Raw genomic sequence first — 268,508 nt, 5'->3', positions numbered from 1 at the left:
CCTATGTAGCAAATGGAAGTGTGCTACAATTAGGATTTATGGAATTATTTGGTTTGCTACAAGTTTAAGGTTACAAAAATAATAATAAAGGTCCCTGGTTCAAATCCCACCTCAGCCACTGACTCATTGTGTGACCCTGAGCAAGTCACTTAACCTCCTTGTGCTCCGTCTTTTGGGTGAGATGTAGTTGTAAGTGACTCTGCAGCTGATGCATAGTTCACACACCCTAGTCTCTGTAAGTCGCCTTGGATAAAGGCGTCTGCTAAATAAACAAATAATAATAATATACATGCTTTAAATTGAACTAGAAGATTACGATCCAGACTGCCCAATTGCTTTATTCATGCAAATCTCTTTCCATGAATTAGTATTAGTCATGTTAACAAGGGAGGAATAAACCTGGGGGGAAACACCAGTGAAATATAAATAGATACTTCGACATGCCACTGTTGAGATTATTGAAATACACACAGAGGTTTAGTTTTCTGAAGAGATCTGTAGCAATATGCTGGCACTGAAGATTTTCACATCTCACTAAATACCTCTACTGATATATGCTTGTGACAGGATAGCTGTGTGGGTGATGGGAAATAAACCAGACCAGTCCCTGTTTTCTGTGTGCAATACACGCAGCTTTATTTTGGCCAATGCAAAATAATAATGGAGCCAGGATACATAACAATGTGTAACCTGGCAACCACAAAAATAAAGTAATAAAGAAAAAGGAACCAGGAAAAAAAACCGTGCACAATCCAAAAAAACCCCAACAAAACAATAATCCGTCTCTCCCAAATCCTCGACGGGAAAACGGGGCGTCAACAGTCCGGCACTTCTGGGTTTGCGCTCCTCCTTTCCACTCCGGAGCGTCCCGTTAGTGCTCTGGCAGATAGAAGTAAGACAGTAATTAGCAACACACGCGCCACACACCCCTTCTCTTTGTTTTCCTTCCCCTGTTTGTTTGTATCCTTTTGTTATCGGATGTTGGGGGGTCGCCGGAACTCCCGGAATCTGACTCTGTGAGTCTCCCCCGTGACATTGAGATGGCGGAGGATAGTCTGCTTCACCAGATCATACTAAGCAGCATCTTCATCAGTCATAGCCCGGTACGCTGCTTGTGCTTCCCCAATCAAGCAGGGGCCAAGTTGGCTTGCCCAGTACTCCCGGGGCCATGCTGCGGTGGTAGCCAATCGCTCAAAAGCTACGAGGTAGGCCTCAGGGTCATCCTCCGCCATCATTTTCTGGGCCCAGGCCTTCGGGGCAACCAGCACGGGCCCCGTTGCCGCCGACGTCATCCCCATCCCGACCCTCTCGATAAGAGCCGTGTACCGCTCCTCCCTCCTCCGTTCCTCAGCCTCCCTCCGGCTGTCCAACGCCTCCAGAATCGCCGACAAAGTGGTTGGGTCCATCCCACGATGACACCACGTGTGACAGGATAGCTGTGTGGGTGATGGGAAATAAACCAGACCAGTCCCTGTTTTCTGTGTGCAATACACGCGGCTTTATTTTGGCCAATACAAAATAACAATGGAGCCAGGATACACAACAATGTGTAACCTGGCAACCACAAAAATAAAGTAATAAAGAAAAAGGAACCAGGAAAAAAAACCGTGCACAATCCAAAAAAACCCCAACAAAACACTAATCCGTCTCTCCCAAATCCTCGACGGGAAAACGGGGCGTCACCAGTCCGGCACATCTGGGTTCGCGCTCCTCCTTTCCACTCCGGAGCGTCCCGTTAGTGCTCTGGCAGATAGAAGTAAGACAGTAATTAGCAACACACGCGCCACACACCCCTTCTCTTTGTTTTCCTTCCCCTGTTTATTTGTATCCTTTTGTTATCGTCTCTCTCTCCATCTCTCTCACACAGTACCTTGCAGGAAGGAACAGAACCCCGGGCCACGCCCCCTTTTGTACGCCCCGTCCCGTCCCCATTGGTCAGCGAGGGCAACCGCCGTCAGCCAATGCGTGATTGCCACCGCGCTTCCCGACCGGGTCTGTGACGTGGCGCACCGCGGCTCCGCCTGCTCCTCCTCCCCCTCCTCCCCAGTGCCCTCACCGGTCGGAAGGGAGATCTAAAACAAGAGTTCACTCTCTCATTGTCACAATGCTGCAGCTAGTTCTTGTATTTTTGATACAAAGACCTTTAAATAACATTAAAATATTAATATTCATGTCGGTCTTCTGTTCTTTTTGATAGATATTTTTAATCCATAAGCTTGAGATGGCTTTCACCCACTTTAGCCTTTACCAACAGTCTGGCCCTGTGCATTAAAATGGAAACTAATATCCAAACACCTTGTATCTGTGTGGAATTGAATGGTAAAATAGGACACAATCGCAATTATTTCATAACTGGAAGTTGTGTCCAGATGCCACCCGTTGATTTAGGTGGGCTTGGAAACCTGGCTGCCAGATCTGACAGGCTGCAGCAGGACAGGATTTGTGGAATTAAGCAGGTGCTGCCTGAAAGGGTGCTGAGGCCATGCAAGCAGCTTGCAGTGTGGTGAACACAAATACACACCACCTACACTGTCTGACTCAGTACCCATGGATATGTGCATCATCCACCCAGCACTGCACGGTCTGACTTCTCCATGGTACTGCTGGGATTTATAGAATTATTACACAAGGCATTGGTTAACTGGGCAGTTGGATTGGAATCTTAGACATTAAGTGATGCAACCAGGGGTGAAATTCTGCCACTCACTGGTACTCAGTACCGGGATCATTTCAATCTGGGAAAAGCTCTACAGAAAAAAAAAAAAAAATACACACACATATATATATATATATATATATATATATATATATATATATATATATATATATATATATATATATACCGGTGTGTGTGTGTATATATGTATATATATATATATATATATATATATATATATATATATATATATATATATATATATATATGTGTTTTCTCAATGTACACAATACATTTAAAAACTAAGTTACTGAGCTTTTGAATGTTGCTCCCATGAAGATACAAATTCTAGTCACACTAGCTTGTGTCCACACTAGCTAAGTAACATTTTGTTGTGTTAAATTAAACTCTTTATAAATCCATTTGGTTAGGATTGAGAAGTTGATAAACTGTTCTGCGAGAGAATATATAGTATAGTAATTAATTATACTATAAAAGTCTAGCTGGAACCTTTTCTTTAGACGTTTGACATATTTTTTTAAATTACGAGCAGCTGTTGAACAATGGAGAACTGTTGTTACTATTGTATTAGTAATCACTAATACTAAAAATATTTTTGTATTTTTTTAAAGTATTTGATTATGGTAAATCTTGATTTCACTTCACCAGCCGAATGTTGACGAAGGCTGTAGCTAAATGCATCCACTGATCTCCCTTTCTCTTCTTAATAAACTAAACCAATGTTGCATTTTTGATTTATGCTTATTCATAATTTAAAGTGCTAGAGCATAACCATTTCTGCACTTATGCACTGTGGAAGCTAGACATGTTTACTTATCTTTCAAAAGAAATTCATTCTGAAATGCTCTTAATATGTATACATTATCAATAGTTATATTAAAATAATATATTATTAGATCTGTAAATAGCATTATATAAACTAGAACTTTCATTTTTAGAAATAATATTGGCTGTGCTGACTAGCAAATCTGTTTTAAAAAATTCTCCTGAAAAGACTTCTCAAAGCTGATTGCCAGAAAATGTGTGGGTGAAGAAAATCAGGCTAAGATGAAAAATCAATAGAAGAAGGTGTACAGTATGTGTAACACTGACATCATTTCCTCTTGTTCAGCTTTGAGAAGCCTTTTCATAAGCTACTTTTTTCTGGAATAGTTCATTGTAATTAATGTAAACAGAAAGACAAAAGAGAAGCATACAGAATATATTATAGTAAGATAAAAAAAAAAAAAAATCACATTACAGGGATATACGTTCTAATCCAAGGCTATCAATGTAGCATTGCCTGAATCCTAAATGTGGAAATCCTCACTTTAACATAGTAAGTTAACGTTTGTATGTGTATTAGTGAAAAGTACATTCAATGTATTATAGAAACTGAAAATTGAGTGGTGTAATTGGATACCCTAGTGAACTGGGCACTTTTTATCCGGTGCAAAAATTCAAAGTAAACCAGTTGTACTCAGAAACTGACACTGAGGTAGTGCCATAAATCAAAGCTGGATCATCCACCCTTAGCCACCCACCCCTTGCTGCTATGAAAGTTTTTCATAATTTTACAGCCAATTAAGATGTAAATAATTGATGTCATGAGACAAAAGTGTAGCACTGCTGCTGAAAGGAAAGAGCCTATGCACTGATAAGAATCCGCAAACATCAGCTATGACATTAAATAATTCCATTACCGGAGTTTATGCCAGCTTCAGCAGCCAATATCGTTACTATTTTTAGCAGCAAATTTCATTTCTGTCTGTACGTGATGGGGATAAAATCTAATTAAGGTACAACAGAAAAGCAACAGCGCTCACATAGCCGCATGTAACCTCCTTCCAGGGGCATTGACAGGATTTTAAAAGTGGGGGGGCACATACCCACATCAATGACTTTTGCCAGAATGGGGGTCCGGTGTGCGGGTGGGGGGTTTGCCCCCTGTAGGGCATATTATAAGAATCTGATGGCAAACGATGTATATTAAAAGCATTTTCTATGTAATCCGCAGCAAGACAAGCAGACGGATTTAGCAGCTGAATCACTAAAATAGAACAGGTGGCTTGAACCAGGGGACATGCTTAATCTAATTGTTGTTTTTTTTTATTGCCTTAGTGTCATATTCAGACTGCACACAGACACACAATGCACATGTTCTCATTGCTGCTGCTCAACAAAATGACAACCACGCTCTACAGCAGGGGTTCTCAACCTTTTTTGAATCACCCCCCACCTTAGCATTTCTCACCACAATAGCGAGAATTATAAATCACACAGCAGAAACCAACCAATCACATTGAAGTATTTGCCAAAATTCCAAGTACATCTTATCCTGTGTATAGATGTTATCCCTTGCATAGGGCACCACATTAATTCCAATGTTCAAACATCAAAACAAAACAAAACAAAAAATAATGGGTGACCCTGTGTGATAGAGTCCTGGCAAACTTGCCTCAGGTAGCCGAGGAGAACACAGACGAGACTGAGATAGAGATTGACGTTGATACGCCGACACAGGCGCACAGGATTTAATCAATAAACATAAACAAAAAGTAAACAATAATGTCATGTGACGCTACCAGCGATGGTAGCGCACAGAGGACGATACACGACTGTACAAACACTCAAAAATAAAAACACAATACAACAAACTATAAATCATAGGTGCCGTGAAAACGGCAGGCCTTGCAGCAGCCCCGATCACAGCGATCTCTATGTTTTTATACTAACGCTCTGCCGAGACACGCCCACCTGCCTGCTGGAACAGCTCATTGCTTTCAGCTGCTGCTCCACACAGACAGGTAATCATCCACGGCGGAGTGCAACATCAGTTAAACAATTAATTAAATCAATTTACAACAAATAATGCAAAAAGATACAATAAAACTACATATTTCCCCATGTGTAAGGCTTCCGCCCTGCCACACCCTGTTAACCGAAAAGGCTACAAATATTTGAAAACACACGTTTCTCCGGCTGCACTAGCCAGTACATCCCCACAGACGACACACTGAGGACAAGGCTCATCTGCAGTGCCAACAGTGGTACATTCAGTTTACAAGTAAGTCCCTTAATATTTCTGAACATTTTTTTTTAGATGATGATGCACCTGAACAATTGCTTTTTTCACGCACCATAAACCGATTTGTTATGTACTGAACAAGGGTACGTGACGTGTTTTTCAGGCTAATGAATCCCCTGCCTCCTTCTCTAACAGAGAGACCCAAATACGTAATGGTGGTACAATTGTATAGTATGAATGTATCCTTTTACAGAGAGGTAAGAAATTAAACACGTTTAGTTGATCTCAATTTACAGGACCCCTCAAAACCACTACACAGTTGGTCCCCTCCTGGCACACACAAGCTATTGTAAACGGCTACAACTAATTATAACAAATAAAGTACACCAACGTGCAATAAAAAGCATGTCATTGTATCTTATGGGCTTCTGGTGACATGGATACTCCACTTTCAGTCTCGTAATTTATCTTGCCACAAGAGTTTATTCCTTATATTATTATTATTGTTATTGATGTTTTATTTTTTTTAACTGACTGTATGTCACATGTAACATAAAAAAAGGTGCTTAAGGGATGAGTAATGATTAGCTGTAGTGATTGTGAGAGTAAAATGATTAGAAATGGAACCAGATTTGTGAGCTAGTTTTCCCCTAGTTTAAGTCTGTATTTCAAATAGGTGTACTTGTAGCTTTTATTGTTCTTGTGGACTATTTGGCTGTCAATGTAGTTGCTGTTCTGTCTCAATGGCAGTGCACTGTGTTTATTCATTTTTAGAAAGGTAAACATTAATGCTATTTGATTGCAGTTTTCTAATGTGACAGTGTAGGACGTGCTGTGAAACTCAGAAAAGAACAAAAATGCAGACTGAAACTTCATAGCATGGTGATGCAGAGTCCTTATCAGCATAAGAAGGGATGTTGGTGTGGTTCAGTTGTGTGTACCATGTGAAAGTTTTTTGGGGGCAGTCCTGCTGCGGCTTACAGGGTGATTCGTACAATCAGGGAGAGTAGGTTTGTGTCCTGGCTGTATGAAGTCGCTGGTCTTCACTGAGGATTCCAGAGGGAGTATTGCATTGGCTCTGGCAAAACCAACAAGGACTGTTTCTCCTCATCACGCTACAGTGGACCCTACTGCCTCGACGCCTGCAGAGGCTGTTAGCTCACCGACTTCCAGTCTTGAGTTCCTGGGTGTAAAGGGGAATTAGCTTGATCATGGGAACAGAGGATACCCACCGACTTTCAGTTCTCCTGAGCACATTTCCAGATAGTACAAATGCACCCAATAAAGTTACCAAATCAGAAATAAAGAAACTCTGACATTTCATTTAGGGGCTTGTGAGTAGTCCATAGTTATTTCTTATTGGTTTTAGAATTGTAAATAATACTAATTATGATTTGGAGTAAATAGCCCAGAATATTTTATATTTTAAGTGTTATTAGCATTTTTTTTTCTTCTAAAAAGTAAAAAACAAAAAAACAGAGAATAAGGTGAGAGAGGGTCTTAATGGGAGCTGAGTAAAAGTTCAAACAGAAAGTAATGTTTTTTACACAGAGAGCTATGAATGAATGCAATAGATTACTAGTTAAAGTTGTCAATGCTGAAACACTGGGAACTTAAGAAAAATGATTCTGCCCCATGGCAAGGGGTAATAGGCCAAACTGCTTCATAACCATAATTCCTATTTGTTTAAATGAGTAACTGAAAAGTGTTAATTTATTACAATGACCTAAGTATATACAGAACAGTATTTTTTACTTGCCAGAAGAGCTGTTCATTTTGAATTTCATTCAAATGATGTCTGCCTTTTGTGTAAAGTACAATATAATGAAAAAAAGAAAGGAAAAGTATAAAACTTGGCCCCCTTGTGTATTAATAGTAGAGGCAGGCAGACAGGCCGCAAATAAAGCCAGATGACGTAGCTGGGCAGGAACTTGGTAATTGTCACCCTTTGTGTGATGTCATCCCAGCGCATTGACCAAAGACAGTGCAGCTCAGTGTGGGCTGTCGTGTGTTAATGTGCGTTTTGTCATCCCGCTGCAGTGTCTGCACCATACAATTACAAGAGCATTGACTCATGCTTCCTGCTACGCTGGGATTACCTCACAACTTAAAATGTCAACCCATTAACAACAAAGAAAAGAGAAGAGAAAAAGCACATATCAACATACATATAGATATGTGTGTGTGTGTTAATTCAAACCTATTTTATTATTCTTTTACTTACTGAATTTGCTTGTTAGATATCTACTTGAACAAAAGATTTTGACAATGGTAGTAATAGCTTTAAGTCTGTAATTACTGCAGTAGAATACAAGAGGGGGTGGCTAAGTGACAATGTATTTTCAGGAGTAAAATATAATCTGATACACAAAAAGGATATGGAAAACAAAAACGCAATATATAGCAGTTTGATCAAATAGACTCCTTTGTTTCTTTTACTTTTACCCTTTACATTATAGTGCAGTGTTTAAAGTTGTCTATGTCCAAAAATGAAAACAAGATTTGGCCCACAACAGCAATAAAGCATTGAAAAGGACCTTGGGGTGTTAGTGGACTCTACAATAACATAATCTAATCTGCAATTATTATACTGTATAAAGTGTAGTACATTACATTGCCAAACATGTGGAATACAAGTCTAGGGAGTTATGCTAAAATGTATAATGCTCTAGTTGTATGTACAGTAGCAGTAGCAGTAAATGGGCTGTCAGGGAATTGGCTGAATTACTGTACAGTATGTAATATGTAATGTAATATTGCCACAGTTGTATTGTCACTTCAGGTTGAATTTACACCCCCTGAAATTGTAATTTGATATAATAAGTTACAACTAGCTTATTTAGGTACACTACTCATACTGTATATGTTTTAACATTGGAGTGTTTAAAGATGTAAATGCCTCCTTCTGGCCATGGGGTGTCAATGTAAGATCTTGTGAGAGGAGACAGGAAATACTGTATTGGCTCATTCTGCTTTATGCCTATGGCATTTTTGTCTTCTCTGTACCATAAAATGCTGTCATAGTCATAAGCATGTGTGCTCTTAGTTTTAGTGCTAATGGAAATGGACCCCATGGGTAATTGGTTAATGGTAGCCGGCCGATAGCATTGCACTCAGCAGTATAATCTGCGTTACCACCCAGTCCCTGCAGAATCTTTGGGTTTTGGCCGCTTATTTCAGAGAAATGGGAGCCTGCTGACACATGAAGCAAAATAAACAAATAGGCTGCAGAAATGGGAGGAGGGGGTGTTGATAACTTAACTAAATAAACTAATAAGGAACTTAATCAATCTTTTACCATCATGATATTTTCATATACAATACAAGGTTGAAAGTCCAGACACAATACCCAACTTGAAATTGTATATATATATTAATAATTGTATATATACTGTGCATTGGTCTGTAATAAAACTGACCCATGTTTAGCAAGTGTTACGATAGATGTCTGATCCCATTGTGTCTGAACAAAGTCGTCTAAAAAGGATATTTATTTTATGCGGGTGGGAGTGTCAAAGCAAAATCATTTTTCAGAAATCGCTGGCTAGCTCTTGATAAGAAGTCACAATCAGACTTAAAACAGAATTTGTTCCAATGGGCATATTGGACCAAAACATTACAAGTTTACAGTACTACTGTAGTTTCAGCACACAATACTCTTTTTTTTTTTTTAAATATGTGTTATTTTTGAGTAAGTATTCCTAACTTTATATTGTATCCCTCTGTCTTCTGACACTTTTGTTAACTTGCCTTCAACCAGTCCACAACACAAAAACAATGATCTCCCTCATTCACAGTTAACAGTTTCCATTCACTCTGCCGCTGCTCCTGTTGCCTGGTTACCACCTTGCAGTACGCTATGAAAAAGATTCTAAATCTGTCTTACCGGACAAACAATAGTTTAAAAACAGCTATACAATAATACAATCATTTATTTTATGACATGTGTTACTACCTGGAATTGTACTGCCTGAAATGCTGTGCTGCATCTCGTAGGCTAGGTAGAACATTAGAAATCTCAGGAAAACATTTCTCCATGAAGAGCTTCAATTTTTCTTCTTTTTTGATGTTTGCAATCACTCCAATTGCAATTACTCAAATATTACCTTTTGTTTGTTTTTTTTTTATGAGAAAAATGCTCAGATTTTTTCAGTCCCTGTTGCCTGAAATGGACACATGTAACATAGACTTGATCAGCCAAATTGCCTTTTCAGAAGTAAGCTATATTGGATGCAAGTTTCCAAATGCATTGCTGTCTGTACACAGATGACCACTAGATACTGTAGTGCTGGGGCTTACTATTATAATGACACTGTGGCTGGTTTAGTCTATATTATATGTCTATGGCAGGCAGCTGAAGCTGAAGAGCAGCTTCTGAACTCTGGTTAAAGCATGTTAACACGGATTATGTTAAAAAAGTAGCAAAAACAATTGTGACAGGATTGACCGAGGTTTGAGACTCAGAGACAGTATAAAGTTCAAAAATAAAGTTTTTAATAAACAAAAATACAAAATAAACCGGCACGAGGGCCAAACAAAGGTTTCAAACATAAAACAAACACAACAAAACTTACAAATAAAGCTTCCAGGCTGGGCGTTGCCTTCACTGGTTGCAAAACAAACTGAAAACACAGCACAAACAAAACACTCCTTCTCTTCTGGAACTCTCCTCAGGCAGGGCCTCTCCCCTGGCTTTTATCCCCTGTGGCTGGAGCCCAATTAATCAATAATTGCTAATTATTCCATTAGGGCTCCAGCTACATTCTCACATGTTTTCCTGGCAGGGAGGAATTTTAACCCCCTCCCTGCCAGTCCCAACCATGTTCATAAAGACGGGGCAGTCCCCCGTCACATATCCCCCCCCTTGTGCCAAGCACAACATGGCCTAAATGGCCACCTCCCCCCTCAGTCCCGGAAGAGGGGGAAGCACAGTGTCCATGGGGGTGGCCATGGTGGGACGTCCAGCACCACCCAATTCTTCGTGGCCGGCAGCTCCCTCTTCCGGGGCTCCGGCCACACACTATCTTGCCGCGAAAGTGTTGCTGGGGGAGCTAGTCTCTTGACCTCCCTCCCCCTCTTCATGGCCGGCAACTCCCCTCCGTGGGGCTCTGGCCATAGTGTAGCGACCCCAGGCGAAGCAGGATCCCTGGCAACCCCAGGCGAAGCAGGATTCCCGAAGACCCCAAGCGACGGCAGCAGCAGCGGACCCTCGGGAGGCGACGGCAGCAGCAGCGGACCCTCGGGAGGCGACGGTAGCAGCAGCGGACCCTCGGGAGGCGACGGCAGCAGCAGCGGACCCTCGGGAGGCGGAGACGGGAACGGCGGCCCGGCTCCCTCGGGAGGCGGAGACGGGAACGGCGGCCCGGCTCCCTCGGGAGGCGGAGACGGGAACGGCGGCCCGGCTCTCTCGGGAGGCGGAGACGGGAACAGCAACTCGTCTCCCTCTGCTGGCGGAGGCGGGGACAACAGCAACTCGTCTCCCTCTGCTGGCGGAGGCGGGAACAACAGCAACTCGTTTCCCTCTGCTGGCGGAGGCGGGAACAACAGCAACTCGTCTCCCTCTGCTGGCGGAGGCGGGAACAACAGCAACTCGTCTCCCTCTGCTGGCGGAGGCGGGAACAGCAACTCGTCTCCCTCTGCTGGCGGAGGCGGAAACAACAGCTCGTCTCCCTTTGCTGGCGGAGGCGGGAACAGCAACTCATCTCCCTCTGCTGGCGGAGGCGGAAACAACAGCCCGGCTCCCTTTGCTGGCGGAGGCGGGAACAACAGCTAGTCTCCCTCTGCTGGCGGAGGCGGGAACGGCGGCCCGGCTCCCTCTGCTGGCAGAGGCGGGAACGGCAACTCGTCTCCCTCGGCTGGGCGGAGGCTACATTTCTTCGGCTGCTGTATCTCCTGCCTTTGCCGCTGTCTGCTCTTCTTCCCCATTTAAATAAAGTTTCCAAAAAAACTCCCAAAAAAGAAAGAAAAAAAAATTACTGCTCTGAGCCTCCAGGTGGCGCTGTCCCGTTTCTGACACCAACTGTGACAGGATTGACCGAGGTTTGAGACTCAGAGACAGTATAAAGTTCAAAAATAAAGTTTTTAATAAACAAAAATACAAAATAAACCGGCACGAGGGCCAAACAAAAAGGTTTCAAACACAAAATAAACACAACAAAACTTACAAATAAAGCTTCCAGGCTGGGCGTTGCCTTCACTGGTTGCAAAACAAACTGAAAACACAGCACAAACAAAACACTCCTTCTCTTCTAGAACTCTCCTCAGGCAGGGCCTCTCCCCTGGCTTTTATCCCCTGTGGCTGGAGCCCAATTAATCAATAAATGCTAATTATTCCATTAGGGCTCCAGCCACATTCTCACATGTTTTCCTGGCAGGGAGGAATTTTAACCCCCTCCCTGCCAGTCCCAACCATGTTCATAAAGACGGGGCAGTCCCCCGTCACAACAATATTTCAGTAATTGCAAAACTAACCACATAGAATGATTGCTAGCATAAGAATGGGGACACTTTCTACAGTATGGCTGGGACCAAATCAAAACTTTGACAACCCACTAACCGCACTTAACAAAACTGTATTTAAAATTGTTTTCTTTTTTTGTAAGTACCTTATTTCTTCTACTCAGAAAAAGAAAATGCTATTAAATACAGTTTTTTTAAGTGCGATTAGCGGGTTGTCAAAGTTTTGATTTGTGCAAGTCTATGTTTAGGGCACATGCATTAGGGAGCTACAGCACAGAGTGATGATGTAATGCTTTTGAACTGCTTAAGGTAAGAAAGTGAAGAAGTGCATGTTCAGGTTTAAAAATATTCATATAAAATAGGAAGTTTATCGGATTACAGTTAAATTCAACCAGAACCGTCTATAAGAGACTAGAAGTGTTTGACAAAAGTTTGATGAAGATTGGTGCAAAATTAAGGTGCAAAATTAAGGCAGTTGCCGTGTGACAGACAGACAGAGACACGCAGATGGAATTGTTTGGCTACAGTAGAAGTAGCTTGCTGATGTCAGACAGTTTTCAATTTTCCATTTACTAAACAATAAATGACTGTCCTGTGTAGAGGCTGATCATTCCAAGATGTTGTGGTTCAGCTACCATGCATCCGTGCTAGTTCACAGAAGCTATTTCACAAAGGAGAATAGAAGAAAAAACAAAAACCCCACTGTATTGTAGTTTTACTGGAATACGGAAACTCTGCAGAAACTAAACTGGATCTTTCCTGTCATTGGCGCTGTGTAGAAAATGTCTATAAAAAGTAGCAGGGACATACAGCATTCCTAACCCACTAGGCTATCCCCAGAATCAAAAAATGGTACACAGACAAAAAATGGCATACAGACAGATACATGCCACCATAAACCTCCATACTCTGGTCCTTTCAATATCTTGTAATAAATGTCCAAACCAAGTTTTACCACACGTGTATAAACGCTTACTACATATCTATGTCTGCCTCCACTATATTCCCGTCATGGGGTAATATAAGGTAATTATATTTGCATTGTGGTTAGCACTCCTTTAAGATTAAATGGAAAAAATGAAACTGATGTAATTACAGATAATAAGCGTATAGCATCATTTTTGGCCCTAAATGAAATACTTTGTGTCTTATCAGTATTGCTTTAAAGGTTTTGCTTGGATGATTCAAAGCTTTTGGGTTTCAATAGTGTTCTATCTTTTGTGTTCACTGAAACAGTATGAGGAAGTATATTTCCTGCGCCAGTCTCTGATTATTATCGAATAGTGTTGTCTTGAAGAAAGTATGTTTATTTGGATGAAAATACTTGAAGTGAAAGTGAAACTGCAGTGCTGTGGGCATTAGCCTTTAATTATATTTGTGACTGGGTGAAATAAAAATTAAAAAACTGGTCAATTGTTTGTTTTAAAAAGGCTTAAAGAAAGGTGTGGGGATGGTGACTGTACACTAATAATTTGTCAATTGCAATACTCTCCCACCCCTTTCTCTTTGATATATAAGCATTACCTGGATCGGTCTGAGTAGACACTATATTAAATGAACTGCAGACCTTTCCAGGTAAAGAGAATGAGTTTTAGATATTTTAATGGGGATATCATTTGTAGTTGAGATTTTGGAAAAGGCTTTTTATAGTTTTCTATAGTTATGTTTATATAATTTTGTATAGTTATGTTTATGTTTTGTTCAGAAGCACCCCGACAGTGAAATGTGAGTATTTATAAAGTAGTTTGGATTTTCATGAGCACTTGAATGTATGTGTTGTATTTTTGCATGGTTATTTATTGTGTGTTTTGTATTCAGGAGGCTGCTACTGCCTTTTTATCATTATTTATGCACGTCCTTGTTTGCTATTACTAGAACACTAAATCCTGTGGATTATATTATTTAATTTATAACACTGTTTGTACTACATGTTAATAAAAATATCTTTAATCTTTGACTATTGCAAATTCCCTTGTTTAAGATTGACACCAAACAGCATTCAATTAAACTTTGAGCTTTGCTTGTTTCGGTCAATTATTTTTTTTTTAACAACAATTCACTTACCCTCCCACATGTTGTTGAAATATCCAAGGAGTTCAAATTAAAACTCGAAATTCGAAATGAAGCTGACAAACGTTTCATCTATTGTAGATTAAGTATGCATTGAGTGAGTCTGATATAATACAATACCTTTTGATTTAATCAACACAGACATTTCACTGGCAGGAAATGGGCAGGAACACTGCTGCAGTTCATTACAAAACAATGACTGTAATGTGAATATATTTAAAGCTATATTTAACCATCAATGTGCTGTATTTAAAATACATTGAAGTGACTCCAATGGAACCCACTTACTCGCACTTACTCAACTCTGCCCCCTACAGGTGCATTAATTAACCCCTAAAGCCCCAGGTCGGAGGGTCTCATTGGCGCTTTGTAAAATGTAGAAATACTAAAATACTAGCAAAATTCAATGACAAAGACACCGAGAAAGACTTAGTGTAGTCTTTCAATTTATTTCTAAAGGTAGCACTTTTGAGGCTTTGTAAAAATCAATTCAAATCATACAATTCAAAATATCCAGGACAGTGCTTGCCTTTACCTATTATAGCTATCTGCATGTTCTGACAGCTGTGCTGCAGATAGGCATGTTGTGCGATTGTGCAATTTTCACAAAACGTGAGCATTTGACTATTTTGAAGCATGTGAATGCAAAGGCACATTTTCGAAAAGGAATACAACAATTAAGAATAAAGCAATTAAGAAACTAACAGGCTAGTTTTACACCTTTAAGGTTTGCCTTAAGCCTTGTTAAATTGGTTGAATACAGCCGTGTCTATGTTAGAAAATGAACACTGTTTATTTAAGAGAAATTATTTGAGAAACGCCCTGAAAAACACAAAAGCCTGTTGCTTCCAAGATTTCCTTGTTCAGAAATTGAGATTGTATCAGTTTCCCATGTGTTCCTGGAGCAGGATTCCTTTTAATCAAAAAGAAATTAAGGAAGGGACACACTTTGTTTTCAATACAGAACAGATTTCACTCCCCACCCAAATACACTGGCCTCCTAATGTCAACAGCACACTTTAATAGTGTATGATTTAGAGGACTGAAAAAGAAAGCCACACCAAGAATGAGACCCAATTGCTTAAAAATAAAGTGCATGCTTTTCTATTCAGACAACAAAATGAGTAACTAGGATTTAATCCAGAACCACCTGGAAGCTTTCGTTTAACCAATAAACAATTTTCAGAATATCATACTGTATTATGTAATGCTATGTGAAGTTGCAGGCAGGAAACTTTAAATACACCTGCAAATTTGATTGACAAGTCAAGCAGACATTAACGGTAACGGCAAGATTCAAGTTAACCTCCAATCTATGGAAGCTACTAAGAGTATTCAAGCCAGGTAAATGTAAACCTAGGTCTCTTTGCAGCCAGTGCCATGCTTTGAGTTTACTACATGCACCAAAGGGTATCCACAGTCAGGATTTGTTCACCAAAATATTATTTTTTTGTGCAACATTAAGAGTAAAAAGTGAACAAGTCAAATCAATATATTCTGGAAATTTTCAGGAATATGGCAGAGAGTATAGGATATGTAGACTAATCACTAATAATGCAGCTGTTGGGACTGAAGCACAGGAAGGAGCCCTGTAGTCAACCCCTGGATGTACCACAATGCTGACCACACGTCTCCAGGGTGGCGTCTATTTTCATTTGAAATGTTTCTGTATACTTGAAAATGTCAGCGCCCCACAATGCAAAACAGAGTATGAAGACAAGATTAGCAATGACCTTCTCACACGATTCAGGGACCACAAAGATCACAAAGAAACTTGATAAGTGCCAAAAATGTAGGGCAAACATGGTATTTCTTAGTTACACTGGGGGAGAAGTGTTCCACAGCTAGCTGTATATAGGGAAAAGACATGTTTGAGAGCTCTATAGAAAAGTTACCAGGATCCTTGTACACGTTTGCCACAGTATTTGAACATGCTTTTCCAGGAGCTGGCCGGGTTCATGAAGTGTATAAGCAATGTCAAAAAGAGATTTCTCCGTTCAATAGTCTTTATTTCCTTGGCACAGGTTTGTTGTTTTTGGTTACCGCATTAGAATACAGAGCTCAAAGACACTTGCTTAAAGTACCCTGTGGAAACGATCTCTCTCCCTTGTCCCAAGACACAACATAACTCAAAACAGTTCGGCAGCCACGTCACAGTGCGTAAGGTCTTCCAGTTAAAGCTAAAGTAGCATTAGCTGCACAGTACAAAACAGTACCAACTCATCTTTTTTTTGCATGGTTAAGCACATCAGTTTTGTTACATTTTGACTATACCTGCTTCTATCAAAGGTTAGAAATGTAAAGCCTCTAAATTAAAAGAGTTGTATTATGGAGCTCAATGAGCAACAACCCTGGACAAGGTTATGCTGTCTCTCATTAATTTAACCAGAAAAGTCCTTTACTAACACCGACATGTTAACCACATTCTCTTCCCACACTGACCACATCCCTTGGTAGATATACACTAAGAAAAATAGACTTACTATATTCAGCGCTTCCTCATTATATCACTACCCAACTTGCACATCAAAAAAATCAATAAATATTGAATACTGTGAATTATAGTACAGTTTACTATAAACTAAAATAGAGTAGAATTTACTATCAATATGGACTAACTGCGATTCACTCATTAGTGCCACTGGACAGAAGAGGCTTCAAGTCACGCTTATTAACTGGTAAAAAGCATGTGGGGAAATTTTAATTAAATATAATAAACTGTGTGAATACTGCCAGAAGAATCATCTGTGCCACTTTATACATCATCTCATGTATTCAGGGTTAAATCATTTCAGTGTCTGGCTGCAAAGCATGTCAGTCATTGGCAGAAGCAGCTGGTTGATTCATTGCTAGTCATGTGATGCGCAGCAGATGGAAGTGCACAAGAGTTTTTTGTGGAATATTTGTTTTAGCTATAACCCCTTTAATGAAGCCCTTTTCTGTTAATGAGATTTCGTTGGTTTGTGTTTGTTCTGATACAGTAGTTCAGTTCAACTAAATTTAGAAACAAAGTTAAAAAGGAGTGAGATCCAACAGCCAGATTAGAGAGAGCTGGATCAAACACTGGAAAGTATTCAAATCCTGTCCCCAGAGCTTTCACGTAATTTCCTTCACTGCAGATGCTCACATATATTGTTCCAACGTTCTGACATCAAACACAGGCCCCCAGCGAAACAATCGAATGGGAGGCCCATGACTTCAAACACATAGAAAACTATTAGTTAACAAAGCCAGGTAGACACATGTTTCAGCTAATGCCTTCATCACCATTGTGAATTTAAATTTCCAAAAAGGAAGACTAATAAATATTTGGAATATTTAACCAGCTGGATTTGGAAAGACTACGTGTTGAGAGTTTGAATAACTTTTTAGTATTCAGTGCTACATTTTGGGATCTACCAGAATTGGGTGTTTAATTTAGATTTAAGCATATTGTTTTCCCCCCTAAATTGTATTTTTTATATAACAGTACCCTAGAGAACGTGCATGTGTTTATTTCGCTCACAAGTGTGGCTGTAGACTATCCATTATTATGGCCATCCTCATTCATTAAATAACAACAGTACTCCAGGTATAAAGTTGTGCTACCAATGGATGCCTCTAGTGATTTCTAACAGAACACTGCTCCGTGCACAGGGGGGACTCTTAGCTGTGGAAGAAGAATCCAGCCTTGTGTAAACAGTGCTGCTGGCTTTACATGCACAAGAGCTCCCAAGGTTAAGCAGTGATAACCAAGACTTTACAATACATATTCTTGATTATAAATTAGTGTGAACCATTTTATCACTGGTTCCCCTTTCACTGTGATCCTAAAATGTATTTGATACTTTGACATCTGAGTGTATCTTGCACTTATGTAACGAGACTTGGTTAGGACATTCTTAGCAGCTACTAGCTTATAGGGTAGCGTTTTACACTTTCAATTTTAAGCTGTATTACAAAAATTGCCATATATATAATAAATTACATATGTTTTAGGGACACGCAATATGAAGTTAAATGTCAAAAATGAATTACAGAAAGTTAGATTAAAGCATAAGTTTTTGGCCTTACTAAATAGAATAGGTCATGATTTCCATTACACGGTCATCATTACAGCACAGTAGAAAACAGCCCATAGACCTAGCTTCAAATCGTAGTCGAGATTGCACACTAAGTTTGAGAAGGATCCTGCAATGCCAAGAAATACCCAGAAGGTGGCAGCAGTGGTAGTTCACTCTTTTACATGCTAAAAAATTCTGAAGCTTTGCTGTATTCTGTAACTACTCTGGTATATTAGAACTACTCTTCTGCCTGCCTGTGATGCTCATTTTTGACAATACTGATCCCATTGGCTTTGTTTTCTGTGCTGTGAGCCTGACAGGACTGGGAATGAGGAAGGGAAGAGTAATCTCAGGTCCACACTGTAGGTCAGGGCTTCCCAACCCTGGTCCTGGGGACCCCATGTGTCTTCTGAATAGAACAAAGGAATAGTATCCTGACATGACCCTGAGTGATACTGCAGTTGTTACATAACTTAATATGCTACTTTAAAGCTGGGGCATCTACCCTGAATCACTGAATCATTAGTTTCTGCATAACCTTTTTTCTTTTTAAATCAGAATTACAGAAGAGATTTTTTTCAAGGTCTCCTAAACCAGAAAGTTGCAATGGAAACAGACTAATTCATGTTAGAGGGGTATTGATATAAGCAAACTGAGGTGTGGTGATCAATATACAGAGACAACAAAAAAAAGAAGTATCCTTATTTTCTGCGCTCAACGCAGTACAATGCTCAGTCAAAAGAAGTTTGCAAACTCTGAGCCACAAAATACTTTGTCACCAGGATGAGACTATGGAACGTAATAGGTGCAGATATTGAAATTATGCACCAGACAATGAGACCAGTGATAGCAGTAGTTCAAAGAGCTCAGATTCTTAAAGTTATAGCAGCCTAATAAATATGGAAAAAAAGTACATGTATTGCAAATAGGGATTACTTTGAGGTTGAGTTGACTGTGTAGTATACAGAAGATCTCTTTTATGGTAAAACACTTACAACTGAAAAATTGTATCATTAGTATTTTTTTGCTGTTTTTATTATTACTTCTATAAACAATGAACGGCTGGTTTTTACAGAGTCTAAGATACCAGCCATAAGACATTTACAGTAATGTTTTGAAGACGACGATATGCAAGGCTAGAAGAGTTAAAAAGTCATGTGATTGGAATGGAATGAGGAAGCCTGTTCAGTCCTGGCACTATTCTCCAGGCAACCTCCAAGCCAGGGAAAGGTAGATTTGATAACAAATCATTATAGGAGCAACAGAACCCAGAAGCACTCTGAATGATCGCAAACACTTTCAACAGGTTGAATTAACATGAAGTTCCCAGTCATTAAAAAGCAACTTTGTACAGATCTGAAATATCACAGTTTTCTTCTTGCTTTTCTTTGTATGTCATTTTCTTTTTCAATCATCACATTCTAGTGACTGAAGTTAAAACACTATAGAGCTCTCAGACATGTCTTGTAAACCCGGTACAGCAGAGACTACAGTCTTGTTGCATTTTAATCAATATGACCACAATTTGCTTACATGCTACCATATATGCTTCCAGAAAGAAAGACAAACTGAGCAAAAAAGAACACATAGCACTAATAATAGAATAGAACACCATTATACCAGAAAATAAAAAGCATCAGCGATGCCGGGTGTTTCTAACTGATCTTCCCTGGATACATACAAACTTTCTTGAGAAATAGCCAATGGCTGTTTCCTCAACAAAGGGAGCCGGGCACTTGAGAGGCCACAATGGATGGGCTCATTTGCAATGATAAGGGATAGGTAAAGCATATTTCTGATGTTTATTGATAAAGAAAACAGGTACTAAACTGAAGCACACACATCTGAAACAGAGAAGGTCAAGGCAAAACTTTCACTACATGCTATGTCTTTTGTGGCACCAACTGAGGAACAGAGAATCAGAAATCAGAAGGCACACTGACACAACAGGGTCAAAACATGGGCTTGAATTTAATTGGATTTAACCCAAATTGCAAAATACACAGCCATTCATAACTATTACACTCATTAGTGCTAAATTAAAAACGACCTATAGCCTAAATGTATCTCATTGAATTTATTAAATGCCTTTTAGAATTTTCAAATGTAGCACTATTGTGTGTTTAATAGACAATAAGCAACACAAATACAACAGATTCTTTGCTGCCAAGTTTTTAAACCACTAAAACAATTCTTTAAAATCCATTCTTCCCATGTTATATCCATGTCTACCATCTACAAAGTTAGATGGATGTTATTCAGGTGAGAATTTTCTGGTACCATTTTGTTTGTCAACTAGCATGATGTCTATATTTAGAATCATATTGAGGTCAGAGCTGAGATCAAATGGTTTATTTTCTCTTATTAGTAAAAACAACAACAACAACATTTCAGACCACTCGATCTAAATGGAAGTTATAAACAGTGGCAGAGCTTAGATTGGGAAAACACTGACACAAGGATACAATCTAGATTTTAGACGGGAAACCAGAAACCTGTGGCTACTGAAGAGGGTTTTTTAGAGTTGTTTTCAGGTTCAGAAACAGTGCTGTCAAATCCGATTTGCTTACAAACAAGTAATAACAAATCATAATGTAAAAAAGATAATTGCGTTTTATACTTTTACAGTATAAAGGCTACACTTATATTTTAAGCATTGCTGTTCGTTCTGCATTCGTATTTTTAACCAGCCTTTTGGCCTGATGTGCTGCGACATCACATACAATGGTTCATAACAGGAACCCAAGTGAACAGAAATAGAGTGTATTATTTTTAAGAGACCACGCTATTTGTAGGTTACACGCTGTGTTGGTAACAATAGATTTTTGCTGAAACCTCATGTCATTGGTATATTAGACAGTAAAATTATACTAAAGAGCTTAATAGGGGAACCAAAGCTGCTTATGTTGATGCTTACAAAATACTTTCATAACTCTGACCTTTTGTGAACTTTCATTCACTATACAGGTCTCAAACATGCAGTTTCAAAAGAAACACGATATTGCAAAGATGTATTTTAATTTCTGACATCTGATGTTACACTAGTTAATGAAAGTTCTCAGTTTGCCTTCCGAGAAATCTGTTTCACTTATACTGTACTTCCTAGGTCATTTTATCTCAGCTGCGTTTTTGGGGTCATGCATCTTCCTGGCCTCAAAGCATGTCAGTCTCAGGGGAAATGACCACGCAAGTCCAAGACTATCTGAAAACATTGCTGGCAAACAGGGATTTCTTTAACCAAGTATAGTACCTGATATAGTTGTTTTTAAAATGCATACAAAATACATGTTTGCTAAAACACAGATGTTGACCTTTTGACCAAGTACAGCTGGTACACCAGAGTTTAACTATTAACCTGCCCCCCACCCTGCAACACCATGCAACACCCTGCAGTACACTGCACCCTGTGTATGTAGGAAATGCCATATTTGTTCTGTGTATTTCTTACTGATGTATTTCTTACAGTCACTATGGGCACAGTGTTGAAGGGATGCAGAAAATGGTTACCCTCTAGTTGTACCCAGGCCACAGTGGTGTTTTAAACTTCTGAGTTTAAAAAAGTCAACAGGATGTGAAACTAAAAAAAGAAAATGTATCTAAACAATGTAAAGAATACATTGGTAAAAAGAAATAACAGAGAGATTACAGTCATGCACTTTAAAGGAGTGAAATTAAACATGTTTTGATATTGTATTATTGCCTTTTATTGTCTGAACCAGATCGACAGGATGCTATGAGTTTTTGTTGTGGTTTTTGTTTGTGGTTTTCAACATATACTCTGTCGTTGAGGCAGTTGTTGAATTAGGTGACGCTTTCCTCTGAAAACAGCAAGACACTGGTGTGCAGATTGTTGCTTGACATTTAATAAACTGAATAAAATAATGCAGTTAACAATTCAGTCCTGAAAATATGCTCTTGTCCCATTAAAATAAATGCTAGTATTTTAACTTTGGGGAGAGTTTTTATAGAACAATCCAATATACTCTACTTACAGTATGCATGGTCTCAACTTGATTTTCAAAAACAAAAAATCTCACACTGCATTTATAAATGCTTATGCCTGAAGCAAAATATTAATAGCATGAGTTTGATATGTTGCAACACAACATGTGCTAGAGCGGGAAATAACTTATTTTATTCACTTTTTTTTTTATCTACATTTAAATGACAACTTCCTCTCTCCTCTTTATTTCTGTCTCTTCTGTGAAATGCATATGCAGCAACTAAAACGTTTAACAACCAACTTGCAATAAGCTGGTCTATGGCAGTTACTTAAAAATATGGAATACACATACTTCGCATGCATACATAACAATAGTGACATTTTTACCACTCTTGTCACAATCCAGATGAAGTTTTGTTTATTATCCAGTCATTTCCTGCGCTCTCCCACGTGCAGACATATTACTCTCTCACTCAGAGGGGGAAGACAGGCACTCAGAATACGTCCAGATCATAGCAGAAGCTGTATCTCACTCCAGTCTCTACTTGGAGTGTGAAGATTTCGGCAAGTCACCCTTGCACTGCATTCTTTAGCTCTGCATAATCTGCTGCACAGAGGGCCATGCTTTGTATCCTTTCATTTCCTGTGAGTCTATTCCGAGCAGTTTCTCTTTTCTTTCTTTCTATAGATTTATACTGTACAGTGTGTGTTCTGTTAAAAGGTGTCTATTCCTGATTTTCTCCCCCCAAATCCATACAAATAAAAACCTGAATTGATAATTTGGTAGTATAAATGATACAGCGACAAATATACTTGGCCGTTTTTGTACATTTGCTATTTATGAATACATTCATAAACCTGTCGCTTGTGTCCTTCACATTGGACAGTCATTAGGTAACTTCCATCATCAGTGTGAGAGTTGGAGAGTGTTCTGCCAGCCTGCAATCCCAACTAAATAATTTTGATCTGCTGCTGATGGAAATGAACAAATCTGATTTCAAGTAAATCACAGAGACAGATGGAAATGTGGCATAATTAAATAATGATAAGTGAACAGCAAACATGGATTCTGAAGCTTATTAAGGGTAGAGAAATGATCCCTTTTATATCTCACTTTGACCATCAGGAAGATGAGGGGTCATGGTCTAATTGCCCACTTTGCCCCGAAATCTAGTAATTTTGTAATGTTGTTCTGAAGCAACATTGTAAAGATTATCCACTGTGTGAATTGAACATCATCTTTAGAGATCTGATTAGAAAACTTTTCCTCTGGGCTCACTGTGTAGGAGTGAGATGTCCGGCTTTCTAGCAATGGCTCCTGTTTTTCTGTTTAGTAGAAAATCTCTAATTGTGAAAGCAGATTAACTTTTGTCCTGATGGCATTACTCAGAATCTATCTACACTTCAGGAAGTATGGGACTGGATTATTTAGTTGAAGATCTGCTACTCAGTTCTAGTTGCCTGTCCTGGAACATTGCTTAGATCAGACATGGGGCCTCATTTACTAAAGGTTCTTAAAAGTAGTCATAAGACACGTGTTAACACAATCCCGTAACACGCTTCTTAAAACTATAAATAAGTTGGTATTTACTAATGTGAATGCGCTTATTAAGACAGTGCTATGGAAATTATTAGGATATTAATTACAGAAGATAAGGCGCGTCTTAACGAAATGACGACATATGAAACATTGACTATAAAGGAATGTGCAGAGACTGAGACACGCAGTTGTCAGTTCTTGACTTTTACTAAATATATGTATTAAATACTCTATAACGGCGTTCGACAGGCAGGATAGCAAAAATAAATAAATAAAAAGTTATAAACAATCCTACCTAGACACCGTCGTGGCTGTACAGTATAATATAAAAAGCATTTCGCTTTTTAATCATCATTGTTTAGATCAGTCTGCAGCCCTTAGGTTACTTTAATGAAACTGTGAATACAACAAAGTATGGAGTTGGCATTTAGACCAGGTGGCATATTTCAGTGATCAACGCATTTCTGTACATTGAATTGACATGTTTTACAACGTGGATCTCGCAGACACCAATTGCAAAAATTGCACAGGTAATAATGACTACGAGTTACCATACTGTACATAGCCTGCTGTATAATCTATTGTAGCTAGACAAAGAATCATTTTGTACAGAAAAGTGCAACTAGTTTACGCTGTGAATTATTTGTACAAATAAATGTATGCAGAAGATATCGACCCGCAGTGCCAGCCGACACATGCAATGCTGTGCCCAAATCGTGTGGAGAAAAAAAAACAAGTGCACTGAGGTATGTGATTTAGAAGAACACTTCCTTCTTTGATATTATGTGCTCTTGTGATTGTAAACCCAATTTCCTTTATTTATTTATATTACCGTGTTTCAATTATGTTTGTATGAACGCTTATGTCTTTATTTTCGTTTGCATAGTAAGTTATGACCATTTTTTTGGGTTTGCATAGTAAGCTTTTGCAAGTTTTTTTCGGGTTTTTTTTTATGTCTACAGGCTACATAAACACATTTATTGTCAATGTCCTGTTACTTATTTTGTTTGTACAGTTTTATTTAATCATAATATACCTGTGTATAGACGCATTTCTGTTCAAAAGTTGTTTTTCTTTATTTATTTTACGCAGTTGGCTGGTAGGTATATGTTATTTACAGAGTTTCGGATGTGTAGTATCTTACATACATATAGCTGTACCTTGTGCTGACAGACAGCTTTAAGACGGATCTCGGCTCGTAACACCTGCTTTCCATCAGTGCTATCTGGCACGCGACATAAGGTGTGCTTCATGGTTACCACAATTTACTAAATATCGTTTGACTTTTACATTAGCCTCATTAGTGCTCTCCTGCCACTTCATTTGAACACATCACCATACATTTTGCATATTCAGCAGATGCTAATGTACCCATCATGTTATTTTTAAGGCGTGCGTGCTAACTCACCTCTTATGCTTTATGTGGCGCTTTATTGTGGTTGATAAATACAGGGTTCTCTAGCAGGCGCCTTATTCTTGGATAACACGCGTGTTATCGCATAAGAACCTTTACTAAATGAGGCCCATAGTGTCTTTTGTTTTGCTGGCAACACCCTGCTGTGCACAAGATGGTGCTGGCACTTGCTAATATAAAGACACTGATCTAGCCTACATAACATATGTCTAAGGCGGGCAATTAGAACTGATCCAAAGCACCTTCACAAAGACTTACCAAAAAATAAAAATGCACCAAGAGCCACTCCGAATGATTGCAAACATCATAAAAAGGTAAGGGGCTTAAAAAAAATCTTATGGAATTTGAAACTAGTTACTCCTTAATATATTGGTATGAATACACTGTAGGTAACTGTCTCTTCTTGAAATGACCAAGTCGTCTCCCTAAATGATACCCCTAAATGATACCCGTTTTCTAGGCATAGTTTATTAGTTATTGTTTTAGAAGACGCAATACTTCACTTTCAAATTGACCTTACATGTGGTGTGAGGGTTAAAACTAGGAGGATGTGGTTAATGATACAGTCATTGTTGTTTCCTATGAGAACAGAGTTTGGCACTAGAAATATTGACTGCAATTTAACCAACATTTAACAAACACTGCTTGCTGTAATCTTACAGGGGTCGCTGGTGCGTGATGAACCGTGGATTGCCCTGCCGACCTAAGCCCTCCCTACCCAGGTGGTGCTCGGCCAAATGTGCGCCGCCCCCTGGGAACCCACAGTCACGGTCTGCAATGACATAGCCTGGATTCGAACTTGCGATCTCCAGGTTAATGGGTGCATCCTGCACTCCACACGGAGCGCCTTTACTGGATGCACCACTCGGGAGCCCCGGACTGGATGGTTTGACAGTTCATTCCAGGGTCAGTCGGAAGTCGGCCATCCAGGAATGGGGTGCAGCCACAGTACACCAAGTCATCGCCCCAGACGGGAAGCGATGTGGCAATCTCGGACTGGAGGAAAAACGATTGCACTTGCTAACCAAGGGGGCGTGGCTGAAGGTACAAAAGGGGATTTGGCTGAGTGAACTGTTCCTTTGCTATGGTTACGGACAAACCGCTGAAGGACTGTGATATACCGTGAGTGTTTAGTGTTTATTTGTTTTGTCATACTAATTGTAAACGTTTGTTCATATTAGATGGTTAACAAGTACCAGGAGCTGTCACTAAAGGCCAGCACCAACCTTTACAACACTGCACTACTGTTCACAATAAATGTATTTCACCACTCGCACTTAAAAAGCACTCACTTTGGACTTGTGACCGTGTCTGTGTTCTGTGTGTGTATTTACTGTCATTATTATTTCGAGACTGAATCACTGGCAATACACATAGCTGTGTATTGCCAGTGATTATTATTTACAGTTGTCAAATGACTTTGGATCATAAATAAATCATCATTGCACCGTGAACGTTGTTGTTTGTCATTACTTGAGCACCGCATCACCTCTACACCTGCTCACTGCAAACCACTTTGCCACAATGTACCTGGTGAAATGGGACATTTTGAACACTACACAACCCAATAATTTACTAATGTACTTATTCAGCAATAAGCTTAAATGCAAAAAGAGTATCTCTTTCTTCTTTCTCTTTTGTACTATAGGTGCTTTACTTTTAATATGTTTGGTGGTAAATTCAAAGCCTGGTATCGACTTGGCTTGTTAGGTTCCTGTAAACCCATTTTTCTTTTGGAGATTTTTCTATGTTCCCATTGACAGTCCCATTAATGTCAAATGGGGACCCCTTTTTATACATAGAAATATTAAAATTTGGAGTACTATTACAAATGTACAATGGCCATCTGTAGGACCCCTGTTATTTTTGCTTATTTTTACGGTCATGAAAAATGAAATGATCACAAAAAAGTAAGACATTTCCAGGCATGTCATAAACAGTATTGCTCCACCTTACTGTAAGTTAGTCAAACATTCTTTTTTATTCATGCTTTCCAGTTTATTTATAGTAAAATACTTCTACAGCGTCAGAGGACATTTGTGTCATTAAGGTGTGGCAAACCATTCGGCTAGATAGTGTTTATTTTTTTTGCATTATTCAAATAAGGATAGGTCAACATTTCTCACAGTACACTATTGGTATTATCAGAGATGATCAGGCACATCCCAAGGAAATCAGGAATGTAGTTTTAGAATCTCATCCTTTTCCCTTCTGGAGGCCTCTGTCTGGAAGTAACAAGTGAAATGAGTTTGGGTATGAGAAACGAAACGGTACTGAGGTATAGCTAATGTATAGCTGAGAGTCCATGGAAACACCCTCCAGCTACACTTTACCCAGACCATACAGCTCAGCTATACCTGGGGAAAGGCAGTGGAAACAAGGCATCTGAGTGTAACCAGTGCCTTTGGCCTGTATTTACCAATTTCCCTTATTGTGTTGAAAATACCCACTAATTTAAGTTTTATATCCCAGTTTACGGGGCACGCAACATGAAATATATGTAATTCACGCACAAATGAAAATATAAAATAAGTGTAATTAGAAAAAAGTGAAATCATATAGATTTCATCATATTCGTACGGCACAATAAAGTAATAAGTTAATATGTTGTGTGTAGGTGTCTCTTGTTACCAGAACAGCTTAGCTTTGAGGTTCACTCACCCAAAATGAACAAGATGACGCCCAACGTGGCATACTTTCCATCCATGTGATCTCGAGCGAGCAATTTGAAAACATCAAGATCCTGAGAATTCATCTTGTGATCCTGACGTAACAAATTCTTTATTTTATTTTTTTAACAATATCCTCAGTGAGTCATCCGTATGCAGGTTGGTATGATACAACATATGAATAGATCATTTTGTCGCATAATAATTCTAATTAAGAAATAGAACCTGAAGAAGAAGGTGTCAGTGTATTTAACAGAACGAGAAGGGCCTTACCAGACAAGCCCTCTTCTGAGGGTTCTGCTGCCCTTAGAACATTGATACATTCTCTTTTTGCTGTATTAGTAAATAATTCTAAGTGTCACTTTGACTAGGGTGCCCAGATTTTCAAAACTCAAACCCGAGACACATTGTTAATTAATTGATAAGACTAATTAAATAATTTAAATATAGACTTTAATGGTTATTTAAATAGGCATCCTCTCTTTTTACTTTTTTTTTTTTTTTTGTTAAGCAGCTAGCTAATTTCAGTACACTCCAGGGGGTATAATGTGTGGCTAATTAGATTGAGTAGACATATTGTGTTACATACGTATTGCTACATTTATATTGAGTTATTAGTAGTAGAAGTAGTAGTAGTAGTAGTAGTAATAATAATAATAATGATAATACATTAAATCATTAAAAATACATTTATGTCTCTTCCTCTAAAGTTATAGCCTACTAATAATAATGACCACATGCCGGTTATAAAAAAAAGAATGTACATATAAACAAGGTATCTAAAAACAGAACAATACTGAAGTTGTATTGGGTCAACACAGAAGTTTATACATGTGTAAACTTTTTCAAGAACTTAACCCTTCTGTTTTTTTTTTCTAAAGATAAAATGACGAACCATTGCTAAACGTGTACAAATTGAGTATGTTGCATACTAGTTCAAAAATGTATTACAAAGAAAATAATACATTTAGGCAAAAAAAAAAAAAAAAAAAAATGGTTAAAGCAACCAGGGGGTACAAAAAGAATGTATTTGGTTCAAGTCGTATTGGTCCAGTGAAGTTATTGCAAGAATGTGGGATGGTTCACAAATTTTAAAGTGACCCAACTTCCTTCAAGATTTTGGGTGGGGGGAGTGGGGGAGAGGAATGCGGGAACGCAAATACTGTATACAAGGGGGACGAAAACAGCTCCAGTTTTTGAAATTTGAGACTAAAAACCTGGTTTTGCTGTGATATAAGGGAATACCGAAAATAACTATGAGTTAAAAAAAATGTAAGGAGGAGGGAGCTCAGGTTCATGAAAGAGTAACTACATGACGCTGAGGCACTGTCATTGCTCCACCCCGATGAAAAACTTTCTTCCTCAAACTCAAAAGTTTATACTGAAAACACACAGAGGAGATATACGGGAGAATTCGTAAACCGCACAGAGATCCTTTGCTGTTGTTTTGTTTTTTAAGTTTATAGTATTTAATTTTTTCTTAAGACAAAAAGGTAAAACATTCTTCAGCTGATATGCTTCAAGAAACATAAAGAAACCAAAAAGTAAACTTTTTGCCGTTTTGTTTAAACTAGTTCATAACCATGGGACACCTAACCTTTCGTGGAAAAACCGAACCAAATATATTGCTGGTCTGTCTCGTGTGTTGTCTCTTACAGGTAAGATATTTGCTTTCTCCACCACTGTTTCTGCTGACATTTGGCAAAATGCACCTGTTGCTGAGGAAACGTTCTGTACGTGGTTAATGGACAGTAAACCTATGTTCACCTGTGTGCTTGTTCTGTCATGAATATGTTCCATACTTCAAATTAGAAGTATTCTGTTTGTTTGCGGGGTTTTTTTGTTGTTGTTAAAATCAATATACTTTATTGAGAAGACGACTAGGAAAGCAGATACTAACTCTTTTGTTCAATGTATTATTATTATTATTATTATTATTATTATTATTATTATTATTATTATTATTATTATTATTATTATTATTATTATTTATTTATTTATTTATTTATTTATTTCTTAGCAGACGCCCTTATCCAGGGCGACTTACAGTCGTAAATAAAAATACACTTCAAGAATCACAGTACAAGTATTAATACAGTTAAGAGCAAGATAAAATACAATGACTTTGGTTCTAGCAAGTACAAGTATACGACAAAATACGATTCAATAACGGAGCAGATAACAGTGTCAGTGATACATCAGGATATAATTAAATAAAAGTGCATTTAAAGAAGAGTGATAAGTGATATGATTTACGATATGATTTACATGTTTCCAGTTAATATTTGCATAGGTAGCAAAAGCTTCTCCACCTGGTTTAGTTCATGTTGCACGCCTGCTTGTGTGGTTTGTTTGTGAAGTATACAAGTTCAGTAATAAAAAAAACATTTAAAAAAAAAGGTATTCTGTACCCAGTCTTAACGTTTGAACCTGAACCGGTGTCACACACCTGCGGATTACAACACTGTACAGTAATCCTCCAACAGACCCGGAAGAATGCTGTTTGCCGATTGTAGTGCATAAATGACAGGGCTTTGAGCTTTCAACTTGTCACTGTAGTTACACACAGGAACATCAACCTTGTTTTATGGAACGAGACACATGAGAAAATGTACGATGCTAGTCCAACAGTTTTTTTTTTTTGTTTTTTTTTTGCAAAACTTTGAATATGTTATTCAAGTTTACGTAGAAGCTACTATTTAGTTTTTTGTTTAAACATTTAACAATTTACTGTCAAACCCTTTTAATATCACTTCTAACTAAGCTTGACTTTATCAGGAGTTATCCAGTAACCTGGAACAATAGTGTTATGTATGCTATATATTGTGCTACCATATTTGTTATGTGAACATACAGTATCAGTAAAAGGACATTTTAATGCCGTAATAATAAATAGAGGGGTGTTAAGAGTGTTATTAAGCAGGTTTGACTATATATTTGGTTTTCCTTAAATGTAAATGCTACAAACTTTACTGTGAAGCAAATGCTTAGTTAATTGGCCCATGGTGTTATTTTTTTTTTAGATATGTACTTAAAATTGTCCACTAATGCAAAACGGACTACAGAATGTCTTGTTCTGGACTAAAATTCGAATTTCTGTGGTACAATGCACGCTTGAATCATATAACAAAATCATGAAATGCGAACTGAAAGTACTGTACTATTATAATATATATATATAAAAAAGATTCTGTATACTGTACTGTACAACAAAATACAAAGTCTAATCGTTTTTTGAAAGTGCTAGGCCACGCAGTTTGAAAGCTGTTGAAACAGAAAAGCTTTCATGTGCATCAGTTCTTTCCAAAAAGCAGAAGTTATTTGTCTCTTATGAAATCTTCATTTAAAAATAGAAAATAAGAAGTTACTGGAAAATATTTTTTCTTGTTTAAAGTTGCTGTAACTGTTTTTAGCTAGCACCATCTGGGGTATACAGTAGTTGAGACGTGTACAAGTTTGGGTAAAACAAACAAAAAAAAAGATACCTGCTGAATATAAAAACAACTAAGTTCTATACTGTATAATGTTAAATCGAAGTACTATATGATTACTGCAATACAATTCGAGAACTGCAGATTTTATAATTGAAAGCCTGAAGAGTAAAGCTGTCTGGCCCTGTCCATCTCTGACTAAACCAGAAGTCACAGGTTCAACTCTTGACCCTTTCCTTTTTTATCTAAGAAAGATGTAACTAATTTAGAGAACTGGAAATGAGCTCTGTCTCGCATGAGCAGGCAGTATATGCTACCACATTTCGTTCTGTTCTCCTTTAATTCTGCTGTCTGTTTTTGCCTTTAATTCTGCTGCCTCAGGTTTTGCACTGTGTGAATGCCCTGGGCTATATTTGCTTGGCTTTAATAACTCTGTGGCTGATCAGTCCTTGGTTTTAAAAGCAGACATGCCCCTTTCCATGCACCATTTAAACAACAGCAAATAATTATTATATGGACATGTCACTGTGCATGCCCAGCAAAATAGCTACATATCTTCTTAAATCCCAAATTCTCCAGATTCTTTCTTCAGTTGCATGGCATGGTCCCAGAGAGCAGGCTTTTTCTGGTTCTACCAGCTCTCCAGGGAATCTAGCTGTATATATCGCACATCCTGTCTAAATAGCAGATCTAGCTGTCTTAGGCCATATCTTTTTTATAATATGCACCACTTGTATGCAACCCTATCAAAAAACGCGTAGTGTACTATATAGACTACTATATCCTGAGTAAACTGCATTTCATGTATATAACATATGGACAATTTAAAAAAAAATACCGTAAAATACAGTAAGAGAACATTGCAGATTGTGCTTTTCTGTTTCCTGTTGAGAAAATGTTTGCGCCTGAGTTAGTCATTTCGGGTCAATTGCAATGAACTCACAGTCTTGTAGTAACTGGAGATCATCTCGTTGTTAGTATGGAGGACAGGGCTAACAATACTCTGCAAGGCAGTGCCAGTTACAATCAACTAAACCTCTGTAGACAGTCTGCAGGTAGGTGTTAAAGAGGATCTCAATTGCAATGAGCACAATGTACCAGCCGTCTGCCCCCTATAAGAGGTGTGTTGAATTGGTATAAAGTTTACTCCAGCAACTCTTTAGAGTAAGTTCAGTACTAGGTCATACAAGCAGCACTACTAAATGTATTCCTAACTACTGGTAACTCAATTAGATGCAATGATATAACTATCAATAAAAAGTCAATGAGTGAAATGTTATTATTTCGTAATTGTGTCTTAAATTCAATTAATGCATTTGTAAATATATTGCTGAAACCTTTATTGATGTATGTGAAGTATTTCATTCCACATGAACTGATGAGATTTAATTTTACTCATTGCTTCATTCCAGTAATTACTTTTAAGAATTACACAATACTATAATCGCCACACCAGAAATAGTTGTATGGAGATGGAATCCTTGTGGGTGTCATCCACAGCTGAACGTAATCCTTGATGCATTCAACAAAATACATGTTTTGCTCCGTTGTGTAATTCGGAAGACATTTAGTCGTCATTATGACTCTTTGCCTTTTGAGAACATAACACAGGAATAAACATGTATTGTTATATTTTGTGAATTCCATTAATGTAGTGAGCAACTTCAGTGTTTCAATACTGCTGGATTAACGAGCTTGCTGGAGTTAACGGCACCTTGTTATCTATCTCACTGTTGCCAAGGTGTAAAGGATCACTTTCATATAAACATGATTACATGTAATTTCTTGCAAGGTCTTTACAGTATATATTTTGTAGAACTGTAAAGAAAACTTTTTATGTATATAGTGTAATACAGGTGTTTATTTACAATTGCATTTGCTGTGTGTGTGCGTGTGTGCGTGTGTGTGTGTGTGTGCGTGCGTGCGTGCGTGTGTGCGTGTGTCAGACACCTGCGAGACAAAAATGTAACGAATAAGATCATTAATTTATTTTAATTCATTATTAGTAAGAATTCAATGTATTAATTACTACAGGTTTTATCTACATATTTTTTTTCTAATTTTCATTTTATAATGCATGTATTTAATTCTATACTATTTTACACTATGTTGTATTACTACACAATTTAGATTTACTGAGGTTTATTAAAATAAAATAAATATGGTAAGGACAACACTGATAATAGTTGCTGATGAAATACAGAATAATTAATTCTGCCCCCGTCCCTCACTCCCTCACTGACACTTTCCCAAACAGGAAGAGAATGATCGGTTTAACCCCGAGGTCTGGGCCAAAGTTCGGGATCAGCTGACCCCGCATTTTTACACTGCATTGGTATTAAGATAGTACAGAGCTTGGGATTACCTGGAGGTGATCCTCAGATGGTACCGTACTAGCTAGAATGCTGCTAAGTCCCCAGCTCCGTACTAAATTCAAAAGTACATTGCAATTGACCCTTATATTTTTGTTAACATTAGCATTGTCCTTTTATAAAAAAGATTTCAAAAGTACAGATGTGTAGTGGAACGTTACAGATGGTTTTCTTGTGGATTTAAATTTTGGCCTGTTCTGGTGTAATTTTTTTTTTGTATTTTTTATTTTCGTATTATACTTCTTATTCTAGCTTTTTTTTTTTTTTACCAGTAACAAAAAATAATAGAAACGCTTCATAAAATGACCAGTTTTGTTATTTGGTATTTTTGAAAGCGACTACATTAGGATTGCACTGACTCAAGGGTTAATATTTATTCTTACTTTTATTGCAGTTTGCTTTTGTTTTTCATGTAAATGGGACTGCCACCTCCTTGCAAATGAGATATTGCTGTTAAAAATAAAAATAAAAATAAAAATAAAACAAACCTAGTTTTGTGGTTTCACAGTGGTGTGTGTAAAATAACAAATTCTCAGAAATGTTATGAGGTCTCTGACGGTGGTGTGTGTAAAATAATGATTTATGAGAAATGTTCTGAAGGTCTCGGTTTTCTTTTTTTAAAAACTTGGCTTTAGCAGATACCAAGGTGAATTGTTGTTCAGTGATACATTTAATAATATCTTGAAACATTAAACAGTCCTTTAAACTACATAGTACAGTACTAATATATTGTGTAATAAGTCACGTCCCCACTTATATGACAAAGCATTGTAGGTGTTTAAACACCAACAGGGTCTATATAAACAGATTAAGCACATTAATATCAGGGTTCTGTCTGCTTTTTTATTCAGATTTACTGACTTATAATATGTTTATAAGTGTTTGTTGGCTTCCTCTAATCAAGTTGAGAGTGTACTTCCTCTTGCACACTTACAATATAGTAACAGTCTTTTATATAAAAAAACAAAAACAAATGTCCTATCAATAACATTTAGAAATACCAAAAAGCAAATGAATAAATTCAATAACCTTTCAGCTAAAAGTCTTGTTCTAAATGTAGCACTACGGGTGTTTAATAGTTATGGATGCTCTATCAATAACATTGAATGTTGATTTCTTTCAGGTTGATATCTTTTACCACATATTAGCATTCGATACATGTATCTACATTTTATAGTTATTAATACATGATAAAGCTTTTATGTGATGTGTATGGTAATGCATGATAATATGTTTGAATGAGGCACCCCGCTCTGAATAATGAGATGAGCTTCATTCACATTGTATTTACTAAAGGCGATAATCGTAGTGTGCACGTTAAAGTGAACGATAATTAGCTTGTTTGGAAACCATGCTTTAACCACTGATAGGCGCACTATTTAAAACTATTTTTCTGGGCTGAAATCTATCTAGCATGGAGGCATTACTTGCTTTAACGTTTTCATATAGAGCAGTGAAAATCACCTGTAAATATCAGGTTATATTAAGGGTGAATAAACGTGAATGAATGTTATAATTTCTTAGATTTTATTTTATAGTTCATTACATTGGTACAAATAATAGAGTGCTTAAATAAAACACTGGACTGGTATTATAATTTAAAACAACCTCCTCCACTAGAATTTCTAACTCCTGTGCTTGCAGTTTTTAGTTTGTGTTGCCTCTGCTTGTCCCCTGCGGAGGCGTCTGTTGTCATTCATTATCGTGCACATTAAATTATCGCTCACAATACATGTAGTGCGCATGGTATGATATGTAAATTAGCCAAATAGTGTGCACGTAAATGAATGCGTTCTCTGTTAGTAAATGGGACAGTACATTTTGATTTATGGTGCACATTAGGCTCACTACTTAATATGCCCTTTCGTAAACAAGGCCCTAAATCTGAAACCCCTTGCTGGTGATGAAACATGAAAAATGGTTATTTTAATCAAGCAAAAGAATTAAAATGAAACAGTAAAGGGACTGTTTATAACATGCAAATAGCTCCAGCAACATTGAGATAATACAAAAATGAAACAAGTAAACCATGTTGAACAAGCAAAGAAAGTGCAGTACTCTAACACCGCAAGTCTATAAATACTTCATGTGTGGTCGGGGGGTTCTAACGTAGAATACAGAATACTTTTTATGTATCACATTTCACTGTGAAATAGCACATCAGAGGCGACACTGATGTCCTATGCAACTATTTTTTTATAAACTATTTTTTGATATACTATGTACAGCCATTGACATATTTCCTCTGTAATAACATCGCTATTTCTACTGATTACAGCAATCGATTTATGTTGAGCATAATTTACGATTACATTGGAAGGTGAATGGAAATTGTTGTTCAACTTCACTTGCCATACAGAGTGCATTTAAGAAATGAAGGGAGTTTGACTTCACATGAGTGTAACCATGTCCCCATGCAACACTGCCTCTAGAGGAATTAAGAAATTCATCACATACTGCAGAACAAAGGTGCCGTTTCTTACATGCACTAGGATGTTGCAGTGGGGCAGGTAATGGTCACACTGGTGTATGAGATAAACATTGAAGTTAGATCTTTATTGAGACCAGGATTAACACAAATAGGATTGACATCTAAGTAGCTTATGAACGAGTTAAATACTGGGAAATGCAAGCAGTGTGTCTGATATTTAGTTGCAGAATATTAATGCAATTGGGTTAAAATTTAAAAATAAGTCATTGTACTTTGAAGGTGGTTGATATTGAAGCTACATGTATTTGCTATATACAGTACAAGTGTTTCAGGTTAAACATGTTAACAGTTTTCTTAGTGCTCTGTCTAGGTGGACTAACAATATTGTTTGGAAACACTGCTGAACTACATCTCTGAGACTATCAGCTGTATTGGCTTGAGCCTTGGTATAAATTTGAGCAAGAAACAACTCAAGTTGTGTACAGATTTGTTTGGTTTTAGTTTTGAAACATGTAACAGGTGTTTCTGTCTGTGAACAGGATGGCTTGTGGGTGACATCAGACCAGGAAGTAAGTAGACACGAGTGAAGCGCTGAAGCGTGTATTTTATTAAATAAACAAATAAAACTTTTACACAAAACAAAACACTTTTCAAAGCACGGTGGTCAAAACAGACAGACAGACAAAACAAACACTGAACAAACAAGTATCGTGCTGGTCTATATCCAGCACTAGTAGCCATTGTTTATACTTTTACAAATCTTACTCTCTTTCTCACATACCTGTACACCCAACCACCCAGAGTGAGAGATGTCCACCTCTTTTATGCAGCTATGCCTGGGCTCGATAGCTTGTTAATCATTCAATCAGGCCCAGGCTGCTTTGACAGGGAAAGCAATAAATCCTTCCCTGCCAACCTAAAACACCTGTGCCCCACAAACACTCACTTTAAACAATAATAACACATAACACAAAACATACCCACAGGAGTGGGGTGTACCCTGTCACACTGTCCTTTAAAAAAAAAAAAACAGAAGTAAATTACAGGCTGGACTAAATGCCTTGAGACCCCCAAGGTGTAGGGTTGAATTGAACAGGCAGGACCTACAGGTCTAGTGCCAAGCCCAAAAACTTAACAGTCAAACAAGAAACACAGTTAGCCTTACTGGAAGTTTTCAAAGGTCTAGTGTGGGGAAACTACCCAACATTTCAAAACTGTTGTGAGAAATTCCACGCAACCAGTCCGATGCACCCTTTCCTTGAAGTCTTTAGACCAAGGACAGACACAGCCAGATGCCCGAGGCCTAGGCCAAGGCAGAGAAAATGTCCTGAAGCTGGCCTTGGAGACTGCCTGGGTGTTACAGTGCTGATTTGGAGTGCATTCCCTGTGGTAAATCGCTTGTCCATAAAGAGACCTTATATATAATGTCCACTTACAGTATATGTGAATCCTTCAATGGTCATTAGATCACGTTGTATCCTTTAAAAATTAAAAGTCAGCTGACATTGTTCAAATAAAAGGTAATGCACTATTAACATCAGAACAGTCTGAAATAGGCTTGTTCAAGGTAAGATTGTACTTGTTGGCACTTGTATCAAATAGTAAGTTTACCTAGTCTATAGAAGATCTACAGCTCAGAGAATTATCTTGCCATCCAGTCCAGGGCACTCTGTTCCCTTTACTCAGCGCCCTCACAGGTCGGGAGGGAGATTTATCACCAGAAGCATTTTGTCTCTGTCACAGCATATCATTGAAAAGGTTCTGAACAAATTGGTACATTGGAAAAAGGGAGTTGACATATATTCAAACACAAAGAGTCTTGGATTATTTTAATTTGTTTTCTAAATCCCAAGGCAGTGAGACAAAAAGCTTCCTTATTCAGGGTGTATTTGTCATCAAATACCTTGCTGTAGTGTGGTCCTACGATTTTCAATGCTGTTTCTATAATTATCATCTCCAACTGTATTATAATTATGCATACAGTACATCGTTGACCTCAACAGAGCTCTTACAGTGTGTTTATTAATATTAAATTAGGTTTTGTTAAGTGTATAGTGTAGAAAAATAGCAATTTTTAATTTTGTGATATTCAATTGTATTTATCTTTAAAGATATGTCTCATGACTGTCCTTGCTCTTGGGCTGAATTTGTATTTAAAATGAATGGTAATCCTTTGTAGACTATTATTTTAAGAAGAAAAAAAAATGACCATTCTAACAAATAACATGTTTTTGCAATATGAGAAATTGTTTATCAAACTGTTTATTTTAGTATTACTACATGGCATGCTTCTTTAGTTTAAAAAACACCAGTAAATATTATCAACGTACATACTCTGTTCATTTGAATTCCTATATATTTGAAAATGTTAATAGTTTGACAGTTTGTCTAACCACATGAAACAGGCCATAAGTAACTTAAACCAAATAAATGGATGATGCTGTTTGAATTAATTCTGCATTAATTTCTTACACAAAAGAGGTACAGTTCCTAGTCTGATATAAATGAGTGTCTGTCATTTTCCAGCAGTCAATAGCTTTATTGTCTGCAGATTATTATTGGTAGCTGTTGAATGCTTAGCAGCAAGGAGGGAATGAATTCATCCTTTTGGGATTTTTTTTCCCCGGAGATTAACAGGAACGTTTTTAACAAGTCTATAAAATTAAGGGAAATGGAGATTTTTTTTTTAAATAGAGAACATTAACTGAAAAGACTAGAGCTGAATAATAATTTGATTTATAATAAACTGGTTTTATTTAACGGGATCGGAGGGTACGGTATCAAGCAATCTTGTTCTGGGTACAGAGCACTCTGATAAACGGAGCAATATCATTTGAGTGCTGTTAGTAATGTAAAGGCTGGCATTGTTGTCTCGTGGTTAGAGTAGGGGAACGGGAGTCAATAGATCCTGGCTACCAATCTGAGCTCGGCAGCAGACATGCTGTGGCTTCCTGGACTTCAGTCTCAGCCAACGCTAACACTGAGGACAAAAATAAAGTAAGATTGTATTGAGCACTGGGAAATGTCTGTATGGGTGTCTTGGTAATACAGTGTTTAGCATTTTGTGACCCCAACATGAAGAAGCAAGCCATTTTGGTGGTATTTAATTATTTATTTTGCTCTTCTTTATTCATGTTCTGCTATAAAAATAATTAAAAAGTTATGTTCCATATGTTTAAACATATGATTATTCTGATTTCTCATAAGGCGACCTACAGTAGGTGGAGTCACAATATTGGCATGGTACTAAATGCTCTGTGTAAGTTTTGATTTCCTTGTTTATATGCATCTAATTGATTTCAAGCTACCAGCACAATTAATCAATTCCCAAACCCTAAATATATTAAACCAGTTTCTAGCTGACATCTTGTTGGGGTTTTAATCATACAAGTGCAAAGGTTCAGGAGCATCGAACCCGAGCCCTATTGAGTTTGGTATGTAAAATAACTTTAGAACTGATTTGGTTCCTCCTGGATTGTCGCACATTAAGGATTTAGTTACTAGTTTTGTAACATAACCATTTTTATTCTCCCTTTTACATAAAAAAAGAAATAATTTTCCAACATGTGCCCAGATCTTTTGGCTCTGGAGGTTTCAGAAGTACCTTCGATAGCAGCAGCACCCTGACAGAATACATGTGAAAACAACAGTAGTAAGCTCAGATCATCAGTTCTGCATGTGGGGTACCCATCGTTAAACAGTATTAATAGTTTTATTTATCCATTTACAGCCAACATGTTAAAACCATGAGAAATCTGTACAACCTTACAATCCTTGTGACAGACCTTCGGATCTGTGAGTGAAGAGTACCAGGGGTGATCACGTGGTCTGTCAAATTGTAGCACTACATTTAGACTTGACTTCTATTTTGGGGGCGTTATGCAAAATCTGCATCAGCTATGCACATATAGCTTTGCATGTCTTACAGAGCTAAAAAAAAAACGGTGCAGGAAGTAATGAAATGCATGTTTTATAACTGTTGTTGAATACAGTCCGATCATGGTTTGAAGAAAAATATTTTTTAAAACTATAGACAAAGGATTACTGTATTCTCCATTACTATGATTGTTCGCCTTTTTTGTAGATGCTTACAACTTTATTTGATTGCATTTTGAGATGTCTCATTATACAGAAGATACTATATTGATAAGCATTGCTTATGTAAAAGGTATCAGGATATCTTATCTAAACCAAAGTGAACTAATAATGAGCAAATAAACCAACAGTATTGCTTAGTGTCCTGTTTGAGTTGTAGATAACAGGGTATTTGTCTTGATACAGGCCATGCACACAACAAAAGGATGGATAAAACGTGGCAACTGGCCCATATTTATTTGGATTAAAGGAGCTCCAATGAGAAGATATACTGAATTTGTTTTAATGCTGGGATTGCAACACAATACAAAAAAACCAGAAAAAAAGTCACAGACATCAATGACTAATGGCAACCAGGAAGTAAAACTTTCCCTTCTTACACATGGATGTGGATGCAAACTTTATGAAAATCATGCCCTGGTATTATTTGCTGTTGCACTATGGAATTAATGCATTCCATAGTTTACATTACATTAATTCTTATGAGGGTCAGATTGAATGATGTACCAAGATGGACCATTGATACTGACCTTGTGTGGTTGGCAAATAATACAGCTACACTCTAATGCCTTCAATCAGTTTACTGAGGCTTTCCATACTGTAGTTTAGACATTTTTCTGAAAGCAGAACTTGTTGCCCTTACCTGCTTACAGTACGCACAGTGCTGCTACTACTTGCAGCAGTAGACGGTTATAGGTTAATAGCTCCCTTATACAGTAGATCAGGAAGCTATTATTAAAATGCAGATATAAATTGACTTAGGACATAATGTAGGAGTGTCTATGTTTATCTATTTAAGGCACTATATTTATATAAGTTTGTCTTACAATTATGTATAATCTTCATGTTTTCTCAGCCAACTTTGTGAACTTTGGGTGCTGCGCTATGCAGCAGTAGACAGCATTTCCTAAAAGGCTTCCAAACAAAGTCTCAGCTTATCCAAAACTAGCCTGGGGGTGGAAGAGTGGGCTGAAATGGGAAAGGGGAATTCATTATCACTATGGCTATGTGGAGGTTACTGAGAGGGTCAGTAGTGTGTAAATATTAGTTAAACTGGGTTATCTGTTGTGTCTTTGCTAACATCATGTAGACAAAAATCAAGAACTTTTGGAACTGAGATTTATTCTGTTATGAAGAGGTGTTTTACCAGTAATCATTCTTAAAGCTGCAGACTGTGGCCCAAAATAACTGTTTACACTGAAGTGGTATCCCCTGTATATCAACAACATTTCTTCTTAGTTTAACTGTGTTTGCACTCTTCAAAAGGTTGCTTTTTGTTGCCTACGGGACTTCCTGTTCCGTAAGCCAAACAGGCATGCTCATGTTTGGCAACAGCATTACGTCTTTTTGAAACAATCACTAAACATGAAGCTATATTATCACTAGATTTTATAAAACCTTGCAGCTACATGATATAACGAAAACATAGACAAGTTATAACTTGGCAAAGTCTTTAAATTTGTGTAATATCTGCTGCTATCAACAGTAATTGGACCACATAAACACAGCATGTCGTGCTTCAGAGAAATCTTCTTTTGGCAGGTAGTGAAGGTACAGTTATACGCAACAAGAGGCCAGCTAATAGAGTGTTAGCGGAATCTGGGAAGAGGCAATGTCCTTAGCAACCATTAACAGCACTTAGTCAGGGCCAGTTAAAATGTTTGCAGAGTTGAAAAATCTGGTGGCGACTTGCCATTTAAAGTCTGGCGGTTCCAAAATGTTAGGAGTTAGCTTGGCATGTACCAAATACATCTGGCAGCGGCGCCCTACCAAATTCTGCATCCCCCAAGAAAGTATATCAACAAACATTATTAAAGCTAGATTCGCACATGACTAAAAATCACCACATAAATACAAACCATAATTTACTATTTACATTTAGGGCTTTCACTCTGCCACAGTATTCAAATTAGGTTAGTGTTTTTCAATACAATGTTACACATAATAACAGCTATGCGAAAATATGTAAAGCATAAGATAGACACACGCATGTACAGTATATCATGTGGCCAACCCTGGCCCTGGAGAACCGCAATCCAGCAGGTTTTATAGGTAACCCTTAATCATTTTCTAAAGACTTGGAACACTTTCATTTTGACTAATTAATCAGTATTTCTCTTTCAATTTATGTAATAATTTGTTCAATTAAGTAATTTAGAGATAATTTGGAACAAAAACCTGAACACCCTGCAGCTCTCATGGACCAGAGCTGACCACTCCTGACTTAATTGAACAAATGAACTTGCTAAATTGATCAACAACTTAAATATTCAGAAATTGATGATTTAAGGGTTACTTATAAAACCTGCTGGAACCAGTGACCCCTGTGGCTGGCCGGTGCCTGCAGGCCGGCCTGTACGCAATTCAGAACTGCGTGGTCCTCCGACGCTTTAAGTTCTGAGATGGCTGCACGGCAGGCTTGCAGAGCGAAAAAAAGCGGACGGCTGACGCCACTCGTTTTGGAGGACGCGAGTGCTCGTCTTCGTCTCTCCCGAGTCAGTTCCGGGGTTGCAGCAGTGAAACAGGTCGAATAATAATTGGACATTCCAATATTGAGAGAAAATTGGGAATTAATGAAAAAAAAAATTGTTAAAAAAAATATATAATAATAATAAAACCTGCTGGATTTTGGCTCACCAATAAGACACGTATTTGCAAGACTCTCTCAGCTTGATCATATGAAATGTACTTGCAAGGATGGCTAAATCAAAGAGAAAATGGGAAGTCATTAAAAACATAATATATATTATCATAAATTAACCATATTTTAAGTATTTCTTATTTACTGTAAAGGTTATTATATTTATTGTATAGGTTACTGTAGGTATTTAATCACACGCATGTGTTGACTTTCTTGGATTTTGACCTCAAAGCAGTTGCCTAAATTGCCTCACTGATATAAGATGAAGCAGTGTTTTCCCCTTTAAGGTTACTGCGCTGTGAGAATGGTCAAAGAACATTGAGATTGCCTTCGCTGTGCTGTCCCTTGAGAGGTCACAATGTATCAATATTTATACTATGCATCAGGTCACCGTGGCAACAGAGTGCTACCAGTTGTTTGTCCCCCCTGTGTGTGTAGTTTTTTTTTTTTTCTTTGGTTTCCATTTTCTCTACATGTGACTTTAATCAGATACACAACTTTCACACAGGGAAACATAAAAATTAAAAAAAAACACGCTATGAACTGTATAGTTAAACTTTTGCTTAACTGTTTGTTTCCAATATAAATGAAAAATTGTCTTTAAAAAAAGCTATCCTGCTTTCCCACAAATTTTACTTTTCTTAGACCTAAAAAAATAAATAGTTCCTTGGACTTTCTATATCTAATTTTCAAAAAGTAACAAGCGATTTAAATAACAGTACAGTCTAGGGTCCATATATATTTATTAGAAAACTAACAACAATTACAAGTCTGAAATGTTAAAAGAAATGCTAAGTACTGCAAAGGATTAGCAGTTATATAAGCTTTTTACCATAAACTGATTTCTGAAAATGAAATATTATTTAAATAGTATTCAGCCTTAACTTTTTTAAATATATAAAACAACATTAAATTTCAATAACATGCAATTGGAAACTTGGTAAAGCGTACTGTCAAACTCAACAGAGCTTTTTTAATGTATTCTTGATAAGGCTGAAATGCATTACTATGACTGTAGGTTAGCAATGACCAGGGCACGGTGCTCTCTACATATTGGGAGTGACAGGCAACATGAATAATCTCCTTCAGATTATGTTGGATTTTCATAAACAACAGTTTCTGTGATGACCTTTAAAGAGAGTGTCAGTCGTGAGAACATTCGTGTGGGGTGATGAGGTGTATTTAGAGATATACAGTTGTATATAGGTACACTCCTCCATGTATCTATTTAGAAAGCATGCATCATATCGCTGATGATAAAAATATAAATACATGTGGGTATACAGCTTTTTTGGTGTGTGTACATTTATTCAATAGAGTTTGAAATAGTACCTCAGTACTCAATAGACCTACAACTGCATTGTATTTATTGTGTTGAAACCCCAGCAGTGCTATTAACAAGGCACAGCATTGCTAGCAATTGGGACACAATGGATTTGATGCAAAGAGTCCATGTGAACAGTGCGATTCTACCTAAGGCTCCGTTCACACCATTTGTGTCTTCCCCTGTGCTACTGCTGCCTCATGGTACAGAACCATTGCAGATCATTTGGTAAGGAACACCAGTGGGATGCTGGAGGTAGGTGTGGTATAGGAAAAAACTTACAAGAAAACACTGACTTCAAATCATATTCCCAAGGGGGGGTCTATAGAAATGTTAGTACACATTTGTTGTTGGATTTCTTCCTGCCACAGAATATCACTCCGTTACAAATTGGCTGTGTTGCCTGATAAGGAGTTTCTACAGCAAACCCTGGAGCCAGCAGCTGACTGTACACTCTAGCTACTGTATTGTGTTCTTTCCCAGGGCTTATAATAGCAATACATGTGTTTCAAACTGGAATAACACGGGTCAAAACCTTTATTGGAATACAAACGTTTTTTGAAACATTCTTCATGTACATTAAATGGACAGTTTTAACTATATGCATAAGAAAAATATATGCAAGACCTACATTAATAATTTGAAGAACATTTTGTGAGTGCAAAGTCTGGATGAACAATGCCCATACAAACAATGTGTGACTTGCATGTAGTACAGGGGGAAGGGAACTAATTAAAAGCAGTTGTGTGTGTCAGTCTGTTAGCTCTTGATTTGTAGCAGTTTTAATTCTTTGTGGCACATACTGTAGGTCTGTTTTATAGTGCTGCTACAGTCATTGTGCCACTATAGATTGAAATTATTTATTAGCACAGTAGTGCTGCTGTGTTTTCCATTTAATTCCAAGGCAGAGCAAAGGGCAAAAGTTCATAGAATGTTCTAACCCACGCCAGAAGACAGAGCACTGACCAAAGATGTGTTACGTAAATCATCAGCAGCCTTTGGCCCTTCTGGGTTTCTAAAATGAGTTGAGGGAACTTTAGCCGAATGCTATTGTATTGTGTTCAGATTGGCACTAAACATATCAAAGGAAATTATTATCATTCAATGCATACTGACAACACCCATCTGTCTAATTGATTTAACTCTAAGGATTATGCAAAAAAAGTGTCATTTTCCCCTTTACTGTTTGAAGAGTATGCCTCTGAGCTGGCCTTTGCTTTCTCAGTGATAGTTTTGTAGACTCTGTGTACAGTTGGCATGTTCCTTGCAACAAATATTTTTTTTTAGTAACTGAGAATAAGTATAAATACACTGCAAAATTCTATTCTTAAATTAAGAAATTCTTGAAATTATAGCAGGTTTTTAAGTAATTATTTATTAAGTTTGGTAGATTCAGTAAAATTAAACTTCCAGTCGTATCGTTTAATTCCTAACATTAAAGTAATTTTGGAGTAATAATACTATTTGGTAAAAATACAATTTTTCTGATGTATTCTAGTCTTTAGTGTGGAAACAGGGTTTAAGAATGTGATACATTTGAAGACATCTTTTAACGATTTTTGCAACTTTTTGTGTACTTAAAAAAATCACATTTGTGTAAAAAATCACATTGTGTACTTAAAAAATCACATTCAAGCAACAAAAATGTGGCTAAACAGAATAAACAAAAATGTTCCTTGCGAAACTGACACCTTCACGCAGGTGTGGCTGTCTGTTACTGCGTTGGCTCACGAACAGCTGTCAAGCATTTTGTCTCGCTCAACCCTGGTCAACGTCTGGGAACCCACATCCTGAGGTGGGTCGCTGGGACCCAAGTTAACCCAGGTACATGGTTTTATACTACGTGGGATTGTGACCCGTGTCCAGACCCGTGTAGGAGTGCCAGTGTGAAAGGGGCTTTAGTAACACCCCAGATCAATACATGAAAACAGCAACTGAATCCCTGACACTGCTTCAGACAAACTATTTTTAGAACTAGATATGAGACTTTCTAATTGAGCTAGCAGGCCTGTAAATGACTAACTGAGGTTTGTCTTGCAAGAAATAGACAAGTAAAGAGTGCCTGCCCTGCCAGAAAGCTATACCATTTGAATTACTTTCTGTGCCACTGGATATACACAATCAGATTTCAGTAAGGAATCTGCACCATGTGACCAGAATTGTTTGTTTCCACTAACAATTAACGGGGTGAGAGCGGTAGGTTAGGAATCAAGAAGTGCATGAATATTTCTACAGATCAGTGATCAGATAGAAGAAAGTTCATTCCCTGTTTGTGTGTGCGTGCATTCAATCACATGTAAGAATGTGGGGAACTTCATTCTTCCCTTTGCACAGCAACACAGAAAGATATGGGGATATATTTAGTTGATCTAAACAATGACCCTGTTTAGATTAAAGAAGGGTGTTTGGGTACATATCAATACAAAGAGCAAACCAGTGTTATTGTAAATAAACCGCAAATCAATAGACTTGTAATACGATTCCAATACACATGCCAGCATTCCAATGTAATTGTGGATATAACAAATATACAAATATAAATATATGTTTTCCTAACCGGCGCCTCATACATGACCTATCAACACACACTGCACTATATGATGGTTGCACCTGCTTTACCTGTAACTCATGAAGCTCCATGACCTAGAACGTTTTAGGCTAGTTCTGCCCCTTTTAAAAGAATGTCTGGAAAGTTTCATTTCTTATGAAATGACGATCAGGAAGCTTTAAGGTAAATGTCTATTATAAAAGAAGCAAGACAAACGTGTAAGACTGGTTGTGCACAGGCATTGTTTTTCTGTCTAAATAGTTCTGCTATGAAGAACACCCTTTGTGTCATTGAAACATGATCACCTTCGTCACAAAGAATCCCTTATCATACAGTACTGTACATTTCTTGTCAGGCAACTACTGTAACTTGAAACTTCAAAAGAAGTTCATGGCAAGTTTATCAAAAATATTTTTGACTAGCTTTGCCGTAGCTCTGTGATTTAATTAAATCTAAGTACTGTAGTTATTTGATCTGATTCAAACATTCAGAATCCTAAAAGGTATATACAATGTCGACCCAGGGGACTTCTTTGACCTGAAAAAAGAAACAAGGACCAGGGGTCACAAATGGAGATTAGATAAAGGGGCATTCAGAACAGGAAATAGGAGGCACTTTTTTACACATAGAATTGTGAGTTTCTGGAACCAACTCCCCAGTAATGTTGTTGAAGCTGACACCCTGGGATCCTTCAAGAAGCTGCTTGATGAGATTCTGGGATCAATAAGCTACTAACAACCAAACGAGCAAGATGGGCTGAATGGCCTCCTCTCATTTGTAAACTTTCTTATGTTCTTCTTATGTTCTTATTTCTCCATCACTGTTTTATTACCAGCAACTGATGTGTGGCTGCTAACTGAAAGCAATCAGATGATAGGATGATAAAACTAGCATACAGGAATGATAATCAAAGCTTTAGAAAAAACAATATCGCTGGCCCCCTTTTTCTAAACTGATTTTTAAAGTCGATCTGGCTTCCTGGTACCCCCTCACCTCCTGTGTTGTGGGTCAAATTCACTCCATTGGCCCACTACAGTCAGATCATGTGACTTCAAGCACAGTGATTAAGTACCAGGAAGCAGCTGGAGTTCAAAGTCTCCTCAGTGTACAACAGTAACAACATGCTTTTAAAACTCTTTTAACAGGCACAGGCATGCATTACTGCCACAGTATAGATTATTAATATTGGGCGCTTTGTGTAGCTAAGTTCTGATAATCAGATATCTAACAGTGCAGATCTATTTTGCTCATTTCTATCTGCAAACATATGTGAAATGTTGGGAAGGGTTCAATTTTAATATCTAAACGACAGCTATATTTAGATCTGCCATCATTTAGATTGATTGAATTAATCCCATATGTTCCAGTCTTAATAAAAGTGTATGACAATGTAATGATTGCACCTGTTCTACAGACTTTTTTTGACTGTTGATCATCAGGTATTGCTGTATCCGGGTACTTTTGCTTCAGCTGCAAAACGATAATGCCTGCTAATAAGGGTTCTGTTGATTAAATGTTTGATTCAAAAAGGACTCTGATGATCAAATCCAAATGGGTACAGAAATGAATCATCAGATTACTGGTAGAGAAAATACAATCAGATTTGCATTTCTGTAGAGCCTACGCCCATGCAGGATCTGAGAAATCTACAACTGAAGCTACAGCAACGTCTGAAACGCAGGGAGACCTTAAAAAGTGACACCCAAACAGAGTGAGCCAAACTAAAGATTACAGTTTAAACACGCTTTTTAAGATAATCTGTATTCATATACATGAAAATGAAATAACATTACTGTTGACCAAATTTTATTGTAGGCCTAATACATGAAGTTATAGTGTGCCTAATCTATGATTGTTGTATCAAGGTTTACCTAATCAGCAATGCTGTTGTCTATTTCTTCGTGGGCAGCCCTTGTGCAGGGCTGTGTCTCAGGTTGCTTATGGCCATGTTTAGTGTCTTGGAATAGCTTCTTGAGATCTCAGGGCAGGCAAAACCAGTGCAGGTGGTCATTTTGCACATCAAGCATTTTCTCTTTTATTGGTGGCTAGTTGTTTTTGTGTCTATATTGGAATAATAATAAAATACATCTCAATTATACATGTGTTACAGAGAGAAAGTGCAGCGTTGTTGTGTGAAAACAAACAAAAAACAGAAGCAAATATCACATCTGGATCGCAGTTTTTAAATATTGAAGTAATATGACAAGCAAAACAAAACAAACACTCTGCAAAACTTGAAACAAGTGAACCTTTTATATAAAGTTTAAACTTGTGAGTTATTTAACTCAGATGTACAGCACATAATGCAGTACGTTGCCACCCATTGTTCTGTACAATCCAGCCAACTTCTTCATACAAAATAGATTATAGTAGGTGTTGACAGATTCATTTTGTGTTTGGTACAAGGTCTGTATAGTCACTTTTTTTCAATAAAAAAACCCCGGGGTATTGAATAACTAAAGTTTGAAATGCATGGAACTGCTCTGTTATTGTTGGCTCAGTTAGACGTTGCAATGCTTAAATGCAGATTTTCAGAAGACGTCTCAAATAAACCTACCATTGTTTTACATAATGAAATGTAGTATCTTTGTATTGGCAGGTTAAATAAACTCCACTTATTGTTTGATATTATGGTAACACTTGTTACCATAGTGTCTGTAATTCCAACGTAACTAACACATGATTTCCTACTGATTTGCAGGGCGCTCCTTACGATTGTCTGTTTTTCCAAGTGAGTATTTTGGCTAGGTAGTTGAGAGGTCTCTAAGAACAGCATTCACCTCTGCAACAAAAGCTATGGTTATGCCCCTTTCAAAGCTGTAAGGCAATAGTTAAAAGAACCTTGATAGATTTGTAATTACTATTAAATACAAGTATATTATATTAAACCAGCTTTTGATAACATGTTACAATATTACTTGATTGACGTGATATCTTCCAAATACGTGTATCTGTTCCACAACTGGAAGTGATAGTGCTGAGATGGAAAGAAATGTTTCTGTGTAACTTCTAAGCAGAGTGCTCCGCCTAGTGGACAAGACTTGTACAAAACCAATCATTTTAGTGTATGTACATTTCAAACTGACCTGCAACCATATGAAAGTACAATGCCATCATATTAACTAATAAAGGCATAGGCTATCAAAGTATCATATTCTTTCTTTACAAGTTTGAGCTCATATTTTTTGTTATTGTGCGTGTTTGAATGGACAAATGCTGCCTAACCAATTGCTGGAAACCAATCAAGCTCAAGTGTGCCTTTCATTTGAAAAGGATAAGTGACAATTTGTGGGGGCTTCGCCATACTCCCTACAAAATGGCCCAGAATAGCCGTCAACAATCGCAGAAGGGCTGTGCGCTCGCTCACTGCATCCTCACAAAAGAGCCGCCCCCATTACCCAGCATGCTGCAAGTCCTTCATCAGTATTCCTTCTATTCAGCTCGCACGTTGTTTGATGTCGGGCCCATCTGCAGAGGTCCTTTTCCTGTTCTGATGGATCTAATTACTGTTGAGAGTGGGAGGAGGGTACAAACACGTAATAAAGATGCAAATGAATTCAGTTGTAAAACATACAAGGAAATATAAAGGGTAATTGCATCCCAGCTGAGAGTATTTTGTTTAAAAGAATCTGCTTATACCACTAATATCGGATTTATCCTTGTTTGTGAAAGCACGGCGAGATACATGTGCTGTAGTTGGGGGTTTAAAAATGGTGTTACTGTTGCTTGTTTACAGCCCAGTGACATGGCCGTGTTACTACCATAAAGTATACTAATACAAGCAGCAGTTAACTGTTAAAACACAGAAACACTGGCATGCACTGGTAAATGTTTAGTACACAAAGGCACCTGTTATCTAAATAGTGGTCACATTTGGCAGTTGCACTGTTAAAAGTCAGTTGGCCACTTTGCAGCGCTGCTGTGAACAAACTCTCTTAATCGATTTAGAGGAAGTCATTGAAACAGGGCAGAGGCTGGGTGTGACAAAGGGTGACAGAAAATGTAATGCAAATTCACAGAAAGGGACTGACACCCCTCCTATCTTTCCATGCAAATGTATCCAATTCAAACACTTTCTATTACCCTAAGAAATGCATCAGCTGCAGAGTCACTTACAATTACGTCTCACCCGAAAGACGGAGCACAAGGAGGTTAAGTGACTTGCTCAAGGTCACACAGTGAGAGTGAGTGAGCCGGGATTTGGAGCAGGGACCTCATGGTTACAAGGAGGTCTTCTTTAACCACTGAGCCACACAGCCTTCTCATGGAAATAGTGTTGATAATATTGCCCTCTGACTAGATGTCAGTGTAACCAAAGATCCCATTATACCAAGAGCTGTGATGACATTTTTTTTTCTCTCTTGCAGGTTTCAATTGTACGTTCAGAATGTAAGTACTTCTAAATCTGTTTTGTCATTTAAATTACCAGTTATAACTTTTCATTTGAATATTATTTGATCCCAATATTATCCTAACAAAGGTTTTCTATATTTAGTTATAGTATCAATATTAATAACACATCAGACAATGTTTGTAAACTGTAGTTAAACTATACAGCAGAATCACAGTCGCCTGCCATAGATGCATGTAACTTTGGCTAGATCAACCACAGACATAAGCGCAAGAGCCAGTGTTATCTAGTGAGCTGCTACTCTGACTCCTGTTTCCTTTAGTTTATCAGGCAATACACAACAGTGGGGTAGATGGTACTAACATTAACAACACTGGCTGATCTAACCTACGTTACATGTCTATGGCAGGCAATTAAAAATTAACTCACAGTCAAAGCACTTTAACAGGCTTATCAAATAGTGAGAAAGGGAGAGTAACTAATACAATGTAATTTGAATCTACTTACTCTTTAACCCGGGTAAGTTATGCAGTTTGTTACTAGTTAGGTATCATTAACACTTTTACTTAACATTCACAAAAAAATTGTCCAGATTGCACCTAAATCCAGACCTTAAATCTTGTCCCTATGTGCCTGCACTGTCCTCTTCCCCATACTATTTCACCACCAGCATATCTTAGAACCAATCTATATGTAGTGTGAGCTTTTTTATGTTGCTTTTATTTTTTTTTAAGGTAACACTGTTTGTCCAGTAAATCCAACAATAAGTACAACTGAAATTAACATCAACACTACAAATCAGAATATATTTGAAACAAATCCTCCTGGTAATGTGAATCCAGGTGGCCTAAACGTTAGTGGACTGATCCAAGGGACCACATACAATGTTACATTCAGCATCAGTTCTGAGCTGTGCTGTAAAGAGATCACAACAAGTAAGTACAATAACAAAAAATCTTGTTTTTATGAAAGTTGTCTTGGTTTGGTCTGCTGGGATTCTTTGATGCAAGCATGTGGACTTCATCAGATACTGCAGTGTCTGTGGTGTTAGTGGCAGGTGGCAGGTCTCTTTCTAGGAAGAAAAACAAAGGTTGTATGGCTAAATTTCACAAAATGTCAATATTATTATATCATTTACAAAATGATATAATAAAGTATTATTATATAATTTGCAATAATTATGTAATATAAAAAGTCTTGGCGTCCCAGTTGTTAAAGCAAAGGGCTTGATACCAGGTCCCTGGTTCTAATCCCTGCTCAGCCACTGACTCACAGTGTGTGACCCTGAGAGAGTCACTTAACCTTCTTGTGCTCCGTCCTTTGGATGAGACGTAAAACCAAGGTCTGAAAGTCGCTTTGGATAAACGCGTCTGCTAAATGACTAGATAATAATAATAATGTATTGTGCTGAGTTAGATCTCTGGGGAACAGTAGTGTTTTTATAATTGACTTACTTCTAAGGCAGCAATACATATAGAGACTGGATGAAGGTGTCAATCAGATAAACCAACATCACAACGACATCAGTGTTGCTAAATTGGGGACATCCTGAAGTCAATAGGACTTCCTAATTTGTGAATCACTTGCTTTTCGGAGTATAGATTGCTATTGCCAGGGTTATGGTTGAACACCATGAGGAATATTTGTAATTTTGTATCATATAGCTTTAAGATTTATCATAAAAAGTGAGGAACCCTTTTAAATACAGTGGACTGATTGGTAGCGTCCAGGATATACAGTTCTTACTACCTTGACTCAGATCTCTTCCTGAGAGATTTCATGGCAGTATTACCATGGATTAAATTGGTAATTTGAAGTAGGTGGGACTTTAACATTCATATGCTGCTGGACTCTACTATTCACTCAGTAAACAACATTACAGGTGATGTCATGTACTATTGAAAAATGACATTTTACTGCCACATTGTTACAACCATACAGGTCTTTTCCACAAGCCATTATTTCCCTTTTGATTATGCCCCTGGGGATGCTTGATACTTTTCTGGGGTCCCTGAGTGGCTCAGCTGCTAAAAGCACAGCCGCATAGCATGCAGGGTGAGTCATACAGCACAGGTTTGCATCCATTAAGTGGTATTGTATAAAATAATATGCAGTTAATTCACAAAGAAAATGTTGTTTATACGTTGCCTCTTTTCTTGCACGCACAGAGCCTGACATCATCAGCAGCCTCAGTGTCACTAGTGTCAGCACAACATCCATATCTCTCAGCTGGACTAAACCACAAGGCAATAGCACCTCGTATAGAGTGCAGGTACAGGGGACTGGACTGGACAGAAATCTGACAGCAAACAGCGAATCCATTACTGTGACTGATCTGACAGCTGGGTCTTTGTACACCTTCAGTGTCACTGCACGGGCTGCAGATAACTTGACAGAAGGAGACACTGTTACCATTACCAAACATACAAGTAAGTGTTTAAAACAGGACAGGTTGTATAATTGCTAGACTGATCTGTGGGTATAGATGTGCTGTGCCAGGTGGGTAATTCAGTGACTCTGCACACATTGCCCAAGGCTTTGAGATGGTGTCAATGCAGATCATGCCAGGTGTAACTTCTTTCCTTTGTCTTTTCAATGTGAAACAGTTTCATGTACAAACACTGGGCCTATGAGTTGGTTTTTCTATGAAGGCTGTTTGTAAACCAGGGATTATAAATTGACATAAAAAATGTTATCCCAAGAGCAAAGGAGATATAGTGAAGCCGACTGTGTCACAAATTTGAGTTTTACAGATATCTAGAAAACCACTTATGCAGTTGTGAAGGAACTTGTTCTATACTCTGGTCTTTTAGTCCTCTTCTGTTTATTTTATATGTGAATGATTTCCCCCTTTCTTGCACGCACAGAGCCTGACATCATCAGCAGCCTCAGTGTCACTAGTGTCAGCACAACATCCATATCTCTCAGCTGGACTAAACCACAAGGCAATAGCACCTCCTATAGAGTGCAGGTACAGGGGACTGGACTGGACAGAAATCTGACAACAAACAGCGAATCCATTAGTGTGACTGATCTGACAGCTGGGTCTTTGTACACCTTCAGTGTCACTGCACGGGCTGCAGATAACTTGACAGAAGGAGGCACTGTTACCATTATCAAACATACAAGTAAGTGTTTAAAACAGGACAGGTTGTATAATTGCTAGACTGATCTGTGGGTATAGATGTGCTGTGCCAGGTGGGTAATTCAGTGACTCTGCACACATTACCCAAGGCTTTGAGATGGTGACAATGCAGATCATGCCAGGTCGAATTTCTTTCCTTTGTCTTTTCAATGTGAAACAGTTTCATGTACAAACACTGGGCCTATGAGTTGGTTTTTCTATGAAGGCTGTTTGTAAACCAGGGATTATAAATTGACATAAAAAATGTTATCCCAAGAGCAAAGGAGATATAGTGAAGCCGACTGTGTCACAAATTTGAGTTTTACAGATATCTAGAAAACCACTTATGCAGTTGTGAAGGAACTTGTTCTATACTCTGGTCTTTTAGTCCTCTTCTGTTTATTTTATATGTGAATGATTTCCCCCTTTCTTGCACGCACAGAGCCTGACATCATCAGCAGCCTCAGTGTCACTAGTGTCAGCACAACATCCATATCTCTCAGCTGGACTAAACCACAAGGCAATAGCACCTCCTATAGAGTGCAGGTACAGGGGACTGGACTGGACAGAAATCTGACAGCAAACAGCGAATCCATTACTGTGACTGATCTGACAGCTGGGTCTTTGTACACCTTCAGTGTCACTGCACGGGCTGCAGATAACTTGACAGAAGGAGGCACTGTTACCATTACCAAACATACAAGTAAGTGTTTAAAACAGGACAGGTTGTATTATTGCTAGACTGATCTGTTTTGATAGCTTTACTGTGCTATTGTTGTTATAAATTGTACTGCACATGTTGTTAATAAGTTTCCCCCTTTCTTGCACGCACAGAGCCTGACATCATCAGCAGCCTCAGTGTCACTAGTGTCAGCACAACATCCATATCTCTCAGCTGGACTAAACCACAAGGCAATAGCACCTCCTATAGAGTACAGGTACAAGGGACTGGACTGGACAGAAATCTGACAGCAAACAGCGAATCCATTACTGTGACTGATCTGACAGCTGGGTCTTTGTACACCTTCAGTGTCACTGCACGGGCTGCAGATAACTTGACAGAAGGAGGCACTGTTACCATTATCAAACATACAAGTAAGTGTTTAAAACAGGACAGATTGTATAATTGCTAGACTGATCTGTGGGTATAGATGTGCTGTGCCAGGTGGGTAATTCAGTGACTCTGCACACATTACCCAAGGCTTTGAGATGGTGACAATGCAGATCATGTCAGGTCGAATTTCTTTCCTTTGTCTTTTCAATGTGAAACAGTTTCCTGTATGAACTCTGGGCCTCCCTCAATCAGAGCCTATGAGTTGGTTTTTCTACGAAGGCTGTTTGTAAACCAGGGATTATAAATTTAAAATGATACTATAAATATAAAAAGGCTACATTTAAGTTACCATTGAAATTGTAACTGTAACAAAAACACAAAAATGGGTTAACATAGTGCTTGTTTTTAAACAAAATACACTCACAGAGGTTGCTCAGTCATTCAGCCTCCTTTGGCTTGAAAAACAAAAACATGTGCTTAGTTTAAAACAAAAATGTTCTTAGTAAAATTGCCTGCACTTGCTTTGAAATCTGCCTCACTGAGGCAGATTTCAAGATAGATTTGTTGGTATCGTAATTTTGCCATTATGACCAGCATGCCACTTATACCAGTGCCTATCTAGTTGTATTGCACACATAGCTTAGTGATTAGCATACTTCTGGCTAAAAGTGGGGTGTTCAGTAGAGCGATCAGTACGTAAGTTTGGTATTCGTAACTCTGAGATTCTACTAGAACAAGGAGATGAGTTACTGTTTCCAGTTCTGAAGAAACTTGTACTCTTTTAGTCCGCTTCTGTTTATTTTATAAATTAATGACTTCCCCCTTTCTTGCACGCACAGAGCCTGACATCATCAGCAGCCTCAGTGTCACTAGTGTCAGCACAACATCCATATCTCTCAGCTGGACTAAACCACAAGGCAATAGCACCTCCTATAGAGTGCAGGTACAGGGGACTGGACTGGACAGAAATCTGACAGCAAACAGCGAATCCATTAATGTGACTGATCTGACAGCTGGGTCTGTGTACACCTTCAGTGTCACTGCACGGGCTGCAGATAACTTGACAGAAGGAGGCACTGTTACCATTACCAAACATACAAGTAAGTGTTTAAAACAGGACAGATTGTATAATTGCTAGACTGATCTGTGGGTATAGATGTGCTGTGCCAGGTGGGTAATTCAGTGACTCTGCACACATTACCCAAGGCTTTGAGATGGTGACAATGCAGATCATGCCAGGTGTAACTTCTTTCCTTTGTCTTTTCAATGTGAAACAGTTTCATGTACAAACACTGGGCCTATGAGTTGGTTTTTCTATGAAGGCTGTTTGTAAACCAGGGATTATAAATTGACATAAAAAATGTTATCCCAAGAGCAAAGGAGATATAGTGAAGCCGACTGTGTCACAAATTTGAGTTTTACAGATATCTAGAAAACCACTTATGCAGTTGTGAAGGAACTTGTTCTATACTCTAGTCTTTTAGTCCGCTTTTGTTTATTTTATATGTGAATGATTTCCCCCTTTCTTGCACGCACAGAGCCTGACATCATCAGCAGCCTCAGTGTCACTAGTGTCAGCACAACATCCATATCTCTCAGCTGGACTAAACCACAAGGCAATAGCACCTCCTATAGAGTACAGGTACAAGGGACTGGACTGGACAGAAATCTGACAACAAACAGCGAATCCATTACTGTGACTGATCTGACAGCTGGGTCTGTGTACACCTTCAGTGTCACTGCACGGGCTGCAGATAACTTGACAGAAGGAGACACTGTTACCATTACCAAACATACAAGTAAGTGTTTAAAACAGGACAGATTGAACAGGGGCTGCAGCAGAGCCTGGCACTGCTAGAGCAGTACAGTCAGAAATGGGCACTGACAGTAAACCTGGACAAGACCAAAGTTATGGTATTCCAGAAGAAAGCCAGATCTCAGGGAAACAGGTACCACTTCACCCTGGGAAACAACACCTTGGAGCATAGCACCAGCTACAATTACCTGGGTCTAAAAATCAGTGCGTCTGGGAACTTCAACCTGGCTATAAATGCATTAAGAGATAAAGCGCGCAGGGCTTTTTATGCAATAAAGAATCGGCTATACAAAATTAAACCACCAATAAAAATGTGGCTAAAAATTTTCGACAGCATAATAAAGCCAATCCTTCTGTATGGTAGTGAAGTATGGGGTCCCCTTATGAACCCTGATTATAAAAAATGGGATCAAAGCCCCATAGAGAATTTCCATCTGGAATTCTGTAAACACCTCCTGCAGGTTCACAGGAGTGCAGCCAATAGCGCTTGCAGGGCTGAATTGGGCCGGTTCCCCTTACTCCACTTCATACAGAAACGAGCGCTCAACTACTGGGTCCATCTACAGCAGGCTGATCCGCAGTCCTACCACCACACTGCACTGCGGAGCTGCTCACAGCCCCCACAAGAGAATCCCCTCAGTAGAATGGTACTGAAGCTCAGCCAAATAAGTCAAATTAATACCAGCGAGCTTCAGAACACCACCAACAAAAAACTCCCAGCACAAAAAATGAAACAAATTAATCTAAATCTGGAAAACAATTATAAAGTACATTGGAATAACGAAATTGAATCACACAATAAATTACAATGCTATCTGGCCCTAAAAAAAGAATTTGCCCTGGCAGAATATCTGGTCAGGGTCAAAAACACAAAACATAGACAGATCCTGACCAAGTACAGACTCAGTGACCACAGCCTGGCCATCGAAACTGGCTGGCACAAAAAAACCTGGATTGCCAAAGAAAAAAGGCTGTGCGGTCACTGTGATCTGGGAGAGGTAGAGACAGAAATGCACTTCCTGTTATCCTGCTCAAAATACACAGAGATACGGGAGAGATATATCCCCCAATTCAAAAAACAAATGGCAGAGTTTAACCTCCTCTCCAATTCGAGTAAAATCCCCATCCTTCTAGGAGAGGAGGAGCGAACTGCAAATCTAGCAGCACAGTATGTGTCTGCCTGCCACAACCTGAGGGACAGTGTGTGACACCCTGCATACATGACCATGGGTTACTGTTGATGAGGAGGGAGGGAGGGAGGGAGTTATATCGTTCAAAGGGAAGGGAACAATGGTTTTTTGTGTTTGTTAGGTTCTGTAATTGTATTTCCGTTTTATTATTTCTGTTTTGTATTATAAAAGCTTTGGCAATACCTGAGCGCTCTCGTCATGCCAATAAAGCATTTTTGAATTTGAATTTGAATTTGAATTTGTATAATTGCTAGACTGATCTGTGGGTATAGATGTGCTGTGCCAGGTGGGTAATTCAGTGACTCTGCACACATTACCCAAGGCTTTGAGATGGTGACAATGCAGATCATGTCAGGTCGAATTTCTTTCCTTTGTCTTTTCAATGTGAAACAGTTTCATGTACAAACACTGGGCCTCCCTCAATCAGGGCCTATGAGTTGGTTTTTCTATGAAGGCTGTTTGTAAACCAGGGATTATAAATTGACATAAAAAATGTTATCCCAAGAGCAAAGGAGATATAGTGAAGCCGACTGTGTCATAAATTTGAGTTTTACAGATATCTAGAAAACCACTTATGCAGTTGTGAAGGAACTTGTTCTATACTCTAGTCTTTTAGTCCGCTTTTGTTTATTTTATATGTGAATGATTTCCCCCTTTCTTGCACGCACAGAGCCTGACATCATCAGCAGCCTCAGTGTCACTAGTGTCAGCACAACATCCATATCTCTCAGCTGGACTAAACCACAAGGCAATAGCACCTCCTATAGAGTACAGGTACAAGGGACTGGACTGGACAGAAATCTGACAGCAAACAGCGAATCCATTAGTGTGACTGATCTGACAGCTGGGTCTTTCTACACCTTCAGTGTCACTGCACGGGCTGCAGATAACTTGACAGAAGGAGACACTGTTACCATTATCAAACATACAAGTAAGTGTTTAAAACAGGACAGATTGTATAATTGCTAGACTGATCTGTGGGTATAGATGTGCTGTGCCAGGTGGGTAATTCAGTGACTCTGCACACATTACCCAAGGCTTTGAGATGATGACATTGCAGATCATGTCAGGTCGAATTTCTTTCCTTTGTCTTTTCAATGTGAAACAGTTTCCTGTATGAACACTGGGCCTCCCTCAATCAGAGCCTATGAGTTGGTTTTTCTACGAAGGCTGTTTGTAAACCAGGGATTATAAATTTAAAATGATACTATAAATATAAAAAGGCTACATTTAAGTTACCATTGAAATTGTAACTGTAACAAAAACACAAAAATGGGTTAACATAGTGCTTGTTTTTAAACAAAATACACTCACAGAGGTTGCTCAGTCATTCAGCCTCCTTTGGCTTGAAAAACAAAAACATGTGCTTAGTTTAAAACAAAAATGTTCTTAGTAAAATTGCCCGCACTTGCTTTGAAATCTGCCTCACTGAGGCAGATTTCAAGATAGATTTGTTGGTATTGTAATTTTGCCATTATGACCAGCATGCCACTTATACCAGTGCCTATCTAGTTGTATTGCACACATAGCTTAGTGATTAGCATACTTCTGGCTAAAAGTGGGGTGTTCAGTAGAGCGATCAGTACGTAAGTTTGGTATTCGTAACTCTGAGATTCTACTAGAACAAGGAGATGAGTTACTGTTTCCAGTTCTGAAGAAACCTGTACTCTTTTAGTCCGCTTCTGTTTATTTTATAAATTAATGACTTCCCCCTTTCTTGCACGCACAGAGCCTGACATCATCAGCAGCCTCAGTGTCACTAGTGTCAGCACAACATCCATATCTCTCAGCTGGACTAAACCACAAGGCAATAGCACCTCCTATAGAGTACAGGTACAGGGGACTGGACTGGACAGAAATCTGACAACAAACAGCGAATCCATTAATGTGACTGATCTGACAGCTGGGTCTGTGTACACCTTCAGTGTCACAGCACGGGCTGCAGATAACTTGACAGAAGGAGACACTGTTACCATTACCAAACATACAAGTAAGTGTTTAAAACAGGACAGGTTGTATTATTGCTAGACTGATCTGTTTTGATAGCTTTACTGTGCTATTGTTGTTATAAATTGTACTGCACATGTTGTTTATACGTTGCCTCTTTTCTTGTACGCACAGAGCCTGACATCATCAGCAGCCTCAGTGTCACTAGTGTCAGCACAACATCCATATCTCTCAGCTGGACTAAACCACAAGGCAATAGCACCTCCTATAGAGTACAGGTACAAGGGACTAGACTGGACAGAAATCTGACAACAAACAGCGAATCCATTACTGTGACTGATCTGACAGCTGGGTCTTTGTACACCTTCAGTGTCACTGCACGGGCTGCAGATAACTTGACAGAAGGAGACACTGTTACCATTACCAAACATACAAGTAAGTGTTTAAAACAGGACAAATTATATTATTGCTTGACTAATCTGTGGGTATAGATGTGCTGTGCCAGGTGGGTAATTCAGTGACTCTGCACACATTACCCAAGGCTTTGAGATGGTGACAATGCAGATCACAGGCTGCAGATAACTTGACAGAAGGGGAATATGTGGCTAAAAGTAGCTACACAAGTAATTGAATCCATTAGCATGATCAAAATCTCATTTAGTACTGCTTTTGAAGGGTCAAGATTGTTGTAATAATGGTGCCTTAAAATCTATTTAAATATCATTTAAAAAAAAAAAAAAGATAAAACTTAAAGGACACATAAGAACCATTTTATTTTATTGTGTTACATGTGTTGCTACAACTGTTTATGTAAGTTGTGTGTATTATTTTTTTATTTTTTTTTACATTTTGATCTCTTTTTTAAACTTTTAAATTGCACTCCCTGCCTCAAGATGGCTTCCCATGTACCTACATGGACCTCTCAGGACTACATTTCCCATCATCCTCCTGCTCACATATGTAACTGAGATGGATTTACCAGTGAGCAGGAGGATGATGGGAAATGTAGTTTATGTACTAAGAGAAAATATGTTAATGAAAATGATACTAATTGAAATATTTGTTGCATCTTCTTAGCGAGATCTCTATTACAAGAGTCGTGTGACATTGTATAAATAATTAGTGGGAGTTGAGTTGTGGTTTGCTGCAGCAGAGAGTGCCCGAAGGATAACGTGTATACATGCAAGGGTGCAAGAATCAAAATAACATTGTTTTTGTTAAACATAAACATCATCTGTACAATACATTGTGTTTCGTCTTCATTGTACCTATTTTAATACTGTTATATATGTATATATATATATATATATATATATATATATATATATATATATATATATATATATATATACAGCTCTGGAAAAGAATTAAGAGACCACTGCAAAATTATCAGTTTCTCTGGTTTTACTATTTATAGGTATGTGTTTGGGTAAAATGATCATTTTTGTTTTATTCTATAAACTACTGACAACATTTCTCCCAAATTCCAAATAAAAATATTGTCATTTAGAGCATTTATTTGCAGAAAATGACAACTGGTCAAAATAACAAAAAAGATGCAGTGTTGTCAGACCTCGAATAATGCAAAGAAAATAAGTTCATATTCATTTTTAAACAACACAATACTAATGTTTTAACTTAGGAAGAGTTCAGAAATCAATATTTGGTGGAATAACCCTGATTTTCAAGCACAGCTTTCATGCGTCTTGGCATGCTCTCCACCAGTCTTTCACATTGATGTTGGGTGACTTTATGCCACTCCTGGCGCAAAAATTCAAGCAGCTCGGCTTTGTTTGATGGCTTGTGACCATCCATCTTCCTCTTGATCACACTCCAGAGATTTTCAATGGGGTTCAGGTCTGGAGATTGGGCTGGCCATGACAGGGTCTTGATCTGGTGGTCCTCCATCCACACCTTGATTGACCTGGTTGTGTGGCATGGAGCATTGTCCTGCTGGAAAAACCAATCCTCAGAGTTGGGGAACATTGTCAGAGCAGAAGGAAGCAAGTTTTCTTCCAGGACAACCTTGTACTTGGCTTGATTGAAAATGGGGGTGTTCTAAAACTTTTGACCGGTAGTGTATATATATATATATATATATATATATATATATATATATATATATATATATATATATATATATAGTAACACTTTTGGGTTCGTTTCAGCACCTTTTCACAAATCAATACACTAACGCAGACGTGAAAGTTAAGTGATTGATGAGCACATTTACCTTCTCTCAGCACACTGAGAACTTCACCTCCAGAACTACACCAGTTTCATTACATTTCTCACATCACTGTTATTCATTAGAGCAGCCCTTCCTGCTAGATATAATGATACCACAATACACAGAGGCACTAGGAGAAACATTTGTTTAATTTACTTAGTTTCTAATTTTAATTTTGATTGAGCGTCTGAAGTAATGAGAGTTTCTTTTGCATCTGATTCTGCATAACTTCTTGTACTGTATGTTAGAATTGACAGCTGTTTTTATCTTCTTTAACAGAACCTGAGAAAATAACCACAATAATTCTGGTGTCGAGTGAGCCGAAAAACAGCAGCATGCTTGTGAACTGGTCTGCTCCAGCAGGAAATGTTGAAACATACAAAGTTAATATCAATAGCAGCTTTGGAGATGGTCAGACCAAAAACGTCACTACCAACACAACTTCAGTACAGTTTGATGGGCTGAGAGCTGGTAGGATATATAGTGCCACAGTGACAACAATCAGTGGACCTTTCAGCGAGCAATCAGGAGTTGTTCAAAATGCTACCTGTAAGTAAGAATATAGAAATACTGCATTGAAGACATTGAAAAAGACTTCCAGTTGAAATGTTAGTTTTTAAAAGTATCTTCTTTTAGTATCTGTTGAAGGCATTGGAAAAGACTTTTAGTCAAAATGTTTGTCATTAAATTTATTACGTTTATTTTAGTATTTCTAGAAATAATTGCCAAGTTAATTTGGGTCACTATTCAAATAAGCCTTTATTGATTCTGAATAAGAAAGAAGGAACTGTACCTTTTACAATGTTTAAAAGGAAATTACACATGTATTACACATTTAAACATGAGCTGCACAAAGGTTTGGGTTAATCAAGTAAATTATGCAATTTAAACAATCAAATCAGGCTTCATCATTAATCACTGATAAAGACATTAGCTTAAACAGTCACAGTTCTAAAAGTTCATGTTTTGTGTCACAGACTTTACATACGCATGGAATCAATCCTTTAGAAATTGATTTATTTCATTCGTTTACATGACAAACTCAGTCAGGTTCAGAGGACTCAATGCTTCTGAACCTACAGAATGCACTTGAATTAGATTAAAACCCCAACCCAATTCCATCACAAAACTGGTTTACATGCAAGATGTACTGTAGAGAAGATTTTTGAAACCATTCCTCAAATAAGTGGCTTGAATTAGACAGATAGATGGGGCAATTGTTTGCTGTAGCCAGCAGGTGGGGTATTACCTGATTCATCTTAATCAAATGCTGGAATGATCAACAGCCAAGCAATTAGGGATGTGTGAGAACATTGAGCTAAAGCTTTTACAACAACTGCAAGTGGTGATGCCTCTCTGAACTATCCATGTTCTCACTTTCAGATCCCAATGCGCCTGGGAGTATTTCCAGTGATTCAAAGACAACTAGCTCCATCTCATTAAGCTGGGGATCACCTGTCAGCATGGACCCCAACTCTTTCAACTTCAGTGTCACATATAGTTCTAATGCCTCCGACAGGAAAACATTGGTGACAACGAGTACCAGTGTTCAGTTATCTAATCTACAGTCTGGAACTCTTTATAATATGTCAGTGGTCACTAATGGGGTGATGGGATTCCAGAGTGCAGCAGTTACACAGTCAACATCCACCAGTAAGTATTACTTCATTTTTCCTGTTCCAAGTGAAGGTAAACAAGATGTCAGTTTTTATGCAAGCCAATTATTGAGATTTGCTTTCTTATCCATATGCAGGGCCCAACTTTAGCAAATGTAACGCAAACACCCCCACCATGAATATACTGTGCATTTACTATAGTTTTCCAAGTCTTGTCTTTATCATACCTTTCTTGTTTTCACAATAATTGGATGTAAATTAGTTATGTAATTGGTAACATGATCTTTTATAAAAAAAAAAAGTCAGTTTATTTTAAAATTAAACTGGTAGTAGAGATAATAAAATGTAGGTTGATGTGGTACAGTAGTTATTGTTGATGTTTTAAATTCTGTGAAGCAGCTGTGATGCTTTTACATCTAAGTTACTACAGAAGTGTGGGCTGGTTGGGAGAGAATGATAGCCAGGGGCCCAGCTTCTATAAACTAGTCCAGAACTCAGCCCCTAATGCAATTGGGCATCACTTTAATTTGCTGGGGAGTAAACGATGCATGAGTACTATAAAGTGTTTGTTTTTTTGTTTTTTTCAGGGCCCAATACAGTACAGGATCTGAACGCAAACAGTATATCAACCACGTCCATTGAACTCAAATGGGGAAAACCTCAGGATTACAAGACAGGGTATAAATACAGAGTCCAGGCACCAAACAGCTCTGGTGGTGTTGGCTTTAATACAGTAGTTAATTCTGAGACTGCTACAGTCAGTCCACTTGAAGCAGGCACACAGTATAACATCACTGTTACAACACTGACATCTGATAACACTGATGGAACATCCTCATCGATCATTCTCTATACAAGTGAGTACTCGTTGTATAATAACTAAATATATTGCATTGATTTAGGAAGATACAAATAAAGATTGTCTCACTATACCAGTTTCAGTATCCATATCTGTATACACTGTAGGTTCAATTGGGTCAAGAAAAAAAAAAAGATAACAACTTCTGACCAGTTGCAGTCTTATACCTCTCATGCCTTCTTGCTGCAGCATACTCTTGAATAATTAAGAAGTTATTTTAGTCAAGTTTTATTTTTGTGTTGTTTTGAATAGCACGTAAGTCCACTTGTGCCAGCCACATACTATAACGTCACTGTTTCAGCACTGACATCTGATCATTCCGAATGATTGTCTTTATCAACAGCACTCTGCACAAGTAAGAACTGTATTCTGATCTAGCTCACTAAGGGGTGCACTATATATATATATATTTTTTTATTCAAGTAGAGTTATATTACTGCAAAGTAGAGCATACTAACTATAGATATTACCAATCATTTCAATATAATCTGTTAAGGCATTAATAGAAGCGTTTGTCTACAGAGCCTTTTTTCTCTAAGCATTTTGCTGTGGTGCAGAAAGTGCCTTTTGCATTCAAGTTTGGAGTGGAAATCTGCAGCCAACTCTTATGTATCAGCCCATCAAAGTGTCAGATCTTCTGGTGTGACTTAAACCGAGGTGTGGATTTTAATGAAATTGTTGCATACTCTGTTTTAAGGACCCACAACAGTGACCAATTTAATGGCAGGAGCTCTCAACAGCACAGCTGTAAATCTGACATGGGCCAGACCAGCTGATTTCAAGCCTGGATATTCTTATCGGCTTCAAACCACTGGCCCTGCAGCTCCCCAGAATGTCATGGTCACTGTGGAGAATGCCATCATCACTGGACTGAATCCCGGAACCAACTTCAGCTTCAGTGCATTCACTCGGGCAGCAGATAGCACCACAGAAGGGGATCCAGCAACAACCACCAGTTACACAAGTGAGTCAACATTCTCGAAAAAATGGAAAAACTGTAATTCAAGATTCATTTTTGGATGCAACCTGGATTAGAAATGTATGTCAAATATAAATCAAGCAAAATAGCTTAAAAGGGTGTTTCTTAAATTTAGTGCAAAGGATTCATCAAGTAACTGAAGAGGCCATCCTTATGTTGCTAAATTAAAACCTCCTACATAATCCACTTTGATTTTAGCAACAAAAATCACAGTAAAATAAATTGCGTGGCGAATACATAACCAGCATATATTATATGTATTTGGTGCAGTCTTGGTTTTTAGTGAACTGTATTATCACTTATTGGGGTTGAATATTTACCTAGACTGTGCCAGATCCAAAAACAAAAATGGTGATCTTTAAGCATTCACTTCCCAAAACACAATTAAAATACACTGAAAAGTGGTATGATGTAGGCCCAGATATTCGAAGCAATGCGCAATTCCCTCGCAAAATGTGTGCCTCGCAAAAAGTTGTGCTTTTGTCTGAAAAAAAAAAATTGTTATAGAATTTTATGACTTAAGTATGTATTTAATATCTTTTAGTATTACTTAAGTTTGTAAAATTAACACCCCCCTCCCCCCATACAAAATAACCTAGAAAACTGTCCACAAGTAAAATCCAGGTGTCAAATGGTGGTATAAACGATACTATTCTTGTGGAGTGGTTCGCTGAAAATGATAGATTGGAAACATATGAAGTTAATCCAAAAAGCTTTAAGGAAAACAAAACCTATTAAAATCGTATTAAATAATAAAAGTGGTTGGAATGATCTGTTCACATTGCAAACCCAACAGGGAACAGGGCAACACAGGAAGTACCTCCTTTACTGTTTTGCTTTTAACAATGGCTAACAAACCCACCTACCATGTTTGACTTACTACAGCTGTTTAACACCACGGACTGACAAGTATCTATCTAAGGCTCTGTCCACACTACATAACCAATCTCAAGAATCGTACTCAAAAGCGTTTTAATTAATCCAGCTCAAAGCGTCCACACTAAAGTACCATTTCACGTTTAGTCGAGCTGAATGAGTACAAACTCTATTAAAATAGTCCAGTTACAGTTCCTAGCAGCGCAATGGACTGTGGGACTGAATATAACATTATCCCACCATGCACTGTATTTCATGTTTACAGCCCGGCAAATATGGAGCCCACGCCCACGGGAAGACATAGCTCTTCTTAGCATGAACATTATGGCTTTGTTTCTTAAAAGCACAAAGTACATTTTGTCATAATGTGAGAGTTTCGCTTTGAACTCTTAAGTTCTTCTTGACCGATTTCATCACTCCAGATATCAATGTGCCTTGATTTCAGCATCTGATCACGTCGCTCCATGACCCACCATTTTACAACAAGCCTCAGAAATTGTACACGGTACAGCAGTATTGATAGTCGTTCTCAACTCCTTCAGGTGCCTGTTCGAGTACTGTATTTGTAATGTCCACGCGCCAAAACATATCAGAATTTTGGGATATTGGAGGATACACAACAAAATGTAGTTTGGAAGTCCACACTTCTGACAAACCGCACTACCTGATGCAATATAATTTAGATACAGACTCTAGACTACCCCCTGAGATGGTCTCGAGTCCAGTTCTCGAATACGGTATTAAACGCTGCGTAATGTGGACGCTAACTGTATTTAGCACTATTAAGCCAGTTTAAAGGCATAGTGTGGACAGGGCCTTAGATGAATAAACGAGAGCACTGCTGGTACCAGGTAATTGGTTAGAAACTATCAAACGTACCTTCATCTCAGCACACTGAGAACTTCACCTCCAGAATTTCACCAGTTTCATTACATTTCTCACATCACTGTTATTCATTAGAGCAGCCCTTCCTAATAGATATAATGATACCACAATACACAGAGGCACTAGCTGAAACATTTGTCTACTTCACTTAGTTTCTAGTTTAAATTTTGATTGAGCATTTGAAGCAATGAGGGTTTCTTTTGCATCTGATTCTTTTGTTGCTTGGAAACCACAAGGGTGCAGATAAGAACTAGCTTCCAGGAATATAATATAATGGTTTTATCGGATAGAAATAAGACTAAATGGGGGTGCATAACTTCTTGTACTGTATGTTAAAATTGACAGCTGTCTTTTCTTCTTTAACAGAACCTGAGAAAATATCCACTATAATTCTGGTGTCGAGTGAGCCGAAAAACAGCAGCATGCTTGTGAACTGGTCTGCTCCAGCAGGAAATGTTGAAACATACGAAGTTAATATCAATAGCAGCTTTGGAGATGGTCAGACCAAAAACGTCACTACCAAACCAACTTCAGTACAGTTTGATGGGCTGAGAGCTGGTAGGATATATAGTGCCACAGTGACAACAATCAGTGGACCTTTCAGAGAGCAATCAGGAGTTGTTCAGAATGCTACCTGTAAGTAAGAATATAGAAATACTGCATTGAAGACATTGAAAACGACTTCCAGTTGAAATGTTAGTTTTTAAAAGTATCTTCTTTTAGTATCTGTTGAAGGCATTGGAAAAGACTTTTAGTCAAAATGTTTGTCATTAAATTATTACGTTTATTTTAGTATTTCTAAATTTAGCGCTACTTTCCCGCTAGAAATAAATGCCAAGTTATTTTGGGTCACTAATCAAATAAGCCTTTTTTTGGTTTAGGAATAAGAAGGAAGGAACTGTACCTTTTGCAGTGTTTCAAAGGCAAATACATGTATTAGAAATTTAAACATGAGCTGCACAAAGGCTTGGGATAGTCAAGTTAGGTTAATGATACAATTCAAACAGTCTATCAGGCTTCATCATTAATCACTGATAAAGACATTAGCTTAAACAGTCACAGTTCTTAAAGTTCATTTTTTGTGTCACAGAACCCAGCCTGACTTTACATACACATGGAATCAGTCCTTTAGAATTTGATTTATTTGAATCATTTACATGACAAACTCAATCAGGTTCAGATGACTCAGTGCTTCTGAACCTACAGTATGCACTTGAATTAGATTAAAACCCCAACCCAATTCCATCACAAAACTGGTTTACAAGCAAGAGGTACTGTAGAGAGGATTGTGGAATCCATTCCTCAGATAGGTGGCTTGAATTAGACAGATAGATGGGGCAATTGTTTGCTGTAGCCAGCAGGTGGGGTATTACCTGATTCATCTTAATCAAATGCTGGAATGATCAACAGCCAAGCAATTAGGGATGTGTGAGAACATTGAGCTAAAGCTTTTACAACAACTGCAAGTGGTGATGCCTCTCTGAACTATCCATGTTCTCACTTTCAGATCCCAATGCGCCTGGGAGTATTTCCAGTGATTCAAAGACAACTAGCTCCATCTCATTAAGCTGGGGATCGCCTGTCAGCATGGACCCCAACTCTTTCAACTTCAGTGTCACATATAGTTCTAATGCCTCCGACAGGAAAACATTGGTGACAACGAGTACCAGTGTTCAGTTATCTAATCTACAGTCTGGAACTCTTTATAATATGTCAGTGGTCACTAATGGGGTGATGGGATTCCAGAGTGCAGCAGTTACACAGTTAACATCCACCAGTAAGTATTACTTCATTTTTCCTGTTCCAAGTGAAGATAAACAAGAGTCAATTTAGATGCAAGCCAATTATTTTAAAATTAAACTGGTAGTAGAGATAATAAAATGTAGGTTGATGTGGTACAGTAGTTATTGTTGATGTTTTAAATTCTGTGAAGCAGCTGTGATGCTTTTACATCTAAGTTACTACAGAAGTGTGGGCTGGTTGGGAGAGAATGATAGCCAGGGGCCCAGCTTCTATAAACTAGTCCAGAACTCAGCCCCTAATGCAATTGGGCATCACTTTAATTTGCTGGGGAGTAAACGATGCATGAGTACTATAAAGTGTTTGTTTTTTTGTTTTTTTCAGGGCCCAATACAGTACAGGATCTGAACACAAACAGTATATCAACCACGTCCATTGAACTCAAATGGGGAAAACCTCAGGATTACAAGACAGGGTATAAATACAGAGTCCAGGCACCAAACAGCTCTGGTGGTGTTGGCTTTAATACAGTAGTTAATTCTGAGACTGCTACAGTCAGTCCACTTGAAACAGGCACACAGTATAACATCACTGTTACAACACTGACATCTGATAACACTGATGGAACATCCTCATCGATCATTCTCTATACAAGTGAGTTCTCATTGTATAATGATTAATTCTATTGCATCATGATGCATTGACCTAGGAAGATATAGAGCTTATACTATGAACATGGAGCACTGTAGTAAAGCCACAAATGAGGAATGTCAGAATAACCACAAGTTGTTCATGAGTGAATTTGACACACTTTCATGTTGTATTCTGTGTATATAACAAGTACAGTGTATGTAAAATAAAGTATGTTTGACATCAAACTATAAAAAAATCTCAATAGTGATACATTTAGTACTAAAAGAAACTTAAATTGAAGTGCATGTTTGAGCCTAAATTAAACAGCTGAATTACTTTCCTTACATGAAGCTCTACATCAACGCAGCTCAATGTAAAACAGTGCAATTTGCCCAGTCATTCTGTTGTCGTATTTAAATCAAAATAGCTTTCCAAATGAGAAACTGATGGAGATTCTTCCAAAGCTGGGCTATGTAATCTGAATTACCCCAGAGGTTTGAATTAATATTTACAGTTTGTGTCACAATATAGCTGCACTAACATGGTACAAGTGCGTACCAGTGTTACGTGATACAAGTTAGGGTTAAGAGTAGTAGTAGGAATAGTATGTGTAGCACAAAAATCATTACACTAAAGGAGGAAGTAATTAGCTAGAACATTGGTACACCTGACCTAGATTCTTGTAGTTTTGATATGATTGATGACATCCTGCTAGAATTTCTTATTCCAGAAAGGCAGAGTGTGTGGAATAATATCCATTGAAAATTATATTTATTTCCTGCAACACTTGACTTGTAAACACTGGTGAACTCCCCACTGCTTATTTCTTGTGTAGGTGTGTTTCATTGCCACAAATTGCTCACTTTCTATAAACATAATCGTACTTCATTGTTCCTAAAATGACCTCATTGCCTTTACTGGCTCCTAAGAACACTTTGATTTCTCAGACTGAAAAGCATAGAGCAGCACGCCTTGCCTCTTAAGCACTGCTATTATATTGGCTGGTGATGATCTCTGGCACCCAATTGAAGCAGATTTCTTGGTATTTGTAAAGCTGCGCTCAATTGTGTAGTACACTTTTAGTGACTTAAATATTATAAGTAGGTTCCATCTGTCAAACATTTTTACATATATATAGGGAACCATTTTTCCAGTTGTGATGATACTTGGTTATGAAACTCCTCATCACAATACAAAATTTGTGGATATACTGTATTGAGTAACATGTCTATCTGTATAAATATTACCCTTACTCCGATCTACTTCTCAATATTCTGATAGCTCTAATTGTGGATTTACAGCCATGGTGAGGATTTATATAGATAATATACTTTCATATACCATGAGGGCAGTGATGTATTATTTAGGGAAGCAGCAAGATTTTAGAATATATACAGTTAGTCAATTACAATGCAATGTAATTTCCACAATGAGTTCCAGTTAATGGTGAGTGGTGTGATTCTTGTCTGTGCCACCAGGTGTCACTGTAACCCAAAGAATAATAAAAAGTCCCCTTGAGATTGTTAATGTGGAGTAATCTGAATTGGCTTGGTACACTGTATTACAGTTCATATGTTACTTGACCAGTTGACTTGGAAAAAGTATGGACTGCAGACAAGTATGACATTTTGTGTAAATAAACTGTTGCTCCACATATGTTTGGTCACATCCTAAAAAAATGTTCTTATTTGACAAAAATCTAAGTATTTATTGTTATGTAAGACTGGATAGGGAAAGACATACTGTAGAAAAATACAAGGTTCTAAATGAATTGCCAAACTTATGAATAATAGGTAGCAGTGAGAGTACTGAAATTAATCAAATCTTTCTACAAACACGCAAAAGAATGTTAACAAAAGGTGTTTATATCCCATAATGTATTGTTTTTCTCAGGACCGAATGCTGTGAAGAATCTGAAAGCAAGTGATGTTTCAACTTCAGATGTAGTTCTGGGATGGAGTGAACCGGACGGGCAAAAAAATTACTACAGATACCTTTTAAAAACCACCGCCGAATCATCTTCCACACAGATTGCAAACACGGCCTGCAGTAAAACATCCTGTTCTGTGTCTAACCTGACACCAGGATCTTCTTATACTTTCACAGTGTTTACACTGACGCCTGATGACACAACCAGTGATCCTCGATCTCTGACTCTGTGCACTAGTGAGTGTGATTTTAGAACCAATTGACATGGGACTTTGTCCATCTGGTCATACAGTACTAATTTCATGTTCATTTTTTTTTGTCTGGTTTAAATAACCACCCATTATAAAGTGTTATACTCAAAATTGTTCGCATAATATTTTTTAAAGGAATTATGGGCTAGATTCTCAAAGCTATTTACTCTAAATTGAAAGAAATGACAAATGCAGTTTTGAAATGAATAAAAAATAACTTAGGCTGCTTAGTTAAAGTTCCTTAGTTAAAAGTCTTAGTTGTTTATTGTTTCTTAGACTCCTTGCTGAAACAAAAAGCGCTAGTGACAATGTGTAGTAAATAGCTTTGAGAAATGAGGCTGTAAATTGTGGTGATTGCAACATGGAGTAAGGATGCTTGCTCGTCACACAGCTGATAGAAGTCCCGACCGGTCCAGCTCATGTTACTGCAGAAATCTGGATCACTATGTTATTTATTATAAAATGAACTGAACTTTATTTCTCTTGTTTTGTAGCTGCTGAATCTGTACAAGTTCTTAACTGTACCGCCGAGGATAAAAAAACAATTCTAACGTTTCAGTGGGACTGCCCCAAAGGTTCAAATAAAGGCTTTGAAATCTTGAACAAGGAAACAAATACAATGGTATATGCATCATCTTGTAATGGACAAACCACTGGACAGTACACAGTGTCCAACCTGAATTATTCTACCACATATGATATTGAAATAAAGACTCTGGGATGTGGAAAAAACAGTACCGTTCTTCCAAAAAAATGCCAAACTGGAAAGACAGGTAAATGACAGCACAGAACATGGTAAAAGTCTACAGCTATGGCCAAAAGTTTTGCATCACCCTAGAATTATCTAATTTTGCTTCATAAAGTCGAATAAAACCTGCTGAATAATGTTACATTAACATATTCAATTACATAGCGCTTTGTAGTTTTCCATATACTTAATGAAAAACTGACAAAGATGTAAAAATGTGACATTTCAAAATCTAACATGAAAACATGGTTTCCAAAGTGTAACTCAATCAGAAGTAATCAAAAGGTGACAATTAGAGGTGGTAACGAGTAGATTTAAGCTATGTAAGCATTTTTACATAGATTTTTCAACTACAGAGCCATCATTGCAGTTCATAAGTAAAGTTTTAGCAGACAAGCACAGTATCTTTCATCCAGAAATACAAGAAGCCTGGAAGCTGTAAAGCTGCCCCCAGGTCTGGATGCACAGAAGCCAGCACTGCTCGCCAGGATGGGCATCAATGCCGTTCAGGTTCACGTGATGTTAAATAAAAGATCGAAATGATGTTCATATCATTTTTTTTTTAATTGTCTCAATCCTAAAATTTTAGGGTGATGCAAAGCATTTGGCCATAGCTGTACATAATTCATATAATCATTCAATTATGGATTGTACAGTAGGTCTTAAACTATAGCTCTTAAAGCAACATACATTATGCAAACATGTATTTTAATGAGTTCCAATAGTATCTGTTGTCTGTAATGTTCTCTTCTGTATTATTATTATTATTATTATTATTATTATTATTATTATTATTATTATTTTTAATTCTTTCTTTAAGACCCCCCAGAACCTCCAGCAAACAAGACTGTATTACTCAACAACATGAATACTCATGAAACCATTACATTTGAGTTCAGTTCCACTCTCTTTGATGAAACGAATGGACCCATTACTAACTATGCTGTAATAGTCACCACCAGCACAGGTAAGATTTCATGGCAGGCAGACACTGATGTATTTGTTTTGTGGTTGCTCCTTTGAGGCACACAAAGGGTTAAAGAGCTTTTAGTTATTGTGCCCCAAAAGACAAGCTAGTTGTAGGTTCAGGTTTTTTTAAATAATGCCTGGACTGGCTTTTCTTTAACAGGCTTTCATTTCAATTTATTTGATTTAAATCTTTTCTTCTTATTGATGTTCATGCAGCAATGGGCTTCCATTTGATTTGCAGGAGGTATAGCATTAAAAATGAGTTATTGCTTTTAGTATATTTTATTTAATGGCAGTAAAGGCATGAAGAGTGCTATACGAAACTAATATTGTCATTGAAACCTTTACTGAAGGCTGTTACTGATTACATCTTCGAGTAAATGGACCCATATCAAAACAAGTGTGTTTGTTGTATCAAAATGTGTGGGTTTTAATGTTGTAAGGTTGTTGGTGAGCTCCTGATAAAGTCAACTGCCACCATTATTTCCCAGTCCCTGTAATAAAAATAGTTTGACTGTACTTCTAAACATCTGCAATATAATGGCTGGGGACTTCATTGTACAATTGAATTCAGATTTCAGCAGTTTGTTTTTAGGTAGGTCTAGGTTTACTGTACTTTTTTAATTTTTAAATTTTTTATTTTTTTTGCTTTAGATCAAACTAGACCTTTAAATAGTGTTCTTGGCAAAACATATAATGACAAGGACACTCAAACTAAAAGCTATGTGGCAAAGATCATAAACAATACTGTGAGCAGAGCGGCTGAAACAAAACAAAAGGTTATCATAGGAGATGAGAGTTCTTATCAAGATTACTATAATGGAAAACTGGCTCCTAAAGAAGGCTACAGGTAAGTGCAACTACTGTTGTCATGCATATAAATATAGTATATTCTAGCAATGAGCTCTAATTTCTTATTTATCAAGAGAAATGTTCAACAGCTTTCTAGGTAAGAATATATATATATATATATATATATATATATATATATATATATATATATATATATATATATATATATATATATATATACAGTGCCTTGCATAAGTATTCACCCCCCCTTGGACTTTTCCACATTTTGTAGTGTTACAACCTGGAATTAAAATTGATTTAATTAGGATTTTTTGTCACTGATCTACACAAAATAGTCCATAATGTCGAAGTGGGGAACAAAAATCTACATATTTTTCAAAATTATTTACAAATAAAAAACTGAAAAGTCTTGATTGCATAAGTATTCACCCCCTTTGCTGTGACACCCCTAAATAAGCTCTGGTGCAACCAATTGCCTTCAGAAGTCACATAATTAGTTGAATGGAGTCCACCTGTGTGCAATTAAAGTGTCACATGATCTCAGATTAAATACACCTGTTTCTGGAAGGCCCCAGAGTTTGTTAGAGAGCATATCTAAACAAACAGCATCATGAAGACCAAAGAGCTATCAAAACAAGTCCGGGATAAAGTTCTGGAGAAGCACCAATCAGGGTTGGGTTATAAAAAAATATCCCAAACTTTGAACATCCCCCAGAGCACCATTAAATCCATTATTAAAAAATGGAAAGAATATGGCACAACTGCGACTCTGCCTAGAGAAGGCCGTCCACCAAAACTCAGTGACCAGGTAAGGAGGGCATTAGTCAGAGAAGCAACCAAGAGGCCAATGGTAACTCTGAAGGAGCTGGAGATATCCATAGCTGAGATGGGAGAAACCGTCCATGGGACAACTATAACCTGGACGCTCCACAAAGCTGGGCTTTATGGAAGAGTGGCGAGAAGAAAGCCATTGCTGAAAAAAACCCATATCAAATCCCGTTTGGATTTTGCCAAAAGGCATGTGGGAGACACAGCAAACATGTGGAAAAAGGTTCTCTGGTCGGATGAGACCAAAATTGAACTTTTTGGCCTAAGCGCAAAACGCTGTGTGTGGCGCAAAGCCAACACTGCTCATCACCTTGAGAACACCATCCCCACTGTGAAGCATGGTGGTGGCAGCATCATGTTATGGGGATGCTTTTCATTGGCAGGGACTGGGAAACTGGTCAGGATTGAGGGCAAGATGGATGGAGCCAAATACAGGGAAATTCTAGAGGAAAACCTGTTTCAGTCTGCAAGAGACCTGGGACTGGGGCGGAGGTTCACCTTCCAGCAGGACAATAACCCTAAACACACAGCCAAAGCTACACTGGAGTGGTTTAAAAACAAGAACCTGAATGTCTTAGAATGGCCCAGTCAATGCCCAGACCTCAATCCAATTGAGAATCTGTGGCAAGACTTGAAAATTGCTGTTCACCAATGGTCCCCATCCAACTTGACAGAGCTTGAGCAATTTTGCCAAGAAGAATGGGCAAAAATTGCAGGATCCAGATGTGCAAAGCTGGTAGAGATTTACCCAAAAAGACTCACAGCTGTAATTGCTGCTAAAGGTGCTTCTACCAAGTATTGACTCAGGGGGGTGAATACTTATGCAACCAACAAATGTCTTTTTTTTTGTTTAATTAACTTTTGTGTCACAATAAAAAATATTTTGCACCTTCAAAGTGTTAAGTATGTTGTGTAAATCAAATGGTAAAAATCCCAATTAAATCCATTTTAATTCCAGGTTGTAACACTACAAAATGTGGAAAAGTCCAAGGGGGGTGAATACTTATGCAAGGCACTGTATATATAGAGGGGGTCTTTAGTATGATTATTGTACTCTTTTTTCACATCCATTTGCTAACTAACTGTTCCTTCAGGGATGCTGTTCCACACTGGGATTCGTTCTTGTGTAATTGGGAATTAAACATTTAAGGAATAATTTATTTTGTCTCCTATATTTTACTGCATTTCTGTGAAATAGCTTGTCTGAGTATGTTCATGTTATCCTTTGTAATAGCTTGTTATTTGTTCTTTCTTTAGGGTCAGCATTGCAGGATTTACTAAATTAGTAATGAAGAACCAACGCATTAGTCAAGAAGAGTCCCTCATATCTTTCTCCCCCTATTCACAGATCATCTCTTTATCTGAAAACCCAGGTAAATAGAAAGTGGCAGTTTCATCATTGTAAACCCACCGAAATCTGCAAGATAATTCCTATTGGTCTTGTGTCTGGGGAGTGGAAGCATGCATCCCTGCAGTTAAACCTACCCCTTCCTCCCAATGAAGTAGACTAAGAGGAATGTACTGTAGTAAACAAACTCACAGATATTTGAGTAAATTTATCTGGTTGGTGGCTGCTTATTGAAAGAGCGTCTCTCGTTCATTTGTATTGAAAGAAATTGCATTTGTGTCAAACTAAGCAAGATTACAGGACAGTTTTTATATGGTAAAGCTTGTAAGACATACAGTATGACAAGTGGAAGAAATGAAGTCCAGTAGTCATCCAGACTTCATATTACTTCTTTATATCATTTGATAGAATGCAACTTTAAAACAAAAAAGACCACCATCTACAGTTCTGAATCAATACAACTAGATAACTAGCAAAGCAATAAGGAACTAGTGTAGTTCATTACCCCTTCAGATGGGTGTCCCCTGTCTGAGACTGACTGACTCTTATCTTGTCCCTCTGCTCTGTTAGCTGTGATTGGCGCAGCTGTAGGTGGGACCCTGGGTGTTCTTGTGGTTCTCATTCTCGTCACAGTCATTCTGTTTGTTTACTGGAAGAGGTAAGACATCATTCACATGAACTGACCATTGCTATCCCAGCCCTGTCTTGGAAGTAGCTTATATGAATACTTTGATGGTTGACAAGAATAGACTGCTCTCCTTGCCAGTAACAGTTCAACTAGAGCGAGTTTTGTTTCCTGGTAGCTTACTCCCATCCCCTGATACATACTGTTGGTCACACTTAACATACAGCAGATAAATAACTCAAAAGAACCCCTTCATACACCTTAGTTGTTTCTTGCTGGTTCTGTGACATTAGCACTTAACAATGGGGTAAATACTTTGAATATCACCCTGTGTATCTGCACCATCTGACAGTAATTGGCAATGCCAATACCACAGCAGTACCACAGAGTCATCTTTGATCTATGCTTTTCTTAAAGTATTCAATCACAAGAAACCTTTCTCCTGTTAAAGTCCTGTCAGATTGTGAGTTTCATTAGATCTGGCAACATATGGCACATCATCTGGATAACTAAGAGGTTAATATTGCTGGAAGACGGGACCAATGCATAACTTCAAACGCCTTAAATCTGTCACCAGAAATCAATACGTAGTTGTTAATTAAACAACTTCAGAAATCGCCAGTGTAATTTAAACATTTACTACAAAAATGCATAATTAAATAAATATAAAGCATATCTTTTTTGTTCTTGTTTACTTTCAGACGTAGCCCAACCAAAACCCCCGATATTCATATTCCCATCCGGTAATTACTTTTAACTGTCTGAAACTGTTTTAATGCAGAAATTTACACAAGTCAGCTTTTGTCATGAGCAAGCCTGTTGATCACTTTCACCAAATGGATTGTCTAGATTGCATAGATAAATGGAGTTGATGGATCATTATTAAAGTACATATGTGCTTGTATGTCCAGAAGGATGTGAGTTTTGTTTTGTAAGCAGGACAGGGATACTATATTTAATGCAGTCTATAGGCAGCCAGTTACATAGCTTTGGAAATGTGTAGTTTAAATTGTACTATATAGAAAAGATATATGATTGTTGTTCAATTGTATGATTAATTATTAAATAGTGCAAGATTTTGTACATTTAAAAAAACCCCTTATGGGCAGTTTGCCACATTAAAACTAACTTTTGTTCCGTTTGTTCTGTATTTTTTGCAGACCCAAGACGTAAGTACATCATGTCTTATTTGTCTGTTTATCTTATTTTTTACCTATATAGATTTCCCTTTGTGTTTTGTGTCATTCATTTTTAGAAAAGCTTAAAGTATATATTTGTATAATTATACTGTAAATTAATGTATTAATCAATATGAAATCTTCTACATGTTTGGTTAAACTTCAAGGTTTTTTACATTCAGCTTTTACAGCCTTTTTACAATACAATACAATACAGGATTACATTTCTATAGCCTCCTTCATGTAGGCTTTACAGAGTGCTTTACACAGTAATATTTTATATATAATAATATATTAGTCAGTTAATTGAATTCCTCCTCTGGTCATTTTGTGCAGCTCCCATCCGGTAAAGGTCGAGGACTACGAGACCTACTATAAGAAACAACATGCCAATTCAGACTGCGGGTTTGCAGAAGAATTTGAGGTACTGTAAAAGGATATCTTGATGCTTTAATCTTTCTTTAAACATTTCTGTGATGTTGTCCTTAGATCTTTTTAATTGATTAATTCTACTAATCTTCTAACTGAAAGTGGCTGTGTGGCTTTGAAAAGAAGGGGAGTGTGGAGCAGATATATTGTTGATTAACAAAGCCACAGTTTATGCTACAAATCCACAGAAAACTGTTGATTTATCAACAAAACGACAGTCACAACAAGAGAAAAGAGAATACCAACATGCAACAATCATTTTAACAATTAGTTAATGAGTTTTACACATTTCAAATATAAGGGCTTGCGATTTCAGTTTAGCATTTCATATGTTTAAAGTAATACAATTATATATTAACATAATAAAAACAAGTTTTCACAATTACAAATTCATTTCCACATAACACCCGCCTTTTAATTTATTTCATATTTCTTCTAGACAGTCGGGAACATCAATTTCATCATCACTTAATAAATCTCCATCAATTACTGAGATTTTTAATGTCTTTAACCATTGTTCAAACAAGCTTACAGCCCACTTAATTTTGCTTGTGTACTTCTCGATATAGCAATCGCTGGCAGTGATATTTAGGTCGTCATCTGTTTTAGGTTCAGCAAAACGATCACTAACTTTACTCTCAGTTCCTGGTTCACATTCCTTTGTTTATTGCATTTTTTTTCAGCTGTCACTTTCATGTTCTACATCTAAAACATTGTCCTCGCTACTATCTTCACTTACAAGAGACACTTTTGTCTGTGTAAGTGGGATTTCAAAGTCAAATTCCGAGGAACTCATGACAACATTCCCTATGAGAGACAAACCAAAGTGCACAAACCAAATCCAATTACCAAATTAACAATCAATTGAATCTCATTATCGAACAAGTATCAATTAGGAAGAAATGTTTTACGTGACATAAACAGCTCAGTGTTGAATCAGTAAGAAAATAATCCAATCGTTTTTACCAATTCAACACTTATGGCTGTTTGCAACTACTGGATGTTTTCAGAATGTGGACCGGGGACGTTATGATTTATTATTGTGTACTGACTACTGACTGTATTCAGAGTTACTTGTAAAACTGATCGCTGGATGTCTTTCAGTGAAGTGAAGCTGCTACTCTCTGCAACTGCTGAATAGATAAATGGCTGCTTATTTTACTTTACTGTCTAGTTTTTTGCACCAATTACAAAACAAAGTGAAACTGAACCAACACAAATGTTCACACACTGAATGTAATGAAAATACAGAGACAAAAGGTCTACGGTGAGCTTTATGTGAGCTTTATGGCTGACTCATTAAGAGTAGCTGCTGGTTTAGATTTAAAGCCACATAAATTCCTAATTCTCCTATAAAGCTGTCAACTGCTTTTCCCAGCCGGTAAACCCCAGAACACATTTTCTTTTTTCACAAGTACGAGAGAGACGCATCCTTGTTTAAGCCACCCTTTCTTAAGCCATCAACACCGTCCAGTCCCTGTGATGACTTGTCAATTCAAGTTTAAGAAGCAGTGTGAATTAATCACTCTCTATTCCCCCAGGATCTGAGGCCTATCGGAATAAACCAGACCAAGAATGCTGCTCTTGCTCCTGACAACAAAGCGAAGAACCGCTACAACAACGTGTTGCCCTGTAAGTCACGTGAAACGTAAAACTGCATTTAGTCTTTTGTTAAATGTACAGCATATGAGTACAGTCATTTAAAAGTCCAGTCAAATCTCTATAAATATTCAAGAATGGGGAAACACAAGCCAACTTGTTTAACAATACCTTATCAGTGCTATGCAAAAAGTGGACAAAATGTTGAGACACTCTTTTAGACATTCAGGACTTAAAATAAGACTTTTTTTTTTCTTTACCTAGATGATTCCTCTCGCGTCAAGCTTTCTATCCGGAATAGTGCGTCCGATGACTACATCAATGCCAATTACATGCCTGTAAGTATCAGTGGTTAAATGAAGCTTGAAAGACACAAATTACTGTATAGCAAACCATGTATTTTTCATAGATTAAAAAAAAAAATTCCCCTTTTGCATACCTTATTTTCATGTACCGTTACTGTTTCACTGGCTGCAAAGCATGTTAGTCATTAGAGAAAGCAGCTCATTGGTTAATGACAGGAAGGAAGGTGTTGAAGGGGTGGGGACAATTTCATTCTCCAGGTAAAATGGCAGAGGATGTGCAGCACTACCAGTAAAGACTACCATACCATACAAACATAGCTTTGTACTTTCCAAACTGCACATGTGATACCTAGCTAGTGGAGTGTATGACAGGTAATATTCATGGAATTATTTAATTAGCTATAACCACTTTAACTTCCGCAAGTCACCCCACAATGTACATTAAAAATAGTGGGTCCACATTATGAAGAGCTGTGAAATCACAGAATGAAAACCATAACAGCAGAGCACAGACTTCGCTCCAAGTAGGTTACAGGTTGTTATTCCCTTTTATTGTACACAGCTTGTACAGGGTTTGTATACAGATACTAACTCTGGGCTTGCACTGTATCTCTAGGGGTATGACTCGAAGAAGCAGTTCATTGCTGCGCAGGGGCCCTTGCCTGGTACTGTGAATGATTTCTGGAGGATGATCTGGGAACAGAATGTGTACACTCTTGTCATGCTGACGAGGTGCAACGAGCAAGGACGGGTGAGCTACGGGATGCGATGTCTACTGTTCAGAGTTCTGTGATGTGTTTCTCTTAGAAACGGGTACAAACTCAACTAAAAAGACTAACTATTGCAATATACTTGAATAATATTATATTGCAATATTGAGAACCAATCGACAAGTTGTAATGGAAATTGGTTTAGACAACCTGTCTCTCTCTGTATCTGTTGCTGTCTCTGTCTCTGTCTCTTACTCCCACTCTCTCTCTCCTCTCCCATTTTCTCTCTCTGTCTCTGCATAGCCAACTGGCTTTGACATCCAACCCTAATGTATTTTAGGTAAAATGTGAAGAATACTGGCCTTCCAGTAATCCCAAGACCTATGGTGATGTGACAGTGATCTTGGCTTCTGAAATCCCCCTCAATGAGTGGACTATCAGGGAATTCAAAATGAAAAACGTGAGTACTTGAGCCAATTCCTCACTCTTTCTAGCATTCATACAGTAGACACAGGTTATTGGTAGAAGCACACCATCCTCTAAGCCAGAAGGCTATATAGCCCTCCACCTTTGTCCATTACCTTCAGTGGTTCCCAGCCTCTGGTCGGTCAAAATCCCAAAGAATTACCTCCAAAATTATGGAACTGCATCCCCCCATAGTCCTGAAACATGAATCAGCTACTCAACACACCACACAACATATCAACAAACACAACATGTACCTCCCAACATCCTAGGTGCTGTTTATCTATCAATGCTGAAGAGTATGAAATATTTGATTGCTAATATGTAACCACTGTCATTTGCGATTACATATTTTGCACAAAAAAGTATATTAAAAGTAAAAAAAAATGTATAAAGATTCCTCAATATGTATTGTAGCGTTAATGGTATAATTGGTAGTATTAACAGAGAGGTCTGATAGTGGCCACGGTTGGAACAGACTGTGGTCCTAATAGGGAACTGGTCTTTATATTGAGATGGTTGGAAAGAGGGACTGTGTAAATTGTATGCAGCAGTATCATCAACAGTGAAGGCACTTGCCTGTCTTATGCCCCAAATCATAAACATCCATGCCTCAATGCATACCTCGTGTATCCATCATTCCCTTACAGACAAAGACAGCAGAGAGCCGTACTATACAACACTTCCATTTTACTGCTTGGCCTGACCATGGGGTGCCAGAGACCACAGAACTGCTGATTAATTTCAGACATTTAGTGAGAGAGCACATGGACCGGTACTCCCGAAACTCACCCACTGTGGTCCACTGCAGGTATGCTGTACAGGGCAGATGGAATGTAATAACACAATGACATGCTAGTTATGCTGAGAAGTATGAATCAATTCTATCAATTGTCAATTGTAAACAGCTTTGTAATACCAGACTTCATTTGTTTTTACAACATTGACAAATTGTTTTGGCTTATCCATATTGATGTTTGATTTGCCGATTTGATTTTGGTTAGTTTCTTTTGCCTTCTTTTTTGTGTTTAGATTAACTTTAGCAGACAAAGGGGGTGCATGTTTAACATACAATCCTATGTTGAGGCATACCGTATGAATAGTTTTTAGTATATAAGTGGAAATCTGCAGTTGTGTTGCTGGTCAGGACGAATCCATTTTAATGAACAGTATCTGTACCCGTTGTGCTTTGTGATGCAGCGCTGGAGTTGGGCGCACAGGAACCTTAATCGCCATTGACCGGCTCATCTACCAGATTGAGCGGGAGAGCGTGGTGGATATCTACGGGATAGTCCACAACCTTCGAATGCACAGGCCGCTCATGGTGCAAACAGAGGTAAGACTTTGCTTTTATTCATTTCAAGGCTGTTCTTTTATGTAGCATTTTACTCCAGTGTTCAATTTGCAGTTTTTGTGAAAGAGAAAATGAAACGGTGAAAAAGATTAATTAGAAACAACAACTCTACAGTACTGTCACAGCACTTCTATTTTTCATTTAAATGGTGAGCAACAGGCTCACACTTGCTGTATCTATGTCTTTACTCCAAAATGAAACATGTATACCATGTCCTTGGGGAAAGGACTTGCAATAAACAACACTAATCAAATAACAAAAATGTGTCATAGTTGTTGTTTACTAGTTTTGTAATGATAAGTTAGATTTTTACAACAAACCCTAACACTCAGGCTTAAGGATCTGCAGGTCGTCATCATTCATGCAATGTTTATTTAGCTTCTTTTATGAAACGCACATAGTCCTACTTTCCGGGTTTCATACAATACATATGTTTGCATTAAGCACCTAATTCTAACAAGGCAGACCGCAGGGTCTTTGATGTTCTCTAACACCACAAATGCCTTTAAAACTCTGTTATCTTGTCTTCACAGGACCAGTATATATTTTTAAACCAATGTGCAAAGGATTTCATCAGATCCAGGACTGGCAACAATGTGGACCTGATCTACCAGAACACAGCAGCCATGGGTATCTATGAGAACTTTACACCTACCAAAACCCAGAATGGACACCACTGTTAGCCAAGGACAAGACTGCACTGCATTTTTGAACGTTGTTCCTGAGAAATTTTTATAAAAGGTGTCGATGTATGCACTGGTTTGTTTTACAAGACTTTTTGTATCATTCACAAGACATTTGTATCATTCACCAAATGATACGAGACTTTTTGTATCATTTACAAGACATTTGTATCATTCACCAAATACTGTTGAAAACATACCATTTCCATATTTTATCATTGGCAAGAAAAATGCATCAGAATGGTGATGCACAATAATAAGCAAAAGAGCAAGTTACAACCGTGCCTATGAATTCAACCAGAGTGTAAATTGCAGCACATACAGAGGCTGAATCAACCCAATGTGTTGAGTAAATCAACAAGTTTCCAGTTTAGATTTATTTGTAGTATGTTCATGAAGTCACACCGAAGTATACAATGTTAGTTTTGGTAAAAGAAAGTCTTAACTATCTTAACTATCTCTGTCTTAAACTTCCCAGTGATTTATTAATCCTGACACTGCTGCTTTACTTGTCAATCCAACATCTTTTCAGACAGACCAATACAGGGCTGAGTGAAGCTCAAACAGCCCTCTGCCGACCAATTGGGATACTTCTGCTCAGCTTGAGTTTACTTTGATAAAGTCTGCTTATGTGTTTGGAAGCAAAGGGAAAGAAAAATGAACCAAATGATTTATTACAACTCTGCAAAAATATGTTCAGACACGTATGCTATAAATATTTTAGTGACCAAACCTACTTACTGGCAAACCAGTCATACCACTGAAGATGTAACTCATATTTCAAAAGACCCCCAGTTAATATTCCCTAGGTCTGCTGAAGAGCATTGACACCTGATATATGAACTGTGATTTAGGATGGATTTTAATACTGTTTTTTGGTGCAATATGAGATTTCTTGCTGTACATAAAGTAACGTGACACTTTTTTAGTTTTAGTTATTTCTGATTCTCACCTATAATTGGAGATTGACAGCGTGAATAAAAGTGTCAAGTTACTTGTCTCACTCAGGTCACCTCGCTTTTATTCTTTTACCTTTTGAAGTTGCCAGGTGTGACATTTTTTTTGAGAAATTACTTTTTTTTAAAATATATAGATTTTATATTATTATTTAAATAAAAGTAAACTATATTCAATACTGAAACTATATTTCTATAGTGATTCAAACTGTAATACAGTACATGGATTAAATATGAGAAGACCCAAAGATTGCCTGCTGTCTTAAATAAGAAGCAGCCCTTAAAAATGGAATCTCTTTTCAATGTAACTGTAGCTGCTTTATAGTTATGCACTGTACAGATTACTATCCTTGACAGCAATAGGAAAGTATGTGTGTGCAAGACTAGTGCACCTTATGATACAACTGTCAAATCATGGAAGGGTTTGTTTTCGTTCTGATGCACTGGTTGCATCAAAATGCTTTTTTTTTTCTACTGAAATCTATTTGGTCTTTTTAAAAATGCTCATTGTTTGAATATAATAGCAATGATTGTCAAAAACATATGGACTGTATTATAAAATATATTGAAGACAACGGTCGACAGAACAAACTGAGAATAAAATCCTGTGTTCAGTACCAGTTAGCTGTATGAACAGTGCAGATTTGCTCCGTTTATAAATGTTAACTGTTTTTGAAACTAAAAACCACTGCAAGTATCTTAAGTATAAAATTAAGAAAGTCACTGTTACAGCACAGTAGCTAGGAGCCTTAGTTAAGAAAGCACTATAAGAAACGGCACTAAATTGTGATCACAATCATACATTTGCCTTATAAGCACCTTCTATTACAGAGCACATTATTTTGAGTGAACTGAGTATGTGAACGCCAACAAACACATATGTGCATGCTGTGCTGACATGGTGGAGAACATTGTGGCTGCCTCTCTGCGTCACTAGGGCATTTGCTTTTAAGTTGACGGCAGTCCTTTGGGTAGCTTAAGGACATATGTGATATTGGCATTCACATACCTTTGAACACAGGCCCCTATTCTAATAACTTAAATATGAAGCACTCTCTGTGTAAAGCGCATGACTGGGTTATAGACCTTATATAGTATGCAGCTCTTGCATATTATCAATAACAGCATAGTATACTAAATAGAATGCTATTACCTGCATATATAATGCTTGTAACATGTATATAATATGCATATATTTCTACCAAAATTATTGATAGTGCAAATCACACAGTAGTTTTTTTTTTTTTTTTTAATATGTCCTTGAAGGCTCAGAAAGCTCTTTCTTAAATCATATTTCCTTGCAGTGGTTTCAGAGAAGTGTTACCTAGGTTGTTGTCAAAGGACCTCAGGAGTTTTAAAGACAGTATTCTAGAAGGAGGCGGGCTCACTCACACACTAGATGAGCTGTGTAGCCGCAAAGATATTTCCGTCATTGAAGTATAATTGTTTGTATAGGTTCTAAACGAACACCGGTACGTATAGTTTTACCAAAGTGCACTTGTGCATTGCTATACCCTTCTGGTACAGCATGTCTCACAGTTTTAAGAGCGAATGAAGTGTACAGTGCAACGTCTTACGATGTAACCATTCTAGTTTGTTAGTTTTAAGAGGGAATGAAGTGTACAGTGCAACGTCTTACAATGTAACCATTCTAGTTTGTTTGTGTTGCCACTATTTTAAAAGTTGTATTTGCTGGATGTATTTATTGTATTTTCCTTTTTATTACGATAATTTGAATATATTTTAATGCTTGAAAGCATTACTTTTGAATTGTATTTTTTTTTTTTTTGAATAAGATGTTTTTAATCTTTTCTTAAACTTTCAAGGGAATGCTGATAAAGGGATACTGTTGACGGGTACTGTATGGGTGAAAACAAACAAATGCTGAGAGTTTTAAATGGAATTTGCAACGTTGTACACAATTTTATTTACCTACTGCCAGTCCTAGTTTTGGATTAAAGTGTATTATTATTATTTGTAATTATTAAAAGGCTTTATCAATGTCAGAATTGTTTTCTTTATTCCAATTAAGAAAATGAAAGGAAACTGTAAGAACCCTTTTTGGAATATTTCTGGAGAAACACTGAAGGGAAAACAAAACACATACGGTAATCAAACCCAAATGTACATAGACTGTTGTGAGTGCTCAGCTATATCATGTAGCTTGTCACTGCACTTTGTAGTTCGGAAGTCCCAGCTTAATACTGCAGCAGCTCCCATCACCGAATAAACACAGCCTTTACAGCCCCAGTGAGGGACTGACTAATACACTGCAGTATTTCCTGCTTCAACTAATTGAATGGATGCTGACAGTGGGGAGACTCCATTTCATTGAAAGCAATTAGAGATAAAGCTCTATACATCATACTGAACATTAAAAATTGAGCTCTCGCAATTAGGTTGACCATGAAGGTAGACCGATATCTCAGTCATGCTAACAGGGATGATTTACAATTTACATTTCCGTCATGTTTAATTTCTTACCTGCTTAAAATACCTACAGTATCTGAGGGTACTGTATAGGAAATTGATCTTAAAAAAAAGCAGATTTAAATATCAATAATGTTTGGGTAAAACAGGGCTTTTAGCAAGTTTATGGAAATCAAACATCTAACCGTGCATGCAAAGTGCTGTTGAATCCTCTTTATCATAGTTTCCCAATGTTTTGTTTAAATGTGTAAAACTAAATAATGTTGTGGATCCCTCTTTATCTTTTAACTGCTCTTTTCAACTTCATATAAAAAAAAGCTTTGGTGGAGATATATATATATATACAGTGCCTATAGTAAGTATTCACCCCCCTTGGACGTTTTCACAGTTTGTTGTGTTACAACCTGAAATCTTGATGTATTTAAATGGGATTTTTTTTTTCCCTTTGATTTACACAACCTACTCAACACTTTCAATGTGTGAAAAAATGGGGGGGGGGGGGGTGAAAAAACAAATCAACTAAAAATAAAAACCTGAGAAGTCTTCATTAGATAAGTATTCAACACCTTTGCTATGACAATCTTAAATAAGATCAGGTGCAACCAATTGCCTTCGGAATTCACACAATAAGTTAAATGGAGTTCATCTGTGTGCAATAAAAGTGGTTCACATGATTACAGATTAAATACACCTGTCTCTGTAAGGTCCCACAGTTGGGTACTGCATTCAAAGTAAAGATACTACCATGAAGACCAAGGAGCTTTCAAAACAACTCCGGGATAAAGTTGTGGAAAGGCACAGATCAGGGGAGGCATTGAATATCCCTTGGAGCACGGTCAAGTCTATCATTAAGAAGTGGAAGGTATACGGCACCACCCAGAATCTGCTTAGAGCAGGCCCAACCTCCCAAACTGATCAGATGGGGTAAGAAGGGCATTGGTCAGAGAAGCCAGCAAGAGGCCAATGACAACTCTGAAAGACCTACAGCGTTCCATGGCAGAGATGGAAGAAACTGTCCATGTGTCAACAGTAGCTCAGGTACTCCACAAATCTGGCCTGTATGGAAGAGTGGCAAGAAGGAAGCAATTTCTGAAAAAAATCCCATGTAAAATCCCGCTTGGAATTTGCAAAAAGGCATGTGGGAGACTCTGAAAAGATGTGGCAAAAGATTCTGTGGTCCGATGAAACAAAAATTGAACTATTTGGCCTAAATGCAAAGCATTATGTCTGGTGCAAACCCAACAATGCCAGTAGGATTAATTAATGTCCTCAAAGGACCTAGGAAAAGCAAGTTTAATGGATTTCCTGGAAGGCAAGGTAAGCAAACGGAGGACTTTCTTTTAGCTAGTGTAGTAGCAGATGTCATGTTTTAAAAATGTAAACCTATGTTTCTGTTATGTTTCTTTTTGCACATTTGAGGCCTGTATCGTGAATGGAAGTGGGTGAAAGGTAAGATTTTTGAAAGTATTTTGTAAGCTGCAACCACTTTTATATACTGCATTATATATAACTTAACTTTACACTGTTAACTAACAGTGTCTAAATGTGAAGTGCCACTGTACTGTATAGTGAGCACAGGATTAGTAGGCAATACAGAGTATCCCACACTGCAGCTTGTCTTCACACTGATCTCTTAAACAAAGGTAACCTGCTCCTAGTCCTCTGGGTTTTCATCATTCCCTTGTATTGCCTTAGCATAAAAAAATAAAATAAAGTCAATAAAAAGCAAACAGGCTTCTAAAACCCAGAAGACGCCTGCCGTCGCTTATGCATATTGCACATGCATTTCATAAACAGCAATATGAAGTTCAATAAAATATATGTCAGCTTTTCAGAGTCTTAAAACATTCACCAGACAGTACCTTGACACAAAAATATATTGGATCTTTTGAATGGTCTTATCGATACTGTAATTATCTTCATTTTTAAAGAAACCAGAAATAAATTGCTTTCCTGCAATACATTTTGCATCCAAGATTTTGCAGTTTTTAGGGTGCTACTTCAAAATCTGTCTGTGTTTCTGTCTGTCACACATGCACTATGTTTACATGCACACAGAATAAATCCATTCATTGTTGATTGTTTAGTAACCTGTGGACTTGGATCCGATTAAAACCCCAACTCAATTCCAGCTGAAAACTGGTTTGCATGGAGAATGTTGTGGATAGAGGAATCAATCAAACTCAAACATAATTGCCTCAAACTTTCCTGAATCTCTCAACTTTTGCCAGTAGGATGATTGCAGGTAATTCAATAATCTACAAATATTTACTCTTTTCAAAGCTGTATCACTAGAACTTATAAAATACAACTAATTCTGGGTTGTGTTACTGTGTAGGACACTGAAGATGCTAAAATGCTTTATAGACTAACTGAACATCTATGTATTTCATTTTTGTTTTTTTTAACAATACTTTTAAGTGTAGTTATGGAAAGTGCTCTGATTGAAGTACTAGAGTTTCCATTACCATAAACGGTGGGTGTGATCATTTTGTATATGCTATTGTTTTGTTATATGTGGATCGGGGTTCACCTTTATTTGTTTATTACTAATGTATGAAATATGTTGTAAGACATGTCTATTCGAATATTAGCCCAGGATAGTGCTACTGCATTCAAAGTAGACCTTTATAAAAAAACAAACAAAAAAAAAAACAACACTGTTCTGTGGACATGGTTCAAGCATGGTTCTTAACTGATAGAATAGTTATCTAATTACAAATTTTAATTGAAGCTTACAATACCAAATTACATGTGTTACCCTAAGGGAAGTATATCCAAGATTAGCGTGTATTACTTTAAAAATAATTTACAATTATTGTTGAGACAAAAAGACAGCACCCAGAACCCATAAAGGAATACCTGATTCCCTCTGAATAGAGATATTTGGCATTTAATGAATAAACTTTTGGACTGTCTCTGAGAAATCCAGTGTACGGTGAAATTTGTTTAATGAAGCAAGTATATAAATGACCACTAGAGAGTGCATTAGGGGTGTGCACCGGTTATTTCTTAATTCACAAAATAGTGAGTTTGTTAAAGACTTGCTCTTAATGCACACTTTGTTGAACAGCTAATTATTATATGGTATTAAGCAGCAAGGTCACAGATCAATTTTTCAATTTGTGTCGAGATACACTATGATCGATTACCCTTGCTGCAATATTTAGTTTTTGACAATATTAGCAGGCACCTACACAGTTCCTATTAAAATGGCCTTGTCACTTGTACTTTATTATTATGTATTTCTCAGCAGATGCTCTTATCCAGGGCGAGTTGTTACAAGGTATATCATTACAAAATATCACCATACAAAATATCACATTACAGATAAAAGCAATAAGAGCACATTCAAATGACAGATGTTTCAACTAGTGTCTTTCTCAGTGTCTTCAATGTTGAAATGAATGGTGTCTAATTTGTAAATGGATAATGTGTGTGGATTGATGTTTATTTGCTTCTTGGCCAGGTCTTGATTGCAAAATTATTATTATTTTTTTTTAATCACAATTGATATCCTGGTGAAATTAATAAATACAATAAAATGTGTCATTATCCTTTTTTTAAAACAAGCACGTTTAACATGATAAACATATAGAGCAAAATTCTTTGAGAACTGAACTGCTCCCAGTCGAATATCCAGCTGCCAGCTGTGCACTGCTGTGTTAAAACTCTTTCCCCCTCTCCTCACTGCAGTAGTGCGGGACAGCAGGCTCAGTCTGCAGTCCTCTCAAACACTACAGTGGCCTGCAGTGGAATCACAGCTTCGGGCCAGCTCATTGGCTGCTGCGGCAGCCCCCTGTGCCTGCCTGGTGACACTTCTCTGGGAGGCTGGGAGAGACACAAAGAGAGGAGCTCACTCCGTTTCGCACGGTGAAGCGACAGCCTGCACCCTATCCATGCCTTGCTGGACTGTGAGTAATATATGTGTGTGTGGGAGAGGTAAAGCTGATCTGTAGACCTGTTGTTACAATATGAGAGGTTGGTAGCACTATCGGAATTGAAACTCTCATTTGAAGTGAATTGTTTTATTTGACATTATAAACAGTTGGTGTATCATGCTTTTTCCTCAAACAAATATGTTTAGTATTTGAAACTCCTTCAGAAATCACCTGTTAAAAGTTTCTCATTTCTCCTGGTCTCAGTGCAAAAGCTTGCATCCTATATTATATTGTGGCCAATGCTAAAAAGAATATTTTGTATTTTTATGCAGAGTGGATTAACAGGCACTTTGTTATTATATATAGATAATCAAATCCAGTGCAAGTTAGAATCATGGTGCCTTAAGGGTTTCTGTTGTGTTAGTGGCTTCACCTGGCTGAAAAGCATTTTGTTGTGGTGTGTTTGTTATAGTTGGTTGCTGAGGCTGCATGCAATGCTGATCATACCTAAACTGTAGCTTAATATAGTCAAAAAGGCAGGTCCACATGGCAAGTGTGTGCTGCAGTTGTTTCTGTGCTGTTTCATAGTGAGGTTTGTCCATTGAAAGAAATCTTTTAAAGGTCTCTTCTGCATTTGCTTCCTGTTTGTTAATAATACCGCCATGGTTACCGGTACATTTAATAAAGATAAGATTTACCAGTAACATTTAGGAGATACTGCCTCCATTCTCAACTGTGGACAGATGTTCTTTCATTAGGTGGAACATATTGTAGACATTAATCAGGTGAAACAGAATAATTGGTGCATGGTGTTGATGATTCATTGACATACTGTAAAATACCAATGCTAGCTGACATTTTAACGCAGGCAGGTACTCTAGCTGTGCACTGCTCAATGATGAAGGACAAAGGATCAAAGCAGAGGGCTGCTGTTAAAATTTTACACAGACCTATATACACTGAGGCTGCATACTACTGTACTGTGATCCAGAATTAAGTATTCATGGCCAGCACTGCCTGCTCTTTCATGCTGGTAATGTGTACTGCAAAACATATTAAAGTTGTTATACGCAATGTCAGAGAACATAACATCTGCTGACTGATAAACTACAGTCGGACGTCAGTACTTAACGATAATAAAAATTTTGAACCTTAATTGTCATGCACCTTATTTCAATGTATTTTTATTGTATGTAGTATTGTTAGTATTTGAAGTTAAATACTTCCATTTACTATATACTATTTACTATATGTCTCAAATGTGCAGTTGCAAAGGAAACACACAAAGGATATTGCAAACATGTATTTTAATTTAAAAACATGACATCTGGGTAAAATAAAGTTATCAGTTTGCTTGCCTTGTGTCATACTTGCACTTACTAGGTCATTTAACCTCAGCAGTGTCTTCTGGGTAAAAAAAACAGCTGTAAAATATTGAAAATAGTGAAACAGTGTGAGACAGTGAAGGCCCCTTATACAGGGAAAATAGTACTTGTACAATTTACTGTAAACATGGCCGAACCGCCATTTAACCAAACCTGTACATGATTGAATAGTGACATATCAATGGACCACTGTACTCGGTCTGGGACAAAATGTTCTTTTAATGTTATCAGTTGTGAAGCAGACTGCACCTCACTGAAGTACTATTACAAGTTACCCTTTAAATTCAGGGTTGAGTTAATAATGAAAATGCCATGAAGATGATACATTTCCCTCTGGCTCTTAGTGGGCAAGACACCGGTAATACCAGTAACACTTATAGATAACTGTGTAAGAATCTTATACTTGTTTTTTTAACCTCTTAACACTGCAGAGAAAACAATGATATTACACTCAACAGTTATAATGGGGCCTGGTCTTTGGGTAGGCCTCTGCCCAGTCATTTTTGTATGGCTAATTTCCATATAAAAGACAATGAAACATGAAACTATGTAGTTTGATATTGCAGGGTTGTCTTTTTCCAAAGTGACTTAGGGGTTGATTTGATCAACCTATTCCTGCAGGGATAAGATACAGCTGATTTTTATTTATTTCTTAGCAGACACCCTTATCCAGGGCGACGTACAATTGTTACAAGATATCACATTATGTCTACATACAATTACATTATTTTTTTTACACTATTTTTACATACAATTACCCATTTATACAGTAGGGTTTTTACTGGAGCAATTTAGGTAAAGTACCTTGCCTATGGGTACAGCAGCAGTGTCCCCCACCTGGGATTGAACCCACAATCCTCTGGTCAAGAGTCCAGAGCCCTAACCACTACTCCACACTGCTGCCCTTTTAGATGGTTTTACAACATCTTGGATTGCACAAATCCACCTACACTGTGGTTGAAATCGATGGAATTCCCAAGTGCTGTAATAGAAATAGACCCCCATGTATTGTTTTTTTGTTGTAGTATTTTACAGGAAATACCAATAGAGCTGATCTCTGTTTAACATGAGCGCATAATGTGACTAAATATTATATGTTTAAACTATTTTTTAAAACCATGTCGGTATGATGACTCCTTCCTTGAACACATTTCAAACACAAGCAGCAGCAATCCATCAATTTATTTTTTCCTAAGCATCAATGGAGCAATTCTGGAAGCACTGCACAAGGCAAATGAGGTGCTTCTTCATCACTCACTGCGATTCGGATTGTATAGTCTGCATCTGAGTTTTGCACATGCAGTAAACGTGATAGATTGAAGCATTAAATAACCTCATGGGGTTTTATGAAAAACTAATTCCTTACTCGTTCTACACAGTTCTTGCTGTGTTTTTTTTGGGATGTTCAATTCTCATGTATAAGTGTGACGTAAAAAGGTCACTAATGAATTAATGACAAAGATTTTCTCATCATCAAACTCAATGCTTTATGAGACCATCAAACTCAGGAAAAAAAGTGCAGCCAGTCTACCTGTCTCTGTTTTTTTTCCTACTGGAAATCCAGCTCTGTGAGCAAATCTGTTCTGTAATAATGTAACTGAATGGATGGGTTCAGAGTCCAGAATCTCAGATTCCATTCCAGTCAATGCGACAGTCATGCATAGGGATACTTGCAGAGTGTATAGCTTTAGATACAGCCCGCCCAGCCACAAAGCCAATGTATTATTTCGATGTCATTTGCATACTGACAGCACTGGCAGCCTTGGTTCCAGGCATTAAGCAGTGATATACGAGGCACGATGTATTGTCCAAGGTTTCCATTTTAACAATGAATAATTGCAAGTCTTCCTGTGTGACAAGCACAACATTTATCATCCTGGATCTGCATCAGTGAGGCCGGAACATTTTCAGATGTAAATAGTCTTCAAGAAGTTGGATGGCTCAGCCAAACAGTTTAAAGCCGGAAACATTATTTCCGTGATGTTGCTTAGACTTTATTTTTACCAACCACTTCATAGTGTGATGCACTGCAGGTGCAGATGAGGTTTAAGGCTCTATAACTTCACCTGCAGAGTGGAGCAACCAGGATTTTCCTTAAGGGGGAGGGAGGATTGGGGGCGGGGGCAGGTTAGCTGCAAAGTAGCAGAGGTCCAGAAAAGATTAAAGTACAAAATCAAGGCATCGAGGCGAGAGTGCAAGAGCATCAATCACATTCTCTACCGAGATGCGTCAACTGCAAAGCACTGCCAGTTGTCCTAACCCAGTCAGATGATTTTCTGCCATAGTTGAGCGTTTATAGTTCTTAATTCACCTGAGATTGCTGAAGGATCTCTGCGCCGTAGCAATTGATACTGGCAGCGTAGCCATAATTCTTAGTAGCCGGGAGATATTTTGATAGATTGTGGCATTGCAGTGCACCAGTGTTTCAATTGCATTCTGTGGTATTCCTTCTGCTGGAACATTTGCCCATTTGAAGCGCCACCTGTCTACTTCAGCAGCAACCACAGCGGGCTGTGCTACATCTGACTGATACACCTACAATGATATAAAATTATTGTTTCATGAGAAATGCAAAAAATACTGCACCTTAAACAAACACATTCAACACATGTATAGTACAGGAACGCAAGTCCCAATTAGCAGTTGAGGTGTAATCGTTCAAAAGCCAAAGATTCAAAAATATGTTTTTATTTTTAATCAACGCATTTTTAGGTTTTAGAACAAGTGCAGATACACAATGAATTCAAGCGCAACACATGCCAGTGTTACAAAGCAGTTTCCCTCGACTTCTTCATCACTAAAGTAAAATTAGGTATCCTTTCGTGTTCCTAAATATAATGAATATATTCTTTAGCAAAGCCCATTTGCAAATTAGTAACACCACCCTATAAAATAAGTAATCTCTTACCTGAGCTAGCTCCATTATTGATTCGTCAGAAGTCAACCAGATGATTAGACAACAAGCACCAAAGCTTTTTAATATTTTTCCATTTGATATGATGCTATGTTTTGTCTGCTTATTTTCTTTACACTTGTGGAAAGTTGCTGATAAGGACACATTCTTTTCTGGGGTAGGATATATGGAGGTTGGTGGTGTCTGGAATTGTTGAAGAATGATATCCCTGAAATTGGTAATTATGCATAAAATGCCTTTTTTTGTTTTGTTTTGTTTTGTATTTGCATGCTGATTTTGATATTTAATAAAGTATTAGTATTAAACTGACTAATTATTGTTCTGGATTAATCCACAAAATAAGACTCTGTAATTTCAAATTATCACCACTAAAATGTTGAACCACTTACTTGAGGTAAAACCGAGACAAGTAGACAAACATTTTGACTTATCAGTGAATGAGGCTGTCAAAATGTTTGGTTATCTGAAAAGTAATCACAAACAGGCTGTCACAAAGATGGCCGGAGTGGGTGGGGTCAGACCAGAAGCAGGAAATAAACAGACAGAGAGGTGTGGTTTGGTGAAGCTGAGCGAATGCTTTCGCTCAGCATTTAATAAACAGAACAGAAAATAAAAGGTTTTAAACACAAAAACACAGGACACGGCACTTGTAGCCAAAATAAACAGACAAACAAAACGAACTAACACTTAACAAACGGTGCACGGAGACAAACAAACACGGTGAGAACAAACACTTTACGTTTTATCTTGCTTTTCTTTCTCCTTCTCTCTCTCCCGTTCTCCACTCTCGAACACCCAACACTGAGTGAAAGAAACGTGCATCTATATATACTGTTGTGCTGGGATTCAATTACTAATTAATTATTCACTTGAATCCCAGCATGTGAATTAATTCTGTGCAACCCCGTGCTCACATATTACATTTAACCAGCACGTGAAGTGATTTGTGCCCTCCTCGTGCCTAAATACAAATCTACACTTTTTAAATCACACGTGAAACACAGACCCGTTTATATCCCGTGTACCAATCTATACACCAACATTAACACACGCACGCAACATACAACACATAATATGCACACAGGGGCGGGGCACATTGCCACACAGGCATAACAAATAAACTGGGCATCTTTACTCTCAGGCCTTAGCTGTATCTGCAAGACCCCATGCCACATTGACTTGTAAACACAAATATAAACACATGGATCATGTCTTTAAAAACACAGTGACCTTTTACCTCATCTAGATGCATTCGGCCAGTGATTTATGTGGCTGGCTCTGGACCGAGGATGTTTCCTTGCCGAATGCCACGCTGTGCTCATCCATCAATTAGAAAGCGTGTGAGACTGGTAGCTGGTAAAGGGTTGATTTGCATTGCTTCAGCGCTCCAAATGAATACCTAGCAAGATGCAGGTTCATCCATCACCAGTGGCATTTAATCAATTCTTGCATGGAAAATGAAGATCTAAACTGTAGAGGGGATCACACGATTGGAGACGAGTTTGGGGTGCTGATATCTGATGATATCTGAGGTACAGGAGGTTGCTTTCCTGCATTCTAGTGGTTTACTGTTTTATTGAATTCATTGAATTTTGCTGCTAGATTCACAAAGCTTTCCTTTCCCCTGAATTTGTGAGTTTATTATTGCTTTATTTCAGAGGGATGGAGAAATGATGGGTGCACTGCACGCTCCTAGTGGTGATCTTTATACTGGCCTCATACAAAGTCCACCTTGCCCTGGCTTGCTCAGAAACTGCCCTAAAGGTAAAATATGCTGACACTTTATAAATCATGCTAAATATCCATGGGTGCAGAAAAAAGGTACTAAAGGATAATAAACAGATACAAAACTGAATGTCGTGCAGATTCAGATGGTATGAAGTATTCTTTTAGCTTTGAAATGTATCTGAAAGTACAACTCTTTTATACAGAACAGCCCCCTCCTCCATGATGATCGGTCTCTCACTAGCACTTGAAAAGCATGTTGCTTACAGTTAGGGCCTGGAGACTAAGAGCCAATTTGGTGCTAATCTAGAGAAGGAACAAGGCAAGCAAGTCAATACAAGTGATTTGCCTAGATGTTTCTACCCCAATTCCTGCAAGAAGACAGCATATATTCATACAGTACAGCATGTCCACTCCTAATCTAAACATGACTGTTAGACAGATATTTCTAATCCTTATCTTTAAATCCTAAAAGTATAGCCATAATTCTATCCTCATTTACATCATATGCACACGCTCTTTTACATGATAGTTCCTGAAATCCTCAGTAGTGAATGCTAAATAAAAATTCTTAAAAATCCCCCTTTCCATTGGGTAGTCTGAAAATGATTTTATTTTCCAATTTTTTAATTTTTTTTTTTTTTTTTTAGAAAATATCAAACTGAATATTGTGGGTGGACAGGGTAATTATAAAGCAATGTAATATTAAGGTACAGTAGGTATTTTCTTCTGAGTACAATTATGATTGTAAATCAGTAAAAAGTATATGCAATGCAATGTGCAGGGCAGCAGTGTGGAGTAGTGGTTAGGGCTCTGGATTCTTGACCGGAGGATCGTGGGTTCAATCCCAGGTGGGGGACACTGCTGCTGTACACTTGAGCAATGTACTTTACCTAAGTAATTGCTCCTGTAAGAACCCAACTGTATAAATGGTTAATTGTATGTAAAAAGAAAAATAATAATAAAATAATGTGATATCTTGTAACAATTGTAAGTCGCCCTGGATAAGGGTGTCTGCTAAAAAATAAATAAATGTGCAATGTGGCTGCCAGAAGACAACGTCCATTATGTCACTTTGAATGACTTAGGGTTTTGTCTCTTGTCATAACTTGAGTGGGCTTTACCTACTGGGAAAGGGACGTTTGCTTAAATAATTTCCAGTAATTCCACTCCAGGCAACTATACTTCAGTATTAAATAATCCCAAGAACACATAACTTGTCCCGAGCAACACATAAAATATTCTATTCTATACTAATGAACAATCACAGCTTTACCCGACTTTCTAAAATGAGGAAATCAAAGACAATAAGCAGAGGATCTGAACTTAGCTGAAATCCCAGTGGGGACTACAAACCCCATAAAAACATGAATATAAATGCAACATTCACATGGAATAGCTGGATATACCCTTTAACATTAAAGCTATAGCACTAGGACCAGGCTGCTTTATAAAGGCACATTTCTGTGTTTTATAAGGTCAGGATATGCTTTGTTAAGTGTGCAGGCTCCCATATGAAATCGACGGCCCTTCCCATATAAAAGAACAAAAAGCCCTTGCAGCCTGAAAAATGTCCATGACCTTAAATCATTTCTATTTTACAGTGCTCTGGGGCCATGCACATATATAATACTAACCCTGTGTAATCCAATGTGCAAGATCTCTTGTCAGAGCATGATCCCAATATCTACAGTATCAGCACAAAGGGCACAAATGAAAGGAATTGCCATTGTTGAATTGTTCCTAAAACAAGATGAAAAATGGGCAACCATCTCACAGGTTAGTGTGTACCTTTAACACAAGCAAACTATGAATTTTAAAATGAAACTTTTGAATAGAGTAGGACTTCAGTAGAGCTTGGCAGCATTGCTATCACATACTGTATCTCCTGTTTCCTTAATTGCAAGTCAGCGCTTTGTATCCTTTTAATATCATTACTTTCTTGCTGAAGAAATATGTAAAGCAGTTTCACAGATATCATTTATTTGATCATTTATAAAGATAAAGAAAACTGTTTGAAATTATATTACTGTGTGCAGTTATGTTGTAGCAACTACGGAGCGACATAAGATGGTGCATCAGGCTAAATCACTAGCCTTGTATCTGTGGTGGCCTGGGTTTGGCTCAGGTCAGCAGATAAATTAGTTTAGCTCCCAGTGGATATTACAAAACCTGCTTGAAAGAGGCCCAGGACTGAATGGCAGGCAGGAGGGGTTCAGGTGTGTTAACTTTCAAAGCTGTGAATAGAAACTCTCACGACACCTCTCAATAGCCAGTCCCATTACCTTTAAAAAGCACAATATTTACAAGCACTGAAGAAAGAAGTTCTATACTGGAGGTGTGTATCCATTAAGCCAGTCGAATCCAGGCTTCAAAAAACAATAGAGAGCTAGTTACCCACCTTAACAGAATTTCACTGTGAGATCTTCAGTCTGGTAAAACCCCACTGTAAACTTAGATAAAACGGCACCCCACGAAAAACTGTTCTATGTTTATGAAACAAAAATGTTAAAATGAATAACTGAAACTACAATGCCTTAAAATACATTTAGAATAATCTATAAAGTAGCAGTGTGGTATCTGTGATTTTGCGTTCTGGATATTCTAGCTATGGCACTGGTTCAGGCAAACCCAGCAGCTGGTTTTATTTGAAAGGCTCTCTGCTGATTAGCAGAGAGCCAATACAGGTTTACAGATCCAGTCTGATTCTAACAGACACAGGGGCTAGCAGCGTGGATCCACTGATCAATAGTCACTTTCTCTCCAAAAGCATAGATTTTGTAATTGGGTCATACAGTACTTATGGTCAATTTGAATTCCCTATACAATGATTGACAGCCCAAGGGTAGTGTTATCTTTTCATTGGTTTGGCCATCTGTTGCTTATCAGTGCCAGCTCGGTTTGCTTTTTTGTATTGTTATTATAACGCACCTTGGGTTGCTTTCTCACAAAGCGCACTATATAAACTGAAGCTTCATTGTTTGGCATTGAACTTTGCATAAAAGCTGATACCTGGAGTTAAGATACAGTATAATAAATACCCCTGTGTAGTATTATATTCTGGGTCTGGAAGAAAAATGTGAAATAAAAATGTTTAATTCAATAGGGGGGCTAACTTGGGAGCCAATTATCTTCTATTTGTTCCACAACAGGTAAGCTACCCCTAATGTATAGTTTATATTGGTGGCTGACCTGCAATACATGTATACTGTTTGGAAAGTTCAGGTGTCAAATGTTGTTTTATAGGTGTAAATAAACTGTTTCATCTTTACACGATCATTTTCTAGCCAAAAACACAATGTACTATATTTCTAAAAGTATTTATTTCAGGGGTTTCTTAACTTGTCTTCTGTACCTGAACCACACAAATGCAGGAACGTTAATAATTATGTAAAAAAAAAAAGGAGCAGGTAAAGACTTGTGTGCACACTTGAGGAAGATGTATCAGAGAAAGAGCAGTATGAAGATGCTTGTTACTGTATGCACAGAACAATACTGTATATACCATATTGGTATTGGACTAGATGGCTGATAACTTTGGCACTGGGATGCTGCTGGGACACTGGTTCAGTTTCCATTACAATGCATACAATTATAAAACTTTCTGCCGAGTTTTTTGGGGGGGTCTATACAGTAGCATACACTAGACACTTACAGATAATCTGTTCAGAAGCCCAGATTGGCTGGGTACTGAGATTAAATCCGATCTTTTGACTGAGACAAACTCAAACAGGCTTTTGTTTTAAGTAAAACAACTCAGTTCAACTTAGAAGCCGTTTCTGTTTTGTATTCAGCAGAAAGTGCAGCTTGCAAACAGATTGTCACAGAGGGGAATACAAAAAAAGCAAGCTTGCAGTATATCAACTTTTCTGGCAGAACGTGCAGTGTGATATGCAAATAAATGATGGCATCCGGGAATATAAATTAAAATTAAAAGCCAATGTAACCTGAATGGACCCGTCTTCAAAGGGCGGGAATATTTTTTTAGATGTTTAAGAGGTAGCTGCTTATTTAAGGTTCTGGTTGCTATCATTTACTGTGTTTTTTATAATTTATAAAATAATAGAATCTTTGAATCATTTAGGGACAACATATGTCGAATTATGGCAAAATACCTAAAGTGGAAAAAATAAGTTTTTGTAATTGCACGAGTGTGGGAGTCATTTTTTGCTGCAGATTTAAAATGAAGGATGTTCACCTTCATTCTGATTGGTTCTTATTGTGAACAGTGAACACAGACAAGCAGATACAAAGTTTATTTGTGTGTTTTCTGGAAATACACAACTGTGGACCAAGTGCTGACGCTTACTTTTATAACAGTTGCTAAACTCCACATTTTATCATTTTGTTCCCTTGTGCTTATGCGGTGCAGTTTTCATGCTTTACCATATCTCTGTGCTTCACTATGCTTACCTGCTACACTGCTCATTGCTCTGCTATTTCTCTGCTGTGCCGCAGTAAACATTGACAAAGAAACATCAAAAGCATACATCAAAAGACTGTTACACGCATAACACATTCTATAGTTAAAAACACTGGAAATCGATACAATGAAAACTATGGTAATCAAAGCCTTTCATGAGTCCAACAATGAAAGCAAAAGTGATGGTATGCCCTAGTTTATGCTATTTCCAGATCAGGAAGGCTGAGGTAATGAAGCATGTCCCTGATTGATGTTAAGTGGTTCAGACAAGAGCTACATTTATTTACTCAAGTGTTCAGCATTGCAGCCGAGCACACTAAATGACTTGCACAAGTAACTGAGTAGATCCGCTGTGGTATATAATGGTTAAAAAGCAGTGGCAGAAGGAGGTGCGTGCTGTATACTACTTAAGGTTCCCTAGTGCCTAGGTGTTTAATACTTCAAATCCTTTTTGTTGGTTAGTTCTGCAAAACTGAATTCAGAACCCTCCGTTCTCAATTATATTTATGGGGATTAGCCTTTCATGCCCTTCTCAAGTCTTTCACCTCTGGGTATGAATCAGGCCCAGCTCACAGATGAGATTGGTGGCCCCTCTCTTAAAGGCACGGCTGTATGATGTGTTGGGCAAGTCAACATTCAGGGGAGTGCAGGTTCACATCCTGGCTGTGCCATGTTGCCAGTCTTTGCTGGGGTTTTGTATGGAGGATGTCACACTGGTTCTGGTGCTCCTGCAGGATAGGGATCTACAGCGGACCCTACTGGTCAGACCCAGTGACCTCGAGGAGGACCCCTGCAAAGCAGCCCTTGTCCTGCAGGGCCAGTAGCTTGCTCCTGGGTGTAAAGAGGCAATAGGTTTGGTCTTGGGGTCAGATGTTCAGGTCAGGATTGAGGTGCATTCACTTGCAGAGCAGTGAAGGGAAGGATGTTGCCATTCAACCATGCTCAGCTACAACAATGTGTTTAAGTTTGAAGCTGTTGTATTTTTTTCTTTCAGCTTACGGGTCTGTAGTTCCAACATCAGCAATGAACGACGGAGGTAACACACTGCAGGAAAATGCATTGCCTCAACCCACAAGCACAGTTTAATCTCTGTCTCATAGTGACATTTTAACTCCATGCAGTGATGCAGGTACATTTGCATATTGCGGAATATTCGCTGACAGTGTTTTCTGTGTACAGTATAATGGGTTAGAAGTGAAACTGCTTCTCATACATGTTTTAAAAGGGCATAGAAAATGTGATGAATTTAATGCTAAATACAGCAAGATCTAATTCTTACTGCGTTAGTTTCAGCAGGGTGGGATTGAATTGGGTAGCATTTCATTCATTTTTCATTTAGCAAGTGTTATCTACTTGTTTTTGTCCACTGCTGTGATGCATACATTTTTGCTGGGAAGTTGGGTTTTTAGTAATTTCTTTGTAAACATGTACATCGTCACAGGGTATGACATTTCGACAGCTGGTAAAATCCAAGGCATTTGTTTTCTGTTCTTAATTTGGCAACATAATTCTGCTGAAAATAACAACAGCCCAAGTGGTATAGTATATCATTGCCACTATAACTCCCAAAGTGAATTACAAATAGAATTGTGTATGGGTTAGAATATATCATCCCTTACATAATAAATGATCTCAATATTTAAATAAAGAAACCACTCAAAACAACTGCAAACAGCATAAAAAAAGGTGAAAAGCAAAAAACAAAAACAACAACCAAATATCAGGACTCACTTCCCCAAGGACAGGTATCTTCCATTGTTCTTGTTTCACTTTTACTGCCCTGTGAAGGCTTATTGTCATAATATAACGGGTAAGCACTACAATTGAGACTCGGTCCATTAAAAAAAGACATAAAAGACACCCCTCAATGTGTCGAGTATTAGTGACTTTGCAAGTGCATTTTGTTGCTGCAACTTGTTTTTTCAAGTTTTCCCAATAAGATTTTAATTTGGAGCAATTTGTATCAGGGCCACATCTCCAGCATTTGCTTGGATCACTTAAGCCACAGGTATACATTATTTTAGGGGTATAATATACTTGATGTAATAATTTAAACTGACGTTAACTTTGCATTAGGAGAAGAACATTTTATGTTACTCCAAACTCTATGCCAGTTCTCATGCAAGATTGTGTTTTTTTGGGGTTTTTTTTAAATATCTTATTACTCCTTGTGATGAATTTAGCATTATGGGAGTCTCCAATTATGTCATGAAGTTTAGTTACAAATGTATTTTGATTAAGAGGGTTAAATAAATATAATTCCATATTAGTGGGTGTAAGGTTAATATTACCAGAACCAAGTACATGTGTGTGGCAATGTGCCCCGCCCATGTGTGCATTTATATGTTGTATGTTGTGTGTGTTAATGTTGGTGTATAGAGATGGCTGCACGGGATATAAATGGGTGTGTGCAGCACGCGTTATTTAAGATGTAATTGTATTTAGGGACGGGATTGCACATCACTTCACGTGCATTTAAAGTATTTAATATGTGAGCACGAGGTTGCACGTAATTAATTCATGTGCTGGGATTCAAGTGAATAATTAATTAGTAATTGAATCCCGGCACAACAGTATATATATAGATGCACGTTTCATTCACTCGGGGTTGTGTGTTTGGTGAGAGGAGAACGGCTGTGGAGAGGATGCAAAGAGAATAAAGAGAATAATAAGTGTTTTCACTCACCGTGTTTGTCTGTTCGTTTGTCCGTTTACTGTTTAGTCCGTTTTGTTTGTATATTTATTTTGGCGTAAGTACCGTGCCCTGTGTTTTTGTTTGTACAACCTTTTTATTTTGCTGTTCTGTTTATTTATTAAATGCTGAGCGAAACCATTCGCTCAGCTCCACCAAACCACACCTCTCTGTCATTTTATTTCCTGGCTCTGGTCTGACGCCACCTACTCCGGCCGTCTTTGTGACAATGTGTTACAACCTTTTTAACTTGTAGATATGTGCTGGTTTCCGTGGCATAAATATTGTATTTATCTTAACTTGCGTAGCGAAGAAAATTTATTGTTGTTAATTATATCTCCAATTCTATTGATTCCCTCAGAACTCCAGTATTTATTTGATAGGCTTTCTGATAAGAAAGAACAGAGTTATTCCATATTCCTGAGTTAGAATATATGTTTTTTTTTTGTTTGTTTTAATTCCAAGCACTTTACAAAGTTTGTTAAAAATAATTGAAGAGTGGGTTATGTCTTATAGAGAGAGGCGTACCATGCATAAAGATTTCCTTTAAAGAAAATGGACTGCAATTTCTTCTTTTAGCTTCAGCAAACAAGTAATGTATCTAGTGGTCAGACTTGGTGTCAAGAGTATGGAATACGCAACAGATACAGGTTGCACAGTCAGGTTGTAACTGAGAAGGGAGGAAGCCACAAGATCTCAGTTTTAAATCACAGCTCATCTGTCATGTAGCCCTGTGGGAATATCATTTTGCTGCAGTCTTATACTGTCTTGAAAACCGCATACAAACCAGGATCCCCACACTGCATGTAATAAAGGCATATACTGAATTAAATCAAGTTGTATGTTGATGGAACTGTTTCACATTGTTGTTTAACAGCATTCTACTCTAGAATGCTTCAATGAATACCGATACTGTGTAAACGGGCTGTCCCTCATGTGTCTGCATTATTTTGTCCCAGGCTTCAAACGACATTGAAGAAAGGCTTCTAGTCGAAACATTTGTCATGGATTTTTTGTTTCTTTTAGTATTCCCTCATTCAGCACTATTGAGTGTTTGACAGTTATGGAAAGTATATACAAGCTGCATCTCCCTGTTTCTAGTCATTTTCAGTCATGAAGGTACAGCACGACAACAGATCTGACAGACTTGATAGAGGGCTGATCATAAGTGTTCAGTTCATAGGTATTTAAATCTGCACAGATTACTGATGTTGCACGAGAGAAATGTGAGGCCAAAACCACAAGACAGGGGAGCTGGAAAGATGCGGGGTAACTGTTGCTCATTACAGTTAATGACATGCAGTTTCAGTAGAATTGTTCATGTCTATTATAGGGGTGTTTGCTGTAGATTTAAGTGTTCCGTGGTTACCTCTCATCACATTTTCATAACTGGGCACATAAAGGGCCTTGTTTTAATGTGTAAATCTGGTATTTTGATCCACTGCTGTTTAAATTAATTAGACAGACCCCTATGGCCTTTAAGCCAGACTATCCCAAGTGAACGATTCCCTTAAAATAATTACACTTGAACCAGGCCATTGATCACTGAAGCTTTTTAGCACGATGTGTGATTGTAATTGAACCAGAGAGACAGACTCAACTAAGCTCAAGTATAATACATGACAATTAAATCAGCAGCACAGTAGATTACCTCTACCCCTGTTCATTACTTTACATGGGAAATACGTTTTCAAGGAGACAAATGCTTTGCTTTACTTATTTTCAAATAAAGGAAACAATAAAGTAGCTTCCTCAGTTTCCAACATATGTTAAAATGGAGTATATGGTGGCGGAGCCAACCTTAATTTGAGGGGAAAAAATGTGAATGCACCATCCCTTTAGTTGACAGGAATGTACTGTACATACACTGTACTGTACATTTGCAGTGCCACCAGGTTAGCACGAGGTGGCACTGCAATGCCTACAGTGTTGGAACCTGGTCGTACCGCATACATGAACCGTTTATTTTTAAACTACATTCACCAGCACCTGAGCTGTGTAGATACTGTATGTATCACACTTTCCTTGCTCTACTTAAAAACAGGTAGATTCAAAATGATATAGAGTTCATAAAGAAAGCTGCAGCTACTGTATATGTGGTACATTGGAGGCAGTGACAGTAGTAAGAATTGTGTGCTTTAATACTTGAAATAAGTGATGGTTTTAAAACTCAGTCTATTTTCCTCTTACTAGCATTAGCAGCATTATCAGTTAAATCTGCAGTTTTAAACATACAACGAATTCAACCAGAAGTCTATTTAAATGTTTTAAATATAGACATATACATTAAAAGCATATATTAAAAGTATTTAAATCACATATGCATTACGGTGTGCTGACAAAATGCTTTTAATTCAATGTATTATCTTCATAAACATTTTACTTGGTCTCCTTTTTATTGTGTTGAGAATATTTTGAAATATTCCAAAGATAATTCTATACATTCTGGTACATTTGCTATACATCACAGCTAGACAATTGAAGGACCAGTGATAATATTGGTAGTGCTAATAAGAGATAAGAAAATATATTTAAAAACCTTGGGTAGCATTCCTTTAAATTATATATGCACTTAAATAAAATGTAAAATGTGCAAAAGATAAGAAAAACAAAATGTTATTTCTAAATGAGTTTTGTAAAAGAGCCCTAACAATGATCAGAGAGTTTCTTAAAAAGCCATCAAAACCAAAAATAAATAAAATTCACAAACAAAAAAAATGTGTTTAACCAGACTCCATGTTGCTTGCATATTGTTGTCCTCATTAAACACGTTTCATGTTTATACACACACATACACAACAGCATGTGTTTTTTGCATTATGACTTGACTCTACTGTAAAATATAGGTGGTCCAGCCTTCACCTCTAAATCAAAAGAGCCTTATTGTGAAGCTGAACGAGCCACATGACTCAAAGCCACCCACTGGACAGCCCTGCTCTAAATGAACATTGCACAAGACTGGTATGGAGTTTAAATTCAATCACACAGTGATGAAACGGTTCCAGAAACCTGAGGCAAGTCAGCTTACACAGAGTTCCATTGCGTATGCCCTGTTTAGGCACTATTTAAAACTGGACTTTGATACTGGTAAATAAGATGAAACATGCAGGGAAACAGAACATGGTTTTATTGCCAAACGGGTCAGTTGGAAAAGCTTCCTGTAAATGTCAGCTGCTCAAATATCATTTTCCATTTGATATACGGTTCCAAATAAAATAGCTATTACAGCTGGTGCTTTCACTCTGTCGTACTTCAGGTGGCTTGTATTAGTTTGCATGAGATGGAAATTATGTCACATTAAAATTAGCTATACTGTTTATTTATTATTATTTAACTATATATTATAAACAACTAGTATAGGAGTGGATGTCAGCGTGCAGCTCTCTCTTTCTTCTATTGCATTGCCATTGTTGGTTGTGTGCTAATGTATGTACACACTCATACCCTAACTGGACAGACAACAACAAACATTGGCTGCTAGGAAACTCAAGAGTCTAGGGGAGCAGTCCAAAGAGCAGGAACTAAAAGTAGGATGCTGGGATGATGGGGACCAGGTAGTGCAGTGGATTCTAATAAAATTCTTATAGAAAATAGTTTGGATAAAATGTTTGTAATTGTTACAGCACTAGCGGAGAAAAGGTAACTTTTACCATCAATATTCCATAAAACCATGAAGAACAGAACACCTCCTGCCATTTAGCCCTAGGCCTCGCTCAAGCAGGAGTCAATTGAGCCAAACCATGTTTTGTGGTGTGGATGGATATGTTCATGGCAGGTAAAAGAATCTAAACAGAAATTATGCAAATACATAAGATGTAAGTGGTTCAGCCAGCAGCACATACTGGCAGTGGTATACATCTATTGCAACCTCAGTAGTTTGAATAGAAGCAGAACCCCACAGCGCCAGGCAGGATAGGGACAGTTAAATAGATTGAAGCAGTTAATGCTTCTTAGCAGAAGGCCCCAGCAGACCATGTGGTCCATTTATTTTGTTTAAGCGCTTGTCTCTAATTTGCTGCAAACCCTTGCTGGGTTAGCAGTATGGCAGTGTGCTCTGGTGACAGCTGTCCTGACAAGACATGAATCACAGCGAGGGGAGCATTGACAATGAATAGAGGAAAGAGCTTTCAATTACATTGTCCTCCTGCGCCTCCACACATTCCTCACCATCTAAAAGCTATATGACAAGGGGAAGTTATTTATATTTATTTTCTATTAAGGGAGTCTACCGTTGGCTGGAAGGTATTGAATGATGCTTCTAAAAATAAAAGTAGAACTAGTTAGCCTAGTCTAAAGAAGAATAGCATTACTATTTTTAAGTGGCTGTGTGTTTAGAAATGAGGTGAGTCACTCCTTTAGAAAATACCATTGATGCTTTTATATAAGGCAGGGAATGAATCAGATGTCTTCTTTTGTTCAGAGTACTTGTAAATGTTGTGTAACACAGAGCTCTTCTATACTTTCTTTGAAAGAAGCAAACATAGGCAGTGTCTTAATGTGCATCTAATACATTTGTTTAATGCAAATGCACTTTTCTTGCCATCTTGTAGGAGGGGGTCTCTCTCTCTCTCTCTCTCTCTCTCTCTCTCTCTCTCTCTCTCTCTCTTTCTCCAATCACTTAACAGCAACAATGTGGTTAAGTAACCCATTCCATGTACTCACAACACTTTGTGTAAAAAAGGGCCACAAAAGTAAGTCTGTCTCATCCAAAGGTTCCATATGGCCATTCCAAATGAAATCTAAAGCCAGTGACTAAGACCCATAAACTGAGCAAAAACAACACACAAACAATCTGTGTCTGCAGATGTTTGTGCATTGTTATCACTAGCTTTCACCGTCTGCAATGATTGGGGCTTATTATACAATAATATTAAAAACATACTTTTATTTTGTTAATGGACTGTCCCTTTTGTTTGCAAATAAATCATCCCTGATTGTAATATATAAAATCTGCATCTCCTCCCTTTTGCAAGCCAGGTTCAAAACAGTGGGCAGCATATCTAAAAAAAATTACTTTGATGGGAGGCTAATGCCAGGTGCTCAGCTGGCAGGTGCCTCTGTATCGAAGGCTGCATAAATGATTATGCTTTGGTCTAGAAAGGGATAACAATACGGAGTCAGTAAATCAGTGAGGAATGACATCCCACCAGAACATTTTAATCGGGCCCATAGTGGCCCGATGCCCATTTGAAAGTGTTACTATGTATACAAGCCAGATATTCCCTATAAAATAATGATGTTCTTCTCGATGATCTTACAAGGTTGGAAATAACTGGAGTTACTGACAAAGCAGGGCAGTAAGAAAGGGTGAATAGGAATCGTTTTTTAAATGTTTCCCTGGATACGTTTTGTGGAAAAAGTCAAAGCATAGCTATTGCCAACAAATAAAGCAGTTGTGTGGCAAGCTAATGGTTCTTTCAGCATTCAAATACATTCAGAGGAATAACCTAGTGATGAAGCTCAGTTCTGAACTTGTGATAGCACATCTTTTGCATGCTGGCAATCACATTGCCTTTTTTATTTACTTTGTTTTAGAATTGATTTGAGTGAATGAATGGTGCTTACAATATATAATTTTGTATATTGACTACAGTTACACAAGAGGAATGGATTGCCAAAGATGTCCCCTTGCACGGCCTGTTCTTTTCAATCGCTGCTGAATGATCTTGACGAGACATTGAGAAGGGATGCCCTTCAATCCTTCCTGAGAATAGGCTGGCCTGCATTTCAAGGCAGCTCCTGTTAATCTGTGACCCACAGAGAGTCAAGATTAATATTTTAATAAAGAGGTTGAGGATTGCTCTCCAGAATATCACATTGTAGGCATGTTAGAAAAATACCAATGGCTAAAAACAGCGTTAACACAATTGAAACAAATAATGAAGCATTTATGTCCTAGGCAGCGGTGAGAGCACAGAACGAAAGACAAGGTCAATTATCCTCAGTTATAAATGGTGGAGGTCATTTCAGCTCCCTGAAGCGCAATTGAATTAAACACAAATGTGCCACATTTCAGTTTAAACAATCTCGGTTTCATTACTAAACGCTCCTTTAACCTGATCTCACACATCTGCCCTTTCAAAAACTGCACAGACAGAAGGAACAGTAAGCTCTAGTATCTAAAACGTTACATGAATAAATAATCGGGCCCGGTCATCACTGGGTGTTTGCTAATGTGGGCCGAGTGTAAATATTCCCTCGGTAACCAGGTACTGCAGCTTAATTATTCCATATCTTGTGGAGGATGTCATTGCTATTATAAACCCAACAGATGTTTTTTATGTAGACATTATTTTTAATGTGTTTTAGGTTATTATGGAGTGGATCATTTTAGGCTCCTTGAAATTTATTTTTATAGTTAAAGTAAGATTCCAAAATCCCATTTGCTTTTAGAGGGCACTGTATCTGCAGGATAATGGCTGCTCTATTTAGAATCTGATTGGCTGAGATGATCCATGATGTTTGTAATTATTTATTCAGGGTTTTACTGTTATTTTAACCGTTTCATTCCTGGCAGGACCTCAAGGTCCCGCCTTATGTTAGCGTCGTTGAGAGTTCTTCAAGTTCTGACGGGACTTTAAAGTCCCATTTACCAAAATATATGTACAAAAAATATGTTGTCTTGTTCTCATGTATATTTAGTAAAGGAGTTCCTTTTTTAATGTTATAACTTGATTTTGTATTCTTCAGCTCGACCAGAAAGAATTCACAGATATATTTACCTTTTCAATGTTTCTTTCCTTCCATTTCACTTTTTTTAAATCTAGATGTTCTATCTGAAAGTTCTGTGGTCAACTGCCAGGGGGTAGTGCCCTTCCTAAATGGTGGATGAAAGTTCAGTGGTTTTCAAGCACTGATATGGTTCATGGTACAGCAATGGATTACCAACAGTGATGCCATGTGTATGGCAAAATCTAAAGTTGTTGCCACTGAAATACCATTCTAACAATGGCTCATTCCACTGTTGCCATTGAAGATCATTTGATAGGTAACAGTGGTAATTAATTAGTGGATGAGCTGTCATCATTTTTTTAATGGTTAGACAACACAGTTACATGAGGGCAGCATGTGTGTGCTACATAATAAAGGTGTTCTCTTTATTTTTTTGTAAACCCCCAGTATATACTGGATTTAATTGATGGTCCAAATAGCTTTGTAGTTGCTTAGTACTGAGTGGCCATGAGATCAGTTGTTGGCTGTGATTCACATGGGCCTGGCTGCCAATCTGGGAGGGAGGGAGGTCAATTCTATGGCCCCTGTGCTGCCAGTTGCCATGGGAACAGTGGTTGGGGACAAGTGAGAGTGAAATTAAACACACATAAATATAACAAACTTGATAAGATTAAAGTTAATCTACTAGATTGAGCCTAAAATACCAGGGGTCAGGATTATTACTGGAATAACATCCCTAAAGGATAGCATCTCTAAAACGGGAGATTCCGTAAATATACACCTGTTGTATGATATCCGATTGACAATTTGTTTATATTTGTTTATATATAAGTGCGTCCAAGCCATGCAAATGGTATGAATAACTTATTTGTCCAATTGTTTTAAGACAGGTAACGTACTTATGTTTTTGAACCGTAATACACAGAACTAATGTACAGTGTAGATAACTGGAAGAAAGAGAAGTCAGTGAGGTAAAAATCTATATGTGTCCAGTGTATCCACTATGAACATGGATGGAATAGAGATACTGAAAAAATCACTATCAGAAAAAAACAGAGATTAACTGAGGTTGCAGAAAACATAGACATCTGGGCACAGCTCTGACAGACAGTGGGGCATAAGGGAAGATGAAATACTGTATTAGCATTTGAGACCAGTGGAATGCTGACAGGCTATCTAAAGGGAGAGAACTGTTTGCAACAATGACAGCTAGAATAGGAATACATTGCATGATGTTCTTACTCTGTGTGATTATAGATTATAGGACAATAAAGGATATCTGCAAACAAAAAAAAAAACCTCTACGGGAGCATTTACGGATTGGTTGTAAATAAACATTTATATCTCTTATTGCCAATATCATATTAGAATATTACAGTAGCCATTACATATCCCTGCTGTATATGGATATTGTATACAGCATGGTAAAGCTAGATTCTGTTTACTATATTATAGCATTTTTTTTTTTTTATGTAAAAAACATGGATTGAAAGTCTGCTTCCTGTTTTAGGTCAGGTTCAATCCAATGGTCTATAAGCAATGAGACCATGTATATCTTTAGTCAGGGAAGTGATTAGGTAACAGGAAACAGAAATGTAATCCATAACATTGCACCCGTATTTGAAACAATGTGCATTGTACAGACATGTAAATATAAGAAATATAACTGTATTATATTTGGAAATGTAAAAATTGCAACTGGTACATTTGTGCTGACAGTAGGATGGTTAAAATAGCAGTTCAAAGTACAGGTGAGTGACAGCTAGTTTGAGAGGGTGGCAGCTCTAAATTACCTGCGGGCTGGATGATTGACAAACGTAACTAATGCTGGAATATAGTAGCCCCTTAATTCTATTTAATTAACAATTGCAAATAGATAGGATAGAACACATGGGTATTAATTAGCAGTTTGATCGACACGGATTACAGAATTACATTGGAGGATCCAATTACTGGTACGTTGGGTGGGAGTTCTATGTCTGATACATTTTTGATTCTAAGAAATTAAAGAGAAAAATACCCCTAGAGTCTGTGAGAGCGGAGGCAGAAGATGACTCAACGTTGAACTACATGGTTAACGACTTAGGAACGGAAACGGATATGAGTATGGAGAGTACTTCACAAAAGACTAGTTCAAGATCTGCAGATAGCAAAGACATGGAACTCCAGGTTTGTGTCTGTGGCTGGAACAAGGTGACAACGGTCAGGGGTTTGAAGATTCATCAAGGGAGAATGAAATGCTTGAGGGAGAAGGGACAAGGGCCTCGCATTGATCATTACTTCTTACAAAGTCAGTCAAGTCAGTCGAATGAAATCCAGCGACAGGAAGCAAACCACAGTTCGCAGGATATCAGCACCCCTGTCATAGACGTGAGGAGGACTTGCATGGATACAGCTAGTGATGAACCTAATGATCCTTGTGAACCCGGTCAGACAAACCAGCATAAGAGAGAAAAGAATCTCAACGGGCACAAGCCTGGACTTAAATGGCCAAGAGCTTGTGAGAAAGCTGCATGGGACACAGTAAACACAGATCTCTGCTTTGCGTTGGAAAGGTTAAGTGGAACAGTTGAAAAGAAGCTGGATAAATTTGGGGACATCATCTATGCATATGGAATCAGTTCATACATCAGGAAATGGTTGGGAGTTCCACTCCAGCTCTTAGCCAAGGACAGTTTACTTGGCGCCATGACCAGGTGCTGTGATGTTTGGCCTTAGCATTGGAAGACAAGCGTAACATGACCAATAAGTTGTCACCAGTTCCATCAAAACATTACACACAAAAGACAACATTCCTCCGCCTAGGAGAGCAACCACCAAGAAAAGGTGTTAAAACCAAGCCTCGCCCAGGACAACTGGAAGCTGCTAGAGACTGGAAAATGCTAGCAGATGTTGGTCAATGGCTTATTTTTCCACCAGAGATTGCCACCACTAACCTTTGACCAGATATTGTCTTGTGTTCTGGATCAGCACGCCTTGTTCACCTGGTAGAGTTAACAGTGTCATGGGAGGATGCTGTAGATGAGGCATATGAGAGGAAGAAACTGCGGTATGCTCAACTAGCTGCTGAAGTGGAACAGCGAGGATGGAGAGTCCGGGTTTACCTAGTGGAGGTGGGTTGTCGAGGATTTGTGGCACACTCTACAACCTGCTTTCTCAGAGACATCGGAATCAGTGGCCAAGAGTTGTGTCACACAGTGAAGAACTTATTTGAAGCAGCAAAGAGGAGCAGCAACTGGCTGTGGTTGAGATGGAAAGATTCTGGTTGTTGGGGATCTCAAGCACAATAGAAAGAAAGAAATGCTAATGCTGTGTGGTCCAGTGGTTAAAGAAAAGGGCTTGTAACCTGGAGGTCTCCGGTTCAAATCCCACCTCATTGTGTGACCCTGAGCAAGTCACTTAACCTCCTTGTGCTCCGTCTTTCGAGTGAGACGTAGTTGTAAGTGACTCTGCAGCTGATGCATAGTTCACACACCCGAGTCTCTGTAAGTCGCCTTGGATAAAGGCTTCTGCTAAATAAACAAATAATAATAATAATAATAATAATAATAATAATAATAATAATAATAATAATAATAATAATAATAATGCTGGAGCCAGCATTACACTTCAGCCATCAACACCAGACAGAAGGATATTTACATCATCATATGAAAGGAAACGCAAATGGATGGAGACACAGATGGATCACAATAGTTTACTGTAAAGCTACGTCTTGGTTGGTGATTATCTTGGCGAGAGCCGAGTTCAAATCAGCATGAAGTTTTAACATCTACACTCATGTAATGGAAATCATTATATCTGGCTTTGTAAAACACACAGAAGTCTAGGCCAAAATTTCACTGGCATTTGGATGAAGAAATCTGCTTTCTGTGATTGAACTTGGAAATCCTCTTCAAGAAGGAGATAAGAAAACAATATCAAGTCAAATATTTCAGCCAAAAAGAGTTTGTCACCATTGAAAGAAAAAAAAGATGCATGTTCAGTTTCACACTAAAATATAATTTAACCTTCTGTACATTCTACTGTATCAGAAAGCAAGCCTCGTTGGCAGTCTTGTTTCTTACACACCCCAACAGCGGTTTAAGCCCCCCCCCCCCCCCAAATCCTCTCTTCTAAAACCTATTGCCAAAAAGTAATGCTGAGAGTCAAACTTGCAACAGTAGGAGGTTATACATCTCATCTTCAAGCACAGGCAATATGCCTACTGATAATTTAGGTAGGAAATGGTAGCTGATAATATTTTAAACATGGACTTAGAACTTATTTTTAATATGCATACAAGACGACCAGTACATTTTTCCCTTGAGCCGTCATGCACCTGCTGTACCCGCATTGCTGTCTGAACCAGAATGGCCAGATGAAAGCCAACACGATTGGCTCTGTGGTGGAATTTTCAGCAGGGATAACCCAAAACTCAGTTCCATAAAATCCGTTCCGGGTTTTCAATGCTTTCTCGTCTTGCCTTGTGTGCTCCTATAAACGATGTGGTATTTCCTGTCTCGACCGCACCAAATAGTATAGCATGGCTTTTCAGATGTGCGTTAGTTTCACTGGTGGTCCATGTATTCTCCTCAAACCGCCGAGCTAGACAGTACGGTTTGGGCATTTTGTTTTGTTTTGTTATGCTTTGCTTTTAAGAATTGATAAGCGAGGAGTCTAAGCAGCGGTACTCTCACAGTGGTCAATTTAAAAAAAAAAAGTGCTGTGTCTTTATATTTATAAGGATGTGCAAAGATGCATCTTTTAATTCCAGGATCGTGAATCCAGAAGAAGACTGGGAAGATTTTATTTTTAATATGACGGACACGTATATCAGTAAATTCTGACTGTTATTTTGCAATACTGACACGGTGTGGTATTTAGCTCGTACGAGAAGGCGGCAATGGGATTAAGCAGTTTTTTTGCACCGTTTTATGGAACCGTAAACAATTCATGAGAAGATCTGATTTTCTTCATTAAAAAAAGGTAGGTTTTGGATTTAAAAAAAAAAAAAGATAAATGTTTTATTACCGTAAGTTACTTTTGTTTTTAAACATCCCATTTCAACGTTATACAGTGTTTTATGAATGGGTTATGTTTTGTTGCGCGTGCAGATTGTGGAATTGCAATGTGTGAACCAATGCACAATGAATTATACCATTTACTGTGATTGAGATTCGTGTACATAACAATTAACACTGTACGGCATTCATGTCATTATCAAACGATATATGCACGCCCAGATTACAGTTTACTTAAATATTCACCTGCTGTCAATATTTGCTACCCCGTCAAAATGTGCTACCGGTAGCAACATATGACATGTATAAACTAAAATTTTGCTACCTGGTCAAAATCTGTTGTTTTTTGTGTCTAGTTAAAACAATCCAACAATTAATCTTGTCGCTTTTATATATAGAGCAGCTTAAAAAAGATTCTACAAATTATATAGCAGAATTAAAATAATGTAATATAATTTAGCATTACTTTTTTCACTCACACCAGGCTAATAATAATAATAATAATAATAATAATAAAAAATAATACAAATAAATATATACATACATAGAAATGATTTCCCACGTGTACCCAAATCCTGTGTGTTGTGAAAATGTAATACAGTATTTTGATTTGTTCTAGGTCTACCAACTGATAGATGGCTGAAATATATCCTACTTTATGTGATGGGTGCAGATCAGCTCTCAAAGTTTCATACCTTTGAAGTTCAGTGTATGAAGGTTCCAAAATTTGCTGGGTGTGTGTACTGTCAAAATGTCATACACTGGCAGTTCTATGTATCGAGGTACCAGCATCTGATGGGTGCTTCTTTAAAGTCAAAATGTCGTACTTTTTTTTATCACCACCTTGGCACATTAGTGACATGTTTTAATTAAGGGTGGTGGAATCTGTGACACTATATAGCACATATAGCTCTCCTACCAGCAGCTGTCTGTATTTAATATAAAAATGAATTAGTTACATGTGGAGTAAAATGTAAGTTTTTACAAAACAGTAGTTTCATATCTAAAAACATGCAAGAAAAAAAGTCTGGGCTTACCCAGTAGGCACAGTAGGAAAATGTGATGCTTTAACAAATTGACAAAAACATATACATAACTATTTAATAAATTATACAAAAGAGGGCTAGTACTGTAATTTATTCACATAGGCTGGCTTGAAAAAAAAAGAAACGTGAATTACATTTACAGTTTCGTGTAAGCATGAAGCATTTTACCACAGATACATTTTGTCTTACAAACAGGAGAAGGTGACATGTTGTCATAAACACGTAGGAGTTAACACACGTAAACAACGGTGACGATATTACAATATTTCTGAAGTCAACCTCTCTCCTCACCTGTATGTGCCACATATTTTTGTTGATCCAGCCGACTTAAATATTGTAAACTTGGCGTGCATTGAATTGGGTTTCTCAATTCTGCACCCTAGTTTATTCACTGTAAATTAGTAGTAGTAATAATAATAATAATAATAATAATAAATGTTTGGTATGTCTGCAATATTGATTTTCTGTACTGTTGTATAGTTCTGTGAAACTCAGTAGTAAAAAAGCTGTTTGTTTCTTCAGTGGCTGTTTGTACAGTACTGTGGTATGCAGTACACACTTGAAGAGTTCTGGAATCTTCTTGGCAATCCACATCATGGAACAATTGGTAGGCTGAATGACTCTAGGTATTTTTTTCTATGATTTAATATAATGTTCAAACAAAGACACACACACACACACACACACACACACACACACACACATATATATAAATATATATAATATAGTGTAATTTGTTTTACCCCTGGAGCACCATGTTTCAACAAACATGGTGCTCCAGGGGTAAAACAGCACCATGTTTCAACAAACTACTTACAACTTAACACCTGTGGAATTTATTTGAAACCAGATTTGCCAAATTTAAGCACAGGTGATATTAAATATTCTACCAGTGGATTTTCTATTTATTTATTTATTTATTTATGTATGTATGTATGTACTATATGTAATTCTGATAAGCTGCAATTGCTTGTTTATTTACAGTCTGTATCAGATTTGCTTTATATATTATGCTGTGTTCTATACAATAACTTTTGTGCTGCTAGCAGTCTGAAGAATCTAACTTACTGTTATGTATGTATCTTTATTTGGCGTAAGGCCAGGCTTTATAAGGGGAACTGGATGAAATCAGAATCCTAGGACTTCCACAGCGATTACATTGCCGTGGCTACAGTGATTTCATGTAAGACGAGGTCAGTGACCTGGTCAGTCAGGGTATTCTGCCAGAAGGACCACCTGGCTTCATAGAGTCATGCTCCAGCTCACTTTGACTACTTTCTAGACCACATGACCTAGCTTTAGAACTATCTTCTCCCTTTGCATAAAAACTTTGTTTTGAAATGTATTCTGAGATATGGTTGGTCACTACCATAAACATTCTTCAAAATGTGTTGGAGCTCTTCATAAACTGACTAAAGTCTTGCACATCTATTTCTGATTGGTCTTTAGAAACGATTATATTTTCATTATATATGTATTTGACAGATGCTGTTATCCAAGGCGACATACAAGTATTACAGGCCAGTAAAGGGTTACAATGCACGCGTAATATTTAAATACAGTTTAGTTTACATTAAGTGCAAATAATACTACTAAAATACAATATGAACTAGGATGCAGTTAGGGTTACAGCAGGCTAGAACTGCAATGACATAGCCGTGCAAGGAGAGTACATTAACTGAGGATCCAGTACCGTGGTGCTCAGGTCAGGCAAGTCCAGTGCATAATAGGAGCAGTAGAGCAAGAGATCTACAAGTGCAGCCTAACGTCAGTCGCGTTTTACCGCCCTTGTATTAAGAATAAAATCAATCCCCATTATATGTATGTAACAAATTAATGCACTTACCCCTCACACGCGATTTCTGACTCCGTCACCAGGTTCCTGATGCAAAGCCCATCTATTCAGTATTGCAATTTATCTGAATATCCGTCACAGCCAGCGTTTATTTATTTATTTTTTTTAAATTCTCTCTAATGCCAAATCAATTTAATTCTGGAAACTTGTTTTTTTTTTAATCTTTTGGCTTTGCTACATTTTGTTGCCTTTTACGTTTTACGCAGTTGTGCGCATGGATAACATTTAGATGTTATTTTGCTGTTAGGTCATTAACAGGGAATTTTAGATACTGCTACAATACGTACCAGATTTAAAAATATGTACTGTATTTCAGTTAACCAGGTTAGGTCATGCTATAGTCCAGTTCTACCATACCATAATGTCATGTTTTTATCTACTATCAAGATTAATTGTTCCAAAAATCTGACAGAACTTCTCATATGTAAATATACACAATAACACTTTGTTTCTTTTAAATTTCCACTTACACCTGGAGAAGATGCTTTGTATGTGTTGTTTGTATATCACAGTTCAGAAAATGGTCAAGACATACTGTAAATTATGTTTTTGTTGTACATAGCATTTTACAGTCTCCTGTATAGACTCAAGTTTATCAACACAAGCTTGTAAAGTCATGTATAAAGAAAGAAACCTTATACAAGCCTATGGACGCTCGCCTCTCCTTTGTCAGCTTTTCCCCTGTCTCATTTTTCTTGCTGTCTGGTTTTCAGATTTTTATTTTCACTCTCACCCATCCAGACAATGTAATTCCTCAGAGGCTTGCTGGAAGGAATCTTTCCTAGGCTCGCTATGATTGAATCACCAGGCAGTCTCTTTGCAGTTACCGTCTATCTGAAAGCTTATTTAGGTAATCGCAGGCAGAGGTGTCTTTATGTTGTCAGTACGCCAGGTTTTTCATTATTAACTTTCCTACGGAGATTTGATGGTGTTTTTGGCTATGGGGCTGGTCAAAAAATTGAAAAATAAATGACTGATTCATTAATATTATTCTAATTGAATCTTTGGTTTGTAATGTGTAATCTAAAAGCTGAAACTTGTGTTGGCTGGCAGGTGCTTGCGTATTCAAGACTGCTCAAATCACTGATAATTCGCAAGGAAATATCTGAAAAGTGATATAGGCATTTCTGAAGGCTTTGCTGCAGATTACCTGAATGGATTTAGTGTTTCCCTGAGGAATGGTGACAAATCCCTGATTTTGAAAACAAGGCCAGCCCCTCACCTGACCCAGGGAGGAGCGTCCTAGGTGTTTGATTCTACAATTGTCAAACCTGCCAGAGCTTTAATACATTTTTTTTTTTTTTTAAAAACATAAACGCCAGCTTCATTTCAGCAATGAGTGTAGTAGGGTTTTTTTTTGTATTCATTAGTTTAGTTATTTTACAACTTTTTAAACAGAGATACTAATGAGTGGACCAAACTAATATCTGTTTGATAAACGTAATGAATTAGTTTGAAAGCGTTTCAGTGGAATATATACCTTTTCGACACTTGCTTGTACATAGAGACAGCTTATGTAGTGTTTATGACTGACGGCTGCATTACACTTGGCAATATGTGTTTGAATAGAAGAATGTTAAACCAGGGCAGACCATAGGTGTTGTAACATGTCTTTTGTGAGTCAGGTGTGGTTCTAAAACCTGCTGCACAGGAAATAAACTTAATTTATATAGTATTTCAAAGCGAAAGGCACAATTTCTGAGAGTTATATAACCATTGTAACTGTTCAAAACCGTTCAGGAAACAACTACAGAAAAGTGCTGTTAATATTGTCAGAATAATTATAACGGTAGTTAGGATTTTTTTTTTTTTTTTTCATGTTTCATTTGCACTTGTATTCATGGATAAAGCTACTTGCATGTTTTTATATGTCTGGTTTTGGGTTTTGGTGTTAAAGTATCCCCTGTGAAAGCATTATCCCTTTTTCGTTAGATGTTTATATTGAATTAAAGATATATGCATGTTCCATTTTGTTAATGAATAAATATTATTTAATTTGATAAACAAACAGAAATCAAATATTCCAACTGCCTGTCACCTTCAGTTTAACAGTGAACACTGTGGGAAATAATGCAGAATTGGTGTGTGAACAGGTGTTGAGGACTTCAATGCAAATCTGCTATAAAAGACAATCCTTATTCAAATGTTGCAGCATCCAAAGGGCACACCTTTACTCATGAAACATTATAAATTACACGTAAAGGGACATTCAGGATACATAAATATATTGATTTTATGAAGGCCCTTTTATTATGGGCAAACCTGATTAGGCCATAATCCTGATAGGTCCAGATAGCTGCCATTTATTGGCCAGATGGATAATGAATTATTACAGGGCGGATAATGAATTGTATTACAGGCGGTCTGACAGATTGCTCATCTGGGGGTTTGTTGTGCCGCACAGTATACAAGGAATACTTCTGAGGAATTGTGTGTAATGCCAAGGCTTTATACAGTAGCTTGCATGCTGTTATCACTGAGGGACCTTGCGTTGGAGAAGTGCTTTTATTGTGGTCACTAAAACACACACACAACACTGTCTCGCCTACAGTATTATCGCATTTTTTTCCCCACAGTGTTCACTGAATAATAATAAAATATATATATATATATAATTTTAAATAAACTGGTCTGTTCAGCCTCCAGCTCTTCATATTATTCCATTGCACATATTTACATTGTTGCAGTTATTGCTTCTATCGTACTGTAATCGACTGTATGGATGGAGGTTGTCTATCTAAAGAGCCGCTTATCCAGTTGTGATGGAATTGGCACATGGGGATGTTCTTTAGTACAAGCTGTTTATTGTATCGTAGCCTAGGGGTAAATGGAGGTTGTCTGTCGTGTATCTCTGTACGTCACAGATTTTGGTGTAAAATGTAACATTACAGTGGAATACTGCAGCTTTACTGTAACTTTGGAAGAAATGTTGATCCCAACATAAAGTATAACATACTGTTTCACTTATTATTGAGTTAAAAGGCCATTATGATAAGAAAATTTATTCAGTCTGTTGACTGGATGAAGTTTAGAGTCGTTCTCAATGAGTTCTATTGCTCTAATATCAAGGGCTTTTTTTCTCTATTCATATTTAAATAATAGTCAACATTAACTACAGAATCAGTATAACATTTGTAGCAGCTGTACTGTAAATTGTACACTTGCTGTAGTGCACTTTCAGACAGAAACAAGGGTTGTCTTTGCTTAGATATTTGAATAAGCTTTGTCAATTGAGGCCTTTGTTTCCTAAGCTCAAACCAAGCCTGAGTGTCACCACGTGGTCTCTCCAGAACTATATTCTGTTAAATGCAAGGCATTGACTTCTGTATGCTTGTAAAACATGGCATTTTTTATTCATCCAAAACTGAACACATTTTTTAAATGTCTTGTGTACTGTATTATGTATTGATTTGTTATGTGGGAAAATCAATTGCAGTTTTATCATGAAACAAATAAAACATTGCTGCAGGGGATGTCTAAATGTCCTTGAATGTAAAATGGGACACTGTGGTGTGTGTGATCCAGACCATGCTATTAAAGCCCCTCATTAGAAACCTGTTCTGTTTTTGCTTTCATGTGTGGCAGATGTTAGATGAGTAGCACAACATGAGTTGCTAATAATGACTTAAAAAAAAAAAAAAAAATGTTTATATAACGCCAACCAATACACAATGCAAAATGTACACACACAAATATGGTAGTGCAGGGGGGGGGGGGGGGGGGCAAATATTGAAATATTCAAAGAAACACTGCTTGAATGTATTTCGTTGCAATTATCATGTTCATGGATGAATAAAAGCCTCCATCAAAGGAAACCAATACATGAACGAGTTCTTGGAGGTCGTAAATAAATTACACATAACTACTGTGTTTCTCGCCTTCCTTTCTTTTTGATGTGGGTCTGTGGCAAAGTGGTTTGTAGTGCGCAGGTGTAGAGGTGGTGCAGTGCTCCAGCAATAACACACAGACAGAGTTCACGGTGCAAAGAGTCCATTTATTTTTCTATTTCCCGGTTTTGCACCGTTCAATAATAGCGCTGGCAACTACACAGCAATATGTAGTTTGCACAGCGAAATAATACTGGGTTTCAGTCCCGAAACAATTATAAACAAAGGCAATGTCCCGGCACGGTTCTGTGTCCTTTCGTGGTGCTCCCATGCTGGTGGTGAATATACAGTGATTTGGTGCACTAGTTGTAATCCAGGTTTTAATGCTGGCTTGACAGTGACAGCTCCCAGGTGTTTAGCCGTCTGATAATTACAAATAAACAGTTATAAACACAATCAAAATACAGCACTCATGGCTATCTTATCTCTGTACTCCTTTTACAGGTCTGTCCGTAACCATAACAAAGGAACAGATTGCTTAGCCACATCCCATGGAATACCATTAGTCACGCCTCCTTCGGTGGCAAGTCCAATCACGTGTCCTCCAATCCATGACTGACATATCGCCTACCGCTAATTAAGGCGATAACTTCTGGTATTGGGGCTCGGTCCCCTTCCAACTGACCCTGGAATGAACTGTCAAACCATCCATTTCGGGGCACACTGTTCCTGTTATACAGCACCCTCACAGGTCGGGAGGGAGATTGTTGACAAGGATTCATTCGCTCTCTGTCACAGGGTCATCAGTATGGTATCAATTATTCCTGCTAATTCAAACTTGATGTATTTGAATATTGATTTAAATGAAAGACCCATGTTTGTGCCAGCACTAAAATATGTTGAAGCCAAATCTGCCCTGGAAATGTAACCACACCTTGAGTTGTTATGGCTCCCAAACGATTGTAGATTACAAATAATCTGTAGCTAAGAGCTCTAGTGCAGCCCCCATTTATTTCCACCTTTTATCAGTAACTCATGGGATTATTTTGTATTGCAATTTGCTCAACTACACATTGGTTTTATATACAGGCACTGTAACCTGCTGCTTTACTCTTCCGTTTACTCTGTGACATTGCTGGAAGAGCTTTTCAAAAACCACTATGATGAAGTCAATGGGGTCACACTCTTTTCTAGCAATAGTATTGAAGGATAGAGTTCAGATAAATCGGCAAGCTACACACACTGTATTGTTCAGCCTTAATCTTTAAAAATAAGACCATGTTCGAAAACAAGTTTAACTCTTTCAAATTTACAGAAAGACTACCCTTGGATAGCTGTTTAAATATTGTGGTGTCAGGTTCTTATAAAAAAAATAATAATTAAAATCAACATAGGTACATATTTGTACAGTATATTTTGGGTTATCTTTCCTCAAGAGTGGTAAGCAGTCTAAGTGGGGTTTCTGTTTGCTGTTTTGATTTTCCTAGACCTGTGTAAACCTCTGAAAGTTTAAAAACAAACAAAAAGAAGTGCATATAACACAATTTTTAAACTGTGATTTAAAACAGCAGAGTTGTATTATTTATTTATTTATTTATTTATTTATTTATTGTACCTACAATTTTTTTTAGCAACCCTGGTCAGTTAGCTTCATTCCAGGGGGGAGGTTTGTGGAGTTTGCTTTTATTGCTTTTGCTGCGTGCTATTGAAGCAACAGCGAGCATTCTGTAAGGGTTATAGTAAACCCATTGCTTCCTTGTGCTGTCGGTTTGAGCTTTGTGGTTGTGTCTTGGTCTCTGTTAATTCTTTTAAACACTCAATTATAAATTATGAAGCCGCTCTCAGACAATCAAAGCACCAGATTTCAGTACACAGCAGTACATCTTATTTTGCCAAATTGTCGTAATGTGCAAGGTAGACTACAGACTGACTAGAATTCTAACAACTTCAACTATGTACCACCTCCTTTTTTTAAAAAAAATATATTAAAACATGATTTATAGTAAGTGAATATGTACAGTTGACCTTCGCACTTTGGGTGACAGAACTGCTCAGCTTTGTTTGCAGTCATTTTGCCCACCCAAAGTGCTCCCGAGAAGATAATCTGATACTATAGAGACCAGGTCAACATATTAACATGTATTGAAGTAAAAATTCACTCTCTCAAAATGTTTTTGGTTTATGCGTTCCATTTGTTTTACTGCTACTGCTGTGGCCAAAAGTTTTGCATCATCCAGTACAATCATAATCGTGCTTCATACAGTTGAATGAAACCTGCTGAATAATGTTACGTTAACATATTGAATTACATACCGCTTGGTAGTTTTCCGTATACTTCACGAAACACTTGAAATTTGATTTTTTTTTTTTTGAAATTGAAATTGAAAGAATTTGACTTTTTGAAATCCAACATGAAATACTGTACTACTATTATGGCTTCCGGTATACTTTTGCGATACCATTTTGTAGTTTCTTTGCATGATGTTAAATAAGATTATGATCATATAGTTTTTATTTTTTAAATGATGTCTCAATCCTAAAACTGTAAGTGATGCAAAATATTTTTAATGGGTTAAAAACCAAAAAAATTGGTACACAAAAGACTGCTTCTATTATACAGGTATTAGGAGAACATAAGGTACAGATACTGCCCCGAATGTAATGTCTGTATTGATTTCCATATGAAACCGATTTAGAACAAAAAAAGATAAAGGGATTTCCAAGAAGTGCCAATGGAAACTTTAAGTGAAATCAACCCTGCTTCCTCAAAAGACACCGACTGTGCTATCTAAACACTATCTTACTGTAAGTTCATAATGTGAGAAACACTAAAAAAAGCAATACAGTTTGACAGTTCAAAAGCCTTTGCTAAAATTCATGTTAAATTAAGGCTTTTTACAAACCAATGCAGATAACAAGGGCAGCAGTGTGGAGTAGTGGTTAGGGCCCTGGACTCTTGACGGGAGGGTTGTGGGTTGTGGGTTGTGGGTTCAGTCCCAGGTGGGGGAAACTGCTGCTGTATCCTTCAGCAAGGTACTTTACCTAGATTGCTCCAGTAAAAACCCAACTGTATAAATGGGTAATTATATGTAAAAAATAATTTGTAAAAAAAATTGTGATATCTTGTAACAATTGTAAACAAAGTACAGTAATCTGTCGCTTATCCGACCTGAGGTGGGACCAGAGTAAGGGCGGATATATAAAAAGTTGGATGAATGAAAATGTGACGGATCTTGTAACATTAACTTTTTGTATTTTTTTTTTTAAAAGCAAAAAAAAGACTGGCGTATTTTATAAAAGTAGTACTAAAAAAAAAATATATACATTCATTTTGGTTTTACAGTAGTGTTGCCTGAAAGATACTAGCCAAAATGTGTGAAATACGTTTTACTCTGTAGTACTGCAAGCCTTATCCCACCCAGAAGGCATTTACTGTTTGTATTTAATGTTAGAAAAGTTTAATCTACATAAACAATGACAAATTGCAAACACAGTATAAAAATAGTTATTGGTCACTGTTATGATTTTCTGATTTCCCAACAGGAAATGGGTGGAAACCATTTCCATTCTCAATGGCTGAAGCAATTGCCTTTCTAAAAAAGATATTCATTGGGTTGGGTTGGAATTCTTTCAGTTGGATAAACACCTTTTTAATTTGATGGAATATTGCTTTAACATCCCCAAACGTAAATTGGTGTACTTTTTATAATGGTTAATCTAATAATCCATATCAAACTTTTTTTTTTTATAAACACAGTACTTTATATAATCATGAGAATTGTAAATAGCTCTGCATTATTCCTAACTAAAATGTGAGTTGTATTCTTAGTCATATTTTTCTTAACTGACACAACCTAAGCAAACAAAACACATTGGAAATGAGTAACCTGAGGGTTATCGGGTAGCCTATTCACTTTCTGATTGAGATATCAGGACGCACAATTGAGACAATAGAGTGCTTTGTGCAGGAACAGAAAGTGTGCAACCAAACCGCACAGTAAGGTATTGTAACATGCTCAGGGTCACACATTGGGTGACCAGTGGCATTTGAGACCACTTTCTGTCTTTTTAGTCCTTTTTAAGAAACCAAGATCAGACCACATCATTACCAGCAATCACACTACCGTGGATTTGGAATACAGTTGAACAGTTGTCCAACTACAGCGCATACTTGCACTGTTAAACTGTAGTACCAAGGTACTGCAATACATTACCACTGGTGTATATTGGTTCATATCATTAGGAATTTGGATGGGGTGCTCAAGTGGCTACCTGCTAAAGGCTTGAGTGCATGGTGTGCAGGGGAATCAGTTAGGCCCCCTGCTGGCCAGATGTCTATGGAGCTCAAGCGGACATGTGCTGTGGAGCTTCTGAGTGTTAGAGGCAATTGGCTTGGCGGTGGGATCTGAGGCCGGCAATTGACATTCAGTTTTCCTGTTGTGAGGGTTGCTATATTGACGGAACATAATTGGACATTCTAAATTAGGGAGAGAAACAAGGGGTAAAATAAATCAACATTAAGAAAAGATTTATAAGATAAAATATGCAAATGTTAACACTGTGGTACCATTTGTAGCATAATGTAGAGTACTGGTGCCTTATTGTATATAATATATATATATACAGACGTGCTCAAATTTGTTGGTATCCCTCCACAAAAAACGAAGAATGCACAATTTTCTCTGAAATAACTTGAAACTGACAAAAGTAATTGGCATCCACCATTGTTTATTCCATATTTAATAGAAATCAGACTTTGCTTTTGATTTTTTATTCAACATAATATTGTAAATAAGAAAACAAATGAAAATGGCATGGACAAAAATGATGGGACCGCGAACCTAATATTTTGTTGCACAACCTTTAGAGGCAATCACTGCAATCAAACGTTTTCTGTAGCTCTCAATGAGACTTCTGCACCTGTTAACAGGTAGTTTGGCCCACTCTTCCTGAGCAAACTGCTCCAGCTGTCTCAGGTTTGATGGGTGCCTTCTCCAGACTGCAAGTTTCAGCTCTTTCCATAGATGTTCGATAGGATTCAGATCAGGACTCATAGAAGGCCACTTCAGAATAGTCCAATGTTTTGTTCTTATCCATTCTTGGGTGCTTTTAGCTGTGTGTTTTGGGTCATTATCCTGTTGGAGGACCCATGACCTGCGACTGAGACAGAGCTTTCTGACACTGGGCAGTACGTTTCGCTCCAGAATGCCTTGATAGTCTTGAGATTTCATTGTGCCCTGCACAGATTCAAGGCACCCTGTGCCAGGCGCAGCAAAGCAGCCCCAAAACATAACCGAGCCTCCTCCATGTTTCACTGTAGGTATGGAGTTCTTTTTTTGAAAGCTTCATTTTTTCGTCTGTGAACATAGAGCTGATGTGACTTGCCAAAAAGCTCCAGTTTTGACTCATCTGTCCAAAGGACATTCTCCCAGAAGGATTGTGGCTTGTCAATATGCATTTTAGCAAATTCCAGTCTGGCTTTTTTATGTTTTTCTTTCAAAAGTGGAGTCCTCCTGGGTCTTCTTCCATGGAGTCCACTTTCCCTCAAAAAGCGACGGATGGTGCGATCAGAAACTGACGTACCTTCACCTTGGAGTTCAGCTTGTATCTCTTTGGCAGTTATCCTTGGTTCTTTTTCTACCATTCGCACTATCCTTCTGTTCAATCTGGGGTCGATTTTCCTCTTGCGGCCGCGCCCAGGGAGGTTGGCTACAGTTCCATGGACCTTAAACTTCTTAATAATATTTGCAACTGTTGTCACAGGAACATCAAGCTGCTTGGAGATGGTCTTGTAGCCTTTACCTTTACCATGCTTGTCTATTATTTTCTTTCTGATCTCCTCAGACAACTCTCCTTTGCTTTCTCTGGTCCATGTTCAATGTGGTGCACACAATGATACCAAACCTCACAGTGACTACTTTTCTCCATTTAAATAGGCTGAATGACTGATTACAAGATTAGAGACATGTGTGATACTAATTAAAGAAACTAATTAGTTTGAAATATCACTATAATCCAATTATTTATTATCTTTTCTAAGGGGTACCAACAAATGTGTCCAGGCCATTTTAGAATATCTTTGTAGAATAAGCAATAATTCATCTCTTTTCACAGCTTCTTTGCTTTATTCTATGACATACCAAAGGCATGCAAGTATACATGATAAATAGCTTTTAATTTCATCACTTTTCAGGAGGATTGAAGCATTATTTCAATGAGCTGTAAGGGTACCAACAAATTTGAGCACGTCTGTATATATATACATATACAGTATATATGTGCTATTTTAGCTCAAAGAGCCATCTGCCCAACGTTTCGATATGTTGTACATATCTTTCTCAAGGGAGCATATATCATTTTTTTTTTTTTTAATGCACCAGTAAATGCTAAGGATTGCTATTTAAATATTATTTCCTTTTAAGGTATATGATTTTCTGTAAGCTTTGCAAAATTGATTCTCCCCCTGAAGACTTTCAAAGCTTAAAAAAATATCCACCCAGATGGCTCAGGCGGGTTTTTTAAATTAAAGGTCACAGTGGTAGCGTCCTCATAAAACTGTAATAAAAAATAAAGTTCTTCTGAAACGGGCTACACAATAAAAGTGTATATGAAAATCCCTCTTCCTGCAGAAATCAGCAGCTTCTTTTGGGACTAATTGAATTGCTTGCAGGCAGCCAGGCTCTAGATTAGTGTTGTCTAAGGCGGTTCTTCTTTTTGTCTGCCCTCACGTGTGTGAAAGAGGATGTAGTGCAGATACTGTACAAGTTTCGTTTTAATGAACTAAGTCTGGAGGCTGAGGCTGGGCTTATTTTATGCAGTATAAAAGTAAACCCCTCTCTGTCTACCTGTATTCCAAGTTATATTTTCTTGACAGCAACGTACAATAGAGCAACTTGCTATATTGTAGTGGAGTAGTGGTTAGGGCTCTGGACTCTTGACCGGAGGGTTGTGGGTTCAATCCCTGGTGGGTGACACTGCTGCTGTACCCTTGAGCAAGGTACTTTACCTAGATTGCTCCAGTAAAAACCCAACTGAATAAATGGGTAATTGTATGTAAAAATAATGTGCAAAAAAGAATGTAATTGTATGTAAAAATAATGTGATATCTTGTAACAATTGTAAGTCGCCCTGGATAAGGGCGTCTGCTAAGAAATAAATAATAATAATAAAATATCAATGTTACATTTAAAGTATTCCTCTTGTTTACAATTACTTTATATCATGTTCTATTTCAGTCATCAAATCCTGGTGGCTTTTTGTTTAAAACACCCCTGTGAGCTTTCAAAATGGACAACAAACATATCTCTAAGTACAGCTGATACACCAGAGTGTAACCATTAACCTGTCCCCTTGCAACGTGTAAGAAATACCACATAAAACATTGAATTGTTTTATATTCACTGGAGCAGTGTGTTGCAGGGGGACAGGTTAAGACTTACACTATGGTGTTCAAGCTGTAGATAGAAGGCATGTTTGAAAGCTGGAAAGAACCCACAGGGGTGTTGCCAGGATTCAGTGACTGAAACAGAAAATGATATGATGATTCTAAACAAGTGGAATATGTTAGTTAAAAACTGATATCTCAGAATGATCCATACTGTGTGTAGTAAATTACTCACAATCTGGATTTGAAGCAGCATTGATTTTAAAATGCTTACATTTTGACATGTTTCCAAAAACAGAGATCACCAAGCATGTTACCAAGAATAGTGAAAATTGAACAGATGCTCTAGTGCTTTAAAATAAAAAAGAAAGATAGAATTGGTGACTCCAAGAGAAACTCTAGAGGTGTTTTAGCATTACAAATGCAGTCGAGATTCTCACTAAAATGAGCTCGGATCAGGTGAATTTCCTGATACGACGAATGTTTTACATAGTCCCTGTCAAATTTAGCAGTTGGTTATTGTAAATAACTTCTTGTAATACGAATTCACCTAACACCCAAGTTCGAACAGCTGAGTGTAAAGGATATTGGGACATGTATTAACTTGTGCCTCTGTTCTGCATTTGAATGCTGTTTTGGGAACACTGATCCATGTATTTCAAGTTGTCATAGTGTTAACGCATCAATGCCATTTCCATGAAGCAGCGCAAAAACGTGCACTATGAAAGCGATGGATAATGCATCGCCGTAAAAGAAAAGAAAGATGTTGCTGCAGATTTCAACATTCCCACAAACACTTTGTCAACCATTCTAAAAAACTGGGGTACAATAATACAGGCCTATAAACTGGATGCAAATCGTCATCATTTCCGATTTGCTCAGTTGTTGAGGACGCTAAGGACCGGTATAGAGAAAATGATAATAACCCAGTATTGGAGCCTCAGAACCTAGAACCTCTCAATGGGGAAATTTCCATGGAAAAAGAAAAATGTCATCTTTTTCTCATTCTATTTTGGTAGTACTTTTCGGGTTGTGTGTTTCCATGTAGTGATTTTAGCTAGAGAAATTCTCATTCCAAATGCAACTACCGTAACCTAATTAATAATAAAATATGTCAGGGTATATTTAAATATTTCTGTCTGACTTCCAATTTGGCCTTGCGCAACGACTGATATTGTACAGCTTTCTTAAACTGGGTTTCCACAAACTTTTTAGGATGTGTTAAAACACTGCAAGCAACATTTGGCCTAAAAAAAAAATGTAATAAAAAAAGCCCGAAAAAAAACAAAAACAGACATTCCATTAGAAAGCACTGTGTACTCTCCTTGTATTTGCTAAACATTTGACTGCATATATATTTTATTATTATTATTATTATTATTATTATTATTATTATTATTATTATTATTATTATTATTATTATTATTATTATTATTATATTATTATTGGTAGTAGTAGTTGTAGTAGTCGTAGTGGTATGTTGTTATTAATTAGTCATTTAGCAGACTCTTTTATCCAACGCGACAGACAACCAATAAGCAATAAGATCCTGATGCCTAGGTACCCTGTATTGAACGAATAGCTCAGCATGAGTTGCATTTGTATTGAGGGCTCCCAGTGTCTAACTTCAAAAACCGCAGAATGCTTCATTTCACAGGGACACACAGAGAAAAAATTGTAATAGTTTTCCCACAGGCTGATTTATCATCAGCCTAGATGTTGAAGCGTATCCCTTTTTATAATGACATACCTGTACAGTGCAGTAAAACCACTATTATCAACACTAATTGGGACCAGGGGGTGTTGGGACAACAAGGCAGACAAGCAGAGCATACAATACAGGTCATCACGAGACTGTTCAGATAACCAGGGTTTTACTCTGTATGATATTTGCATCAGGGGGTTAATGCAGAGCTGTTCAAATGTTGCAGAATAGCAAACAGCCCTCAAGTAACTCTGTAGTGCTGTTTCTGGAGTGACTTGTCAACTGAGCTGTGATAAAAGCAAGGACTCTGCAGTGTGAATCATTAGGGTAGCTGTGGCGGTCTCCAGGTCTCCAGGTCTTTCTCTTTGTAATTGGTATCTGGGGATGAGCTTTGTTTTTGCTAACACAGAGAAGCACAGTAGCATGCACTTTTCTAATTAGTGGGCTGCGTGCAAATGTGGAGAATATATCTTGCTACTTTATTGCAGTCTAAGGCAATACAGTGATGTCCCTCAGGCTCAAGTAATTCCCTATCTCCTTTGACATATTCCAGTGGCTGTTTATGTAGAATCTGGACTATTTTTATTATACCTTGCAAAGATGACCACCCCCTGGTTAGAAGTAAGTAGCAGAGACATCCATTTATATTATTGAAACTGAATTTGGTATTGGCATTCTTTACCAGCATTTCTTGTAGGTATGGTGACCTGCATTGGCTTGAGTTCTAGCTTTGGATGAGTTTGGGGTATTGATGGCTTTAGCTGAGTCTGACATTATAATTGTCTACACTAACAGCTTTAGTAAAATTATGATGATTTAAATTATGGTTGATATTTTCTTAAAGGGGGGAAAACGCAAAGAGTTGTTTCCAATAGTGCCTAGGATAAAAAATAAAGTTAAGGTCTATGTTAGACTAGACAAGAAACCAGATCCAAAATTTTGATGTTGTTATGGGTCCTTACTATTATATTGTACTGCATTTCCTACAGTAGATATACAGTATACTGGTGTAGTGTTTCCTTATCTGTCAGTTCTCCTTGTTTTGAATGCGTTTGCCAAATCTGGCTTGCTCCCATCTGGGGCTTGATAACATACCATAACTATAAATAAATAAAACATTATCTATCCAGATAGGTGTTCTGTAGAATGAAAATGGCGCCTTTAGCAGTGAGCTTGTGACTGTCAAACTGAACCATGGCACCGAACAAACAGTGCACTAATGAACTGGATTGCACTATGGACCAGATTGTACTATTGTATGGCGTGCGCAATCAGTCTGAGTGGTTCTGAGTTATGCAGTTCCAATACTGAGTTAGCATTTTTCTAGAACTCTGCTTTTGAACTCGCTTTTAAGCTTGTCTGGAGAATCTTACGTGCCAGGAATTCACATCCCTCTTCATTCCATTCATGTGACGGTGTAACCTTTCAACTCTGCCAGCTCCACCTACTCCGTCTATATACTATACCTGTAGAGTACTATAGGGGAGACTTTTGCGTAATCATACCCATTGCTTAAATGTTTCCTGGTTTTAGCCTGTGCATTCTGCCAATTGCTTTACACATTAATAAAATCAAGAAGTACTATTTTTTTTGTAGTCCTCCATCATTTTTTTTATTTTTCTTAATTTAAATAGTCTAAATCAACCTGTGGCATGGACCACACCCCACCAGGCAGTTAGCTTTGTTTGGCTTTTGATTTTGTAAATACATTTTGAAAATGTATCTGGGTTGGGGTTAAAAACCTGTCCCTACAAAAACATGTGTGGCTCAAAGAGCCCCTTTGTTCTCCAGCCACGATAAGCAAGATGGGTAAAGATTCTATTTTTGAAAGTATATTTACAGTAGCTTCTGTTTACCGTAGGGTTCCAGGTGTGGCACAGTACCTCCTTTGTTAGAGGGAGTAGCGCACAGCCGAACTAGCTTTTAATAGTGTGTTTTACATTAGTTTGTATTTTTTGTAGAATATGTTTTGATACCATTGTTGGTAGCAGGGTGGTGGCGCCTGGTATTGCACCTCTTTTTTGGTTGTGACTGTAAAAAAAAAATAAAACATGGACCCCCCCACAGTGGAGTTCCATACCGTTTTACACAACCATTTAGAAGATCCTAGAATATCTCCTAAAGACATAACCATGACCATCTAATTCAGTGTAATTCCCAACAGGGATGAATTGACTTCTTAGCACCTGGTTTAAAATAGCAAGGCACTTCACTAATTGTTTTTATTGAACCAAAGAAGACTCCAGGGTTCAAAGCTATGCTTACATGATTAAAAAACAGATAGTCATCTTTATTATGGAATTAAATTAACTGAGGCTAAATGTTTGCTCTGGCTGCAGAAGTACATTTCCAAGTACTAGGTTTATTCATTTTTATTTAAAAAACGAATATGCATCATTATTCCACTTGACATGCATGATTTTAAATATTGCTTTAATTTCTTGCAGTGCCAGCTTAATGTCGTATTAATCATCCAACATTGAGCTTGCGCCCATTTTCATACATCTAGTGAGTTTAAATGGATGATTTGCAAGCAATTAACGACTGAATGTAACTAATGGCTATTGCTCAGTCCCACTTTCTGCATTGTTGCTTGAACGTAATTCTGTGGAGTCACCCTGGACTGCATCAACCACCTATTCGTGGTTTTCCTGGGATTATCCAGAGATTCCCTGGTGCTGTAACATGCTTTAAAAAGCTTCTGTCAAGTTAAGTCAATACTAGTGCATATACTATATTTGAAAGCTGCTTGGAGAATGGTTAATCTGTTTTAAAATCCCAGTGCTGAAGGTGTGGCAGGTGTGGGCGAAAGAAAATATGACCAAGGCGCAACTGAATGTTAGAGACCTGTTACACGTGAGATTGTTACGTGTAATACTATAGAGTTCCAGTTAACATACTGACATTATTGATCCTAGAATCCTAGTACTGGATATATCAAGATAAACCTCATTTAAACCATCAGTATTATGACCACCCTTGTATTTGTCTGGTGAATGAAATTAAAAAAAATCTGCAGTGTGGCTTTTTCTGCCTTTTTTTAAAAAACATTTTCATTGCCAACCTAAAAAATGATACATGGAATAGATGTCATAAATGTGTAGTGCTATAGTTATTACACGAATGAGGATGGCCTAATAACCCACAGTCCTCATTTAAATACGAAAAAGTTATTCAACACTAAATCTCCCAGAACTTGTATACACTGCAAATGCTTATTCTTACAGTAATTGTTTATCTGTCACTGCATGCACATCACATTCTCGAGTGAAAACACATGGTTATATCACAAAATAAATACTGAAAATATTGTAAACTGTTTGGATTTTCTGAGTGCAAATTGAAACAGGAATTGGACAAAAAACTGAAACTCCTGCGGTAACTAGTAGCAACTTTTTATAAAAGCAAGCTGTTCCTTTTGCATGCCTGATTCACTCGGTATGCAAATCAAATCCCTGACATGTGTAGGATATATTCCATCTTCTAGAGGATGGGTCGCTCTGCACTTCCACCACTAACCTCACAATCCTGAACAAAGCAAAGTGCCCCTCCAACCTACTGACACATTTCACATTTTGCAGAGACTAGCTAATGATAGCTGAGGGAGCCAATATTGAGAGAGACAACATCACTAGGAGATCAGACCACTTCAGCGCTACACCTCCCTTAGGCTGTGTCCTACGAGCACTTATGATCCTGCCATCGCACGCTACACCTCCCTTAGGCTGTGTCCTACGAGCACTTATGATCCTGCCATCGCACGCTACACCTCCCTTAGGCTGTGTCCTACGAGCACTTATGATCCTGCCATCGCACGCTACACCTCCCTTAGGCTGTGTCCTACGAGCACTTATGATCCTGCCATCGCACGCTACACCTCCCTTAGGCTGTGTCCTACGAGCACTTATGATCCTGCCATCGCACGCTACACCTCCCTTAGGCTGTGTCCTACGAGCACTTATTATCCTGCCATCGCACGCTACACCTCCCTTAGGCTGTGTCCTACGAGCACTTATGATCCTGCCATCGCACGCTACACCTCCCTTAGGCTGTGTCCTACGAGCACTTATGATCCTGCCATCGCACGCTACACCTCCCTTAGGCTGTGTCCTACGAGCACTTATGATCCTGCCATCGCACGCTACACCTCCCTTAGGCTGTGTCCTACGAGCACTTATGATCCTGCCATCGCACGCTACACCTCCCTTAGGCTGTGTCCTACGAGCACTTATGATCCTGCCATCGCACGCTACACCTCCCTTAGGCTGTGTCCTACGAGCACTTATGATCCTGCCATCGCAACCTCGACGTGTGATATTTGAACTCTCGAGCGCAATAATTAATCTCGAGAGAGACTGCTGGCTTCGTTTTTGCTTTCTGGTTGGTAAACAAGCGTCATTCATATTGTAACCTATTCTGGACGTGTTTGTTTATGTGTGTGAAGAGATTTAACCGCAAGAGAGGTTTTAGTTTGATGGATCATATGCAGTGTGGACAGCGGCTCTTGTGTTTTCTTATACCAATTCTGTATTAAACTGGAGAGGCGATGGTAAATTATGATGTCCTTGGAGAACCTTTTAAAATGTACCTTAGAAACCATGGTCCATTATAAGCAATTTACAGAAAGAGATTGTAGCTAACAAAGTAATTCCATCAATGTGACTTGTTTTGCACTACCAGTGGCTAAATAGGGCTCAAGTGTGCAGTTTTGAATGAAACACATGATGTATTTTCATTTTCAAACTATGATATGTGGTACTACATTAGGTTAAAGAAAGTTGTTTGTTTCCATGTCTTGCTCTTGCTTGCAAGACAACTGGTACATTTGCACTTCTAGATAAAAGCATGTCACTGTCTGAAATGCATGTCAGTCAGTTGGAGAAGCAGTTACAGTAGTTGGTTAATGAGAGGACAGAGGCTGTGGAAATGGAAAGGTTTGTAAACTGAGATTGCTTTAACCTATAGTACCAGCAAAATGTGTTAAAATAAAAAGGTGTTTCTTTCAAAGCTGCAAACTGGAGACCTACAGTATATACTGTACTAGAGCCAGGTGTCTTTACCACATGATCATTCACAAAGTGCAGCATCACCACTCTAAATAAGACCAGCGTCCTTTTGCCGTACATGTAGATGATATAATTTCCCTCTGGCTATGAAAATTACTTTCAGTTCCGGTTAGATGTACTAATCTGTCATCGAACTTGTATTTTTTGTTTCAGTCCCAGTTTTTTAAAGGCATTGTTGCTGTCCGCTAGCAACTTAAAAAGTAAATACATGTATGTATATGAAGGCAGCTGTCTGTCTGCATGTCATACTTACTGGTCATTTGTGCAAACAGTTGATATAGGTTCAGGTTTTTTTGTTACAATGCTAATTCTGAATTTACAGCCATGGGATGAAAGCTGCTGATGTGCTGTGTGTCTCATTTATTTATCTTTTTCTAGAATTAATTTTTATTCCAATTTATCCAGCAGCTCCCATTCCCTTCACTTCCTGTGTAACAGGATAGGAACTGACCCTGCATAGTTTACTACTGGACGGTAGACATCTTCAATTAAATGTTGTTTGTTTTTTTGTTTTTTTTTCTTTTTTTTATAAAACTCAAACCTAAATAGAAGCCTCTGTCCTGTGCCAGCCTGTTCACCTTCACATCTTCTGTGTTTGTAGTGCCACTCACACTGTGGTATTAGTACACCATGTTCCAGGATTAATTGGCCACATTCATGTGTGAACTTGTGTTTTGAAGCTGCAGTGCACATTTTGAAAAAAAGACACTGGGCTGTGTAAACCATAAAAAAAGTTATTTCCATTTTCCTAAACGGAATACCAGTAAAAGGCCTACACTTGTGTGTGTGTGTGTTTGTTTTTTGGGAACGGGATTGTATCACAGACTGTTGATGGAAAGATTTATTTTTTGTATAATTTAAGGGCATTCTTACAGCTTCTAAAATGCAAGATTTGAATGATCTATTGATGGCTACAGTATAAGGCATGGTTATTTTATTTTTACTGTGAATGAAGGTGATTGTGATTTATTTTTGCATGATACGGTACGTGATATTGACGTGTATGTTAGACACACACTATGTATTTCTGGGTTGGTTTGTTTCACCTTGAAGTGCCATGTGATTTAATATTTTAAAGCCCTCTTCAAGGTGACCATCTTTTCTAAATATTAACTTAGCGATATTGAGTCATCTCATGGATTTGTTTATCCAGAAATGCTATTATGAAGGACAGCCAAATGGGCTTTTAAAGTTCCCTTCCTTTAGAAAACCAAATAGAAAAGCACTTCCAAGTCATTAAACTAGTTTTAAGTAGGAACTGAGGCAGTGGGTTTACATAGATGGGCTAAGTGTTACGACTGTATGCAGTAAAGATGTTTTACTGGGGATTCATGGGAGCTAGTCTTTCAATAATTTCTGTGGTCTAATGTGGAACTTCAATGTGTTTATTATAATATTCAGTACAGTGCTGTAGTAGTGTGATCATTTGCACTGTATAATATCTTTCTATACAGTACCAGAGGACACAGATGGAAATAAGTGGAGAGGGTATTCATTAGCTTACCTACAGTGGCCATGTTGTTAATGCTGAATTATGGGGATTCTTCATGTCAATGGACATAGGTATTGCAATTGTTTTGTATTAATAAAAGAGACAATGGGTCAGTGGTATAAGGCTGCCATTAGTACTGCGCAGTACTACAATGCCAGTAACATTTTCATATGTTTAACCTCCCACTAGTCTTGCACTGTTATCCTGGATTTCAGAACTACCATCAATTAGGCTATATTTAAATGATTATAAGAGCATCAGGCTCCAGTTAAGTATATTGCTCCTCCCCTAAAGCTGCATAACCACTCCTAATAGTATCCCTACAGACTCGGGCGAATGGAATCGGGTCATTTCAGTTATACTGGGCAGTTCTGAAACCCAGGACTGGATGCAAGACTACAGTGAGCTTCAAACTCTGCGTGAAGGCGCTCGCAGAAACGTTTTCTTTACTTTCATTTTCTTAAAGTTTTCTACACACTTAAACGTCCAGGCGCTGTCCGTCCGAGTGCAAAGGAGCCTTTTTTTTAGGAATGTAGCAATCAGGATGTGATGTGTGTAGGAGGCTGCAGTACTGTACTGCTGAGTCTGATATTCCTCTTGTCATGGAGCCTTGCCAGCTTAGCTCTCTCAGCAGTTAGAATAGTTCACACCCTCTGTGAAGGAAAAAAAAATAGATCAGATTGTGTTCCCGTCTTGTTGATTCTTTAAAACACCCACCATCATCACCACTTAGTTGCACTTAAAAGGAGAGGAGACAATCATACATAACTACTGTAATAAATACTCAATAGTCTTGAAGACATAGTGGAAGTGTTCTTCTAGTTGAAACATTTGTCATTTGAATTTATTACGTTTTTTAGTATTTCTGGATGAATAAATTTGAGCACAGAATCTAAACTGTTTGTTTATGTGTTTGAAATATTCTCCCTATGTCCCTGTCCATATTTGCTCATTTAGATTATATTTTTGTGCTGCTGAACTCACTAGTGTTAACACATTCTCTGCATAAACTTCAACTATCAAGACGGAAAGCATAGAATATAATATACCATAGATTTGGTACATTTTGTTCATGGCCCAAGTGCTCTGAGATGTACTGTGATAAAGACTGCGGTACAGGTTTGTAAAGGGGGCGTTTTTTTCCAAAAGTAACGTTGTAAAACAGGCAGAATACAGTCTGGATTGCTGCTTCTTTTTTTGGCTGAAATCCCAGACTGTTCAAACACCATATTGAGGGGCATTGGCAATGCATCTGCAAGAATTACCTGTACTTTTTCTATGACCGGATTTGAAAGTAAAAGTATTCCCTGAGGGTATATTGACTGTCACACAGGTTCTGCACTTGTACTGTAGCAGTGTGCTGGCACTGTGCTGTACTTGCAGGTAACGACACTCTGAAAAAGAAAGATGTTTGAATGAAATGTAAAAATGAAAATAATTCCTTTGGGGGAAGGATATTATTAAAGGAACATCAGCACAGTTAGATTTCAGTTAATGAAGCAAAAGTTGGCTTGGATATGGGCAAGGTTTTTCCAGTTGAAATTTGTACTGCTGATCAAAAAGGGATTTTTAATTAAAACACAAGAGATGTTAATTAATCATTTTGCACTAAAATACCTTTCTCTTATAGTGTCTCGATCTTGCATAGCTCATGGATTTGTCTTTCTTCATTCTTCTGCTTTGCACCAGTATATAGAATTCAAATATTTTCCTCCAAGATGAGTTTTCAACCCTTTATGAAAACAAAAGGATTTATTTGGACTCTTGGTATAAAGTGCTGACTTTATTTCTCTGGAAATACTGAAAACAGTCAACAGTGAAGGGCTCTTGTACAATATATTACAATTTGCTCTAAATATAGACTAACCATGAATGAACCAAAATCATGAAATATTGAGTACACTACATTGTATGATCTGTCTGTCTCTCTGTCTGTACTGCATGTTAAAATATAACGTGTAACTTATTACATTAATGAAGGCTTTAAAACATTTGCCTAAATGTCTTTAGATTCTTAGTTTTAATAATGGGAACACCGACGTTGCTACCCAATGTAATACTAATCAGTAATGAATGGATTGAGCCAGTGTGGAGAGTGGCTTAGTATTCATACTGAACACTGCTTGAGGTATTGGTACCGGGAGGCTACATTATTTAGAAAAACGCATGTATTTGACATTTGTAATCTCAACACGTCTCTCGTCTGCACAGTAGAAATTAATTATTCTTTCATCGTAAGGCTTTTGGATTCTAAGCTGGTTTCAATAAGTAATGCCCCATTAAGGTATGTTTTATAGGGCCCCCTTCCTGCTCACACAACAAAGCCAGAGCAAATTAATGAAGCTTTGCGCTGAAAGCTATAGTACGTTGGGAATGTCATTTTGTTGAGACAGTTCCCTTAGAGACAGTTTAGTGTGGGTTTGAAATATCCCAGTTATCTTACAGGTAACAAATGCATTCTTATTGTTTAGATTCACTTGGTATAATTTTTAGTGGTGTGTGGGTCTTTTTGGGGGTTTTTCTTTTTGTTTAGATGTTGAAAGCACCCAAAAGACCATAATAAAGCACTCCTGTTTTGCCTCCACGTACATCTGTTACAGCATAGTAACCAACCTGCCCCTCTGCCCCTAGTGGACGTGAAGGGTACTGTACCACATTAGTTCTATGGAGTATTTCTTACAGATCTGTATTACCTTGACTGAGGCAGGGCGTTGCAGGGAGACCTGTTAATGATTGTACAGTACCAGCTGTACTTGGAAGTTAGTGTTTTTACCAGTACATAAAATATAGATTGCGCTCATTTGAACAGAGGACATTCTGACCTGTACACCCCCTCTCTCAAGCAGAGACTTCCAATTTAAACTCATTCAAATTATAATTCATCAGATTGTGCCCCTTAAATGTTCCGTATCCAAGGACACACGCATGCCCTTTCTGGTATTTAATTCCTTTTTATTTGAGGGAGAGGTAGGATTCACTGCTGATGGTAATTAACAGTTAAGTGCTGTGGCTTCGCAGTGACTTGCAATATGTGGGTAGAACACAATCTTTAGCCTGTGTTCTTCCTCTGAGCAGATTTCTGCTGAGTGTAAGACTAGGATTGGCACAAAGAGACCCTTTCACTCACAAAGGTCAAACCTACGATACAAGGAGACCAGTGGGCACTTGAGGTTTTCCCAGAACACATTCATCAGAACATGCAAGTCTAAAACAAGTATAGTATTGTATCTGTGCTGCTGTACCATTGTTTCTTGGTTGCCAATGCTGTGCCACTGCGGCATTGCTATTAAAGGTGTACTTTTGGAAAGAGAGCAATTCCCAGACTCTAAAAAACATCTGGTCTACAGTAGCTTGTTTTGAGCATAGCTGGTGTATTTCATGGATGGTGTTTCTTAAAGTAAATTCACTCAGTTGCCAACACAATATGGCAAGAACCACTTAGAATCTGCACCCCAGAAACATGTTTTCAGACTAGATTCCCACACTAAAAGAAATCCTTGCCTTCAATAATGTGTGCTGTCTGCAAGCATTTGTAGCAATGCTATTTATCTATCCTTTTGAGTTTGAACAGCTGGCATAGATGACGGTGCCTGCCAGTAAAATGTGCATAGCTTAGCCATATAATATATATTTAAGGGGAAAAACCGAGACTTGTCACAAGTAAATGGATACCTTGTGGTGTTTTCATATAGCAAGTATCTACTATATATTGCATATCACTTAAGCACCTGTATTATTTCTTAGGAACTGTGCCCAGTATAGACTTCAGCCACCATTTTCCCTGAGTACAGCCTTGAGACGGTATACAGTAGCATAGACGCCAGAAGGTGCTGGAAGGTGTCTCAAGGGATGTTGGTCCATTCAGTCACTAATATGTCACGCAATTGAGACAGAGGATTTTGATGACAAATCCATCTTCCCATTGGGTAGACAGGTCCAAATAAAGTGGCCAGACAATGTACATACAGTAGCATGGTTGCTACATAAGCAACATTACCATTCAAATTCAAAGGGAACTTTGAAGCAATGTAGAAAACTGTGGAACTGTAAGTCTAGTGGTGCATTCTAAATGTCAAATAACCAAGCCGTGTCCCAACGCTGCAGCATTTTGTATTTATTATGCATGAGTTCATTCATATTTGATGCAATGCCAAGAGGACCTCCAAGGGATGAAGATTCATCATGCAAATGTGAGATGAGAGGGAGATTGAAGCTGTAAGCCTATGCAGATAATTAAAAAGAACAATGTTGATTTAATGCATTTGCAAACCTGCATAGTGTTTTTATTTTTGTATTTTTTTGACATTCCTTGAATCTCAGGTACTTGCAGAAAATGTGCTTTGATCATGATTGTTTTGATTTTGAGGATCTTATGCAGTACACTAAAATATATGCACAGCACACAGTCATTCTTTTACTTGCCACCCTACAGTCAGATTTGTTGCCAAGTTACTGGGCTTGCAGCTCAGCCCAGCCTGGCTAGTCTCTGCCTGGCCATGTCGGGCGCTTGACCAGTAGGGGACAGCCGAAGCTTGATGAGATGAACTATCCCCAGGCTGTATTCCTCCCTATCGTGCATCTTTCTGATAGTCATTTATAAACTGTAACGGGAACGATTCAGAGCGTGGTCACTGTTGCCTTCATATACATTCCAAGCAGTGTTTGTTTGACTACAGTATTTGAATATTTTTTTGAAAATACGCTGAAAACATCCATACTTTTTAAAAAGCAGTATGGTTTCTGATACACCAAGGAATTGAGGGATACTGCAGCTTAAATTTTGTAACATATACGCTGTTGTAAAGAAATTTAAATGTGGAATAGATATAGAGAGGGCCTTGGGCAGCTTGGTTGAATGATTTATTGATGAATTCCTTCACTTGTGATTTAGTGTTGGACCTGGAAGTCTTTCCGAGATGAGAATTCTCAATTGCATACATGTCCTTCAGATTAGGGCAATTTATATGCAGATTATTATTATTATTTATTATTATTATTATTATTATTATTATTATTATTATTATTATTATTATTATTATTATTATTTATTATTATTATTTATTTCTTAACAGACACCCTTATCCAGGGCGACTTACAATTGTTACAAGATATCACATTATACATTATATCACATTATTTTTCATACAATTACCCATTTATACAGTTGGGTTTTTACTGGAGCAATCTAGGTAAAGTACCTTGCTCAAGGGTACAACAGCAGTGTCCCCCACTGGGGATTGAACCCACAACCCTCCGGTCAAGAGTCCAGAGCCCTAACCACTACTCCACACTGCTGCCCTTAAGAACAAAGAAGGCGTCAACCCTTATTGCATTTGAGGTTTGAGGGTATAAAATATGACTAGAAGGAGGTAAACTTAAAATTAAACAAATGGTTGAGTTGTTTTTTATTTATTTTTTTGTATGTATGTATTTTGTGTACTAGTGGTAGGCCTGGTCTGTTGTGTAGTAGTCTTATGACTCGGTAGATTTACTGAGAAACCACTACTCCTTTCACTTCTCACCAAAGCCATATTTGAACCCAGGCATCGAGAGGTGAAAGGCCGTTACGTACCTGTACACACACAATTTTGGGCACAGAAATAATCTGACCAAATGAACAATTTTTCTAAATAAATAAATACAAATATTACTTTTCACAATTTGAAGCATGGTGCCTCACTAGAAAGCAGAGCTTATTGACAGTCCCCTTCATTTGCATTACCCAGAGGTTGATTTATTTAAGGCCCTTTTTAAATCTGACTGCTACAAGATGCAACAATACATACTCTAGTATTTTTATTAACCCAATAACATTTTACAGGAAACCGACTGCACTGTTTTTTTCATCATAGGCCAACGACCTGAAACTGCATGTGATACTTTATCAACTTTCTCCTCCCAACTCAATAACTTGTCTGATTGTTCAGAAATATTTCCATTGCCGTCTAGTTGACAGGTACATTCCGCTGCATGTAACAATATTTCTAAACTTCCTTTCTGCTTGTCGACAACTAACCTGTCTGTCAGAACTGTAAAAGGCATTTTATTGTCCTGGCTGAACTGAAAATGCAATAAAGTCTGTGATGATGTGCATGGAGCTTGAGGTAGTATATTTTATTAGCACTATTCACAGACTCGGATGTTAAACAGTAACTCGCTTCAGAGGGTGTCTGTTGCTCCAATATTGATTTTATTATTCTCTAAATCTGCCTTTACCTGGCTTTGAGGAAAGTGGCAGGACTGAACAGCATCATGTGTTAATGTGACCTTACAGCAACTCTCTGTCTATAATGTAGAGTAAGTGTAGGTTGAAAGATCACTTTGTCACGTGATCTGAATAGAATGAGGAAGGTTGTTTAATCCCAGCATTTAGGATTCTCCTGACAAGGTAGCTTTTAGAAAAAGCATTACAATAACTCTGTATGGCAGCTCAGAATGCAGAACCACTCGGAATGATTGCAAGCACCATCGAAAAGAAATGGCAATTTGGAAAATCAGTTATTGTGATTCGAAGCTACTTGCTGTTTAATAAGAAAAAAATATTTTGAAACCTTAAAAACCCAGTGTCTTGATAAATTTGTTTTTTTTTTAAGCTGAATTATCTAAAACCCACCACTCATTCATTTCCCCTTGCATTTAAAATAATAATAAAAAAAAGTACACTGAAAAGCAGAATGGTCCGTCAGTCCCCATTGATTCCCTTCCTGTTGTCTAAAAACACAGTGGCTATTTTTACTCTTCTTTGATGCATCCTCTAACTACTTGGTCGTTTTGCTGTTGTATGCCACTTTTAATTAGCGCGCCGAGCGAAAACTATTGTGGACACTTTGTTCCTAGAATAAGTTAAGTGGAGCTAGGAAATTGACTGTTGTGAGAGTTCTTTCCAAAAATAACACAAGACTCTGTGGAGGGCACAGTAAGTGTTGGCACCAAGCCAGCTGGAGCAAACCTTGAGAGAAAAGCAAACAAGTGTTTAGGGAACCGGACCCGCCGGAGCTACTTTTTAGAGGTGGAATCTGAAATAAATCACTGTGACGATGTGCAGAGATTATCATAATAGCAGTAGCAACATTCTTCTTCCATGCTGTTATTTTTCCCACTGCCGCTCTGGTTTCAATATGTCCAGTTAAACAGTTGGCAGGTCCTAATGTGTACAAACTTTATCAAAGGCAGGAATTTTAGGGGTTAGTGGTGCAGTGGGCTAATTCCTCTCTGGAGGTGAAAGGAGGGCCACATCAACCTAGAACCTAATTGACATGTACTGTAAAAACCACCAGCATAGTCTCTGCTTGATTCAGGAGAAGTGTTTGTGGCAGGATTGAGAGATTCTGGTTTGTAGTGCTGCATTTTAGCGGTTTGACGTAGAAACGATATAAACCTCTACAACATGGTAATACATTGCAGTCAGGACTGCTGTGTGGCTCCCTGTAGCCCTGACACACACAGAGCAATGCATTGCCATTGGGACATATCTGCAGCATGGCCCTGCTCAAGTGAAACGCAATGAGGCCTGGGGCCTTGTGCTCCTCCACAAATAGCAGTCCTTATGGAACATGTCTCTCTAATGAACCCCCAGATACAGCCGTCATAGGTTAGGCCTTCGTGGTAGCCGTGGATACAGTATTGGCTTCCCTGGACTGGAAAGCTGGCACTGTATCTCCGTGCTCCTCACCTTGTGCATTCACAACCTGTACAACCAAACTGTCAACAAGCAAGTGACATCTTGAGCATTCTGATGAATCCTATTGATTGTTTGAAACGGGACAATTGAGACAAAAACAGGACAATTAATCTGCATTCTTGATACATACGGTAGTGTATCTTCCATAACTGGGGACAGCTTGATATAAAACACCTGTAAGTAAAATATGTGATGTAATTGCTGTGAATATTTGTTGGCTGTGGACCCAGTGCTTTAGTGATGTTGAGCTTGGTGTTTTGAAAGCAGCCAGACTTGAACCACATTCACTTCCCTGGGATTACCATATTTTCTAATCCACAAGATTTAGAGCAGAGGTTAAAATATTAGCAGTGTGCTGCTTTACTTCCTAAAAGGCTGTGATTTTCATTTTTGAGTAATCCTTTATCTATGAGTTTTTGTCCCAGCTCTACAAATCAGTGTGGACATTTTTATTTACTTGGGATATAAAAGGAAGGTCAGCTTTCTGAGTGCTGTATGTCTCATACAAGTCTATTCTAGGGAAGCTGGACTTCATCAGTCTTTTACAAATGGATCATTCGATTACAAATCACCCTACTGTCTCCGATTTACACCAAACTTGGTTCTAAGGGTTGTTTCAAGCAAATGGTCGATGGATACATTTTGACCTCTCTGTAACCGAGGGCAGTTGGGACTGCATAGAATTGCTGTGTACATAGAAACAGGAATTGAATGCTGTTTTTTTTTTTTTTTTGGAGGGGGGGTGGGGGGGGTATATAAACCAGACAGAAACCAATTGTATTAACCATAATATATATATATATATATATATATATATATATATATATATATTTTTAAATTGTGTTCAGTTGTTTTAAAAGCACAAACAATGTTGCAGAATTGACTTGTGAAAAATGTCCTTAATTTGAGGTGTGTGTGTGTGTACAGGACAGCCCGCTTACTGTACTGTAGTGAACTACAGATGGCTTTTTTTTGTTTGTTTGTTTTTTCCCCCCAATGAATGACCTTTTAAAGATGATAATGCTAACCATATATGAATCAAAAATATAAGTAAATCCGTTCTTATAAACTTCTTTTTAACATGCATAAGTCGGTACCTGAAGGATAGCTAGATAGATTATTACACTGATATATGGATGCCAGAATGACCCATTTTAAACAATGAAATGTCGGAAGAAATCATCGAAGACCAATACAGTAAACGCAGCTCTGTTTTTGAAATGAACTCCGCCAGTGGAGATGCAGTCTCCTGAAATAGAACAGTCCGGGGGCCAGGAATATTGTGTGTCTGTAAACCGAATAACTGGATGCAGCTGGGTTGCAGCTGAACGCGACACAGAGCGCAACCAGTATGCCACAGCTGGGAGCCAGTAAACATGCTAATGCAGACCGCTCATCCATGCAGGATTAGGCTGCGTCTGTCTGGGCTAGATTCTGCAACCCTGGACCTCCGTTCTGCTTCTAATACTCAACAAAGCTGCGAGTGTCGGCTGTGATTGGTTGGTTTAAGTAGCCTCGATCCTGCATACTGCATTTGGCTATTGTCATACCGTAAGCTAGTAATACACACAGTACAAGGTGCTTTATTGTAGATGAACTAAAGAAAGGTTTTGCAGACGGGTTGATTCTCATAGAAAGTGAAGCAATGAAAACTGGCAGTGGAGCAATTGCATGACAAATAAAACAAAAATTATTGGATTTCGTTCAACTCTAGTGTTGTGTTTTTATATATAAAGGAAATGAAACCCTTGCTTCAACCCAATTCAGATACCCAAGTTATGTGCAAACTATTAAATGTTGCATTGTGCAATGTAAATAATAATGTTTGTAATTTCATTCATTTTAAAGAATAAATAGCATTCCTTTTTTATGTTTTTTGCTGTCAGTCTGAACGGTTCGGTATTCTGTCATTCTAACTGCATGATCGTTGTGTTTTGATGTCTGCGTTCTGGAAGTTCAATTTGATGGGCTCCATCTGCTCCATACTGTGCCATGCTATACCAAACTGTACCAGACTGTTCTACAAAGAGGACTCTGGTTAACAAACTGTGCTGTTTAGCAAGATTCTGCCATTAAGACTATTCAGGTCATATTTTCAAAGTGTTTCCGCAAGTCCTAAATCAACTAATTTTTTTTCAATGAGAGAATTCCACATTTTATTGAAAAACGAATGAGACGTAAACCTTGCGTGTGCTTAACATGAATAATAAATACTTGCTTTTGTTCTAGTTTAGCAAAGTTAAAGCCTGGAGGAAAAGGTTTGAAAAACGAAGCCTATAAAAAGCATGGGTTTGTAGCAGTTGCAAATGGACTAGCACACAGGTTGAGCTGTGATTTCTTTTTTTTTCTTAATGATTCCAGCATGATAAATACAGTATTTGCTCTTCAGCGAGTAGGATGCTGTTGTGGTGTACAGCAGAGAGCCTGCATGGAAACCCAGGCTAGAAAATAATTTGATCTGAATGCCCAGTGGGTAATTTGCTGCTGTTATTCATTAAACAAATTACTTTGTGTCATTGTGCAGATGAAATTGTTTCATAAGGGAATCAATGTTTTCTCTCAAATAAAGGTCATGGGGAAAAATGATAATAATCATTAGTTGGATGGTGTACAAGCTGTTCTGACTTGACCTTGCAGACAAGGGTGCTCAGCCAGAAACTGGTGGAACAGTCCTCTCTGCAGTGATTGCCAATTTCAGCACTTGTCAGAAGACTATTTGCAGAATGATGATTGACTTTTTTTCCCACCGGTCATTGGTGTGTGTGTGTGTGTGTGTGTGTGTGTGTGTGTGTGTGTGTGTGTGTGTGTTTTATTTTAAATATCCTTGTGTCCTCACTGACCGTGGGATCCCAGTTGCAAACAGATATAGATCAAGGGTTCTTGGAGCTCCGTGTTACAGTGACATTTATACCAGAGATAGATTTGTGTGTTCTTGCCTGGGTAACTCTGACTCGACTGTTTCACTTTGTATTAAAATATTGTTGGTCCAAAAATGACGTATTGTGTTCAGATACAAGTGCAAAGTCGTTGTACCTAACACAATTCCATAAATCCTACCCGTTTTGCACTTCTGATGGCAAAATATAGGTCTCAGGTGTGTAGTTTTGAAAGAAACACATTCTGCAAACCATGTATTTCTATTTTTAAAATCGAATTTCTTGTACTACACTAGGTTAAAGAAGATTTGCTTTACTTACTTGAAGGAAGTCTGTTAGTGTTTCACTTCCTAGGTCATTTTAGCAGGCATTATTATTCTTTCTGTGTTGTGAGCTGGTGTGTGAGCATGGCTGCCGGGCTGGATGACATGTGATGTGCTGGTGAGTGACTGAGAGGGGCTGTAGCCCAGACTGAACTCATTCCACTACTCAAACTGACAACAAAATGAGGCCAAAAATATTCTGGGGGACAGTGTGTAAATGTATTAAAGAGGACAGCTAAAATGGCATTTCTTGCATATAAATAAATGATACTGAAGGAAAATATTTCAGTTTTGAGTATGTCTTATAATCTGTTGTGTGTCCAGCAATAGCTTTTTATTTTTTTCTTCATTTTTTTGTATTTTGGCCTCCTCTCTCTCACTCCTGTAGCTAGCCAGTCCTTCAGCATAAACATGGCAGTGCTGAGTCAAGTCTGAATTATTTTGTGTTATTGCTGAACTCTTGATAAAATCAGCTCTGCTTATTGTCCACATGTTATGCTCTGTCCTTTCCAAAGTGATTTTAAAAAGGTTTTGACTGTACTGTGTGTTGTTTTTTCCAGCAGTTTGGAACATTTAATAGTTTTGTTTTTCCTTTCAAAAAAAAAGTTCAAAGTTTGCATTTGCAAATTAGGCTGGCTAGTGTACAAATATAATTTTACAGGCAAATAAATCTCGTACAGAAAAGGTCTCCCACGGTCATGTTTAGTTTTACACTAAAAACATAATTATCTGTTTACTACAGTCCATAATTTAGTCTTCTGTTCACTCTGTTTTATAAAACTAAAGTTCCCATTTTTATTATTATTTGTATTTATTTTGGGGTCGGCTCAAGTTTTCGAATTGTCGCAGACGTAGCTGAGACAAGGTCCCCGATTCTCGCTCGTCTCAAATAGAAATCCTTTGAGCGTTTACACCAGGGGAGCAGAGGCTGCCGATGGAGTGAGTCAGACTTTCCAAATGGTCGCCCCGAAACCAGAAAACCACAGAGCACTTAATGTAGGCGCTCCTGAGGCCACGGCCCCAGCTGAAAGAAATTAGGATGGTAGCGTGTCAGCCCAAGCAGGATAGAGGAAAAGCTGAAGAACTCAGTGCCAGCTCACAGTTCAAGGAAGGTTCAGTAATAAAACGGCTTTATGGGTTGAAACAGTTAAAGAACGAATTACTAGTGTTGTAGAACATCCTTAGAGTTCCCAAAAATGAATCAACACTGACTCATTTGATGCAGGCCTACTGTACGCTGCCGTACTGTCACTCAAACCTAGGATTCTTTTGTTTTGTTGCAGTGCTGTTGACAGGGAAATGTGGTCAGGCACATCAGTGTGAACCAGTTCTACAGTGTTTTTAAGAGTATAATACTGTAACGGGCCTAGCCTGGCGGTCGCCGGTTCGAGTCCAGGCTGTTCCACTGCTGACTGTGGACAAGAGCTCCCAAGCGGCGGCTTTTTTGATTTTACAAGCAGTGTAAATATTCGATAAGCAGGGAGGTTTCTCAGCGAATAGGCAAGTAGTATTTCAGAAGAACTGGCAGTATCCCAATCTCCTGTCTCCCTCCCTCCCTCCCTCCCTAGTGTATCAAACTGAGGAATTTAGGCAGGGGATTTTCCATTGGGTAAAAACAAAAGCTTTTATTATACAGTAAGCCTCGCCAAGACATATAAAAAATGAAAATCCTTTAGCTTCACCCCTTGTTTCGTTTATACCAATGCTGCTGTGAGGTGTTGGTTTTGGAAAAACCTGTTTTGAAATGACTGGATTATGATGGCATTCACTGCATTGCAAGCATCAATACACACTGTAGCTGTGGCCTGCTATTCTTGCAATGGGCCTATGAGTAGGTTTCAGCATGTTCAGAACCCTACAGCTTGTATTCTACTGTAATTCTTTATGTATTTTTTGTGTACAACTGTAAGCTGCCCTGGGTAAGGGCATATGCTAAGAAATAAATAATAATAATAACCAAGGGCTGGACAGCACCTTACCTCCCTTTTTGAAAATCTCTTAATTGGCTTCTGGTGCAACACAGGTTTCAGTAGTCACCTAAAGACCTTGCATGGTGTTGCTCCTGCCTATATTTCAGAGCTGCTCAATCTGTGCTACAGTAGTCAAGCCCTGCGGTCTTAAGATCTTGGTTTATTGGTGGAGCAACAAGTTAGACTCGCTGCCCAGGGAGCGCGTGCCTTTTCAGATTATAGCGCCTAAATTCTGGCAGTAGTAGCACCAGTCATTTGCAGCCCTGTATTTATGCATTGTGAATTTCACATCTCAAGTGCAAGGCATTATCTTAGTTGATACAAAATGTGTGCCATAAAGCCCTGGTCCAGGCAGTGTGTGGCAAATCTCCAAACAGATTGTCCTCATCCCTGCTGGGTGAGAATTTTAACACTGTGTTTTTGGTGAGATGACCTTCTCTTCTCTCCTATTCCCAGTGTGAATTGTGACTAATTTGTACAGTAGTCTGGCATATGTTCATCCATATAAATGCATTTAATGTGCATTAGTCTGTTACTTAAACATGTAAAAGAGTGGATTTACCAGCCAGTCACAGCTGGATTTTTTTAGCACCAGGGAAACCACCTGTTATGAGAGATAATCCTGAGATGAACATTGATATGTGGTTGATGCAATCCAGGCTGTTTTTTGTTGTGCTGTAAAATGCTGTAAAATCCAGATGTGGTTTATTGGGGTGTACAATACGTCAGTCAGTATGGTGTAGTACTTATTGGCCATTAATTATTATAAATTATTACAAATCTGCTCAAACTGCATGAGGTGACATCTTTTAAGAGACACACTATACAGGACATACTCATGTATAGCTCACGTTCTTGATGGTTTCTAGGTCATTGTGACATCACAGGAGGGTTCTAGATTGTAATTGATTGGTCTAATTAGAACCTGTGGGGTTGCTGTTAGATTTTCTCACCGAAGAACCAGAACCCCTAATTATACCTACAGTATCAACATGATGAAATGTTTGCTGTTGAAATAAATATGTAGTACTGTATTCCAGAGCTATTTCAGTAGTACAACTACATTTGTTGTATGTGTTCTCAACAGCCAGTGTTTCCAAGTTCTGGAAAGCCAAGCATCCCTCTGACATCTATAGGATGTCCCTATTTTGTCTAGACTGCAGTGTACTCCACAGCGACGGGTGCTGTACTGTATTCAACTGAATTCAAAACCTCTGCAAAGTTTCCATTCAAACTCCTCAACTGCCAAGAATCTTTTCTGCTGTACAACTGAGCCAGTCCGGCGTAGGAGGAGCCTGGTTGTTTTTCCACTGCCAACTGACGTCACGCAATGAACATGTTGAGATGCATCTAGATGATGTGGTATTAAGAGACGCTGTATTTTAGTTGATCCAGAGATTATGGTTGTGTTTCTTTGTTTTCGATCTTCATATATTACTGAATACAACTGAAATTCAGCAACAGGCTGATTACGCAAAGAGGAGACGAATGCTTCTCGGCGAGAGCAGTAATTTGTACTTTTCTCTCCTCCGACTTGCTGCACGCCATGTTGTTTGTCTTCCTCGAGTTTATTGACTGACGCAGAGTAATAACAATAATCAATAACTCCGTCCCTAGCCTGGCTTGGCTCCGAGCCAGATTCAGATGTGTTATGAGGCCAGTGTTTTGCATTCTCAGCTCGACAAATAGCCAGTGGAAAACCACCTGTACCATGAGGGCCCCAGGTGAGTGGAGGTCTTGCTGCAAATGACATACCACCCAACTTGCGTGTTGGTTCCAATGTTCCACAGGATTCAGTACTTCACCTCTACAACCAGGTGGCAAACACTGTGCAGTCCCTATTTCAGCTAGATGGGATCAGTGGTGAGGTTAGAGGTGAGGACAATACAGTGGGGTACTGTATAGTTAGTAACCCAGGTCAGTTTTTATAAGAAGCTACTGTAGGTATTTCTTCAAAGTGTAAACATCCTAACAATCACAAAAACCTCTGCCAGCTAAAGGGCTATTGTAAGTAGCAATCCAACAGTTTGACAGGTTTCTTTAAGTGACCTACTGTAAATAACGACTCTCCATTCCCACGGTCATATGGAGGTTTCTTAAAATAGCACATCTGTGTATTTTTAAAAAGGTGTTAGCAGGCAGAAGTGATGCAGGATCCGATTCTCTGGGCTGGAAAGCGATACTCTCAGTAGATCATATTATCGCCTAGCTGCCTGAACAACCCCATATAAAAATAGACCTTGAAAGACACAATCAGGTTTTATGATTTTGCCCTTGATCTAAATTGGAAATGTCATCTATGAGATGGGAGATGTTCTTCAGTTACTTTGTTTCAGCTGGTCCTGGCTTTCAGAACCATGGTTAGGTATTGAGGACTTGCATGATAGTTGGAATAAAGACTTCTACAAAACAAAGCAACCAAACTTTATGGAAATCCTCGGGTGTAGCTGCAATTATTGTCTGAATATCGTATCCAGATACACATTTTTACTATCCTACAAATAAGCAGTTAGAGAGGACAAAATGTGTATTCTTCGTAGTCATCTTTTTCTTCTTTTCTTTGTTGAAGAAACAAAACATTGTAAATAAAGATGAACCTGCATAAAACACGGCATACTTGCAGAGATTGAAATGAACTAGGGAATTGTTTTTAGCTTTTGTCTATTTCTCCCAGTTGTTGTGGTGTTTTTTTTTCTCCTGCAGAGGTCATTTATTCAGGCAGAATGAATGGAGTCTGCATGATTCAGTTATGACGTGTGTATGTGCTGCATTGGCTGTTCTATTGGGCTGAACAAGGGTAAGCAGAGAGCAAAGTAAACACAACTCCCACAGTACAACACTGCACTAGTGCCAACATCCGATACAAGAGTACTTTGAATGTAGGTCGTGTTTCTTCTACATAGTGAATTACACACACAAAAAAACGAATATATTAAGGGCAGTGAATTTGTGAGGTGTCCTTATTTACACAGTAAAACCTGTCTGATCCTGTCCAGACATGGGACTTGAATGTTGTGCTGGATTAGACAGCATGCCGCTTTACGAAGATGTGAAATTGTATTACAAAAAAAAAAACATATACTGTAGGCTACTGCAGTCCTGAAAGAAAATGGTGCAGCACCATCAATGTACTGCACTGTGCTTTTTAACTTGTTCTGTACAGTATCCATCTCACAAAGGAAATCTTGAGGCAAATGTTTGTTTTCAAACTGATCAGTAGTCTAGTCTTCCACTTCAAGAGGCCAGTCTTGCCTGTACTTGCATGCTGTTCCCAGAGGTTTTCTTTTGGAGTTCAGATTTTCTTTGGGTTGCATTATAAATCATCTCTTGTGTAACTTTCCCATTGAGCAGGGTACTTGCTACATTGCCTAGATCGAAAGAAACAGATTTGTGCATTTATCAGAGCTGCTGTAATATCTTGAACCTCACTGTGACCTAAGATTCTTGGCTAGTGGATGTATATTCTACAAGGGGACCATTACCTGTTTTACATAGATTTTCTATTAAATTACCCTGAGTAACTGTAGTCAGTTTAAGCTTTAGCAAAAAGATAACCACAGCTCTCGCCACAAGACCATGCATTATGTTTTTTTTTTTTTTTTTACGACACTAAATAGACTTTGTTCAAACGTTTTATCATGTGCAAGTAAACAGCTAGGTTTGTGCGGTCATTGAAGCAATACGCTTATACATTGCGTCCTGTATTTCCACATCAGTGTCCCTCAAGTTGCTGCTGTGTCTGTGAATGAATTCCTGCATCACAGAGTGATAGGTAGGCCAGCTAAGGTCAGCGCTCCAGTGTGTGTGGAGGGGGAGGGTTGTTATCTGAAATGACAGTCTAGTTTGGTAGAGATGAAGGGCCTGGCTTTGAGAGATGGGAGGGTGGGAACCTGCAGATGAAATTATTTCTAACACTGGATACTTGGAAATAGCTATTCTGGACATTTCTGAGCATGAGAAGTTCTTGTATTTTATAAAGCTGCATGGTTTCTGAACAGTGGGAGGTAGAAACATGAGCAAAGTAATGTTTGTCCAGACACTGTTGGAACACATATTATCATATCATAAACCACGATGTTTCCAAAATGTTCAATCAACTTTATTTTGAATAAAAGCTAAACAACATACTATATTAAAGCATCCTGGTCAGACCATTTCTCTTTTGTTTAAAACTAGAATACTGTAGACTACTTTCTACAGTCAAAATTCACCTTCTTTTCACAGTTTGGTTGTCGGTTTTGAGTATTGACAATGTTAAAGATTCTGATAATGGTGTCAATACTGTTCTCTAGATATACTTGAATGAAGTTGTGGAAGGGTGGTGGGTAATTCACTGACACAGGAGACAGAAATGAGGCTGAAAACACCGCACAGGTGCCCAGTTTTATTAGAAACTTATTTTGGGTTCAGCCCGCAGAGGGCGCTGTTGTCTGTGGCCTGCCGTACCAGCTATGGTAGCGACAGAGCCACAACTATACCGGAGCGGTACAGGGTACAGAGGTTAGAACAAAAAATACTAATCAAAAGGCAAAAGAAACAGAGAAAACAAAACACAGTAAACAAAACTACAAAATAAAAAGTGCTGCACTCGGCAGCTTCTCCCCAACCGTCGCTACTCGTACGGCCCGGGTCTCCGTCCTACTCTAGCGGCTCCCTCAGCCTGCTATCCACTTTATCGGGGCTGCCCAAGAGTTTTCTTTTTCCCCGCTACTGCTAAATCTTTCTTTCTTTGTTTTCTTATTTATTTGTCTCGCCGGGATTTTTCATCCCGGCTGATTTTCCTCCAGCGCTTCCGCACGCCGTTTTACGTCTCCGTGGGCAGCCCTGAGGGAACAGCAGAATGAAACTTATAGGGTCAGCAATTCCCCCAAGACCCGCCTCCCAGCCACTCAGAGAGAAGGAAAGTCCGCACACCCACTCTTTCCCCTCTCCGTGTCACTGCCATGACTGACAGGCAGATATTGACGAGCTGCTGCCCTCTCCCTGCAGCACTATGAACACGTCAGAAGAGTCAGCACAGATCTCCCCTGTTACAGAAGTATTTTCCAATTAAGGCCATCCTTTTAAAATGTGTTGCTTTTGTTATAACCCGACACAGCTTTCTAAAGTTGGGTTGGTACTACAGGTAAGAGCTTTGCTGTAAAAGAGGGATGTTTTACTGTACATTCTGTTTCCAGTAATTTCCTAAATGTATGTTAACATATTACAGATTTTTGCAACCAATCAAAGCCACAAGAAGCCCTCCATTGTATTTGTGTGGTAATGTGGGCTAGACTGTCCATGTGCACAGCATGTGTGAGCTGTACAGATACGGAAAACACTGAATAAATATTGAATACATAAACTTGACACTGTACACATCCTGCTGTCCTCCATGTTTTACATGCATCTCTTCAACATTCAAATATGTAAACTCTAAACTATTACAGGTAACATGTCTAAAAATCTCATGAAAAAAAAAAAAATACGGTACTTTTCATCTTGAAACAAGCAAATGTGTTTTCTAAAGTCATCCACAGATGTATTTAAAAAATCGTTGAAGAAATAATTTCTTTGGAAAGTTTTTATTTGATTTGCTGTATAAAAATATTGCTGGGTTGAATAATTGTTGAAAAAATAAATTGTTCCATTTTTGGAAAGTTTTTTATTTTGCTATACAACAATACTTGCATATAATAGAAACATCTTAATTGCAAGCGTAAACTGCACTGTAGCCACCTGAGGAACAATGCTTTTAACATAGTTTTCAATCTGTACAGTCTGTATGTGTTTGAATTCACTGCCGTTAAAGCCATGGTGTTGACTCACACCATTCAAGAAGAGCTAACTTATGTTATGTAGTGACACGACAGAGCGCTTTGCCTGTTGAACGCAGGTTTTACTTCAATTCACTGGGCCCTTTTACTTTTCTGCGACATGTATTTTTCTACAGTAGGGGATGCTCTGGGCTGGAATGAAAATCAAGCTGCATGTGTGTTTTTGAATTCCTCTTTCAAGATTTTAGTGGTACTGTATTGTAGTCTTTTAGGATAAATGGCTGCAGTGTTGCATGGAGAATATTATGAATACACAGAGAGATTTAATATTTCTAATCCCGCCCCACATGACGAATTAAAACTGATAGGGTGTTAAAAGGAAAAGAAATTCAGATGAGGTGTAAAATAAGTAGATTACATTGAGACGATTGAGAATGTCAGTGGAAGGTAGAAGAATCTCTATCCAGGAACAGTTAGTCACAAGGAAAGGGCACTGTACTGTACATCAAATTCCAGAGGCTGAAACGAGGAACACAGATCAGTAAAAGTATGACACTGAAGTAAAATTCCAACCATAATCTAGTGTCTCACTCCAATTTAGAAGAAGGAAACTATGGCCTAGATTTTCCACCTTCCTTTTATTATGTGTTGAACATGCCCCTTCATAAGTTAAATATCCATGATTTTAAGTAGCAAGCGATAATTGTAATTTAAGAAAAAGGGAAAGTTTAATTAATGATTGTGTAATCACTAGTCATACCTTTCTCATTACAACACAGTGGAACACGGGGCCCTATGTGAAAGTCCTATATTTTAATACTGAAACATGCCTAATCGTGTTTATATTCCATATAATTGTGTTGATCTCCCTGCAAAACACTTCCTCATAACACACTCCAGATGTGCTGTGTTCTTGTCATGCATAGCAGCTGGGAGAAAATGACTTGCCACACCTCGTGCTATTAGTTCTACAGCATACACTATTGCCAATGTCAATGTAGTTCACTCAGCGTTAACTCGTGACTTGTTTAAAGAAGGGACTTTAAAGTCTGTTTAATAAATAAAAATATATTTATGAAACAGACTTCTTTAGCAGTGTGCAACAGTTTCATAAGTATCAAGCTGTATTCTAAAGTAATTGGAGCAAACAAAATAATTTATTGCATTATGTATGTAGTTCTAAAATGTGCAGTTCTCAATAAACACATGTAGTATTTTAATTTTAAAACATGATGCCTGTTGTGGAACTATTTTGGTAGCTACAATCACTTTAAATCACATGACATGAGTTTGCTTAATGTTGACGTGCTGTTCCAATGCTAATGAATTTATTTTTCCCTCTTTTTTTTTTTTATTATGTTTAGAAAACGCACACAGCCCAGAGGATGAAGGAGGAGAACTTGTTTCGTCGAAGATTTTCTCTCTGTCCGAACACATCCACTCCTCAGAAGATCGATCCACACAAGCTGACGAGGAACCTCTCCTATGGGGGAGACAACGACATCTACCCCCTGAGTCCAGGTAAACAGCTGCCTCTGCGCCACCGTACATTGCTATCTGCTAGGGCCATGATCGCACTGGCTTTCATCATTGAGATAACCCTAAAGGTAGTTTATACAAAATTATTTTATAAACATGTTGTGCACCTTTATTCACTACAGTACATTGGTCTCAAATGTGCAGTTTTGAAAGAAAAAAATGTTTTAGTAAACATGCATTTTCATTTTAAAACCTGATATCTGGTACTACACTAGTATGCTAGGACATTGCAAAGGTAATGTTAGGCAATTCATGTAAACTTTGCAAGGTGTTCTGTAACACTCTAACCGACCAGCTGCTTCCCCTATTCACTGGCCTGACTTCCTCAGAGCGAGGCATAGAAAGTGGAAACTTTCTGTAACCTAGTATCAGAGATCGTGATTTATTACAACATGTGTTTCTTTCAAGACTGTGCATTTGAGACCTACTGTATGTAGCAAATGGAAGTGCTGGACAGGTAAGATTTAATGGCTCTCTGATTGAAATGAGTGGTGTATTGCAAGAACAGAAAACAAGTGCTCTTTATCCTCGATCCAGTGCTGGTCTTACAGTTCACAGTGATTTTTGTAAGTTATTACAATCATTCAGAAAAAAAAACATATCACAGCCACACAATTAATTCACAATTAACACAATTAATACAGGATCAGTTTGGTTTACATAATGAGTTTGGGCCTGTTTTGCTTTGAAATTCACACTTGTTGTTCCACACACAGTCCTGAATAATGAGTGAATACGCTGAGACTATACCTAAAACTCTCTCTTGTTTTTTGTTTTTTTTAACCAACAGTGAAACTAATTTATTAAAACAAAATAGTGTGTTGAAAAAATCATCCCCCCCCCCTTTTTTTTTTTTAAACAGTTTAACTCTCTCATCCTAGTCATGCAGCTCAGTTATTCACTTGACTTCTCTGCTTCTCCACCTAAAGTGGTGCCTGTTGTTTGTGTGAATGGCAGATACCGCTCTTGAGAGGAATGGTCTACCAGTTCTGAAAGATGAGGTCAGCAACACTCCCATGTCCAACAGTAAGGTGAGTAGCTTCTGTTGTGCAACACCTACAGCTGTACTGCAAACCGCCTGCAACCTTTTAGTTCAACACGGTTGTCAGTGTTCTTGATGGACACTGCCCTGAGGGATGAGCTGGTGGCATGGACACCTGCTGCCAGGCACCTTGTGAGATCCTTCTATTTCCCCATTGCTGTGTAATTGCAGCTCACACACAATTCATACAGTAGGTCTCGGGGATAGAATGTCACAGGATCCAGTTATTTTTGTATGCCTTCAGCAAATGAATGGTATAATTGTAAATCGCCTGCAAACATTTGTCAAAATGCAACAAAAATAACAACAAAGTTAGTGTTTTAATGTAAAACAGGTACACTGTCAATTGTATTATCTTTGAATTCTAAAATACCAGCAGTGTGCACTGTATTTTAATGAGTGTGTGATTTTGTTCAAGACTAAAGTGGTGCTTTTTTAAATCTGCCTAAGCCATCATAACAGTCGACTCCTGAGCAGGACGGGTTCTTGTGTTCTTGTGTTCAGATGTGTGTAGAAAGGGATGCAGCAGGACGTTCCCTGGAATTTTCATGACGCAGTATAAGAATGTTTTAATTTAGTTATCCTAGGTAAACCTTTTTTGCAAAGTTGCTGATGGAGTCAAAAAGAGTTTGCAAAACTAGACTAGATTCTGTACCAAAGATTACTGAAAAATACAAAACATTAGACGTGTATAGTGTACCCCCACACAATGTACTGGGTTAATATCCAAAAATAAAATACTGCATAAGTACCACAGTAACTCCACTACAAGAAATTCCTAGAACAAACATTATTTCCAGTGCTTAATCCATACAAAGAACAAGGGTTGCTGTCAAGAAAGGGTTAGCCGTATTCAAATCTGCAGTGGCTTGGAGGCTTGGGAGGCTGAACTGACAAGCCTGACCGGCTAGCAGGAAACTTAGTCCAGTCCGTGATGTTATTGATGGAGTGCTAAGACAGAGTTCCTTAGATTAGCCCAGAGATTCCCTCCTATCAGACACTGGTGTCATGTCATGAGATTAGCATCTTTACACAGTTTACAAGTCAATACAAGTTGTAAAATTAAATTCTAGACCTTAAGGAAGGATCTGCTTGTTCTGTTAAACCTTTTTCTATGGCCTATCACAAATAGATTTTAATTATGATGAAGATAACAGATGTGTATTTTACGCTGTTGGCATTAAATAATTTTAAACAGTTATCAATTATTTGACTAATCCTTTAACTCCTATTTTATATACTGCTTTACTATTTATAATCCAACTATAATGTGTTCCATTCATAACAAACCTTTACTAAGTTAATTTCTAGGGAAAAGGTAAGAACGAGAACACCATTAAGTGGCTGAGATAGATGGTTGATTGTGATGTCACCGTTTGGAATGGAATTTGCAGATGAAGGAATTCCGAGAGGTGCCAGTATGATGATTTTTTTTTTTTTTTAAAGCAGGTTGCATTATGAATGTAGGTTCATACATAAATCATTTTTTTATTTATTTTGAATACCTTTTAAGAGAACAACTGGCTAGCGATGAAACTTGTGAAGAACCTTCTTTAGCTTACTGATAGTATCAGAATCTGGTGGTAAACTAAATATTCTATATACCCATTTTTTTTCTATAGAACAGGTCAGTGAATATCATCATCTGAAGGTGTGTGGAAGCTGTCTGTCTGTCAAATTTACATTTTTACCATACAGGTACTGACACCCCTAACTGGATGGATCTCGCTGACATACAGTATTTATTACTCTATTGTGAGTCTATAGCAGATAACGACGTAGCTCATCAAATCTGGTCTGGTGAATCAAGTCTATGAAACGCGGATAAAACCTTGTAGGCTCTTCAAGCAGGCTCTTCAAGCAGGCTGTTTGCAGCAATGCAATAACATGCGAATCCAGAGCTTGAGGTTTTCTTATCTTTTATGAGCAGGTCAAACTCAATGGCCACCGACCGCTGCCTGCCTGTCTGCCTGCCTGCCTGCCTGCCTGCCTGCCTGCCTGTCTGCCTGTGGTGTTTACAGTGACAGTGTTGTCTGCGTGTGACTGAAAGCTGCTTATGCTGTGCCTGGAAGCTCCCTGTATTGGGTTCAGAGGGACTTTCAAGTTCAGCGCATTGGGGTGTCAGTAGAGGTTTATTGAACCATTTATGCCCTTTTATAAGAATGAATCATTGGCTTTATAAGATCCTTCTTGTGATAAATTTTAATTAACTCGACAGACATTCTGTTGCAGTCACTGTGGTGTGAATTAGCATTTTTATTAGAAGATTTGTAAAGAAGAAAATGTGTCCTGGAAATGAACCTGGTTTAATTAATGATCCAGCACAAAACTAGATAGTTCTACATTACAAAGGCACCAATCTTACAGTAAAAGCGAATGTCTCACTTTAGAGTCATATCTTAGAGAAGTGTTTATCCAATTATGATGCTCAGGAATTTTGTGAAGGCGATTTTGAAAGAAACAGAATCTGGGGGATAATGGAATCTGTTTCTATCAGTCCGAGTTCCGTTGCTCATATGAAGTTTGAATTATTTATTATGTCTCTAACTAACTTTCAGCCAAATTCAGTGCTGTTGTGCAGTGTTAAGTATGTGCCAAAGTCTGTCTTCAAGACATGTTAAAACATTGTGATACTAAGAGGACTGTCTATTAACTTGTGGACTCCTTGTTCCATTAGGGTTACTTTTTTGGCAGGATTTTAGCTTTCGTTGAAAATCTCCTGTTTTCATTTTGTATCTTTTTCCCAGTCTGATTCCAAGCTCTCCAATGGCCATGATAAGGAGTTCACCTCGCCTACTGACAAGATGACAAAGAAGGAGTCACTCAAGGTGCGTTCCCTCCACGGACAAGGGGTGGGGGGTTCCTGTGGGGTTTCTGTCATGCTGGGTTTAGATGCATTTAATTTTGCAAAATACCTTTAGTGTAACTAAATGATTTATAAATACAGTTTACAGAAAAAAGGCATTTCATACAAAAACCACAGAATCCTATGAGTTAATCTTCAAGAAATGAGTACAAATGGGGTCAAATAGACAATCCAAAAATATTGTACAAGGGGACACACATCCCCCCCCCCCCCCCCCCCTTGCAGACACATCACCGATTTCACCATCAACAACAGAACAGCTCACATGCCGAACTCCGCAGACTGATGGGTCAGTTTTTATAATAGGTAAACTCCAGCTTGAAGACACTAGCACTCTAAAAACAGCAGTAACATCACCAGTCAAGATAGATTGTTGATCAAGGATCAGTTTTCAGAACTTCTGATCCAGGCCAGAGTAAAAATCGCCAGCATGTACTGTGTATTAGAAAATCGGTTGAGCCAGCAAGGCGGCCCTCGTTGTTGAAAAACTGAAGTTGCTGGTTCGCCAACACGTGTGACATTTAACAGTATATTTTGTCAACTGTGAAATGTTAACAAATAACTATACGTTTTTATCTCATACACTTTAAGTACAGCTACGGCATTTGAACATTCTGCTGAGCATGCGTCAAAAGCATGTTGCCATAGTAACATGGCACTGCTCTGAGGCAAGGTAAGAATTGCCTCAGGAAGCAGAGTTCTTGCACTGTGTGTGTAACACAATTTACAGAGTGTCCACAATGATATACAATAAAAAAAAATCTCTTAAATGTTGGGATATAAAATGTTTCCTTTTTTAAATAAAATAAGATGTTGCATGTTTTGTAGAAAGACAAGACCTGTTATGGAAGTGACAGACATGGTAACAGTGCTGTAATTAAATGAAGCTAACTTAACAAATTTTACTGTTGCGGGTCTTTTTGTTGACAAAAAAATCGAATTAATTGGTGAGTGTCTGCAGTTTAGCAGACCCACTTTAAGAACCTTAATGCTAGCAGACCCAGTTTATAAAATGCAATTTTTAGCGGGCCGATGTTGTTGGGGGTTGTAACTGCATATAAATATATCTGTATTTATGTGGTTTTGACTGGGGTCAGAGTCTTACCACTTCTGGTTTTGCCTTGTGAAAAAAGGATGCAAGGCCTTTAAAACAGAAGGGAAAACTGTCTGTAGTGGATCTGAAAACTGTTCAGTACCATACTGTTACATGGAAGTGATACAGATACTGCATATAGTGAGTTTTCATACAGCTCCAGCTTCCTGACACAGATCTGAAGAAAGTCGCGCTTCAGTCCTGCCATTCAGTGTTAAAATAACCACTTTACGGGGTTTTCAGTAATAATATGAAACGGGCGCCACCTAGTGAAACATTCCAGTATAACTCCAGCATTTCACTCCTGGAAACTGGGGTTCAAATCCAGCCAATGTAGTACTTATATAGTCACTGTTTTCAGTGAAAAATGCAGCTGCTATTTTGCTTTCAAATATTCGCTTACAAAAGAGTTAAAACACACCAGTGGCTGCAGAGCAGTGCACATGCAAGACCTGCTTAATACTAATGCGTGGTAAATTAGTAAAATTCATTGAAGAGCATTGTAGGTGGATTTTCGTTTTAAGTAAAATTACCCGGCATATAAACCCATGCACTTACACTGTGTAAGCTGCATCCCACAATACATAAGCACCTATTTTAATATATGTTCAGTGTACAGCAACCCCTTTCGATAAGCAGCTCACAGTTCAGTGCACAGTTAAGACGCTTCCTTAACTCACTGTGATTTTGTGAGGTGCTTACTCTGATAAATGCTTCAGCTGTGAAATCCTCACCAACCGCTTTTGCTATTTTGAGCAGGTCCAGAAGAAGAATTACAGACAGGAAAAGAAGAGAGCGGCGAAGGAGCTGTTCAGTGCGCTCAAGGACCCCAGTGTGGTAATCATGGCCAACTGGCTGAAGGTAGGCCAGACTTGCAGCAAACTGGGAATTGCCGGTACCAATGTTACGGCCTTTAAGCGATGAAGTCAAATAAGGGGGGGGGGGCACTGTCGTGCAATGAGCAGATGCAGTCCCTGACGATTTTGCTTCCTAACCCACGGGAGCGCCAAAGCCAATGCAGCATTGCCTGTGGAATCCCCAGTGAGGATCGGCACCTTGGCACAGCCTGGACACTGTACTCAATACGTATTGCCTCTGAACCCCTTATAGGGTATAGAGTACTGTTCTTGTAAGGTCTTGTGTGTAGGTGATGTGATGGTACAGTGTCGCATTGTGAGTCTGGCAGCTCTGCATTTGCTTAACGTTTGATTGATGTAGTCCATTGCCAGCTAATGAATGTCCCTCCATCTGTTGGGTCTTAAATAAATAAATAAATAAATAAATAATTTATTTCTTAGCAGACGCCCTTATCCAGGGCGACTTACAAGATATCACATTATTTTTACATACAATTACCCATTTATACAGTTGGGTTTTTTACTGGAGCAATCTAGGTAAAGTACCTTGCCCAAGGGTACAGCAGCAGTGTCCCCACCGGGGATTGAACCCACGACCCTCCGGTCAAGAGTCCAGAGCCCTAACCACTACTCCACACTGCTGCCCTTAAAACGAGTAGCTCTGCACATGTCTGATTTTTAAGCTTTTGAACCCTGAGTAATGGCCATTAACACATCAGACAAGGTCAACTACCGTGGTAATGCTCACTCATGAGCGATTTATTGCAGTTCTATTGCTGTCGACATCCTTTTTCACAATGGCAACCAAATTACAGTGGATTGGAGTCCAAGAGTGATAGAGAGTGTGTAATGGAGCATATGAAGAGAAATTGAACAGCAGGCTTTTTACTTCTTAGACCTCAGTCTGCCCTGTGCAGTTTCCACAATACCAATATTTGTTCTGTTATTGTGAATAGTAAATACTTCAAGCACACCTTGACATTTTAGTAAGTTATTTTAAGTTAATCAAAAGGTGAATGTTCCTAAATTATTAAACTGATTTTTAATATATGAACAATGTTACAAATATTTGTTTGGTACTAAATGTTCTGTTGTATAGAGTATATTATTTCAATTGTCCCACTGGGGAACTTTATAAAGTATTTTGAGCAAATTGTATACACCTAGTGTACAGGGGTGGCATGAGGAAATATTATATTGTAATAAATAAATTACAAGATTCATATCAATGAAATCATCTCGGCGGTGCTTCCATGTTTTAATAACAGATCTTGGCTTCCCTCCGTCATCCTCAGTAATCGCTGCTCTGTTTTCAATAAGTTCTTTGTCCCACTTCATGTACAGTGATTCATTAGATTACCTTTAATATACTAGAGAGGCGTAGCTGATACAAATATTAATGTAGCACTGAAGATGTGGGCAGCCGAAGCGGTCTAAAAACATTTTTGTGATATGTGTTATCCATCCGTAAGCCAGTGCAATCCTAATTGGGGATGGCGGTCTTTCAGATCCGCGGCTCTCTCAAAAGCTGGACGAAGCTGTGGTGCGTGCTGAAGCCTGGGGTGCTGCTGATCTTCAAGACCCCCAAGGTGGACCACTGGGTGGGGACCACTCTCCTCAATGCCTGCAAGCTCATCGAGAGGCCTTCCAAAAAGGATGGCTTCTGCTTCAAACTCTACCATCCACTGGACAAGTCTATCTGGGCCATGAAGGTGAGAGAGGGGTCCAGAGATCCAAGGATTTGATTCCTTTCAGCCCTTTCCTGTTAGTAACCAACCAGCTGCTTCCCATAATGACTGACATGCTTTGTAGCCAGTAAGAGTCTTGACCCCGAAGACATTGCTGAGCTGAAATGAGCCAAGAAGTGCAAGTGTAACAGTCTTCCTGGAAGGCAAGGCAGCAATTTCATTTTACCTTGTGCAGTACCAGATGTAATGCTTTAAAATGAAAATGATGCATGTTTGCGATATTTGGAACTGCACATTTGAGACCTTAATAGGCAATGGAATGCATGACAGGTAGGGCTTATGGAAGTATTTTGTTAGCTACAACCACTTTTAAAGAAAGTTCATGATTTTCAGGAAGAATATTAGGCGTTTGGCTCCTGTAGGAGTCATTCCAGCTCAAGTGGACCAAATTTCCTTCATATGCTGTTGGCAAACAACATGTGATTGTGAAAAGTGTGGTGGGCAGTTATCGCAGTGTGCATGCAAAAAGCTGTGTAAATCACGCAGCCCCACATGGTGAGAAAGTGGCTGAAGGCAGTAACAATGCCAGTTTTTAATGACTCAATGTGGGGATGACCTACTCAAATGACATTTAATGTGTTAAAGCTTGTTAAGGGCGAACAAAAAAAAAAACAGTCAACAGGCTGGTCCACTTCAGCTGCAATGAACCTATTGTATTCTCTGACTGATTGCAAAAACAACAATAGTTAGCTATTTATTGGACAGCTGTCAGTGTATATTGTTAAATCGTCTTGTTTAAGATGTGAAAAACTTTTATTCTGTTCCAGGGTCCAAAGGGGGAGAATGTAGGCTCATTCACACAGCCACTACCCAGCAGCCATCTCATCTTCAGAGCAGCCTCTGAGTCTGATGGTGAGGATTTCATACCGTCCACTGGGCTGATGATCACAGCACTGGGGTCCAATACATGACTTAATTGGTATTGAAAAAATAAATAGCAGATAGCAGGAGACAAACCACTAACCCAGTGAACCAAGATTATGATTTTTTTTTTAAAGGGCAGCTTTCATAAGTGGCAGTGATTGAACACACGATTCAGTGGTTTTAAATTGGCTGTATTTGTATTCATTATTTATAAATGGCAATTGTTTATTCATTAGTGGGATTCTGAAAAATGCAAACATTATTGCAAGTAGTATAATAGTGTCTGCAGCAGAAGTATGTATGACTTTCAATGGGAACGGAATTAGGGCCATATCATAAAGGCCATTGTAAAAAAAGTAAGTCCGTTCTATAGGTTTTATGTCATCTCATGTAGGAGAGAATGCTACACTACTACATATGGCTTTGCTGTGTCATCAAATTTAGAGATAACTACATGCAGTTATTGATTTAATATGACCGTGCTTACAGCAAATCAATGGTGCGTAGGTGGATTTTGCTGTATTATGCACTGGAGGCCTAAGTAAAAGTTTTGGGGTGAAACTGAGATTTAAGGTCAGGAGTAGGGTTATGTGTAGATGCTCCTGGAGAATTTGTCTACGAACGAGCTTCAATGTGCGTTCCAAATCAATAACTATACCCAATATGATTACTTCAATTACAGGTGGTATCCAGAGAACACTGACCATTTCACTGCACTGTGTTTATACCTCTGGACATATGGATGATACAGATGATTTTGAATTTGTTTATAAAAGGTTTTCATAGTCATTTCTACGTATCCCCTTGCGACTCCAGGTGCCTACAGAATACATTTCACAGTGTGCTTTTGGATATGTGTTGTAATTGATAGTCATGAAATCCATGTGTAAACCTCAGCAGTGTCTGTGAGTGGTGGGTCTGCTGTGTCAGCGATGTTGTTCCTGTGTTCTGTGCAGGTCGCTGCTGGATGGACGCTATTGAACTGGCACTGAGCTGCTCCAGTCTGTACAAGCTCAGCTCCAAGCTGGGCAAGGATGTGGACCTCTGCTGCTCCTCCAACTCCTCCCACATCCTCAACCTGCTGCAGTCTTCCACCCTGTCCCATCAAGAACTCTTCCAGTAAGCAGAGCCAGACAGACGCACGTAGATATGCACAGAAATGAGCAAATCTTGTCTATAAATCTAATGGCTGTCACACAGGACACACTTTTAGCTTGTTTGTTAAATGAACATGATCATTAAAGTGACTGTAGCTAACAAAATAGTTTCATACATTTTCTCCCCAGAACATCTATTCGTTAAATAGGTCACGAATGTGCAGTTTTGAAAGAAACACATACTTTAGCAAACATATGTGTTTATTTTAAATTGTTTTAATTAAGGTTTTAATTAATAGCATGCATGTTTTATTTTTTTTTTAAATATGATATCTGGTGCTACACTAGGTTGAAGAAAATGCATGTTTGCTATGTGTTTCTTTCAGAACTGCACATTTTAAGACCTATACATATTATATATGAATGCACAACAGGTAAGATCAGAAGGTACAATGTTACGCAGTCTTGCAGTATCACCTGATTGGCTGCCTATAGAAGGATGCGAATATAAAGATCTAGAAGATTGTGACAGGCTTATGATGAAATAATCTCCATAGTGATGTGCTTGGAGTTCCAATGTTGAAAAGCAGCCGCCCACTTCAAATAGTGGTTTCAAATGTATATATTTTTCTCATTTTATATATTATTTTAAAGGATGAATGAGTCAGGAAATCATCATATGGAGAATGATGGCTATTCTGACAAATCAGATTGCGGGGCCAATGAAAGCAGCCGGAGGGTAACCGAGGAAAGCGACACGGACCAGTCAGAGACGCAGAAAGACGTCCTCGTCGAGCTGCAGGCAACCTCCTATGTAGAGCAGGGCCGAGAGGAGATGGCCGAGGTAAACTTGAGCTTTTAAGAAAGAATGTGAGGGGTACAAAATGAAATCATTCTCTTCCCCGCATATCTTTTGCGGTATTTGGTTTCTAATTATTGTTTTGTTTCACTTTTTCATCATATCATTGATATTTTTAAAAGGGTTGCGATCAGCAAGGTTCATTGCACTATGTCCTCTGTTAACGACCATTACGAGAGGCTTCTAGTTAGTTCCCCACAAGGGCTTTTTGGGTCGTCAATGTGAGACGAAAGATAAGTGTCAGAATGTGTATGAAGGCATCTGTCTGTATGTCAAACAGTGGACTTGATGACTCTAATTTAGATTTTACAGCCGGGCAGGGGATAAGTATCATTTGACGTGCTTCTTGTTATTGTGTATGTGTAAAGGATTCAATGTTCTTTGCTGCAGTTTACACATTTAGGAAGTTGTAGTAACGCTCTTCAAAAAGGATCAGGATTTCTATTGTAAATAGATTTGGGCTCTTATTTCTTTTTGCACTAGATGAATAATTCTCTCAGTTTGCGCTATAATAGAATTCCATCACACTGGATGATAGGAGCTGCATAACCTTCCCCTTGAGCAAAGCAAAGCTAATGCAGTTATCGTGAAGAAGAATGCATTTCTAATGCAGTGCAGTGCTTGGGAGAAAGATTGCCCTTGTATAAGTCTCTCTCTTCTAGGCCAAAGTACTTTGGAAAGAAGTACAGCTTTACGTCTGTTGATTCACTGAAACAGGTCCTTAGCCCCCAGCACAGGTAGTAGACTGCTGAAAGGCTGTTTTTACAACACTTTAAAATGCTCTTGCATAAGCCATTTTCTGATATTGCTTTAGAGCAGCCTCTGTAAAAAGAAATATGTCTTTCAAAATCTATGTAAAATAGGTAAGTTTAAGTGCATCCAGAATACATAGCCTTTTTTTCTTTAGTTAGATAATACTTAAGTTAATTTATCATGAATAGTCTTTTTAAAGTGAAAATGAATTTGTTTTAGAAATGTGAAGCAAAGCAATGGCTGTACATGCTATAGTGATGAATGAAATAGCATAAAAATCAATCGCAGTGGGCTCCCGAGTGGCGCATCCGGTAAAGGCGCTCTGCGTGGAGTGCAGGATGCGCTCTATAGCCTGGACGTCACCGGTTCGAGTCCAGGCTATTCCACAGCCGACCGTGGATGGGAGCTCCCAGGGGGCAGCGCACAATTGGCTGAGCGTCGCCGGGGGGAGGGAGGGTTAGGTCGGCCAGGGTGTCCTCGGCTCACCTCGCACCAGCGACCCCTGTAGTCTGGCCGGGTGCCTGCGGGCTTGCCTGTAAGCTGCCCGAGAGCTGCGTTGTCCTCCGACGCTGTAGCTCTTGGGTGGCTGCATGGTGAGTCCGCAGTGTGAAAAAAAGCGGTCGGCTGACGGCACACGCTTCGGAGGACAGTCAGTTTTCAGTCTCTAACTTCCCTCCCCAGGCTGGAGTGGCGTCCCAGACGGAGACAGTCTCGGAGGAGAACAAGGGTCTGATGTGGACCATCCTGAAGCAGCTGCGGCCGGGGATGGACCTGTCTCGCGTGGTGCTGCCCACCTTCATCCTGGAGCCCCGCTCCTTCCTGGACAAGCTGTCTGATTACTACTACCATGCAGACTTCCTCTCCCAGTAAGCATATGTACTGGCTCGGTACCCACAGCTTACACTGAAGATTAAATAGAGGGTACTCCCCCCAAACGTGTGGCTGGTCTTTCATTTTGAATTTAGTAAAAAGGAACACCTGGTCATTTTTTAATATTTTAAAAACTTCTGAATTGAGAAATAATCTATATTTTTTCAACATGTTTTGCATGCGTTGAGTCATTAATGTGGCACCCTTGCTGCTTTGAATTCTTCAGGGCTTCCGTGGAAGAGAGCGCATACAGTCGAATGAAGCAGGTCCTGAGGTGGTATCTGTCTGGCTTTTATAAGAAGCCAAAGGTGAGCGGGCTTACAGTCTTCAGTACTTCCAGTGTCTCATCTTGCATCCAGTAACAGAGACTCCCAAGTCTTTATTAACCTGTAGTAGTAAATATAGTGGTCTAAAAGTAGCTAAGTGCCCTGTGTCTTTAATTTTGATCATTCCAGAACATGCTGTAAGCCTTTCTACACTGGTGCTCTGTACCTACAGTATACTTACTATACACCTATAAACCATAAGCATTACTTTTGTCTTGCTGTTCATAAAATACTGTCTAGCTTCAAACTCTCCTGATACACGCTGCACTTCATTAGTTAAGTAATAGCCTGGCCTTCAGCTCTGATCTCTTCACATAATGACACAGAGTACTCTTCTAATAACAGTGCCAATGTGATTGTTGGTTACTGGGGTGTGCAATTACATTTAAGCTGAAGGAGAGCGTGCTCCAGTTGAACCGCTTCCGGCAGAATAATGTTTCTTACCTCGTCTGATGGGTTCCATAGAGTGAACTCCTGGTCTCCATTTTGCTTGGGTCAGAAGGATACCTACTTTGGTGCCAAAAAGGACTACATTGCAATGAACTCGTGGATAGAGATCTATTTGTTCTCCTGACCCAAGCAAAATGACCAGGAGTTCACTCTGTGTGGTTCATCATCCTACGAAGAAACCATATTACAAGGAATCTTAGTCTTCCCCCGTCGCTTTCCCTCAACAATAGAAAAGGTGTCTATGGGTACATCATACCATGCCCTGGACCCTTGAGTTCATAAAATTGTACTGCAGTAAACATCAGCCCCATTCAAGGGTGTTCAACATGCTTTGTGGTTCCTCTGGCAGGGGCTGAAGAAGCCATACAACCCAATACTGGGGGAGACGTTTCGTTGCTGCTGGCTCCACCCGGAGACCGACAGCTGCACGTTTTACGTTGCGGAACAGGTGAGTTAAGAAAAGCTTTTTGGTCCCCATATTGTAAGTGTGAAGTTGCTGATCTTCACTGGAGATTCCACAGGGAGTGTTGCTTTGGCTCTGTGGACAGTGGCTCTTACTAACATCATCTTCAATCTCTTGGGGTGAAGAGGTGATGGGCTTGGGGATCGGAGGATGCCCACTCCAGAGTTGGGGAATTATGTTGAGGAACTGTCACAAAGACGGCTGGAGTGGGTGGCGTCAGACCAGAAACAGGAACACAAACGACAGAGAGATGGGGTTTGGTATAAGCTGGGCGCGTGATCGCGCTCAGCATTTAATAAACAGAAAATAAAAGGTTTTAAACACAAAAACACGGGACACGGCACTTGCGCCAAAATAAAGAGACAAACAAAAACGAACACACACTAACAAACAGGGACGAACAAACACGGTGAGTAAAGCAATATTTACGTTCTTTCTTTCTTATTATTCACTTTTTAGTTTCTCCTCTCTCTCCCGTTCTCCACTCACCGAACACCTAACCACGAGTGACTAAACGTGCATCTATTTATACTGTTGTGCTGGGATTCAATTACTAATTAATTACTCACTTGAATCCCAGCACGTGAATTAATTCTGTGCAACCCCGTGCTCACATATTACATTTAACCAGCACGTGAAGTGATTTGTGCTCTCCTCGTGCCTAAATACAAATCTACACTTTTTAAACACACGTGAAACACAGACCCGTTTATATCCCGTGTACCAATCTATACACCAACATTAACACACGCAACACACAACACATAAATGCACACAGGGGCGGGGCGCATTGCCACAGGAACATAATTAGATATTTTAAATTGGGTAGAAAGTCAAGGGTAAAATATAATTGGGCAATCCAAATTTGTATACAACAAAAAAGCTTTTATATAAACACATGGCATTTAATTCTAATATATTTGCAACTGTATGAACATGTTATATGTTCATAACATAGACATTTCCCAAAGGCTAGGTGGTACCTCTCATTACTTTCACATCTTGAGGCCTGTGTTTTAAGGGAAATTAATTTGGTTGGCAGCTAGGCCCCTAGTATTATGTTACCCACAATTCAGCACAATTTGGCAGTTTCTGGTTTGTAGTAATGTGGGTGTATTTCTTCATCTAGGTATCCCATCATCCCCCTGTGTCAGCCTTTTATGTCTGTAACAAAAAGGATGGGTTCTGTGTCAGTGGAAGTATCCTGGCCAAATCTAAGTTCTATGGTAAGACAATAAAACATTATAAAACAATCGTACAATAAATTTGTTGTGGGGAGTTGTAATCTAATTGTTATCATTTTGTTTTAGGTAACTCTTTATCGGCAATACTAGAGGGGAAAGCCATGCTTTTTTTTCTAAAACGAGATGAGGAATACATAATCACGATGCCCTATGCGCACTGCAGAGGTGAAGTTGCTTTATTTTGTTGTTTTAGACAAGTGAAAAGTTACATTTAGAACAATGTTGGACACCTTGCCTTCAAAGTGCATATAAAGGTAGTTGCTTGGGTGTGGCGCTAATACTTCACAAGAAGTAAACTTGTTGTGGCTGTATCAATGACCAAGTGAAACTAAGACTGAAACTCAGAAGAAGCTATTATGCACTTTTCATATGTCCAAATTCAGTCATTTGTGAATTTAATTTCACTTTTTTTGACCATTCCTTTGCTAGCACATTATCTACTGCTGTTGCACAATAACCTGTTTAACATTGCATTCCAAGGAGGTGGAGCCAAAAATATGTAAATTCAGTGGCAAAATAAATACATGTTTTGGTGAACCATCCCATAAAGGCTGTTCAAATTAAAGAAAGGGCTATTATTATTATTATTATTATTATTATTATTATTATTATTATTATTAGCATTATTATTAGTATTTTAATAGTAGTAGTCATCATCATATGTAATTATTAATAATAATAATCATAATAATAATAGTAATGTATGTATTCATTATTTTGCCATGTTCAATATGTTTAACAGGTATCTATAAAGTTACAAAATAAACAGAGGTGGTATTTGTAGGTTTTATGGTAAACGTGGGATTTTGGTTCTGAGAAAGTCATGTACAGCTATGGCCAAATGTTTTTTATTGCCCTATAGAATTAATAAATGTTGCTTCATAAAGTCAAATGAAACCTGCTGAATATTGTTACGTTAACATATTGAATTGCATACCGCTTTGTAGTTTTCCATATGCTTAATGAAAAACTGACAAATTTGAAAAATGTGACATTTCAAAATCTAACATGAAATACTGTACTACTTTTATGGCTTCTGGTAGACTTTTGCGATATCATTTTCTAGTTTATTTTCAATTACATGATGTTAACTAAGAGATCTAAATTATGTTCATATAGTTTTTTTTTTCTAAAATCCTAAAATTCTAGGTGATGCAAGACTTGTGGCCATAGCTGTAGACACACTTCAATTCACTGAAGAAGGCGCTAGCTGAAACATTTGTTTTACAGTAGAAATCTGAATTGAGTGAGTGACGTTCTGGGGTTCAGTAGAGACGCAGGGCAAGCTCAGTGACGTGGTGTCTTGTGTATTGATCTGCAGGTATTCTATATGGTACAATGACCATGGAGCTGGGAGGGAAAGTTACTATTGAATGTGAAAAAACAAAGTACACAGCAGAGCTGGAGTTCAAACTGAAGGTAAGAGACCATCACTGTGCAGAGCTTCAATCATACTGTCCTTTGAGAATATGATTTGATGTAGTGCTGCCCTCAATAACCTTTTAATAGCACTCCCAATGGAATGGGTAAAACCATGAGCTGACTTTATCAGTTCATTCACAACCACACAATTAAAACAGAAGTGTGGATACAACACACATTTGGAAATGTAGTATGAATAGTTCTTGCATTCATTGAGTAGTGTTTATTGATACTACTTATTTTCAATGGGCAGTCTTCTAAACTGGACATTGCAACATCTTGCACTGATAAAAAAAGATTGTTATATGATATAATGTTCTGTATATTATATTGCAATAGTTTAATATGTCAGAACATGTCACATTACCAGTACAGCAACTTACTTATATAAATGTTCTAATCATGTGTGGTAACGTGACAGGAGGCCAAGGCTGGCCAGCAGCAGAAATAGCACTCTTCCAGAAACAGTACTGCAAGTTTAGCACTTTTTTATTTATTGTAAAGCATAACGTGCTAACTAAACTTTGCAATTTCTAAACTTGTAGACCCAGCCGGCTAAGCCATTTACCATTGACAAAACCAACTTCTTACACACAGTACTTTCTCTCTATATTTGACCACACAGACAGCCTAACAAACATTTGTGACCTTCTTTTATACCTGCCTGCTTAATCACAGGCAGATGTGCCTTATTAAATTAGAGCCAGGTGATTCCACTTCTGGCTCAAACGCTAACCCTATGGCATTCTGGGGGATGTAGTCTTGTACTAACCCATGGACTACATTTTCCTCCTCCCCTTACACTGCCACACATGCTTTTGATTCCCAGAATGATATTAAGTGGGGTGACCATCAGTTGTTAAATGTGAGTGATATTACCCAGAGTGTGATAATAACCAAAGGGAAAGTATTATCAGGAGTTTGTCCCTATTGATTCTGGCAAGAACATTTCAGTGTAATAAGCCGAGGTCGGCATTAACAAGAGTGATATCGGGTTTGACTGTACTTGAAAATGTGCTTCGCCTCACAGCGAAAATGTGGCATGATCCTTATCGTGAGTTTCAAAACAAATTTTCAAGCTGGGAGTTTTAAACAGCAATAGAAACCGTATGCACTTTCAGGGGAAAGCGAATCTGCTCCCTATTTGAGATTACAGTGCTGTACTCCATTTCAACTTTAAAAGAAATTTAATGAGGCAGTCCTGTAAGTGCCCATCCTGTCCTGCTTTCCATAGCCCTTCCTGTGCATCAGCAGCAGCGTGAACATGATTTCAGGGAGGATTCTTCTGGGCGATGAACTGCAGGCCACTATCGATGGACACTGGGTGAGCTATTCTGGCTTCCTTTTTGTTTCCTGTCTCGTGATGATGTGCTGTTTCCGATACTCCAGTGTAATAAGTCCTTATAATCTATTAGGGTTAATTAGCTTCTGTACCATTCTTCGTTCCCCTTTTCTGGTAGTTTTCAAACTGAAGTGTACACCCTGTGATTGAACTGCCTTGGGTTACATCTGTTGTATAACATGCCTTGCTTGAATGCTACACAAGCAAAATCAACATAATACGTAGTATGCAGTAAATCAAGAATATTGTGTAACTTGTATGTAACGCACAGCATTACAAAGGTACTAGCTGTGTTCAAGACGTGCAAACCAGTCCCAGTGTTTCAATAAGGTACGCTTGCTTTGTTTCCAGGATGGCGAGGTCTTTCTTTGTGAGAAGTCGTCTGGTGACCGCAATGTCTTCTGGAGCCCCACTCCAGAGGTCCGCAGACAGAGACTCAAGAGACAGGTGGTGCATCTTGGCGACCAGGGAGAGTTTGAGTCTGAACGGTGTGTACAGAAATACATTGCTACATTTACTAGGGAAGCCCAGCTCAAATAAAGCAGAGCCATTATAAACCAAAGTTACGCAAAGAAGCTGAACCATGTGTCCCTATGGTCTAGAGCAATTCTCTATGGCTGTTAAATAGGTAGCACATTTTAGATGGGGGCTTGATAGCGGGTGCTAGATGGAGCATAGCTACGACTCGGAAACTGTTGTGTCACATATGTTGAAGGAAAGGCAAATGTCCCAGCTGCAGTGTATCATGTGACATTTCATGTAGTTCCATCCCTGCGTTATGTGAATGTAAAGAAAAGCTACATTTAGGATTGGCTACATAAAGCAGTTATCAAGATTTGAAGGCTGTATATGAAATCCCTTACTAGAGCATTACACCACTTGACAAGTTTTGAAACTGCATACCGGTATGTGCAGTAGAATACCCCCCTGAAGAACACAGTTTCTAAGCAGCTCTAATGAAAACTTGTATTATTATTATTATTATTATTATTATTATTATTATTATTATTATTATTATTATTATTATTATTATTATTATTATTATTATTATTATTATTTATTTCTTAGCAGACGCCCTTATCCTAGGCGACTTACAGTTGTAAACAAAAACACATTTCAAGAATCACAGTACAAGTAATAATACAATTAAGAGCAAGATAAATACAATGACTTTGGTTCTAGCAAGTACAAGTATGACAAAATATGATTCAGTAATGGACCAGATATCAGTGTCAGTGATAGTTACATAGGGATGTAATTAAATACAAAATACTACAGATTAAATAACACTTGACAGATTACAGTACTCTAAAGTACAGGATACAATGCAGTAAAATGGGGGGCAGATAAGAGCAAGTAAAGTGCATTTAAGGAATGTCCATAGGGAAAAAAAAGAGGAGTTTTACAGGTGCTGTCTAAGGAGGTGAGTCTTGAGGAGGCGCTGGAAGGTGGTCAGGGACTGGACAGTCATGACATCTGTAGGAAGGTCATTCCACCACTGCGGGGTGAGGGTGGAGAAGGAGCGAGTAAACTCGCGGCCATATTCAGAAACAGGACTTGAGTGGTTGTGCTTACGTAACCGTGCCAGGTTAATGGTTTTAAACATCAAGAAAGCAAACTTAAATTTAGTTTTTTCTGAGTATGGCTATTAGAACTGTTTTGTTTTGACTCTAAATCGTTCTCAATGTCTTCAATGCAGATTTACAACACATAGGTCTCCTTTACGTTTCTCATTGATTACAGTACCATTGTGCAGACTAATTAATTAATATACACAGGGGCAAGCACACAAACTGACACACCATGCCAGAAGTTTAGTAGTATGTTAAGCTCTTTGTCCATTAACCCAGAGAAGTGTGCTATAAATTAGTACATTTAACCCACTCTCTTCCATTACGGTATTAAACATCTCTCCTGTTTTCTCAGGTTGTGGCTGCATGTAACAAACGCAATCATCAGTAAAGACCAGCACAAGGCCACGCAGGAGAAGTTTATTCTGGAAGAAGCCCAGCGGCAAGCTGCTAGGGACCAGGGAGACAGAGAGTGGACCCCACGGCTCTTCAGAAAGGACCCCATTTCACAGGACTGGCTGTACAAATATGCAGAGTATGTGACGTTACATCACTTGAAATTATTAGCGTCAAGAAAAGTGGTACTTAAAAAAGTGTTCAACCAACTGCCTGAAATTGAAATAGCCTGTAGGTTGGAATCTTATTTTTGTTTTCAGTTCAGGTTGCACAGGCTTAAAAACCTTAAGCCTTTGCTTTAATTATTTACCCCTGTATTTCTACCTGAATTCCACCTCACCCACAGTATTCAACCACTTGACATGTGAAATTCTTACTGCTGTATGACATTTATATTAATACATTTACATTTAGTCTGACCTCGTCTAAAACAGGTACTCACTTATGTTTTTTTGTGTCTATTCATTAGCATCGTAATTGTGACGGTCTTTGTTATTACTGTTGGGTTTCAATCTCAGCACCAACCCCTGGGATCCTCAGATGAACCTGGTTGAGTTTGAGAAAGACGGAGTGATTCAGACCCTGGAGACAGACGGCAGGAGGCACAACGGCATCAGCCACAGCAAGAAATGGGCCACAAAGCAAAAGGTGGGGAATGCCATTCCAGTCATTTCTTTGTATAGTACATCTCCTTACTAATGTATTTCATGGTGTGACTTTTAAATCTGTTTCATATAACAGAGACTTTAAGCCTTTAGACTGAATTTGTTTTCCCAATTTACAATACAAGTCCGGGTGGATTAAAAGTAATTATTCAGAAGAATAATCTATTGATGCTTTGAAATGTCACCCAGGTAATGCTCGTGAAAGGTGAGTGACAACATCACTGGCTACAGTCAGGCACTACATATAGACCAGAGAGCCTGCCCTCACAGCGCAGCAAATGAGCGTGACGTGGGCTAATGTTCAAGCATGTGGTGGTCTGCTTTGAACCTTCAAATGTAGCCTTACTGTAGATCAAATACTCTGTTTCAATAACAGGGAAGTTAAAAGTGGAGAATGTAAATGTTATCCATATTAATTTTGCCTAAATGTTTAAACATTCTTAGAAATATGCATCTAAGATATAGATATAGATGATATAGATATAGCCTTTTAATGTAGTTATCGGAGTGGTGACCAACATATTTCAAAATGGTTACACGTTTAAATATGTTTAATCTTGAAGTTTAAACATTTAGGAAATTAAATGAAATGTAACACCCCTACAGGTGAAAAAGTTCTTCTGTGCTTGATCCTTGGCCACACATCTTCTAAGAGCTGTGCTGCTTCAATGAATCCTCTTATCTCTAGCGGAGCTGCTGCTGGGGCTAACCCTTGCTAACCCTTGTTGTCTGCTGTGTTTTTAGACGGATTGCAAGCGGCGTAAAACCAGCCAGAACACCGAGAGCAGCAGCTCCACCCCGGAGCCCTCCCACGAGTCGTCCGATAACGAGAGCAGGAATACAGGAATCGCAGTGAAACAACGGGGTACGGTATAGTGCATTCATTGCAGGTGCAATCACTCAACAACTGCTGTGTAGACTTCATAAAATACAACATGCATGTGTGCATATATTATACATAGTAAGTGCACTGAGAAAACTGTATGCCTAAAAAGCAAGAAGCAGAACAATGCAGACTCTTCAGGAAAGCCTTCAAGTGAGAACATGCATGTTCTAGTAATATAATATATAGATGAGACATGAGGCTCCAAGTATGGCACCACACCATTAATCGATCAGTGAAAGTCATGGCGATTTTTAATAATCAATTAATCAGTTGTTGCATCTGTAGTATTTACCCTATCAGCAAAGTTTGAAATAAAGTGGATGGGTGTATTACTGAAAGTAGCCATCGCCATTAGTTTACAAATGCAGCTTTGCAGTGTGGTTTGATCCGCTCAGTAAACTACAGCATTCATTCTGCCTTCCAGACTTATCAAGGGACTTGGAGCATTCCAGCAGAACTTGCACCACTATAGAACCGCTTCTCTGATTCTGATGAAACGTGGTTGGGACATTCTTTAGCATCAGAATCTGTGGGATAGTTGGAGATAGTTATCCATCAGTCTTTACATGCGTAGATCTGTGATGCTTTCATTTGTATGTGTAGCTAGAGAACCGCTTATACAAAGGCCCCTGTCTGTCAGGCCATCCATCATTTAAGGAAAACTTTTGTTTTTACAAGCGTAAACTGGTTGATCTAGTTTGAGATGGTGCTAACATATTTGCTAATTAAATGAATAGTGTAGTACATTATTCCAAACTGTTATTTAGTAGGTTTAATCCTAAACAGTTCAATTAAACAATTGCTGACCTGGGTTGGAATTGACTGATGGAGTACCACTGCTCTAGTATTTACCTACAATAATGGATTGATCTAGCATAACCTGCGTTGTTTTTCATATGAACTCTTACAAGCTGTGGCATTACATTGTCTGTGCATCTTTTTCTTCTCAGGTTGTCGAAGCTCAGGCACGAAATGTATCAAAGAGGAAAGTGACATGCCAGACATTGAGGCAACCGTAGCATCAATACAGAGGACACAGCTGGAAATGCAGAGGTATGGCAGAACCTGGAGCTTGTTTTGTACAGGGCTAAAGCTGCAGCGTCTGGCAGTCCATGTTCAGTTTGACAAGGAAATATTATTTCTTGATGTTTGGTTTACTTTTTTATAAAACCTTGCAATAAATGTGTAAATAGTTTTCAAGAAAATGTCGTTTTTCAAGCAGAAAATATCCCTGCGACGATTTTACATGTAAATGAGAAGTGCCTAAATATTGACTATGATGATAATGCATACAGCGCTGGCTAAATGTTTTGCATCACCCTATAGAATTAACTAACTTTGCTTCATAGAGTCTAATGGAACCTGCTGAATAATGTTACGTTAATATATTGAATTACCATATATACCGCTTTGTAGGTTTCCACATACTTAACAAAAAACTAACAAATTAAAAAATGTGACCTTACGAAATCTAACATGAAATATTATACTACTATTATGGCTTCCGGTAGACTCTTGCGATATCATTTTCTAGTTTATTTGATGACATGATGTTCAATAAAATATCTAAATTATGTTCATATGGTTTGTATTATGTCTCAATCCTCAAATTCTAGGGGCTGCAAAACTTTTGGCCATATCTGTATCTATGCTTATTAGTACATTTTCACTTTCTTTTTAAATGTCTTACTGTGACAGGGTAGCGTCAGGAATGAGACTCTGTCAGGAAGCTGCAGTTAAAGCATTTACAGAAATCAAACAAAAACACAGTCTTTCAAATTAAATGCTTCTGATTGTGCAGGCTGAGCTGTGCCTTACTGGACATTCCTTCCAAACTACTCCACAAAACAAAGGATTGTCTTTCATTTATATACATGTGCTTGTTGTCAGGGATGTATTTAACCCCATCACTGCCAAACTTACATAAAAAAAATAAGAACTCCTATTTAAACACAACACACTATTTACACGCAGGGCTTTTGCCCTGCCACCTTGTGCAACACACACATGGCTGCAATCGCCCCCCCTTTTTTAAACCCAGTCATTTCCCCACTAGCCAGTTTTTCTTCTTGTGGGTGGGTTAGAAGGCGGGCCTCCACCAGGAGACCAAGGACCGGCAACGGGACCTGGTCGATGCAGACAGGGCGGCGCTAGCCCGACGACCATGCAGTGACATCTGGGTCAGCAGGGTGAGTGGGGCAGGAGACCAAGTGACCAACCTGTGCCTGGCAGTGCAGCGATCTGGGAGCTATTGCAACTGGTTTCCACCGTACACTCCGCAGCATATGGAGCGGCTGCCGAGGGTGACATGGCTGTTGCACTTCCAATTCAAGCCGGTAGAAGTTCCCTTCCTTCTGGCTTCTCCCTCTGGCCCTGGAGAGAGCAGGGTTTCTCCCTCTGGCCCTGGAGATGGTATCGGCTCTTTCTTTACTCACCTCCGGGAACGGCCATCCCTCCTCTTCCTCTTTCGGGCAGGTAGCGCCTCCTCCTGATATTGGAGGGGGCAGCATACCACCGAGTTCCCAAACTCCCCACAGGCGAGGTATCAACTTTGGTCCCAAGGAGGGCTTCTAATCCATCATCCCACGGGACTACAGCTCGTCTCTAACGAAGGCCTCCATAAATCGAGGGTCTTCGTAGAGGCACACATCTTAGAGGTGCCCAGTCTCCCAGCAACTGGGATCCTCTCTCTCTCTCTCTCTCTCTCTCTCTCTCTCTCACTCACTCTCTCTCTCTCACTCTCTCACTCTCTCGCTTTCAGATCTATGATGCACTAATGGCACCTGCCTGCCTGTAGCCAAGGCAATTGCCCCTCACATTGACAACAGTATATTCTGTGTAAAAAAAAAAAAAAAAAAAAAAAAAGTGATTTGTATAATACAACATTTTTGTGTTTTGTGTGTGTGTGTCTGTATTTACAGGAACCTCAATGCACTGACCCGCCAAGTAATCCAGAGGAGAAACTCCTGGGACAACTTCATCCTGAACTGTCGCTACTGGTTTATAATCTGCGTCCTGCTTGTGTTTCAACTCTTCATAAACTACATCTTCAAATGAAAAAGAAAAGGCCCCACACTGAGCAATAAATGATCAAAACACATCCGTCACCACCAGTCAGCTTTGGAATGCCAACACAAGAGTCGGAAGAGGCACCAAGCACTTTGAAAAACTGATATTGAAGAATATAAATAATAATAATAATAATAATAATAATAATAATAATAATAATAATAATAAAATTAATAAATACATTATTATATACGTCATAGGTTGCAGGACTATTAATGTTGTCGTAAAGGCACTTTTTTAATGCCTCTTCTGTCCCACCCAGTCACCTATACAAAAAAAAACACCACCCCTATATGTTGGCCTTAACGCTAAAGCCAAAAACGGACTTGTGCAATTCTCTTTTTTTTAATATATATATATTCTGTATGTATATATCAAATAGGTCTTGTTGTAATAACGAATTACCAAATCAGTATTTCTAATAATCTTTAAAAGAGTACATGTTTACAATTTGAAATGTGTAGTAATGAGGCAGTTGGGGGGGGACACGCTGTGGAGATGTGGATGTTTTAAAGGCTGTTTTTCTTGAGACGTGTGTTGGACGTGTACAGGAAAGACTGGAAGATGGATCTTTCTCTCCCTGCTCAGACCCAGACTGCCTTAACTTCTCTGTTGGTGATCTGTAGCCACTGGCACGCTGTGTTAATTCGGTGGTTGTCTCTTCACTACAAGCTCAGTTGCAAGCCAGCCCTGCATTTTTTTTTTATACTTTTTTTCCACAAGGCAAAGCTACATTACTTGTAAAATTAGAAAGTTGCAGTTCGGCAGAGTTTGTGCTTAATAATTGTAAAGTACTACATTAAAATTTTACTGAATGACTTTCTTGATTTTTTTTTTTTCTTCATGATTTTCTGTTTGTGACCGGTGTTGGAAATGTGTGCCATTGTTTTGCTTTTTTTATTCCATGTTTTTTAATACTTCTTTATACATGTTAAAATTAAGGTAGGTCGCTGTACTTAGTGCACATCGTTATCACCCCACATACATAGAAACTATGTCAGAAGTTAGCACTCCATGTTTTTGCTACTGTCTTATGCATAACTGGTGGGATGTGTTTGCCATGGGATAAATACAAGCTGTACAATTTTTCATGAACTATATTAATTTGGGCGTTTACCCATAGACAGTAATAGAAAATAAATTGTATTTTTTCTAAAGTATGGGGACTTCTGTTGTTTTTGTAATTTCCATTTTCATGGATATCATATACTGTCCTGTAGTGAACTACCTTAATCAATGTTTTAGTATTCAGGGGTGGCAAAAAATCACCAGTACAGACTCCTCTAAATTTCGCAAACAACATCAATGAATCATTTGAATGCAGCATAAGTAGTAGCCAAACTAATTACAAATATTTTCAAATCTAAAAGTACATTTTTGAAACTCGTGTTCAGGCTAGAAACTTATCTTCCAAATCAATGTCTAATCGCTGGTTATGAGTTGTAAAAATATGTCTGGCATGTACATTTCATATTTAGGGTAGGTAGGTTTAAATGTTCCTGGCTTGAATAGTATTGATGTGAAGATTAATACACATGGGAGTTTGCTCCTTAGTCCAATATATGCTTGACTTGTGATGATGGTTGCAATGATTTTCCAATCGCCCAAATTAGATATTTTGCAGGTGCATTTAGAGTTTCCTGCCTCAAACCTCAAATGGCTTTACTATATTACTGGTCTTTTTTTTGGAGGGGGGGGGGGGGGGGTGGTAAATTATCAATATAGGGTTATGGGTTGCCATTTGTGTATTTTTTTCAACCTATAATATGAAATAAGTTATACAACCCAATAAAATGTTTTTTTTTAATTATCGAAATGTATTGTGATGGTGAAGCTGTATGACTGCATGTCAAATACTTCAGGCGCTGCGGGGCTTTAATTGTAAAATGTGTTTGTCTCGTAGGATAACGCCGTTGTTTTATTGGTATTTTATTTTTGAGGATAGATGGATGTAATGGAAGGAATCTTCAGGTCAGGATTGAGGCGGAAGTAAGAACTGTGAAGGCTGTAGCTAGTGCCATAGCCCCTCATTCGTGAGTATTAGATTCACAGTGTAAGACTTACCCAGGCGATGCACTGTAAAAAAATATATTTTTTTTTTGTGTGATCAAGATCCGGTAAGGGTGTTTCATGAGCTCGCCGAGAACGTCACCATCCAAGGAGTTCTGTGAACACAGTATGTTAGTCTTCTGGTGCATAAAGTATTTATGCATGTAAAGTACAACTCAAAAGGTGCGCCAAATAATTTGCCTGGTGAAACCATTGCGTACAAACAGCACCATCAGAATAAAGATGCAGGTGTGCTACAGTGCAGCGGTTATTTGCTTGTTCAGAAAATATACGGGGAAGTGCGTGATTTAAGAGGGAGGGTTTAGTCTACATCAGCCTGGAAAAGTTCGAAGCCGTGTTGTTGTACTTCACTGTAATTGTCCAGCAACAGCATGGCATAGTGTATTAATCCATAGCTTGTTTAATTGTTTATGACTTGGTTGCTTTGTCAAAGCATAAGGTATTTAAGGTATTTATTCAATTATAATGAAAAAAGACGTTTTTGACCAATGTAGAAATAAGATAATCTGGTTGTGTATGGACGCATTATCTCTACGTCTTACATATTAAATTGTGACAATAATATATATATATATATATATATATATATATATATATATATATATATATAATTAATTCTATACTATTACCACGTGCTATTGAGAGTATCGGAGGGATACCCTTCTCTCTGTATGATCCACTGTCACAGATAGGTCTACATTTTGAATTTACAACAGTCGTTCGTGTCAGCAGATTTCTCCGGGAAGATTTAAAGGTTAAAACGTTACTGTACTTGTAAAGGAGAACACATTGAAATCAATCAATGCAAGTTAAGTGTAAAGTCCAGACAGGGTGTGCTTTTAACTGTGTGGAAACTAGTGATTGCAATGCTGGTTAGATGCAAGCACCATGCACTGCTGAAACAAACTAGTGCAAAAGCTTTAACTTCAGTGACAATATTACTTTTAACAAACTGTGTTGTTAATGATATTAACCACATGCGATTGAGAAAGTGGTGCCAGGACAGGTGGTCTGTGTAACTCCTGCCTCACATTGCAAGAAAGTGTCTGATGGTGGTAAAAAAATAAAAATAAAAAAAACCTGCTCAATTTGACCTTTGACCTCATTGTATTTCCTTTTGGGAGATGATATCATTTTAAAGCATGATTCAAGACAATCGAACAGAAATGAGGATACTATATGGAATGGCTAGGGTTACCATGTGGCTCCAGATTAACCGGACGCTGTGAGACAGAACGGGATTTCAAACTTGCCCCTGAATTGAAATAAATGAAGGTGTAAATGAACCATCCTTAGCTACAATTAATAATGGTGCTTAAATACCCGCATGCGCGTCAAATAATTGTATTATACCAAGAATGAATTGCAGCCAGTCGCTATTTTTTTCTGTTTGTTAAAATTCAATCGCCCATATTATTCTGCAAATACAATTTCATCATCATCTCGTTGCTCTATCGATAAATTAGCTATTCGTTCATTAAGATCTGATCAGAAGCAGCTGATCAGTGTGAATTGTTTGCTGCGCCCAAGCAATTCCACCACAGCAGGATTAATCTCAGCAAAGGTGGAGCTCATTTATACGTGAACTACTTTCAATTTAGGAGGAATTTTGAAATTCCGGTCTGTCTCAAAGCGTCCGGTTAATCTTGAGCCATATGGTAACCCCAAGAATGGCCCTTATGTTTTTTGACTGCTGCATATCCCTGTTCATACAGGAATGGAAATAGGACTCCCATTAATGCAAAGCGGTTTGAACCATTCCAGGCTTTACTATGCATTTAATTCCCTAATTTGATGTCACCTAATCCAAACAAAACCTGTCTTGCTATTTCAAAGGCTCAGTTTTCTTTGTAATGCAAGGTTTCATGTGACACTATGCCAATAAAGCATTATTCAAACAACCTTTCTAAAAACATCCTTTTTAATTCCAGCCCCTGAGACTGAGAGCTAAGAGGCAGTGAAGACAGTAGAGGAGAGCAGCTCAGGTCAAGCTGGCAGGATGCAGAAGGTTATTCGCATTGCATATCTAATCTTGGTTCTGGAAATTACCTCTCTGTTTGCCCAGTTTTCCATTACACCTGTAAGTAACATAGACCTGATGTTGTTTGATGTAACAGTGTACCCCAAAAAAGCATTGCATTCCATTTAGAATGAGCACATGTTATACAGAATATTCATGACAGAGTACCCATAGGCAGTCATCAGCTATTCTAGATCCATCCTTACTGTAACTGGTGTACAGCTAACTCAAATCCAGTTGTTCTACGCTCTTGGTTGCTTAAACTATTGTTTTGAATAGCCTTTATTTGCTTTTCATTGCCCATAAAGAACAGTACTGGCAGCCTGGAACAGAACAACTGGAACTGAGCGTGGCAATAATTCTGCATATGCCGGATATGTTCTGAGGGCTGAATTACCTGCTCTTGTCTGTAAATTAAATAAAAAAATGTATCAGGTTACAATACAAATGCTTTTTATAAAAAATAAAAAATAAATGGGGGGGGGGGGGGGGGGGGGAAGGCTGGCAAGCTATTGTGGTAAACGTATAGTATAATGTGGGGAGATTTCTTTTTTTCAGAACCATTCGAATACATATATATTAATATTAATGATATGGAATATAAGCAAGTTGTAAATAAGTTTAGAATTGTTTTATGTTCTGCATTGTTTTCCTTTTTATTAATATAATAAAGGTCAAGGATGAGAAATTTGGTAGAATTTTGTGTTTTTGAGTGTGTGAGTTAAGTGTACTGTACCCGTGGTTTTATGTCCATTTACTTCAAGTCGTCAGAAATTCAGGCATAAACTTTCTCATTTCTGATGCCAGATCTTCCTGAACGCTTCTGTCTGCCCACAGAGAAACTAAAGCCTGCACTGCCTCAGCGTCCCAAGGCTGTCCTCTTCTCTCATCACACTCGCTGCCCGCCATGTTGTTTTTCTTTCTGGAGTGTACTGACTGACGCAATGTAATTACGAAAAACCTTAATCCCGCTCCTGGCTCTGCTCGGTGCGCAGGTGGATTCAGATGTCTTGTGAGGCCAGAGTTTCATGGTTTGGTTCTAGCTCGGCTCAACAAATAGCCAGCGGAAAACCACCCGTACCATACCATACCGTACCGAGCCCTCACGGGTCGGATGTGCCAGTGGAGAAGACTTGACATGGCCTTCAGTTATATTAGAAAGTTGCGTGAGGTTACGTCACAAATTGGATTTTTACTGGCCTGTCCTTTTAAAGTTGTACAATGTTTTAGATACACACTTCCTGTAGAGCATGGAACATGATGGTATGTGCGTGCTACATCACATAAATAATGACTGTGGCGAGAGATTGACAACTTTCTAAGATGCGTAGAGACCCTGCCATCGAAAAAGATTAGTGCTTTTATAAGATTTGAAAGTTTATTTTAGTATTGCTACATGCCATTAATGAGTGAAACTTAAAAATTCAAGTATTCTAAAATAATTAACCATTGTGCTTCTTAATTCAATGTGTTTTTTCTCACAGTATTTGGCAAAACGGCTGGGGTTCGATACCATCTGGTTTGGGTACCTGCAAACCACAGTAGGAATAATTCAGCTTTTGGGTGGACCTGTCTTTGGCAGGTAAGCAAAATAACCCGAAGCAAATTTAGTTAATGTATCATGCTGGTGCTCAGGTAGTGGTGTTACTCATTGATCATGCTGGTGCTCAGGTAGTGGCGTTACTCACTGATCATGCTGGTCCTCAGGTAGTGGTGTTACTCATTGGTAGTGGTTTTTCTCATTGATCATACTGGTACTCGGGTAGTGCTGTTACTCATTGGTAGTGGTGTTGCTCATTGATCATGCTGGTCCTCAGGTAGTGGTGTTACTCATTGATCATGTTGGTCCTCAGGTAGTGCTGTTACTCATTGATCATGCTGGTCCTCAGGTAGTGCTGTTACTCATTGATCATGCTGGTCCTCAGGTAGTGCTGTTTCTCATTGATCATGCTGGTCCTCAGGTAGTGGTGTTACTCATTGATCATGCTGGTCCTCAGGTAGTGCTGTTACTCATTGATCATGCTTTTGCTCAGGTAGTGGTGTTGCTCATTTGTAGTGGTGTTACTCATTGATCATGCTGGTGCTCAGGTAGTGCTGTTGCTCATTTGTAGTGGTGTTACTCATTGATCATGCTGGTCCTCAGGTAGTGGTGTTGCTCATTGATCATGCTTGTGCTCAGGTAGTGGTGTTACTCATTGATCATGCTTGTGCTCAGGTAGTGGTGTTGCTCATTGATCATGATGGTCCTCAGGTAGTGCTGTTACTCATTGGTAGTGGTGTTGCTCATTGATCATGCTGATCCTCAGGTAGTGGTGTTACGCATTGATCATGCTGGTCCTCAGGTAGTGGTGTTACTCATTGATCATGCTGGTCCTCAGGTAGTGGTGTTACGCATTGATCATGCTGGTCCTCAGGTAGTGGTGTTGCTCATTGATCATGCTGGTCCTCAGGTAGTGGTGTTGCTCATTGATCATGCTGGTCCTCAGGTATTGGTGTTGCTCATTGATCATGCTTGTGCTCAGGTGGTGCTGTTACTCATTGATCATGCTGGTCCTCAGGTAGTGGTGTTGCTCATTGATCATGCTGGTCCTCAGTGGTGTTGCTCATTGATCATGCTGGTGCTCAGGTAGTGCTGTTGCTCATTGATCATGCTGGTCCTCAGGTAGTGGTGTTACTCATTGATCATGCTGGTCCTCAGGTAGTGGTGTTGCTCATTGATCATGCTTGTGCTCAGGTAGTGGTGTTACTCATTGATCATGCTGGTCCTCAGGTAGTGGTGTTGCTCATTGATCATGCTGCTCCTCAGGTAGTGCTGTTACTCATTGATCATACTGGTCCTCAGGTAGTGCTGTTACTCATTGGTAGTGGTGTTGCTCATTGATCATGCTGGTCCTCAGGTAGTGGTGTTACTCATTGATCATGCTGGTCCTCGGGTAGTGGTGTTACTCATTGATCATGCTGGTCCTCAGGTAGTGGTGTTACTCATTGATCATGCTGGTCCTCAGGTAGTGGTGTTGCTCATTGATCATGCTTGTGCTCAGGTAGTGGTGTTACTCATTGATCATGCTGGTCCTCAGGTAGTGGTGTTGCTCATTGATCATGCTGTTCCTCAGGTAGTGCTGTTACTCATTGATCACGCTGGTGCTCAGGTAGTGGTGTTGCTCATTTGTAGTGGTGTTACTCATTGATCATGCTGGTGCTCAGGTAGTGGTGTTGCTCATTGATCATGCTGGTCCTCAGGTAGTGCTGTTACTCATTGATCATGCTGGTGCTCAGGTAGTGGTGTTGCTCATTGATCATGCTGGTCCTCAGGTAGTGGTGTTACTCATTGATCATGCTGGTCCTCAGGTAGTGCTGTTACTCATTGGTAGTGGTGTTGCTCATTGATCATGCTGGTCCTCAGGTAGTGGTGTTACTCATTGATCATGCTGGTCCTCGGGTAGTGGTGTTACTCATTGATCATGCTGGTCCTCAGGTAGTGGTGTTACTCATTGATCATGCTGGTCCTCAGGTAGTGGTGTTGCTCATTGATCATGCTTGTGCTCAGGTAGTGGTGTTACTCATTGATCATGCTGGTCCTCAGGTAGTGGTGTTACTCATTGATCATGCTGGTCCTCAGGTAGTGGTGTTACTCATTGATCATGCTGGTCCTCAGGTAGTGGTGTTACTCATTGATCATGCTGGTCCTCAGGTAGTGGTGTTGCTCATTAATCATGCTGTTACTCATTGATGCTTTAATTCTGCTGCAGGTTTGCGGATCTGCATGGCGCTCGCGCTGCCCTCACCCTGTCCAGCTTGTCTTCAGCTGTATACTTCATGATCCTGGGCTGCGCCACGAATGTGCCTCTTCTCTTCATCTCCAAGCTGCCTGCCGTATTCATGCATGGAATGCCAGGTAGTCACAAGCTTCTCCAGAATAATACCATGCAGACTGGTCACGTCGAATCAGTGTGTCCTGGCTGCCTGCAGTGATCTTACAGCCTACTGACTGTGTGTGTATTACAAGACACAATGACTCTGTTACATTGGTATAGTATTTTTATTAATGGTATTGATTTATACTGAGCAGCAGTGTGGAGTAGTGGTTAGGGCTCTGGACTCCTGACCGGAGGGTTGTCGGTTCAATCCCCAGTGGGGGACACTGCTGCTGTACCCTTGAGCAAGGTACTTTACCTAGATTGCCCCAGTAAAAACCCAACTGTATAAATGGGTAATTGTATGTAAAAATAATGTGATTTCTGTATAATGTGAAATAATGTATAATGTGATATCTTGTTACAATTGTAAGTCGCCCTGGATAAGGGCGTCTGCTAAGAAATAAATAATAATAATAATACTGTAAAAAACTTTTTTGCGAATGCTTCTAAAAGCTTACACCTCTAAGTAAACTGTCTCCTTCTCCATTCCTCTCTGCAGGCGTGCAGATGGTCGTGACAGACCTGACTGAGCCAGGGAATCGAGCCAGTGCTCTGGGTAGACTGGGGCTGTGCTTGGGGGTGGGCATGATCATGGGCTCATCGCTCGGGGGCTCCCTCAGCACACGATACGGGTAGGGGGCTGGGGTCTTTCATTACGCTGTGTGATTCACTGCTGGAGAGCCAGTGGAAATCCCTAACAAGTGTCATGCATCAGTGTGCTACAGTAGTGTTCAGAGTGATTGGGGCCTCCCTCCTGCTGTTTTGTGGTGCCGGGGGGTGGGATGTTAGTTGCCCGTTTTTGGTATCCCTGACTGATAATCATCCGCTCTTCAAATATATGACAGTGATTTTAATAAGCAAACCATCTCACAGGAGCAATGCTGTCCGTTTTCAAAGAATGATGAGCAACTACAGTAGGGTTATTGTTTATGTTTAACCCCAGTCAGACCCTTGCTAATGACCTTCTTGCTGAATAGATAATTGTCTCCTCTACAACCACGAATTGTATAAGCAATGTCCCCAAGTGTACTGGCACCCCGAATGACCCCTGTTTACTACAATGCAGTATGACTAGCTGGGATACACAAAACAGCCATGAAATCACATTGAGGGGTAGATGTAAGGATACGCACAAAGTGATTGCTATCAGATTTGCACTTTGCCATCATTACTCCATTACAATTCTATAGAAATGCATTCAAATGAAGAAAAGAGCATGGAATTGGGAGGGATCTGGATACTAAGCGGGTGCACCTAGGCAATTGCTGACCCTCCAAAAACATGTTACACCTCTTCTTACAAGGTGCAGACCATTGCAGAAGCGAGTAACTAAGAGCTGTATAAAAGCACACACCTGCAGAGACCTGTCAGTGGCTTTAGGATGGTTGCTGCGGTACACTTCCTGATGCGGCGACGCTTGGCTCTTGTTGAGGAGAGACAGGAATATGTTCGGAGGAGAAGGGCAAGACGAAGAAGACCCTGCCTATACTTATATCTATACTTACATCTACCCCTAAATGTGGTATCTATGTGGGCAGACACAATGGCAGAAACTCATTTTTCTGGGGTAAAATGCAGAACAAATATGCCACCCAGTCATTTATAGTGCTGATCAGCACAGGTTAATACATGATTCACTGCTGCTGGTCCCAAGGCTTCACTACTGTAGTCTGTTCAATTCACTGACAGTGTCCAGATTAAACTAAAAACAATCATGACAAGTAAAGAAGCTATTTAGAAAAAATTAAGTAAAATGAATGTTCATCAACAGGCACTATAGTTAAAACATTAGGTATGACTCATATCAAATTAGAGTAGAATAAAGATTCATTGCAGCTTTTATGGAATAGCCTATACCTTCTCATCTTCTTGTGGTAAATGTTGTAAAGAAAACATAAGTACTCTGAACAAATCATTACTCTAAACAAAGTCCAGTCCCAGCTTTTTGAATGAGCCAGGGTGTACTGCATCTGAAAGTAAAACATTCACTTTATTTATTTTCTCCTGTAGATGGCCCTATGGAACAATAAATAAAGACATCAAAATACAAAGAAGCAGTGTTAGTGTTGGTGAGGGCTGAGGATTTGGTTTCTATACACTTGCAGGCTAGAGAAAATGATTTTATGATTACTGCTGTGTTTTGTGCTGAGAACATTTTTCACTTCATGTCGGGATATGTGTGTATTTCAACTAGAAGTAGTAAAGCTCTGTAGTATGGCAGAATCTGGAGCAATGTGTGTTTTGGAAAGTAGGTTGCATTGCATGGCAGGAGCCACAGCACTTGTAGAGAAACTGAGTGACTGGGTCTGTCCTCTAGGGGCAATGTTGTTCAGTATTTACTGTACGGTGTGTAGGTATGGTTGTACTTCTTCCAACAGCAGCTCCTTGAATTCTATTGAAAACAAGCCTCTCAGAAGAGAATATAATATACAGAAGTCATTACAATAATATAGTGTATATATAATGCAGGGATGGAAATAAGACTCCCATTGTATAGCAATTTGATCAATTCCGAGTTTTACTATGAGTTTAATAAGACACACCTGAGCTTGTTACCTATACACTTACTGTACCTAATGGCTTAGCTTATGTAAAACCTGGAATAGGTGAAACCGCTATGCAATAGGAGTCTTATTTCCATCCCTGTTTGTTTGTTTGTTTGTTTGTTTATTTATTTATTTATTCATTTATTTAGCTTGAATTCAATGGAATTAACATCCACACGTTGAAAACCGTGTTCAGTATGCAGCACAAACGTTTGTGGAACTGGGTTGTCCATACGTGACTTATTTAATGTGTTGTACAAAAGGCACCAAGCACAAGCACGTGTATTCTATATTGCTGGTGATCTTTCAGACAACCAGAGTGCCAGTTTCACCTGCAGTATGCAACAACACATCACTAACCCCATTCATGACATCAGCTGCACCATAGTGAGTTTTCTACTGTACGTTATTCTCCATTACGGTAGAAAAATTCATAATCATATCCAGCGCTCCACATAAGGATTTGGGTCTGCGAGTAACTTGCCCTCTAATTTTAACACTGAGAGAGTAAAATGTATTTTCAGGGGGTAAAATGCAACATTACCATGAAGTCATGAGTAATCTTGATTTAATGCTGTACAGTCTTTAATGGTAATGGGATAGGCATAAAAAAAGAGCCTTCCATTTTAACTGCAATATTACTTTCAACTACTTTACAACGACACATGTGTTCTACAAGGTTCTTTATCGGCTCAGCGCATTTTTTTTTAGGTATCATACCGACGCAAATTAATTACGTTACTTCTATTTTAACATTCATTACACTCATGTAATGAGTTAAAACTTTAATATAAAGCCATACAGATAAATAAAATAAGGAAATGCATTAATAAGTTATAAAACAGTTCGTTTAATATTATAGGCACCATTTTTTAAGTGGTTGCCTCTGACGATTGTTCCAGTTGGATTTGTAGCTGGACTGGGGTGTTTACGCTTCAAACTGTGTAGCTTTGATTTTTTCTTATTCTTACTGTGATTGGCTACAAAGACAACAGGGCTAGCCAGAGATTGGATCATGTTTGTTGGGTTTTCCTTGTTTACAATTTCCTAGTAACTGAAGACAATGTATTCTGGAAGATGTGTATGCATATTTTTGGACGACTGATCATATCTGATGCACCTGTAGGTTCTATAGACATTGTCATCTCAATTATATTGCAAATGTCAGGGACTTTCTTATGTTATGTTCTTATGATATTGTATATTAACAGGAATCTACATTGAATGAACTTTAATCTAATTTGTCTAGCTTTGCCTAGAGATAACGATCAACCTAACACCTTGAATGCATCAGACACTCAGGAAACAAAAGGCTAATCAAACCCGTCTCTGTAATTTAATTAACCCGTCTAGTGAGAGAGAGGTGGTTTAGCATAGGAGTCTGAAAGAGTGAAACATAGCTTAAAGATTTAGAGATTTAAGACAAATATCGCATCATATTGATTTAATACCACTATGAGTACAAGATGCAAGCGTTTTTATTCTTAAATTGCCTAACAAGTATAGAATAACCCAGTTAATAAATCCCTAAGAGAATTAAACTGTTTGCAATGTCTAACCAAAGTTGCAACCAGACCATATTTGGTTTCTAAAGAAATGTAATTCCTTATGGTAAAAATAACGGGAATTCAAAATATAATCTTATTTAGCAAACGTTATGCACGTTTTAAAAGTTTCCCCTTTCCAGATTATGATAATGAACTAATCAGACAGAGGAAGGGAGGAGCGATCAATCAAGGTTTCAAACCCTTTCAGCTACAAAATAGCCAGTCGGAGCATGCAGCGGGAAATTCAAATAATCTCTTTGTTTGAAAAGTATATAAGCCAACTGTAAACATTAGCTCCTTGCCCCTACGCTAGCCCCTGCGCTAGCCCCTCCTCTATCCCTCTGCGATAGCCCCTGCTCTATCCCTCTGCGTTAGCCCCTGCTACCCTCTGCACTATCCCCTGACCACTGATCCCTGCTTGTTCAGATTTAAATAAACTACAAGACTGCACCTGGAGCCCTCAGCTCTCAGTAATTATCCATCAAGGTTGGGGGCCCTGACACTCGGAGAAACACAAGGTAACAGAACGCTGAAAGTGACTGCTTTCCAGGCTAGGTAACAATACTCTTAAATATCTATTCAGGTATTGTGTGACCCCTTGTTGTTGTGTCAGTATGTACTAATATTTCTTTAGTAAATTGTTCTTTTAAACCTTAGTTCTCATTGTAATGCTTTTAATGTGACATATTAATGTGATATTGAAAATGGGTTTGTACATTATAATAGGACACCGTTTATTGTAGAGGTCCCACCGAGATCTTGACAATCGAAGGTATTTCTTTATCCCCTACAGTTTTTGGAGGTCCTTTAATTTATTGCTTTTAAGAATATATTAACTGCCTACAATAGTACCCACACACCGTTCAGAATTCCATTCAACTGCAAAGTCAATTCAAAATGTTTCTCAGCCAGGTAAAAGTATGTCACCCATTTCCTTCTTTTCTGTGAAAACAACAGTGAACAAAGGTTTGTTATGAATATAAACCATTATAGCTGGATACTAGCAATTAAGCATTATATAATACAGTTATGAGATGATGAGCATCTGTGTATGAGTTGAACCGGTAACATGTAAACACACTTCAGCCTTCAGCCTAGCCCAGTTCACCATTGCTCATGCCAATGTTCCCTAATACAGAGACATTAGCCATACTATAATCCTATAATATACAGTAAAAAAAAAAAAAAAAGCAGACAGAATCTAATGTATAATACCTGACACATTTTAATTCCTGTACAAAAATACTTGTTGCATCCTGTGTGTAATCCAAACCCACATTTGTATGATCATTTTCTTTGCACAGTCAAAAGATTCCTGTTGGAAAGGACAGAAACGAGTTAATGTGCTGTTAATGCAAGACCATCTGTGCTCAATTATCAAGCAGGTTCTGCCCATTGGCTTGGGTAATGCTTCATTAATGTACTTGTGTAGTGCACAGTTATAGGTACTCTCTGACGCTGACAGTAGATGGATCACACACACAGTGTGGTTTAATAATGTGCCCATGTGGAGCCAGGTGGATAATGCCCAAAGGCTGTAATATCCAAGGCTATTATCACAACCCCACAATTGGATATGGTGACTTTGTCCTTTTGAACTTTATGGATGGCTGAATACAACAGCTGCTATCATTTTGAATGTCTTGAGAAAACAATAATCTTAATAATTGCCATGAGTGAAATATTCTGATGAATAATACAGTGAAGTAGTCTCAGATTTATCCCGGAGGTTATGAAATCCCTGGCAACAGAGGTATAGTGGAGGCATTCTTCCATATATCTGGATAGCCTCTTATTCTATTGTGATAAAGCTTAGTATTTTATTGAGCATTTGATTGAGCATCATATATGACCATATCTGTCTGTCTGTACATTTGTCAATCTATATGTTACTGTATTTTTGCTTATATTTGGAAAACCACTTATGAAAGTTGGTATTAACATTACTTAGCACAAGTTATTGAAGTGTTAGATTGTGGGGTTAGAGGATGTCTGTCCCTATATTTGACCATATGTATGTCCATCTCTAGCTGGAAAATCACTTACCCAATTGTGGTGGAACATATTAATCATACTGATATCCGTATTTCACACTTCGAAAGGATTGTAGATCCATGATGAAAATATCATTTCACAGGCATTTCCTGTGAAATGTTACAAAAAAAGGCTTACATTTGAATATGTCTTGTAAGTTCACTGCCAATAGTTTCCCATGCAGGTTTATAGAACGGACTGGCTGTGTTAAGGTGCTTTTACCTGTACTCATGTGCAGGAGCTGCTCTTCAGTTCTACTTGACTGCTATTGAGAAATGGAATGTCAGACAAATTGTCTTTATTGTGAAGTAAGAGCATCTAGTGATGTGACACGTTTGATCAAGTTTCCTTTTGGATTGTTGGCAATACATAGCTGTGCACTAGATGGCGGTGGCGCTTACTAATATTAAGACACTTTGGCTAATCTAGTCTAAGTTGCATGTGTTTTTGGCAGGCAACTAGGTGACAGCACCTTATCACATTCTATAACAAAGTAAAAAAGTGCCATTTTGATCATGGTACAGCAGAAAACACAAACATTCTGTTCTATTTGCTTGGCAGTCAAAGGGTTAAATAATAATTACTGTACAAGGAACAAAGCTGCTGGGGTCAACTGTAAGGGACTGAATAATAACACTAAAGCATCATCACAGGAAAGCACATGTATGGTGAATTGTACAGGAAAAAACAGCTATCATAACATCTGCTCATCCTTGAAAATGTAAATCCTTGAGAGGTATAGATCATACAACAACAAACTGAAATATCCCATGAAGAGAACCATTGTGCCTGGAGTAATTGGTGCTAAGCGTGGGTTGAAAGATCTGACCATCTGCCTCAGGTTATTTGATGATGTTTCGTTATTGCATCCTTCTGTCTCAATAACCCTAAACCATAGCTGTATTCATGAAACAAACCTTAGGCAAACAATCACAATGAATCTGTTTGCTAAGATTATGAAGTTGCTGTGCTTAGATTTTGCTGTGGCAATAGGTACCACCCTGTGTAGAATACGTACCTCTGGGCACGGCTCTCCTTTCCTGTGGTGACCTGGGAACAGGGAGGGGAGAACTCTTGACTCAGAGCTTTATTGCTCTTATTAGGATTTATTCATGAAACAGCTCGGCTGTGAAATAAGGGACAATCTAGTTTTTCAAAGTCATGTCCTTACTATTACAACACATTTCTAGAAGAACGCTCAGAATTGTAATTGCTGTACTACCAATATCTCATGAAGCTAAAACCTAGCGGGGGAACAGAAATAAGTAATGAAATGGTTGGCTTTTTTGAATATTTCACACCCTCCTGGGTTTTAGTTGGCAGTTATTCAATGCACCAAGTGGTTGACAGGTGGGACTGTTTTGTACAGAGATTAAATATGTTTGGAATCTAAGTACCTTCACTTTATGTGTGTGTCGCAACTGAGCTGCAATAAAATGCCAAATGCTAGTCACCAAGACTGAGCTCTGTATTGTGTGCCGTGCCAAGAATAACACAGGGTGTGGCACGACAGCTGTCGGTGCCACTGCCAAGGGATCTCTCTGGAATCCAAGGCGTATTCTATATCACTTCTCAAGATGAGCATGTGTTGAAAAGGGCATCTTTTTGAAGTCTCCGAAAATAAGAGAAATTGATTTTTCCAAAAAGGTAACCCTTAGGGCAAATCTAATGCTTCGAATCAAGACCCTTTCTGAAGTAAATGAGTCAAGTTACAAAATATGATCGGTTTAAGGTTTTACAAATCTAAAAAACTCTTACTTAAAGAGAATTTATAACTAAAAGGCAGTCGATTACAAAGTACCATAGGGGTGTCCAAGAGGAAGTGTTTGTTTACAGTAGTGTACTACAAAACTTTAAGCCATTCACTAATAAGGCACTACATTAATTTTGTGCGGAGTTTGTTTGTTTGAAGTCATTTTTACACCAGATGTGTGATGAGCAAATTTCCTTCACTGGAGGAGTTCCACCCAACGCCACAATAATGAACTTTTCTGCATTTCCGTTCCACGTGAGACACACGCTCCTTGATTCTTGATTGGTCAGTTGCAAAGTGACTGTGGCTAGCAAGCCAAAAAACAAAAAAAAACCTATCCATTTCCAAATCCATTCACTTCTCACCGCAAATATATGATATAAATTTATTGGAACAATTATATCATCAGTAACATGGCAAACTATCATTTTTTAATGCAATAATGAAACCGATGATGTGTAAAGAAAGTAATGCAAGACCAGCGACCAGCTGTTTTTAAAAAAACAATAATAAAAAAAAAAAAACACATCGCCATGGAAATGACAGTCAAGGTGGATGTACCACTGATTCCAGTCATCAAGAGTTGCCTTGGAGAATCTTAAGATTTTTTTTTATTGGTTTGGAGGCGCAGCAGCCAGCTCTGTGTGGGCTTGTCTCTGTGTCACTGGGTGAACAGTATTCGTCACAGACTGTATTTCAAAACTGGATGCTGACGAGGGGGCTCCCGAGTGGCACATCCGGTAAAGGCACTCTGTCTGGAGTGCCGGATGGGCCCTATAGCTTGAAGATTGCCGGTTCAAATCCAAATTATACCACTGCCGACCCAGGGGGCGGTGCACTATTGGCCAAGCACTGCCCGGATGGGGAAGGGTTAGGTCGACTGGGGAGTCCTTGGCTCACCGCACACCAGCGACCCCTGTGGCTGGCCGGGTGCCTGCAGGCCGGCCTGTACGCAATTCAGAACTGCGTGGTCCTCCGATGCTGTAAGTTCTTTAAATGGCTGCACGGCGGGCTTGCAGAGTGAAAAAAGCCGGTGGCTGACGGCACTTGTTTCGGAGGACGCGAGTGCTCGTCCTTGGCCTTGTCTCTCCTGAGCTAGTCGGGGGTTGCATCGGTGAGCCAGGTTCAATAATAATAGGACATTCCAAAAACAATTGGGGAATAAATTAATAAAAATAATTGGGTGGCGACTGGTAATCTAAATCCCAGCAACTGTTGGTCCTGAAGAGTGTGGTCTCTCCTACTGGTAGTTTGCAAGGCATGTGTTTGGACTGGAGCACATTCCTGTTTAGCAAGACAGAATTTCTGTATTTGTTTACAGTACACTGCTGCACAATGAGTACCAACTGAACGCTGCCTGTTGCTTAAAAGTCCTAAATATTTATTTAGGTGGCCCCTTCATGGTTTGTTGACAGCTGTATTAGCTTTGTACGTCTTTCCTGCAAAATATTATCAGTATATAGAAATATAAACACAGGGAAACAAAATTAGTTGTTTACATTTTTGGTGTTGCAGGATGGTTGTGTAGTTCTCAAAGTGGGCAGAAAGCTTTTGTGACAGCAGTTAAAACTACCTTAGGTAATGTAAACAAAACGGTAACCAAACACTCGTTTTTTTATTTTTATAAACTGCTCAGAAACCTAAGATGTGGAAAAAAGTTTTCTCCCACGAATTATATACAGTGTATAGTAGTGGTATCTACTCTTCCTGAAATTGCCTAATTTATTTGATTATTTTTTAAGAACATAAATATTAGTCAAAGAAACCAACAACAGTCTAGAACAGTTTCATAAATGTCAAATCTATCCAGTCATATTTATTACAGACTAAATAGTTTGGTCTAGAGCCCAACTTCACAATGAAAAATTAAACTGTGCAATTTAATTACGCTGCTAAAACAGTGCACCCATTTAGTAAGCAGTACAGAATGTACTCAAACAAGCGGTTCAGGTTACAAAGCAAATGAATAATGAACTGGATGAATTTAGTGGCTGACATTTGGGCTGAAACATTTGTTCATAGATCACTTAACTAAACCTATACTAGGAGTAGCAACAAATAGTCGACTTGTCGGTAAGAAAAGTGATGGTCGACCTCAGAAACTGGAAGCTAACATATAAGTGACATTTCAGAATAGTTTTTTTAAATTCCAAGCAGTTTTACAATACAGTGTACAAACAATGCGATCACAAATAGAGCACCAGACATTATCAGATACATTATTTATTAATAACATATTCGACTAGTTTTACTGATTCGATTCAAATTAGTACACCTAACATGTAAACATTTTAAACTTGACCCCTCTAATACCAATTTTTTTAAAAACAAAAACTCTGTCTGATTCTTTAAACTATATTTATATTCAAAAGTATGTAACACTCCAGGGAGGGCATTAATGTATTGCAAATGGCAGCTGTATTAATCCCCTGAACAACTCCAATAAAGATTACAAACATGATAACGTGCCCCAACAGTTCAGCAGTTCCACTGTATGCCTCCTCAATCTCTCTGTCTTTCATTTGCCACTCAGACTTATTTCCTTCTATTAATCCTTGTCGGTTTACAGTCAATAAGCCTTTGAAGAGTACAATCAATAAGGCAGAGCAAACATCCACCGGATATGCATATAAAGGTGTGTTATCATTACTGTGATGACTGACCATTTCATGTTTAAAGTAGGCAGTGTTTACATTGGGTTATTTTTGCCAAGGCAAAAAAAAAAAAAAGTGATGAATGTGTCAAGTGTTCGGGCAACTTGTTGAAACTTGCCCAGCAGTCTAGCAGCGCTTTCCGAAGCCTACATCTGTTGAACTTTTCTTTCAGCAAATGTGTTTTGTGTTTTCTGTGTGCACCAAAAGCCAACAGATTGTTAATGGTCCTGTTAATGTGTCAATGCTCTGCTTTATTTCACTGAGACAGATGGTATTTGCTAGTGCATTACAGTATGCTAATGTAATGACAATGGTTGTGTCAGGCAACTGTCCTTTATTTTTACAAAGAATCAAGAAAAAAATATAATATTTTTATTGAAATTTTAGTTAGAAAATCCTAAATAAAAAAATATATGGATTTTCTTAATATTTAATGTTAACCTCCCTTTTTTAAATGTCAAAAAAACAAAATTGTGGCACACAGCCACGGTTTGTGATATTTATAAATAAAGTTTAATTCAGGGACAAACATTTTAACTGTTTCAATGTCTACATAACCCACCAGTGCTTTACAAGCTTTATTTACACTGTAAGGATTACAAAATAGCAGTGAAAAATGGTTAACTTCATGTACCTTTTACCAAATTGTCACATATTCCACATTTAAATCAGATCTTTCAAAACTATGATACATTTCCATATCTGTAATATAAGTTCCCTAATAAAAGTTTACCATAGTAAAAGCATAGCAAAGTGTAATAAAACATAGTAAAAGCATGGTAAAGCATAGTTTAGTATTGTGAAGCCCAGAGAGGTATAGTAAAGCATATGAATGGTTAATGCATAGTATAACTATTCGAAAAGTCTGGGAAAACTGTAAAATGATCATATTTTAGCAAAGGTATATTTTCATTTGAAAACATAATATATGGCACTGCACTACTGTGGCAAGGCAGAGGCCCTGCACAGCAGAAGATGTGTTTCTGTGGCGGGTGGCCATCTTGGATCAGGAATGCAGGAACAGCTTAGCCACACGTTGAACCGACACAGGGTTTTAATAAGATCATTGGTTTGGTGTGCTGTCTTTCCTGGGGAGGTTAATTGACTGATTGATCAGCCCAGGAATACAAGGCAGAGAGTTCCTGGTTGGCTGATCAATCATTCAATTCGCCACCTGGAGAAGACACCACAACAAAGGAATGTGTGTGCTCTGCATACTACACCAGGATAGTTGACATCCTTTTTATATTCGATAAAAGCCTTGTATGAGATAAAAGTATAATGAAGTATCTACCTTTTACTTAAAATTTAATTTCTTACCTTAATTGTAGCTAACAAAATAGTTCCATACATTTTCTTTGCCCTGCACATGATATACTGTAGGTCTCATGCTTTAGACTGTCTTGCACTTCTTGGGTCATTTCACCTGGGGGGTGAAATTATCCCCACCCCTTCACTGGCTTCTTTCCTGTCCATAACCAACTAGCTACTTCCCCTATTGGCTGACATGCTTTCAGTCAGTAACATGTTTAGACCCAGAAGACACTGCTGAGGTGAAATGATCAAGGAAGTAAAGCAGAAGCAACTTCCTGAAAGGTGAGGAATGCAAACTGATATTTTTTTTCTTTAATGTAGTTGTGGTTGGGTGGTTGAGGTAGGGTAGTTGTGGTTGGGTAGTTATGGTGGGGTAGTTGTGGTAGGGTAGTTGTGGTAGGGTGGTTGAAGTAGGGTAGTTGTGGTTGGGTAGTTGTGGTTATGTAGCGTTACGGCCAAGGCTGGTCAGCGGCAGACTGTAATTCAGCGCTTTGTCACACTTTTATTAACAATAATATAGTAATACTTTGATTAATGATTAGAAGTTATTCTCAATATCTTCTTATAAATGAACAAAAAAAAATCAGCCATCTCAATGAATGTGCTAGCCGAGGCATGAGCAAATTGTTCTGTATAAAAGAGAAGAAATTGTGTTGAGAGCTTGGTGCGTACATAACATTTCATTTGTTGCCAGTGGTGTTAATTACTGGGGCCCACAATTACACGTCTTGCAGAGAAAATAAATCAATTTAAATGATTAAAAAAACTAAACGACAGTAAGTGTGCACCTCTGCACTTCCATGAAGAACCTGAATCCCTTTGAAATATTAGTCAGCGAGCTTCTCTTTCATAATCGGGCTGGGTCCTTTTGATACCCTCACTGTACTATTAGAAGAGATGGTATTAGTCAGCACCTGTGAGATGTTATGGCTTCAATCATCTGTCTCCCCAGATCCTTTATAGAAATGTGTTTTTTTTTTTTTATGTATGGCTCACAAGTTGGGTCTCCTTATATCCTGGCGGTCTGGAAAAGTGCGTTGGCGTGGCCCATTCACTTGTTTAGGCTTGTGCTTTTAAACTGTTCTGTAAAATAATTTCAGGTAAAGATGGTTGTTTCTTCTTGCAGTAAAGAAGTGCTAACCAACTTTTTTAAAGTGCATTTCAGCACCAGCAATTACAGGGCCAGCGATTCTGAAGGCAGTTCTTGGGTTGTATTTGACCCTTTAATATGGAATTTGCACTATAAGACAACACTAGATTTCTGCTGCTTCTTGGAACTGAATGAGGTTTTGTAGGTCAAACTCACTCCAGCAGTGTGTGCCAGTCATACTATGTGACCTACAGCTGAGGAACCAGAGTTTAATAGCATTGCACTTATATAACTCTTAATGTGTCACAATAATTCAGGATATGCAAATGTTTCATACTGTGTGTCAGGAGAACAGCTTATCCAATTGCAATGAAGCTCGATAAGGACATTGTTTAGCACAGCTTATTGAGTATATCAGAGTCCAGATGTCAAACTTACATTTTTACATATGCACACAGTGTATGTAAATCGTGACGATGTGCTTTTTAGTGTTAGAAATTTTGCAGTGGTGGAGAGTGTACCATATTTAGGTATAGTATTAGTGTAAACCAGTGGGAGTTCACAAATATGACGTTGGCATTTGATTTTGTAAGTAGATTTTTATTTTCCTTTTAAAAGTCTTGAAAATGTGTATATTTTCAAAGTCTATGTTGGTCCAAGTTTTTTATGTCTCTGGATCTATATGACTAACAGAGCAGTATTAAAATGTAAAGTACCCCCAAATCGAGTGATTTTCTCTTAGGCGAGACCCGCTTATGAAAGAATTAAATTGAATCATTCTCAATGACTTGAACAGAGCTCATCAAAGTACTTTCTAAATGACCTGTCTGACCTGGGATTGCCAGATGAAATGGTAACAGAAGGAAAGGTAGGATTCAGTCTGACGCCTGCTTACTGAAGTGTTTCTGAGACACTGAACTGTTTCTAGGTAGATGCAGAACGTGGGTGTGTCTGGATCCTCTTGTCTAGGCTTGTATTTATTTAATTACACCCCGCAGGCACCAAATCTCCTTCAGTGGAGACGGATAGGAATAGAATACCTTGTCATCTGACCTTTTTTAAGGGAGTTGATTCAGGAGATACTCATCCTTTTGATGGAGACAGTTGTCTGTCTTATCAGTACAGGTTACAGAATACCCTGCAGTGTTTACAAGTAGCAATTTTCTTTACATTTTGCTGTATCCAGAGATATATTTTTAAACTTGATCCTAATTGTATTGTTATTTTTATTGACACGTCGATTGTCTTAAATCACCTGGGGAATATATTTTTCAGCTTTCTCAGAAGCGTTCGCCAGGAGAAAGAGAGAATTTCTCCCATAAGCATGGGAGTGTACCCAGTTTATGATGTAATTTAAATACATTTTTGTTTCTCCAATCCGTTCTATTATTAATTCCTTTATGTATCAGGTTCAGTAAGGGCTTTTAACTTTAGTTCAGTTGTTTTTCAGCTAATTTAGTGACAATGGGAGCGAGAATTGTATCCATTTGGAAAACTTATGTGCCCAGTAATTAATAAAATAAGTTATATGCTGCTTCAGCTGACTTCAACAGATCAGTTTTCATTTGCAGGCTGTCCTGTGCTATCAATGGAGGGTCTTTGTGTTGTTTAAAACAAAAACAAAAAATAAACTATACAGTGTTGGGTTATTGCAGAATAACTAATGAAAGTGAATCCTAATGAAAGTGAATATCATATAATAACTATCCTGGCTTTAACCTTTTTCAAATACTGTTATTGACGCATACGTCTCTAAAAGAGCACACCTAGTAATTTCCAATAATGCCCCATGGGTATATTATGTGTATAGTCTAAAACATGTAGCCTGTATCACACACCGACTGTTTTATATAATTATCAGTCTATCAAGGACCAGTCTCCCAGATATTCCAATATTGTTCACGATTGATGCAAGTAAATGTGTATACGCAATTAGACCAACATAGTGGTTTTATATTTTGTTTTTAAAATTGGACTCTCATCAGCAATGAATGTCCCTTAAGTTCACAAAGCACTATCTTAATGTGACTTAAAGTTGAGTATCCTAATCATGATACACCTTAGCATGGCGTGAGCCAGCCTGCATTGCAAGGGACTGCCGCCCAGGTAGCAGTTATCCAAAATAGTGATTATTGAACCCTATATTAAAGTAATTGGAAGTGCAGCTCTGTAGAAAAAGTAGCAAGATTAAGCGAGACGAAATAAACGCTTCAGGCTTGCCTACAGTATATCTAATCAGCTTTCTCTGCATGTTCACACCAGTGTTAATGTTACAATTCTCTTTAATTCATTTCCCTTAAGAGAATTCACCCGTTCAGATGACTTCAAATGATCTGGAAGCCATTAGCCAGTTTAAAAAACAAATAAAAAGGGATGCTTCTTACAAACTACATAAAAGCCTTCCTGTTTTTAATATCCTACTGTGTATTCTCGATTGGATAATATCACAGGCTATAACTTCTTTGAGATGCTGGTTTTATCACCTTGGTACACAAATTGAACTATTTTTGATGGTAGTATTTGCCACTGTTGAATTCAGTGAACCCCACAGCATAGCTGCTTGTTGCTGTGCCCTATAGTTACTATCTTTGCCATTAAGGTTCTGTTCTATTAGCCTGCATCCTTCAAGAAGCTCTTAAATATTAAATGTAATAAATCTCCATTATGGCCCCCCAGTCGCATTCAACACTTTCTCTCACCATATGCCACTTCCAAAACTGTATTGATTCTTCATTTCATGCCCTGCAGTTACTATATGAAGCAGCTGTTCTTGGTTTAATAAACGCAGGCTAATTGCATTGATGCAGCTGCATTCCTCCCACATAAATTGTCAAGCGACGAACTGTGCAAACTTCTGAGGCTAGGGATCGGATGAGGTGTAGTTTAGCCTTATGATGCACAATTGTCTACTAATTAGTTTCAGCCTCTGTGGCTAAAATATGGCAATCCCTCTACTCTGCTCTAGTTGGAAACGGTAGGGTCTAAACTGAGGCAATGACTCTGCTATTGTATAGGGTGCTCTACAATACAAGTCTGATATCTACTCAACTTGAGTGGGTGACAATCAGCTCATCTTACTTGGCACCCTATACTATATATTCTGTTTTCTATATTATTATTTATTTATTTATTTATTTATTTATTTATTTATTTATTTATTAGCAGACACCCTTATCCAGGGCGACTTACAGACGTAAACAAAAATACATTATACGTTTCAAGAATCACAGTACAAGTATTAATACAACTAAGAGCAAGATCAAATACAATGACTTTAGTTCTAGCAAGTACAAGTATATGACCAAATACGATTCAATAACGGAGCAGATAACAGTGTCAGTGAAGTTACATCAGGATATAATTAAATACAAAATACTACAGATTAAGTAACACTTGTGACAGATTACAGTACTCTAAAGTACAGGATTAAATGCAGTAAAGTAGGGAGCAGATAAGAGCAAGTAAAGCGCATTAAGGAAGAGTGATAAAGTGTCCAGAGGGAAAAGAGGAGTTCTACAGGTGCTGTCTGAAGAGGCGAGTCTTGAGGAGGCGCCGGAAGGTGGTCAGGGACTGGGCAGTCCTGACATCTGTAGGAGTATAATGTAAGAAAAATGTGTGTGTGCTGATTTTGGACGCCTTGAACATCAACCTTGATGTGAATGGAACTCATTACTACCGGTCATGTAGGCAGGAAAAAAAAGGCAAAAGTGGAACATTTTGGTTATCAATAAAAGAAAAAGGAAATGTAAGAGGTTTTGTGATACCTTCTGTCTGAATCTCTTATTCGTTTTGCTATTGATTATTGATCCCTTTGTCTTTCTTTCTTGCAGTGTTTTGGTAACACATAAGACTGTAACACATGCATGCTGTTTGAAATGATGGTCTTGTTCATTATAGTGGTGTATTCACTGTAACAGCATGCAGACTCCTCTTCAAATAGTGTAGACCACTCCCCTGTTGCAATAGTCCTTTCTGTGAATTCATGGACGATTGTTTTGGTAATAGATACTGTAGCTGACAATTTCTTTGCTGGATTAGTACAAGCCCAGGCAGGACTTCCCAGACAAACAGAACCTCCTTTGATGGCTGATGATATGAAAGCAAACCAATTAGCCACTTTCATCCGATGGCTTTCTGTCTGTAATTTCCCGCCTGGTTTAAGGCAGCTAACTCAACATCTGGTACTTTTTCTTCTTCTTTTTGTTCAATGATTTACTAGCTTTGCCAGGAGGTTCAAATTCTGTATGCTTTTTATTATTAGTTTTTAAGAAAAGACGCTAACAGCATAGATCCACATTTTTATTTATTTATTTATTTATTCATTTATTTATTTCAAACTTCTTTTTTTCTCTCAGCATTTGGTTCTTTGGTTGCATTGGAATTTACAACTGCAACAGTTTCCTCTTGATTTGTGATTAAAGATAATAAAAAGCAACAGAAACAAGTTAGCCACTAAAATGAAGGAATATGCACTACTGTAGAGTGTGGGTACTGTATGTAGGCTCACTAAACAGGCATTTTTGTTATCAACACATCTTCAGAGTTTTAATTGCTTATTTTGCCAGATTATTGGTGGTCTCCTGTATTGTGGTTACTCCATGAATATTGATAACCAAATCGCCAACAGGTTGTTCACAGCCATGAGTTAAATAAAACCAGCACTCCATGTTTGTATAGTATTCTTTTGTATTTATGAATGTACAATGTAAGTAAAAGAAAGAATGCTTATGCCTAAATTTAACATGTGAATTTGGGGGATTTTGTGGGATTAGGAACAGTGCGATGCGTCCAGTCTTTCTCTCGTTGGACTTGAATGAATGCAAGATAGAGCCAAAAAAACGTATTCACACTAGCGTTGAGTACAGAAAGGATTGTTCAACACTTCTTGCATAATGTAGGGTATATGTTAAGAATAACTTGGTTTGGACATACCTTAGGCAAGTTTAGATGACTCTTTCACAGGATTACCGGTAATTGGCTTAAGGCTGTATTTAGGGAACCACTTGATGAAACTGTCCATGGGTTTGTTAAGTGATACGGTTCTCTGTAAATGTAGGTCAAGGTGACCTTCTTTATCACAGTACTGACACCTGTAATATATTTCTTTATAATCAGCACCTGGATCTATTTGAAACTGTTATACTCTACACTTCACTGTCACCTTCATTGATGTGTTCAGAACTGTGAATTTGATGAGCTTTTGCAGAACTGCAATATGATATTGCCCATGTCATAGGAGCAAAATCACGTTCCAAACACCCAGCCAGCTAAGCAGCATTTCCCTGGTTTGTCTCATTTATCTTTATCAGTGGATTCAATGAGCACATTTATGGGCAGCAGTGTGGAGTAGTGGTTAGGGCTCTGGACTCTTGACCGGAGAGTTGTGGGTTCAATCCCCAGTGGGGGACACTGCTGTTGTACCCTTGAGCAAGGTACTTTACCTAGATTGCTCCAGTAAAAACCCAACTGTATAAATGGGTAATTGTATGTAAAATAATGTGCTATCTGTATAATGTGAAATAATGTGTCTTGTAACAATTGTAAGTCGCCCTGGATAAGGGCGTCTGCTAAGAAATAAATAATAAATAATAAATAATAATATCACAGTATTCTAGTTTGTCAACCCGCCACTGCGACATAACCACTGCAGTTTAAGCAGAAAAGACTCTGTAAAAATACAGGTATTGTGTTTCGAGACGTATAGACAGGTTCTGCATGGGTAACGGCAAAATAAGCTATTAGTAAATAAAACCATAACAGCATGAGACTTCTCCCTTCAAGCATTCCCACACTCGTAATGTTTGTTTTTATGCTCCACATAAAACTGGCATGTTTATTTGTACTGTTATTTTAGATCATATGGGTACAGTTGAAAACCTGTTTAAAGACAGCCAGTGCAACCTGTCTTGTTACTATATTTCATGTTAACTTTATTTTTTCTATTAATCATATTCAATTTTAAACACACTTACTATGATTCCTATTATTTTCAAGGCATATTCTCAAACTGAGAAATACGTGAAACATGAGATAAGCACACGGGCTTGTATGGGGGATTATTAGTGAAAATCTAATAATTAACCATCTGCAAGGCTTCCAAAAGTCTTCTGTTTTTGGAAAACTTAATTGTTGGAAACACTTTTCCTCCCCCTTTTCTACTTGCATTCAATTCACAAGCGTGCTTCTGTGGTACCTGCTGGCCTGCATAACCAACCCCAGTCCGATCTTACATTGTACAAACTTCAAAACTTAAGGAGTTGTCTTCCAATAGAAGTGCACAGCGGATTAGTATCATCAGCATTCTGAAATTGTTTTATAGTCATGTTGTTTATTTAAAACACATTTTTATAGAACTACAGTCAAAAGCAAAACACAAATGAAGCATAACTAGTTGTGCACTGACTGAACCTTGCACCAAGTAGATAAGGACAACACTAAACTAGAATATCACTGCATTTATGACACATTACGTTTGGGTGATGCAAGTGTTTAATATCTTTTTATAAACTATATGAACTATATTAAGACTTTGCTTTGATAAGATTTTCATTTCAAGTCTCATTCATGCTCCTGTGTTATTTTATTACATTTATTTTTTCTAAAAGCATTATTTCTTTATTTACAAATTATACAGACCATGTTAAATATTCTGCACCCAAGTTTAAAGCAAGTGAAAAAGACACATGCCAGAGGAATAAAACCATTGTGCCAGTAGAAACCTTAAAAGAAAAAATGTAGTTGCTGGGTAGTTTTGTGCTTGCTTTATACTGTTAAGAAGTGCCTTTCCTTGTATGTATTGCATTCTAAATTAAACAATGAAATATTACAATTGTTGTACTGTTTTTGATACCAAGGAATAATGTGTGTACTCATTGCATTAGTGTAGCAGAGATTTTAAAGTCAAGACCAAATTAAATAATGAAGTTGCAGTGCATAGTTAAGGTTAGAATTACATGGTGTTGTGGTGTAATAAATGAATGGCTGTACTCTGATTGGCTGAAACGACCTACAACTGTGGCCAAAAGTTTTGCATCACCCTATAGAATTAACAAATGTTGCTTCATAAAGTCGAATGAAACCTGCTGAATAATGTTACATTAACATATTGAATTACATACCGTTTTGTAATTTTTTGTATACTTAAACAAAAACGGACAAAAATTGAACAATGTGACATTTTGAAATCTAACATGATGTACTGTCCCTGCTTCCCTGACAGAAAGAGGCAGGTCATTCCATAATGGAAGAGAAGACCCCCTATCTGGATTCAGCCATCCCAATCATTAACAGGAAGACAGAGGCACCAAACATTTTGATAGCAGTGGCGTTGGTCCTTTTTATCTGTAGATGGCCTTCAGAAATAAGGTGATCGTTATTGATTTTTCAGTCATAACCATTAAACAAATGAAGTGATTTCAATATTGCAATAAATGATTATTCCAACCCTAATGCACCCACTATAGCTCTGAATGAAGGGAAGGGCAGGAGAAGTTCCATACATAACTGCACACAATCCCAGTGTGTGCTAACGCTCAGACTGGGGTCAAAGGAGCTCATTTCCTTGGCTCCCTGGACTCTCCCACCCCTTGTAATTATGCTGGAATATAATAATGCTTCTTTGAAGGGAGTTGGGTGACTCACTCACAAAAGCATTTTCTACTGTACTGTAACCGACAGTAAGCACAAGAGAAAGGAAATCTGTTTTCGCATTGGAAAATTTCCTCCAGTGAAAATCCAAACGGAGGCTTTTGAATTGTGAAAAGAAACAAACAAAAAGAAGTGACGGGAATACAGATTCTAGAAGTTGTGGTTAATTATCTTATTAACTGACCACACACACAGATGGTCTTTACAATTAATCCGGCGTCAGTCTTTAAATGAATGACCGCCGGTTCTTGGTAAACAGCTCCAAAGGGTATGACATTTTCAACAAACAATGGCACCATTCTGCACACTCTCTTATTTTTGGTTATTATGCTGTAGTCTCCTTTGTTCCCATATGTTGTTTTGTTGCATTGTTGTTTGACTATTGTTGTGATGCTTGATACCTGTTGCCCTGTTCAATTTTCTTTCTGTTTCAGCCACAATTAGCAGTATTGCGTGCAGGGTGCTATTATTCTGAAGAAGCTGTTATTGCATGATTTGGGAAACTGTAGGCTGCCACTGTATACCTACCTACACACACAAACAAACAAACAAACAAACACACACGTACATATACACATACATGGAATTGCTCTATGTCATAGTTAGCCTAATAAACAGTATGACAACTTCAAATCTAGCATCACTATTACCCTGATTTTAATGCAGCAAAAACAAATCTCTTTCTACCTTAAATCTAGGTGTGTGAGAAAATGAAAATGCTATAATCAAACCCAAGGGCATCTTATCTTGGTGGGGTAAAGGATGGTCAAATTAAAAGTGACCATATAATAAATGGAGTGGTCAAACAGCAGTGTCTGGTTACTGGGGACATATCTACACGCAGCAACGACCTTTCTGTAATAAACCCCTAATAACTCACAACAGATCAGAAGTTCATCTGATTTATGTGGCTCCAATTATTGCCCTTATTGTCTGTGAGCGGAAAGGCTCCACCGGTAGAAGATGGAACAGCTGTGAGTGTCTTGATCCTACAGATAGATTGCTGTCTATAGCTGGTCTCAAGACAGGAATAGGAAGGCGTAGCTAGGGAGGGGTTGCTGCTGAATTTAAGGAATGATGCAGTGCATTAGGATTTCACCCTGAGGACACTGCCACCCACGCAGCCTGACTGCACCACTTGAGGTCATGGTTTTACACTGGGGGATTGTTGGTCAGTACTGGTGTATTGACATTGTGGTACTGGAAAATAATATTTCACTATAGATTTGGATCTATCCCCTTCAGTCACTGTGTGCAAATTGCTATATACTGCAATAGCTATATACTGCATATACAATACATTTTGTGTTTATAAAAGTTGTATTTTTATGTGCAGGAGGATTATAATATTTGACTAGTTTGCACAATGCACATATTAATCCACTTTATTAGCATTAGCAATATTATTAGGATCATTGTCGTAGAGTAGATTTAAATGGGTCATTCCTGCTCAGGTAGACCACATTTTGTTGAGGTGTTTCTTTTCTTTGCGGAGATTATATAAAAACCACCTGTGACTGCGAGAATTGCTTCAGGATAGGTGTATGCAGAACAAGAGCTGTGGACCTCATGCCCCAAATCAAGTGTCTGAAGGAAGTAAAAACGACCATTTTGAGGACCTTTGTTTCCATGTTTGGAATGACCAAGACAAAAAGCATTATGCTTTTAAAGTAGATGTCAATGGCTTCCCCACAAAGACGAATTGACTAGTAACTCCAGTTGTTCCGTTTGAGCTGGAATTACCCAAGCAGGAAACCTAATGAGGACACATGGTTTTTTGTTTGTTCATAGATACAAACAATGATCATGCTGCACAAAACTATCCCACAATGATGTAGCACTTCGTCCAAATCAATTCGGGAAGGCCAGGACTAAACATCAGAAGGACTGACGTTTAGTGAAGTTGGCTGAAGCCAAATAAAACATACAGCATTTGTTTTTCTTAAGGGCTGCCAGATTGTACTTCCACTATCAGATAACAGCTTAGTTTTCAGGTCAAAATAACCTTTTAAAGGCAAAGGGAGCCTTCAGCCTTTATTTTATTTTTAGCCGTGGTGGAAGATAAGGGCGTCTGTATTTTTTATGTGAGATCCGTGACCTGAAGCAAGTTTTTGTTTCCTAATGGTTTTGTGAGTAATACCAGCTACAGTACTGCGCCCTTGCTATGCACACACTCTGGAGAAACCAACCAAGCACCCCAGCTTGGCCTTGCATCAAGTCTGAACAAATCTATTCCATCCCACTGTAAACATTCCTAACTCACATTCTGTCACGCAATCTGCTCCAGCCGTGGAGGGTTTCTGTGTGGCTGAGTCCTGATAATTGCATCTCTTCTTTTGTCTGTAACTGAGGAGAATTAGGAATCAGGTTTCACTTTGTGGCATGTGTGTCAATGGAATGAGGGCTAATGCAGGTAGAGAGGCCCCTGGAGCTAGAGATTTTTTAAGTTGCATTTCAGTGTTTTTTTCAACTCACTATGTAATATATTTAGAAATTCCTAGACTTTGTTGAAGAGAAAATAGATTGTTATTAAAGTATATGCTTTTTAAAATCCTTTTATTATGATTTTTTTTTTACCTTTTAACATTGCTTCCCATTTTATTGTGCTGAAAATGTTCTGGTTCTCCATTTTTTTTTTTGTCAATTCAAGAAATGCAGATATTTCAAATACAAGGCTGTGGATGTCAACAGTTTAAAGTTTAAACATTTAAACATTTTTCCAAGCATTAAACGTTCAGAATCTTTCCTAAACTTTTAATCCTTGTCAAAGATATACATGTGAAATATAAAGTTCAGCTATTCAGTGTTTATACAGTAAATGAGCCTGTCTCCGGGTATAACTGCAAGCTGTGGGGGACTAAGATGTTTATAAATCAGCATAACTATACACCAGCATGGGAAGTTGTGACAGTAACATTGATAAAAGATATTATAACCTCATTTGATTTCTAAAACAGTCCTGAATACCAGGGCCTATCTCCTGTGTAAGCCCTCTTCCATTTTGTTAGGTCATGCATCGTTTTGTGCGGTTATACCATATAATTTTGGTCCAGACACATTTTCATATGACTAATATGTTTTTTTATTTTTTTTATTATGTTGTTTCAAAATATGGATATTATTATATACAGCCGAAAATGTTTATATTTTGAAAATGTACATTAAAAAAAAAAAAAAAATTGTAAAATAGCTGATCTTTATATTATTGTGCTGAACTTAGGGAGGTGACACTCAGGAAATGTTGCTATGCCAAACTGGGTATGAATTCGGAACTAATATTAGTAGTTACAAATATTTGAATTTACCCTCAAGAAGTAATTAGGCATTTTGTAGTTAAACTGGACGTGTCACAAAGGCTGGACTGTAATACTTGATGCACAGTGTTTAAAACTGCAGTTAATGAACCAGCTTACCAAGACTGGCCAAATTCAATTGGAAATGTCCAATCTTTAAGTAGTGCAGCTGTAACTAATAAAAACCACCTGGAACAATCTATGCTGCATTATCTGAAATATATCCGTTGTCTGTAGAGATATTCCACTTGGAAGAGTTTCACAATCTTGTGGGCTGGCGGAAGCTGTACAGTGTTGTACCAAAGTGATTTTAGGTAATGTTTCGCTCCCAGTGTTCAAGAGAAAACATCCTTTTCTGTTTGATCTTCATGGAGACACTTTGGCATGTTGTTTAAAACAAACCCTGAAGCCATTACACTTTTTATTTTTAAGTTGTACAGTTGTAGCCTGCCACGTACTGTACATACAGTGGAATGAGAAAAATGAGAGGAAAGGCACACGTTTCTATTCTGGTGACAAAAAAGTGATTGGAAATATGCAGTTGCGTTCATCATCAGGTTTTCTTGGTGTTGTTTTTGACACACTGATGTATTAGCAACAGAACCAGTTTTTAAAATGATGTGGGCTTTTTACTGAGGTGGCCTACATACATACATACCTGTACATATTGTGAAAGTGTGCCCCTAGTGATTGGAAACTGCTTCGTTTAAGTATGGACCAATGTGTGCGGTAGAGGCAGGCAGATGACACCAGAGGTAGAATATTAAACGCATTTGTGCATGTTTATTTTGGGATCCAAAAAGTAACAAAATAATACTTTTCACACAGAAAAATAAACAAACAAAACTCTTGCAGTGAAAGGTCCTAACTAAGTAAATGACTTCCCTACCCAACGAGGAGGGCTACAAAACAAAATGAACACTCGTTTGGAAAAAGGCAAAAGAAAACATGGTAATAGTGAACCAAAAATTAAGAAACATGGCTGGTGCTTAATCAATTAAGCACCAGCCACACTCTGCACATTTTAACCCCATCCCTGACAAACTTAAATTGAAAATACAAAATCAGCTATGGCAAAAAGGTTTTGCATCGCCTAGAAAGTTAGGATTGAGACATCATTCATCATTTAACATCATGTAATCAAAGAAACTACAAAATGATATTGCAAAAGTGTACCTGAAGCCATAATAGTAGTAGAGTATTTCATGTTAGATTTTCAAATGTCACATTTTTCAATTAGTCAGTTTTTATATATATTGTTGTCAACCTGAAGTAGGCAGTTTTGAGAGTTGCTGCGCATGTTTAATAAATATTGGTTATAAGGAAATGTACAACAGAAATAAAGGTGATGTTGTCAACATTTCTAATAGTCCCAGCTACTAACAATACTGGAGTATCATACAGATGTCTGGGAGCTTGTTGTTATATTAGTTTGCCATTGTTTTAACTCACTGTTCCCTATGCTGACTCCAGTGTGATAGAAACCCCTAATTACACTTGACAGCCGGTGAATCCAGCCATGGGTACAGTCTCTGACATTTCTAGAAAAGCAGTGGCTTCAGTTGGCTCAACATTGTTAACAATAAATACAAGCTGGAGTTGTTTCTAAGAGCAGGGCTCGCTGTATTTTTATTACAGTCTTTAAACTGTAGGGAAATACTGCCAACTTGGGCTGCATTGTGTTGTGTTCATTTCAAGACTATTTCGAGCTGCAGCTTGACCATATTGAAAAAATCTCTGTAAAATGTAAACTGTGCCTGAGAAGTCACTGTAACTGTGAAAGGACAGCTTCAGGAATGAGAGTCAGGGAAAGCTGCAGTTTAAAGAGCTGTTGTGCATGTTTATTAAATCAACAAAAACGAAACACTGAAACAAATTAACCGACACAAGGGTCAAAATAAAAAGTTAAACAAAACAACATTGACCACAAACACTAATATCAGGCTGGGCATTCACCTTCCCACACAAACACAGCCCATGAAACACTCATCTACTCCCTCCAACAAACAAAGGCTTTCTTTTATTCATGTGGCCACACCCCCAATTAGCACCAATTACCTGGGGAATGGCCACACCTGTGATTGCTGATAAGGACAGATTTAACCCCATCCCTGCCAACCTTACATTCCTACACACATACTATTTATAGCAGCACAAGTAACTGTAACTAGTTGCATATGTATAACTTTAACTAGTTATTTTTTTTTCCATATAAATTGCTGTAACTAGTTTTGTTCAAATAACTTGTAACTATAAGGGATTACTTTTTAAAAGTAACTTCCCCAACACTGCTGGATACAACCCCAGGATTTAGCATAATCCGTGGCTTACTTCAGTCAGTTCTTCTAAATTACCCAAGAAAAGGAATGTACAAGTTTTGTGATGGAGATGCATATCATTTGAGTAAGTCACCGTACAGTGTTCCACTTCTCCACATGGTAAATAAATGAGTCATCTGTTGTTTGAGTTGGATCTCTTCGATAAGGTTTTTGCTTCTTGTGGGCCTCTTCTGCTGTTACTCAGCGTTTCCCCTGTATCATATTTCCATGTTGTAATCTGTAAGCTGTTTCAGGTTTGCTGCAGGGGTGGGTGGATGGATGATAGAGGGAATGGCATTTCCTCTGGCTAGGATGTCATTTATAGTGCAGGCCGGAGTGTTTACTTCCAGTTGTCTCTCTTTCCTTCACAGTATAAACCATGACTTTAATTTGTGTTGAAATGTTTTATTATTCTCTCAACACACTTATACTATACTGTGTGCAGTAAATATACCATACAGCTTTTATAAACTATTTATCTGTTGAAATGATACTCAACACTACTGCTTTCGGTATTTTTTGTCAAAATGACTGTGAACCTGTAAATACAAAATGAAACTAGACTGATATATAGATAAATACTTGTGTGGGGAGAAACAGCAATCTGCTTAATGTAAAATAAATGTTACAAAACTGTTTTGAAAGTTTAATGAAGATTCTAATACAGTACAAATGGTCTGTCAGTGGTTCTCAAAGTTGGGGACGCTGAAAGGTTCCGGGGGTCACAAAACGACTGCATCACAAGGATACCTACTGTAATGGCTACAGTAATCATGCTAGTTGTCACTGTAAAATACATCTTTTTTTTTTCTTTTTGGCATTTTGACCTCATCTACAGAATGATCTGATGCGTGTGGTAAAGAAATTGATACTTGACAATGGAATTCCCCCCAAAACACCATTAAGTCCAGAATAAAAACATGGATTGAATTTAAAATGGCTGTTTTATACAGTGTCGAAATTATAATTATGCTTAACAACCATTTGTATCATATATGTTTTTTAAATAGTATATGAGTCATTATGCTTTTTTTTATTTGTAAATGAATGTTTGTGCATTACATGCATCAACTCGTACGAAACATATTTAACCTCTCTGGTTTTATTTTTCAGGGAATCCTTTGCAGCGTTTGTTGCAGCAGCAGGGAGTCTCCTCAACGCTGCTCTGGTGGTGAAATTCATCCCTGCCCACACCAAGAAATGGGCAGAAACAGATAGTGCCACGGACAGTAAGGCCTTTTGTATGTAAATATGTTAATTCCACAAACACAATGGAAAATTGTGGTTTAGGGATTTAATTCAGTTTATTGTTGTTGTTTTTTTAAAACAGAGAACATCATACAAAGAACAGAATTACAATCACTTTAAATATATGGGTCATTCCACACCAAATGGACACTTTTGGTATCTTGCTACAAAAAAAAGCTTTATATGAATATATAAAATACATTAAAATTATATATATATATATATATATATATATATATATATATATATATATATATATATATATAATACATTAAAATTATATATATATATACAGTGCCTTGCAAAAGTATTCAGACCCCTGACCAATTCTCTCATATTACTGAATTACAAATGGTACATTGAAATTTCGTTCTGTTTGATATTTTATTTTAAAACACTGAAACTCCAAATCAATTATTGTAAGGTGACATTGGTTTTATGTTGGGAAATATTTAAGAAAAATAAAAAACTGAAATATCTTGCTTGCATAAGTATTCACCCCCCACACATTAGTATTTGGTAGAGCCACCTTTCGCTGCAATAACAGCTTTAAGACTTTTGGGGTAAGTACGTACCAGCTTTGCACACAGTGTCGGAGTGATTTTGGCCCATTCTTCTTGGCAGATTTGCTCCAGGTTGTTCAGGTTGGTTGGACGATGCTTGTGGACCGCAATTTTCAAATAGTGCCACAGATTCTCAATGGGATTGAGATCAGGACTTTGACTGGGCCACTGTAGGACATTCACCTTTTTGTTCTTGAGCCACTCCAATGTTGCTTTGGCCTTGTGCTTGGGATCATTGTCCTGCTGAAAGGTGAATTTCCTCCCAAGCTTCAGTTTTTTAGCGGACTGAAGCAAGTTCTCTTGCAGTATTTCCCTGTATTTTGCTTCATCCATTCTTCCTTCAATTTTAACAAGATGCCCAGTCCCTGCTGATGAGAAGCATCCCCACAGCATCATGCTGCCACCACCATACTTCACTGTAGGGATGGTGTGTACTGAGGCATGGGCAGTGTCAGGTTTGCGCCACACATAGCGCTTTGAGATTTGGCCAAAAAGCTCTATCTTGGTCTCATCTGACCACAAAACCTTTTCCCACATCGCAGCTGGGTCACTCTCATGCTTTCTGGCAAACTCCAGACGTGCTTTCAGATGGTACTTTTTGAGTAACGGCTTCTTTCTTGCCACCCTCCCATACAGACTAGTGTTATGCAGAGCTCTTGATATGGTTGACTGGTGCACCATTACTCCATTCCCAGCCACTGAACTCTGTAGCTCCTTCAAAGTGATTGTTGGCCTCTCTGTGGCTTCTCTCACAAGTCTCCTTCTTGTTTCAGCGCTGAGTTTTGAGGGACAGCCTTTTCTTGGCAGTGCCTGGGTGGTGTGATGCAGCTTCCACTTCCTGATTATTGATCCATCTGTGCTCACTGGGATACCCAAACACTTGGATATTATTTTGTACCCTTTCCCTAATCTATACATTTGTATTACTTTTATCTCTAACTTCTGTAGAATGCTCTTTGGTCTTCATTTTCCTTCAGATTCACAGCCTGACCAATGATCCTTCAACAGTGGGGTTTTTATCCAGAAAATGTGACAGCAACTTTAATGGTTCACAGGTGGAGGCCAATGGTAAGGTAATTGTGTCCTCATTAGGGCAATTTCTTTCATCGGTGTAAACTGGGAGCTTCCACAGCACAGGGGTTGAATACTTAAGCAAGCAAGTTATTTCAGTGTTTTATTTTTCTTAAAAATATTTCCCAACATAAAACCAATGTCACCTTACAATAATTGATTTTGAGTTTCAGTGTTTTAAAATAAAATATCAAACAGAACGAAATTTCAATGTACCATTTGTAATTCAGTAATATGAAAGAATTGGTCAGGGGTCTGAATACTTTTGCAAGGCACTGTGTGTATATATATATATATATATATATATATATATATATATATATATATATATATATATATATATATTCTTTCTCCTAGAGGTGGGAGCGGGAGCTGTGTTCAGCCTGAGTGACATCACCAGGCTGATGAGGTTCCCTGGAGTTGGGGAGATGTTCACCATCAAGATCATTTCAGAACTGCCTTCAGGTAACTATCAGAGCACTACTGCATCAGGACCGTCCACACAATCTCACATTCTGAAAGTGTTTTTATTGGAAGAATCCCAAAACACTGCAGTATCTCTCAATCTGTTTCATTATGGACCTACACTGGGCGAGAAAGAGCAGCTGAATAGAGATTGTTTGACGGTATCTCCTCTCAACTCTCTGCACACACAGCCTTGCTCAAGTTTAATCACGTGATTACCTATTGGGGACCATGGATGTCAATGCGATCCTGGCGAATGTAGCAATATGTGAAACGAAGCCATAAAAATGTTGAATTGTACTTGTGAGAACTCTTAAACCACCGTTTAACCTCCACATTATTTCTCCAGATTATTTAAAAACAAAGATAAAAGTAATGTCCGTGCCACAGCGTAACTGGTTAGTGAGTTATGAATCCCTGGATCTCAAAAGGGATAGCAGATACAAAGTTGTGCTTTATAGATGTCACAAAGCTGTGTTTTTATTTTTGTAAAAATTGTCTTGAAGTTCTTATGCATCTATTGACCAACCTTGCAGCTTATATTCTGTGAAACTGATATTTGCTGAGTGTCTTGCTTTTAAAGCAGTATGCACCCAGCTGCCTTGCTATTTCTCCTCTCCCTCTCATTTGTTTTCCAGGTTATGTTCTCCATCATTGCCATGAATTTCTTCCACCTTAAGGCTGAGCAGACAGGGTACCTCTTGTCCTACTTTGGGCTCGTCCAAATGGTAAGCGAATCAAACAAAAGCTTCACTTACTGAATCAAGACTCCTAAAGTCTCCTCTTCAGGTGTAAATGGAAAATGAAAGAATCAAGTCTGTAAGAACAGACCACCCAAGTGGCCCGCATTTCGCAGGTCAGACCTGCAAATTTACATTAAAACCCACAGACCCATGACAGTCTTTGTGCATTCCACAACATAAAACATATACATAAGATCACTGTTTGAGGGAAGTTTGTCATTATCAACATATGATTGTATCTACACCCCATTCATTGAGGGGTTCTTAATGATTTTAAATTAACCAATGTTGTTTTCTTTTTCTTTTATTGATTTCAAATGTAATTGTAGTAATTTAAGTCAAATTAATGATTGTCCAAAATGCCCCTTTCCCATGTTGCCTCATTGCAAATAGTCTGGATAAGCATTCCAGTTGATGGAACTTGGGACCTATGAAGAAACTGTATCAAATCACATCAATTCTGCTTTTCTAGGAACCGTTTATAACTATTCTTAAAGTTATATCAATTGTGATAGGGCTTTAAACGAGTTGGCTTGTTTTTTAAATCTGTGTTAAATGACAAGTAGTTCTCATGTCCAGCTTTACAGTTTGTTGTAAAGCTGTGGGGAGGTCTTCAATTGACAGCTTTGCGAGAAGTTTGTAATTCTGTTTTTTTGTGTGTGTGAACTCATGCATTGCAGGTTCTTAGCCCTTAACGTATTGAATAGCAAGTTATTTTAGGTCTGCACCCTGTGCTTAAAGCCCTGCCACTCTGGAATGATCAAACATGCTTTTTGGAGAATCTGTTTTTGCAGTGTAAGGAAATTGACCTCAGGGTCAGCAAGTCATTTTACAGGAAAACTACCCCTTGATAACTATTTAAACAGCTTCAGTGTACTATACTGAAAAAACAAATGGGCATAGATACACATATAGATACAAACATCTGCAGTGTTGAAAGAGCTAAGTGGAATTTTGCTCTTGCTCAGCCAATAAATAAGAAAGAAGACCTTACTCACAGTCCAGTTTGTTTACATTCCCAAGGGATATTTTTTCTCCCTAATTTTGATTTGCCGAATTTGAACGTCGCCTTATAACTGCAACAAACGATCACATTACTCATCTTTCAAACTAACTATTTTTTTTTTGTTTTTTACAGTGACCTTGTGATAAATATAGCTCTTGCATTCTTGCAGAAGTCAAATTATGCAGGATGCCACAATGATTCATCTTTCGTGCCCTGAAGGGGAACTTACACATGGTTATCAGCAACCGTCAGGTTCATGATTTAATGCTGTCATGCAAGAAAGTCATTTTTAACGCCATTTTCTCAATAACCCTCACCATACTTACTTTAAAGACCCTAAGGTTTCAAAATCCATTTATACAGTATTTAGCTTCAGTACCATTTTCATTATATGCCACCTTGTGAGATATACATCTTAAATACACTTTATTCATATTTACAAAATTTGTGACCCTTTGATCTTTTAATTGATTCATTCTGTGAATCTTCTAACAAAGATGCCTTTGAAGAGAAGGGGAGTGCAGGGCAGATATATTGTTGATTAATGAATCCACAGTTTGTGCTACAAATACACAGAAAACTGTGGATTCGTCAACAAAATCAGTCAGAACAATTTAACAGAAAAGCGAACGCCATTTCATTACGCAACAATCATTTCAACAACTAGTTAAAGTATTACACATCTCAAACATAACTTTCATCACCACTTAGTAAATCTCCATCAATTATATGGACATTAGATTTAAACTCTGTTTTTGCATTTCTTTCCTGGCTTTAACCACCTTTCAAACAAGCTTACAGCCCACTTACTTCTCGCAAATCGATCGCTAACAATGATATTTAGGTCTTCATCTGTTTTAGGTTCATCAAAATGATCAATAACTTTACTCTCTGATCCTGGTTCACATTCCTTTTGTTTTTTGCATTTTTATTTTTCTAATGCCACTTTCATGTTTTCAATCCTCACTACTATCTTCACTTATAACAGTGTGAGTGGGATTTCAAACTCAAACTCTGAGGAACTCATGACAACATTCCCACAATGTGAGAGACAAACATTTTAACTGTTTGAACGAAGCAGCAGTGTGGAGTAGTGGTTAGGGCTCTGGACTCTTGACCGGAGGGTTGTGGGTTCAATCCCAGGTGGGGCCACTGCTGCTGTACCCTTGAGCAAGGTACTTTACCTAGATTGCTCCAGTAAAAACCCAACTGTATGTAAAAAATAATGTAATTGTATGTAAAAATAATGTGATATCTTGTAACAATTGTAAGTCGCCCTGGATAAGGGCGTCTGCTAAGAAATTAATAATAATAATAATAATAATAATAATAATAATAATAATAATAATAATAATAATAATAATAAAGTAACAAAAGAGAAATAAACCAAATCCAATTACCAAATTAACAATCCTTTGAATCTCATTATCGAATTAGGATGTTTTAAGTGGCATAAACAACTCAGTGTTGAACTGGTAAGAAAATAACATTTCTACTGATTCAACGCTGATTCAATTGTTGTTTTACCCTTACTAAAAAATCTCAGAGGGTTCAACAAATTAGTGGCGTGTTCCAGCTCCCAACAAGGAAGATTTCAGGCAGATTTCAATATCTAAACAAGATGGGCAGTTTTGTGTCGTTTGTCTGCCTTGCAGTGTAGCTTTATTACACTGTATATCAAGTCCCTTACAGTCAAACAAGCACTTTATTCACAAACAGACATTCTATTTTGCAGTAACTTTATTTTCAGGCTGTCTATCAGTCTGGTTGTCTGTCTGCAGGTTTTCAATTTTTTATGCATCTAGCAGATCCTGATTGTCATAATTCTGATGAAACATGCTAAGCACAAATTAAGCGCATCATAATCTGGGGGTGTATGGAGGCCGTCTGTCTGTCTGCATGTCACAAGAAAGAGAACACTTTATTCAGTTATGATGAAACTCAAAAAGGTTTTTATTGAAGTTATTGCAAGTAATTGGGGGTAAACGGAGAGAACTGTCCGTCTTTATCCGTCTTCCATTTTGCTGACAGTGGATGTCGGCCTTGCCGATCTCCTTTCTCGTGTTCCTGATGGCTCTAGTTGTGTATTTACAGCTGGGGGTGATCGTCATTCACATTACATTTTGCTATACTTTTTTCTAGGCACACTTCCAGGATCAGTAGCAGTCTTACTGTAGTTTATGGTCATTATCCTGCCTGCAGTGTAATGTTAGTGTTAGTTGCTGGGTGGATTTCCGCGTTTCTCAGTCACACAAAACCATCTCACCTGTGCCATTCATAAATAAAACTGGGTGACGTCTTGTGCTTTGGATACGTCAGTCTTCTTCCTCTCTATTGTCTGTTTATGAAAGAGTAAATTCCAGTACAGAGTGGGTCATAGGAAGGACACATTACACGGTGTGGGGCAATGACTTCCTACATTAACACGGTTTTAAAGCAAGGGGAAATGCTGTCAAGTAGGCAGAGCAGGTTTTCCACACTATTTCATGGGGGAGCAATATTTCTGTTTTCCCACCTGTAGAATACGCAGTTAAGTCTGCTTAGACACACAGTAGTACACAAACAAAGGGTAATCCTTCCCTCTGCTTGGTTACTGGGTAGCAAAAAAAAATAATTATCCAAGCAGCCACCTAAAAAGGTACAATACAATTTGAATGAGCACAGTTGGGTAAGAGCACACCATAGAATACAATATGTGTAAATAACTCCTGTGGAAAGTATTGAACAGCTTTTGTCAAAATTAAATGTCAGAGCTGACAAAATAATTCCAGTTAATCTTAGCTATTGTCACCACTACGTAGGTCTTCCTGCATTAAAAGACACGCACATTATGGTAAATGTCTTAGTTTTTTTCATGGTATTTTTTTCAGAGCTGCTACTGAACTTAACAGATCAAATTTTCTAAGAGAATGGATTTTTTTACAGGTATTTTATGGGGAGTCATTTTGTAGCCTTTTCCAAATAAGAAATATATTAATTAAATAAATAAATAAATAAATAAATAAATAAAACAGGACATGCAAGTGCATGTGTCTCTTTTAAATTTATATTTATTTTTTTTTAAAACCTACAACACCATTATCAGAAAAAGTTTTACAGTTTACAATCCAATCTGTTCCTGAAGCACAATATGCTCAATTCTTTAGGCCGTTTCTTACAAACATCTTACAGCATATCTATGCATCATGGGATAACGTGGGTGCCTGGCTAATTGGAGCATCTATATCACAGAATGAGAAATCAAGGATCACTGTGTCCCAGAAAACCACTAGAGATATGGGTAGCTGATGGCTGCAGGGGACAATCAGTTTTTTCCCTAATATTCCCTAATATTTAATTTCATACCTCTTTTAATATCATATTATGTGTGTCCTTTATGATTCTCTAGGGTTGTTTTCTGCTTAGATCTTTATTCCCAATGATAAGTAATTATTCCAGCAAGAAATACTGTGAGGAAGTGTGATGGGGAAGCATATCAGTGATGCACAATGATGTTCTATGGGCTTCGATGCACAATGCAACATTAATATGCTTCCCCGCCTCACCCACAATAAGCCTCGAAGGGTCTTTCCATTGTTGCTGGAGCAGTTTACAAGCACGACAGATATATGATATGCAATTGTTTCATAGAGCCTGCTTTACATGAACAAATTCATTTAGGGGTTCTCACGGCTTTAAATTTCATTAAATTGTGAAACACAAGTATTGAAAGACACTAAAGGGAGAGAAGGGGCTACAGGGAGACAATTAGTTTCACCTAACCCACATGCTAAGGATCTGTTGCTTTGTGTGTCTCAGTAATACTGTACAGTTTTCTCATGGACTCAAGTTTCAATTTCTAGTGCTTCTGATTTATGTCGCTTTTTTGTTATTTGATTAATGTTTTCCGATGAATCTGGCTGTATTACTGCACGTACACATATCTGGCATTAGGAACTTTGTATTTTAATGCTCTTCAATCAATACACTTATTAAAAAAATCTTTACTATCCTTGATTCATAATCACTGTCTTCTGCAGAAATTATGCGACTAAACAAAAGGCAGCAATAAAAAATACTGTACCTCTAATAACTCCTACTTTACTAACAGGTCCAAACAATATAGCCTAATAGCAGTATATATATATATATAGAGAGAGGCTAAATATTGACAATGTCTGACACTAATGAGCACAGTGTCACTACAAGGTTAAGACTTTCTCACTGTCTAAAACAACAAGCCATACCTTGGAATTCTACAAATAATTTTACTGTAAGCTTATTTTTTTATTCTCAGAATGTATGCTAACCTCCTATGTTTGTTTGACTTGAAGTTCCTCAGCTGTGCCTCTTGAACAAGAGAGGTGTTTGAAGTGACGCACCCTTCTCTCACCTTATTTATTTCCAGTGCTATAAACCAAACACAACTACGCGCAATTTAAACCAATGGCATCCTCACACTCGCACAGAGATGCCATAGTTGCTCATCTTCAGTTGATCGGTTTACATCGGGTTGTGTTAAGATTACAATTTGGTTGAGACCTAAAACCATTTGTAACACAAGGGAAATATTTTGTATTTATGGGTTGTATAGAAGATATACTACTGCCAAAAACTTCACCTAGTTTTTTTAGGGTGTTTTGGGGGAACCCTTTGTTACAAAATTCTGTAACTGCCAGTTTGTTCCTTCACTATTGTGTTCCAGTATACAAAATTTCCGATCTATCAAACAAGGCTTTCAGAAGTTATGAGTCACAATCTTTCATACAAATAAATACACAAGACAACATCTGTAAACCACTATTTGCACTGCAGGATACATATTACAAACTATCTGTTTTTTTAATATAAATTTAGTGTTTTCAATTATAATTTTTCCCCCTGATTTTCTCCCAAGGGATTCTAAACAAGAATACATTAGATAACTGATATTTCAGATCTCTTGGTTCTTGACCTACATCACTTAATTAAAATAATCATACCTTTTTAATATAACCTAGACCTGAAAACTTTATCAGAAGTTCACCAGTCACCTGGCAAAATATTTGTTGATAGTGATATTAAGACTGGTTGCTTGTAGCAGTCTGACTTGGGTAACCAGTGGGACTTGCTGTACTTTTTTCCACTGGTTCAGAGTGCAGGCTGTTACATAAACTTGTACAAATGTGCCCCTGCAAAGACGGCAGTATTAGGTAGTAATCCTCAGATGTGGATTAAGAAATACAAAGCTTGGCAAATTTACCAGCGACAAATGAGATTACAATTGTGCTGAAAGCCTGATAAGAAGTAGGGAGGGGGTTACAGTTTATGCTTTCCATTTCTTATCACAAGTCACTATATTCCAGGAAAACATTTAGATTAGTTTAAGATTAGAATATAACTTTTTTTTTTTTTTTTAAAGATACATAAGAATATAAGGAACATTTACAATCAAGTTCTTTATGGGATTGCTTCTCCTCATCGCACAACAGCGAACCCTACTGGCCAGACGCCGAGCACATTCAGAGTGGATAAAAAGCAGGGCGCATCTCTGTTCTACTGGATCGGTAGCCCACCCACATCTGCTCTGGATTGCTCGGTGTAAAAGCGATTCTGGCTTTAGGCTTGTGAGATCGGAGGATGCTCACACGCCCTCAGAACGTCTGTGCTGTGTGGGGGGCTCGCTGCGGTGAGGAGAAAAAACATAATTGAACATTGCAAATTGGAGGAAAATAAATAAAAATAATTATAATTGGTCAATCTAAAAAAAAATATTTAAAAAAGATGCAGATGATTTGCTCATGCAAAAAGGATCAAACATGAACAAGAACATTTGTTTTTGTACAGAATCTTCTATTATTATGCATCATGCCAATATTGCATAACTAAAGCAGCGTCCACCAATAGGTGTCGATGTTACCAATATTGTATGTAACGAAATATGAACAAGATTTTTAAAATACTAGCAAAACTACACATCATTATCGAACCCCCCCCCCCCCCCCCCCCCCCCCTACTGTTTGACATGCAGCCAATGCCGAGGTGAAACAACCTAGGAAGTGAAACAATAAACGGACTCTAGAGAGGAAGGCAATGAAGATATGAACTTTGTTTAACTTACTGTAGTACCAAATATCCTGTTTTAAAATTAAATAAAAAAAAGGTTTGCTGTAACATGTGTTTCTTTCACAACTGCACATCTGAGACTGAATGGAAGCAAAAGACAGGGAAGATTTAAGAAGATAAAAAAAGTTAATAGGTTAGGAAAGAGGTATTCGTGCCGAACTCTGATATTTAGATTCCTCACCACTAGTGTTTTTGTATTGCTCTCTTCAGTAGGCCCAAAACCTAACTTTGAAATTTGATACAGGCTGTCATTAACCCTTTAACCCTGAAGCGGGAGCTGCTTTTGATGTCACCAGGTGATAGCCATTATATTTGACAGACCTGTATTCATCACTGACATGCAGAGAACCCAGAACGAAATGCTTCTGAAGGCTTTTTTTAGCCTCAACACAAACTAATCAATTTTTTTTTGTTGTTGTTGTTGTTGCAGCAATTTCAAAGGGGAGCTTGTGGGAAGAAAGAATCACCGCAATTCTTCTCTTATTTCAGATCAATGTAGAGTGGAAATTGAGGTCAGGTCAGGACTGTGTTCGGCTGAGTATATCTCTGCCTTTCATCATTCCGAGTCTGGGGGAAACACCAAATGGAACCAGCAAGGCCACACAGAGATATTTCATGTCCTTTCTTTTCCTTAGGTTATCCAGGGTGGTGTGATTGGAAGGTTGACGGATAAATATTCTGAAAGAACACTGCTCCTGCTGTCAATCGGCACTGCTAGCATTGTGGGTTTGGCTCGGGTAAGCTGTAGGTCTTCATTAAAACATTACAGAATGTGAGTGTATTCTGAATTCTCCAGTCAGTCTTAACTTAAGTGTTTTTCTTGTGGTTAAAAATGTGCTTTGTGTTATTTTCTGTTTTAGTAATCTCATCCTAGTGACTTTTTAAAACGAGTTTGAAATAGAGCTCTCAGAATCATGTCTGACCTCCAAGTACGTCTGGTGTCCTCTCTGCAACACTCTGCCTGAAGTAGATGTAAGATATATATCAGTAAGAAGTACTACATAGAACAGGGTGTTGCAGGTGGGGACAGTTTAATGGTTACACTCTGGTGTACCAGATGTGGTTGGTGGGGGGGGGTATGATTCTGAGAGCTCTATTGCGGTCACAGTGGTGCTTTAAACATCTGAGTTTTATATTATGCAAAATAACACAAAGATAATTTAAACAAGAACAAGAATACATTAGCTAGAATACCAAGTGTCGCTTTCAAGCATTCTCCACAAGGTCAGGATCCCCACAGCGAAGAATTAAGAGTCTACTCTGACAGCAACTCCAGCTCAGCAAAGAAGCACTTCAAGTGCAAATCCAGATGGTTCACATTATGAGTTATTCCAGTTACGGTAAAGGATGCTGGCCTGTGCCAAGTTCTGCTGTTCTCCAGAAGAGCCCTCTGAAAGGGCCTCACTGTACTGTAAGGCAGTTAAAGCTTTAACTATGAACACTGAGGGACCTGTTATAAAGCCAGTGCCTAAACAAAGGCAGACTGTCCAAGAGGAACCAGCGTAATGCTATAAACACAGCAAGAAGAAACTTCACAGCGTTACATTTATTGTTCCCAGAAAACTCTTGCTAGGTTTATTGTTATTTTATTCCTGAAAAATACAAGGGTCTATAAAATGGGAATTTTGTCTACAACTCACAGCCAAAACGTACATATTTACTATGGAAAATTTTTCACCTTTAATGGAACTACCAAAGGGTATAGCTGCAGAAATAAAATTGTCTACTGCCAAATTCTCTTATTTTTTTCACCTGTATCAAATCCGAGGTAGGCCCCCTTCATCAGTTTTGCTCGTTTTAAGGTTATTTCTCCTGCTTTGCTTTCATCTTTTAATATGAGTTCCATCTTTAAAAAATGTCACCTTATAAATAGAGTTTCATCATTCTAAAAATACATTTAAGAAATTGTGACCATAGGGAATATTGTGGAGAGTTTTAGAAGTTTTAGGAGTGCATTGGTCAGATAAAGTGCCATTAAACTCATGCTGACCTACAGCAACACGTTGATGAGTGCATGACCGTAAAACATTTAACCTTTGAGCCTTTTTTATAATTTACACCCAGACGCAACATAACATCAAAACCCTTTCAAAAGGAACACTCTAACAAACCCGGAAAAGAAAATGAACATTTACCCACCTAGCAAGAAGACTCTAGAACTTTACCAGCCGCATATTTCGCATTCCTGCACTGCTGTGCTAATCTGTTGCTATAGGAATCAACATCACAAACTGTGTCCCCTAGCCTCCCCACCACTCTTCTCGTCTACTGCTTGCAGGATGTCATGTATCCTCAGGGTGTAATTATCAGCTTTGTGAAACAAGTGTCCGGCGTTCCCTATTCAGAAGAGTCTTTATTAAAAGCATTCTGTCATGAGCTGACAATCTCCCTCAGAAACAGGAAGCATGCAGTTTAATAACTGATAATTACTGCAAAACTGCATGGTGTAATCTCAGCGTCCAATAGGGTTAGAACAATAATCTGCTGTCGTAATATTATCAGTAGTTTGTCTTGATTATTTATTGTACTGAAATATTTGTATCGATATACATATTGCAGAGAGTCATCTATAGCTATAAAGGATCAGTGCCACTGCTATTGAGATGTTTTTTTGTTCTTCCTATAGACAACTGATTTGTCTATAAAGAGACGCTGTAGGGGTCTTAAGTACAATGCAATTAAACTGGGCATCAGAAAATGCCTTGAAATCAGTCCCTCCGCTGCTGTGGAAAAGGGTAACATGTAAAAAGCAGACAGCAAATAATTGAGAGACAAAAAACTACAAACCAGAAAAAAAAATTAATAAGAATCTGAACATGATTGACGATAATTACATTTTTGATGTAATTTTTGATGTATGGTCTAAAAATGTTACAATCCTAGTTTACAAGCTACTTTGTATAAATGGTAGTGTGCTTTTTAAAAAAAAATTAATTCTTCATCAGTTTTCTCCCTGTTATACCCAATTTAAAAACTGCTTCACCGCTGCAAACCACTTACTGATCAGAGAGACAGAGAATATCAACGGGCAGCCTCAGATTCCACTGCTGAATCCCGTTTTCACCGGCCGAACCCAAGAACTGAATCTTACTGGACCCCTGAGGCGAGGGCCCAGCCTCTCTCTTCTCTCCATGGCCTTGTCGGGCTACTTCAATCCTGCCCAGTGAAATTGGATATCATTACAAGTGGTTTGCTTGGCCAAACTGCCTCTTCTCATTCCCAGCATTGCTTCAGCTCTAATATTGTATTCTGCTTATATTGCAGGCACTGATGACAAATGTACAAGAGTTCTGTGCAGTTGTCATACCAATGATGTTTTCTCTGTGTCTGTTCAATGTCATCACAGACACCATCGTAACAAACAGTGTTCCCTCTTCTGACACTGGTGAGTTTTCAGAACTTAAAAACCCAAAGTAAAACGCAATGAACTTCTCAACCTCGTAGACAAAGAAAAAGTGACTGATTTGTTAAAGGATCATGCCCACAAACGTGTGCTACATATGACATTAACAGACGTGATACAGTGGCCCAAATCACAGAAAACCTTCAACACTTACCAATTGAGCATCGGGGGGGGGGGGGGGGGGCTACGCATGGTGGGCTAGCGGGTCTTATGTTTGGCCAGTCAGTGTAGTTTCTTTAGTTTACCTAAAAATATTAAATAGATCATGTTATTTTATGGCCCTATTACTGCAACTTGAACTTTATTACCACGTCAGTCAGCTATAGTGCTTGTACTACGCATGTTTACGTCTTAAATGTCTTGAAAGTGTTATCATAAGAAATACATTTTTTTAATTTCAAAACCGGTTACCAGCAGTATAAACATACAGCACCTGTGTTTATGGGAGGGGAAAATATTTAAACTGGAATTATAATGCAAACATTTTTGGCTCCTTACAAACCCGCTGAGTTCCTCTTTCTTACTGAAGCAGGAATGACTTCCTTTTTTTTTGGACATTATCCCAGATGGTAAATGACTAGACGTATAGATACAAATATATAAACCATGTTGGAGGTTAGACGTCATTCAGAGAACTCTATTGACGCCACAGTTTGTCAGAAACAGAAAATGATACAAACAAGAAGAATACATTAGTTTGGGTTTTTGTTGTTGCACAACTATACAAAGTTGCCCTTTTGAAGTTTAAAAGTCTTAGTTACAGACTAAACTGTCACAGAATACACTTAGAAAGCTCCTATGAAGTTTATTTTATTAACCCAGTTGAATACCTCCTATTTCTGTACAGTAGGGTGACGCTCATTGAATGTGGCCTTGTTTTCCAGGTACAATGCTGGGGCTGTGCTCCTCAGTCCAGGCACTGCTCCGGACTGTCGGTCCAACCATAGGAGGATTTCTATACCAGAATTACGGTGTCTTGTCTGGTTACATACAGTGTTTAGTCAATCTGCTGCTCTTTCTCTACCTCTTGAAAAGCAACTTCAGAAAAACCGAAGAGCAGCAAAGTTGAAAGTTGAACTGTATAACTGAAACGAAAATCCAGGTTTTGTTTATGTGTATAATGTACATTAGCACAAAAAGAATTTAGTGTGATTTAAAGTACATTGTATTAGTCTTTGGAGTACTGAAACCTCAAAACAAGCTTGCCACAATGCTTTGTTCTCCCCTGATGGTTTGCCATAATAATGACTGTAATGTTTTAGGATTTACCTAAACTTTATTTAATTTTTCTATTATTTAATTTCATGAATATATATATATATATATATATATATATATATATATATATATATATATATATATACAGATGTGCTCAAATTTGTTGGTACCCTTACAGCTCATTGAAATAATGCTTCATTCCTCCTGAAAAGTGATGAAATTAAAAGCTATTTTATCATGTATACTTGCATGCCATTGGTATGTCATAGAATAAAGCAAAGAAGCTGTGAAAAGAGATGAATTATTGCTTATTCTACAAAGATATTCTAAAATGGCCTGGACACATTTGTTGGTACCCCTTAGAAAAGAGAATAAATAATTGGATTATAGTGATATTTCAAACTAATTCGTTTCTTTAATTAGTATCACACATGTCTCCAATCTTGTAATCAGTCATTCAGCCTATTTAAATGGAGAAAAGTAGTCACTGTGCTGTTTGGTATCATTGTGTGCACCACACTGAACATGGACCAGAGAAAGCAAAGGAGAGAGTTGTCTGAGGAGATCAGGAAGAAAATAATAGACAAGCATGGTAAAGGTAAAGGCTACAAGACCATCTCCAAGCAGCTTGATGTTCCTGTGACAACAGTTGCAAATATTATTAAGAAGTTTAAGGTCCATGGAACTGTAGCCAACCTCCCTGGGCGCGGCCGCAAGAGGAAAATCGACCCCAGATTGAACAGAAGGATAGTGCGAATGGTAGAAAAAGAACCACGGATAACTGCCAAAGAGATACAAGCTGAACTCCAAGGTGAAGGTACATCAGTTTCTGATCGCACCATCCGTCGCTTTTTGAGCGAAAGTGGGCTCCATGGAAGAAGACCCAGGAGGACTTTTGACAGAAAAACATAAAAAAGCCAGACTGGAATTTGCTAAAATGCATATTGACAAGCCACAATCCTTCTGGGAGAATGTCCTTTGGACAGATGAGTCAAAACTGGAGCTTTTTGGCAAGTCATATCAGCTCTATGTTCATAGACGAAAAAATGAAGCTTTCAAAGAAAAGAACACCATATCTACAGTGAAACATGGAGGAGGCTCGGTTATGTTTTGGGGCTGCTTTGCTGCGCCTGGCACAGGGTGCCTTGAATCTGTGCAGGGCACAATGAAATCTCAAGACTATCAAGGCATTCTGGAGCGAAACGTACTGCCCAGTGTCAGAAAGCTCTGTCTCAGTCGCAGGTCATGGGTCCTCCAACAGGATAATGACCCAAAACACACAGCTAAAAGCACCCAAGAATGGATAAGAACAAAACATTGGACTATTCTGAAGTGGCCTTCTATGAGTCCTGATCTGAATCCTATCGAACATCTATGGAAAGAGCTGAAACTTGCAGTCTGGAGAAGGCACCCATCAAACCTGAGACAGCTGGAGCAGTTTGCTCAGGAAGAGTGGGCCAAACTACCTGTTAACAGGTGCAGAAGTCTCATTGAGAGCTACAGAAAATGTTTGATTGCATTGATTGCCTCTAAAGGTTGTGCAACAAAATATTAGGTTAGCGGTCCCATCATTTTTGTCCATGCCATTTTCATTTGTTTTCTTATTTACAATATTACGTTGAATAAAAAATCAAAAGCAAAGTCTGATTTCTATTAAATATGGAATAAACAATGGTGGATGCCAATTACTTTTGTCAGTTTCAAGTTATTTCAGAGAAAATTGTGCATTCTTTGTTTTTTGTGGAGGGGTACCAACAAATTTGAGCACGTCTGTATATATATATATATATATATATATATATATATATATATATATATATATATATATATATATATATATATATATATATATATAAATATGCCATGCTTACTAACTATTTCAAAATTCTTCCCCAGCTTTCCGGAGTATTTTTGCTGGAATAGTTTGTAAGCACGGCAGATCCAGGATATTAAACAAAAATGAAATATTGTAGCTGAGCCCTTTAACTTGAGTTACCAGACTCCTATTAGCTTTTTAAAGTAGTATTTGAAATAATAAGCAGTTTGGTTTTAGACCCAATTTGAATTTACTGGCATATTTCCAGACTTTCCAGATTTAAAGTAAACTTGTTTGGCTGTCACTGCTCTTTTTAAAAGCCACCATTAAAACTATTACCTGCAATTTCATTTCTGTATCTGTATCTATGATTCTATTATTCTGCTACATTCCTGGAAATGTGACTAGCCATCCTGTGGGAGTAATTATCATTTGAACATATAAATAAGCACATCACATGTTGTTTTTATAAAAACAAGCAGTTTCCATATGCTATAAAATCTATTTCACAACAGGAAATCAAACTGCTGTGATTCGCAACTTTTAATAATACACAGATCCATCTCCAATAACTCAGGAGTGCCCTTCACAGACAGTAACGACGTCTAGTGAAACAGGCCTCTAACTGTTCAAAGCGACTGAGCCTGGGGATTCCGATAATTACATTATTGATTAGGAGCTTTAACTTTGATTGCAACATTCTCTCTCACACGCTCTTTCTCCTCGGTCTGCTTTTTACTTGTTGACTTTTTAAAATTAAGCCATACAGCTGTTTTCTCCCATAACAGAGTGGAAATAAGTCATTTCCCAAAGACCCAGTTTAATTACGTGGCACCCAACACACACGCACACACACACACACACACACACACCCCCGGGCATCTCTTTATGGATAAATTGGTTGTCTACAGGGAGAGAGATGAACAAAACAACTCTGCAGCAGGACTGCTGATCCTATTAGGTGACTGTCAGAAACAGGAGGCTGTGTGGTCCAGTGGTTAAAGAAAAGGGCTTGTAACCAGGAGGTCCCTGGTTCAAATGCCACCTCAGCTATTGACTCATTGTGTGACCCTGAGCAAGTCACTTAACCTCCTTGTGCTCCGTCTTTCGGGTGAGATGTAATTGTAAGTGACTGCAGCTGATGCATAGTTTACACACCCTAGTCTCTGTAAGTCGCCTTGGATAAAGGCATCTGCTAAATAAACAAATAATAATAATAATAATGATTATTGCTAATAATTGATGTAAATATTTTATCTTTATCGATATTATTTTGACTTTTATCGATATTATCACACTAAATCGAATAGTCTGGTTGAGCTGTTTGACCCATCAATGATTGTTAAGAGGTCTTTTTAACCCTTTGACTGCAATGCAAATAGAACATTTGTGTTCCTGCTTTGCTGTGGTAAAAATGGCTCTTCTACATCGTTCTGCTGAAAACATTCGGAGAGACGCTCAAATGACCAAAGGCACTGAAAATGTTAAACAAACCTGTCTCTATACAAAGGTCCCAAGCCAATGAGGTACCAATCAGTGCACGGATGATTTTAAGACCAGTTTTCACTTCTTAAACGCACCACAAAAACACCATTTCAACAGGAAGTAGTGATATTAAAAACCAAGCAGAAACCCCCCTAAATCTGTGTTCTTTATGACAATGTAAGAATGTAAAAATAAGGCCTCTGAAACCGCATACATACATTTTAGTCAGTGATATCATTGAGGCATTTCATCTATCTAGTTCCCAGAACTTGGTCAAAACAACAGCAGTGTTGCCAGGGGTGAAATATTGCATTCACCAATCTTTATGCAGTACTACTTAAAAATATCCAGGCTATTCCATTGCCAACCGTGGACGGGAGCTCCCGGGGGAGGCACACAATTGGCCATGTAGATCCACCCCTTTCAGTCCTATACGACTCAACATATTTTTGTACAGGTCTCTAGAAACCTTCAAAAGCATTTTTATTGATAGAAAACCAAATGTTGTAAAAATGTAAAATAGTGTCCTTACGCAAGAGGCATTGAATTTTATGAGGAGATTCTTTCAAATGGATGAAAGTACTTTAGTGCCCTCCAGGTTTGATTTTGTAGCTCAACAACACAGTCACCCTCATGTTTAAAGATATTAATTCTGTAATATCTTCAAACTACTTAATGTACCATGAAATGACCTAGAACTGAGCTATTTAGAAGACTGGTTATTTAAACTTACAGTAGCAGTCCAAGTCGTTTTTAGTGCAACTTTATACTGGCCATCATTTTTTTAATAGATGGTGATTAATAGCTACTCAATCCCTCACTGATTCTTACAAAGATTGCTTTAATCTACTTTCTTTTGATCAGCTGGCGGTCAGGTAGCTACTCAAAGCCTTTACATCAGTCAAAGAAAATAATGTTAGTTTAATGTGTTCCTCCAGGGCATTTTAGATTCTTCCACAGGTGTGTTTTGGGGGTTGGGGGACATCATTAAAGGGCTTCTCCTACTGTATACACAGAGTACATGAGTAATGTAGACCCCCCTCCACTGCATAGCCCCATCAATTACAATTTTAAAAGGACTTACATTTTACCATGTATTATAAAATGTATAATAATCATACAATTGGGGACCATTGTCATACTTTGCAGATTTCCTAATTTTCCCTACAAAGTATGAATAAGATGACCTCAAAAAGAATTAATAGCGTCATGATGACTGATATCAGCATAAGAAATATGTGTATGCACAACCACTTATAGAATAAGTGAAATATTTATAAATGAGGGGTAGGGAAACCGAGTGAGCAGACTATGTGTTACATTAAGAGTAAGGAATGCTGGCATTAGACTCTTGAAAGCTTTGAAAACTTCTGTTCACATTTTCTCAGCTGGTCTGGTTTGCTATCTGCTACTGGTTGTGGGCAGGCAGGTTTGGAAGAATGGACGCCACCTTGTACTGTAAGAACATGAATCTTGTGCAACAGTGAACCATAGCCACTGTTTAAATTGTGTGTTTTGACCCTGCTTGGAGTGTATCTGGTAGTTGACTGCATCAGGATGGTAAGAATAAAGACAAAGTTGACAGGACATAGATAGGACACCAGACAGCAAACCAGCTCTTAAGTCATTTTTTGAAATCTGAAACAAAATGCATGAATTCACAAAAGTTAATTTCAGAATACTATTACATTTTTAAATAACAAATCCTGTATGCATTTGGTTTAAATGCACAAGACTCAAAGGTTAATAATCCTTAAGTGTATAAAATTGATGATAAATTGATGAAGTAAAGCGACTGACTCATGTAGACCTGGTGGTTTACAGCCTCAGACTCCCCCTTTAATTACTTCCACATTTTCTACTAAAACACTGGAGGCATGGCAACAATCAGACAGGAATGTGTCACAGCTGTAACACCTCCCACCTACAGAACTGGCTTCAAAAGTCTTATCAAACTAGGTATCACAGGACGAATGTGTCACTTAACAGTGGACAAGGTTAGAACTCTGATAGACCTGTAAAAGTGCAACTCATTGTGTTGCTGCTGACTCAATGGCGTTGGTACTCAAGTCTTTACATTCTGTAACGAGCACATCTCAATACTGACCTGAACACCCTCTGCCCTTTAGTTCAGCTTCTCAAGCATTGCATGGTTATTTTGTGATGTGGAATAAATTGTCTAAAGCAATCACTTTTCAATGGTGTACATCGATATTTTATGTCTACATTTGAGGCTTCACTTTCCACACATTTATAAATAATACAGATGAACCTCAAATTAAAATAACTAACACAGTAGTGTATATAATATAGGAAGTTGTTTCTCAGTTTTCTAGCAGGTAGAGATATGGCTTAGTCGGACTGTTGTATGTGCAAAACATGAAACCGATTTAATACGTTTTCTGGAATGGTCTACAGTATTCATGTGTGTGTATGTGTGTGTGTGTGTGTGTGTGTATGTGTGTATATATATATATATATATATATATATATATATATATATATATATATATATATATATACTGTATTGGGGACAACTTTATATGATACCATTGGATACCCATCCAGTGAATGGTTAGAACATTTGAATGGGGTGAAATCTTAAAGCGTGTATATTAAAGCTCCCTACATGTTTCATAATGTGTCTTTTTTATAGCTAATAACACGCCATCAAAGCTATCTAATACAAAGACATTTCAGATGGCTGTATGTTATCAATATCTGGGTCTACTATATAGAACATATTACTCTTTGTTGTGTAATACATGGCTGTTGACTACAGTGAATGATCCTGAATCAAACTAAGCTGTTAAAGCTAAATATGTTAATATGATACAGGTACTATATATGAATGAATCAAGTCTCCTGTTAGCTTGGCTTGGTGTAAACCAGTGTTAAAAGTTAGACCTACTAGGGCCACTGTATCAGAGATCAATTGTGTTTTCAATGCAAGTCTTCCATTCACAAAATGTAGCTAGTTCAAATAATAAATTCTAAAATATTGAATAGAATCTGAATGCTAATTAGTTTGCCAGGCAAATACTAAGATACATGCTCGAGTCTGTTTATTTGACCCAAATATTTGTCATCCATCACAGATGACACAGAACACTTTAAAATATATATATTAAAAACAGATCAGATGTACTTTTCTTTCCAAAAACATTTTATTAAAATAAATACATGTTACCATATGAATAATTTAAATCAAACAAGACCTGCAGACGCACAAAAGAGACAGTTTCTTGCAAACAAATAAATAAATACACATTATATTACATATTAAAGGGGTCGCGAAGCGTTTCCACCACAGTACAGTACTATGGTAGCTTTGTGAGTCTAGGATTCAGTCTTTGGCTTAATTTAAAGCAACTTGTTTGGATGCCATGCATTCTTCAGCTCCTGGTTGGGCTCTAGGAAGTCCACAAGGAGGGGTTCCATCCTTTTCAATCCTTCATCCTCAGACCTTTGACATCTTCTTCGTTTGGTCCCAGTATTCTTCATGGTCCTTTTTTTTCAATTCTGTAACCAATAACATATATTGTAAATGCATGTTTAACAAAAATAATATTACACAAGTGTGGCCTTATTTTACACATTGGAAGCGAAGTATTCCATATACTGTAACAGGGCTCTCAGAGAATTTCCCAATGATTGCACAGCTCGTTGTTAAAGATTTTCTTTTGTCTGGAAAATATTACACTTGTTTGCTGTTGTTTTGTAAAGTATCTCGAAATAAACAAATGCGCCGCGTTGTTAGCTTTCATATTCAAGAAGGGTACAAAAGTATTTTGTGAAAAGGTTTCTATAATAATTTATCGGACACGTGTTGAAATACAGCCTATTTCAAAATGTAATTTTGTGAAGGCTGTAACCCCCACCCACCCCTAAAAAAACGACTTTCTAAGGACTATTTAATTCAAATAAATGTGAATAACTTCACTTACCAGCTGACTATATCTGGTCACTTGCGGTGAAGGGGTTTACAGAGACTTTACCAGGTGTCTTTCCTGGTGACCGGGTGACGTCGACTCCTGTAGCGATTTAAAGTCCTGGATTGCCTTTCTGTTCTGAAAGTCTATTAAAGCCATGGTAATGACGGCATTCCAGCAGGTATCCTCATCGAAGCACCTGAAATCGATCTCCTTGTTGTCTGTGGTCACAATGGTGAAATAGACGAATTTGCCGGTCCGCTCCACACAGTCCACTTTCTTGATGGACTGAAGCTTCAGCTCCTTGGCTTTTGATCTCTTCTGGCCGTCAGCATAGATGTTCAGGCTGTCTGATGTCAAGACGCACGTCTTCTTTCTCCAAAACTGGAGCAAGTTGTCGCTCCTTTTCTCCAGTTCTCCTTCTTTAAGGACTTCGGACAGTTCAAGCGATGACATTTTCATGTTTTACCTATTTACTTTTGATAACTGTTCGCTGTTTAGGATGAAAAATAAAGCCCACAAGTGTGTTTGTAGATCCCGAGTTATTTTGTTGAAACGTTCAGTTTAATTTCCTCAGTTTCCCCAATGAATGAAGTTTCCCTTCTAAGGAATATAGTCTACACGCTCCTCCAATCTTTGATGTGAGAGCCAGTACGGAGACAATGGATTTTATAAGATCTAACCACGTTTCCTGCCCGTCCCCTCGACGTCACTGAATGGAATGCAGAAACAGCGAAGTCTAAACTACGTGGGTGGAGAGATTAGTGTTGAGGGTGGATCGTGACAAGAAAAATTGGTTCCCATAAAAAAAAAAAGTCTGGCATATGTAAATTCTCATGTGTGAAGAAATTGTGGTAAAACGGGATGCGGTTTGTAGAACAGAAGGTTACTTTAATTTTAAAAGAAATGAAATCTAGGATTTGGACGTATTAAGTAATGTATATTATGGCATTTTTTCATCCAGAAAAACGGTTATTTTATTTAAAAAACAGTGCTAGAAAATAGAATGCATATATTTAAAAGTTTTATTTTGAAAGTATTATTTATTTAGTTATATTTCTTTAATTTCCACGATGACCCGGAGACAACTTTTTTTTTTTTTTTTTTTTTTTTTTTCAGTAAATGTGCTTGAAAAATCTGCATATTTTACTACCAGAGAGATTTTCGCTGGCACTAAAGCTGCACAAAACATTTATAAATATGTCTCTTTATTCGTCCCTGATTCATTCCCGACAGCAGTCTGTTGGGTATTTCTTACCGGCTGTAGAATTTCTTTTGTGTTGGATAACACACCTCAAAGCTGCGGACAACAGGTTTACAGTATACTGGTTCTAGAATCTAGTCTCGTTAAAAACTAGGAAAATATATGTAACCAGTTCTTCAATAAGTAGTTTGAACAGTCCCTTAAACCCCTACGTTCTGAAAGGAGAAAAATCCATCAACCTTTTCCATTTACACTGCAATATTTAACTTACACTGCACCACAAAATATATTGAAAAATACTGAAATTATAACGGAGGAGCTAGATTCTTTAATAATAATAATAATAATAATAATAATAATAATAATAATAATAATACTTTCTATTTAAGCCACAGACATGCACGACTCAATATCACAGCAGAACAGGCTATACCAATGGTTTCAATGAATGTTAAATACAGCTCTGCTGCAAATCAATTTTGCAGTTACAGTAGCCAAGAATTTGATGTAAAGCTGAACAAAGGTTCACCCATTAAAACACCACAGCAACATGTTTGCAGTTCACAAAACCGCTCCTGTAAGGTAGCTTTCGAAGTGGTTAGAACATTATTTTCCACAGCAGCATTGTCTTTTTAAAAAAATCCTCCTTCCAAGGTGCTCGCTAAAATCAAAGGCGCTGCACGAACAATAGTTTACCGGAGATATCACTAGGGATTATGTCTAGTTTTGTTGTTTTTTAATGACTGATTGATCGCCGACATGTTTCAAATTGAGCATTGCCATGAACAATGGATATCCATGGGAAACACCAGAGACGTACATTAAAATAGATTTAAAAATAATAATAAAAAAAAGAAACTCAATAGGGAGAAACCTGTGCAGTACCTGTAGGGACTTGTCTAAATTTTGCGTGGGTACGTTCCTCCGGCTCCAACACTTTTGTACAACACCCTCTTGTGGGCAACTACTGAACTACAGTATAACATCAGGTATAGATTGCTTTATCAAAGTAAGCTGTCATTAACATTATAGTCCCCATAGCTATTGTATCTCCATCCTAAGCCCCTTTGACACTGGCATGCTCTACCCGGGTCAGGACCCGGTGTAATGTGGGTCAGCTACACGATTTCACTGCAGGGGTGACAGACCAAGTGCATAATGCTTGTATCAATGCCCCGGAAGCAGCTTGTTACTGAGGCTTCCATCCAAGCTTCTCTGGATTGAACCGTCAGCCCAAATGTTGATTAGAGCAAATGTTTCTTCATTCCTGTTGCAATCTGGCTCATGGTGTGTCTCAATCAACAAAAATATGACTAAACAGAATAAACAGAAGTGAAACCTTCACGCAGACATGGGTGTTTGTTAATTTGTCGCTTTACGAACGGCCGTCATGCATTTTGTTTCACTCATCCCGGGTCAAAGCATGTCAACCCACATCCTGAGGTGGGTCACTGCAACTCGGGTCAACCAGGGTACGACCCAGGTACATGGTTTCGCACTACGCAGGATTGTGACCAAGGTAGCCAGAACCCAGGTCGGGATCCGGATAGGACTGCCAGTGTGAAAGGGGCTCTTTATGAAAGGTGTGACGCTCCCCTAATGCCTTTCCCAATATCTTTATTCTCAGGGCAGGCTGAATTAGCACACAGGGCCCAAAATGTCAAAAAAGAGACGTCAAGGATCAACATCACAAAAAGAAAAGCTAAGATATAAAAATGTCACTTCATGGAGTACTGGCAAACTAATATTAGGTTTTAGCAAACCATAGAGAGCTTAATTATTTATTGCTACCATTTTTGCATGTATGTTTAAGTATTATTAATAATACAGTACTAATAATAACAGTCTGCGCACAAGTAACTTGCTGTTCTACTGTATAAATAATTACAAGTTTGTGCCTTGTACTCCATGAAAACAACAATTACTACTCAAGAGCACAGTGGTCTCGATGGTACATTCTGTAACCTATATACAAGTATACTATGTAATACAATGGTAAAAGCATAGCAAGGTGTAGTACTGGGAACCATGGGTGGAAAAAATTACAGTTAAAAAGGATTTGGTTAGTTATTGGAACAGTAAATTAAAAGTATATGCTGCAAAATGACCATGCAACTTTACCTGGTGAAACACTTAGAAGAATCAGTTGAAACGTGTGGCGTTGAAGTATTAACCCAATTGATTATCATCTATAACGACTGTAAAACACTCAGTCGTCTTCCATATTCAGAAAGACTTCATCTAAATGTTTGTCATTAAAATGTATTCAGTTTCTTTTAGAAGTTCTAAATTAATCTAAATATGATGAAATATAAATACGATGAAGCATTATCTAATTAAATGATTTTCTATACAGTCATACACCTTTACAGTAGAATACATAAAGAACATAGAAAAGTGGGTCCTTGGTTTTGAAACTGACTAAGGTATATGACTAAACTACTAACCATGCCCAGCCCAAAATGCTGTTGGATTTCTATCAACTTACCATGTGATTGCAGTCATTGACTGGCTTTTATTAGAACATTTAGGAACGCGAGGAGGCCATTTGACCCATCCAGGCTCATCCGGTTCTTAGTAGCTGATTGATCTCAGATCAATGATCCTGTTTCAACAATATGACTAGCTAACCCATTCCATACCCTCACCACTCTGTGTGTTACATTACTAAAAACTGAGCACAACCCGCTTTTTTCAGCTTTTTTTTTTTTCATACAGACTTTTTATAGATAGCCAAAACGCAATGTTAATCATGGCTTTTGTTTTTTTTTACACCACCTGGAAAGTGAATGAACCAGTTCTTTCTGGTACTGTCCAAAAGTGTTTCATGCATCCTGAAAACTGCTCTAACAAAATACAAAAAACTGCATTACTAATATGGGCAGATGAACCTACAACATTTCTACAATAAACACATGCTTCCTTTGTTTCAGGGCTGTTTAATAAGTGTTTATTGTTAAAACCTTTTTTTTTATATATATATACAAAATAAAAAACAGTTCTGTCCTTAACAAAAAGGACTGTTCTTAAAGCCTATTTGATTAATTACATTACTTTCAAAGTTCATGACGCATTAGGTATTGCTATCTTAGAACACAGTACACTTATCAAAGTTGTAATTATGCTAAAGACTTATTAATGAACAAGCTTTATTAGGGCCTTCAAAAATAGAGACAGGTACAGAGTGGTTATTTAGTTAGTCGGTCGGTTTACAATGCGGCTGTTGAAAAAACATTTACGGCTGAACAGTGGAACTAACCAGGTGGAAGCATCAAACAGAGTTTTCTGGACCTGTTAATACTTGTGGTTTTGAAACCGATTCATACAAGCGGTAACACTTGGATGGTATCCTTCATTTCTGTTTGAAATGCTTTTTGTCCACCTCATTCTTTAAAAGTAACTTAAAACCATACTTGCACATGTTTCATATGAAAAAAAAAATCATATATATATATAGGGGCATAACCGGTACTGGGCCCCAGCAGTCTAGCCTTTGAACAATAATACATTTATTGTGACACTATCGATAATTTGTTTAGTCTTGATTAGTTAATGAACTGAAAAATTACTACAGACAAGTCTATGAATTGCTGCTAATCATGTTTCTGAAAGTCAGCGCCACTGCTATCTCTTTTCCTGCCAACAATCGATTTGTCCAGAAAGATATTCTGGGGGTGGGGGTGTTTATCAGAAAATTAAATAGAAAGTGAATCAAAGCCAGAAGAAAAATGTAATGCATAAATAACTAGTATTTCAGACCTATATCAAGTTGCTCTTTAGACTGTGGTATTCCTGCAAGTCGGATAAAACACCATGTAATTGTAAGATTTCACAATACGCCATTATTTTCAGCTGTACAATATTCTGTTCAGGGGTCATATCACTCAGACATCTTGCTGGATTACATATAATAAAATTGAGAACACATAAAAAGCTGTCATTTTAAACACTCAATCATAAATGATGTAAACACTGGAAGAAGCTAATTGGTTTAATCAATCTATACTCCACCCAGCAAGATCATAAGAACATAAGAAAGTTTTCAAACGAGAGGAGACCATTCGGCCCATCTTGCTCATTTGGTTGTTAGTAGCTTATTGATCCCAGAATCTCATCAAGCAGCTTCTTGAAGGATCCCAGGGTGTCAGCTTCAACAACATTACTGGGGGGTTGGTTCCAGACCCTCACAATTCTCTGTGTAAAAAAGTGCCTCTTATTTTCTGTTCTGAATGCCCCTTTACCTATCTCTATTTGTGACCCCTGGTCCTTGTTTCTTTTTTCAGGTCGAAAAAGTCCCATGGGTCGACATTGTCAATACCTTTTAGAATTTTGAATGCTTGAATCAGATCACCGGTTCTTTACTGGTACTGTGAAACAGCAATTAATAAAAATCATGATTAATTTTTACCTTCTGCTTGCTCGTGCCTTGAGACCCCACTGTTTCAGTCCATACGGGTCTACAAAAACAAAATACAGACAACAGGCTTCAGTCATGTCTGTGAAAGCCACATATCTCCCCAATGGGCTGAGGTGTTGATGTAGGCCAGTGGTGGCCAATACGTGGATAAGCAAAAGATTTTTGGTGGATCTCGGGACAAATCAAAACAAGCACTAACATAGGCCTAAGCATACAACAATTTTTCTTACAGCTGATTGGGAGAGCCTTCTGTCCAGTAGCACAGATGAAAATATCCTGACAGTTTCTGCATATGAGTCTAAAAAAATGCTTGTGTGAACGAACATTTTAATTTAGGCGCACGTGTTCTACTAGAAATTCCTAAAGGTTGACTATATAAAAAAAACATGCTAACAGCTCAATCTGGGAATGTAGTTTATTGGTGTCCACTGCCCACTGTTAATCACACATTAAAAGCTACAAATCCCATACTCGCCAATTTCACTGATTTATCAGTGCGATTGCTACTCGTTTCCAGACTGTTTAACTTGTCAAACCAAGATGAGGATGAGACTGGAGAGGTTTCAAAAGAAAACTGTGGTGAACAAAATTCATATATGTTGGCGTCTTTACAAGAAATGAGCAATGAAGGTATGTCAGAAGATGAAAGCGAACAGGGAAGGGCTATGCTAGTTACAGCGTGTTCACAGTTTTAAGTAGCAAAAGAACATATTACAAGTTCAACCAACAGTGGCTAAAAGATTTTCCCTGGCTTTGTTTAACAATGTTAAAAAAAATCAATGTATTGCATGTTTTGCAGGATGCGGGGGGACTGATGGCAGGCAAGACTGCATTTTTAACAGATCGCCAAAAGTTCAAATGTGAAAACACATTAAGCACAGTGCTTCAAAACAGCAAGCAATGTGCAGAGAGGCATAGGCCTACATCCAGAAAGGTCACCCAGACCATCCTGCTCCCATAAACAGGCAAGTAGCACATTCTGAGGAAGATGCTACCAGGCAGTTAAAAATCATTTAAATTTGGGAAAAAAAGTCGTCTATTATAAAAAATTGTATATTTTTTTGTGCACGCCTATGTTTAACTTAGGTGCACATGTGCCTAACAAAAAAGTTAACGTTGAGCCTACACCAGGTTTCAAGACTGATGAAAAATGCTGGTAAGTTTCTGTTTTATAACTACCTACGCTTAATATTAAAACTGCTTTGATTGCGCGTTTGTTACGTTGTGGTCGTTTGGTTGTGTTATTGTTATCTTATGTTTTGGACATTATAATATTAAATCCCGCTAATAATTGTTGGTCATAGCTTACTGGTGGATCGCGGAGCCCGTTGAGATCCACCAAAATGAATCGCATTTTTTGGTGTATTGGCCACCACTGATGTAGGCGAATTCACAAAACTAGGCACTAGGTTTCAGTTTGGCTGCTCGGGTCACAAGTGAAATTAATTTGGTGGTCTCCACCTCCCCCCAGTGAACATTAGTCAGAGAACTGAGTGGTCGTTATTCACTCTCTTGCATCCAACGAGCTCTGGTCCATAAAAGGATGAACAGATATGTGTGACAAACCGTCACACAGCAAGAGGATTGAAATACAACCCTAAAGGGTTGGAATCAAACTGCAGGTGGTCAAGCGCCAAGGCTGATGTTAGGGGTACCATTTTACCATGTTGCCAAAACATGCGTTACAAACAAAATGTACGGTAATTAACAAACTCACTCGCAGTCATTAACGCAATGCAAGTATTGAGTTTATTTTATATATATATATATATATTTTGAGCGTTATATTATGGTTATGACAACACATTTGACAAAAATGTTGGTCTTCAATATTAAGTTATTATGAATGGAGAATTATGTTGAACCAAACAAAGTGTTGACTAAAATATACCAAATTCAATAGGTAAACCATCGTCTGGCAAGAACACAAATACATGGCATTCCAACAGCCTGCCCCCAGTCTCCCAGCCCAATGATCATGTTTCTGTCCTCTAGATCCCAATTCAGTCACTTCAGCACGCTGCATTTCACAGGCTCCAGTTTGGAGTGCTGCTCAAGATTAGACACCAGCAAGACACTCAACCATGAGATAAGACCGGTCCATGTGCGTGTGTGTGTGAATGTGTCCGTGGGAGAGTGTGGAGCTGGTATAATCATGTGTCTGCAAATACAAAAGCTTTGGAACTCCCTTTTCAAGACTATGCAAGTATAAATCACAACCCCACAATCCCTGTAACAAAGAAGTCACAGACAAAGCAGGATACAAGTCTGAAAGCAGTTACTCACAGTAAAGTTGTTCCTTATTTTTTTTATAAATCATGAAGCGACTCAGCCATTCAGATAGCGAAACTGACAAAATCCCAAATTCATTCACATTTGACAAATTATAAAATGAACATGCAGGTGAACATCAAGGGTCTATAAGTGATGATACATTTTAGGTATCTACTTACTGAATATGTACTAAATCATGTACTTATTTTCCTGTGTTTCAAATTCTGTGTAGGCCCACTTGTGGTATTTCCTACTTTGCATCCATTTTTTAATGTGGGTACCCACTTTAAACAATATCACCCTTTAATATTATCAAATCTCATAATGCTAAACCACACTCTATACTGAAGACTAAAGTTGAGAGTCCTTGTATAGTAACAGACAGGAATTTAAGATGTTTTTGCGGATACAAAAATGAGGAAATACAAACTGTATGGTGTGTATACATCTGTCATCAACTAAACTCATACTGCCGTCAATTCAATAAACACGCACAACTTCAGAAGCAGTGACCCTTGGTGACGGTGTTTAATAAAAAGAGTGCTGGTAAGCTGGATTCATTTTGGGCGTGAAACACAAATAGCACCTGGGTGTAGGCATGGGCTGGGCTTGCTCTTTGCCTAAGAGGTGTGGCCCTTTGGAAGCAACATTACCTGCGATTGGGTTTCACAATCACAGCCCTCTGGTTTGAGTGGGAAGGTAGTTTAGAACTACTGAGAATAGATTGTGTCAAGGTTCTACTGCAACACCTCCCAATGACACACACCCACGTGTCTTCATAATCTTTGTACGAACTAGTTGTAAAAGAAATTGTATTATATGATAGCAATAATGCCTTGCCTTCTGATACTGATTTGATAGAGACAGACAGTAGAGAAAGTAATTGAGAGATGTCACTGTAAACACTCCCTATCACCTTTACACAACATAAGGGGTTAATTTGGTGATGTACCTTTGTGAAATATAGTAATAAATGATACCAATAATTATAATAAATAAAAAAAATAAAAATCACAATGCTTTTTACCATGTCAAAACTGTGCTAGAGAAGGTTGTAGGTGATGCAATAAAAAAAAACACCACCAGTTTACAGTCAGGAAAGTGACCATTAATGGCAGCTGACGTCTACCCAAGGAGTTTATTATTAACTAGTGGAATATGCATGACGTGGTCACATTTCCACATGACAAAATAGTACCAACCCCACTGTTTAAACATTGGGCTAAAGGCTTGTAGACCGGGCCTGGAGACCAAACAGTATGGTCAGTGACTCATCTTTTAGTCAGTTTCCGGAAGAATCTTGAAAGATTTGTGAAGTCATTAAAACACTGGGATCCTGCTTCGCACTCAACAAACCCTGTGTGGGAATGTCAGGCATTGTGTAACTGATCCAAATGACAGCCTCATTTCCTAACCCTTGTCCTAACTGATAGAGGCCTAAACATGTTTCTATGGCAACCGTGAACAACTGGCACATTAGATTACAGTTCTCAAATAGCAGTCATTGTATAGGCCTTTAGAAGAGAGACACAACTGTGTCAACAATCGGCATTTAAGTGTCACAAGTCCTAAAACCGGGTTTACATCCACACTCTAAGGGCTGGTCTATATGGGAAATATGAATCAGATTTTAACAATGGTGGCGTAACAGCTGTCATCTTGTGCTCCCAAAGGCTTCCAAGTTTATAAGCACAGTGAGAATAGTCCTCTTCATTCCAAGTGCTCCATGACAACTGATTTATTACTCAGATGTGAGGCTTCATAAGCGGCCTACTGCCTTTTTATCTCACTTATTATAAGAACCTAAACAGGCTGATTTAATCATCCTATTTTTCAGCAGTATAACCAAAGCTGCATTTTTAAGAACTTTTTCCAGGGTATCCACATCCATTCACCACCTATTATAAGGGTAATCCTTGAATTACCATGGATTGGTGGTTTATGCAATCCAGGGTGATTCCCTAGTGCTGTAAAATGCTCCAGAAAATCTTTCATTTATCCCAGCAGGAAATACATTCCCATCAATCCCCAAGTCAAGTAGACAAACGTTTTGGCGAATGAAGACAAATTATCATGTATCAAAATAAAATGCACAACAATTACACAATACTGCATAGCCTATTGAAATAACAATTACACAATACTGCCTAGCGTATCGTAATAGGTGTATATTTTACAGTACAGATCAAATATGTTCATATTCACTTCAAATTGCATATTTTGCTTGCTTGGCTTGAATTTTGAATGTCAAAAATGACTGGCATCGAATTTGAATACAAACAACAACAAAAAGTAATCTCCCATGAATGCCTTTCCAAATTTAAAACAGCCAGCCAGAACACTAGCATATTTCTAATCAGTTATGAACCTTTAAGTATCAATCTACAGATGACAGAGGCTATATGCAACACATGGCACTGGCTTGTAATGCTGCTTAAGAACATTCCACCTAGTCCAGACAATGACATGCAGCTATTTTAATCATTCAATAGATAAGCTACAGCTATGTGTTACTGGTAGTCGTGCCCCAAAAAATTCAGTGTTGAAGATATGTGCTGCAGGAATCTGTTAATGTAAACTCCCATCATGACATGCTGCAGAGCTACCTCATCTCATTGATATGAATATTTGATCAAGCTGACATTTGGCGTGGCTTCATATTTGAAATATTTCTGACACTCTCAGGTTGGTTCCCATGACACACCCCAGTGTTAGATTGAATTGCCCTATAGTGTGTTGCATCGCAGCCAGTCTATGTGTGGTAGAACATGTTTTAGGTTTCTGATTCCTTTTTTACTGTATTTAGGAATGAGGCTACAAGAGATCCGAGTGTGATCGTGGAACGCATTGTAACTCAGTGTGGTCATGCAACATTGTAACTCAGTGTGATCGTGCAACGCATTGTAACTCAGTGTGGTCATGCAACATTGTAACTCACTGTGATCGTGCAACATTGTAACACGCTGTGATCGTGCAACATTGTAACTCAGTGTGATCGTGTAACGCATTGTAACTCAGTGTGATCGTGCAACGCATTGTAATAGAGTGTGATCATGCAACGCATTGTAACTCGGTGTGATCATGTAACGCACTGTAACAGAGTGTGATTGTGCAACACTAACTCAGAGTGCGATCGTGCAATGCATTGTAACTCAGGTGTGCATGCTTTGTTGGTAATAATGTGTCTGACTGAGTTTTCTTAATGAATAAGTTGTGGGTCATATGCTGTGTAATAATCGAATACATGATTATACATGTTTCTTGTTTCAGGACGAGAATAAGCCACGGTTTTCTTTATGCATATTTTGGGTTTATGGTTTTGTTTTGCTACACTTGCCTCGTCGACTTTAACTGCACTTTTACTTGGCATGTTTAATTTAGTATAATCTTTTGTTTATTAGTTGAAACACTTTAATAATATATTCACTTTGAATGTTTTTTGGATATTGGCTTTCTTGCACTAAATATATATATATATATATATATATATATATATATATATATATATATATATATATAATATTAGTGAAACTTGCTTAAAATAATCCATCTTGCTTATTAATGCTAATTACTATCTAGATTCATGACTAATAGCATACTACTCAAATTACACTAGTCCTTTGGAACTAAAGTTATTATCTTGCGCTATATTTTAAGATACAGCTGATTATTGAGTTATTCTGATTATATTATAAATAACAGTTTTTATATATCAGTTCTTTCTTTATCTTGAAAGTTTCCAGAACCTTTATACTTGAAATGCTGCTATATGATTGCCTCATATTTCATGTTCTTAAATTGTATTTTGCAAAAAAGCATCCACAGTAGGGATAGGTGTTGTGATATTGGCTAATAAAAAAGAAAAGGGCTGGTTAAAGAAAAGGGCTTGTAACCAGGAGGTCCCCGGTTCAAATGCCACCTCAGCAACTGACTCATTGTGTGACCCTGAGCAAGTCACTTAACCTCCTTGTGCTCCGTCTTTCAGGTGAGACGTAATTGTAAGTGACTCTGCAGCTGATGCATAGTTCACACACCCTAGTCTTTGTAAGTCGCCTTGAATAAAGGCGTCTGCTAAATAAACAAATAATAATAATAATAATAATAATAATAATAATAATAATAATAATAATAATAATAATAATAATAATAATAGGGCTTGGCACCCAGTTACATATGGGACATTGAGTCCCAGGTGGTGTATTTTTGATCTTTTAATATTAAAGTGTTTAGAATAAACTTAAGGTTTTAAAATCCATTTCATTATGTTGAAAATCTTTCGTTTTTTTATACTGAAAACTGATTTAAAAAAAAAAAAAAAAAGTATGCTTTTGTACAGAACTCGAACTGGATAATAAAATATGGCCTTTGCCACAGGTATTTTTTGTATTCAAACTGGATTCCAAATGAATGGAACAAGGAAATATTGCAAAACGTGCATATTTGATAAAATTAATGTCCCGTGCTGTATATTGAGACTTCAATGCCCAAGAGTGTATTTTTTAAAAGGATATATTTTGTTTTCTTTTTTAACTCTGGACTTCTAAAATTAAATGAAAACAAATAAATCAATGCATTATGAAAAATAAAAAAAGCACAACAGGATTTGTCTGTTACGCAAGCCTTTTAGCATACAGATCTTGCTGTTACACACTGTCAACTTCATCTGCACTTAACCACAAACGGTAAGTACGATTGACCAAAGTCTGCATGAGAACACCTATAACTATAATCAATAGTGGTACATTTAGAAATTCTAAAAGAACCTTCAATTCATCGACAAACATGAAGTCCTTCACAAAGGATTTATATTTGGTACCAAACAGAGGGAACGTAGCCAGTTCCCTCTTCATTCATTGGCTGTTGACATGTAGGCTCAGAGCACAATTGCAATAAGATTTGCAACATACCAAAGCCAGAAGCCCAAGAGCTTTGAATCGTACCTCCCAATTACTTGGAAGTGCTGCCACTGGCACTGCTACAAGTATGCAATGTGAACACAACAAATAGCAGCACAGACAGGCCTGCAGGACCTCACTAGAGACCAGTACCAGCAGTAGACATACCACCTAGAGACCAGTACCAGGTTGGAGTGAACAGACTGATTCCATAACCCTTACCTGCAGTGCACTTCTGTTTGCTATAAATCAGTCTCTAAATGTGCAGTTTGGAAATAAACACATGTATTTACATTTTAAAACACTACAGTAGGTTAAAGAGAGTTATCAGTTTGTTTGCTTTACTTTCAGGAAGGACATTACTTCCTACATCATTTCAGCTCAGCTGTGTCTTTGGGGTCAAAGCAGGTTACTGGCTGCTAACCACGTCAGTCAATAAGGGAAGCAGCAGTTTGGTCAAGTGCAAAATGACCTAAAGCAAGGGATGCAAACAGCATTTACTTTAACCTAGTGTAGTACCAGATACCTTGTTTTAAAATCAACATACACAAAAGTACCCATTTAAGATGTGTATAGCAAACAGAAGTGCATGACATGTAAGAGTTATGAAATGAGTTTACGAGCTACAACCTCTAATACTATGATATTATATAACAAGTGGAATTTGTCAGCCAATCACTAAACGCTCCATTCACAACTGTAATGAATTGGCATCTCAGTGCATTGACTTGAATGGAGGGGTCAGGATTCTCTCTCATAGGGTGCCACTGTAATCTCAGCCCGTTGAAATGAATGGAAAGGCAAGGGCTGGACGGGAACCTCAAATCGCACAGTTCTGAGACAAACATCTTACTATTCAACTGAAGAGCAAGCTCTGTAGTGGACAGAACGAAGTTGACAGCCCTTGTATCCCTGCTCTTACCTGACCATCAGTATTATCTGTAATGCGAGTCACAGACAGAACTTGCTGTCCACTTCTATTCATATATTGCAGTTTCTAACCACAGTCTGCTTGAGAACATCCCAAACTAAAATCAGTGGTGGTAAATTTAGAAAGGGTGCTCTGCTAAAGGACATTTTAGTATTTATAAATTTGCATGAGAACAAACGGTCTACAAAATGTGCACATATTAGACTTAGGTGAGAGGAAGGATCATTTGAATAGATCAGGTACAAATACCAAAAACAAACAGAAGCAGTATCTTTCTACCTATATACTGTATAAACGGTAGACTGAAACAACTCATTGTTGCGCAACTATTTTTTACTTTCACAGCAAAAAAACTTCCACAGTGCAAAGCCACATCGTGAACAATCATGTTTGTAGGTGAAAAACGCTAAAATAAAAGTTGCTACATTTAAAAAATATATAAACACGTGAAATTTTAGGTACACTAAATGTGCAGTTTGAAAACACAACACAAATAATAGATTAACATCCAAAGTAGCACGATAGTATTACAATGTTCAATACAATACAATAATAATAGGGCTTGGCACCCAGTTACATATGGGACATTGAGTCCCAGGTGGTGTATTTTTGATCTTTTAATATTAAAGTGTTTAGAATAAACTTAAGGTTTTAAAATCCATTTCATTATGTTGAAAATCTTTCGTTTTTTCTTTATATTTTATACTTGAATTTCAAGATTGTAGCTGCTTCCTGGTACCTCAATGGACTACAGCAGGACAGAAAACAAGGCATTTGTATTAGCTGCACTATCTTTAAAATGTGGTGTCTACACCTTTTAAAATGACAGGTTTGAATTAATGCACATTAATTAGGGTTCTGTATATTGATTGGGGTTGACCTTATGTAGGGGATACAGGAAGTGAGTGGGAGAGAAATGTGAGCGAGACTTGTCAGCAAGAGTAAACAGCTGCACTGTCCTCTCTGCTCTGTACACCATGTTCTTTCCCAATAATGCCTTTTGAATCCACTTATTGTGTGTTGACAGTTAATGCACAAGCCTTACACTAACTTCAGGTCAGACCATGTGACCTGCAGTACAGCTAAAAGGAGAAGGCTGCAGTGTATCTATAGTGTGGTATTTGAAATATGTGCTTAACATAAAAATCAAGCCATGATGCAAAATCGTAGGCAGTATTTGGGACCTAAATGTTGTACATCTCACCAAAACTTTAGAGAAAGTTAGATTTCCTTGCATTATTTTATTCAACATTCCTTGGTTTTGAAAATCAACATCTAACATGGCCGTTCAAAAAACCTCCAAATATCACTTTTTTCAGTTGCCCATTTTCTCATAACTATCAACTACACATACCTGTAATAAAATAGGATTATCTTTTAGACCCAGTACACACATCATTTCTAGTTGTCTTGTCTTTAAAGCAAGATGCTTTGCACAACAGTCCTAGAACTGAAAGGCACAAGACCCCCTCTAAGTCGTATATTTTATTGTCAGAGCATTCCAGTTGCAGCCCTTTGCAAACTTCGAGGATCAAAAAAGAGTGACTTATCAAATACTTGCACTGATTTAAAAAAAAAAAATAAAGTATGCTTTTGTACAGAACTCGAACTGGATAATAAAATATGGCCTTTGCCACAGGTATTTTTTGTATTCAAACTGGATTCCAAATGAATGGAACAAGGAAATATTGCAAAACGTGCATATTTGATAAAATTAATGTCCCGTGCTGTATATTGAGACTTCAATGCCCAAGAGTGTATTTTTTAAAAGGATATATTTTGTTTTCTTTTTTAACTCTGGACTTCTAAAATTAAATGAAAACAAATAAATCAATGCATTATGAAAAATAAAAAAAGCACAACAGGATTTGTCTGTTACGCAAGCCTTTTAGCATACAGATCTTGCTGTTACACACTGTCAACTTCATCTGCACTTAACCACAAACGGTAAGTACGATTGACCAAAGTCTGCATGAGAACACCTATAACTATAATCAATAGTGGTACATTTAGAAATTCTAAAAGAACCTTCAATTCATCGACAAACATGAAGTCCTTCACAAAGGATTTATATTTGGTACCAAACAGAGGGAACGTAGCCAGTTCCCTCTTCATTCATTGGCTGTTGACATGTAGGCTCAGAGCACAATTGCAATAAGATTTGCAACATACCAAAGCCAGAAGCCCAAGAGCTTTGAATCGTACCTCCCAATTACTTGGAAGTGCTGCCACTGGCACTGCTACAAGTATGCAATGTGAACACAACAAATAGCAGCACAGACAGGCCTGCAGGACCTCACTAGAGACCAGTACCAGCAGTAGACATACCACCTAGAGACCAGTACCAGGTTGGAGTGAACAGACTGATTCCATAACCGTTACCTGCAGTGCACTTCTGTTTGCTATAAATCGGTCTCTAAATGTGCAGTTTGGAAATAAACACATGTATTTACATTTTAAAACACTACAGTAGGTTAAAGAGAGTTATCAGTTTGTTTGCTTTACTTTCAGGAAGGACATTACTTCCTACATCATTTCAGCTCAGCTGTGTCTTTGGGGTCAAAGCAGGTTACTGGCTGCTAAGCACGTCAGTCAATAAAGGAAGCAGCAGTTTGGGCAAGTGCAAAATGACCTAAAGCAAGGGATGCAAACAGCATTTACTTTAACCTAGTGTAGTACCAGATACCTTGTTTTAAAATCAATATACACAAAAGTACCCATTTAAGATGTGTATAGCAAACAGAAGTGCATGACATGTAAGAGTTATGAAATGAGTTTACGAGCTACAACCTCTAATACTATGATATTATATAACAAGTGGAATTTGTCAGCCAATCACTAAACGCTCCATTCACAACTGTAATGAATTGGCATCTCAGTGCATTGAATTGAATGGAGGGGTCAGGATTCTCTCTCATAGGGTGCCACTGTAATCTCAGCCCGTTGAAATGAATGGAAAGGCAAGGGCTGGACGGGAACCTCAAATCGCACAGTTCTGAGACAAACATCTTACTATTCAACTGAAGAGCAAGCTCTGTAGTGGACAGAACGAAGTTGACAGCCCTTGTATCCCTGCTCTTACCTGACCATCAGTATTATCTGTAATGCGAGTCACAGACAGAACTTGCTGTCCACTTCTATTCATATATTGCAGTTTCTAACCACAGTCTGCTTGAGAACATCCCAAACTAAAATCAGTGGTGGTAAATTTAGAAAGGGTGCTCTGCTAAAGGACATTTTAGTATTTATAAATTTGCATGAGAACAAACGGTCTACAAAATGTGCACATATTAGACTTAGGTGAGAGGAAGGATCATTTGAATAGATCAGGTACAAATACCAAAAACAAACAGAAGCAGTATCTTTCTATCTATATACTGTATAAACGGTAGACTGAAACAACTCATTGTTGCGCAACTATTTTTTACTTTCACAGCAAAAAAACTTCCACAGTGCAAAGCCACATCGTGAACAATCATGTTTGTAGGTGAAAAACGCTAAAATAAAAGTTGCTACATTTAAAAAATATATAAACACGTGAAATTTTAGGTACACTAAATGTGCAGTTTGAAAACACAACACAAATAATAGATTAACATCCAAAGTAGCACGATAGTATTACAATGTTCAATACAAAAAAAAACTGTGCCTGAGTTACGAGCTCTTGCAGTGTCTAAAAAAAAACAAAAACAAAAAAAACTGGAGAACTCCACGTCTTTGTTATCTGAACCGAAGGCAGTTTCTTCTATTCACTTGAGCCACGATATTTCCCCTCAGACATTCTCTTAAATTAAATCAAATCATTTTTTTCAATGCAAGGACATTTAGATCTGTAAATCTTAAATGACAGCAATTTAAAATTTGATTGTCTTGATTCATACTGCCACAAAGAAGAGGAAGTAACTCCATTAAAAGGTGCAATTCACCCTTTGCTATGTTTAATTTGATGAGACACCTTCAGGCATCAGGGTGTTATGCCAGCTTCTCAATGCTGTTGAATAAACATGCACCTAAATATCTGGGGATTACCACACCCTTTCAAATATCCTCACAGACAATCATTGTATAAACCAAACAGCCAGGGTAAATTTGATCATCAACTGTGTCTTGTTTGTACACAAGCTTGGTGCAACTGTTCATGTTACTAGAATCTGCAAATGGAAAAATAAGCAGTTATCTACCAAATAAATGGAGCTGCCATAAACCTTCAGGGCCGCTTAAAAGGGGAACAGTGGTACACAATAAGCATCAAGTTAAGTAACTATTAAAGGAGTGACAGCAACATACACTAGGGTTCAATACATACTAGAAGGTGGAAATCGCACCCAGGCGTTTCACACTCGTGCTCTTGCCAAAAGTCTGACACTTCCATTTATTACTAGTACCTTGAGTTTCAGGCATAATGATTCAGGCTGAACATGTTACAGCTAAATGTGAGCCACCCTATGCAAATGAGCGGCTAACAGGAAAGTCTACACATGGAATTATTTTCAACTGGGTGTGTTTGATTTGTTCCCAGAGAAGACAATAGATTAAAACCTAAATGTGGTTAAATAAAGAACAGGTGTTGGGGTTAGGTGTGTGTGTGTGTGTGTGTGTGTGTGTGTGTGTGTGTGTGTGTATGTGTGTGTAGGCAAACCTTGCGCTACTATGCTACTTTTTCGTCTGATATTTTGCGTATTATATATGTTGTGTGAATAGTGTTTTGTGGTTGTGGCTAAAAGACAACCCCTTATGGAGAGACTTAAAGTGATGAAAATGTATTGGAAATTGAAAGTTCAGCTGCATAATGATTAGGGAAGCAGTGAAATGGTAGGCTAAGACAGGGTAGGTTAATAGATTTTAAAGTTATAGGCACTACACCTTTAGGTCAGGCCTGCCGGAGACTACTTGTGAGGTCTGTGAGATAATTTCATGTGGTCCCTAAATATATCCCCAAAATAATGAAACTGAATCTACTCCCAAATCATGAATCAGCATATCAACACACACACACACACACACACACTCAATATCCTAATTAGGATTTATCAATCCTGAAGATTTAAAAACATTTTTTCATTGCCAACATGTTTACAATTACAATGACTTTTTGCACAAAATAAAAGGGTCTGATATTGTTGGTGTACCAGGGCGGGGGCTAGGTGCAAATCTTACACACCGCATAGCGAGCATCTTAACCACTATGCAAGAGAGTCTGGCTCGTCTACATTTGTGGTTTTTCAGCTTTTAACCTCATCTCATCTCACCGACTGGACAGTCACAGCAGTGCATCACACAACACTGCCCGTTACACTGACCATTTTTCTTGCTATAATGAGATTTATCCAAAAGAGTCGGATAGAGCTGCACAAAGCGATTACTCACATTGAGCTCTCCACAGGAGAGTGTTTTATTTTCTCAATTTGCCACACAATTCAGCACCATACAGAAAATCATGAAAGCAGAAGCAATCTCAGATGCTGCCTTGTAGAATTTACACAAAAGTTCTGTTATTATTGGCAGCAAGTGTAGAATTGCAGAATTTCAGCCAGTAAGTGTTGCTGGGAATAATTGTAAGTATTTATGTGATGTAACAATACTAGGATAGTTTGTAGTACATTTGGAAACCACTGTCTTTAAATATCTTGGCAGTTTTAAAACGCTTTTCACTGCTGGCAACAAACCATTTTTTGAGCTTGTGAGATTAACATGTACCACATAGAACACTGGTTCCCATGGCTACCTTTTGCTAGTTTTTGAAAACACTACAAGAACAATGATATGAGCAGCAACAAGTTTTTGCATGCAGCCCTCTTGGGGGCTGACAGTTTGCCATTCTTGAATGACTAAATACCTCACTTATCCCATAGGAGGCAATTGTGATACAGTGCAAACCATTACATGTTAATCCACACTATTTAAAAGCGGCGTTTAAAAGCATAGCCCAACATCGTTTTTAAATACTGGTATTTAAGGTTTTTATTAGCTCATGATTCTAATCTTGATAGGTATTTCCTGTAAAATGTTATTGGTATAACAAAATATCTAGTTTTGCTTACTTGGATACATCCTCAAGTAGGAAGACATCAGTGGCGCACCACACCACAGGAGACTGTATATTCTACAGTTAAATTGAACAAGATTTGGGGAAAACATAAAATGCTGTTTTTATAGTGATAATTAGATGGCTTTTCAAGTTAGGGCTCTGGACTCTTGACCGAAGGGTTGTGGGTTCAATCCCCAGTGGGGGACACTGCTGCTGTACCCTTGAGCAAGGTACTTTACCTAGATTGCTCCAGTAAAAACCCAACTGTATAAATGGGTAAATGTATGTAAAATAATGTGATATCTGTATAATGTGAAATAATGTATAATGTGATATCTTGTAACAATTGTAAGTCGCCCTGGATAAGGGCGTCTGCTAAGAAATAAATAATAATAATAATAATAAAATCCTGACCAGGTGCTCTTGCAAAAACCCGTCAATATTCCAGGCTTTTGTGAAGATTTCACCTGCAGGATTTTTTTAAACGGTTATGCAAATCTAAAAAGGTAAATACACTGGAATTACAAAAATAAGTACATTTGCAAAGCAAGCTTGCAAATTATCAGCTGCCATTCCCAACAGTCAAACACAATGTAGAGCTCTTTGCATAATTGGGGGTGCTGCAGTATCCAGATCCACCAAGTCACACAGGGGCACGTCTGCTCGCTGTTTGACTTGCTGTATTTCCCTCAATGAAGTCCCTCATGCGGAGCAGAGTTATTGTTGTGCTTCTTCATCTGGAATATGGATTAGCTACACTTTTGATCTTGTCTGGTTTCTTTTTTAAATGAATTAATCACGTCATGTAAACAATCAATAACTAATAGATCAATAATAGATATCTTATGCAGATTGTAATGACCTATTCCTGTAAAATAATAATAAAGAATTAAATAGATTGATAGATATAGATACAGAGATAGAACTGTCCAGTAAATGCATGTTTTTATATTAATGAATGATGTTTAGTGCAAGGTTAGAAAAATCAATTGACAATAAATTACATTTGTGAGATTCATCTTTAAATCAAGTAAAAGCCCTTAGTACATTACGAATTAGGCAAAAACAGAATATATATTATAGAATAAATCAGACATCCAGAAGTGAGTTATTTAAACAATAATTACAGGTGCATTGAGCGTATGAGGAGATACTTTGTCAGTCATTTGAGTGGGTAAAATCCAAGACTAACTGTGTCCAGTACACACACACATATATATATAGTTTATTTGTTATAGAAATCAGTGATGTGCTGCTTCGTCTCAGAGACTGACTTCAATCGAATCAGTCATTGTTGGGCAGGCTGTGCTGAACTGTAGACTGATGGAGTGGTTCTCTCTATCTGAGGGATTAACCTAAGTCCCAGCCTCTCATCTCCTGTGACTAGCCACATTCCACCCTTCTCAGCAACACCAATGCATATTTCAAGATCTGTCTGCAGAATCAAATAACCACGATGAAGCCTCTAGTCTTATGAAATTCTATACATGTTCTAAAACATATTGCACCTATCCATAACCGACATGCCAACATTTTAGGGTTGAAGAAGACAGTATTCATAAAATCCATACAATTATAAACCGGTATTATTATATAAGACTAGAAAAATAAACAAACAGATTCAGCTACCGAGGCAGTGTCCTAGTAATAGTTTTAGTATACTTTAAAGCTAATATGATACAGTTTTCAGTGTGAAATTACAGGTGACCAAACATCCTGTTCCTAGAATCTAGGGACAGCCGTGTCCAGACACCCAAGGTGAAGGCCGAAAATGTCCTCAAGCTGGTCTTTAGGCCAAGGACTGACCTGGAGGAGATGTGATCGATTGTAATGGGACTGTGAAAGGGTAGCGTTGTGGCCAAGGCTGGTGATCTTGCTCCTCTGTGGTTGAGGCTTGATTGACCATGAATGAATCAATCAGGCCCAGCCACATTCAAAGCACATGGATTTGGCAGGAATGGAATTAATCCCAATCCCTGCCAAACTTAAACTCAACATTTTCAAACTTTATTTGTAGAGCAAAGAAACAATACATTATTCACATGTGCAGGGCAGGGCCTCATCCCTGTCACAGAATGGCCTGTGGTGTACTGTGGGACTCTGGGGAAAGTATTAACAGCAGTCCTGTTCATCATGCTAGAAGAGAAGTGAATGTTACCAGCACGCTTTGTTCTTCTGGTCTAGATGACACCTGCCTTAGTCAGCACATACAAGTTACTGATTAGCCCGAGTTGTACTTATGATTTAGCAAAATCACCAGAACATATGGGCTAGCAGTGGAATTTATGGAAATACCTGTTAGCGTTTACTGTAAATGTTGTGACACCAATGGCAAAGATTGATAACAGGACGATAACTAAAGCAGTTTTTTTAAATGTGATTTTATTGGTTGTTTGCTGTGGTTTATCATGAACATGTGGTACATGTGGTACATTTTAACATAGGCACTAGTCTAAAAGAAAGCCTGCTGCATTTGACTTTCTCTGGGTATTTGGACAGTGCCGCAGGCTCTGTAGCTTTAGGTATGAGTCAGGTAGACAAACGTGTTTTGCTGGTGTGTTTTTGTAAACTAGGTAGAGTGTTAGACACCTCCCTGTGAGAATTTTGTTTTAAAATGTCACCCATTATTCTGAAAAATGTCTATGTCCCCTATAGAGTTTTAATTAACGTTTACAAAGAACTCTGAGCATGAAAAGGAGACCTAGACAAAACTGTGAACCAGGCCCTGCCTGTGGGGAAGTGAGCAAGATTTGAACCAGGGAGACCCTGCACTGCCTCATGATGGTGTCTGCACTGGAAGGACATTTACATTATTTGTGTTTCTATTTAGATTTTCCAGTGTCACAAACTGGATCTAAGTTTTACTGTCGTTTTCTTTTTCTATCCATACTGTTTATGTAAAAAAAAAAAAAAAAAACACACACAAAGTGATTGATGATGTGCTGGAAAGAAAACTACCTTTTTAACTCACTAAAAAGCTGTTTCCACACCTGTCTTGATTTTGCGTCTTACCCTTCCTAAGTGTGATGTATCAGACCATAAACTAGTTCAGTTCTTTATAAAACGGGGATAGGGGCACACACACTTTTATTACAAGTAGTTTGAGGTGTTCTCTTTAATTGAAAGTCTTATCATTTGGCATTTAACACATTTGGACTTTCGCATTTTATTTTATTTTATTTTTTTTTTATTTCTTAGCAGACGCCCTTATCCAGGGCGACTTACAATTGTTACAAGATATCACATTATACATTATTTCACATTATATTTACATACAATTACCCATTTATACAGTTGGGGTTTTTACTGGAGCAATCTAGGTAAAGTACCTTGCTCAAGGGTACAACAGCAGTGTCCCCCACTGGGGATTGAACCCACAACCCTCTGATCAAGAGTCCAGAGACCTAACCACTACTCCACACTGCTGCCCTCATTGGGCTCCTAAGTATTTGTTCCCTGCTGAATTTTTCACAGAATGAAGTACATGTCTTGTGATGTGATTACTTTGTTTTTTTTTCTAGTCCCTCAAAAGGGGCCAAACCCTGTATGACTCCCTGGTTTTTCTTTTTACTGCAATACAGGCAGGGCTTGGTTTACACATTAGAGAAATCCTTCTCTTTGGAAAGGTAGAGCATGTTAACCTCACCCTCTTTTATTGAGTTATATATTATTTATGGTAACAATTCAATTTAAAACATTGAGATCAAAGGTCTCGTTTACAATGACGACTTGACAAGAATGGGGGTTTCCCGGAACTCATGAAGGGTTACCATGGTTATACTATGCATTGTAGTGCTGGGCCAACACTACAGCATTTTGGTTTGAATATTCATTAAAAACACATACTTGAATATTCTTTCATTTTTTTTTTTTTTTTTGCTGGAAAACAAGAGAGCAATATTTAAATTACAAAAATAATTTATGCTGGTTTCCGTAGCATGAAGTCTTTAAATTATGTTATCTACAACATATCTTTTGCCACCAAATACACTGATGCAATGCAATATTTAAATATTCTAATATTTGTCTCAGCACTATGCATTTAGAAAGTTTTTGTAGCTAACAAAATAAATCCATTATTTCTCTGCGCATCCATTCACTACATCGAGAACGAATGAGCAGTTTTGAAAGAAACCTGTGTTTTAGCAATCATTGTAAAACATGATGGTTATATGACTATATTTTCAAAGCGCAACCTCCAGTCTTTAACTCCTATTTTATATATATATATATATAATATAAAAAAATGTGTTTGACGGTCTTGCTTTGAGATAGTCTTGCACTGTTCCGTTCATCTGGAGAGTGGAATCTTCCGCACCCCTTGAAGTCCTCTGTGCATTCCAACACAGTTCTGCTGAAACAGTGGTCTTGTTGTAATGTGGTGACCTGAGTAAGGAAGGGGGGGAATTAACCTGTAATGCAATAATGCCTAGACATGGCTTACCCTTTCTGTACATCATCTACTGTTGCAAATACATTGGAGAAAACAGGAAAATCAATTTCCACCAGATTTTCTCAGCGCAGAGAGGATGCCAAAAACGTCCCCTCCAGAACAAGTTTCACTACGTTTCTTACAACGTGGTGACTCAATTAGAGAGCATGTTAGGACAACTCATCAGAAAAAAGAAAAAGAAACTGCACAACTTATCTTATCTAACTTTCTTTCCTCCCATTTCTGTTTCTTTCTTTTTCCTTAGTTTCTTTTCTACCACTCCCACCTTTCACAACTATCTACACCTCTACCCCACTCCTGATCACACACCTTATACAGACAAATCATAACGATGGGTGCAGTTCACAGCTAGCTCTTATAGGGAGGGGCCAACCCTTCTGAATACATATAATGATATCATATATATATATATATATATATATATATATATATATATATATATATATATATATATATAATTTGTTCATCAGTAAACTGAAAAGGGCACTAGACAAATCATTTGTCTATTTGTATTAATTTCTTAGAATTTGGAGTGTTTTGAAGTTATGGATCACATGAACCCAGCAATTTTTAAAGTACTTGCTTTAAATCGTTTGAGAAATCATTAGCTACAATGTGCAGTTTTAAAATAAACACATGTTTTAGCACACATGTATGTTCATTTTAAAATCTCAGTTTCTACGCCTTATTCTTGGGTTACCTGCTGCCCTTGCAGTGTCTTCTGGATCAAAGCATGTTACTGGCTGAAAGCATGTCAGTCAATAGGGGAAGCAGAGGATTGGTTATTGACAGCAAGTAAAGGGGTGGTGACAGTTTCAAAGACCCAGGAAGTGCAAGACAATCTAAAAGCATGGCTTGTGAACATAGTTTTATTTAACCTAGTGTAGTACATTTAACCTAGTGTATATCAAGTTTTGCAATTAAAATGCATGCTTGCTGTAACATGTGTTTCTTTCAAAACTACTCAATTGAGACCTGTAAATGGAAAGCTGTGCATGGTGGAGACATTTTATGAAACTATTTTGTTAGCTACAATTACTTTAAAAGTGACTTAAAGACTCTAACACTCTGTGTTAGAATTTCACAGGGAAAATGACATGAGGTACAGAAACTGATGGTTTGCTTTGAATTGAGTGATACTTGTATACTATCATGAACTATAATTTCTATAATCAAGGATTTAGCAAAATAACAGTCATGTTAGCAGTTATACCAGTTTCCGAAATTGCTCTGAATCTTGTGTAATTGCCAATTAAATGTCTAATGCGCACATTGATATTTTAAGATTCACCCCAAAGTCTGAATAAGTGCTTTGCAAGTGCCAATCTCTGTTTGAGGATTAAATAACAAAAGACTGTAAGAGCAGGAGCATAAAGACATCCTTGTTTCCCTTACAGACAGCCAGTGAAGTATTTGCAAACCTGGATAATTGCTTCCTATTGCAGAGGATTTAAATGTTACTTAACTCCCTGCGGTGCCGCCAGAGCAATCAGGTCAGGTCAGTTGGCAAGGTGATGCCTCCCAAATGTGACCCTTCTTTGAGGTAGAGAGTGAGTGGCAGGCTTGGCAAGCTATAAAATACTTGGGAAGGTGAACCGGTTTAGGGTTGAATTCTTTATGTAACGTATCCTTATTGGGGGCTGCCAACATTTATTGGGTATAAAATGTCAACTCCTGTCGTTTGTGTTCAAGTTCTTAAGCAGACCTGGTCTTGCCAGTGATGTGAAAATTACTTCCAAGCCTTTCATTCCTCACAGCCACCATTTTATTATTATTATTTATTTCTTAGCAGACGCCCTTATCCAGGGTGACTTAGAATTGTTCCAAGATATCACATTATTTTTATATACAATTACCCATTTATACAGTTGGGTTTTTACTGGAGCTATCTAGGTAAAGTACCTTGCTCAAGGGTACAGCAACAGTATCCCCCACCTGGGATTGAACCCACAACCCTCTGGTCAAGAGTCCAGAGCCCTAACCACTACTCCACACTGCTGCTCCTATTGTTTTGTCACCGTCTAGTTCAAGCCGTCAGTAGCTTCCTTCCACAACACTAAGTTCACATCCTGCAGTACAGGAAATGACACCCTACCTGTTCTTAGTACTGTACCTAAAACACAGGGAGCACATTTACATCAACATGTAGCATAAAGGAGCTTCACTTTAGTTAATCCAGCCCAATACATCTGGTGAGGCAGACAATCAATAAGAAAAATAAAGCAGAGATTGGACCAGAAGGTGATCCCCGTATTCAATTATCAGTCAATGGTAGCTAGTACTAACCATGCCAGGTAAATGTAACCCTACCACCCCATGTCTGTGCTGTGCTTTGGGTCAGTCAAATTGCCCCACTGCCTGTATCAGCATCAGCCAAGAGATTCAATATGCGGGCATTCAAGGCTGAACGACAAACACGCCAGTGAATGAAGCATGTTGAGAATGTCACATTTCTAATCATCTGTTATAAAGTGGTTTTAAAATCTCAACAGTTGTCCCGACTGAATATTATCAAGGTTTAGACTTTACTGCCCTCCTAGAAACCACCATTCTGAACATTTAATGACAGATATTCTTGGACGAGAACCAAAGCTTCCTGTGGGATTGTCTGATTGTACCACAGTGAATAATGTTCATCATCGGCAGCTAGGTGTGTATTGGTGGATTCTAAGACTACTGCAATAGCTATTAAGTACTGTGTTGATTCATTAATTAAGCGTTTGGCTCTGGAATAATGTCCCTACCAACATCATAACTGTAGCCAGGGCTCGATGTATACATTTCACAAAGTACCTGTTAAAAAGTTGGTTTCTAATTTAAAAAATAGGTAAGATGTTGCTCATTTAGATAGCATGCATCTATATCTGTTCTCTGCCCTCTTAGGACATCTGTCCATATAAGAACAATAATTCATTGCACAACTTATGACTATCCCTGACAGCCATCACACTACTTTTGCCTCATTTCATTTCTTTTGTCTCTCTTCTTCCTTTTCTTTCATTTCGCTTGTCCTATACCTTTGTTGTTATCTGAGCCAGTAGAATCTCTTGTCAATTACCTCCTGATTTTTACAATGCATTGCAAACTCACCACAGTGATTTATTTGGAATCAGGAAGTCCCCAAAAAGGTGAAAAAAATTCTATAAAATTACATTTGAATTTACAGTTGATGATTTTAAAAATGCACTTGATTCAAGGTACACTAGCTATGAAATATTTTGAGGCCTGAAGAGAAGTGTTAAATGTGTCCAGTTGATCAAATAATTAGACCAATTAAGTAATTGAGAGCTTGGGTGGAACGAAAGCCAGAAGACACTGCGGCCCTCCAGGAATTGAGTTTGACACCCCTTCTTTAAAGGTTTCATGTTTAATACATTCTGTAAATGTTATTATAATAATAATAATAATAATAATAATAATAATAATAATAATAATAATAATAATAATAATAATAATAATAATAATAATAATAATAATAATAATAATAATAATAATAATAATAATAGATTGCTAGGTTCAACGTCAATTAAAAAGCATGGGAAGTTTTGAGTAGCTGTGTGGTTTCTTTCCAGTATTTATGAAGGAGTCCCACAGAAAATCCCATTCACAACAAGCCATGTGTTTTGCCTGACTTGGCATCCTTGTGTTTCTATATCAACAGCATAGTCAGCTCCAGCACTGAGGCCAGGAAACAAACGGTTCACATGGAGTGGAATGATTGGCTGTATCAGAAAGACACACTGTTCATGAAAACCTGTGAACAAAATCAGCGTGCCTTTTCTATTGATCTTCCAGTTTTCTCATGAACCTGTTGTGGTATTGACTACAATGAACTGTGCCACTGTGACTAATGCTATGGCTCCATCTGCCACTGGGACGGACTTGAAAGCGATTTGAAATGAGACTCGCTTGCTTCTGTATTAGCCGTTTGAGACTAAATTGATTTGAACTGGGACTCTGTCAGACACAGTTAGACTAAATTGATTTGAACTGGGACTCTGTCAGACACAGTTAGGGCGTCCAGCTTAACAGTTTTCAAAAGTTGGCAACTATGTAAATGTTTTTCACATATGTAAACAGAATCACTGGAAAGTACGAAGAATTTCAACAGGAATAAAAATGTTTTCTGATATGCTTTTTGGCACGTGGACATTACAAATACCGTACTCAGAACCAGCGCCTGAAGTAGTTGAGAATGACTATCAATACTGCTGTGCCGTAAACAATTTCTGAGGCTTTTGCAAAATGGCGGATCATGGAGCGACGTAGTCAGATGCCGAAATCAAGGTTCATTGATATCTGGAGCGATGAAATCGGTCAAGGAGAATGTCAGAGTTCAAAGCGAAACTCACACATTATGATAAAATGTACCTCGTGTTTTTAAGAA

General features: G+C 38.1%; 4 protein-coding genes across 9 annotated transcripts; 3 read left to right on the top strand and 1 right to left on the bottom strand.

The window, feature by feature from the left end:
• Window positions 1-28,995: 28,995 nt before the first annotated feature.
• On the top strand, window positions 28,996-87,163 carry ptprja (protein tyrosine phosphatase receptor type Ja). The gene is made up of 35 exons (XM_059001775.1): window positions 28,996-29,480; window positions 51,032-51,053; window positions 51,750-51,950; window positions 53,184-53,444; window positions 53,883-54,143; window positions 54,582-54,842; window positions 54,974-55,234; window positions 56,033-56,293; window positions 56,732-56,992; window positions 58,870-59,130; window positions 59,929-60,189; window positions 60,321-60,581; window positions 62,656-62,925; window positions 63,760-64,029; window positions 64,580-64,849; window positions 65,549-65,815; window positions 67,958-68,227; window positions 69,099-69,368; window positions 69,716-69,985; window positions 71,858-72,130; window positions 72,639-72,917; window positions 73,713-73,859; window positions 74,516-74,711; window positions 76,760-76,875; window positions 77,421-77,508; window positions 78,177-78,218; window positions 78,636-78,644; window positions 78,963-79,077; window positions 80,624-80,714; window positions 80,946-81,019; window positions 81,603-81,737; window positions 82,037-82,156; window positions 82,812-82,972; window positions 83,362-83,497; window positions 84,049-87,163. The coding sequence occupies exons 1-35, from the start codon at window positions 29,406-29,408 to the stop codon at window positions 84,196-84,198; spliced, it is 6,666 nt and encodes a 2,221-aa protein (XP_058857758.1). The 5' UTR covers window positions 28,996-29,405; the 3' UTR covers window positions 84,199-87,163.
• Window positions 87,164-91,430: 4,267 nt separating this feature from the next.
• On the top strand, window positions 91,431-183,842 carry LOC117432464 (oxysterol-binding protein-related protein 5-like). 6 transcript variants are annotated; one of them, XM_034054409.3, is made up of 24 exons: window positions 115,740-116,244; window positions 116,899-117,013; window positions 117,848-117,932; window positions 158,625-158,781; window positions 159,757-159,830; window positions 162,589-162,669; window positions 164,560-164,661; window positions 166,166-166,369; window positions 167,173-167,257; window positions 168,226-168,388; window positions 169,021-169,210; window positions 170,660-170,844; window positions 171,075-171,156; window positions 171,974-172,072; window positions 173,217-173,313; window positions 173,398-173,496; window positions 174,653-174,750; window positions 175,988-176,077; window positions 176,447-176,583; window positions 178,022-178,201; window positions 178,581-178,710; window positions 179,472-179,592; window positions 180,564-180,666; window positions 182,535-183,842. In XM_034054409.3, exons 2-24 carry the CDS (start codon window positions 116,943-116,945, stop codon window positions 182,668-182,670), a joined length of 2,769 nt encoding a protein of 922 aa, XP_033910300.3. In that variant the 5' UTR covers window positions 115,740-116,244; window positions 116,899-116,942; the 3' UTR covers window positions 182,671-183,842. The 6 variants fall into 6 exon arrangements, 5 of the variants coding, with proteins under 5 accessions (XP_033910301.3, XP_033910300.3, XP_033910302.3 ...); XM_034054411.3 differs by lacking the exon at window positions 116,899-117,013 and having other exon boundaries at window positions 115,741-116,244; XM_034054410.3 differs by lacking the exons at window positions 115,740-116,244; window positions 116,899-117,013; window positions 117,848-117,932 and adding an exon at window positions 91,431-91,498.
• Window positions 183,843-184,974: 1,132 nt separating this feature from the next.
• LOC117431991 (solute carrier family 22 member 18-like) lies at window positions 184,975-232,703 on the top strand. Its single transcript, XM_059001774.1, has 11 exons — window positions 184,975-184,980; window positions 186,707-186,832; window positions 188,257-188,354; window positions 190,522-190,667; window positions 191,189-191,321; window positions 217,999-218,126; window positions 220,140-220,235; window positions 220,863-220,960; window positions 228,701-228,802; window positions 231,330-231,450; window positions 232,353-232,703. Exons 1-11 carry the CDS (start codon window positions 184,975-184,977, stop codon window positions 232,535-232,537), a joined length of 1,239 nt encoding a protein of 412 aa, XP_058857757.1. The 3' UTR covers window positions 232,538-232,703.
• A 6,432-nt stretch (window positions 232,704-239,135) lies between these two features.
• On the bottom strand, window positions 239,136-240,623 carry LOC117432438 (pleckstrin homology-like domain family A member 2). Its single transcript, XM_034054367.3, has 2 exons — window positions 239,935-240,623; window positions 239,136-239,509 (listed from the first exon to the last, which is right to left on the bottom strand). Exon 1 carries the CDS (start codon window positions 240,379-240,381, stop codon window positions 239,971-239,973), a length of 411 nt encoding a protein of 136 aa, XP_033910258.1. The 5' UTR covers window positions 240,382-240,623; the 3' UTR covers window positions 239,136-239,509; window positions 239,935-239,970.
• Window positions 240,624-268,508: the final 27,885 nt, after the last annotated feature.

Source organism: Acipenser ruthenus, chromosome 27 (genome assembly GCF_902713425.1).
Source record: "Acipenser ruthenus chromosome 27, fAciRut3.2 maternal haplotype, whole genome shotgun sequence".
In the NCBI taxonomy this organism is placed as follows: domain Eukaryota; kingdom Metazoa; phylum Chordata; class Actinopteri; order Acipenseriformes; family Acipenseridae; genus Acipenser; species Acipenser ruthenus.
This window is presented reverse-complemented; position numbering and strand designations above follow the sequence as displayed.

What these genes read in the sequence shown, in the direction of transcription:
- ptprja (XM_059001775.1), top strand. Translation starts at nt 29,406, where the DNA reads ATGGGACACCTAACCTTTCGTGGAAAAACCGAACCAAATATATTGCTG. An exon ending in TACCATTATCAAACATACAA is followed by an intron (nt 55,235 to 56,032) that starts GTAAGTGTTTAA and finishes TTGCACGCACAG; the next exon opens with AGCCTGACATCATCAGCAGC. An exon ending in TACACAGTTAACATCCACCA is followed by an intron (nt 69,369 to 69,715) that starts GTAAGTATTACT and finishes TGTTTTTTTCAG; the next exon opens with GGCCCAATACAGTACAGGAT.
- LOC117432464 (XM_034054409.3), top strand. Translation starts at nt 116,943, where the DNA reads ATGGGTGCAGATCAGCTCTCAAAGTTTCATACCTTTGAAGTTCAGTGT. An exon ending in CGTTTTACGTTGCGGAACAG is followed by an intron (nt 172,073 to 173,216) that starts GTGAGTTAAGAA and finishes TTCTTCATCTAG; the next exon opens with GTATCCCATCATCCCCCTGT. An exon ending in TGGCTGTACAAATATGCAGA is followed by an intron (nt 178,202 to 178,580) that starts GTATGTGACGTT and finishes TTTCAATCTCAG; the next exon opens with CACCAACCCCTGGGATCCTC.
- LOC117431991 (XM_059001774.1), top strand. An exon ending in TCCCTCAGCACACGATACGG is followed by an intron (nt 191,322 to 217,998) that starts GTAGGGGGCTGG and finishes TTTATTTTTCAG; the next exon opens with GGAATCCTTTGCAGCGTTTG. An exon ending in CACGGACAGTAAGGCCTTTT is followed by an intron (nt 218,127 to 220,139) that starts GTATGTAAATAT and finishes TGGGAGCGGGAG; the next exon opens with CTGTGTTCAGCCTGAGTGAC.
- LOC117432438 (XM_034054367.3), bottom strand. Translation starts at nt 240,381, where the DNA reads ATGAAAATGTCATCGCTTGAACTGTCCGAAGTCCTTAAAGAAGGAGAA.